Source organism: Stegostoma tigrinum, chromosome 13, assembly GCF_030684315.1.
Source record: "Stegostoma tigrinum isolate sSteTig4 chromosome 13, sSteTig4.hap1, whole genome shotgun sequence".
Lineage (NCBI taxonomy): Eukaryota > Metazoa > Chordata > Chondrichthyes > Orectolobiformes > Stegostomatidae > Stegostoma > Stegostoma tigrinum.
Genome location: NC_081366.1, coordinates 14,786,002 through 15,074,359, shown reverse-complemented (window position 1 = coordinate 15,074,359; position 288,358 = coordinate 14,786,002). Strand labels below are relative to the sequence as shown.

Below are 288,358 nucleotides of genomic sequence, written 5' to 3'. Positions count from 1 at the left end.
ATTCCACTTGGGAACCCTGCAGCCCAATGGTATCAATGTGGACTTCACAAACTTCAAAATCTCCCCTTCCCCCACTGCATCACACAACCAGACCAGCTCACCCCCTCCCCCCACTGCATCCCAAAACCAGCCCAGCCTGTCTCTGCCTCCCTAACCTGTTCTTCCTCTCACCCATCCCTTCCTCCCACCCCAAGCCGCACCTCCATCTCCTACCTACTAACCTCATCCCACCTCCTTGACCTGTCTGTCTTCCCTGGACTGACCTATCCCCTCCCTACCTCCCCACCTACACTCTCTCCACCTATCTTCTTTACTCTCCATCTTCGGTCCGCCTCCCCCTCTCTCCCTATTTATTCCAGTTCCCTCTCCCCATCCCCCTCTCTGAAGAAGGGCCTAGGCCTGAAACGTCAGCTTTTGTGCTCCTGAGATGCTGCTTGGCCTGCTGTGTTCATCCAGCCTCACATTTTATTATCTTGGATTCTCCAGCATCTGCAGTTCCCATTATCTCTGGAAAAGTTCAGCAGGTCTGGCAACATCTGTGAAAGAAGAAACAGTTAACGTTTCAGGTCTGGTGACCCTTTCTCAGAACAATGCCTAGTTTATATTGTCCTGCATTGCGTTCAGACGTGCGTACAAATCAACGTGTGAATTGAGTCAAGAGCAGACTCATAAACAACCCAGGGACTGTCTGCATATACAAGGAATGTTAGGACAGGACAATCCTCTGGAACACTTCATGTGATTTGATGATACACATGTACCCAGCAGCTATTCAGCTGCTGCATTGTTGCTGTAGGTGATTGTTTCGATAGAGCTTCCAGGCCGCCATATTCCCTCCAGCATTCTGTTCTCCGGCAGAGCTGGTCCCCATGGAACCTTGGCTAGCTTGGTTGGGTGGCACTGAGTGCTCCCAGGACTGTCCTGCTAAATTCAGTGCATTTGCTCCTTAGGCATGCACTTTACCAGTTTCCTTACTGGTGCCACTCAACCAGCCAGCCCACCCACACTGCTACATTGCACAGTAAGTGTCAAAGATGCCAGAGGAACACAGGGCTGCTCACTCATTAGAAAGAGACAGTTGGTGGTGAGTTTAACCTGAGGGTGACTACATCTAAGACTAAGGCTGAGGCTGAGAAGCCAAAACCTTCATGGTAACCTCAGATATACCAATGAATTTCACAGTACAACTGTAGTGTTAACAGAACGAATTGCCACCTTTACAGAGCATATTCCATATCAACATTGATACATGCATCCTCCTTGCATCCAGTTAATTTACATTGAAAAGTATCTAGCTAAACAATCTGATCCACAGTATACTGCGAGTAGAAAACAAGCCAAGCCATAATTTTGCGCAGTTTGGCCAATGCTTTGGCAATAACTCTTTGGCACTGACAACCAAGAACATGTTTCGCTATGTTCTAATCTTTTGAAATTGAAAATGCAAAACGTCTCACAATGCAAAAATGCACCAGTAGATGAGAAATGTCAAAAATAAGGGAGAGCTGCAATAGCCCATGGCCAACATCAACGAAGATTGCAAAGGACAAAAATAATACCAAAGCAGGAACCTGGATTGTGATGTCTATGTTTATTTATTAAATATATTTAGAATAGATATGGAGAAGACAATACACCATTCTAGAACATCTCAATAGAGTAGGTGGCCAATGATCCAACAGGGGGAGCCAGTGTGTACCAGATGCCATTGATTCAGATCAGTTGCTTTTTCATTATTGTAGGTGATGTAATAATATCTAACTATAAATACCTGACTTACAACACAAATAAATGAATGCTGGTTGGATTCTGAGTATGCTCTCAGTGAGAACTTTCTGAGCTCTGACCCATGACAGGGTTCCTATTTTACTATAAAAGGCAGTTGATCTGTGAGGATATAATCGTCTTGCTCCTTTGTGTTGCAGTCTCAAAATCAGACTACTCCTGGTTTTACGGGCACCAGGATTGTTTGCAATAAAGTGATGCTTAATGACATTGACAAAGAATCAATCTCTAGTCAATTGTCTCCTGAGGAACCACACCAACTAAAGCGTGTCAAAAGCTTGGAGATGTTGTGATCTCATGTTGTTCATGACCCACGATATATTTCTGTTACCTACATAAGCCATTCTCAGCCTTCTTAAATAAAGTAGCCAGTTGATGGTAAAGTAATGGCTTGTGGCCAGATTTGATTTGATTTGAGACTGATCAAACTGACTTAAATTTGATCAAATACTGTTAAGCCACAAATCACAGACTCCAAAATGACAAGGCATATATTCAACATACTAACATCAGAGAAAGCTTGATTTGATATTTGGGCATTCTTTGTTTTGAATTTAGATGTTGCTTGCTGTTTAACAGGGCACAATTATTCGTCATTATTACAAATAGCACCCTCTGAGCTAGAAATGTCCTTTTCACCAAAAATTTGCAATCCATAATCTGTGAAATGATATTCTTAACGCCATTTCGTTTTAAATAGCTTAAAATAAAAGGGAATACAAACATTTGCATAGATATAATGCATTTTGTTAGAAAGATGGGGTTAATTTAATTGTCATGTTTTACATCTTTATGTTAGGATAGGATGAAGAGAGTCTTGTGACCTGTTCTGAAGTCACCCTAACAACAGGTTTGGGTAACATTGTAGGTAAAGATGAAAGGAAATCCTGGGTTTTTGCTGGAAAAAAGGTGCAAAGTGGTCAGTGGAGATAAGGGCAGTAGTGTCTGTGCTCACAACAATTGGACTACTAGTGTCTGAAGCCTCAGGAAAGCAGTCACTTGGAAGTACGCTGCATGAGTATTTCTGAAAAATAGAGGCAGATTGAAGATTGCCAAATTGTTCTCATCAGGATGGAAGCAAAATGCCAAACTTTAAAGCAAGTGAAATAACCCCAAAGGGGCTGGTTTTTCATAGGCTCTGACCAACCAGATCAGAGCCAGTCCCTAGAATCAGGAGAATCTTTGAATGTCCTGTTTCCTTTTGGACTCTGACCAGTGAGTTCAAAGCCAGTCCCTAGACTTAGGAGATAGTTTGAATAATTTCCTGTTTATATCTGTCAGCCAGAACTCCCTGATTGGTTCAGGTTAACAGCCTCAATTAAGGGTATCAAAGTCAATGAGATTTGCCTGGTCCTCGTTCCAATCCCTACAGATGGCAACAATATATAGTACATTACTTGGCATTCACCACCTCAATGAACCAAGCAATCCGCACCCATCCTGCATAAATAAACTGTTGCTCATTAGCAAATTTTGCATTCTTGCATCTATCCTGATGCATGTCTCTTTGTCAGTGATTTTTTGGAAGGAATTAGGGATTCACTGTTACAAATACTTGTGCCCTAAGCTGCCTATTTACCTCCGTGATAAAAGAGATCTAACGTTTCAAGGGTTGTTCATCAACATTTCTCCTCACATATGAGGTCTATGTGATACATATTTTCAGCAGTAATGCTTTGAAAGGGAGACCGTTTCTTAAAATATCTCTGAACGTATCAAGAAGTTAGTCTGCCAGTACCCAACAGCAACAGAACAGCTAGAGAACAGAAATTTCTAAGGTTCATGGCACAGAAATTCAGGTGGGGGGATTGTACTTGGATTGAAAAGACCAGACTGGTGAGCATTTAAAATAAAGTTGGAAATTTATCCAGCTCACTCTAGGTGGAGAACCACCAGGAAAATTTTTAACTATGAAAAGCAATTCTGAAGTTAAAAGTTTCCTGGCTGAAAAGGGAGAGAATGGATATCGATCTTCAGGAGTTAAGAATCACTTTGAACTACATCTGGGGAGATTGTATGGCTACTTAAGCAACAGTGTCTACAGAAGGAATAGTGAAAAGTATAATGACAAAATGTGTTTTCAGTAGTATTAAAAGTGCAAAGTAATATTCCATAATTTGAAGTAATTGTCAGCTACAGATGTTTAGCAAGTAACGCTTTTAGTTTGCTTGTTACGGCAAATTATTAAAACACGAAATCTCGTTGTGTCATCCTTTCAGCTGTCTACTAGATATTCTATTTTTAAAGTTCTCAGTCTTTATTGGGTTCATCACAAAATGGGGAGGTACTGTGGGATTCCAAGTTGACAGGCTGAGACTAGCACACTAGCTTTGGTCGGAATTTAAATGAACAAGACTTCAAAAGTGACTGCTACTACAGTTTCTGAAAATTGAAAATGGATGCAGCTGTTGATGAAGTATTCTTAGAGTCATAGACACAGTGCAGCACAGGAACAGACCCTTTGGTGCAACTTGTCCACGTCGACCAGATATCCTAAATAAATCTAGTCCCATTTACAAGCATTAGGTCCGTATTCCTCTAAACCCTTCCTATTCATATATCAATGGAAATGCCTTTGAGTGGCTTGTTGCAGCTAACAAAAGTTAATCTGAATAAAAAGTGGCAGAAGAGTTAGAAATAGCTTTAAAAAGTAGGTTCGAAGATGTTGGAACTAATTCTCAATTTGAACCTTAAGAAAGAGAAAAGTAATCTAGATAAAGTGCAAATTTAATTGACTAAGATTCAGTTGTAAATGAAACAGCTAGAATTTGAATCAGAAAGGCCAAAAATTTAAGAAGAATAAGAAATGAAAAAGCTTAAACTCCAAGTTAAAGAAAGTGTAAGAGAAATAGGAAGGAGAATATAAAACTTACCCTAGAATTTCAAAACAAAAAGGAAGCCAGGAAACCCTAACAGGACAGAGAAAAGGTTTGATTATGTGAACAGAGAGTGCCAGGCAGATCTGATGGTGGATCAGCTTTAGCTACTGTGGAGTTAATGAATTAGGTCCAATATTGAAGCTGGTAAAGCTGCTAAAATGAAGAAGACTCTCATGACTGACAATAATGGGCAATCCCATGAATTTATCAGTGACGGCAAAACTTTGTTTGCAAAACCACAGAGACGCTCAAGGGATAAGAGAAGCAATAGTGAAGAGAGCACTAATTACAGTGAGAGAGATGGCAGAACTAAAGAGACAGCTGCCTTTTGATTAGCAAAAGACCAAAAGACCAAAGCACATAGGAGCAGAAGTAAGTCATTCAGCCCATCAAGTCTGCTCCATGATTCAATGAGTTTGTGGTTAAATTAATAATTCTCAATTCCACTTTGCTACCTCTTCCTCATGACTCTTGATTCCCTTACTAGTTAAAAATCTGTCCATCTCAGCTTTGAAAGGCCTACCGTCTGTGTTGAAGAGTTCCACAGATTCACAACCATCTGAGAGAAGAAATTCCTCTTCATCACCAACGATAGCATGAAGAGTATAATTCAAGGAGACTATTATGCTACTTTTGAATTAGCCAGGAGTATTCCTAGTCTCTGACCTGTTGTTGTAGCCACTGTGTTTGTGTGGCAAGTCCATTTGGGTTTCTGGCCAATGGTAACCCCCAGAATGTTGATAGTTGGGGGATTCACTGATGGTAACACCAATAAATGTCAGAGGGCAGTGGTTAGATTGTCTTAGTGATAATGACTAAATCACTAAAAGCAAAGAGGTGTGAAACAAGTTCGCTAAAGTTGGAAAAACATATGCCTGTCTGTGAATCTGTTGAAAAGATAATGGTTTGACTCAAGAGGTGCCCAAAGAGCCAACATGTCAGCGTTTTTAGTAATGTTGAAGGTAAATGGGAAAAGTTCTGTTCTGCAGTTCGAAGTTTAAGCTCCCGAAACAGTAGCAACTCATTCACAGTGTGAAGACATTGCTGGCTAGCCAGCATTTATTGCCCATCATTATTTTCTCAAAGAGCAATTAAGAATCAACTACTTTGCGCTGGGTCTGGAATAGAATAGAATAGATATTATTGTGACATGCACTCGAATGAGCGCAGTGCAAAGTTTGTAATGTCACTATCTTAGGTACAGAGGACCCAGGTACAGATACTTTTAAGTATAGTTATAGAGTAAAAGCAATGAGTTATTACACAGTAAAAAAAAATTAGCATGAGAACAGTTGAAAATGATGATGAGTGACAAACTTGTGTTCCAGTCTGTGCCCACTGGTCCCAGATCACAAGGCCATGCTGCCCTCGTGTGCCAGCCTCCATCCAGGGCTTGCTCCACCACCACTCTGGGAATTGACCTGTTTGCTTCAATGCCGGACTCAGCCTGTTCACTCCATTCTGCGTGGGACTTGGTCCATGTTCGCTCTGCTGTGGGGCTTGATCTGTGTTTGCTCTGCTGTGGGATTGGCCTGTGCTCGCACTGCACTGGGACTTGGTCTGTGTTCGCTCTGCCATGGGACTTCGTCTGTGCTTGTTCTGTTCTGGGGCTTGGCCTGTGTTCCATCTGCTGCGGGACTCAGCCAGTGCTCGCTCTAATGTGGGTCTCGGCCTGTGTTCATTCTGCTGTGGGCCTCGGCCTGTGCTCGCTCTGGCTGCAGGACTCGACCTCTGCTCACTCTGCTGTGGGTCATGGCCTGTGCTCACTCTGTCGTGGGACCCGGCCTGTGCTCGTTCTGCTGTGGTTCTTGGCCTGTGTTTGCTCTGCTGCGGGACTCGGCCTGTGCTTGCTCTGTTGCGGGACTCGGGCTGTGCTCCGTCTGCTGTGGGTCTCAGCCTGTGCTTGTTCTGCTGCGGGACTTGGCCTGTGCTTCATCTGCTGTGGGTCTCAACCTGTGCTCACTCTGATGCGGGACTCGGCCTGTGCTCGCTTTGCTGTGGGCCTTCGGCTGTGCTTCCTCTGCTGTGGGACTCGGCCTGTGCTCGCTCTGTCATGGGAAAGGACATGGCCAGTCACATGTAGCCCATATAGGTAAGGATGACAGTTTCCTAAGGACATTAGTGAACTAAAATGGATTTCCTGATAATTAGTAGTGGATTTTTGGTCATCATTAGATGCTTGATTTCAGTTTTCTTAATTGAATTCAAATTCCACCATCTGCTGTGTCAGGGTTTGAACCTGTGACTCAGAACATTACCTGGGTCTCTAGATTAACAGTCACAATAATAATACCACTGGACAATTCACCTCCCCCAAACAGTAGCGTTTAGCCAATAGCCTTTTAGTCTGCGTAAACTTTGAGTCTTTTAGTAAGATAACTAAAATCCTTCAGACATGAGATCTTGTTATGTTCGCCATTCAACTCTGACTGGCAATTTGAATTTATTCTGTAAATGTTATTAGTATCTACAGGGATTATAACATTCTGAGGTGCTTCATGGATGAAAAAACAGATACCTAAAAGTTGGTGAACTCTTAGAATATATGTTAGAAATCTTGGTCACAGCAATTTTAAGGCATTTTTAAAAAGTAAGAGAGAAGTGACAATGTAGTAGGTTTTGACAGGAGTCTCCAGTGAATAGGGATAAGTTGACAGAAGTTCCAGACACCATTTATGTTGTAAAGAGAGGGGCAGAATTGGACTGACAGAAGAATTGGTCTGAAAGGAAGGCTGAAGCAGTGCTGGTGTAGAACTATGGACGGACTGGCAAAGAATTATACCTCTTTTATTTGGTGCTATTCCTCAAAATGCCATGGAATTTAGAGTCTTTGAATTATTTCTGAGGCAGAGGTAGATGGATTCTTGACAAGCAGTAAGGTGAGGGATCATTGGTGGTGTGGAAGATTGTGGAGTAATTTGATCAGCTGTGATCATACTGAATGGCAGAGCAGGTTCAAGGGGCTGAATTGCTTATTCCTGCTCTGAGTTCATATATTTGAAAGACGGGGGCGGGGGGATGGGTCAGATGATTCTGAAGGAATGAGAAAAGATGTTGGATGGATAAGTTTGAATGAATAATTAAGTTCAACGCTCTGATGCGTTTTAATTGAAGGAGCTTATTTTTCATTCAGAACAGACGAGGAAATTGTTTTCCAAGTTGTTGCAAAATGCACTTTAACTCAGATAAACTATGATCAAAGGATGGCACATATAGCGATATTACCCTTTCTGGGCAGAATGGAGATGATTGGTTCTGGAAGAGTTGGAAACAGCTGTGACAAAGCAGAGCGAGGGCTGAAGAACAGGTTGCCATTGGCAACTGTAGATAACTAGGGCAACAGATAGATTCTGCTGGCAAGGATGGCTTGTCTACATTTTTTTCCTTAAACTTACACCTTAACTTTGTCAAGCATTTCAGTAAAAAACAATAGAGAGATTCAGAGGGAGGGGGCTTTAAAGTCATAGCTGTGACTGACTTCCTGTTCTCAGCTTTACCCTTCTGCCATAAGATGTCCTGATTGGCCACAGAACCCCCATCCTTCCCTGCTCCAATGGGCTACCTTTGTTGGAGACAACCGGTAATTAGCCATCTAACACTTGATGGTAGGAGCTGAGCTGGGTGTTTGGGCAGAAGCAAGTGGACGACTCAATTTCTGTTCTGCCGCCCTCACCCTATCAACAAAAAATGTAAAACCCATACCGTTGTCTCTGAGGACCTCCTTTGTGCCTGCAGGCTCTTGAAACCTCAACTGACAGTTTGCAGACTACTCCTTCCGGGCTTGCTTTGCCGTCTCTCTTTCAAGTTTGCAAGATTGGACTGATCTATCATAGAGTTGGTGTAGGCATGGTTCCTCAGATAGCCTCGTTCTGTGCCGTGAGCCTTTATTGTTGCTGACTTTTCAAGCCATTATCTTTATCTTTCACTGACATTTGACTTCATTATTAAACTCTGCGATGCTAGAGCATCAAGAAAACCAAGCAATCGACAAAGTTTCCAGCATTGTAGTAGGCCTCGGATTGTACAATGGGGGAATTACCGTATTGTCTCTCCTTTCGATATCGACGCTTAGAAATGCAGCACTAGGCAAATCATCATCTTCTTATCTACAACTCATTGCAGAACAGTGATGGAATCAATATTCTTTGATAGCGTGTTTCAAGATTATTCAATTTTTCTGTTGTTTGTTTCCATCAATGAAATACCTGAATAGATGTTAACTTGTTATGATCCCTCTCTTAAGATCTCCGAAATTATTTTTACATCATGGGTGGCAAATATGTTTACATGCTCAAAATCTCATTAGCTCTCGGTTGGCATATTGCAGTGCTTAAAACAACTTGGGGCTGAATCTTACATTATTTTAAGTACAAGATGTGTTGATTTTTTTTAAAGGGTTTTCTGCTGTGAGGCCGCAATGAGATTTCTCACTGCAACTTTCCAAATTCACCTCATTAACCACCTACTCTGCCCCATGGCATCTGTTATTTCTGATTCTGATTCCATCTTACCCAATGCCATTCTTGGAACCACTCTCCACTACCAGGGTGGCCCGAAATTTCCTAGCATTGGTATCAACTTTATAAGGTTGTTGCTCGACCAGACAGGAATGGTCAGTCCAAATGTAACCTGTATGTTTCCCAAGATTTGCTCCAGACATGGTACACTGATGCCCAGCTAGTGTCCCGAGGTCCTTCTGAACTATGGGATGCACAGGCAGGGCACCCCAGGACCAGAAGAGAAAGCCATGGCATCAGATAACAGTAGCCTACTCCAGCAAGATCCCAGGCCAGCACAGTCTTAATCATTGCTTGAGGAAGACAATAACTCCCCCTTATCCCATCAGCATAAATGCTACCAGCTTCTCTGTGAAATATCACACTTGTTCTATGTCTGCTTTTGTACCCCGCTCCCACCGAGGCTCATGCTCTAAACTAACCCTTGCAATACTTTCTACTCACAGTCTCACCCACTTCAACATCGTGAACGTGCATGCCCTCCTGTGTTGTCGACTCACGACCTCGGGGCACCTCCCCACCTATTGCAAAAGTTACTGCTGTTGCCACATACTTTCATCACCCATAATACAAGCTTGGCTCTCATTCTGGGAGAAATCAGCCCACAATAGGACAGAAAGATTCGAGAAAGGTGGAGTACTCCTCATCCTCACCCTGATGAGGGAGCAATCATGGTCTGACTGATTATAGTGCTGGGACTTGCTGTGCTGGGACTCCCTGACTGACAGGTGCTTCCAAGAACTTATCGGTAAGTATCGCTCCCTTTAAGACTTTGAGACATGCCTGCCCGCTTCCTGCACGAATTGTATATTTGCCACACAGGTGGCTAGTACATGGGCAAGGGTGTGAATGACGTGACACACTGTCATACAGCAAGGTGTCTGTCCCCTTGATGGCAGGCTGTTGAACTACAAGACACGCCGTTTAATTGTCAGACAGTCCTATTAGGCAAGACAGGGCAAGGCATGGAGTGGGCATGTGGGCAGTGGGCATGTAGTGGGACTCAAGTCAGTGTAATGAGTAATGAATGGTCTAATCTGAGAGCTGTGAGAAGTCTTGCAATAAAAACAGAGAATGCTGGGAACATTCAGCAGCTCAGGCAGCATCTGTATAGTGAGAAAGAGTTTGTGGGGCGAATTTTATCATGGAAGGGCACATGGCTTTAGATGAGGGTGGCAAGTTGAGGGATGGAGGGGTGGAGGTTGAAATAACTCCACAGAGGCTGGTATCCAATTGCAAAGTCACCCTTTATTTGCACATGGAAAGTCCTTGACACATTCCAGCTCTCTCAGAGCCAACTGCCAGAATTATAGAACATCTGACACCACCGTTTATATCTGCCAGCCAGAGCTCCCTGATTAGACCAGGTTAACAGCCTGGAACTCATATTCCATGAGGTCCAGCTGGCTGATCTTGTTACAGTCACTACATCCCTCACCCTGTCTGAGGAAATAGGCTGGTTTTGTTTTCGTGACTCCACCTGGAGCACTTTAGCACCAGGTCAGGTTCCTTCAACCCTGCCTTTGATAAGAGTGGTGTGCAACAGAAAATAGCTTGCCTCTTGCATGCAGAGTGTCTCAAAAGAAATTTATTCTATACTGCAAGCAGTAAAGGTGTTGAGGCAGTGAAATCCACCATGTCCATCTCAGATTCTGAGTTATCTTCAACGCTTGTTGAAGAAGGAAAATCCATGGGTTCCAGAACAGTTGGAAAGGAAGTTGAGGAGCCAGGCATGTTTTGCTCCTGCACCATTTGCAAGTTTTCACATTTTATATGGTCTGCTTGCTTGTTCAGGACTGTCACACCTACTTAAACCTTATATGTCACTGGACCTGACCTCATCTCTTACCAAACGAGGGCCAATCTAGTGACTCCTGTACCAAACTTCATCCCCTGAAGTAAACTGTCTGTCTTGTCTTGTGTCCGGCATTGATATTCCTGATGCCGTTGTACCCTTTCCCTATGGCCCAGGAAGATCAGATTTAATCTGGCCCATAGTCTTCACTCCAATAGCAACTTTGCTGGTGCTATCCCTGTAGTTGCATGAGGGATGGTCCTATAGTCAACTAGGAACTTAGTTAAAAAGTGAAAGAACTGTGGATGCTGTAAATCAGGAACAAAAACAAAATTGCTGAAAAATCTTAAGAACTTGATAATTTGATATCTGCTGAAGCTGTAGGGTGTTTCTTTAGGCATACATTCAAAGTTTGGACTGTGCTTTTTGCCAGGCCATTGGATGGTGGATGGTATGGAAGTGTCCTTACTGATGAATGTCATTCCACTTTATGAAATACTCAAGTTCCCTGTTGGCTTACCATGGCACGTTATCTGTGACCAACACTTCTGGGAAGTCAGTGCTTTGCAAAGATGTGCACAGCTTTTCAATCTTCAGCCCCATGTTTGAAGATTGAATTTTGTGCATGGCCAGCCATTTTGAATGGGTATCCACAATGAGTAAGGCCATTGAGCCCACGAAAGCACCTGTATGGTTGACATGTATCTGAGTCCATGGTCTACCTGGTCATTTCTACGAATGTCGGTGTGAGCTGCTGGTGGTCATTTTTGTCCTTGTTGGCACTCTCGGCATTGCCCTGCCGATGTGGCTTGATCTGCATCCAATTCTGTCCAGATGTAACTTCTCACCAACATCTTCATTTTGGAAACCTCTGGATGACCCTGGCAGGGTTGAACCAGTATGTGGTCGTGACCTTTGTTCAGGACAGTTACTTTTTCTCCCCCGAATAATATGTCGTCCTCTACTATAATCTGGTCTTTCCAGTTCCAAAATGGTTTCAATTCTGGTTGTGATGGCCCTTTGGTTTCCCCAGTCACCACCAGTTGTTTCAGTTTGCCAGGCCCAGATCTTTCTCCATCCAAAGTCTGATATTATCAACTATGACTGAAAATGTGTCCAGAAAATTTTAAACCATCACAGACACTTCCAATGGCAGTACCAGCAGGAGGCAGCTCCATGTAACCGCATTTGCTACTTGGCCCCCAAATGGCGTTCCAACTTATAATTATATTCACAACATATTGGAACTCACTGCTGAAATCAGCCTGAAGACATGGTCAACAGTGCCTTGTCCTCTTTAAGCGGACCTAGCAATGATTTGCAGTCCATTATTATCACAATTTTATGTCTGCAAAGGTATTGGTGGAATGCCTTGACTCCAAATATGACTGCCAATCATTCCTTCTTTATCTGGACATATTTACGCTCTGCATTAGCCAAAGTCCTGAATGTATATTGAATGTTTCTCTTCATTGTGCCATCTATGAGCTAATACCACTGGATACCAGGTACCATATTGGGACGGGGGAGGGCATCACATGTCAATACAAGATCTCGCTTGGGATCAATGTGTGTCAACACCTTGAATGATGATAGCTGTTTCTTCACTTCCCTAAAAGCTGTGGCTTGACTATGCAACCATTTCCTAGGTTGACTCTTTTTAAGAGTTAATGCAAAGGTGTCAAATGGAGGCCAGGTTATATATGAACTTTCCATAACAATTTACCAGCCCAAGGAAAGACCGAAACTCCAGTATGGATGTGGAGCTGAGGCATTTTTAATTGCCCTCAATTTATCTTCCAATGGGTGTAACCCGGCCTTTTCAATTCAGTAGCTCAAGTAGGCCACTTGGGAGCCTTAAACATACCTTTTTCTCTTCTAAGTCATACATCTGCCTGGGAGAGACATCTAAGGACTATGTCTAAGTTTTCTAAGTGCTCCTTATTGGTCTTCCCTATTATTAATATGTCAACCTGGGGTAGACCTTGTAAAATATTCTCCATTGCCCACTGACAAATTGCACAAGGCGATGATACCCCAAATGGCAGTCTCCTATACTGGTACAAAATCCTATGGGTATTAATTGTAGCATACTCTGGGAATTCGCATCTAACCGCGATTACAAGTATTCATGGCTCATGTCTAGCTTCATAAAGGACATCTCTCCTGACAGTTTTGTGTATAAAACTTCTACATAAGTGATTGGATATTTATCCAGCAGTAAACAGCAGTTTACCATTTGTTTAAAATCCCCACAAAAGAGACTTGACCCATTGGGCTTCACAATTGGTATGGCTTGTGCTAACCATTCAACAAACTAGACAGGTTTGATGAATCCTTCACTTTTCAGCTTCTAATTTCTGCCTCTACATTTGTCATAAAGCAAATGGCACTGGACAACCCATGCAGAATCATGTAATTGTTTCCTGGTCAACATGTAAGGTGGCTTTGGGTCCTTTGTTAGTCCCTGAACTTCCTTTTTAAAAATGTGGACATTTAATTCAGACTTCAGTGAGGCAGCCATTTTGTAATCAAAAATATTGAGCCAATCTAAATGAATCTTTGTCAATTAATTTTTCCACAGTGAGCTTCGGCCCAAGCCCAATCAATGGTAACTGAGCCAACTGCTTCTCAAAACAGACCAGAACTCAAGTTGTGCCCTTAGTCTGTAAAGGTTCCCTCGTACAATTTCCCAGTCTTGCTCAAAATTAAGGGTTGGAGCCCAGAGTGAATTTTATAAAAGACTGTTTCTGTGATCACTGGAACAGCCACCCTGGTATGGGCCTCTATTAGAACCTGATGGCTGCTTAAACAGATATTTGTTTTGATTGCAAAGTGTGGAGCTGGATGAACACAGCAGGCCAAGCAGCATCTCAGGAGCACAAAAGCTGACGTTTTGACCCTAGACTCTTCAGGGTCTAGGCCTGAAACGTCAGCTTTTGTGCTCCTGAGATGCTGCTTGGCCTGCTGTGTTCATCCAACTTCACACTTTGTTATCTTGGATTCTCCAGCATCTGCAGTTCCCACCATCTCTGATTTGTTTTTATTGATTCTGATTTGGATGTAGCTAAGAAATTTAATTCTTCCAAACCAGACGTAGGTGGACATTCCATTGTGTTCATTCTCCTGGATACTAGCCTTTGAGTTCCCTTACTCAGTTTAGGTCTCAATTGAGACTCTTTTGCTGTCTTGAATCAGTGTACAGGTAGCAACTACAATGGCTTACGAAATAGAAATTGAAGAAAATTTGAACTGTTTGACCGAAATTTGGCTTGTTTTTGGGTTTTGCTGTGGGCCAACCTTGAGTCTATCTGTTCAGGATATGTCCTATGCAATTACCTTCACTCATGTAACAGTCTCCGAGCTCAATGTGACTGGTTGGGTGCCCACTTCCATCAGAACACCCTGCAATGTGCATGCTCCACTTGCGGCACTTTATAATATTACAGCTGGTTGTAGTGTCTGTTTGAAGTCCAGTTGGGCTTCATTTGCAGACAATTTTATATGTTTACATCTTTAATCCAACATACCAAATAGTCTCTCAGCATCTCATTAAGAGTTCAACCAAAGTCACATTCCGTCTTAATCTTGTCGAAAATCCCTATGCAAATTCCCCTGATTCTCAAATTGTTGAGTAAAGCCAATAGCAGCTCAGAATTAGAAGAGCCCTAGGGGTGTAACATTCCTTCACTAAATCTTTTAGCTCTTGAAATGTTTTCCTATCTGGTGCCTAAGCGAAAGTCAGGCTCCTAATAATTGAAAAAGCTGCAGGCCCACAAGCTGTCAGGAGAATTAGTTCTTGCATTTCATCTGGCCTGATATCATTTGCCCAGAAAAATTATTGCATTCTTTCCACATACTGAGCCCTGGCTTTGATGGCAGGATTGAACTAGTCAAGCTTCCCAAATAAAGGCACAATGTCAGAAATGGGTGCTGGGGTAAGGGTACTGTCACCAGATTCATCATGATTAGTGTATTAGGGATGAGAGATCAAATCCCACCAGGGTATAGTATTTCACCGTAAACCTGGAATATTAAGCCAGTGACCATGACATTAAAATTGATCGTTGGCAGGGCATGGTGGCTCAGTGGTTAGCACTGCTGCCTCACAGTACCAGGGACCTGGGTTCAATTCCAGCCTCGGGCGACTGTATGTGTGGAGTTTGCACATTTTCTGCATGGGTGCTCCAGGTTTCTCCCACAGTCCAAAAATGTGCAGCTTAGGTAGATTGGCAATGCTAAATTGCCCATAGTGTTTGCAGTTGTGTAGATTAGGTGGGCTATAGGGGATGGGCCTTGGTGAGATGCTCTGAGGGTCAGTGTGGACTTGTTGGACAAAAGGGCCTGTTTTTACACTGTAGGGATTCTGTGTTCTATGAAATGCTTACCCCAACTCAAAGATGACTATGTGAGCTTTTTTCTTGTCGCCACTGAAATAACTCCACAGAAGCTGGTACCTCATTACCAAGCCACACTTTATTTACACGTGGAGAATCCTTGACACTGATCCAGCTCCATCAGAGCCAGGTCTCAGAGTGAACAGACCTCTGAAACTCTTATTTATATCTGTCATCCAGGGCTCTCTGATTAGAACAGATTAATAGCCCCAATCAGGGAACTCATATTCTTTGAAATGCACCTGGCTGACCTTGTTACAATCACTAAAAAGGTAATAAAACCAACACTTCTGGTAGTCAATTACAGCAATCAACTTCCAAGTTTAATTCACAACAGGTGCTGTCCACGAAACAGGTTAAGGCTGAGCTTTTTTAATTTGGTTTGGAGATCTGTAGTTTCCTTCATCGGAGTGGTAAAATGTCAAAGTATCATAGAATCAAACAGTACCGAAGAGGCCCTTCAGCCCATTGAGTCTGTGCCACCACAAATAGACTACTACCTACACATAGTCCCACTTTCCTGCATTAGACCCATAGCCTTGAGCGTTGTGACACTTCAAGTGCATATCCAGGTACTTTGTAAAAATGTCCTGGCCACCTATGCTGGACAATTATGGTAGGATCTATCATTGCAGCTCTACAAATACTGTCGATCCTTCCCTCAATACCTGAAGCACCCACATGCGTCCATGGAACGTGAATGAAATCTTATATGTCAGGGCTGATATCATTAATGTTACACAGTGTACCACACTTACATTAGAAACACTATTCTTGTGCAGTGAGTTTTAAAGGTAATAACTGTAGTTGCGACGTAGAATGTCTACAAGAGTGGAAGCAGGCCCTCCAACCAACAGGCCGACACTGACCTTTGAAGCATCCCATCCAGACCCATCCCCCTATAACTCACACACCCGTGTGGGAGGCACGGTGGCTCAGTGGTTAGCACTGCAGCCTCACAGCGCCAGAGGCCTGGGTTCAATTCCAGTCTCAGGCAACTGTCTGTGTGGAGTTTGCACATTCTCACTGTGTCTGCGTGGGTTTCCTCCAGCTACTCTGGTTTCCTCCCATAGTCCAAAGTTGTGCAGGCTAGGTGGATTGGTCATGCTAAATTTCCCGTATTGTTCAGAGGTGTGTGGGTTATAGGGGGATTGGTGTGGGTGGGATGCTCCAAAGGGCAGTGTGGACTTGTTGGGCCAGAGGGCCTGTTTCCACACTATATGTAATCTAATCTAATCTGAATACTTCAGGCCATTTTAGCATGGCCAATCCACCTAGCCTGCCCATCTTTTGACTATGGGAGGATACTGGAGAACCCGAAGGAAACCCACACAGACACAGTGAGAATGTGCAAACTCCACACAGACAGCTACCCAAGCATGAATATGAACCCGCGTCTCTGGCGGTCTGAGGCTGTAGTGTTAACCACTGTGCCACCGTGACCACCCAAAGCTTCTCAGTTTTTAAAAGTTACATCGAGGAATTGTGACTATAAAGTTATTGCATGCCAAACTCAATGAACAAGTTGGAATCAAGGCTGCATTTGACTGAATGTGGCATTGAGGAGTCCTAGCAAAACTGGAGTCAGTGGCTATCGGGGCAAGTTCTCTGATGGTTGAATTTATTATACCCGACACATTGGAAGATGATCGTGATTGATGGAAACTGCCTCCAGGACATCGCTACAAAAGTGCCTTAGGGTAGTATACCAAGCCCAACTATCTTTAGCTGCTTCATCAATGACCTTCCCTCCATCATAAGGCTAGTTTTGGGATTGTTCACCGATGATTGCTCAATGTTTAGCACCATTTGCGACTCCTCAGATACTGAAGCATGTTCTAATTCAATGAGATCTGAACAATATCCAAGCATGGTTGACAATTGGCAAGTAACATTTTCACCACACAAATGCCTAACTTTGAACATCTCCACCAAGAGATAATTGCACTGCTACCCTTTGACATTCAATGGTATTACCATCACTGAATGCCTCACTATCAATATCCTGGCTACTACTAACCAAAAATCCAACTAGACTTACTATATAAACACAGTGGCTACAAGAACAGGTCAGAGGTTAGGAACATTGCAGAGAGTAACTAAACTCCTAACTCCCCAAAGACTTTCCACCATCTACAAGGCTTAAGTGATGGGACATTCCTTAATTGCCTGGATGGGTGCAGCTCCAACAACACTGATGAAGCTTAACACTATCCAGGTAAAAGCAGCCTGCTTGATTGGCATCACATCCAGAAGCATCCATTCCCTCCACCACTGATGTTCAGAAGGAGCAGTGCATACTATCTACAAGATGCTCTACCAAAATTCACCAAAGATCCTTAAATGGCACCTTCCAAGCCCATGACCAGTTTCATCCTTAAGGACAAGGTCAGTAGGTACATAGGAACACCACCACCTGTGAGATCCCCTCCAAGTCACTCATCATGCTGGCTTGAAATATATTGCTGTTCCTTCATTGTTACTGGATCAAAATCCTGGGATTCCCTCTCCAAGGGCATTGTGGATCAACATCCAGCATGTGGTCTGCAGCAGTTCAAGAAAGCAGATCACAACCATCTTCTTAAGGCAACTAGGGATGGGCAATAAATGTTGGGCAGGCTGTGACATGCATGCCTCATGACTGAATAAAAAAAAATGTTATTTGCTCACTGCAGAAGGGACCGAGGAACTTTAGGAACTAAATAATTTGCTTTATTACATTCTTTTCCTGACATAAAAAAAGCTATCACTGTGCACCAGTCATTCAAATGAAATAAATATACAATGCATTTGTAAGTACCTTCACCGATGACTTGCTGACAATTAATTCAGGTGTTTAAATAAAATCTTCCATGCAATAAAACAGCATAAGGAACTTCATAGAACAAGCAATCAAATATCAAAAAATTCTAATTTAAGATTGATGAGGCAGTAATGGAGAGGTGACCAAACACTTGGTGAAAGATGTGAATTGTGACCAGTATCTAAAAGGAAAGGATGGAGCAATGGAGCAGCAAGAGTTTTAGGCTGGAAATTCCCCAGGCTTAGGACCTTGGCAATTGTATACATATCTGTAAATATCTTCCATGGGCTATTTTAAGGGACACATACTGAGAGATATCGAGGCAGTACCGGACCAATTTAGAGGCCCAAACTAACCACGTTGACACTGGCCACCTGTGACAAAATCTACACAACATAATTGGATGCAGAATGAAGAAGAACAAAATAACTGACAAAAATACATGCCTTCCTGATGCGCTCAATGCTTTTTATGCTTGGTTCAAGCAGAATGCCAGTGGGGTGGTGTCATGTGCAAGAGCTGAATGCATGTGTTCTCTCAGTTGCTGTTGCAGTTTGGCCTCCTTGAGATTAAACCTGAGGAAAGCTATTGGCCCAGACACACGGGACAGCAATGCATTCAGAGACCAGGTGGGAGTGTTCGCTAAAATTTTTAACCTCTCCTTCCTTCAATCCGATGTCCCCATCTGCCTCAAGAAGGCCATCATTATCCCAGTGCCAAAGAAAACAGGTAACATGTCAGAATAACTGCCACCCGATGGTCTGACCTCCATAAGCATGAAGTGCTTTGAGAGGTTAATCATGGCCCATATCAAATCTAACCTCCCTGCCTGCCTTGATCCCTTGCAATTTGCCTACTGCCGAAACTGGTCCACAGCGGATGCCAATTCCCTAGCCTCACACTCATCCCTGAAACATCTGAATACCTACGTCGGGCTCCTACTTATCGACTACAGCTCCAGCTTCAACGCAATAATCCGAACCAAATTTATCTCAGAACTCCGAGACCTACATCTCAGCTCTGCCCTCTGCAACTGGATCCTCAGCTTTCTGACCCAGAGACCGCAATCAGTAAAGATAGGCAACAGCTATTTCTCCATTATAATCCTGAACACTGGCACCTTGCAAGAATGCATACTCAATCCCCTGTCGTACTCCCTGTACACTCTCTACTGTTGGCCAAATTTCATATAAACGCCATCTCCAAGTTCGCTGATGACGCCAACATTGTAGGCCAGATATAAAACAATGATGAGGCACAATACAGGAAGGAGATATAGTGCTTGATACCATGATGCAATGATAACAATCTCCCTCTCAAAGTCAGCAAAGTGACTGAACGGATCATTGACTTCAGGAAGACAGGAAGAGGGCACGCCCTTATCTGTATCAATGGAGCTGATGTAGAGAGGCTCAAAGGCGTCAACTTCCTCGGAGTGACAATAACTCAACAATCTGACCTAATCATCCATGTAAATGCGACAATTAAGAAGGCACAATAATGCCTCCTCTTCCTCAGGACGCTTAAGGAAATTCGGCATTTCCACAAGGACCCTCACCAATGTTTACAGATATACTATAGAAAGCATTCTACCTGGATGCATTTCACCTTGATGAGGCAGCTCCTCTGCCCAAGGCTCTGAGAAACTACAGAATGTTGTGAACACAGCCCAGATCATCAAGGAAGCCAACCTCCCATCCGTGGACTCCATGTATGCTTCTCATTGCCATGGAAAGGCAACCAACATCATCAAAGATCCATCCCACCCCGGTGATACTCTTTTCCAGACTCTTCTGTCAGGCAGAAATTACAGATACTTAAACACACATACCAACAGGTTCAAGAACAGCTTCTTCCTTGTTGTTATTAGGCTGCTGAATAGACTTCTCTAATTCCAAATCTAATATTGATCTTGCTTTGTGCACTTCCTGTGTAGCCATAACCTTGTATGCCTCACTCTGTCCAAACACCCTATGACCTATATGTTGTTGTACGCATGTCTGTACTGCTCTCAAAACAAAACTTTTCACTGTATTTAGGTACATATGACAAAAATTAACCAAACCAAATCAAATCAAATCAAATCAAAGAAATATTAATCATAGTTGGTGGAGCATTAACTCTCTTTAGTATGCCTGAAACTTGCTGGTGTTCTCGTGCATGATTTGTTCTTGTCGGGGTGTTGCACACTGGCACATTCCAGGATCCAGGATGAAGGCCTGAGTAATATACTAAGCCTTGGTGCAGATACCAGGAAAGCAGAGTAGGAAAGGGTTGGTGTCTAAGGCCTATCAACCATAGTACAGCGAGGATTTGGAAACTGTTAAAACCTCTTAGATTGTGTGCCTGACGTGAAATGTATGTTATAAATATCAACAATATGAAAATTATATTGAGGTGTTTCATATTGGAGAATGTTATATGGAGAAAAGATGAATGCTATTGTATTTTCTGTGCTATTTAATTTGAAATGTGTTGCTATCAGGCTGTATGCCCAACATATACTATATATTGTACAAATTAACAGTGTTGTGATACCTCAGATTGGAACAGGCTGCGTGGAGAAAAGTTAAATGTTATTCCTCTATCAGGAGAATTAAATTTGAGATGTTTCGTAATGCATTTTCACAAATTTTATGAATAAAGTATATTTTTGTAAAGTAAAATCATCAGTGAAGTAATTACAACCAGGAATGTAGAAGTGTCCAGAAATGTAGGAAAGCAAAGAGCTTTGAAAGGCAGAAAATGCAGGAAATTACAGAGACAGGAGTTGGCAAGGCCATGAGGAATTTGCACGCAAGGATGAGGATATTAAAACTGAGGTATTATCAGGCCTTGGAAACTTTATCCAATTATCCTAGGTTGCAGCTTTTTTTGTGACTTAAACTGTACAATCTATCTGTTCATGTTGAATCAATGGTTGATATCAGTTCTTCATCATATCTTTGTTGCCTCTCAACCCTCGTTATTAACTTTTTCACATTGGAATACTGCTGTGCAATCCATCATGTGTTTACTGACCAATGAATGGATTAAAGCTGAGAAACACTTCTTCATGAGAACTGTAATACTTTGGAACACAAGGCGTTGGGGAAGGATAAAGAGATGATATTGAAAGGGTATCTGCTTGACTCTACAATACTAAAAATCTAATGGATTGCAAGATACATAATCAATTTTCTGCCATTCATTTTGTTCTTTGGCCCAAAATGGATCTGGCACCACTTAGTTTAGCAAGTTATTGTGACTATCAGCTTCATCTATTTTACAAGCTTTTGGTTAATTATACTATCTCCTGCATGCTACAAATAAACTTGCTGATAAAAGTTTTTGGTTTCAACCAACCCAAAGGAAATGGCCATTCTACAGCAATAGGCTGTTAATAAATCAGATAACAATACACAATCCAATAGAAGGTTGATGACTAAATAGGACGGAACTGCTTCCTTTTCAGTTGCTATGTAACCATGAAAAGATACTGAGGATTTACTGCTGTGGTTTTACACAGAAATCAGCAAAGTTAAATTGATGATTCAGTTTTGAGTCTTTTGGGTATAACATTCAATTCTGTAGGATTAAAGTCTACTTTTTGCATGGTTATAGTTAGTTCGAAGGTTGCTTGCCTTTATCAAAGGCACAACTAATGAAAGGTTTGGAAGCCATTGCCTTGCAAACAATATGGGGTGGCTTACCCCATTGTAGGGCCTGACATGGCCTACAGGATGGGGCTTCATGATCACTGTTACAGCAGGCTGGAATAGCTCCAAGGTAGCCTCCTGGCTGGACTGGCCTTCATTAGCACTGACAGAATGAGCTCCAATGCAATCTCCTTACTGGGCCAGGGTTCATTAGCATTGATAGAATGGAGTGGCATAGCTCCAAGCTAGTCTCCTGGCTGCAGCCTACCACAAAACATTGAGAGCCCAGCTTTTCTCAAAAGCGAAAGGTTTTTGGAAGGAATAATGTTGTAGGGGTGATGTGATGGGGAGGTGGAATTAGTTTATTTAAATGATGGCCATGTTTGGAGGCTCGATGGAAGGGTGTTGGAGTGGGGGAGTTTGGATGTCAGTAGAAGCTAAGATCACCACACAATAATTTACAAGAACCGCCTTTGGGCTCCTTCTCAGATATGCCTCTCGTTCATTCTGGTCAGAGCATGTATGACACTTGCTTCAGCTGGTCCTAAAATGCCTATGGGAGTTCTGTGCATGTTACTGGACACTGATGTGCATTTCAAATCTGTGTTCCATCTGATCACGAATGCAAACTCTGCTGATCGCCAATTTACACAAGATGACCAAACATGTGTGGAAACAGAATGAAAAATAACCATTCGCTTTACTAAAACAAAACCAAAGTGCAGATGCTGGAATTCCAAAACAAAAGCAGGAATTGCTGGAGAAACTCAACAGGGCTGGCAGCAAATGTAGAAAGAAACCAAAGTTAACATTTTGGGTGTAGTGATCCTTCTTTGGAAAAAGGTTTTACTGTTAGGGTCATTTATATGTTCATACATTTCAACATAATTTCTTGATTTCAGCAATAACATAAATGTTTGCAGATTGTAACAACAGGAAATTGCTCACATTTTACATCCACATATTTGTCAGCATTTGCGTAAAATTGCTCCCCCAATTTACAATTGTACTTTCAAACCCCTAGCTGCAAAATCACATATTTCTGCAGCTGCTAGCCCATTCATTCATTCCCCTGTTTCATTGTGAAGACAATTAAAGTAAGAAAGTGGTTTCCGTAGTGACCATTTCTTGGTGCTAATAGTGTCTTTAGAAGCACAAAAAAGAATGTGTAGCCTACATATGTTGTGACATGAAGCATGCTGGGTACCACCTCAGTGCGCAATGAATGCCCACCACATATAAGAAGAATGAGCATTGATGGGTTGGCGCCAATGCTGCAATTTTGGAGCCCAATGATTAGGCAGCACCCTCTCTTAAATATTTACAGCTAAAAATTTCAGCAAAAGGAACCTTTGACATTGCAATTTTAAAGAGTCACTAACTACTTGCAGGTTAGTTTTTTTTATGAGTTCTGCTAAAGCCCTACATGTTTATGGTTTTTAGGTTTTCCAAATTTTAAAACTTTTCACGGAGAGTAGTGTGGTAGGCGCTGATGCACTTTTCTGTTGACAGAAAGTCTTCACACAAGCCAGTAGCTCACATTTAATCTGCATTAGGAAACCTTCCTCTCAGAATTGAGCATGTTTGGGAGAATGAACCCGGGTCACATGGAACAGGATGAGTTGCTAGAATAAGATGGAGGGAGAGGATAGGGAGAAAGGTTTTCAGCAGGAGGCTATAGCTGCATCACATGGTGTTCAGGGAACAATTCTCTGAGCTGAATCTCAGGGAGCAACAGTGTGACTTCAGGATGGATGTCTTCACTGAGATTTACCAAGTGCTACAGCCAGAATGTTTCTTCCCTTCAAGGAGTAAAGGTTCATTTTCAGGAGTCAAAGCAATAAACCATAGATCACAGAATTCCTACAGTGTGGAAGCAGGCCAATCAGCCCAACAAATCCACACTGCCCCTCCGAAGAGCTTCACACCCAGACCCATTCCCCTACCCTATCCCTGTAACCCTACATTTCCTGTGGCTAATCTACCTAATTTACACATCCCTGAACACTATGGGCAATTTAGCATGGCCAATCCACCTAAGCTGCACGTCTTTGGATGGTGGGATGAAATCAGAGCACCTGGGGAAATCCACACAGGCACAGGGAGAATGTACAAACTGCACACAGACAGTCACCCCAGGGTGGAGTCAACCTGGGCCCCTGGTGCTGTGAGGCTGCAGTGCTAACCACTGAGACACCGTGCCACTCCATGCTGGTGATCACAACAGGTCAGACAGCATTCATGGAGAGAAAGCAAGCTAAAATTTCGAATCTGGATGACTCTTCATCACAGCTGAAGTAAAGTGTGGAGGAGACAGAATTTATGCTATAGTATGGGGGCTCCTTCCTAAATTCCACAAACCAGGCCATCCTAGTAGGTCCATTGTATCAGTCTGTTCCTGCTTCACTGAGCTCATGTCCTCCTACCTTAACTCTATCCTCTCTCTACTTGTCCAAATCCTGCCTACCTACATCCACAATTTTTCTGATGACCTCCACCAAATTGAAACTGTCCATTTCCCTGGCCCCAACTGCCTCCTGTTTGCTGTGGATGTCCAATCTTTCTACTTCACCCCTTCGCCCCCACTTCCCCATCTGTGTTTTGCAGTGATGTTTCCCTCCAGTACACCCTGGTCCATTCCACAAGCACAAACACCACCCCACTCTCCACGGCACTTTCCCATGTAACCGCAGAAGGCGCAACACCTGCCCATTCATCTCCTCCCTGCTGTGATCTCCAGCATTTGTTGTTTTCATTATAGATTCCAGTATCTGCAGTAATTTGTTCCTTCACTTTAACCAGTTCAGCTTCGCTTCATGTATTGAATTAGGCCCCCTGCTGATGTGCCCTGGCAATCAATATTGTTCTAAACGCTGACAATACAGAAATCATGTAGAGATAGTAAGAATCATCTAAATGTAAATGAGCAAACAATTGCAAGAATCCTGGCCGTCAAGTGTCAGGTCAGGTGTAAGATCTCACGGTGGGAGAGCATTTCAGTGAAAGTGATCACAACTCTTTTACCAGAGTCATGGAGATGGATAGGAGCAGACCGTATGGGAAAGTATTTAATTTGAGTAGGGAGAATTACAATGCTATTAGGCAAGAATTATGGAGCACCAATTGGGATCAGATGTTGTCAGGGAAACGCATGATAGAACATAGAAAACGTAGAAAATAAAACAGTACAGCACAGGCCCTTTTACCCTAATCCTGAAGTCTATGTAGCCTCCACCCCTAACTTATAAATATGGAGGTTGTTTAGGGAGCGGTTGCAACAGGTACTGGATGGGTTTGTCCCACTGAGGCACAGAAAGGATGGTAAGGTGAAGGAACCTTGGATGACAAGACATGTGGAACACCTAGTCACCAGGAAGAAGGAAGCCTACTTCAGGTTGAGGAAGCAAGACTCCAGAGGTCTACAAGGTAGTCAGGAAGGAACTGAAAAATGGACTTAGGAGAGCTAGAAGGGGGTATGAGAAAACCTTGGCGGGTTGGATCAAGGAAAACCCAAAGGTTTTCTATACTCGGGGGACAAGAGGATGGCCAGAGTGAGGGTAGGGCCGATCAGAGATAGTGGAAGGAACTTGTGCATGGAGTTGGAGGAGGTAGAAGAGGTCCTTAATGAATAGTTTGCTTCAGTATTCACCAATGAGAAGGACCTTGATGTTTGTGAGGACAGTGTGAAACAGGCTGATATGCTCAAACAGGTTGAGGGTAGGAAGGAGAATGTACTAGAAATTTTGAAAAACATGAGGATAGATAAGTCAAGATAATAAAATGTGAAGCTGGATGAACACAGCAGGCCCAGCAGCATCTCAGGAGCACAAAAGCTGACGTTTCGGGCCTAGACCCTTCATCAGAGAGGGGATGGGGTGAGGGTTCTGGAATAAATAGGGAGAGAGGGGGAGGCGGACTGAAGATGGAGATAAAAGAAGATAGATGGAGAGGAGAGTATAGGTGGGGAGGTAGGGAGGGGATAGGTCAGTCCAGGGAAGATGGACAGGTCAAGGAGGTGGGATGAGGTTAGTAGGTAGGAGATGGAGGTGCGGCTTGGGGTGGGAGGAAGGGATGGGTGAGAGGAAGAACAGGTTAGGGAGGCAGAGACAGGTTGGACTGGTTTTGGGATGCAGTGGGTAGAGGGGAAGAGCTGGGCTGGTTGTGTGGTGCAGTGGGGGGAGGGGACGAACTGGGCTGGTTTTGGGATGCGGTGGGGGAAGGGGAGATTTTGAAGCTGGTGAAGTCCACATTGATACCATTAGGCTGCAGGGTTCCCAAGCGAAATATGAGTTGCTGTTCCTGCAACCTTCGGGTGGCATCATTGTGGCACTGCAGGAGGCCCATGATGGACATGTCGTCTGAGGAATGGGAGGGGGAGTGGAAATGGTTTGCGACTGGGAGGTGCAGTTGTTTATTGCGAACCAAGCGGAGGTGTTCTGCAAAGCGGTCCCTAAGCCTCCGCTTGGTTTCCCCAATGTAGGGGAAGCCACACCGGGTACAGTGGATGCAGTATACCACATTGGCAGATGTGCAGGTGAACCTCTGCTTAATGTGGAAAGTCATCTTGGGGCCTGGGATAGGGGTGAGGAAGGACGTGTGGGGGCAAGTGTAGCATTTCCTGCGGTTGCAGGGGAAGGTGCCGGGTGTGGTGGGGTTGGAGGGCAGTGTGGAGCGAACAAGGGAGTCACGGAGAGAGTGGTCTCTCCGGAAAGCAGACAGGGGTGGGGATGGAAAAATGTCTTGGGTGGTGGGGTCGGATTGTAAATGGCGGAAGTGTCGGAGGATAATGCGTTGTATCCGGAGGTTGGTAGGGTGGTGTGTGAGAACGAGGGGGATCCTCTTGGGGCGGTTGTGGCGGGGGCGGGGTGTGAGGGACGTGTTGCGGGAAATGCGGGAGACGCAGTCAAGGGCGTTCTTGACCACTGTGGGGGGAAAGTTGCGGTCCTTGAAGAACTTGGACATCTGGGATGTGCGCGAGTGGAATGCCTCATCCTGGGAGCAGATGCGGCGGAGGTGGGGGAATTGGGAATAGGGGATGGAATTTTTGCAGGAGGGTGGGTGGGAGGAGGTGTATTCTTTGTAGCTGTGGGAGTCGGTGGGCTTGAAAGGTACATCAGTTACAAGCTGGTTGCCTGAGATGGAGACTGAGAGGTCCAGGAAGATGAGGGATGTGCTGGAGATGGCCCAGGTGAACTGAAGGTTGGGGTGGAAGGTGTTGATGAAGTGGATGAACTGTTTGAGCTCCTCTGGGGAGCAAGAGGCGGCGCCAGTACAGTCATCAATGTAACGGAGGAAGAGGTGGGGTTTGGGGCCTGTGTAGGTGCGGAAGAGGGACTGTTCCACGTAACCTACAAAGAGGCAGGCATAGCTGGGGCCCATGCGGGTGACCATGGCCACCCCCTTAGTCTGTAGGAAGTGGGAGGAATCGAAAGAGAAGTTGTTGAGGGTGAGGACGAGTTCAGCTAGGCGGATAGGGTGTCGGTGGAGGGGGACTGGTCGGGCCTGCGGGACAGTAAGAAGCGGAGGGCCTTGAGGCCATCTGCATGTAGAATGCAGGTGTATAGGGACTGGACGTCCATGGTGAAAATGAGGTGTTGGGGGCCAGGGAATTGGAAGTCCTGGAGGAGGTGGAAGGCGTGGGTGGTGTCACGGACGTAGGTAGGGAGTTCCTGGACCAAAGAGGAGAAAATGGAGTCCAGATAGGTGGAGATGAGTTCGGTGGGGCAGGAGCAGGCTGCGACGATGGGTCGACCAGGGCAGGCAGGTTTGTGGATTTTGGGAAGGAGATAGAAACGGGCTGTGCGGGGTTGTGAACATGGAGGTTAGTGGCTGTGGGTGGGAGGTCCCCTGAGGTGATGAGGTCATGGATGGTGTTGGAGATGATGGTTTGGTGCTCGGGTGTGGGGTCATGATCGAGCGGGCGGTAGGAGGTGGTGTCGGAGAGTTGGCGTCTGGCCTCGGCGATGTAGAGGTCAGTGCGCCATACTACCACTGCGCTAACCTTGTCTGCGGGTTTGATGGTGAGGTTGGGGTTGGAGCGGAGGGAGCGGAGGGCTGCCCGTTCTGCCCAGTTCGCCCCCTCCCCCCACTGCACCACACAACCAGCCCAGCTCTTCCCCTCCACCCACTGCATCCCAAAACCAGTCCAACCTGTCTCTGCCTCCCTAACCTGTTCTTCCTCTCACCCATCCCTTCCTCCCACCTCAAGCCGCACCTCCATCTCCTACCTACTAACCTCATCCCACCTCCTTGACCTGTCCGTCTTCCCTGGACTGACCTATCCCCTCCCTACCTCCCCACCTATACTCTCCTCTCCACCTATCTTCTTTTCTCTCCATCTTCGGTCCGCCTCCCCCTCTCTCCCTATTTATTCCAGTTCCCTCTCGCCATCCCCCTCTCTGATGAAGGGTCTAGGCCCGAAATGTCAGCTTTTGTGCTCCTGAGATGCTGCTGGGCCTGCTGTGTTTATCCAGCCTCACATTTTATTATCTTGGATTCTCCAGCATCTGCAGTTCCCATTATCACAGGATAGATAAGTCCCCTGGGCCAGATGGGATATACCCAAGGTTCTTACAGGAAACGAGGGAAAAGATTGCTGCCCCTTTGGCAATGATCTTTGCGTCCTCACTGTCCACTGGAGTAGTGCCAGAAGCTTGGAGGGTGACAAATGTCATTCTCTTGTTCAAGAAGGGGAATTGGGATAAGCATGGAAATTACAGACCAGTCAGTCTTACTGCTGTGGTGGGAAAATTATTGGAGAGGATTCTGTGAGATAGTATTTGTGATTATTTGGAAAAGCACAGTTTGATTAAAAACATCAGCGTGGCTTTGTGAGGGGCAGGTCATGCTTCACAAGACTTAATGAAATCTTTTAGGTTGTGACAAAAAACGTCGATGAAGGTAGAGCAGTGGATGTGGGTATGCAGATTGTAGGAAGACATTTGATAAGATTCCACATGGTAGCCTCATTCAGAAAGTAAGGAGGTATGGGATTCAAGGAAATGTGGCTGTCTGGATAGAAAACTGGCAGTCCAATAGAAGACAGAGGGTGGTAGTAGATGGAAACCTGGAGCTTGGTGACTAGTGGTGTTCCACAAGGATCTGTTCTGGGACCTCTGCTCTATGTGATCTTTATATATGACTTGGATGAGGAAGTGGAAGTGTGGGTTAGTAAGTTTATGTATACGACAAACAATGTATCCCTGTACCGATCTTTGTGGCTCAGCACTGGGCACCAGCCTCCAGTCATTAGGACTGTCTACTCCCACTTTCCTTTGTGTCCTATTACTAAACCAGATTCTGATCCATCTCACCAAGTTTCCCTCAATTCCATGTGCATTAACCTTCTTAATCAGTCTGCCATGTGGGACCTTGTCAAAAGCTTCGCTCAAATCTGTATAGACGACATCGACTGAAGTTGCCCCAGCCACACAGCTGAGCATGCTTTCAAAAAATTCTAACAAATGTTTGGCATGACCTCCTTCTGACATTAACCTATTTCTTTCCAATTGGCTATTGATTTTGTTCTTCAGCATTTTCTTTAACAGTGCTCCTACCACTGACATGAGATTCACTGGTCTATAATTTCCTGGTTCATCTCTACCATCTTTTTGAAAAGCACAACCACATTAGTTATCCTTCAGCCCTCTGGCAATGCCCCCATGGCCAGAGAGGAATTAAAAACTTGTTTCTGAGCACCTGCAATTTCCTGCTTCACCTCCCACCACAGCCTGAGGCGCAGGCCAAGGATGTGTCTGGATTTAAGCCCAAAAAGGCCTCGCAGGCCTCTCAGAGATAGCAAGAGTTGCAGATGCTAGAGTCAGAGATAACACAGTGTGGAGCTGAAGGAACACAGCAAGCCAGGCAGCATTGGAGGAACAGGAAAATTGACGTTTTGGAGAAGGGCCCTGTCCTGAAACATCAACTTTCCTGCTCCTCAAAGACCTCCCCGTTTCTTATGACAAATTGTGTAAGTTCTTCACAGTCCATTTACGTGATTTCTGTACCTACATTCTCTTTTTCCAGAACGCTGTGATTGAGACCAGTTTGACCTCATTAACCAGGAGATTTTTTTTTTGATTGGGGTTGTTAACCCGAGCCAATCAGGAAAGCATTGGCTGACCAATATAACCAGGAGAGTAGAATCCCCTCAGCGGAGGCCGGGCTGCCGCAAACTAAAAGCAATATTGAATAATCACTATTTCAATTGGTAATTTATGCTTTAAACAACAGATGGGATCACCCCATTTAACATTTAAACTGGCCAGAGTTTCCCTCACAATTACACTTGCTTCCATTCCTTAAGTAAACACTCTTCTCATGGAACTAGTGTCATTATTCACTCTTAAGCACTTTCTCCTTTTCATTTCCTTTTCCAACCAGGTAATTTCTCATCCTCAAACTAACTTTCATGATGAGGGTTACCCAGGAGATCTCGCCTTCTACTCAAAAGCTATGCAAATTTTCCAGTCTCATTTAAGTTCTCATGAACTCCATCTTTTCAGTTGTCCACCTGTATTGTTGCACAATGAGTCATGGACACTTACTGCCTCTGACAGCCTGCTGTTTGTCAGGTTCTTACAGACTGAACTTGTTTGTGAGCTTCTGTGATCATTTTAGGAAAAAGTTGCACCCCAATCCTGCAATAGTTTTCAATTGACTCTTTCACTTCTAAAGCCCATCTTCAGGACAACATGAATCACACTGGCATCATGAAAAGAAAATATATATATATATAACCCGGAGAGTAGAATCTCCAGAGTTGAGGACCGACTCTGAGCTGGCTAGCTGCGGCCAGTGTACAGTGCACAAGTAAGTAAAAGGTTGAATTGGTGATGGGGATCGACCTGTGTGCAGTTATTTCACACAGTGAAGACCGAAGCATATTATTTATTTAATACCTTTCCAATGTCCTGCGGCTTCACACACGGGTTGCCCCAATGGAATTTAATGACCCCAACTCCTTCCGTGGTTAACCTCTTTCCTTTGGTGTACTTATAAAATATCCCTAATCCTGTTCACAAGCCCTTTTTCAAAACCTCCTTTTCACTCTACAAACTGCTTTCTTAAGTTGATTTTCCTCAAGAGCCACAGTTGAATTTCTTCTTTCTGACTTGTTTCCTCATCTAGTGCTGAATTACACCAGACTGCCAGGGTTTTCTGCATTTATTGATTCTACATTTCCATCTAAAGAGTATATCTTGGACCTGTACTCTCCCCAGCTCCTTTCTGAATGCCCCTCCTCCCCACTGCCACTGCTCTGCTGTAGACTCACCTGCAAGGAACTGTTCCCATCTACTATGGCCAGAACATGCTTTATTTTAATAAACTCTTCCTTGCCCAATCAAAAGCTTTCATTTGCAGGCCATCTTTTTCATTGTCCTTAACAAATTTGAACCATGCTACCTTGTGGTTGCTCTTCCCAAAATCTTTCACCACTGCCACTCTTGTTCAGCTTTTTTCCCAGGAACCAGATCCAGCACTGCACCATCCCTTGTTGGGCCTTCTATATATTGATACAGAAAACTGTCCCCTCTTAACCCTTAAAGCTATGCATATAGAACATAGAACATAGAACATTACAGCACAGTACAGGCCCTTTGGCCCTCGATGTTGTGCCGACCTGTCATACTGATCTCAAGCCCATCTAACCTACACTATTCCATGTACGCCCATATGCTTATCCAATGACGACTTAAATGTACCTAAAGTTGGCGAATCTACTACCGTTGCAGGCAAAGCGTTCCATTCCCTTACTACCCTCTGAGTAAAGAAACTACCTCTGACATCTGTCCTATATCTTTCACCCCTCAATTTAAAGCTATGCCCCCTCGTGCTCACTGTCACCATCCTAGGAAAAAGGCTTTCCCTATCCACCCTATCTAACCCTCTGATTATTTTATATGTTTCAATTAAGTCACCTCTCAACCTTCTTCTCTCTAATTTAAACAGCCTCAAGTCCCTCAGCCTTTCTTCATAAGACCTTCCCTCCATACCAGGCAACAACCTAGTAAATCTCCTCTGCACCCTCTCCAAAGCTTCCACATCCTTCTTATAATGCGGTGACCAGAACTGTACGCAATACTCCAAGTGCGGCCGCACCAGAGTTTTGTACAGCTTCACCATAACCTCTTGGTTCCGGAACTCAATCCCTCTATTAATAAAAGCTAAAACACTGTATGCCTTCTTAACAGCCCTGTCAACCTGGGTGGCAACTTTCAAGGATCTGTGTACATGGACACCGAGATCTCCCTGCTCATCTACATTACTAAGAATCTTACCATTAGCCCAGTACTTTGCCTTCCGGTTACTCCTACCAAAGTGCATCACCTCACACTTGTCCGCATTAAACTCCATTTGCCACCTCTCAGCCCAGCTCTGCAGCTTATCTATGTCTCTCTGCAACCTACAGCATCCTTCGTCACTATCCACAACTCCACCGACCTTAGTGTGGTCTGCAAATTTATTAACCCATCCTTCTACACCCTCATCCAGGTCATTTATAAAAATGACAAACAGCAGTGGACCCAACACCGACCCTTGCTGTACACCACTAGTAACTGGTCTCCAGGATGAACATTTCCCATCAACTACCACCCTCTGTCTTCTTTCAGCAAGCCAATTTCCGATTCAAACTGCTATATCTCCCACAATTCCATTCCTCTGCATTTTGTACAATAGCCTGTTGTGGGGAACCTTATCGAACGCCTTGCTGAAATCCATATACACCACATCAACCGGTTTACTCCCATCTACCTGTTTGGTCACCTTCTCAAAGAACTCAATAAGGTTTGTGAGGCACAGCCTTTCCTTCACAAAACCGTGCTGATTATCCCTAATCAATTTATTCTTTTCTAGATGATTATAAATCCTATCCCTTATAACCTTTTCCAACACTTTACCAACAACTGAGGTAAGGCTGACTGGTCTATAATTACCAGGGTAGTCTCTACTCCCTTTCTGGAACAGGGGAACCACATTTGCTATCCTCCAGTCATCTGGCACTATTCCTGTAGACAATGACAAGTTAAAGATCAATGCCAAAGGCTCGGCAATCTCCTCCCTGGCTTCCCAGAGGATCCGAGGATTAATCCCATCCGGCCCAGGAGACTTTTCTATCTTCACACTCTGAAGGATTTCTAATACCTCTTCCTTGTGAACCTCAATCCCACCTAGTCTAGTAGCCTGTATCTCAGTATTCTCCTCGACAACATTGTCGTTTTCTAGAGTGAATACTGTTGAAAAATATTCATTTAGCGCTTCCCCATCTCATCTGACTCCACACACAACTTACCACTACTATCCTTGATTGGGCCTAATCTTACTTTCGTCATTCTTTTATTCCTTAAATACCTATAGAAAGCCTTAGGGTTTACCCTGATCCTATCCACCAACAACTTCTGATGTCTCCTCCTGGCTCTTCTGAACTCTCTCTTTAGGTCTTTCCTGACTACCTCGCAGCCCTCAAGTGCCCTAATTGTGCCTTCACATCTCATCCTAACATAAGCCTTCTTAGAGCATAGAACATAGAACAGTACAGCACAGAACAGGCCCTTCAGCCCACAATGTTGTGCCGACCATTGATCCTCATGTATGCACCCTCAAATTTCTGTGACCATATGCATGTCCAGCAGTCTTTTAAATGTCCCCAATGGCCTTGCTTCCACAACTGCTGCTGGCAACGCATTCCATGCTCTCACAACTCTCTGTGTAAAGAACCCGCCTCTGACATCCCCTCTATACTTTCCTCTAACCAGCTTAAAACTATGACCCCTTGTGTTAGCTATTTCTGCCCTGGGAAATAGCCTCTGGCTATCAACTCTATCTATGCATCTCATTATCTTGTATACCTCAATTAGGTCCCCTCTCCTCCTACTTTTCTCCAATGAAAAAAGTCCGAGCTCAGTCAACCTCTCTTCATAAGATAAGCCCTCCAGTCCAGGCAGCATCCTGGTAAACCTCCTTTGAACCCTCTCCAAAGCATCCACATCTTTCCTATAATAGGGCGACCATAACTGGACACAGTATTCCAAGTGCGGTATAACCAAAGTTTTACAGAGCTGCAACAAGATCTCATGACTCTTAAACTCAATCCCCCTGTTAATGAAAGCCAAAACACCATATGCTTTCTTAACAACCCTGTCCACTTGGGTGGCCATTTTAAGGGATCTATGTATCTGCACACCAAGATCCCTCTGTTCCTCCACACTGCCAAGAATCCTATCCTTAATTCTGTACTCAGCTTTCAAATTCGACCTTCCAAAATGCATCACCTCGCATTTATCCAGGTTGAACTCCATCTGCCACCTCTCAGCCCATCTCTGCATCCTGTCAATGTCCCGCTACAGCCTACAACAGCCCTATATACTGTCAACAACACCTCCAACCTTCGTGTCGTCTGCAAACTTGCTGACCCATCCTTCAATCCCCTCATCCAAGTCATTAATAAAAATTACAAACAGTAGATGCCCAAGGACAGAGCCCTGTGGAACCCCACTCACCACTGACTTCCAGGCAGAATATTTTCCTTCTACTACCACTCGCTGTCTTCTGTTTGCCAGCCAATTCTGTATCCAGACAGCTAAGTTCCCCTGTATCCCATTCCTCCTGACCTTCTGAATGACCCTACCATGGGGAACCTTATCAAATGCCTTGCTGAAGTCCATATACACCACATCCACAGCTCGACCTTCATCAACTTTTCTAGCCACACCCTCAAAGAACTCGATAAGGTTTGTGAGGCATGATCTGCCCCTCACAAAGCCGTGTTGACTGCATTTAATCAAGCCATGCTCTTCCAGATAGTCATAAATCCTATCCCTCAGAATCCTTTCCAACACCTTGCAGATGACAGACGTGAGACTTACTGGTCTGTAATTGCCGGGGATTTCCCTATTTCCTTCTTGAAGAGAGGAATTACATTTGCCTCTCTCCAGTCCTCAGGTACGACTCCAGTGGAGAGCGAGGATGCAAAGATCTTTGCAAGTGGCGAAGCAATTGCATTTCTCATTTCCCAAAGCAGCCGAGGACAAATCTGGTCCGGGCCTGGCGACTTGTCAATCTTAATGTTTGACAAAATTTTCAGCACGTCAGCTTCCTCTATCTCTATCCATTCCGGCATGCACACCTGCTCTTCAAAGGTTTCATTCACTACAAATTTTGTTTCTTTTGTAAAGACAGAAGCAAAAAACTCATTTAGGGCTTCCCCTACCTCCTCAGACTCCACACACAAGTTCCCTATGCTATCCCTGATCGGTCCTACTCTTTCTTTGACCATTCTCTTATTCCTCACATAAGTGTAAAATGCCTTTGTGTTCTCCCTAATCTGTTCTGCCAAGCCTTTCTCGTACCCCCTCCTGGCTCTCCTCAGACCATTTTTGAGCTCCTTCCTCGCCTGCCTGTAATCATCTAGAGTTGAGCTTGACCCTAGCTTCCTCCACCTTATGTAAGCTACCTTCTTCCTTTTCACAAGAAGCTCCACCGCTCTCGTCATCCAAGGTTCCTTTATCTTACCCCTTTTTGCCTGTCTCAGAGGGACATATTTATTCATCACTCGCAACAATTGTTCCTTAAACAGTCTCCACATGTCCATAGTGCCTTTACCATGGAACAATTGCTCCCAGTCCATGCTTCCTAACTCATGTCTAATCGCGTCATAGTTTCCTCTTCCCCAATTAAATATCCTCCCATTTTACCTAATCCTCTCCTTCTCCATAGCTATGTAGAATGTGGGGCCGTTATGGTCACTATCACCAAAATGCTCTCCCACCACAAGATGTGATACCTGCCACGGCTCATTTCCGAGCACCAAGTCTAGAATGGCCTCTCCCCTCGTCGGCCTGTCAACGTACTGAGTTAGGAAACCCTCCTGAACACACCTTACAAAAACAGCTCCATTCAAATCTTCTGCTCGAAGGAGGTTCCAATCAATATTGGGAAAGTTAAAGTCATCCATTACAACAACCCTATTACATCTACGCTTTTCCAAAATCTGCCGCCCTATGCTTTCTTCAATCTCCCTGCTGCTATTGGGGGGCCTGTAGTAAACCCCTAACGAGGTGACTACTCCCTTGCTGTTCCTAATTTCCACCCACACTGACTCGGTAGGCAGATCTTCCTCGACAATGGAAGCTTCTGTAGCTGTGATACCCTCTCTGATTAGTAGTGCTACACCCACTTCTCTTTTCCCCTCTCCCTATTCTTTTTAAATGCTCTAAACCCTGGAACATCCAGCAGCCATTCCTGCCCCTGAGAAATCTCTGTTATGGCCACAACATCATAGCACCAGGTACTGATCCATGCTCTAAGTTCATCGCTTTTATTCCTGATACACCTTGCGTTAAAGCAAACACACTTTAACTGATCCCTTGGTTCCTTCCCAGGAAAATCCTTCCCACTAGCTGGTCTACTTCTTGCTATTGCCTCACCTGCATCAACTCTCACCTCCAGTATACAGCTCAGGTTCCCACCCCCCTGCCGTACTAGTTTAAACCCTCTCGAACTACTCGAGCAAACCTTCCACCCAGGACATTGGTCCCCTTCCAGTTCAGATGCAACCCGTCCTTCTTGTACAGGTCCCACCATCCCCAGAAGGCATCCCAATTATCTACATATCTGAAGCCCTCCCTCCTACACCAGCTGCGTAGCCACGTGTTCAGCTGCGCCTGCTCCCTGTTCCTCGCCTCGCTATCTCGTGGCATTGGTAGTAAACTAGAGAACACTACTCTGTTCGTCCTGCTTTGCAGCTTCCATCCTAACTCCCTGAAATCACTTTTTATATCCTCAATCCTTTTTCTGGCTATATCATTTGTGCCAATATGTAACACGATTTCTGGCTGTTCGCCCTCCCCTTTTAAAACCTTATACACCCGATCGGAGACGTCCCGGACCCTGGCACATACTTTCCGGGAATCCCGATCCTGACCACAAAATCTGCTGTCGATTCCCCTAACTATCGAGTCCCCTACCACGAGTACTTTTCTATTCTGCCCCCTTCCCTTCTTTGCCACAGTGTCAGGCTCAGTGCCAGAGAACTGACTGCTATGGCTTTCCTCTGGTAGGTCATCCCCCCAGCAGTATCCAAAACGGTATACTTAGTGCTGAGGGGAATGCCCACAGGGGATCTCTGCACTGTCTGTCTGTTCCCTTTCCTCCCCATAACTGTAACCCATCTATCCTTGTCCTGAGTCTTAGGAGTGACCAACTCCCGGTAACTCCTCTCAATTACCCCCTCTGCCTCCCGAATGATCCGTAGTTCATCCAGCTCCAGCTCCAGCTCCAGCTCCATTTCCCTAACACGGTTTTCAAGGAGCTGTAGTTGGGTGCACTTCCCGCAGATGTAGCCAGCGGAGACGTGTGCCATGTCTCCCACCTGCCACATTCTGCAGGAGGAGCAAGCAACTGCCCTAGCATCCATACCCCACTTAATTGAACACCCACTCAGTACTAAAGTAGAAAGCTTAGTTCAAGTTGCTATAAAATTAATAACAAACTTATATTCAACAGAGAAAGTTTAGAATGAGCTTTACCTTATTAACTAGGTTAGAGGAGGAGGGCGGGTGGGAGACACTACAGTTGTAGAGTCTCGGGTCTAGCCGCCTTGCTGATATATATGGTCACTGCTTTCCTTCCCGGCTGCCCCTCTGGTCCTCATCACTTCCTCCGCTGCTCCTGCTCCTTCTGTGAAAGAGAAAACACTGCTGCCCGCTACCGGTAAGTAATTTTAAAAAAACTGCCTTACCTTAGCTGCAGTCTTCCGGGTTCGCCTTACCTCCGCTGCTGCTCGCACTTCTTCCTCTTGACCAGAGATTCCACCTCCTTCGTAAACCACGGCTCCCGCACTCTACAACTTCCTCCCTGCCTGACAGGTACATACTTATCTAGGACACACAGGAGCTTTTCCTTGACTAAGCTCCACATTTCTAATGTGCCCATCCCCTGCAGTTTCCTTCCCCATCCTGTGCTCCCTAAATCTTGCCTAATCTCATCGTAATTGCCTTTCCCCCAGCTATAACTCTTGCCCAGTGGTATACACCTATCCCTTTCCATCACTAAAGTAAACATAACAGAATTGTGATCGCTATCACCAAAGTGCTCACCTACTTCCAAATCTAACACCTGGCCAGGCTCATTACCCAGTACCAAATCTAATGTGGCTTCGCCCCTTGTTGGCCTATCTACATACTGTGTCAGGAGGCCCTCCTGCATACACTGTACAAAAACTGACCCATCTAAAGTACTCGAACTATAGTGTTCCCAGTCAATATTTGGAAAGTTGAAGTCCCCCATGGCAATTACCCTGTCTCTCTCACTCCTATCGAGAATCATCTTTGCTATCCTTTCCTCTACATCTCTGGAACTATTCGGAGGCCTATAGAAAACTCCCAACAGGGTGACCTCTCCTTTCCTGTTTCTAACCTCAGCCCATACTACCTCAGTTGATGAGTCCCCAAACATCCTTTCTGCAACTGTAATACTGTCCTTGACCAACAATGCCACACCTCCTCCCCTTTTACCATCTTCTCTGTTCTTACTGAATCGTCTAAATCCTGGAACCTGCAACAACCATTCCTGCCCCTGTTCTATCATGTCTCCAAAATGGCCACAACATCGAAGTCCCAGGTACTAACACATGCTGCAAGTTCACCTACCTTATTCCGGACGCTCCTGGCATTGAAGTAGACACACTTCAAACCAACTTCTTGCTTGCCGGCACCATCTTGCTTCCCTGGAACTTTATTTCGGACCACTCTACTCTCAACCTTTTCTATAGTTGAACTACAATTTTGGTGCCCATCCCCCTACTGAATTAGTTTAAACCCACCTCAATTTATGTTGGGAAAGTTGAAATCCCTCAGTATAATTACCCAATTATTACTCTTATACTCATCTACAAACTGTCTACATATTTACTCCTCTATTTCCCTCTCGCTCTTTGGGGGCCTATAATACACGCCCAGTAACTTGGCTGTCCCCTTAAGTTATACCCACAAAACTTTGAATGAGGACTGTTCAATGACATTATCACGCCTTATTGCAGTAATTGACGCCTTAATTAAAATTGCTACACCACCACTCTGTTTACATTCCCTTTTCACAAAGGTGTACAAGTTAGGTGAATTGGCCAGACAAAAATTGTCCCATAGTACCCGGAGATGTGCAGGCTGGATGCATTAGCCATGGTAAATGTGGAGTTGTGGGGATAAGGTAGGGGGCTGGGTCTGGATGAGATGCTCTATTATTTTCTCTTGAGTTTATGCTTTAATTTTATGTTTCCCAATTTTGGCTCTCTCTTAAAAATAAATTAGATTATGATTAGATTCCCTACAGTGTGGAAACAGGCCCTTTGGCCCAACAAGTCCACACTGCCCCTTGCAGCATCCCACCCAGACACATCCCACTATAACCCACACACCCCTGAACACTACGGGTAATTTAGCATGGCCGATCCACCTAACCTGCACATCTTTGGATTGTGGGAGGAAACCGGAGGGCCCGGAGGAAACCCACACAGACACGGGGAGAATGTACAAACTCCACACAGACAGTTGCCCGAGGCTGGAATCAAACCTGGGTCCCTGGCACTGTGAGGCTACAGTGCTAACCACTGAGCCACCGTGCCGCATTATAATATATTTCTGCAAAGTTTATAATCAAAGTGTTTTTTTGTTTATTCATGGGATGTGGGTATCATTGGCTAGGACAAGATTTATTGCCCATCCCTCATTTTCCTTGAGAAAGTCGCAGTGAGCTGCATTCATTTGGCACAGATACACCCTTAATGTTGCTGGGTGATAGGCAAAGGAGGGGATTGTTGTGTGTGAGGGTTTAAGGGGTGCAACATGTCAGAAATTTAACCGAGAAATGGCAATACATTTCTCAAGTTGAGATGATAGATGATTTGGTCAGGTGCCTGGAACAATTTCCAATCTTTGACTTGTTCTTGTATGCAATTGTACAAATTCTTTGGCTGGCCCAGTTCGGGTTCTGGCTAATGAGATTGATGCAATGGTTTCCTTGGCTTCCAATGACATCAGCCATTATCTTTTGTGCTTATTGTGATTCTGGCCAATGGAGCACTTTCCCTAATTCCCATCAATGTCAGGGGGTCCTTGACATCACATACTGTAAAAATGCTGCCATAATGTCAAGGGGCATTGGCCTTCACATTCAGCTGTTTTGTTCCTTGTTTGGACCAAGCCTGAAATGAGGTCGGGAGCTGAGTGGTCCTGCTGGAACACAACACAAGCATCAACAAGGAGGTTATTTCAGAGTCATCAACTGACTCTTGATGGTATCTATTAATTATGCACAATCCCATTCTCACCATAGTGCAACAATGTAGTGATGGCTACTGGGCTGGACATTTTGACTTTTGTTTGGAAAACAAAGAAGTGCAGATGCTGGAAATCTGGAACAGAAACACAGATTGTTGGAGAAACTCAGTAAGTCTGTGGAAAGAAAGTGGAGCTAACCTTTCAAATCCACTAACACTCTTCCTTCTTGCTGAAGATTTGTTGCTGTATTTTACAGAAAGCTGAGCTGATGCATCTGATCCAATGTTGTATTTCCTCATCACACGTGGCCTTCTGGGGGAGGTTACCAAAGGGCAGGGTTCAATTTACCATAGAATCATAAAATCCCTATGGGTATGGAAACAGGCCATTCAGCCCAACAAGTCCACACCACCACTCTGAAGAGCATCCCATCCAGACCCATTCCCTTACCCTTGTATTTCCTGTGTCTAACCTACCTAACCAGAACATCCTGGGCACTATGGATGATTTAGCATAGCCAATCCACCTATAAGAAACCCTGAAATCCACCTAGCCTGCACATCTTTGGACTGTGAAAGGAAACTGGAGCACCAGGACAAAACCCTCACAGACATAGCGAGAACGTGAAAACTCCACACAGACAGTTGACCGAGGTTGGAATCAAACCTGGGTCCCTGGCGCTGTGAGGCAGCAGTGCTAACCACTGAGCCACCGTGCCACCCCAAAGTTATTGCAATGTCTCTCCTTTAACATAAATGTGAGATGTATTATTTGCCTGACCAGGTCTGGGCTGCTTTGAGAGTTCTGTTTTGACAACACTCAAGAGCAAACCAAAGTTCTAATATTGAGAATCACTAGGAGTTGAGCAGAGTGAGCAATGGTAATAAAAGAGTAAATAGTACCGTTGGTGACAGCTTCCATCACTTTACAATTATTAGAGTCAGGCTGATAGATGTGGTTATTAGTGATAATGGGAACTGCAGATGCTGTAGAATCCAAGATAACAAAGTGTGGAGCTGGATGAACACAGCAGGCCAAGCAGCATCTCAGGAGCACAAAAGCTGACGTTTCGGGCCTAGACCCTTCATCAGAGAGGGGGATGGGGAGAGGGTTCTGGAATAAATAGGGAGAGGGGGGGGAGGCGGACTGAAGATGGAGAGAAAAGAAGATAGTTAGAGAGGAGAGTATAGGTGGTGAGGTAGGCGGGGGGACAGGTCAAGGAGGCGGGATGAAGTTAGTAGGTAGGAAATGGATTTGCGGCTTGAGGTGGGAGGAAGGGATGGGTGAGAGGAAGAACAGGTTAGGGAAGCGGAGACAGGCTGGGCTGGTTATGGGATGCAATGGGGGGAAGGGAAGAACTGGGTTGGTTTTGGGATACAGTGGAGGAAGGGGAGATTTTGAAGCTGGTGAAGTCCACATTGATACCATTGGGCTGCAGGGTTCCAAGCAGAATATGAGTTGCTGTTCTTGCAACCTTCGGGTGGCATCATTGTGGCACTGCAGGAGGCCCATGATGGACATGTCGTCTGAGGAATGGGAGGGGGAGTTAAAATGGTTCGCGACTGGGAGGTGCAGTTGTTTATTGTGAACCGAGTGGAGGTGTTCTGCAAAGCGGTCCCCAAGCCTCCGCTTGGTTTCCCCAATGTAAAGGAAGCCACACTGGGTACAATGGATACAATATACCACATTGGCAGATGTGCAGGTGAACCTCTGCTTAATGTGGAAAGTCATCTTGGGGCCTGGGATTGGGGTGAGGGAGGAGGTACCATCATCTCCAACACCATCCATGACCTCATCACCTCAGGGGACCTCCCACCCACAGCCTCCAACCTCATTGTTCACCAACCCCGCACGGCCCGTTTCCAACTCCTTCCCAAAATCTACAAATCTGCCTGCCCTGGTCGACCCATTGTCTCAGCCTGTTCCTGCGCACCGAACTCATCTCCACCTATCTGGACTCCATTTTCTCCCCTTTGGTCCAGGAACTCCCCACCTATGTCCGTGACACCACCCATGCCCTCCACCTCCTCCAGGACTTCCAATTCCCTGGTCCCCAACACCTCATTTTCATCATGGACGTCCAGTCCCTATACACCTGTATTCCTCATGCAGATGACTTCAAGGCCCTCCGCTTCCTCCTGTCCCGCAGGCCCGACCAATCCCCCTCCACTGACACCCTCATCTGCCTAGCCGAACTCGTCCTCACCCTCAACATCTTCTCTTTCGATTCCTCCCACTTTCTACAGACAAAGGGGGTGGCCATGGGTACCCACATGGGCCCAAGCTATGCATGCCTCTTTGTAGGTTACGTGGAACAGTCCCTCTTCCGCACCTACACAGGCCCCAAACCCCACCTCTTCCTCCGTTACATTGATGACTGTACTGGCGCCGCCTCTTGCTCCCCAGAGGAGCTCGAGCAGTTCATCCTCTTCACCAACACCTTCCATCCCAACCTCAAGTTCACCTGGGCCATCTCCAACACATCCCTCACCTTCCTGGACCTCTCAGTCTCCATCTCAGGCAACCAGCTAGAAACTGACTTCCATTTCAAGCCCACCGACTCCCACAGCTACCTAGAATACACCTCCTCCCACCCACCCTCCTGCAAAAATTCCATCCGCTATTCCCAATTCCTCTGCCTCTGCCGCATCTGCTCCCAGGATGAGGCATTCCACTCCAGCACATACCAGATGTCCAAGTTCTTCCAGGACCGCAACTTTTCCCCTGCAGTGGTCAAGAACGCCCTTGACCGCGTCTCCCGCATTTCCCGCAACACATCTCTCACACCCCGCCCCCGCCACAACCGCCCTAAGAGGATCCCCTCGTTCTCACATACCACCCCACCAACCTCCGGATACAACGCATCATCCTCCGACACTTCCGCCATCGACAATCCGACCTCACCACCCAAGACATTTTTCCATCCCCACCGTTGTCTGCCTTCCAGAGAGACCACTCTCTCCGCGACTCCCTTGTCTGCTCCACACTCCCCTCTAACCCCACCACACCCGGCACCTTCCCCTGCAACCGCAGGAAGTGCTACACTTGCCCCCACACCTCCTCCCTCACCCCCATCCCAGGCCCCAAGATGACTTTCCATATCAAGCAGATGTTCACCTGCACATTTGCCAATGTGGTATATTGTATCCATTGTGCCTGGTGTGGCTTCCTCTACATTGGGGAAACCAAGCGGAGGCTTGGGGACCGCTTTGCAGAACACCTCCGCTCAGTTCACAACAAACAACTGCGCCTCCCAGTCGCAAACCAATTCAACTCCCCCTCCCATTCCTCAGACGACATGTCCATCATGGGCCTCCTGCAGTGCCACAATGATGCCACCCGAAGGTTGCAAGAACAGCAACTCATATTCCGCTTGGGAACCCTGCAGCCCAATGGCATCAATGTGGACTTCACAAGCTTCAAAATCTCCCCTTCCCCCACTGCATCCCAAAACCAGCACAGCTCGTCCCCTCCTCCCACTGCATCCCAAAACCAGCCCATTTCTTCCCCTCCCACCACTGCATCACAAAACCAGCCCAGCTCGTCCCCTCCCCCCACTGCATCCCAAAACCAGCTCAGACTGTCTCTGCTTCCCTTACCTGTTCTTCCTCTCACCCATCCCTTCCTCCCACCTCAAGCCGCACCTCCATTTCCTACCTACCACCTCATCCCACCTCCTTGACCTGCCCGTCTTCCCAGGGCTAACCTATCCCCTCCCTACCTCCCCACCTATACTCTCCTCTCTACCTATCTTCTTTTCTTTCCATCTTCGGTCCGCCTCCCCCTCTCTCCCTATTTATTCCAGAACCCTCTCCCCATCCCCCTCTCTGATGAAGGGTCTAGGCCCAAAACATCAGCTTTTGTGCTCCTGAGATGCTGCTGGGCCTGCTGTGTTCATCCAGCTTCACACTTTGTTATCTTAGATGTGCTTATTAGCTGGGTTGCACTTAAGCTACTTTACATAAACATGATATATTCAGGTAATTTTTCACATTGTTGGGTCATAGTTGTGGCTATACTAGATCAGCTTAACCAGAGGCGTGGGCAAATCTAGAGCACACATTTCCAGCATGGTTATACAGGCCCAAATCACGAGGGAAGAAATAACCTCAGAGAAACCCAGTTGAAAAATAAATCTCAGGAAGCACCACTGTTTTGTTCAGAGTAATTAGGGGATGGGGCATAAATACTGGCCTTGCCAACAGTGCCACAAACCATGAATAAAAATAAAATTGTCTTAATGGATTTGGTCAGCCCAATCCGTGGTGACCCAAGGTGGTGAAGAATGCTCCATGTACATTCAGTGCCTTTGCCATCTTCAGTATCTCTTCTGAATGCTGGTTACCAGTAAAGAACTGACTTAACAACTGAGCGAGCCCTCAGTGAGTAATAATCAGTAGGAGGATTCCTTGTCATCTTTGATCTGCCTTGAGGCTTCTTGGGATCTGAACGTCAATGTTGAGGACTCCAGGCCAATTCCTCCTGATTGCACATCACAGTGCCATTACTTCTGCAGATTTGTTGTTTCAGCGGGAAGGAAATTGTCCAAGATGGTGATAAAGCAGTGTCGGGTATTGGCTGCATGAGATGATTTGGTGAGTACCAATGTCTATTTCACTGTATCCCCTGTGCCACACTAAAGAAGGTGGTCAGCTGCCACTGTGTCTCTAAGTGTCTCTGCAGTTCTGTTATCATTGTGTACCTGCCTTCTGTTTGAGACTTGCACATTTTCCGCCACTCACTCGCTGCCCCATCATCACAATGCTCACTGCTTTGCTCGCTGACTCTCATTCACCATTTTTGTTGCCTTCCCATTAGCACCTTGCTCCTGACCTGCCTCAACAGCCTTCTTGCCACTTTGTGTTCTGGCAGCAAGGCAAGTGAAGGTTTGTGGACTGGCTGTGGGGTGGCAGGCAGGGCAATCAGAAGGCTGAACAAGGCAGGCAGTGTGTGAGAAGTGAGCAGGGTGGCCTGAGAGCAGCTGAGGCTTGGCAATGAAGCAGTGATTGACAGGAGTCATAAACTCGTTCTTTGATGCTAGCAGTGACATTGTAGAAGCTTCCTGTGAACTGCAGCGAGTGCTTGACCTCTCGTTGCAGTGACAATAAATGCAGACCATCTACCTTTCTGCCAGGTTGCTGTTTGACAAGTCTGGGAGAGGTACCCCAAATTTGACACGAACCCCAGGAAATTACTGAGGAGGATATTGCAGGGTTGACCACGCGGAGTGCGTTCTTGTCATATCTCATGGATAAGTTAGTTTTGGTTCTGATGTCTAATTTTACCGTAGTTATTTCATGATAGTTTAGTACAAATGAATGGCTTTCTGTGCCATTTCTGAGTGCAGTTAGAAGTCAACCACTTTACATTATTAAAATTTGACAGAAAAGACCCAAACAAGATTTTCATTTGAGAAGAAAGATAATCAACAAAAAATGCACAATGTTAACTAATTATATAAAAGAGAATGTACTGATTTATGTATTTTTTAATAGCTGCTAAACTTAAATACAGAAAATATGACGGATAGCTCATTTAATGATGCTTCCAAACACCTTGTGAATAAAAATAAAGTTTTCTAAGCAAATCCATGTCACGGCAATGAACATTCAGACTAAAATACATATTTTCCCACTGGCTTCTGGAAGAAAATAATGCGACACAGATAGCAATGATGGCCTGGAATTTAATTGTCTGGACCTTTCGCTAAGCTCTCCAAAGCAAATTTCCAATACGTCCTTCTTCTTCTAAAGTTTCCCATATTAAAACCAGGGCTATATATATTCTTTATTTAAATACTATCGTCCAATATAATTATAAAATATAAACTAATATATAATTTGTAGTAATATATCAATTAGTTATGACATTCAGCAATTTTCATCTTTTATATATCACAGTTGAGAAATAAATAAATAAATAATATTTATACTGCAACTTTTTTTGTACTTTGGTCGAATACCAAGCACCTTAATGCATTGGTCTGGTTGTTCAGGTACTGTGAAGGATCACTGAGAGCGCATTACACATTGTGAGAATTTTCTTAGCATGTCCAGAAAAGATTTCAGCTCAATTTCACTATTTTCATCAACTGTGCAATTCATTTTCTGTAATAAGAAAGAAAACAACTTAGCAAAATAAAGACAGCATTTCAAGCAATTTTCACGTTCAGTGTATAGAGAGAAGCAAAGTTTGTGTTTCAGGCTAAAGTAAACTGTAACTCCATAAGTAATGCTATTGGCTTTTAATAAGTGTTCAACTGCATTTGTGTTTTGAAATAGTCAGAAGTCACACGATGTCAGGTTATGGTCTAATGGGTTTATTTGAAATCACAAACTTTTAGACCCCTGCTCCTTCATCAGGTGAAGACTTTGCTCCGAAGGCAGCGCTCCAAAAGCTTTTGGTTTCAAATAAACCTGTTGGACTATAACCTGGTGTTATGTGACTTCTGACTTTGTCCACCCCAGCCCAACACTGGCACCTCCACATTATATCTTGAAAAGAGGTAAGGCTAGACAATTTTATGTAATTTCTAAACACACTGCATTCTAATGCGTATACTCTTCATTTAACTTAGAAGCAGATGCAAGATTTGAAACAAAATTATCCTGTGCAAATGCCCAGTACCACTCACAATGTGCCCCCAGAGTGTTGCAAAAGTGTGGCTAGATTAATTGCATTAAACATAGAGAATTTTACTCCTTTTTAGGTTAGAGCTGACGGTAGTCAGAGAGTAGGTGTGCTTGTTTTCTAGCAGTTTAGCGCATTTGTTATCTAATCTTCAGAAATCTAAACATTAAAATAATGCTATTTGTCTGCAATCAATCTTGTGAAAATTAATCTCTTCCATAAAATAGCATGCTTTTATCAGCATACAATTGAATAGCACTGAGGTCCTTAACAACTGCCAAATGTGTAGCCAACTGAAATGGGAGGAAAAATACTTGTTGCCTTGTACAGTGGACACTACATAATGAATCTCGGACAATCAGAGGGGTGAGTAGTTTTGGCTTTGGTATTTCACACTCAGCATATTTTAGCTTTCCTGAATCCTAAGTCAAAGGTTAAAACCCACCAAGGCAAGCAATGACTCTTTCAACACTGAACTAAGCAAACTGCATTGATGGACTGCCCCTCCACCTTCATGTTGACATGAATTATAAATGGTTTAAAATGTTTTGCCTTCAGACTATACACTAGATATGGATTAAGATTGTGTTGATGCACCTAAAGAGTGGAACATGCTGTATAGAGACAAGTTTGTTTGTTGGTAGTTTTCCAGACAAAATGTCTCTTTAATGTACATTTGCAAATTTTATGGCTAAAGTATATCTTTGGAAAAATCTGGTACTTTTTCAATTAAATTGCACAAATGAAATTTGGGCAAGGAATGTGACAGCAACTCTGGAAAACCTTCTCGCAACACAATCAGCTTTGCCACAGAATCAGTTGAGTGAAACTTTGTTCATTCAAATACTCAATTTAACCCATTTTAATGGCATCTTATTGTAGCATCTTCCAAGTAAGACTCACCTGAGCTAGGCCAATGCTTAGCACACGGACCTCAGTTATGCGTTTGCAGGTAGATGGTACATTCTTCAGGGCTTCAGCAGCTTTGCAGAACACTTCAGACACATTAACAGGTTGGAAATGATTCTAGAGGGACAACAGATTTTGAAATTGCTTTGGTTAATTGCTTCTGAAAAAGCAACAATCTGAAATTGAATTACCAAGGCTGGGTGATAGTGTCAGAGATAATGAGAACTGCAGATGTTGGAGAATCTGAGATAACAAAGTGTGGAGCTGGATGAACACAGCAGGCCAAGCAGCATCTTAGGAGCACAAAAGCTGACGTTTCAGGCCTAGACCCTTCACCAGACTTTTCTAGGCCTGAAACATCAGCTTTTGTGCTCCGAAGATGCTGCTTGGCTCGCTGTGTTCATCCAGCTCCACACCTTGTTATCTGGGTGATGGCATCAGTTCTTTCAAAGTTAACAAGCATATTTTCAACTTACGTAAGTAATTTCTGTGTTCTTGCTGCCGTTTCACTAAGTTTTTTGCTGGACAGTAGGGTTCAGAATTTTGTGGTCGATTTTCATATTGAAAGTTGAGAATTTTTCTGGCTGTGTGGTCCTATCTCCATCCTGGAGTAGGCCACCTGTTATGCTTATGGCAGAAAGAAATGGCCTGGAGTCAGACACACTGCCTATAGGGGCAGGACAAAGGTCAAAATGACTCAGGAATGGAATTAAGCCAACGCTGATCCGGCCTGGTTTCCAGGTTCATCTTTTGTGGCTGAGAACATCAGAGGTGGGAAACGAGAAATACATCAGTGCAAGATGAGCCCTATGGCATCCATCCTTATCCCCTTCATCCTCTTCACACCCTTACTCCCAATACCCAACCACATCACACTTAACCCCTTCATCTCTACTTTACGTCCTACACCGATTCACACCCTTCTCTTAATGCCCTCGTTCCCTCATGAACTCACATTTGGCCAGGTGCAATTATGCTGTGTTTTCTTCAGACATCTGTTGAGCTTTCAAAAATAAAAGAAAACTGATTATGTAATAGAAAAGAAACAGTCTCCCTTCCAAAGCCCCACCAACTCTGATTGTGCTTCGAACAGGTAAATCAGATTATTGCATTTCCTATTGAACAGTAAAGCAGAAAATATCCCTCCTGCGTCCAGCTTGTTGTTTGTGATTTCATTCATAAACCTAAGTCAGGAGGTTTCCTCTATAGTGCCTGCCTCCAAGAAAATGATGGGGAGGTTGAACGGGCCATCTTTAAATTGCCGCTGTACCTTTAAACAGCAGGCAATTGTGGTCACAAACTTCCCCATTCCCTCTCCCAATGAAACTTGCTGGTTACAGAAAAAGGAGTTGGGACCTTGAGGATTAGGATCCAGGGTCCCATCATTTTCTGGCCCTACATCTGTTTCAGTTCAGATTGGAACTCTGCAAGTTTAGTCCAGGAATTTCAATCTTGGCACAGCACCTGTATTTTCATAGCACAGACCTATAAACTTTAACCATCTACCTCAAATTAAGTTTTCGAAATGATCTTCAGATTGCACAAAGCTGTAGACAAACACTCATATACATTTGAAAGGCCAAATTAGTTTGAAAGACCAAATTTCCTACTCTTGTTCCTGTTTCTAGTGTCTTTATGCTCATATTTTAATTTAGTAGAAAAGTACCTACGATAATTTCCTGGATTACTAAGCAACTGGTTCAACAGATTTTCTTGAAAATCACTGAACACCACCATTCAGAAATTCTGCACTCTGATTTAAGTCATTACATGTAGATACAATGTGGGTTTGAACATAGATTTGCATCAAGTGCAAAGTAAAAAGTACATTGGTATTCTTGCTTCAGATCTAATACACTTTCAGAAACCATTAACTGGATGCTGTATTAACCATGTCTAAAAGGTTGTAATCTGTAGTTTGACAGAAAATGTTGAGAATACTATTACCAGATTCACTGCTTCTAAGCTATGAGAATTCCTGTTGTAACAGAATGGGACAATAGCTAGAGTTGGGGATTTTACACTGCAGTGGTGGTGATATGTAGTGAGATAAACTGTTCCCAGGAATGTGTCAATTAAGCTATCATCAAAATTTAAGCAGGCAGCAGTACAAATGACAAATTCAGGTACACATAGATAGACCATAATCTATACCTAGAGCTAAATGTGAAATATGAGACACTAATACAGCTATGTACATGTTAATACTGTGAGCACAGAGCTTGAAATAAGGTAATGGATGAACTGTAAAGAGGATTATTATATTAAATAATAGAAAGATGCTCTTACTATGCAATTGAATGCTATTTCAGGGACCATGGTATGAGCACACGACATCTTCAGAAAAACAAAATAATAATTGTTAGATTAACATACTTCATTAATTATGTAACATGTTTTGTCTGTCACTTTATAGTCAATTTTTTTAGATGGAAAATAAAACAAATTTTTTCTATCATTGATATATTTTCTATTGTAACCAAAACAACACAGATTTCATGAAAATTCTGGTTCCATTTTGCTAAATGAACTTAATTCTTAGTAAGTAACTTTCTCATGGAGTTTCATGAGTAATTCTATTCAGTAAACATGTATTCACTAATTTGGTACATACCTTTTTTACGTGATCTTTCCGCACATGTTCTATGAGTTCCCTCAAGGATTCAGTTTGAAGCTTGCAATCTACGCTGACTAAGATGAAAAGAAGAATTACTGTCTTTAGTATGTTAGACATGATAACGTTCTGAACTAATCAGTCAATGCTAGTTATCTGTCTGAAGGTGAACAGTTGCCTTTTTAAAGCCAATAGTTTGACAAAGAGGAAATACTGGGGAGGTCACTGAAGCGTCACAAATTCCTTAACCATTGAGATAGAAATTTTGCAAGAATAGGTAAAATCTAAGAGGAAGGAAACCCTTTGTCTTCATCAAAATAGATAGCAAGGTGGGGGTGAGGAGAGGTGGGGGAAGAAGATGTGGCAAAGAGATACCAGCCATCATTTCAAACAAATTCCTAGTGATTGTCCTTCCACACAAACACAAAATGAGTATTTCAACCTATTTTTGTCATTTTTAAATTGATTCTGTCAAGATACTGTTAACCGTAGAAATAGGAAGTAGCATTCATATTGAAAATGTGAGTGGATACTCAGTCTAAAAGTGCAACTGAATGTCTAGTATCAGTTTGGGATCAATACTTGCTTCAAAAAGATGATCAGCCCACACTTGTAAATCCTACAGCTGCTGTTGGCTCGTGTTCTATTCTACGGTAGTTGTACGTTTTCTTAGCGCTCCGCAGATTTAGTTGAATTGTTGACAGAGAGAATAATAAGAAACAACACAGGTGGAGATCAGCAAAACCTTACTTTGATCAATCCACCAATTTTATTCTGGCCAACAGTTGGTGCTGGCCCACAAGATATTATGACTTCCCAACACTGTCCAATTGCCTGGAGGAGCGCATTTTCAACAACACCCAAAAAGTTTGACAGCATTCAGCATAAAAAAGCTTCCTAGATTTGTAGCAGTTACATTAATTTTTGCATTAATTCCCGCTACCACATTACAGCTACAGTGTGTACCCTTTGTAAAATGGACTGCAGCAACACACTGGATCTCATTTCAAGGCACCAATTATTGGGACCCATTCTGGGGGAAATGGGACCAGCACAAAGTGGATGGGTCATGCCTGGGCAGGATCAGAAATGATGCTCCAGGAGGAGTATTTGCTAGAGTGACTGGGGAGGCTTTAAACTAAAATGGTAGGGGGGTGGGAACCTGTGCAGGGAGTCAGAGGAAAGGGAATTAAGGAGAAGTGTAAGAGGCAGAAATGGGAATAAGAAGAGTGACGGGCAGAGAAATCAAGGGCCAGGATCAAACAGAGCCACAGAGAAAAACAATGGGAACAGTATAAGTAAGGTTAAAAAGTCAAACCTTAAGGCTGTGTTCCTTCAATCACACAACATTTACAATAAAGAAGATGAATTAATTGCGTAAATCAATGAAAATGGATATGATATATTCAAGATTACAGAGACATGCCTGCAGGGTGACCAGGGATGGGAACTGACTATCTGAGGCATTCTGTATTTAAGAAGGGTAGACTAAAAGGAACAGGTAGTGCAATTGCATTGCTAGTTACGTAGGAAATTAATGCAATAGTGAGGAAAGACATTAACTTCAATAGTGTGGAATCTACCTGAGAAACATTAAGGACCAAAAACATTTGTGAGGATGATATATAAACACCCGAACTGTTGGGGTGATGTTAGGAATGGCATTAAACAGGAAAAAATGAACATCTGTTGTTATGGGTGACTTTAATCTGCATATATAATGGGTAAATCCAAATAGTAACAGAACAGTAGAGAAGGAATTCCTGGAGCATATAAGGAATGATTTTGTGGACCAATACATTGAGGAACCAACTAGAAAACAGACCACCCTAGACGGGATATTGTACAATGAGGAAGAAATAATCGGCAATCTCGGACATAGTAAGTATTGCAGATGCTGGAAGTCAGAGTTGATAAAATGTGGAGCTGAAGGGGCACAGCAGGTCGGACTGCATCGGACAAGCAGGAAAGTCAACTTGTCAGGTCCGGACCCTTCATCGGGACACTTAATTGTGTGAGGCCCCTCGGGTTGAGCAACCATAATGTAATGGAATTCCTTATCAAGATGGAGAATGATGTAGTTGATTCTGAGAATAGGGTCTTGAATCTAAATCGACAAAATTAAAATGACATGGGGCTTGAATATGGTATAATAGATTGGGGACATTACTTAGAGGGATGTCAATCGAAAGGCAATGTCAAGTATTCAAAAAGCACATGGATGAATTGCAAGAATTGTTCATTCTACTTTAGCCCAAAGGTAAAACAGGAAACATGGCCAAATCATGGCTCACAAGGTAATTAGTGATAGCATTAGTGTTAGTCAAAAGATGTGCAGGTTAGGTGTATTGGCCATGCTAAAGTGCTCATAGTGTCCAGGGGCATGCAGGTTAGGTGGACAAGCCATGGGATATGTAGGGCTACAAGAATAAGGTATTGGGGTGGGCCTGGGTGGGATGGTCTTTGGAGGGTAGATGTGCACTCCATAGGCCGAATAGCTTTCTTCCACACTGTAGGGATTCTATGATTCCATTACATCCAAGGATGAGGCATACAAATTGGCCAGAAAAAAAATACAACAGGCCTGAGGAATGTAGAATTCAGCAAAGGAGGACAAAGCGATTGACTTAAGAACAGGAAAGTAGAGTATGAGAGTGAGATTGCTGGGAGCATAAAGAATGACTGTGGAAGTTTTGACGATATGTGAAGAGAAACAGATTGTGGAAGACAAATATAGGCCCCTTACAGTGTGAAAAAAAAAACAGAATTTACAATGGGGAACAAAGGAATAGCTGACCAACTAAATATGTACTTTGGTTCTATGTTCACAAAGGACAATGCAAATGACACACCAGAAATGTTGGTGAACACACAGTTTAGTGAGGGGGAGGAACTGAAGGAAATTATTTTTAGTAGGGAAATGTTGGTGAGGACATTGATGGGATTTAAGGCTATAAATCCCCAGGACCTGGTGATCCATGTCCCACAGTACTTATGGAAGTGGCCCTCTAAATAATAGATGCATTGATGGTCATCTTTCAAGATTCTATAGATTCTGGAACAGTTCCTTACAGAGGTTAGCTAATTTAAACCCTCTATTTAAATAACAAACAGAGGGGAATATAGGAATTTTAGACCAATCAACAGTCAGATGTCCACAGTGGAGAAAACGCTAGGGTCCATTAAAAAAGACTTGATAACTGAGCACTTGGAAAACAGTGACAGGGTCAGATAGAATCAGCATAGCTTTATGAAAGAAAGAACATGTTTGACAAATCTACTCGAATTCTTTGTGGATGTCTCTTGTAGTGTTTATGAATAGGAGACAGTAGATGTGGTTTATTTGGACTTCAGAAGCCTAACAAAAACGCAACATAGAGACTAGTATGTAAAGTTAAAGCACATAGGATTGAGGGCAGTGTGCTGAGATGAGTAAAAATTTAGTTGGCAGATAGGAAACAAAGTGTAAGAATAAATGTGTCATTTTCTGAATGGCAGGCAGTGACTAGTGGGATACCACTGGGATCAGAGTTTAGACTCCAACTATTCACAATAAATATTAGTGATTAAGGTGAGGAAACTAGATATAATATCTTCAAGTCTGCAGATGACATAAAACTGGTTACAAGGATGAGCTGTGAGGAGGATGCAAAGATACTTCCATGAGATTTGGACAAGCTGAGTGAGTGGGAAAATGCATGGCAGATGCAGTATCATACGCATAAATTTAAGGTTATTTACTTTGAAAGCAAAAACCAGAAGATGGATTATTATCTGAATAGCTGTAACTTGAAAGAGGATAATGTATATTAAGACCTTTGTGTCTTCATACACTGGTTACCGAAGATAAGTCTGCAGTGTGACAAGTGATCAAGGAGGTATGTTGGCCTTCATAGTGAGAGGATTATTGCAATTATATAGGACCTTTTTGAGGTCACACCTGGAGTATTGTGTGCAGTTTTGGTCTACATATTAGAGGAAGGATGTTCTGGCTATGGAGAGAGTGCAGCAAAGATTCACCAGACTGATTCCTGTGATGTTAGGACTGGCGTATGAGGACAGGTTAAATCAGTTAGGATTATATTCACTGGAGTTCAGAAGAATGTAGGGGATTCTCACAGAAACCTATAAAATTCTAACAGAGCTAGCTAGGTTGGATGCAGGAAGGATGTTCTCAATGATGGAGGAGTCCAAAACCAAATTCTAAGGATATGGAGTAGACCATTTAAGACTTAGATGAGGAAATGTTTCTTGACCTAGAGAGTGGTGAGCCTTTGGAATTCACCACCACAGAAAGCAGTTGAGGCCAAAACATTGTGTGACTTCAAGAAAGAGTTGGATATAGCACTTGGGGCTAAAGTAATCAAAGGGATATGGGGTAAAGTAGGAACAGGTAATTGAGTTGACGATCAGAATGAATGGTGGACCAGGATCATAGTGCCAAATGCCTACTCCTGCTCTTATTTACTATGTTTGTATGACTTAGAAGAAAGAAGAGCAATAGGGTATGCTCGTCCATGCTGACCACTGCCCTCAATCCTACATGCTTTAATTTTACATACGTTGCACTTTTGTTAGGCTTCTGAAGTCCAAATAAAATACATCCACTGTGTCCTATTCATAAACTCTACAAGTGACATCCACGAAGAATTCCAGTAGGTTTGTTAAACATGTTCTTTCTTTTGTAAAGCTATGCTGACTCTATCTGATCCTGCCACTGTTTTCCAAGTGCTCAGTTATTAAGTCTTTTATAATGGACCCTAGCATTTTCTCCACTGTGGACATCTGACTGTTGATTGGTCTAAAATTCCTATTTTCCCTCTGTTTGTTATTTAAATAGAGGGTTTAAATTGTAACAGCATCACCTACTACTTTCTCTTTACAGACCTTTGTAGCTAGGAACTATATTATCTTCACTGCTTCTAGCTCAGAAACACAGAACTCCTTCCTTAACAGCACTGTTGTTCTTTCTATACCCCGAAACTGCAGCACTCAAAGAAGCACTTCATTGCCATTTTCTCAAGGATAGCGAGGTATGAATAAGAAATGTTGGTCTTGTCAGCAATGTTTTCATTTAATATAACAACACTTTTTGTGATTCTGCTTATAGAGGAAAAATTATTATATTAAAAGGGGAATCACACGACATTCTTTCTTTTCATATTATCTGTACTTCTGTGAATTGCATTTCACGTGATTCCACTGTGCTGCTCATTTTCGTCTATCACCAATTAGTTTGAAGGATATTAATACCTTGGGCCAAAGCATTCTTAAATATTATCCAATGGATACAGGTATAAAGTATGAGTTCACTTTAGTGTTTCTGCCAACTCAAAAATAGATCACCATGGCACCAACCTACCCCACCTCATTGCAGGGCCTAGAATTGACCAATTAGAGCAAACACTTAGCCCACAAGTCTATGAGCTGCTGATGAGGGTTAGGTGTCTGGGGAATTTCAATGGCTGTCGCTATGTTGATAATTTTGAGATGCAAACTCAGCAGGTTGTAGAGACTTACAGCATGGAAACAGACTCTCTGGCACAACTCGTCCATGCTGACCAGCTACCCTAAATTAATCCAGCTCCATTTGCCAGCATTTGATGCATATCCCTTTAAACACTTCCTATTCATATACCCATCCAGATGCCTGTAATTGTACCAGCATCCATCACTTCCTCTAGCAGCTTGTTCCATAAATGTGCCACCCCCTGCTTGAAAACGCTGCCCCTTAGGTCCCTTTTAAATCTTTTCCCTCTCACCTTAAACTTACAGGCTCTGGTTTTGAACTCCCTTATTCGAGGGAAAAGACCTTGTCTGTTCACCCTATCCGTGCCTCATGATTTTATAAACCTCTATAGGGTCACCCCTCAACTTCCAATGCTACTGGGAAAATAGTCCCAGCCTATTCAGCCTCTCCCGATAGCGCAAACCCTCCAACACTGGCAACATCCTTGTAAATCTTTTCTGAACACTTTCAAGTTTCACAATATATTTCCTATAGCAGGGAAACCAGAACTGAATGCAGTATTCCAAAAGTCGCTTAACCAGTGTCCTGTATGGATGCAACATGACCTCCCAACTCCAATATTCAATGCACTGACCAATAAATGCCAGTGTACCCCAAATGCCTATTCACTATCCCGTCTCCCCGTGACTCAACTTTCAAGGAACTATGTATCTGCACTCCAAGGTGTCTTTGTTCAGCAACACTCTGCAGGTCTGGAAGCACCTGTGGAGAACCAAACAAAGTTAACATTTCAAGTGCAGTGATTCTTCTTCAGAACTGAAGAGAGGTGGAAAATTCATGAGCCGAATGCTGTTGAAACTTTTGTTGATGCTTTCATAAAACAATAGCTCAGCTTTGACTGGTAAAGTAGTGAAGGTTAATAGACTTCACTGTTATTATTGTTAAAACCTTCATGTATCTGAAAAGCAGAGAACAGATGCCCTGTAAATTGCAAATAAAATTGTTGCTGGAAATTTATACTGCACCACTATTAGTTTTGTGAACATGGCAGTTTGCCCTCAATTAACCCCTGAATTTCATGAAAGTACTTCATTCAGCCAATACATTAATTGCCCATTAAATGTGTCACAGAAACTTAGGGTTGTCACTTAACAGTGAAATTTATAAGGAGGAGATTTTTGTTTGTGCTTTGTAAATCAACCTCTCTGGCCCAGTAAACAAACAATTGAAACTATGGATGTGTAATCTCTCTACACATCCCCTATCAGGATAATCTGAAAGCTATCCGCTTCTGTCTTCAAAAGGACAGTCTTCATCCACCACTACCCTCTTTCACCTGGCTGCACTCATTCTCACTTCTTTAACTCATCTCACTTTCCCACCATGGGTGACAGAGCCCTCAGCCATATCTGACGCATTTCCAAAACTTCTGCTCTTTCTCTCCCGGAATAATGATAGGGTAACCCTTTGCCTCACTTGCCACCCTACCTATCACCACATTCAAAGCATCATCATCTACTATTTCCACCACCTGCAGCAGGACACCACCACCAAACACATCTTCCCCTCTCCTCCACTGCCAATATTCCCCAGCCATTGCTCACCCTGAGTCCACTTCTTCCCCACTCATAAGTCTTCCTCACTTACCTCCCTCCCCCTGCCTCCTTGACATCTCATGCAATCACGGAAGATGTAACAATGGTCCTTTCACCTCATCTCTCTTCATTGCCCAAGGCCCCCAAACACAGCTTCTAGTTGAAGCACCATTGTACTTGCACATCTTTCAAGCTAGTCTACTGTATTTCCTGCTCACAATGTAGCCTCTTTTATGTTAGTGAGACCGAATGCAGACGGGTGACCACTTAGTCGAACACCTTCACTCTGTCGGTAAGAAGGACTCTAATCTTCCAGTATCTTGACATTTCAAAAAGACCCACTGCTTCCATGCAAATATTTCTATCCTGGACCTGCTTTGTCTTCCAATGAAGTTCAAAACAAATGGAGAAACAACACCTCATTTTATGCAAAGCTCCTTTATAGATTCTAGGACTCAACAGTGAGTTCCACAACTCAAAGCATGACATCGGTCTTTCATTTTCATTATACCCTTTATCATTCCCTAGTCCCATCTATGCCCTGTTTATGTTTTGCTTGCTCTCAGTGGAGCAGACCCATTTGTTCCTTTTCATACATCTCAATTCTTCCCTTACTATCATTAGCACTCCCTTGCCTTTTCTTCTGTGGACCTTCAAAAACTATTCCACTTGCACTTCTTCCTCCTCTGCTGACAAAATAAAACCCATTATTTTCTAGCCATTTGATAGAGATGAGTCATATCAGGCTCAAAATATTAACTCTGTTTGTCTCTCTACAGATTCTACCCGACCTGCTGAGTTTCTGTAGCCTTTTCAGTATTTTGCTTTTAGTTCATATTGTGGCATTATTTCTGTAGATTTTGTTGGATACTTACGAAAGGAATATGACACAGCAACTCGGTGGTTAGTACTGCTGCCTCACAATGGCAGGTACCTGGGTTTGACTCCACCCTCAGGTGATTGTTTGCGTGGAGTCTGCACATTTTCCCTATGTCTGCATGGGCTTCCTCCCACAGTCCACAGATGTGCTAGCTAGGTGGATCGGCGATGTTGAATTACCCATAGTTTCAGGGATGTGTAGATTAGTTGAGTTACAGGGGGATAGGTTTGGGTGGAATACACTGAGGGCCAATATGGACTTGTTGGCCCAAAGGGCCTGTTTCCACACTGTCGGGATTCTATGAATGAATTTTTACCTTACTTTTCCTTTCATATTCTTTATTTTCTCACTTAATCCAAACTTGCCTCCCTGTCTTTACCTCTTTTTTCCTGTTATGACTCTAATTTATCTTATTTTCATCTGCATGATTGTTCTTGTTCTTGTTCCAACCTTAAATCAACTAGCTGTGGTGATAGACCAAGATTCCAGACATACCTTTGCCCTTAATACAATGTTGTCAGCTTATGATGCAAGTAAGGTAAAGAGGAAAATATATATTTAAACTGAAAGTTGAAGAACATTTTTATAAATGATTTGGTTGTGAATTTAGGAGGAATAGTTAGTAAGTTTACAGAAGACACCAAATTGGTGATGTCATGGACAGTGATGAAGGTTATCTCAGAGTACCACAGGATCTTGATTAGATGGGCCAATGAGCTGAGAAGTGGCAGATGGAATTTAATTTTGATAAATGTGAAGAGTTGTATTTTGGAACGGCAGATCAGGGAAGGACTTATACACTCAATGGCGGAGTCCTGGAGAGTGTTGACGGCCAAAGAGACCTTGAGGTGCAGGTTCAGTGTTCCTTGAAGATGGAGTCACAGGTAGACAGGATAGTGAAGAAGACATTTGTACACTTGCCTTAATTGGTCAGTGCATTGAGTACAGGAGTTGGGATGTCATGCTGCAGCTGTACAGGACATTCGTTAGGATATTTTCAGAAAACTGCGTACAATTCTGGTCTCCGTGTTATCAGAAAGATGTTGTTAAACTTGAAAGGGTGCAGAAAAGATTTACAAGGATTTTGCTGGGGTTAGAGGGTTTGAGATGCAAGGAGAGGCTGAATAGGTTGGGGCTATTTTCCTTGGAGCCTCAGAAGCTGAAGGGTGACCTTATAGAAGTTTGTAAAATCATGACGGGTAACGACAGGGTGGATAGCCAAGGTCTTTTTTTCCAGTGTAGGGGAGCCCAAAACTAGAGGGCACAGGTTTAAGATGAGAGGGGAAAAATATAAAAGGGACCTAACGAGCATTTTTATGCAGAGGGCGGTACATTTATGGAATGAGCTGCCAGAGTAAGTAGAGGAGGCTGCTACAATTACAACAATTACCTTGGATGTGTATATGAATAGGAAGGGCTTCGAGGGATTATGGGCCAAATGTTGGTAAATGGGACTAGATTAATTCAAGATATCTGGTCAGTGTGGACGAGTTGGATCAAAGGGTTTGTTTCCGCACTGTACATCACTATAACTCTATGTGGTCCTGCCAGAAATGTGATTTGCTATAACCTTGAATTTGGCTACTAGGAAATTCCTTTGAATAGAACGAAAATTCCTGCTCAGAAACATAGTGTCATTGGACAATGGAGGCAGAAAGTCTTAACTGAAGATGACAGCTTCAGTGGAAATCTGCAGTTACTGACAATTAATCAAAGTTGACAATCCTCGTACGGTTTCGTGTTTTACACTTAAAAGAATCTAGTGATGCACAAAGCAGGCAAAGCACAAGCATATGTCTATTTTCAGTAGGTTGCTTTCCCTGGAATTATTTGCTAGCCTGAAGCCACAGGCCAGACATTGACAACCTAGTGCGTGTATGCTGACCAGAAGTCTCTGCCTCCTCTTAACACCTGCCGTTGATGAGTTAGAAGGATCTTCCATGTCAATCATCAATTTGTTTGACATGTTACAAAGGCATCTCACAAGATCATCAAAGTCCTGGAATGGGATTCGAACCCTGAACCTCTTCCTTCTACAAATTGGGCCGCCAGACCTATCCACTGCGGTTGGCTATATTATTTGATTTGTGGGAACAAGCAGATGGCAAAGAAATGGTCCAACGTTTGAGGAATCTAGGTGAGCAAAACCCACCCAGTATTTAATGGGACACGCAGGGAAAATGGCAGCAAGAATTGCATGTGCTCTTTGGGTTCAAGGTGGATGAGGTGTTCTGATCTGCATCTGTGAGAAGAAAAATACACGTATTCATGGAATTTCCTCTTTTTGACCATGACGCATCAACTACAGTATTGTTTGACCTGAATAACTATAGCAGTAAGACCATATATGGATTCTAATGATGCATTTGAAGATAAGTGTAAGTTTTGAAGCCATCACCGTTCATCTGATTACAAAAGGCATAATTCGTTGAAAATAGCTGAAGATAATTATTATCTTCCATGATCAGCCACTTAACATCCTTCCATTGCTATCGTGCTGCAAAGTTGCTTTTTAACTCAGCATTAAGGTGAACTCAAAGTAACACGGACAGTGTTGTTAAGGAAGGACAACTTTGTCATAGAATCCATTCAGCTTACCAAGCTAGTACTGGCTCTTTAATAATTTAGTCATGTTTTCTCTCACACCTCTTGCTCTTGTCTGCAATTGTAGAAGTTCTTCATCATCCTCTCCAAATCACTTTTAAAATTATTTCTGGAAATAACTTGAAGAAGAGCTATCAACTTTTCAGAAAACTCCAAATCCTGATAACTTCCTAACTCAGAAGATTTCTGCACAGATCCCCTCTAAATCTTTCTCTGCTGATTTTAATCCATTGACCATTAAGTGGTAAACCAAGGGAGCATGTTATCATTTTACTCTGTCACAACGTCATAATGAAAACCTCTAATGGATTTTACTCTGACTCATCTAAACTGGCAGCATCTTCTGGAGTCTGCATATTCTCAATTAAATGCATAAATCTCAAATTTGTTATAAGTGGATGTGGTTGAAGGCTGCAATTTATTGGAAATCATTGAGCTCACGAGAGCTTGCCCTTTCACATTATTGCATTGTTTAAAAACTCTTGAAATGCTTAAGTCAACTTTGATAAATATTAACTAGGTTTTTACTGGTATGTTAAGTTCATTGAATAGCCTCAGTGGCACTGGAATGCTACCATATTTACACAGTTTTAAATATTTCCATTATGATAAAATAACACATGCAATTTAAATCTTCTCAAAATATGTTTTTTATACTTGGCTTCAGCCTTAATCCAATGCACCTATCCCGACTATTGTCACTGGGTCAAATACTGGAACTACCTTCCTAACAACGCTCTGGGTATCCTTTACCCTAATGACTGCAATTAGATGATCAATAGATGGATCATAAACACGTACGATGTTGGAGCAGATGTAGGCCATTCAGTCTATTGCACCAGGCATTCAGTGAGAACATGGCTAACCTGATAATACTCAACTCCACTTTCTCCCCAATTCCCCATAATCCTTGATTCCCTTCCCGAATAAAACTATGCCTACCTCAGCCTTTTATCTACTTAACAAATCAGCCTCAACAGTCTTCAGCAGTGAAGAATTCCACAGATTCCACTACTGTCTGAGAGGGGAAGTTTCTCATCTGCTTTAAATGTGCAACTCCTTATTTTGAGACAATGCCATCTGGTCTTAGACTCTTCTACAGGAAGAAACAGCATCTCCACATCTACCCTATCAAGCCCCTCAGAACTACCTACATTTCAATAATGTCTGACTGCTCATAAATTTTGCCTTGTTACTGTTTTCCCCCTTTGAGCTGATTTGCTGTTGTTATTTAATACTTATGCTCTCTGTCCCTTCCTGCCCTGCTTTGGGTCTCATTACAAAAATAGATCCCCTCCCTACCTCCCCACCTACACTCACCTTTACTAGTTCCATCCCCACCTCTTTAACTTGTCTATCTCCTCCCCACCTATCTTCTCCTCTATCCATCTTCGTTCCGCTTCCCCCCTCTCTTCCTATTTATTTCAGAACCCTCTCCCCCACCCCCATTTCTGATGAAGGATCTAGGCTGAAACATCAGTTTTTGTGTTCCTAAGATGCTGCTTGGCCTGCTGTGTTCATCCAGCTCCACACTTTGTTATCTCGGATTCTCCAGCATCTGCAGTTCCCATTATCTCTGCCCTACAATCCCTTTGTATATCTTTTTGTTTGTAAGCTTACGTACACTCCCTCCCAAACCTTCCTCTTGCCCACCTCCCCAATTAATTTAAAGCCCGCTCCACACTCCTAGTTATTTGATTCACCATGCTTCTGCTTCCAGCACAGCTCACCAACAGGGAAGTAGAGACCTCTTGCCCTGAATTGTTTCATTCACTCTGGTATATCCAACAACAATGTAGCACTGCTCAATACAAGCATAGTAGACATCCACATTTGTAATGTCATGAAGATTATTTTTTGGAATGTTGAAAGTAGCACAGCTCAAATGGTTCCCCAGTGCTTCTTTTTAAATTCTTGCAATATAGGCATTGCTGAATGAGGTTCACATTGTTACCCATCCCGAGCAGCTGATGACATGCTCCCATTGACACAAGACCTCAAAACACTCATGTACTTATCTAAAATTGTGTGGCCCTTACTGGAACACACTACTCACCCTACAAACTCATATGTTCCTTATCTCTCACCTCCTCGTTGACTTTTAACATCATCAACTGCAACCTTGGTAACCATCCCAAGTGACGAGGCTCTGGATTTTACCCTTCCATAGATAATCCGGGCAACACCCAACTTCTAGAGTATAGATGAGGGGGGCTATTTGTTCTACAGGAGGAACAGATTTGCTGAATCACAGAATTTTAATGGTTTAAAGGGAGGCTTTTTGGCCCATTCTGTCTGTACTGGTTCTCCAATTGGGCATTATGTCTTAGTGCCATTCTCTTGCCCTTGCCCTGGAACCCCGCACTTCATTTCTATTCAAATAATCTAATGTCTTCTTGAATGCCTTGATTGAATCTGCCTCCACCACTACCTTTCCTTTGAAAGCTGCTGTAAAACTGGGCCCTCACATTCTTGATCATTTTGCAAGTGAGAACACTATCTTCCTGCATATTTTGTCCACACCGCTTATGATTTTGCAATAAAGTCATAGAGTTATACAGCACGGAAATAGGCGCTTTGGTCGACTCATCCATTCCAACCAGATATCAGAATCTGATCTAATCCCATTTGCGAGCATTTGGCCCACATCCCTCTAAACCATTCCCATTTATTTATTCATCCTGTTGCCTTTTAAATACTGTAGTTGTACCCACCTCCACCACTCCTCTGGCAGCTCATTCCATACATGCACAAGCCTCTGCGTGAAATAGTTACCCCTCAGGCCATTTTAAAATCTTACCCCTCTCATCTTAAACCTATGTCATCTAGTTTTGGACTCCCCCACCCTATTAAAAGGTATTAGCTATTCACTCTGATGAAGGGTCTAGGCCCGAAATGTCAGCTTTTGTGCTCCTGAGATGCTGCTTGGCCTGCTGTGTTCATCTAGCTTCACACTTTGTTATATTCGCTATTCACATTACCCATATCCCTCATTATTTTATAAACCTCTCTAAAATCACCCTTGAGCATCCAACACTCCAGAGCTAAAGGTCCCAGTCCATTCAGCCTCTCCCTATAACTCAAATCCTCCAGTCCCACAACAACCTTGTAAATCTTTTCTGCACTCTTTCAAATAGAAAGATTTCTATTCCTATAGAAGGGCAACCAGAATTGTACACAATATCCTAAAAGTTGCCTCACCAATGTCCAACACATCTGCAACACAATGTCCCAACTCCTTTACTTAATTTTCTGACCAATGAAGGAAAGTGTCCCAAATGCCTTCTTCACCACCCTGTCTACCTGGAGTCCACTTTCAAGGAAGTACGCACCTGCATCCCTAGGTCCCTTTGTTCAGCAACACTCGCAACGGCCCTCCCATTAACTGCCTAAGTTATACTCTGCTTTTTACATTCTATCAAATCTCCTCCCAGACTTCACCTCTTCAGAAAAATAATGCCAACTCCTCTAATCTATAACCATTGTGAAGATTTTCATCTCCGGAACTATTCTTTCAAGCTTCTGCTGCAATCTATGTAATTAACATCCTTCCTGTAACCAGAACTGTAAACAATACTCCAACTGACGTCTAACTACTGTCTCATACAAGTTCTGTATGACCTCCTTACTCTTGTACCCTATGCCTCTATTAAGAAAACCTAGGATACTACATGCTCCATTATCTAGTCTCCATGTGGCCAGTCGCCTTTAACGACTCATGCACATCTATGCCCATTTCTCTCTGTTTCTGCAAACCCTCTAGTGAAATATCTTTTATCTTACATTGTCCTTCCAAGCTCATGCTACCAAAATGTATCATCTCATACTTCTGCACAATGAACTTCATTTGCCATTTCCCTGCCTACTCCATCAACCTCTAAATGTCATTTTGAAGGTCAAAACTGTCAGCCTAGCAGTTTAAAATGTTGATAATTTTTGTATCATTTACAAGCTTTGAAATTATCCTCAATCCATACCAAGATCTATGTCATTAATATAAATCAGAAAAAGCATGGGTAGCCTTTTGCAGACAGTGATCACAACTCTGTTAGATTCAATATTGTTATGGAGGGTTTGGCCAGAGTGGACTGAAAACAGATACATTTAGGTAAATTTGTATCAGAGCAGTGAGAGGCATTCAAGAGGAAAACAAGATTTCTGAGGGTGTTTGCCTCTACCAGCCCTAAAGGTAGTAAATTCCAGATTTCCAAATTCCAGCTTCTTTCCTTGGACACCCTTTAAAATGCTCGTCCCTCTCCTTAAATTTGTGCCCCTAGTCGTTGAAGCCTCTACTAGGGGGGTAAGTATCTTCCTGCCTACACTAACTGCACTTATAATGTTAGACACCTCAATGATACACCTCTGCTCCAAAGAAAACAACCTCAATCTATCCAATCTTTCTTCATAACTAAAACTCTTCACCCTTGGAACATCTTGGTAAATCTCCTCTGCACTCTCTCCAGTGCAATCACATCCTTTCTAAGGAAGTTCTGAGGAAAGGTCACCAGACCCAAAATGTTAACTCTGCTTTTTCTTTCACAGCTGCCAGGCCTGCTGAGCTTTTCTAGCAGTTTTGTTTTTGTTCCTGATTTACAGCATCCACAGTTCTTTCGGTTTGTATTTCATATCCCTTCAATGATGTGGATTCCAAAGCTGCAAACAATAAGGCATTTATTATCATCCTTTTTTACTTTTAATATCTTATGTGTTTGATCCATTGCTAATTGGTTTTGGATATGGCATTTTGTGATATTTAGAAATGACCTTGGTTCAGGAGATTGGGGTGTAGGATTGGTTTGGGTGGAGGTAAGAAAAGTTAGGGGAAAGGAGGTCCTCTAACCGCAATGCTTATAAGAAGCAATATCAGGTGTTTGGGAATTGCAGTAATCATGGATAATTTAATCTAATTATAATCTGGAAAAATTCAGATGGGCAACAATATCCTAACTGGGGTGTTCATTGAATGCTTTTGAGAGTATTTCTTAGAGCGGCATATTCTCGAACTGAAGAAAAAGTAATTTATATTAGACCTGGCACTGTGTAAGGTGATGGGATTAACTAATGACCTGAAAATAAATGCACCCCTAGCAGTGTCCAGAATATAATTGAATTATTTGAAGGGAGAAGACTTATATTTTAGATCTGAATATGGACAACTATGTGGGTATAAAAGCTTAACTAGCTCAGTTGTACTGGCTTGCTAGCCTAGGAGACAGATTGAAGTGTAGTGGTAGACATTTAAGGGAATATTTCAGAATATTCAGAATAAGCATATGTCTTCTAAATGAAAAAGATATAAACAGAGGATTCATCATCTATAGTTAACTAAAAAGGTTAGAGAAAGCATCAAACATAAGGAAAAAGCAGATAACTGCACAAAGTGGAGGTCAGATGCTTCATCACAAAATAAAAGATGGCAGAGAATGACTAAAAGTTAATGAGTTGGAAGAAAGTAGAGTATGAGAAGAGGCCAGTAATGTAAAAATAAAGAGTTAGAATTTCTAAAGACATTTACAAAGGAAAATAGTGAGTAAAGTGAGTGTTGTTTCTCCAGAGAGTGAGAACAGGGAGCTTATAGCTGATAATAAGGAAATGCCTGTTGATTTCAATTAATATTTTCCTTTTGACTTTCCAATGGAAGATACAGAAATATTGAAGAAATAATTATAAATTAGGAGGTGGAAGGGGGAGAGAATCTTCATGAAATTAAGTCACAAGTGAGGCTGGACCAGGCGAACTGATGGAAATGTGTGCTGGCAAGTCTTTGTGCCCAGATGGATTTCAACCTAGGGTCTTAAAACAGGCATCTAATGACCTTGTAGATGCATTGATTTAAATTTTCCAAAGTCCACTCAATTCAGGAAAAGTTTAATTCAGAGTGGAAAGTAACAAATTAAACCCATAGTCTCCCATACCTGCACATCTCATTTCTACTTCCTTCCCAAAATCCACAAACAGGGCTCCCCAGGTAGACCCATTGTTTCTGCCTCCTCCTGCCCGGTAGAACTCATCTAAACCTACCTTGATTACATTGTGTATAGCTGGAGAAACACAGCAGGCCAGGCAGCATCAGAGGAGCAGGAAAGTTGACGTTTCACTTCAGGATCCTTCCGAAGAAGAGTTAGCTTTCCTGCTCCTCTGTTGTTGCCTGGCCTGCTGTGTTCCTCCAGCTCCACACAGTGCTATCTCTGACTCCAGCATTGGTAGTTCTTACTATCACATCCTACCTTGACTCTTTTTTTTCTCCCCTTGTCCAGTCCCTTCCCACTTGTATCCGCAATTCTCCTGATGCTTTACATCAGTCTCGGAATTTACAGATTGCAGGCTCCAGCCGCTGCTTCTTTACCATGGATATGCAATCCCTTTACACATCTCCCACCAGCATGGTCTCAGGGGTCCCTGTTTCTTCCTGGAAAAAAGGCCTGAACTGTCCCCATCCACCACCAGCCTCCTCCACCTGGCCAAGCTTATCCTCACTTTGAATAAGTTCTTTTTTAATTCCTCTCACTTTCTTCAGGTCAAAGGGGTGGCCATGGGCCCCAGTTATGCTTATCTCTTTGTGGGGTATGTGGAACATTCATTGTTCCAGTCCTATTCCGGCCCTCACCCACAGGTCTTTCACTGCTATATTGATGACATCATTATTGCTGCTTCCCTATCTCATCCGGAATTGGAAAGGTTTATCAATTTTGCTTTCAATTTTCTTCCCGCTCTCGCCTTCACCTTGTCCATCTCTGGCTCATCTCTTCCTTTCCTTGACTTCTGTTTCTATTTCTTGGGAGAGGCTGGCCACCAAAATCCATGACAAACCAACTGACTCCCACAGTTATCTCAAACACACATCTCACACCTTGCTTCCTGTGAAGTTTCTATTCCATTCTCCCAGTTCCTCTGTCTCCGATGCAGCTGTTCTGGCGATGCTAACTTCCACAAAGGGGCTTCTTAAATGTCTACTTTCTTCTTTAACCAAGGATTCTCCAGCACTGCGGTTGACAGGGCCCTCTGCCAGGTCTGACTCATCTCCTGCACATTGGCCCTGACCCCCTCTTCCCTCCCACAGCAATTAGGTCTCTCTTGTCCTCAGCACAATCTTACCAGCATCCTCAAACGGAGCATTACTAACTGTCATTTCCATCACCTCCAGCAGGATGCCACCACCAGACATATTTCCTTCCGCTCCCCAGTCAGCCTTCCATAAGGACTATTCCCTCCAGGACACCCTGGTCCACTCTTCCTTCACTCCCAACACCTTCCCACAGCCCCATGACTTCTTCGTTTGCAACCGCAGATGGTGTAACATCTGCCAGTTTATTTCTTCCCTCCTCAGTATGCAAGGGCACAAACATACCTCCCAGGTGTAGCAGTACTTTACCTGTACTTCACACAATCTAGTCTACTGCATTTGCTGCTCACAGTGTCGTCCCCTCTACTTTGGGGGAACAAAGTGTAGACTAGGTGACTGCTTCACAGAGCATCTACGTTCTGTGCACAGAAAAGACCCTGAGCTTCCAGTTGCCTGCCACTATAACACATCACCTATTCCCTGGCCAACATCTCTGTCTCAGGCTTGCTACAGTGCTCCAGCGAAGCTCAGTGCAAGCTGGAAGAACAGCACCTCATTTTCCACTTAGGGACCCTGCAGCCTTCTGGATTCAACATTGGATTCAACACTTTTAGGGCTTGAGGCAAAGTCCTGCATGCCCTTACCACAATCCCTACACACCAGGCCTTGTTACTGCATAGTCTGCTATTACACACTGACCATTGTTAGCCACTAATGGTCCCAAACAGGAGATATTCATTCTCCTAGGGTAATCGTTATCCACTCGTTTATCTGTCCAACTGTTTTTCTGTCTCTTTGGGCTCTATTTACATCTATTATTTATTCCTTACCTCCTTTCCCCCCCTCCCCCCCCCACCCACCCTATCTTCTTCATAGAAAACAACATTTTCCTCGCTACCACCAGCTCTGAAGAATGGTCACTGGACCCGAAACATTAACTCTGAATTCTCTCCATAGATGCTACCAGATCTGCCAAGCTTTTCCAGCAATTTTTCTGTTTCTAATTTCCAACATCCACAGTCTTTTTTTAATTGTTTTTTTTAAACAAATTAAACCACTCTGTTTAAGAATGAAGGGAAGCAGTAAACAGGAAGCTGTACTTCAGTTAGATTGACGTCTGTCTGGGGAAGGTGTTAGAATTGATCATTAAAAAAGATTACAGCTGCAGCATGAGAAAGATTCAAGGTAATTGGGAAGTGTCAGTGTGGTCCCATCAAAGGGAAGCCATGTTTCATCAATTCATTGGAGTCCTTTGAAGTAGTGGCGTGTGTCGTGAATAAAGAGGAGCCTGCACTATTGGGAAATATCCCATACTTGGATTTCCCTGAGGCAATTGTTGCGAAAGCAAAGGTTATTGCAAAAAATGAAAGCACAAGTATCAGGGATATCATATTAGCAGGAATAAATGATTGGATGGTTAACAGGAAACAAAGAATACGTCCAAACAGGCCTTTGTCTGTTTGGCACAATATGATGAATAAATCTTGCAGGGCTCTGTAATGAGGTCTCACCTTTTGGCAATGAACGTCTATTATTTAGATGAGGATCTGAAGGCAAAGAAGCATTGTAGCTAAGTTCACAGGTAACACTAAGATGGATAGGAAAGTAAGCTGCGAAGAAGACATTTGGCAGATGGAAAATAATGTAGGAAAAGGTGAGCATCACTGGTTGGCCAGCATCTATTGCCTGTCCCTACATGTTTATGAGAAGGTGGTGGTGAGTTGCCTTCCTGAACCACTGCAGTTCATGTGCTGTAGAAATGCCTCAAGTTGTACAGGGTATTGATGAAATCACACATTGAATACAGTGAGCAGTTTTGTTCTTCTTTCTTAAGGAAAGATATAAATGCAATTTATTGGGGAGGCAATGGCCTAATGGTATTAATTGCTGAACTATTAATCCAGAGACCTGGATAACATTCTGGGGACCTGGGTTCAAATCTCACCATGGCAGATGGTGGAATTTGAGTTCAATCAAAATATCTGGAATTAAGAATCCAATGATGGCCATGAATCCATTGTTGATTGTTGTGAAAAACCTACCTGGTTCACTAATGTCCTTTAGGGAATGAAACTGCTTTCCTTACCTGGTCTGGCCTATATGTGACTCCAGACCCACAGCAATGTGGTTGACACCAAACTGCCCTCTGGGCAATTAGGGATGGGCAATAAATGCTGCCTAGCCAGTGACATCTTCATCCCCATAATGAATAAAGGAAAATAATTGAGACAGTTCAGCAGAGGTTTATTAGATTGTACTTATTCTGTAGAACGATCATTAGATCTGAAATGTTAACTGCTTTCTCTCTCCACAGATGCTGCCAGACCTACTGGCCGTTTTTCTCTATTTTCAGATTTTGTTTATGAGGTTGATGCCTGGAATGAGCAGGTTGTCTAGTGGGACCGACTGGACTTGTTTTGACTGAAGATCTGGAAAAATGAGGGGCAACTTCATTGAAGTTTGTAAGAAAATGAATGATCTGACAGGGTGGATTTAGAAAGGTTCTTCCTCTTGTGAGTCAGTCCCAAATTACAGGGCATTGTTTTGCACTTAGGAGTTGCCTTTTTAGGAGTAATATGTATAGAATATATTTCTCTCAGAGGGTTCTGCAGCTGTAGAATGTGTAGCCTTAGATAAATATCTATAAGGCAGGGGTTAATAGATTCTCATTTAAATCTTCTGCTTCTTACCTTAAATCCACACAAGCCAAGGGGAAAAGCTCCTTCCCATATACCTTGTTTATGTCCCTTATAATTTTACACATGTACAGCATATATTTCCAAGTCAGAAAGGTGAGTGGATTGGAGACGAATTTGCAGATGGTATTGCTCCTGTGTGTCTGTTACCCTTGTTCTTCTAGATGGAAGCGTTCATGGCTTTGGAAGGTGCTGGCAGAGAAGTTTTGGTGAATTTCTGCAAAACATCTTGTTGATTTTACACACTGCTGCTACTGAGCATCAGCAGTGGGTGAATGAAATATCACGTAATGAGCCACTTTCTCTACATCTGCTCACAAAAAGTTCTATAGAGTCTGGAGAATGGCTAAATGACTTGAATTCTAGTCAGTAAGAACAAAAGTTTAATCTGACTCAGAAGTGATTTTTTAATGTGGCCCATATCTTTGGGGGATCATTACCTCACTGGGCTGTTAACTCTGATATGTATTTCTCCTCAGGTCTTTGTTCCCAATTACTAAGCAAGTCTCAATGGTTTGTCTTCTGCAGAAACCATTACTCTGAAAAATTTAGATTTTCTACAAATCTACAATTTAGATTTTGACTCAATAGTGAAGGATTCAGACAGCATTTCTGCAGCTGCAGATGTCACTGAACAACTGCAGCACATCCTGAAAGGGGGTTCTTGTGGCACAGTGGTACCCGACACTCGGCAGTGCAACTCGGCAACAAAATCCTATACACGCTACAAAGGCTTAAACAAACAGGGCAGATTAACAAAACAGGCTTCTTAAGAATGAAACCCGAAGGAACCAACACAGTCTGATTCTATGGTCTCCCTGTAGTGCACAAACCACAAGTCCCTAATAGGCACTCCATCGCACAGATTAGCCAGAGAACTACAAAGAAGACTCAAGCATCTAGAAAACAAATCAACCCAGTCCATCCACTCAGCCCAAGAATTCCTCAAATCCATCAAAGATATAAAGATAGAGGATGAAGGGACCACGATATTGTTTGATATCACTGCCCTATTCACATCAATAGACATACCACTAGCAAGGGAAACAATGACAACACTACTTGAATAAGAACGCAACCCCAGTGAAACCATCTCCTAGGACAACATGCTCAAGCTATTGGACATATGCCTAACCACCCACTTCACCTTCAACAGGCAAACATACGAGCAAATCAACGGGACACCCACAGGATCACCTATCTCCGGACTCAGGGCAGAAGCAGTGATGCAAAGACTGGAAAGGACTGCCCTTCCGTAAATCCAACCTAAACTATGGATACACTACATAGATGACACCTTTGTCATCACTAAACAGACCAAATTAGGAGGAGACACACAGAGTTATAAACAACACCCTCATTGGAATAAAATTCACCAGAGAGGAGGAGAACAAAAAACTCCCATTCGTGGACGTCATGGTAGAGCGCAAGGCAAATGGGGAACTGCAAATGAAAGTACACTGAAAAGCCACACACACTGACCAGGTACCGAACTTCAATAGTGACCATCCCAGCACACACAAACAAAGCTGCGTGCGAACACTATTTAAAAGGGCGACAACACACTGCAGCCACACGGAACTACGCCAAGAGGAGAGTAATACCTGTTCCAAGTGTTAAAGCATAATGGATATCCAAAGAACTGGGTCAGGAGATGCCTACAGGAACAGCATCAGAAAGACTCTACATGCCCCGACACACTCATCACACTACCCTACATCAGGAACATGTCAGAACTCACCACAAAACTCCTACGACCAACAGGCATCAGAGTGGCACACAAGCCCACGTCAACACTACAACTGCTCACCTGAACTAAAGACCCACTCCCTGCCATGGACAGGACTAGTGTCATCTGCTAAATCCCCTGCAGAGACTGCGAGGAACACTACATCAAACAAACAGGAAGGAAACTAACAATAAGAGCACATGAACACCAACTGGCTACAAAAAGACACGACCGATACTCACTCATCTCAATCCACATGGACAAGGAGAACCACCACTTCGAATGGGACAACACCAAGATCCTGGGACTGGCGAGGCATAGGCAAGCATGAGATCTCCTGGAAGCATGGCACTCCACGAAGCAGGCTATTAATAAACATATTGAACTCGACCCCATATACATTCCACAAAGAGGAAACCCGGAAGTGAGGCAATCCATCACAACAGACCCCAGAGTTTAAAAACCAGACAGGAAAACACACCGATACTGCATCGGAGGCTGCACTGAGGATATTACCAAGCATGGTAACAAAACATTTGCAAAACAACAAACTCGTCAAGCCACTCAGCTTCAACACCCACAGCCCGAACTACAGATCTACTCCAAAACCACTCTATTCTTGTAACCCCATGTTTTCCATGGCTAACCCAACGAGGCCTGCACATCCTTAAAAACCATTGGGCAATTTTGTGTGGCCAATCCACCTAACCTGTACATCTTTGGACAGTGGGAAGAAACTTGAAAACCTGACAAAAACCCATGCAGACACGGGGAGAACATGCAAACTCCACACAGACATTCACTTAAGGCTGAAATTGAACCTGGGTCCCTGGTGCTCTGAGATAGTAATGCTAACCACTAAGCCACCAGATCACCTTTATACCTTAGAAGCTTCCTCATTTGAAGTCATGTGAGTAGAAGTTGAAAAGAAAAACAAGGCAATCATATTGTTGGGATTGAACTATAAGCCCTGAAACAGTGCCTATCGCTCTCAAGGGCAGGTATGTTAATAAATCTTAGAGAAGTAATAGGGATAAACTAGGGAATTTTAGGCCAGTTTGAGTCCAACATCAAGGACATTTGTGATTACACTGAAGAGGGTTCAGAGGAGATTCACAAGGATGTGGCCCATCTGGAGCATTTCAGCTGTTGACATCGGCTGGCGTTTACCTTGGAGCAGAGAAAGCCGAGGAGGAACCTGATTGATTATTACAAAATTCTGAGGTGCATGGACAGGGTAGATAGGAAGAAACTTTTCCTTTTTCTGGAAGGGTTGGTAACCAGAGGACATCATTTTAAGGGAAGAGTCAGGAGCTTTAGAGGGGGTCTTTCTGAGCTGCGAATTCTATGTGACTATGAATGCTGATTAAACATTTTGAGGTTTGTTAGGAGGTAATCATATGCCTCAATTTAACCCACAGAAATTTTTAGACTTCTGAAAATATGCCTTTGAGCTTTCCTTGAGTGCTATCAATGTGGCACATACCCTAATCACTTGTGTTTTTGACTGAGTTAAACTGACCCCTTGACAGGAATTTGTCTTACCAGCAAGCTATGTTTCAATACTCTCTGACTGAGTAAAGAACAATATGTTTGAGACATGTATCATATTCTTTAGCATGATTTAAAACTGTGGATCATATCTTTTTCCTGTACAATAACTTGCTTCTTGGCTGCTCAAGCACAGTCAGCCCCATTACCATGTTGTTTTCCATTGTTGTTCACAGTAAGATGTTATTTGATTTGATTTATTATTGTCACATATACCTAAGTGCAGTGAAAAGTTTTGTTTTGCATACAGTACAGGCAGATCATAACATAAATTGATAATGATTAATAATTAATTGCTCATCAGGGACTGACTAATTCTGTAGATCAGTTTATTTAGTACAGTAAAACACTTTATAAGCTATGAAGAACATAATACAGCAAATGGACTGACGTTCATAGTGTGTGCAGTTTGGAGAGACACAAGCAAGAGTCACAACATGGAATGCATACATTATATGGGGCTCTTCAAAGTAAGGAACACGGACAATAATTACAACGGGTGACCAAAAGATTGATCAAAGAGGCATATTTTAAGAAGTGCCTTAAAGGAGGCAAGGGAGGGAGAGAGATTTAAGAATGGAATTATAGACTTTAAGGTTTAGGTAACTGAGCACAATGACTGTTGGAGGAATGAAGTCAGGGATGAGTAAAAGACTAGAATTAGATGAGCACAGATTTTTTTCAGAGGGTTGTAGGACTGGAGAAGGCTACAGAGTTAAAGAGGGCAGAAAAGATTAGCAAACAGGGATGGTAAATTTAAACGTGAGGCATTGTTGGACCAGGAGCTCGTGTAAACCAACAAGTGTGGAGGGAATCAAGTCTTGACTACACCCTTGAATTTTCTTTACAACTTCAAAGTTGGCCTTTTCATTTTAAATATCTATCCAATGGGCTGGAGGTATCTCCTTCTGTTTTTATTTCAATCTGCACGGAGCAGGAACGGGGTGATTATCCTACAATCTCCCCTGGTATCAATAACCTCTCATTGTTTGCCAATCACAGCTCCAAGCTAATACTTTGTTTTGTACATTTAGCCTTAATGAAAAATTAGTAACTTAATCACCTTTCATCTGTGTTCCTTTGTTTTTGCTGATATGACACCCTTAAATTGAAACTCAAGGGATTCTTTCTCCTATATCCTTTCTGCGAAAAATGCTCACACATGTTGGATAGATAGGGCAGGAAGGTGATGCTGGAGTCAAAGTCAATACAATGTGGAGCTGGAGGAGCACAGCAGGTCAGGCAGCATCAGGGGAGCAGGAAAGTCAACGTTTTGAGCTTATATCCTTCAACAGACCTGGGGAGAGGACAGGGAGCAGGTAAATAAATAGAGGGAGGGGGCTGGTGGAAGGTAGGTGGGCTGGTGATTGGTGGATGCAGGGACGGTGTAGTGGGGCTTGGTCAGTGGGAAGGGTGGGGCGTAGAGGAAGGCAAGATGATGGACGGGTAGTGTCAGGTCAAGGAGATGGGGATGGGAGGGTGGGTTAGGCATGGGATGAGGCAAGGAGTGGGATGAATTCTATGTTTAAACCATCAGGCCATAGGCTGAGGTGTTGTTCCTCCAGTTTGCATATCGTGTCATTGTGACACTTGGAGGAGGCCCAGGATGGACATTTCAGCAAGGGACTGGGAGGGCGAGTTAAATGTGTTGTTTATCATAGGGCACAGAGAGCAGATGCTCCGGGAATTGGTCCCCGAGTCTGCGTTTGGTCTCACTGATGTAGAGGAGGCCATATCAGAAACAACAGATACAGTAACCAGGTTGGAGGATGTACAGGTAAAACCCCTTTTAAGATTTGGAAAGTTAGAATGTGGCCTGGGATGGGGATGGGGTATACGGGCAGGTGTAGAACTTCCTGCAGTCACATGCAAAGGTGCTGGATGTGGGGGGGTTAGTGGGGAATGTGGTGCAGACAAGGGAATCACTGAGTGTGCCGTCCCTACAAAAGGCAGAGATTACGGTCTGAGATTACGGCCTGTCTTCCACAAGGCAATAAGAACCTTTCTGCTCTATTTTGTCAAGTACCCCATGAATCTTGTACTTTTCATTAAGATCACCTCTCAATCTTCTGAATCCCAGTGAGTGTAGGTGCAACCCATTCCTGTTAGAAATGTTGCGAAAAAGCAATTACAACTGCATCTATATAGGCATTTTCTTTTAAAAGAGAAAAATCTTGCAAAGCATCTAACAGCATTATAAGAGAAACGCTTTTGACGCAAACCTTCATAAGGTAATGATACAACGGACCTCCAATAGAATGATCAAGGATGCAGGTTTCAAAGAACATCTGAAAGAGACTACACCTGCTTTTATTCCCAAAGACAAATGTAGCTTTTTGTTTCAGTTTAAGCAAAATGAATATTATATTTGTAGCCTTGCCTGTATGATATTGACCCATATTGAACAATGAGAAGGTGCTGTGCTACACTGGGCACTGGAGAAAATGTTGCACTGACCTAGACAGAGTGAGACTCAGAATTGTTAAGCTGAGTGGCAGTAGATGTTCAAGTACGCATTTGTACATGCAATGAAGAGTCTGCTATTCCACTGTGCTCTGACAAGAGTTAGTTTGTGGTTCCTTTCCCACTGCATACTTGTGAAGAGCAATAATGGTGGTCAAATGCTTAATTGGAAGAATAATTGTGATTCAGAGATCCTGGGATAGAGAAGCCTACAGCGAGTGCCAGGACATGATGATTGGGGAGGCAATGGCCTAGTGGCGTAATCACTGGATTATGGCTGGACTGTTAATCCAGAAATCCAGATAATGTACTGAGGGCCTGAGTTCAAATCCCACCATGGCAGATGGTGAAATCTGAATTCCATAAGAAAAAAAATCTGGAATTAAGAGCCTAATGATGACCATGAATCCCTAGTCGATTATTGGAAAAACCCATTTGGTTCACTAATGCTCTTCAGGGGAGGAAACTGCCATCCTTACCTTGTCTGGGCTACATGTGATTCCAGACCCACAGCAACATGGTTGACTCTTAACTGCCCTCTGGGCAATTAGGATTGGGCAATAAATGCTGCCCTAGCCATCGATGCCCTTATCCCATGAATGAATAAATTAAAAAAGAACACAGGATCAGGTGTATTGGTCATGAGGCGAGCTTGGGTAAACAGTGTGAGAAAGACCACTAGGCCTTGGGGAGAGAAACTGCCCATAAACCTCACTACAATTCACACTTAGCTGATTTCTGGCAAAATTCAGCTCCTTGTCTCCAACCACAGACTGTGTATGACCTCAGTAGAATGGGAGCAGCCAAGGAAAATGGACATTAATCTACTCAGAACCATTACCTTAAATAACATCTTTGTTTTACACCACTGCCCGCCCCCAAAAACCAAAGTTTCTCACAAATAGGTCACCATCCTTATCATTTTTACTTTACTAATCATCTAAGAGCTTTGTGAATACCTCAAATTAACCTCATCCACGACACTTCCAGGTTCTATACGCTAACTTCTCGCTGCCTGAACAGTTTTTCCTCATATCATATTTGTTTCTTTTACAAATTACTTTAGATCTGCGCCCTCTTATTCTCAATCCGTTTGACTGGGAACAGTTTCTCCCTATTGAATCTGTCCAGATCCCTCATGATTTTGAACACTTCTAGAAAATCCTCTCTCAAAAGAAAACAGCCCAATATCTCAAAAGTACCATCAGAACCCATGCCTGGAATCTTTTCTGTAAACATTCTTGTCGTTAGACCGTTATAAAATGTGTATAGCTTCATTACATTTATCACAACCTCAACTCATCCCAAATCTTTGTCTTTACAGATGTATGCGATCAGGACGTTTCTTACTTCACAAAGCACACGTGGGAAGAATGGTGACTCTCGTGTTTGAGGATATTCATCCTGGCTTTAATCATTTCTCCACTGGTGGATTCTTTTCTTATTTCTTGGACATACTTTATGGAGGATGTTGTTCTTTATAGAGGTTGTCATTATGTTATCTGAAGGGCCCTTCACTCCTGAAATTCCTTTCAAGAGGACAACTGCTCTATTGAAATAAAGACTTTCTTCCTTGTGGTGTCCTGGACTTCTGGATCAGCTAACCATTTTACACTGAAAGAGGTGGTCTCTTTTTTGCATTATCCTGAATGTTTACATCAGAAAATTTCCTCTTCTTCCTGACAATCTCCTGGATTTGGCAACGTTAGCCTGACCTGCCTAACACTCTACGTCGGACATCGTCTGTTCTGTTTTAGAAGACAGAGGATTGAAAAGTCAAGCTAGTTCTGGGTAAAGTCTTTGATTTCCTCAATGTTGACAATATTTATCAGCTCTCTGATGCTGGCACAATGATCTCACTTGATTCTTCCTTCTGTTTGGGTTCTGCAATGAATTACAGAGTCATAGAAGTCATACAGCACAGAAACAGGCTCTTCAGACCAACAAGTCTACCTTGACCATGTTCCCAAACCAAACTCGTCCCACTTGGCTGCATTTGGCCTCCAAACCTTTCCTATTCACGTACTTATCCAAGTGCCTTTTAAATGTTATAACTGTACCCACAACACTCCTTCCTCCGGCAGTTCATTCCACATACGCCCAACTCTCTGTGGCCCTCATGTCCTTTATAAATCTTGCTCCTCTCATCTTTAAAAATATGCCCCCTAGTTTTGAAATTCCCCACCCTAGGGAAAAGAACCTTGCTATTCACCTTATCTACACCCTTGATTATTTTATAAATGTCTATAATGTCACTTTTCAACGCTCCAGGGAAAAGAAGACCTGGACAATCCAACCTATCTTTATAACTCAAAGCCTTCATTCCCGGCAACATCCTGGTAAATCCTTTTTTAATCTGCTTCAAATTTTATAACATCCTTCCTATAATAGGGCAATAAGAATTGCACACAGTACTCCAGAAAAGGCCTCACCAATGTCCTGTATAACCTCAACATGACATCCCAACTTCTATACTCAAGGAATAAATAATGTAGGCAAGTAAAACATCTGAGTAATGAAAGCAAGAATGCTAAACACCTTCTTGACCACACTCTCTACATGTGATGGAAATTTCAAACAATTATGTGCCTGAACCTCTCGGTCACTCTGTTATACAACATTACCCAGGGCCCTACCAGTAATTGTATAATTCCTGCTGTTGTTTGTTTTACCAAAATATAATGTCCGGCACTTATCCAAATTAAACTCCAGCTGCCACTCCACTGCCCATTGACCCAAATGATCAAGATCTCATTGTAATGTTAGATAACTTTCTTCACTGTCCATTATACCACCAATTTTTGGTGTCATCCGCAACTCACTAACCATACCTCCTAAATTCTCATCCAAATCATTTACATAAATGATAAACAAAAGTGGATCCGGTACTGATCCCTATGGAACACTGCTGGCCTCCAGTCCAAAAAACAACCCTCCAGCATCATTCTGTCTCTTGCCATTAAGCTAATTTTGTATCCAGTTGGCAAGCTCTCCGTGAATCCCATGTGGTCTAACTTTATTAATTAGTTTATCAGGCAGTACTTTGTAAAGACTTTACTAAAGTCCACATAAACAATGTCTACCACTCTGCCATCTTCAGTCTTTTTGGTTACCTCCTCAAGAAACTTGATTGAGTTTGAGAGACAGGATTTCCTTCGCACAAACCCATGCTGACTATCCTTAATCAGCCCCCACCACCAACGTAACACACCACAGGACAATAGTTCCCAGGTTCCTCCTTACAGCCTTTCAGTTAAATCACTTGCACTATGTACTCCTCTCTGAAGGTTGTAATCTCTGTTTCTTCAACCATAGTAACTGCTCAACTGGTCTATATCCTGCTGTATTCTCTGACAATCCTCCTCACTGTCCACAACTCAACCAACCTTTGCTCATCCTCAAACTAATTAATTAGATAAGCTACGTTTTCCTCTCAATCATTTGTGTAGATCACAAACAGAGGTCCTAACGCTGATCCCAGTGGAACATCGCTAGTCACAGCCCTCCAATCCAAAAAACATCCTTCCACTGCAACTCTGTCTTCTATGACAAAGCCAGTTCTGTATCCATCTTATTAGCTGACCCCTGATACCATGAAACTTCACCTCTTCTACCTGTCTGCCATGAGGAATCTTGTTGAAGGCTTCACTGAAGTCCATGCAGACAACATCAGCTGCTCTATCCTCAACCATCTTTGTCACTTCCTTAAAAAAAGTTGATCATGTTAAGGCATGACCTCCTCTGCAGAAAACCATGCTGTTTACCACTGATCAGTTCATTTGCTTCTAAATACTTATAGAACTTGTCCCTGAGAATCTTTTCCAAAAATTTCCCTACTGCTGATGTGAGATTCACAGGCCTGCATTTTCCTGGATTATCCCTGTTACCCTTTTTAAAACAATGGGGCATCATCATCTATTTCCCAGTCCTTTGGGACCTCAACTGTGGCCAACTTTGTATCCTCCTCACTAAAGATGTCTGTCAACAAGCAAGCTAAGAAACGTGCATCCTTCTGGATTACCCCTGGGATCCCAGAAGAAAGAGAAACAGCAAAAGGCAACAGTGTTACTGTTCAGTGTAATAAACAAACAGCAGTTTTAGTTCCAAAGAAGAATCATGTTAAACTTGAAACACGAACATAATTTCACTCAATCCCCAAAGATGCTGCCAGGCCTGCTGTGTTTCTCTAGCCATTTCTGTTTTTATTTCAGATCCCCACCATCCACAGTTCTTTGTTTTCATCAAAAGTTAGGATTTGGTTCTGAGTAACACTGAGAATATTAGAGACTGACTGCTTCAAATTAAAAATAGCTGTTGAAGTGGTACACATGGATTTCCAGAAGGCATTTGGTTACACACACACACACTTGTGGGGTAAGTTATAGATCATGGTATAAAACGGACAGTAGCAAAGTGGATACAAAATTGGCTGAGGGATAAGAAAAAAAGATTGATGGTCTATGAATATTTTTTGAGCTGCAGGAAGGTCTGCATTGGAGGTCCCCGGAGTCAGTATTGGGTCCTTTGCAATTTCTGAAATATATTAATGAACTGGGTCTTGGTGTACAGGGAATAATTTTGAAGATTGCAGATGGCGTGCAATATTGGAAGAATCAAACTGTTGTAGATGTTGGTGTGCTCACTGAGTGGAGGTGTGACAGCAGGCATCTCTTCAAATGTTCTGGTTTTTGCTGCTTCTGGTAGGTGCCGGTTCCAACTGTGTGCTGTAATGGTCAGTATATTGGATCTAATTCCATGTGGTTGTTGATGGAGTCCATGGATGAATGCCAAGCCTCCAAGTATTCCCTGGCTGTCCTCTGTTTGGCTAGTCCTGTGATAGTACTGTTGTTCCAGCTGAAAAAATATGGTTTTTCTCGTCTGCGTGTATTGAAACCAAGGACATCTGATTGTGTTGTTTAGTTGCTAGCTGGTGTTCGTGGATGTGGGTTGTGAGTTGTCTGCCTGTCTCACATGGTGTTTTGTGCAGTCTCCGCATGGTATCTTGTAAACTACATTTGCCCTATCCATGGTATCTATTGGGTCTTTAACCCTGGTAAGTTGCTGTCTTAGTGTGGCTGCTGGTTTGTGTGTTGTTATGATTCCTAGCGGTCTGAATAGTCTCACTGTCAGTTCTGAGGTTTTTTTTATATACGGCATTGCACTCATCTGCAGGCTCCATCAACAAACACATTGAATTAGCTCCGATATACAGACCATTATAATGCACAACCGGAACCAGCACCTACCAGAAGCAGTAAAAAACAGCTCATATAAATTCGAACTGGTGCAAGACAATAGCGTTTCACAAGAGGTTCCACAGCACTGTGGATGTCACCCAGTAAGGGGACGAAACATCCGCTATCAAACCTCCCTGCTCAGTGAACACACCAATATCTACAACCAGCACCTGAGCCACAAATCTTCACTCAAACCCTGAAACATAAAGTGTATGGAAAAATTGTGGAACTGCAACAGCACATTGGCAAGTTGGTGGAGTGGACAGGCAGACGGTAGTTGAGAAGGTTCAACACAGAGGAGTTTGGTGTGATGCATCTTGGTCAGTAGAACATTCAATATAAAATAGAGGATACAATTCTAAAGGGGGGTGCTGGAAAAGATGGACCTGGATGTAGAGATTAGATTAGATTCCCCACAGCGTGGAAACAGGCCCTTCGGCCCAACAAGTCCACACCGCCCCTTGCAGCATCCCACCCAGACCCATCCCCCTATAACCCACACACCCTGAACACTACGGGCAATTTAGCACGGCCAGTCCACCTAACCTGCACATCTTTGGACTGTGGGAGGAAGCCGGAGCACCCGGAGGAAACCCACGCAGACACGGGGAGAATGTGCAAACTCCGCACAGACAGTCGCCTGAGGCGGGAATCGAACCCGGGTCCCTAGCGCTGTGAGGCTGCAGTGCTAACCACTGAGCCACCGTGCCGCCCCAAAAATGCGCCGAGATCAGTGAAGGTGTCAGGACATGTGGAGAGAGCAGTTAATAAAGCATGCTGCGTTCTTGGCTTTATTAGTAGCAGCACAGAGTTCAGGGAAATGGTCTTGAATTGTACAAGTTACTTGTTAGACTTCATCTGGAGTTTTGTGCACAGTTGCAGACATCACATTTTAGTGGGGCTGTAAATTCATTGAAGTGTAGAGGTTATTTTCAAGAATGGTTGCAGGAATGAGAAACTTCAGTTATGAGGATACACTGAAAAAATTAGGGCAGCTGTACTTGGAGATAAGAAAAATGAGAGTGCATTGGATAAAGGTTTTTAAGATCATGAAATGACTCCAGAGAGCAGAAAGCAAGAAGCTGTTCCTGCTTATAAAAGAAAAGAACAAACGAGAGTCCATAGATTTAAAGTGATGCACAAATGAAGCAAGGGCAATGTTATAGGAAAGATATTGTTGAATTGGAGAAGGTGCAGAAAATATTTACACGGATGTTACTGAGCCTGGAGGATTTGAGTTGCAAGGAGGGTCTGGATAGGCTGGCACATTTTTTTTTAATCCTGGAGCGTAGGATACTAAGGGGTGAGATTTTAGAGGTTTATAAAATCATGACGGGTATGGATAGGGTGAATTGCCAGGGTCTTCATAATTTTAAAAGAGAGAGGAGAAAGATTTAAAAGTGACTTGAGGGACAACATTTTCACACGGAGTGTGATTCAGGTGTGGAATGAACTGCCAGAGGAAGTGGTAGATGCAGGTACAGTTACAAAGATTTAAAAGGCATTTGGACAGGTACATGAATAGGGAAGGTTTAGAGGGTAATGGGCCAAACACAGGCAAGTGGGACTAGTATAGTTTGCGAAACAGGATCAGCATGGACGTGTTGGACTAAAGGGGTTTGTTTCTGTGCTGTATGGCTCTAAGACTTACAGGCAAAAACGCTTTTCCACATAGAGAGTAGTTAGGGTATGGAATGCTTGCTGTCTGGAATTGTGGTGGAAGCAAACTCGACTGAGGCTTTCAACAGGGCATTGGATGATTTTTTGGGTACAAATGGTGTGCAGGGATATATTGAAATGACGGTAGATGTGGCTAGGTAGGGAGGCTGATGCGGGCATGATGGGCTAAACAGCTTTCTTCAGTGCCATGAAAATTCTGTGATTCCAACTGAAACTTCACAGTACAGCTTTTAAAAGAAAAAAACCTGTGTTGTGTTCCTTCAAGTGTTTAATTCAAACTACATCATGGCTTACTTTCACTTTGAACAATAAAAACCTCTGGTTTCACATGATTAGGCCACAATAAGAAAGGAAAAGCAACAGTCAGCAGCAGATGCTGGAAATTCGAAAATCAATTAGCACGTGATGGAAATACTGAGATTTGTAAAGGGATGTGTGCCTGGTATGTTTACAGTTGTATTTTCCTTAAAGACGCTGCCTAGTCCCTCAAGTGTCTTCAGGATTTGCTGGTTCTCACCAAACAACACTTTTGGTGATAGTGCCCTTTAGTGTTAGGTCCTGGGAATTACTTGGCACAAAACTTTTACAACTTAAATGTACTCTTACTGTAGTTAGAAAGTACAGCAGAAAAATTCAACTCATGTGCATTGCTGAATGAGACTGCTCTTCTTCAAGTCTTAGGCACAACAGTTACCAGTCCTGATGAAACATTAACTTTGTTATCTCTCCACAAATGCTGCAAGACCTCCTGAGTTTCACCAGCAATTTCTGTTTCTGTTCACTTACTAACCATCCATTCGCAAGGCTCTTCCAAACTATCCAACCAAGAAACCCAACAAATTCCAGGTTTCACAGCCATAACTCCATTAGCCTCAACGTGACAGCAGGAGCCTTGTGTTACTGTTCCCACCACGCCCAAATCAAGGTCATTAATATATGTCAAGAAGAGTAGGGGTTCTAACACTGGTCCTTACAGAATCCCACCATGAATCTGCCTCTAGTTTGCAAAACAAGTATTGACTACTAAAAGGGATAACACAGCGTGGAGCTGGAGGAGCACAGCAGGTCAGGCAGCATCAGAGGAGCAGGAAAGTTGACATTTTGGGTTGTGACCCTTCTTCAGAAATTGACTGCTACTCTGTTTCTTGTCATTCAGCCAATTTGGTTCTTGCTGGCATTTGTCCTTGTGATCCACAAGCTTTCATGCTGCCGGCAACCTAATCGTGTGGCACTTGTTTGCAAGTCCATTAACACATCGTCAACATATTACTTCCATTAACGCACTTTGTTAGCTCATTGTAAATTGAAAAGGGGGGAAAAAACCAAAAGAATTTAAAGAGGTTAGTTTCACATGATTTCCAATCAATAAATCAACACTTACTTTCCTTAATTAATCCATGTTTGTCCAAGAGACTGTTAATGTTCTCCTAAATAGTTGCTTTTAAAAGCTTTCCAACCACAGCTGATTAGCCTGAATTTGTTTGGTTTATTTTTATGTCCTGTTTTGAACCAGGACGTTATTTCTACTTTTCTTATCATCTGTCACGACACCTGTATCCAAAGAGAATTGGAAGCTTATAGCTAGTGCATTCATAATTTCTACCTTTGCTTCCCTCAGTATCTTCTCCTAGAACCTCGGGTTAGACAAGACTGGCATACAAAATAAAACCTGAAAGAACTGCAGATGCTGTAATTCAGGAACAAAAACAAAGTTGCTGGAGACACTTAGCAGGTCTGGCAGCATCTGTGCTGAGCAAAACAGAGTTAACATTTCGGGTCCAGTGACCCTTCCTCAGAACTATATAAAGACTAGCATACAGTCTGGTCTCTATTTTACAAAGAGGATATAATTGTAATAGAAAAGGTGCTGTAAAGATTTGCTTCAATAATTTGAGAACTGAGGTGTTCCAACTATTTGGAGGGAATCAAAAGGTGGTACTAGCTTTGCCTAACAATCTTGGCATTGAAGACCCACAGCAGAGTTGGTGCAGTACTGAGGGAATGTTTCACTACTGACTTGCTGTCTTTTGGATGAGATGTTAAACTAAGTTGCTTTCATGAGATTCTAATATGATGATGAGAAGGTGAGATATCATGTGCATCCTGGCCATTTTTCCTTCCTCTATCCACATCAATATACCAGATTAATTTGGTCATTGTCTTATTATTATTTGTGGGAGTTTGCTGTTCCCAAACTGGCTGCTACATTTCCCATGTTATATATTTCAGAAGTACTCAATTACCTGGAAAGTGCTTTGCGATGTCAGCCTTGAAAAGTGTGATCAAAATTCTAATCACTTGGTAAGCAAAAGTAAGAAGGCTGAAGGAGGTCTTTCGAATTGTGAAGGGGCTTAATAGGAGAGCTACACTGGAATACACTTGCAGGGCAGTTCATTGTGGCAATGACAAGTAGTTCCACCATCGACCCATTCCTCATTTGGACTGGTGTCAAGCAAAGGGGGTGTCGTCACTCCAACAGTTTCTGATCTACCTCGCTGCAATGCTTCACCTCACCGCCAACAAGCTCCCCACTCGAGTGGAGCTAACTTACAGAACCTACAGGAAATTATTCAACCTCTGCCGCATTCAAGCCAAAACCAAGGCACCCCAACCAGTTTCATCGAGCTGCAGTATGCATTTGATGCTTGTGTAAGGGGAATCTCAGAAGAGCCATTGTCAGCACCCTTACAGAGGCAATTACAACCATGGGTCTCACCCGAAACATCTTCAAGATGAAGGTCCTCCATCAACCTTTGAGAAGGTGACCAAACAGGTAGATGAGAGTAAACCGGTTGATGTGGTGTATACGGATTTCAGCAAGGCGCTCGATAAGGTTCCCCACAATAGGCTATTGTACAAAATGCAGAGGAATGGAATTGTGGGAGATAGAGCAGTTTGGATCGGAAATTGGCTTGCTGAAAGAAGACAGAGGGTGGTAGTTGATGGGAAATGTTCATCCTGGAGACCAGTTACTAGTGGTGTACCGCAAGGGTCAGTGTTGGGTCCACTGCTGTTTGTCATTTTTATAAATTACCTGGATGAGGGTGTAGAAGGATGGGTTAGTAAATTTGCAGACGACACTAAGGTCGGTGGAGTTGTGGATAGTGATGAAGGATGCTGTAGATTGCAGAGAGACATAGATAAGCTGCAGAGCTGGGCTGAGAGGTGGCAAATGGAGTTTAATGCGGACAAGTGTGAGGTGATGCAATTTGGTAGGAGTAACTGGAAGGCAAAGTACAAGGCTAATGGTAAGATTCTTAGCAGTGTAGATGAGCAGAGAGATCTCGGTGTCCATGGACACAGATCCTTGAAAGTTGCCACCCAGGTTGACAGGGCTGTTAAGAGGGCATACAGTGTTTTAGCTTTTATTAATAGAGGGATCGAGTTCTGGAACCAAGAGGTTATGGTGAAGCTGTACAAAACTCTGGTGTGGCCGCACTTGGAGTATTGTGTACAGTTCTGGTCACCGCATTATAAGAAGGATGTGGAAGCTTTGGAAAGGGTGCAGAGGAGATTTACTAGGATGTTGCCTGATATGGAGGGAAGATCTTACGAGGAAAGGCTGAGGGACTTGAGGCTGTTTTCATTATAGAGAAGAAGGTTGAGAGGTGACTTAATTGAAACATATAAAATAATCAGAGGGTTAGATAGGATGGATAGGGAGAGCCTTTTTCCTAGGATGGTGACGGCGAGCACGAGGGGGCATAGCTTTAAATTGAGGGGTGAAAGATATAGGACAGATGTCAGAGGTAGTTTCTTTACTCAGAGTAGTAAGGGAATGGAACGCTTTGCCTGCAACGGTAGTAGATTCGCCAACTTTAGGTACATTTAAGTCGTCATTGGACAAGCGTATGGACGTACATAGAACATAGAAAAGTACAGCACAGTACAGGCCCTTCAGCCCACGATGTTGTGCTGTGGAATAGTCCTAATCCAAACATAAAATAACCTAACCTACATTCCCTTCAATTCACTGCTGTCCATGTGCATGTCCAGCAGTCGCTTAACTATCACTAATGACTCCGCTTCCACGACTACCACTGGCAAACTATTCCATGCGCTCACAACTCTCTGGATGAAGAACCTCCCTCTGACGTCTGCTCTATACCCTCCTCCTAACACCTTAAAACTATGACCCCTTGTGGCACTCAATCCTGCCCTGGGGAAAAGTCTCTGGCTATCAACTCTATCCATGCCTCTCATTACCTTGTACACCTTGATCAGGTCACCTCTCTTCCTCCTTCTCTCCAGAGAGAAAAGTCCGAGCTCAGTCAAAATCTCCTCGTAAGACAAGCCCTCCAGTCCAGGCAGCATCTTGGTAAACCTCCTTTGCACCCTCTCCAAAGCCTCCACATCTTTCCTATAATAGGGCGACCAGAACTGGACACAATATTCCAAGTGTGGTCTCACCAGGGTTTTGTAGAGCTGCAGCATAACCTCACGGCTCTTAAACTCAATCCCCCTGTTAATGAAAGCCAAAACACCATAGGCTTTCTTAACAACCTTATCCTCTTGGGTGGCAACTTTGAGTTAGCTATGCACTTGAACACCAAGATCCCGCCGTTCCTCCACACTGCCGAGAATCCTGCCCTTAATCCTATATTCAGCATTAAGTTCAACTTTCCAAAATGCATCACTTCGCATTTATCCAGGTAGAAGTCCATTTGCCATTTCTCAGCCCAGCTCTGCATTCTGTCAATGTCTCGCTGAAGCCTGCAATAGCCCTCGATACTATCAACAGCACTTCCAACCTTTGTGTCATCAGCAAACATACTAACCCACCCCTCAACCTCCTCATCCAAGTCATTTATAAAAACTACAAAGAGCAGAGGCCCAAGAACACAGCCCTGTGGGACACCACTCAGCTCTGACCTCCAGGCAGAATACTTACCATCTACAACCACTCTCTGCCTCCTGTCAGCCAACGAATGCTGAATGCAGCCAAATCACCCTGTATCCCATACCTCCTGACTTTATGAATAAGCCTGCCTTGGGGAACCTTATCAAATGCCTTGCTGAAGTCCGTGTACACCACATCCGCTGCTCAACCCTCGTCAACCTGTCTCGTGACTTCCTCAAAGAACTCAGTAAGATTTGTAAGACATGACCTGCCCCTCACAAAGCCATGCTGACTCCCTTTAATCACGCTATGCTTTTTGAAATAGTCATAAATCCTATCCCTCAGAATTCTTTCCAAAACCTTGCTGACCACAGACGTAAGACTGACTGGTCTGTAATTTCCACAGATTTCCCTATTCCCTTTCTTGAAAAGAGGAACAACATTTGCCTCCCTCCAATCTTCTGGTACAACTCCTGTGGAGAGTGAGGAAGCAAAGATCTTCGCCAGCAGCTTAGCAAACTCCTTTCTCGCTTCCCGGAGCAACCTAGGATAAATCTGGTCTGGCCCTGTGGACTTATCAATCTTAATGTTTGCCAAAATTTCCAGCACATCAGCTTCCTCAATCTTGATCTATTCAAGCCTGTTTTCCTGCTCCTCAAAGTTCTCATTCACAACAAGGTCCCTTTCCTTAGTGAAAACCAAAGCAAAAAACTCATTTAGGGCTTTCCCTATCTGCTCAGACTCCACGCACAAGTTCCCTACGCTATCCCTGATCAGTCCTACCTTCTCGCTGATCATTCTCTTATTCCTCACGTATGACTAAAATGCCTTCGGGTTCTCCCTAATCCTTCCTGTCAAGCCTTTTTTTGTGCCCCCTCCTGGCCCCCCTCGGTCCACTTTTGAGCTCCTTCCAAGCAAGCCTGTAATCCTCTAAAGCTGTGCTAGACGCTTGCTTCCTCCACTGTAAGTACGCTGCCTTTTTTTTTGACAAGAAGCACCTCTGTACCCGTCATCCAAGGCTCCTTAATCTTACCCCTTCTTACCTTTCTCAGAGGAACAAATTTATACATCACTCGCAACAACTGCTCCTTAAACAGTCTCCACATGTCTGCTGTGCCCTTTCTGTGGAACAATTGCTCCCAATCCATACTTCCCAAATCCTGTCTGACAGCGTCATAGTTTCCTTTACCCCAGTTAAATATCTTCCCCTGGCAACTGCTCCTTTCCCTTTCCATGACTATGGTAAATGTAAGGCTGTTGTGGTCACTGTCGCCAAAGTGTTCTCCCACCACGAGATCTGACACCTGTCCTGGCTCACTGCTGAGCATCAAATCCAAAATGGCCTCCCCCCTCGTCGGCCTGTCCACATACTGAGTAAGGAAACACACCTGACAAAAACGGCTCCATCCAAACCATCTGCACTAAGGAGGTTCCAATCTATATTGGGAAAGTTGAAGTCACCCATAACAACAACCCTGCTACGTTTGCACTTTTCAACAATCTGCCGGCCAGTGAGTTCTTCGATCTCCCTACTGCTATTTGGGGTCTGCAGAAAACCCCCAATGAGGTGACTGCTCCCTTGCTGTTCCTAACTTCCAACCATACTGACTCAGTCGATAAACCTTCCTCGGCAATCTCAGCCCATACCACCTCAGTAGACGAGTCCTCATCAAAAGTTCTTTCAGCCGCCGTTATACTGTCCTTGACCAACAAAGCCACACCTTCCCCTCTTTTACCACCTTCCCAGACCTTAATGAAAGATCTAAACCCTGGAACCTGCAACATCCATTCCTGACCCTGCTCTATCCATGTCTCCAAAATAGCCACAAAATCGATGTCCCAGGCACCTATCCAAGCTGCAAGCTCACCTACCTTATTCCTGATATTCCTGGCATTAAAGTAGACACACTTCAACCCAGCTTGCTGTCTGCCAGCACAATCCTGTGACAGTGAGGTCCTGTCCATGTCCTCCCTACGCTCATCCTCCTGTGTACTAGAACTATACTTGCTGAGCGAGTTTAAATCCACCCGAACAGCACTAGCAAATTTCCCACCCAGGATATTAGTGCCCCTCTGGTTCAAGTGGAGGCCGTCCTGTTTGTAGAGGTCCCACCTTCCCCAGAATGAGCCCCAATTGTCCATGTACCTGAAGCCCTTCCTCCTGCACCATCCCTGCAGCCGCATGTTCAGCTGAAATCTCTCCCTGTTCTTTGCCTCACTATCTCGTGGCACGGGTAACAAACCAGAGATAACCACTCTGTTTGTTCTAGCTTTCAGCTTCCACCCTAGCTCCCTGAAATCCTGCCTGACATCCCTATCCCTCTTTCTACCTATGTCGTTGGTGCCTATGTGCACCACGACTTGGGGCTGGTCACCCTCTCCCTGGAATAGTGTAAGTTAGATGGGCTTGAGATCGGTATGACAGGTTGGCACAACATCGAGGGCCGAAGGGCCTGTACTGTGCTGTAATGTTCTATGTTACCTGGCCCAGCATTGTCTAAAGGGAGGCCTTCAAGAACGCTGACCACTTCTAATACCTCCAGAGTGTCCTGTCTGCCGAAGCAGCTATTGCAGGAGAGATCCAGCATCACCTGCAGTGTGCTAACACAGCATTTGGACACCTGAGGAAAGGGGTGCTGAAGGGCAACAATATCAAATCCAACACCAAGCTAATGGCTTACAGAGTTGTGGCACTTCCTGGCCTCCTAAATGGCTCAGACAGAGACACACACCTCACACACCTCGAGGGAATTGAAGGATGGGTCAGCAAGTTTGCAGACGACACAAAGGTCGGAGGTGTCGTTGACAGTGTAGAGGGCTGTTGTAGGCTGCAGCGGGACATTGACAGGATGCAGAGATGGGCTGAGAGGTGGCAGATGGAGTTCAACCTGGATAAATGCGAGGTGATGCATTTTGGAAGGTCGAATTTGAAAGCTGAGTACAGGATTAAGGATAGGATTCTTGGCAGCGTGGAGGAACAGAGGGATCTTGGTGTGCAGATACATAGATCCCTTAAAATGGCCACCCAAGTGGACAGGGTTGTTAAGAAAGCATATGGTGTTTTGGCTTTCATTAACAGGGGGATTGAGTTTAAGAGTCGTGAGATCTTGTTGCAGCTCTATAAAACTTTGGTTAGACCGCACTTGGAATACTGCGTCCAGTTCTGGGTGCCCTATTATAGGAAAGATGTGGATGCTTTGGAGAGGGTTCAGAGGAGGTTTACCAGGATGCTGCCTGGACTGGAGGGCTTATCTTATGAAGAGAGGTTGACTGAGCTCGGTCTCTTTTCATTGGAGAAAAGGAGGAGGAGAGGGGACCTAATTGAGGTATACAAGATAATGAGAGGCATAGATAGAGTCGATAGCCAGACACTATTTCCCAGGGCAGAAATGGCTAGCACGAGGGGTCATAGTTTTAAGCTGGTTGGTGGAAAGTATAGAGGGGATGTCAGAGGCAGGTTCTTTACGCAGAGAGTTGTGAGAGCATGGAATGCGTTGCCAGCAGCAGTTGTGGAAGCAAGGTCATTGGGGTCATTTAAGAGACTGCTGGACATGCATATGGTCACAGAAATTTGAGGGTGCATCCATGAGGATCAATGGTCGGCACAACATTGTGGGCTGAAGGGCCTGTTCTGTGCTGTACTGTTCTATGTTCTATGTTCTCTATGTTCTAATAGGTGCTGGAGCAGTACCACAAACGCTGCCTGTGCAAGATGTTGCAAATCTGCTGGGAAGAGAGAGATGCACCAACACCAGCTTTCTTGAGGCACGGACCACCTTGGATTGGCTACGATGGGCAGGGCGCATCATCCACATGACCAACATGAGTGCTGCCAGGTTTGAAATTGCAGGGGAGCCCCAGGCTCACGTCAATGATACACTTAAGGCTTGATTGGCAAAGTGTGGCATTCCCACAGACACCTCGGAATCACTAGCCTAAGGCTAACCAAAGTGGAGGAGAAGCATCCGGGAAGGTGTCGAGCATCTCAAGACTTGCCGCCAGGAATCACCAGAAGCCAGATTAAAACAGTGAAAGGAATGTGCTGCCACACCAACGCCCCACCCACGCCTTCCCACAACGACCGTCTGCTCCAAGTGCCGCGCAGCCTGCGGTAACTGTATTGGTCTGTGCAGCCACCTATGGGCTCACCCTGAGAGTGGAAGAGTGTCATCCTCGTCTGCGAGGGATCACCCTGATGACAACTCTGGAATACGCTTGCAGGGCAATTCAGAACTAGGGACAATAAATGCAAGATAATAGACTGATAAATCTAACAATGAATTGGAGGAGAACTTCTTTACCCAGACCGCAACTCGTCACTACATGAAATAGTTGAAGCATTGACATTTTTCAAGATGATACGGGATAAGTAAATGAGAAAGAAGAGATTGGAAGAATTTACAGGAAAATGATAATTGTAATTAGTATAACAAAAATAATTAAATTGCAGGGAAATGCTGATAATTTAAGTGAATGGGCAAAGCTGCAACGTTTCAATGTGTGTAACTGAGAGTTCATTCATCTCAGATGTAAAGGGGATAAATCAGAGCTAAAAACAGTGCAAGTTCAAAGAGATTTAGGAGTGAAGATAGATACATAAGAAAATAAGAATTGGGATAGTCCTCCTAAGCATTTTCCATATTTCAATAAGATCTGATCTATTTCACTCTTCCTGCACTGTCTCCCCGTCCCTCATACGATATATTTACCTTATATGTTTGTGTCAGACATGTCAGAAAGGTCATATTGTACCTGTACAGAGCTTCGATTACATCACAACTGGAGTACTGTGTGCAGTTATGTGTCAGCATTCTAGAGGAAGGATTTGATTGCACTGGAGGAGTTGCAGAGGAGATTCATCACGAGATTGCCTGGGATGGTTCGAAGAGAGGCTAGATTAGAGCAGAATAGGTTGAGGGGATACCTGATAAAAGTGTATGAAGTTATGAGGGGCATGGACAATGTGAATAATACATAACTGGTCCCCTTAGAGTCAATAAGAAGGGGTTATAATTTTAAATTAAAAGGCAGGAGGTTCAGAGGGTGGTGAGAAGCTGGAATGCACTGTCTGGGAGGGTAGTTGAGACGAGAAACCTCACAACCTCTAAAACAGTTGAATGAGCACTTGAAATGTCATAATATTCGAGGCTATGGGCCTCACAAGGAAAAGTGGGATGAGGTGGGTTATGGGGGATATCTGAGGGTTGGTGTGGACATGTTGGACCGAAGGGCCTGTTTCCGCACTGTAGGGATGCTCTGATGATGATGATGATGTTGATGATGTTGATGATGATGATGATAATAATAGTTTAGGTAGTGGTGTATTTTGGCAGTACAAACTTGATGGGCCAAAGGGCCTCTTCTGTACTGTAGGATTTTACGGTTCTGAGATGTTTCCAGAGTGAGTCTAAACGTCACTGCGCTGGAAATCATCCAAGAATCAGGTATCATGTATTTGAAACAACTTGAAACATGACTCAAGTGAATTTGATAAGGATGACCAGAAGATAGTGTGTTATTCAACATAGTGGCTGTACCTCAGCTGTTTCTGGTAGCAATAAGCTGAAAAGTTATTTGGAAACAATGGACAAAACAGACAAAAAAAGCCGATAAGAGTATTAAAGCCCTACTGGCTTTGGATTTGGTGGGGAGGGACATAGAGTGATAATATGTTGCCTTCTTTAAAAAGAGTGGTTCTGTCCTGTCAAATTGCGGGGCTGCATTATTTCATTAGCTAATGTCTTCCAAAGTGACATGCCATTATTGCTGAGTATGTCTTCTTAAAAAGTGAAAACACATTTAGACATGGAGACTGAGAAAACATTTGTAATTGGTAAAGCAGTAAACTTACAATTCACAGGATTCAGACAGTATTGTATTCTGTTAAGGCAACTGCGAGTTTCTCACCAATGGGTTCGGGGAAAACTGTCTGTTGATAACAGGTGTGGAGCTGGATGAACACAGCAGGCCAAACAGCATCTTAGGAGCACAGAAGCTGATGTTTCCGGCCTAGACCCTTCATCAGGCTTTTTCAGATGAAGGGTCTAGGCCCGAAACGTCAGCTTTTGTGCCCCTGAGATGCTGCTTGGCCTGCTGTGCTCATCCAGCTTCACACTTTGTCATCTTGGATTCTCCAGCATCTGCAGTTCCCATTATCTCTGAAAACCATCCGTTGGTTGGAATCATACCTGACACATAGGAAGATGGTTATGGATGTTAGAATTCAGTCATCTCAGCTCCAGAACATCTCTGTAAGAGTTCCTCTGCGTAGCGTCTTGAGGCCAACCACATTCAGCTGCTTCATCAATGACTTCCCCTTCATCATTAAAGTTCACCAATGACTGCACAATATTCAGCACCATTCATGACTCCTCAGGTACTGAAGCAGCCCATGTTCAAAAAGATCTGAACAATATCCAGGCTTGAGCTGACAACTGATAAGTGACTTTCGTACTACACAAATGCCAGAGAATGACCATCTCCAATAAGGAACAATCTAAACACAAACACAGGACAGTCCAAGGTGTTATCATCACTTATTATCATGTTAAAGATTATTACTGACCATAAGCTCAACTGGGCTCACCGTATAAATGTAGTGGCTACAACAGCAGGTCAGAAGCCAGGGATACTGTGGCAAGCAAATCACCTCCTGACTCCCCAAAGCCTATCCACCTTCCATTAGGCACAAATCAGAAGTGTGATGGAAAATTCGCCATTTGCCTGGATGGGTGAAGCTCCAACAACATACAAGAAGCTTGATACCACCAAAAGAAAAACAACCTGCTTGACTGGCACAACCATATCATCTGTAGGAGCAGTGTGTACTATCTACGAGATGCACTGCAGAAATTTTCCAAAGATCTTTACACTTAGCATCTTCTAAACACACAACCATTTTCATCTAGAAGGGCAAGGGCAGCAGTTTTATGGGAACACTACCACCTGCAAGCTTGCCTCCAAGCTGTTCACCATCCTGACTTGGAAATATATCGCCATTCCTTAACGGTCAATGGGTCAAAATCGTAGAATTCCTCTCTTACAGCTTTATGGGTTTACCTGCAGAATGTGGACTACATAGGTTCAAAAAAGCTTTGCACTAGCACCTTTTTAAGGGAACCTAGAGATGGACATTAAATGCTGGCTAGGATGCGGCGCCCGTGTCCCATGAGTGAATTAACAAAAGGGGTTCAAGAGGAATTACTTACTGGTCTCTGCAGATAGGAGTCTGGCTGATAAGATGATGATTAAATGGAAACTGCATAAATTTACACATCCCTCCTCAATAAAACAATAAAATTGCTGTTAAACAATGTCAAAGTCATGGATAAAGAATACAAATTCCTTGAACAGATCTAGATGAAGGAACAGTAGACATTCCGGTTAAGTTTTCAGACAATACAAAGATAGGTAGAGGAACAGATAGTATTGAGGTGGGAAGGCTGCAGAAGGATTTGGACAGATTAGGAGAATAGGGAAAGGAGTGGCAGATGAGTACAATGTGGGAAAGTGTGAGGTCATGCACTTTGGTAAGTAGAATAAAAGCATAGACCATATTCAAAATGGGGAGAAAATTCAGAAGTCCGAAGTGCAAAGAGGCTTGGGAGTTCTGATCCAGGATTCTCTCAAGGTAAACTTGCAGGGTGAGTCAATAGTCAGGAAGGCAAATGCAATGTTGGCATTTATTTTGCGAGGAATGGAATATAAAAGCAGGGATGTACTACTGAGGCTTTAAAAGGCTCTGGTCAGGCCACATTTGGAGTATTGTGTGCAGTTTTGGGCCCCATGTCTCAGGAAGGATGCACTGGCCCTGGAGTGGGTTCAGAGGAGGTTCACAAAAATGGTCCTAGGAATGAAAAGTTTAACATATGAGGAATATTTGAGGACTCTGGGACTATGCTCATTGGAGTTTAGAAGGCTGAGGGGAGATCTAATTGAAACTTACATCGTACTGAATGGCCTGGACAAAGTGAACACTGGGAAGATCCTTCCATTGGTAGGAGAGACTAGTAAAGGGAAGACCCTTTAGAACAGAGGTAAGGAGAAACTTCTTCAGCCAAAGAGAGATGAATCTTTGAGCTGTTGAGGTTAGGTCATTGAGTGCAATTAAGACTGAGATAGCTACGTTCTTGATTATCAAGAGGATCAAGGGTTACAGGGAGAAAGGGGGAGAATGGTGCTGAGGAACCTATCAGCCATAGTTGAATGGTGGAATAGACTTGATTCGCCAAATGGCCCGATTTCTGCTCTTACGCCTTATGGTCTTACAACACAGTGTGATAAATGCATTAAATAATGTAAGACACGACTATTCCCAGTTGTAAGTGTTCCTTTAGCCGAGGAATTTAATTAAATAGTAGCCAAATGTCTCAAGATACAGGACAACAAAATGTAATAGACATTCCAGTTGTCGATATGGTGGCCAAGGTTATCCACATGATAGACAGATTGTAGTGGGCAAAGTCATGGAAATTAGGTCAGCACAGGCTTGGGGTCATCAACAAAATTGTTGATGGACGATGGAGGTGGATTTGTAAATGATGAATTATGGGATATGTGTGAGCACTTAGATATTATAGTAATGCACATAGCTGCAGACAGCTCATCCAGTAATGGCTAATGGGAAAGAAAATATGCAACAATTGATTAAATATTGTGGAAAAATACTGGTGGATCACAGAATTAACATTTATTAAACCCTTCAGGAAACACGTTTTTAAAATAATGTGTTGTATTCCTTTGATCAGTTAGATCGTTTACCCCTTGTCTGTTCTCTGCTATTAGTCCAGCTGAGGTTCGGTCACTAAGAGAAGCTAAAAGTCAGTTGGAAATTTATGAACCAAAAGCAAAAAAAAAACCTGGTTAGACATCAAAGCTTTTATGCCATCTCTGCATACCTCCAAGCCATAAAGCACAATTGGCATGGAATGGAGAATCAAGTAAATTTATTAGTTCCAGTTTCTTCCAGGTTGTGGTATCAATGGATTTCCGGGCTTAAGATCTACTTGCTCATGATTGGGATAGATAGCCTGGACATAGCAGTGACTCACAAGCAGGCAGTACTTTTTACTTGGACCTTAATAGGTGGGACTAGTTTGGTTTGGGATTATAGTTGGCATGGACTGGTTTGACTATATGAGCCTGTGCTTCTAAAACAGAACACACAATATCTCTCCTTCATTTTCCCTCGACACAATGGGAAGCGATCAGTTCTTTAGGGAATGGAAGGAAGCATCTTTCTGATGAATGCAGAAATACTTTGTGCATAAATCGTGAAACCCAATACTTGAAGCAGAGGATGGGCTACAAGCCTGGCCAGGTTCTGGTTCCCAAACTAAACAAACATTAAACTCAAGATCCAATGGTTCAGCTACCAGATTGCAGATTCAGGAAAAATAGAATCAAATATGGAATGCCCTAAAGAAACCAAAATGGACTGCAAAAGGCAATCAGTTTAGCTGATTAGGAGATAACATACCTGGTACTGAATCAATTTTATTCCCATAAGCTCAAAGCTATAACCCATTCATAAATAACACCAAGGTTGAAAGTGAAATAGATGATATGAAATATTTTGATACCGTATCATATGGACAAGCAAGGCTTGCTTTCTTCAACTTGTATTTTATTCTTATCTAGAAGGACATTAATTTAGCATGATGTAGTCCCAAATGGTTTGTGACAAACAAGATGAATTTGTTTCTTGATTACTTGTATTTAAAACATGTCCTCAAAAAGCTGTTTAAGCATTTCAATTACAAGAGTATTTAAGCTTTTGTCTTTTGCAATAAAAACAAATCAAAATTAACAGTTTTCAGAAATGATGGGAACTGCAGATGCCGGAAAATCCAAGATAACAAGGTGTGAAGCTGGATGAACACAGCAGGCCAAGCAGCATCCGAGGAGCACAAAAGCTGACGTTTCGGGCCTGGACCCGAAACGTCAGCTTTTGTACTCCTGAGATGCTGCTTGGCCTGCTGTGTTCATCCAGCTTCACACTTTTTTATCCAAAATTAACAGTTTGGTCATTTAAGACACATGCCATTTGGATCCAGAAACTATTCTGATTAACTGTAAATAAGTTAATAACAAGCTAAAGATTGCCTCGGAAACTCACTCGCTGCTTAACTCGCTACACAAATCACAGAATAACTCAACACAAAGAGGCCACTTGGCCCATCGGACCTATAATGGGTGGATTTAACCCGTTAGGTTTCGTAGGTTTTTAAATTTAGGGCTGCACTGTCATCAGAAGGGACTGACTGGTGGTGGCTTAATCCAGGGGTCACTTTGCCTCAGGTGAGGGGTATAGTAACCTCGTTCACGGTAACTTCAGCCAGTGAACCCACAATGCTGGCTCCATATTGTACTGTAAACCAGCCATCCAGCCAACTGCAGTGGGATCAGTTAGCTGTGATGCAGTGACACCAAATGCATGGGTTCAAATCCCCACCAAGACTGAGGTTTCCACAAAGGACATGCTTTCTTCACCTCTCCCATCACCTGGGGCAGAGTCATTTCCCTCTGATGAGGCAGCGTGCAGCCCTCTCGTCTGGTAGGGCAGTGGTCACTTCACCTTTACCAAGAATGTGCTGCGGACGCTGCTCTGTGACTCAATTATTGTGATTTACATGCTTCACTCAGATACTAATCAGACTTTAGTGCTCGAGACTGTAACTCATCCTCCTTTGGATCAGGAAATTAAAAAAAAGCCAAGCATTATGTGACATCAACTGAAGAATATAGTGGAGCAGTGAGAGATCTGTTTGAAGAGGGTGGATAAGAAATGAAACTTCTTTTGTTGCAAGTGCAAAATGGGTCTCTTCAGCAGCTAGGCTAGGTCAGAAACCACACCACACCAGGTTATAGTCCAAAGGGTTTACTTGAAAACACAAGCTTTCAAAGTCTCACTCCTTTTTCAGGTGTTAGAAGCAAGGCTCCAAAAGCTTGCGTTTTCAAATAAACCTGTTGGATATATCCTGGTCAGAGATAATGGGAACTGCAGATACTGGAGGATCCGAGATAACAAAGTGTGGAGCTGGATCAACACAGCAGAGTTTTTGTGCTCCTAAGATGCTGCTTGGCCTGCCGTGTTCTTCCAGCTCCAAACTTTGTTATCTCGGATATAACCTACTGTTGTGAGATTTCTGACCTTGTCCATCGCAGACCAACACCAACACCTCTACATCATGGCTGTTAAGCTAGGCTGACCAGGAATAACAACGTGATCGTAACAGAGCTGTTCATTGCATTCACGTTTTTATTTTGAAGGAGAAGTATCCAAACATTCAAATCATCATAAACCACCTTCAATGCAAAAAAGCTGGATTACTGCCTGCCTCCATTCCCCTGTCCATGAGCAGGAAACCTATGCAGGTTGATCTCTGGTTTCTGAATGCTGTAGGATGACGGAGTTGTGTGAACAAGAACTCAATTATTTCTGAACACGTTTAAACACTGCGATCAATTTTCTAGCCAGTATGCTGAAGTTCCATCAGAAAGCACAAAACTAATCTTTTGATCATGCAGAATGCTGTGAGGAGTGATCAATGAACAATATAGTTTCAGTTATAGGTCACCACAAAACATTACTGAGATAAGACTATCTTTACATGAAGAGTAAAATACATGTATACATTCATGGACCATGGGTGTTGAGGGAGCTGACACTACACTTCACGATTTCTGAACACTGATCAATGTTCTTTCTGACTCGGTAGAAGCTTTCAATGTACTGTGAACGACTGAGTAGCTCCACAAAGTCCTCGTCGTGAGTGATCACCAGGAGCTGAAAGTTTCGTTGATTTGAGCGACTCTTTATTATTCTGCAAAACAGTGGAAGTTTATAAACAAATAAACCAACGACAGAGGGGTGAATCAGTTCTCCTAGCTTGTAAGGATAGGTCTTCTACAGAAAAGTGGTCAGCACTGCTGCCTCAACGCCAGGGACCCGGGTTCGATTCCGCCCTCAGGAGACAGTCTGTGTGGAGTTTGCACATTCTCCCAGTGTCTGCGTGGGTTTCCTCCGGGTGCTCCAGTTTCCTCCCACAGTCCAAAAATGTGCAGGATGGCTAGATTGGCCATGCCAACTTGCCCATAGTGCCCAGTGATGTGTAGGTTGGATGGGTTAGCCATGGGAAATGCAGAGTTAGGGTTAAGGGGTGGATCTGTGTGGGATGCTCTTCAGAGGATTGGTGTGGACTCAATGGCTGAAATGGCCTGCTTATGCACTGTAGGGATTCTATGAAAAGCTCAACTCAGAGGGAACAGCCTCAAATCTAGGTTGTGTGCACTCAAGCTCATTTGCCTACCTGAGCAAACATTGTACAATGGCATTTCACTGCAGCACTGAGAAACTGCTGCATTGTCTGAGTTGCCAGCTTTCAGGCAGGAGGTAAATACGTCACTCCTGATCCTATTTTCAGATAGATACAGAAGATTTTAAACCACTATTTCAAAAACATAGCCAGAGACCTTTCCCCAGGGCAGGACTGACTGCCACGAGGGGTCATACTTTTAAGGTGTTAGGAGGAAGGTATAGAGGAGACGTCAGAGGGAGGTTCTTCACCCAGAGAGTTGTGAGCGCATGGAATAGTTTACCAGTGGTAGTCGTGGAAGCGGAGTCATTAGTGACATTTAAGTGGCTGCTGGACATGCACATGGACAGCAGTGAATTGAGGGGAATGTAGGTTAGGTTATTTTATTTTTGCATTAGGATTATTCCACGGCACAACATCGTGGGCCGAAGGGCCTGTACTGTGCTGTACTTTTCTATGTTCTAAAACAAAGTTTCCAGACATTTCACTTCATGTTATTTTATCGTCAATACTGCAAGTGCAGATCAAAGGCAAAATCCCGCAGCTCTGAAAGATAAAATTGCTGGAGTAGGTCTGGCAGCATTGGTGGAGAGAGAAAGAAAGTTACCATTTCAGGGTTCTGAAGAAGATTATATTGGATGTGAAAAGATTTATGGGTTGGAAATCAATGCATCTGATCACACGCTGAATGTATCTTCTTCAGCTGTTTGGTCCTAGAGTAGGTCTTGAACCCAGAGTTCTTGGCTCAGGAGGTGAGGAAGCTACCCACTAGGCCACAGGAGACCTCTACATAAAAACAGCCAATCTGATCATTTTACTAACAGCAAATGAATAAATGTTAGCTGCAGTTCATTTGTTAGAAAACAATTTGGGGGCTCCTGAGCCCATGGAAATGCTTTCTAAATAGGCATTGTTTCTTTGTTTTCTTTATTCCAGATATAGTTTTGAGTGTATAACAGTTTGCATGGCTTTCAGTGTCGGGGCAAAGAACAACACCATAATATGGACTGAAATGTCAACTCAGGGACATCTCACTGGCTCCTCACAGCTTCAATGCAACTTCTTGATGGCTGAAATTTGCTGCTGAAAATTTGTTTTGCTACAGTTGCAGAGGTGCCACAATGACTAACTGGCATCACGTCAACTGATGTGGGTTTTCTTATCTCTGGTACATAATTACCAGCTTTGTAATCGGAGTCAGTTATTTATTGCGTAGTTGATGAGGCAGCAGTAGCAGTTAGTGGGGTGCCTGAATTGTACAATACATCACAGTCACAAAACTGAATACACATTGATCCAACTTGCAGAGCAAAGCGAACTAGGTCAGCGAGTCAAACTGCAAAAAGCAAAAGTGGCAGATGGAATTTAATGCAGGCCAGCACAAAGAGTTGCACAGAGCAAGGAAAAAGAGACATCACAGCCCACAGATTGTGTTGCACACAGCATCAAGCTAGAAAAGTTCTAGAGGTTTCAAACTTGATGCAAAGCACCACTTTTTTTATTCTTTCATGAGATTTGGGCATTGTTAATAAGGCCAGCATTTGCTGTCCATCAAATTGCCCTTGAACTGAGTGGCATACTAGGCCATTTCAGAGAGCAGTTCAGAGTCAGAAGGGAGGCAATGGTCTGGGGACCTGGGCTCAAATCCTGCCATGAGAGATGGGAGGAATTTGAATTCAATAACCATCTAGAATTAAGAAACTAATGACGATCATGGATCAATTGCTGATTGTTGGGAAAAAAATCCACCTGATTCACACATGCCCTTTCGGGAAGGAATCCTGCCATCCTACCTGATCTGGCCTACATGTGACTCCAGACCCCACAGTAATGTGGTTGACCCTTAACTGCCCTCTGCAATTCGAGATGGGCAGTAAATGCTGGCCTAGCCACAGACACACTCACGCTGTGAACGAATTTTTTAAAAAAATTAACGTGGTTTGGAGTCTCAGGTAGCCCAGACCAGGTAAGTACACAGCAGATTTCCTTCTCTTGAGAGCACCTGTGAATTTGTCATTTTTTAAAAAAAAGTCTATCAACGACATTATCCTGGTCACCATGACCTTGTTTGAGATTTAGATCAAATTTGAATTTTACAAATGCCACCATAGGATTTGAACCCATGTCCTCAGAGCAATGGTATTGCCCTCTGCGTTTTGGTCCGAGCCTCTGGATTACTAGTTTGATGACCTGACTGCAATGTCATCATCTCCCCATTGAAAGCCAGTGCAACGCTACTTTTGATAGTTCCACACAGCTGAAGACAGGCAGTCTGAACCATATTGTATGGTGTGCTGATCAGATTACACATGCCGAGGTTAGTATCTACTATCAACATGGAGGTCACAAAGGAAACACTTAGGTATTGGAGATGGTTCAGTAAAAGTGTGGCCTCTGGGGTTAAGAAGCCTAACTGAAAGACTAAAGGCCATGGATTTTTCAGCCTTTGAAAGGAGGCTTCCCAAAGATGGTTTGTGAAGTTTACATGAGGAAACATTTGAAGTGGTCATCTGCTCAAGAACATGCTCTTTTCTCCACATCTTGATTTCCTGCATTTTGCTCTAGGAGCCTCCCGTTTGTAATTTCAACAAATGATATGACAGTAAGCGACTGCTGTCTGGCAAAGTTCCAGCTCTTCTGCCATCATGACTAAAAATTTGCTGCTTCTGCTATTGGCTCGTTCCCTAGAGCACATGACCACTCAAAGATACTGACAAGAACCCCAAAGACTCTAATGACCCTGCTATAAAAATAAATCAAGGAACTGCGGCTGCTGGAAATCAGAAACAAAAACAGAGATTGCAGGAAAACCTCAGCAGGTATCTGCGGAGAGAAAACAGAATTAACGTTGCGGGTCCAGTGACCTTTCTTCAGAACTGATAGCCTCTGTACGTACATATCACACACATTATGCACTTATGTGTATTTAACGGCATCTTTAACATAGCAAAATGTTCCTTCGTATTTTCAAAGCAGACACACGAAGTTGTATTAGGACAGATGATCAGTAGTTTGTCCAAACAAGCAGATTTATAGAGGGAATTTAAAGAGGAGTGGGACAAAGAAAGTTGAAATTCAGCGATGTCAAAGAGCTTCAGGGCTCGAGGAAATTACAGACACCATGAGTGGTGAGACGGGAAGGAATTTGAAAATAACGCTGTGAATGCAAACACATAATATATACACCCCACACGTAAAACTTTCTGACAAGATAGGAGCATTTGTAAATTTTTAAATTGTGAAGGGGCAAGATGAAAAAGACTCAAACAAAAACAGAAGTTGCTGGAGAAACTCAGCGGATTTGGTAGCGTCTGTGGAATCCTGAATCCCTTTTTTGGAACAAGTTAAAAATTCAAACATGAGTTCAGAAGCATGAGTGGGGATCTCGTAGAAGCCTTTAAAACTCAAGTATGACTAGGTAGGGTAAACACAGGAAGGATAGGGAGTCTAGAAGCAGGGGCTATCAGATATGGGATAGGCCTTTTAGTAGTGAGATGACGAAGAATTTCTTCACAAAGATCGGTGAGCCTGTGGAATTCTTGACCACAGAAAGCAGTCGAAGCCAAAACATGGAATGTTTTCAAGGGATAATTAGATATAGTTCCTACTATAGGAGGAAACAGGACGAAGGTACCGAGTTGGATGATCAGCCATGATCACATTGAACAACGGAGCAGACTTGAAAGACCAAAAAGTTTACTCCTGTTCCTATTTCCTATGTTTCTGCATAAAATGAAAACTGAGGATGAAACACAAAATTCTTCCAGTGGGACTGAACTGATAACCCAGATACAATGATGGAAATGGAGATCCAGGAATGAATGAGTCAGTTGGATCTTCTGATGGGAGACTTTAGGGCTTGAGGATGAATGACGATTCCTATTCTTAATCAACTTGAGACAAATTCTGCCAAATATGACCATAGTTCAACAGCTAAGCTACCAGTGAACGAATGGGAGAATTCTCCCACAGTGTACCGAGAAATGACCACCATCGCTCCCCCCTGATGACATTGCTTGGCTCCTTCACAAATTCATCATTTAGAATTAATATGAGCCATGCAATCTGTTCAGAAGATACATCTCAGATTGCAGATTGGAAAATGAAGATTATGAGATAGCCAATAAAATTGGTCTTAAAACTCTGCTGAGTGAACTTTGGGGGACTCATAACAGGAGCAATAAAAAGGGTGTTCAATCTGCTAAATCATAAAAGTACATTCATTGGTATTAGTATAATTATTGAATGTCCTGAAATCAGATGGAATTTTCATTTTGCGCAGGAAATAAAACTTCAAAAGGTTAATTTATCCACCACCTTTTGAAATAAATTGCACAGTACAAAACACTTGCAAACTGTGAAAAATAAAACTGCCCATGACCAAAGGTGTAATTTGTTGTCAGCGTCCAAAGGTGCAGCTGGTCAGCGGTTCCCTTCTTTGAATAATGATGATTATTGGTACACTAGTTTAATTAATTCGGTCAGTTCTAGGTGAAACAGCACTGATATAAAACATATCGATTTGACAATTCTGACAGGTGAGACCTTACACATCCCTCAACGTACAAAACCCCAGGCCAACTGAGCGTGACCTGAAGATAAACAAAAACGAAAAACTGAACATCACACTCAACGTATACACTTACCAGGACGGGCAGATGCAAAGATACACACCATTTTAAGAACAAAACTAGAAGCAGGAGTAGGTCATTCAGTCATTTGTGCCCGTTCTACTATTCAATATGACCATGCAGATCCTCTATTTCGCTCTCACTTTTTCTCTAACCCCCATGGTGGCTGAATACCTAAAAACCTATGAATCTCTCTCGAGTATGCTCTGTAGCAAGCTCCAACTGCCTTCTGTGGTAGATAATCTCTCAGGTTCACCATGCTTTTTATTCAGATGTGGAATGTGGGTGGCACTGGCTGGCCAGCATTAATTGTCCATCCCTATTCCCTTCAGAAGATGGTGGTGAGCCGGCTTTTTGAACTGCTGCTGTAGGCTGACCCACAATACTCTTAAGGCAGGAAATTCCAGCATTCTGATCCAGCAATAGTGAAGGAATGACGATATATTTCTAAGGATGGTGAGTGGCTTGGAGGAGAACTTACAGGTGGTGGTGTTCTAAGCTGTCTAAGAATCTTTGGTGAATTTCTGCAGTCCATTTTGTACATAGCACACACTGCTGTTACTGAGTGTCAGCACTGGAATAAGTGGATGCAGTGCCAGTCAAGCTGGTTGCTTTGTCCCTGATGGTGTCAAGCTCGAGTGTTGTTTGGGCTGCACTCATCTAGGCAAGTAGGGTATATTCCCTCCCACTCCTGCCTTGTGGATGGAGGACAGGCTTTGGGAGTCAGGAGGTGAGTTACTCATAACAGTATTCCTAGCCTCTAACCTGCACTTGCAGCCAGCGTATTTACGTGGCAAGTCCAGTTGAATCGATGGTAATTTAATGATGTTGATAGCAGGGGGGTAAGTGATGGTAACATTGAGTGTCACGGGGCATTGGTTACATTAACCCTCCAATAAGAGACAATGTTTTGGGCCCAGTGAGGAAGGGTCACTGGACCCGAAACATTAACTCTGATTTCTCTCCACCGATACTGCCAGACCTGCTCAGCTTTTCCAGAAGTTTCTGTTTTTGTCTCTGGGTTAATAGTCTGGCTTTAGATAATACCACTCGTCCATAGCATTCACTTTGCGAATCGTTTCTTCATCTCGGTCTGAAATAGCCTAGCCTGTTTCCCGAAACCATTATCCCTGATACTCCTGACGTTATCCCGGACTCCCCAGTAAGGGGCAACATCCTCCTCGTCTTTGAAGACGTTTCAGAATTTTATACATTTCTATTAGATCCCTTCTCATCCTTCTAAATTCTAATGAATACAAGCCCAGTTGAAACAATCTCTATACTTATGAGAATCCTGCCACCCCAGGCACCAGCCTTGTGAAAACCAGAAGACCTGTGGGTGCTGTAAATCAGGGACAAAAACCAAAGTTGCTGGAAAAGCTCAGCAGGTCAGACAGCATCTGCGAAGAAAAAAAAGAAACAAACAGAGTTAACGATTCACGTCTGGTTACCATTCCTCAGAACATCCAAAACGTTACCTCTGATTTTTTTCCTTCACAGATGCTGAGCTTTTCCAGCAACTTTGGTTTTTCAACCAGCCTAGTGAACCTCCACTGCACTCCCTCTGTGCAAGAATATCCTCTCTTCAGGGCAGAAATGATAAATGCATGTTGTAGTCCAGGTGTGGTCTCACTGAGGACCTGTACAACTGCAGTAAGACATCCCTGCTCCTGCACTTGAATGCTCTCACTATGGAGGCCAACATATAATTTGCCTTTCTGGTTGCTTGCCGCAAATGCCCATCTACCTTCATTGACTGGTGTTACAAAGACACCCAGATACCATTGTACACCCATATTTCCCAATATAAATACCATTTAAATAACACTCTGTACTTCTACTTTTCTCACTCAAGTATATAATTTCACATTTATTCATGCTATACTGCATCTGACATGAGTTTGTCTGTACAATCAATTTATCTGAATCACCTTAAATACTCTCTGCATCCTCTTCGTGATCTCATCTAGCTTGGCGTCGTCAGCAAATTTGAAAATATTTCATTTGATTCCGTCACCAAATTATTATCCTCATTTATACAGACTGTGAATGGCCTACCTGAAGATTACCTATCAGCTAGGTCATCTAAGTTTTCTTTACATAGAGACATAGGAATGCACAGCACGGAAACAGGCTCTTTGGTCCAACGTGTCCATGTTGACCAGCTATCCTAAGTTAATCTAGTTTAGTTTGTCAGCATTTGGACCATTTCTCTCTGACCTCTTCCTACTCATATACCCAACCAGATATCCATTAAATGTTGTAATTGTATGAGCCTCCACCACTTCCTCTGGCAGCTCATTCCATACACACTCCACCCTCTGCATGGAAAAGTTCCCCCTTAGGTTCCTTTTAAAACATTCATCTCTCACCTTAAAATTATGATCTCTAGTTTTAGACTCCCCTCCCTCAGGGAAAAGACCCTGACAATTCACCCTATCCATGCCCCTCAGCCTCCGATGCTTGAGAGAAAACAGGCCCAGTCTACTTAGCCTCTCCTAGACCTCAAACCCGCCACTCCTGGCAGAAACCTTGTAAATCTTTTCTGAACCCTTTCAAAGTGAAGCAGAGAGACCAGAATTGCATGTAGCGTCCCAAAAGTGACCTAACCAAAGTCCTGTACAGCCACACCATAACTGCCTAACTCTTTTACTCAATGCATTGACCAATAAAGGCAAGTGTACCAAACGTCTCCTTCATTATCCTATCTATCTGTGACTTCACTTGCAAGGATGCAAACCTGTACTCCAAAGACCCTTTGTTCAGCAACACTGCATCCTTCATACAAGTTAGAATCAGAGTGGCATAACTCGGTAAGGGGGAATGCACTGAAATTCAATCTGATCAGTAGTTGTCTGATAAAAGTCTCATTGTGAACCTTGCACATATCGCTGACCAGGAACCTAGACTAAACCTCCACAGAAAAGGATTGATACATCTTAGGAAGGATGTATGGTTTTAAAGAAAGTACAATATATGCCTTCCAAGAATGATACCTGGACACCAGACGTTGAGTTATGAGCAGACAATATACATTATAGGCCTATTTTCTCTACAGTTTAGAAGGTTAAGAGGCAACCTGATCAAAACCTTTAAGGTTTTAATAGGAAAAGACAGGGTAGATAAAGAGAAATTATAGGCACTGGTGGAGCATTCTGGAAATAGGGGGGGGATGACATTAGTCAATTTTTCACTTGGAAAGTTGGCACAGATACAGTGATCCAAATGGCCTTCTGTTGTGCCGTAAGAATGCAGTGATTCAGAATGGGTGAGCGTGAAGGAGGCCAGCTTAAGGAACATGGAATCGCTGTGTTTGGAGGTCAACATGACATAGATGAGAGTTTGATCAGTGGACAGACTGGGATATGGCAGTGAACGATGGATATGAAAGTGGAATTAGACAACCTCAGTGCAATAAAACCAGGCAAGTGATCTCAGGGTCAGCACAGGGTCACTGTCTGGTTTAACTTGATGTTGTGGCCAGGGGAAATGACAGAATCAACAGCAAAACATGAGATTTGTCAGGGGTTCGAAGATAATGGCTTTGATCTTATCTATGATTGAACTGCAACTTCTGCTGACTATTGAGAGCTGCATGTTGGACAAGCAGTCGGAGAATATAGAGAAAGTGGGGGACTGAAGCAATGCTCTCAACAGCTGGTGCACATTAAATTTGGAAATAAAAAGATGTAAACATCAGAATAATTGTGAAAGTGTCCGTCTTGGCTCAATGTACTGTTCCTGCTTCCAAGCGTAAAGATCCTAGGTTCTTTGTTCAAGTCTCAAGTCAGAACCTTAAGCACACAATCTAGGCAGACACTTCAGTGGTGCCCAGGTCAGTACAGTCGAGAACTTCAATAGGATGATGCACTTACACAGTTCATCAATAGGTGGAAGGCAGGATAATGAAGTGACAATGAGATATACTGATTCAGGATGAAGCAGAGTGCGTGCATCCCTACAAATTAAACTTTTCCTAAGAGGTCCCAGAATTTGGAATACTTACTCCACCAGGGCGTGAGCCAAGGATTCGATGTTCTCCCGGTCTAAATTTGTGGTTGGTTCATCCAGTGCAAGGATTCCACAATTCAGGCAGAAGGTCTCAGCCAGAGCCAGACGGATAATGAGTGAAGCAAGGACCTGAAACGCAATATGACAAGAGATCATTAAATAGGCCAGATGGAACCAGATCATCCCCAATGGATGACAGTCCACATTCAGGCCTTCCCAACTGGGTCCCAACCACGACAATATCTACATTCAGAACATTGAGATCCTTCAAAAACATTTCTCCCTGCGACTCCTGAAACTCTCACTCGCAGCGATGCGCCGGCAAGCCTACCCCAGCTCACAGCCTCCCTCTCCCAGACCTGCAAAGGACCTCTCCTGTTTTTTATTCTTTGTAGGATCCACAACCTGAACTCACAATTCTACTCAGCTTTATTGGACACTAAAGCCTGTAAGTACAGTAAGCTTACTGGTGCCTGCCACCCAAAGCGGGCTTCCTCCACCTTCCAAATCCCCAACACTACCCAGGACCTTCCCCACAATGTGCCCGCCACTAACCGCCATGTGGCCACTTTCGGAGTACCCACGGATGACACCCCATCCACCTCTGCCAGGTACATCACTTCTGGGACAGCAAACACCATCGACACCGTTGCTGAAGCCACCGTCTCCATTTCTGAGGCCAACACCACCGAGGGTGCACCTCCTGACACCGCCGCTGCTGCCGCCGACTACCCCCGCTCCACCCACTGCTGCCGCCACTCCGCCCACCACCAACCCTGATGCAACTCCACCCAATGCCAATGTAACTTCCGCCCATCTCCAGCACCGATGCTGACATCACTTCACCCACCGTCTCCACAGCCGGCAGCTCCAGAGGAGATAGCCGCATACAGCCCTGCCAAGTTTTCACCATCCCCCCAGACTCTCCCCCCCCTCCCCCACTTACTGAGGACAAACGGTCAGTCCAGAGTAAGGGGCTCACCTTTGCCCGGCACCCCCTCCTCCCCCACACATCAACGAATACCGGTCACGTTTGGACATTGAGCAGTTTTTCCGCCACCTCCGCCTCTGTGCTTACTTCTTTAACCGTGAGCCTAACCCTTCCTCTACTGACCCCTTCTCGCTCCTCCAACACACAGCCTCCTCCTGGACACCACCTCAAGGCCTCCTACCCTCCCTCGACCTCTGCATCTCCAGCTGCCGTCATGACATCAATCGCCTCAACCTCTCCACCCCTCTCACCCACTCCAATCTCTCCCCCACGGAACGTGCAGCCCTCCGATCCCATCCCAACCTCTCCATAAAACTCACGGACAAGCCAGGTGCAGTTGTAGTACGGCGCACTGACCTCTATATGGCTGAGGCCAGTCGCAGCTCTTTGACACCTCCTCCTACCACCTCCTTGATCATGACCCCACCCCCGACCACCAAACCATCATTTTCCAAACCATACACAACCTCACTGCCTCCAACCTCATCATTCCCCAATCCCGCAGTGCCCACTTCTATTTCCTTCCCAAAATCCACAAACCTGATTGCCCTGGTCAACCCATTGTCTCCACCTGCTCCTGCCCCACCGAATTTATATCCACCCATCTCAACCTAATTTTCTCCCCCTTGGTCCAGAAACTCTCGACCTATGTCCGTGACACCACCCATGCCCTCCACCTCCTCCAAAACTTCCAATTCCCTGGTCCCCAACACCTCATCTTTACCATAGACATCCAGTCTCTATACACCTGCATTCCCCATGCAGATGGCCTAAAGGCCTTCCACTTCTTCCTGTCCCGCAGGCCTGACCAGTTCCCCTCCACTGACACCCTCAGCTGTTTAATCGAACTTGTCTTCACCCTCAACAACTTCTCTTTTGATTCCTCCCACGTCCTACAGACAAAAGGGGTGGCCATGGGTACCCGCATTGGCCCAAGCAATGCCTGCCTCTCTGTGGGTTACGTGGAACAATCCCTCTTCCGTAGCTACACTGGCCCTAAAACCCACCTCTTCCTCCATTACATTGATGACTGTATCAGCGCCACCTCGTGCTCCCACGAGGAGCTTGAACAATTCATCCACTTCACCTACACCTTCCACCCCAACCTTAAGTTCACCTGGACCATCTCCGACACCTCTCTCTCCTTCCTGGACCTCTGTCTCGATCGCTGGCAACCACCTGGATACCGATATCCATTTCAAGCCCACCAACTCCCGCAAGTACCTAGAATACACCTCCTCTCACCCACCTTCCTGTAAAAATGCCTTCCCTATTCCCAATTCCTTTGCCTCTGCCGCATCTGCTCCCACGATGAGGCATTCCACTCCCGAACATCTCAGAATGTCCTCGTTTTTCAAGGACCGCAAATTATCCCCTTGGTAGTCGAGGATGCCCTCAACCGTGTTTCCCTCATTTCCCACAACTCAACCCTCACACCCACTCCCCGCAATAACAACCAAAACAGAATCCCCTTCGTCCTCACGTACCACCCCACCAACCCCTGGATCCAACACATCATCCTCTGACACTTCGGCCATCTGCAATCTGACCTCACCAGCAAAGACATTTTTCCTTCCCCACTCTTCTGATTTCCAGAGGGACCACTCTCTCAGTGACTCCCTTGTCTGCTTCACAGTCCCCTCCAGCCCCACCACACCCGGCACTTTTCCCAGAAACCACAGGAAGTGCTACACTTGCCCCTACACCTCTCCCTCACCCCCATCCCAGGCCCCAAGAAGACTTTCCACATCAAGCAGATAATCTCCTGCACATCTGCTGATGTGGTATACTGTATCCGCTGTTCCCGTTGTGGCCTCCTCTACATCAGGGGAACCAACGGAGGCTTGAGGACCACTTTGCAGAACACCTACGCTCGATTCGCACTAAACAACTGCAAATCCCAGTTGCGAGCCATTTCAACTCCCTCTCCCAATCCTCAGACGACATGTCCATCCTGGGCCACAATGATGCCATTCAAAGGTTGCAGGAACAGCAACTCATATTCCGCTTGGGAACCCTGCAGCCCAAATGGTATCAATGTGGACTTCACAAGCTTCAAAATCTCGCCTCCACCTACCAGATCCCAAAACCAGCCCAGCTTGTCCCTGCCTCCCTAACCTGAACTTCCTTCCACCTATCCCCTCCTCCCATCTCAAACCCCACCCCCATCTCCTACTTACTCACCTCATCCCGCCTCCTTGACCTGTCCATCCTCCCTGGACTGACCTTTCTCCTCCCTAACTCCTCACCTTTATGGCTCCATCCCCGCCTCTTTGACCTGTCTTCTCTCCATCTATCTTGTCTATCCTCCTTCTATCTGCCTTCCCCTCTCTCCCTATTTATTTCAGAAACATCCACCCCTCCCTCATATCTGGAGGGGGGTCACGGCCCGAAATGTCAGCTTTCCTGCCCCTCTGATGCTGCTTGGCCTGCTGTGTTCATCCAGCTCTACACCTTGTTATCTCTGATGGGCTGTATAGTTTCCTCCCAATGCCATAAATATCTGACTTGATTCAAAACTATCAGCAACTTACATTAAACTTGTATTACTAACTACATTAATCTAACAAAGATTTAACAATTACTTAACAACTTTATAAGCCAGAAAGCAGGAACAAAGGATCTGTAGTAGGCCATTCAGCTCCTGAGCCTGTTCTACCATTTCATGAGATCATAGCTGATCTGTGGCCTAACTCCATATACCTGCCTTTGGACCATTTCCCTTACTTTTTTGTTAAACAAAGATATTATCTACTTCAGATTTAAAACTAACTGATCCAGCATGCACTGCTATTTGTGGAAATGACATCCAAACATCTACCATGTGGAGAAACCCAGCAGATCTGGCAGCATATATAGGCAGAGAAACAGAGCTCATGTTCTGAATCCAGTCTAGCTCTTCGGAAGATTCTTCTTTCAAATTTCGAGCATCTGTACTATTTTACTTTTGCATTATTGGTTTGAGGTTGAAAGATTTTTGAAAGGTTTACTTAACTGTCAAGTCCGTACAATGAATTAACCATCAAACGTCAAGATAGATATTAATTGTGGGTCACTGGGTACTCACACTGGAACACCCTTCCTTACAGCGTTGCGAGTGTTCCTACAGCTAATGGGCTGCAGCAGTTTAAGGTGCCAGGTCAACATCAACTTCTCTACAGCAATTAGGGATGAGCATTCAACCTTGGAATGCTCATATCCCATGAGAGGAAATTTTTAAAAATAGCATTCTGGCCTCTAAGTCAGGGAGGATACAATCAAGTCCCACTTAAGACTTTAACACATTTCTCTGAGCTTGTGTGCAGTATCAACACTGGCATGAACCTGTTGGCCAGGATGCTCTATACACTTTACAATATATATTTACTACGAAATCAAAATTAACTTCAGAGAGGCAGCTGTGACAAGAAATTAATATTTCACTTTGGTTTATTACTCACTTTTTCAAGCATTTTGATTCAGTATAACTCTGATAGGGAACTTAATGCTTCATTAAGCACATTTGTGAGCACCTTTAGTTCATTATTATGCTAGTTGTATCAATCCAATTATTAGAATAATGCTATTACCAGTCTGGCACATCATATTAAGCCCCAAATCATTACTCTGCAGAGCTTACAGCAATACATCACTATTATACTCTCAGCCAATTTGATCTGAACATACCTTCAACAAAATGCAAAAGTCCATAAGAGTAGTAATTGAGAATCCTAACAATAATTCTCCTAACTTCAAACTAAAGCTCAAATATTAAATAAGAAATTTGTTGATATTCAGCATAGAAAATACAGCAATAGGACAGCCTGTTACTTTAATAAATTACCAGTCTCTTACTGTTGCAAAGTTGGGGAGGGTACTCGTGGATTGGGAGGCAGGAATTTAGAATTTGGTGTTTTTAAAATGCTAGAGGGGACAGCATTGTGTGGTCCCTTTAAGGGACGGGGGTTTTTTTTGTGCTTAGAGATTCAAAATGGATGCCTGTGAGCAGCAACTTGAAAATTTCCAAGTACACAGACAGCTCCCAAACAGAAACATTTGTATTGCAAGGCCAGTTAGCAGGCCAAGCAGTTGTTACCACAACAACAGGCTTTTGAATTTAGCCAATCAGTTTGAACCAGCTACTTAGATACCAAAAACCTATTAAATAATCTGATAGTTGTGACAACATATGGCCAATCCCGCTGTGGGAAATATTGGTATGTCATCAAGGGTATAAAAGAAGTAGGCAGTTGGACAAAGACTCCATTGCTAACTGCCAACCACCTGAGGCTGAAGACCGTCAGCTCCCAAAAGGGAATCACTGGCTTTCACAGTCTCCTCTGTGTTAGAGAAAGCCTCATCTAAATCACCACAGTACCAACAACAAAGTTAATATTCTGACAGAAGAATTAATGGAGAAGGCACAGAACACTCTGGAAGACAGGTAACCTGGCTGTAATTTCGAGAGACTAAATTCCACTTTCTAATATAAGTGGGACTTGTATTTATTGGAAGCGCATACCATTAGAATCTTGCTTTATTCGGGAACAGTTAATGCTATTAAGTATTACATTTTTCTCACCATTTTTCACACTCCTTTTGCAGATTATAGGGTGAGCTGCTCCTCTTTGGGTATTTCACCTTTAGTCCTCAGCAGGGGTTGGGGGGGCAGTGGGGAGAGGAAACTTCTGATTTGTAACATTACTTAGCTGAGAAAGTGTTTGCGAAATGCCAGTGTGGGTCTAAAAGAGGCTAAACTTTGGTCAGTTAACCTGGTTGTTGGGTTTCTTTGAAAACAAATCTTTCAGGGGTATGTGGGATTTATGGGCAGGGGATTGTTGCCCTTTTTTTTGAGCAGACTGTTCAGTCATTTCAGAGGATAGTTAAAAGTCAACCATATTGCTGTGGACCTGGAGCTAATCGTTGACAAGATAGCAGATTCCCTTATAGGGCAGAAGTAAACTGAACTGGTTTTTATGATTATTGATCACAGTTTGGCTACTGACAATAGCTCTCAGAGCCAGAGAGACAGACAAACACTCTCATTGGAGGGATAATGGGAACTGCAGATGCTGGAGAATCCAAGATAACAAAGTGTGGAGCTGGATGAACACAGCAGGCCAAGCAGCATCTTAGGAGCAGTTTCGGGCCTAGACCCTTTGGGTTTGCTAGTGCTGTCGGGAGGACTTTAATCTAGTTCAGCAGGGGGACACAGTGAGCTAGTTCAATAGAGACACAGCAAAACTCAAAAAAAGAACACAGGCACGGGAGAACAGGCATGCTGAGTCTCAAGTGAGTAAGGCGAGCTGGGTGGCCTCTATTTTAATGATGAGTTAATAGTGTGGTTGGACACATGGGAACGTAATGCTGCCATCACAGTGATGTGGTTGAGGGAAGGACAGGATTGGCAACTCAAACATTCCTGGGTGTAGACTCTTTATGCAGGACAGGGGAGGGTGCAGAAGTGGAGCTGGTGTCACATTATGAATAAAGGTGTCAGTTGCTGCAGTAAGGAGAGCAGATATCTTGGAAAGGTTATCAAGTGAGGCTTTGAGGGTAGTGCTTAGGGATAAAAAGCGGACAGTCGCACTGATATGAGGTCCCCAAATAGTGAGCAATTGAGCAGCCTAGCAAGCCAATCACTTGGAACAATCACGACAAAGTCTCAAAGAAATGAAACTGGATGGATCACCTGGCATCAACCTAGGCACTGGAAAAGGCAACAGGAGAAACATTCCTGTTGACCCTGGAAAGTTATCCTTACAAATATCTGGGGTTTAGAGCCAAAATTGGGAGAGTTGTCTCACAGGCTAGTCCTTCACTGTCACTGGGTTAAAATCCTGAAATGCCCTTAGTGAGGGAATTCATGTCAACTCACAGCAGTTGGGCAGCAGCAGTTCAAGAAGGCAGCTCATCTCCACCTTCTCAAGGGCAACCAGGAACAGGAAATAAATGCTGGCCCAGCTAGCGACGCCCACACCCCACAAAATGAATTTTTAAAAAATTCACAGCCACTCTGTCTTTCCTTCGTCTGATTGAAGAAAATGCATAGATTGGTCAAAGAATCCAGACCATGATACCTAAAAAAAACTAGAAAAGAATCTGGCCAATGAGGAAGAAAGGCCATTTGAAAGAAACAAGTGTTGTTTGAAAGACGATGGGGCAGTAGCAAGCACTGGGAAGAAATTGGTGCTCACAAGAAATTTACAACTTCCAGGTTCGATCCCACTCTCGGGCAGCTTCCTGTGTGGAGTCTGCACATGCTCCCTGTTTCCTCCCATGGTCCGAAGACGTGCAGGTTGGGTGGATTGGCCATGCTAAATTGCCCATTGTGTCCAGGGTCATGTAGGCTGGGTTAGCCATAGGAATAAGGTAAGGGGGTGAATCTGGGTGGGTACTCTTTGGAGGATCAGTGTGGACTCGATGGACCAAATGGCCTGCTTCCACACAGTATGGATCCTATGATTCTATTCCATGAATAAAAAAACATGCAAGACAAAACGTCAAGGAAAAAAAATCAGAACATCCTCACTGCATTTTTGAAAAAAGATGGAGCTGGCATATCCGGACAGAAAACCCGATCAACCAATCTGTCAGCAATGTGTTTTTTCATGGGGATATTCCATTCAACACTTCAGACTGGAAACAAGAGATTATTACCCTTCACTTCACAGTGTGACCTACACATACTGAAGTACTTGAAACTCAAAGCTGCATTGATAGAGACAAAATTAATGATATACCTTCTGTCCAGCACTGTACCTTCCTCTCATATCCAGTGCTGTGTCTCCCTTCACCATTACTACACGATAATTATAATTCCTCCTTTTGTCGCTAGCTGACACATTTTCATCAGCATCAGAACGGATTTCAACATATTCAATATCTATTGAAAGGAAACACAAATCTGGTCTTAATTATCAAAAGAAAAGCCAAAGTTCACATTGTGTCCTTGCTACCAAATATCCAAAGCAGTGCACATGGCACTGTGGATAAGGACCAGAATTGTCAAATGTGGAAAGTAAAGAAAATATATATTATTCTTTTAAAATTGTGTTAGATCCAAAGAATTATAAAGTGTTCGAAAGTATTAGGTCCCATTATCTAAAACTGATCAAGTTAGTGCATTAAATCAATCTTAAATGAGAGGCCTGTATTTATATCACCAATTATCTATAAATGTAATGGCTCAAGATAGAACATAGAGCAGGCCCTTCGGCCCTCAATGTTGCGCCAACCTGTGAACTAATCTAAGCCCCTCCCTCTACACTATCCCGTCATTGTCCATATGCTTATCCAAGGACTGTTTAAATGCCCCTAATGTGGCTGAGTTAACTACATTGGCAGGCAGGGCATTCCACGCCCTTACCACTCTGAGTAAAGAACCTGCCTCTGACATCTGTCTTAAATCTATCACCCCTCAATTTGTAGCTATGCCCCCTTGTACAAGCCGAAGTCATCATCCTCGGAAAAAGACTCTCACTGTCCACCCTATCTAATCCTCTGATCATCTTGTATGTCTCTATTAAATCCCCTCTTAGCCTCCTTCTCTCCAATGAGAACAGATCCAAGTCCCTCAGCCTCTCTTCATAGGGCGTACGCTCCAGACCAGGCAACATTCTGGTAAAGATAACAGTGTGGAGCTGGATGAACACAGCAGGCCAAGCAGCATCTCTGGAGCACAAAAGCTGACGATTCGGGCTGAGACCCTTCATCAGAGGGGGTCTAGGCCCGAAACGTCAGCTTTTGTGCTCCTGAGATGCTGCTTGGCCTGCTCTGTTCATCCAGCTCCACACTTTGTTATCTTGGATTCTCCAGCATCTGCAGTTCACATTATCACTGATACAACATTCTGGTAAATCTCCTCTGCACCTTTTCCAATGCTTCCACATCCTTCCTGTAATGGGGTGACCAGAACTGCACGCAATATTCCAAACGAGGCTGCACTAGCGTTTTGTACAGTTGCAGCATAACATCACGGCTCCGGAACTCAATCCCTCTACCAATAAAACCTAACACACGGTATGCCTTCTTAACAGCACTATCAACCTGGGTGGCAACTTTCAGGGATCTATGTACATGGACACCAAGATCCCTCTGCACGTCCACACTGCCAAGAATCTTTCCATTGACCCGGTATTCTGCCTTACTATTATTCCTCCCAAAGTGAATCACCTCATATTTATCTGTATTAAACTCCATTTGCCACCTTTCGGCCCAATTCTGCAGTTTATCCAAGTCTTCCTGGAACCTGCAACATTCTTCCACACTGTCCACCACTCCACCGAAATTAGTGTCATCCGCAAACTTACTAACCCACCCGCCAATGCCTGCGTCCAAGTCATTTATAAAAATTACAAACAGCAGTTGTCCCAAAACAGATCCTTGAGGCAAACCACTAGTGACCTGACTCCAGGCTGAATATTTTCCTTCAACCACCACTCGTTGCCTTCTTACAGAAAGCCAGTTTCTAATCCAAACTGCTAAATCTCCCTCAATCCCATGCCTCCGTATTTCCTCCAACAGCCGACCATGCGGAACATTATCAAAGGCTTTACTGAAGTCCATGTACACCACGCCAACTGCCCTTCCCTCATCCACATGCTTGATCACCTTCTCAAAAAACTCAAATGAGGTTTGTGAGACACAACCTGCCCTTGACAAATCCATGCTGACTATCTCCAATCAAATAATTGCTTGCTAGATGATTATAAATCCTATCTCTTATAATCCTTTCCAAAACTTTGCCTACAACAGACGTAAGGCTCACTGGTCTATAATTACCTGGGTCGTCCCTACTGTCCTTCTTGAACAAGGGCACAACATTTGCAATCCTCCAGTCCTCTGGTACTAAACCTGGAGACAGTGAGGACTCAAAGATCAAGGCCAAAGGCTCCGCCACCTCCTCCCTAGCGTCCCAGACAATCCTCAGAAAAATCCCATCCGACCCAGGGGATTTATCTACCCTCACACCTTCTAGAATTGATAACACCTCCTCCTTACTAACCTCAATTCTTTCAATTCTAGTAGCCCGTAACTCAATCATCTCCTCTACAATATTCTCCTGTTCCTCAGTGAAAACAGATGAGAAATAATCATTTAGCACCTCTCTGATCTCCACAGGGTCACACAACTTCCCACTTCTGTCTTTGACTGGCCCTATTCCTACCCTAGTCAACCGCTTATTCCTCACATGCCTATAGAAAGCTTTAGGGTTCTCCTTTATTCTACCTGCCAATGTCTGCTCATGTCCCCTCCTTGCTCTTCTTAACTCTCTTTAAATCCTTCCTAGCTAATCTGTAACTCTCCTGACAACAGCCATCTTCTCAAGCTTAATGATTAATGTGCAAGAAATTCTGTTCTTGCCAGTGCCCACTCGGGATTGTTGAGGATCTGCTGAGATCAGGTCACAGGTTGAGGAATAATAGCTGGTATAGCAGTGAAACAGATGATACGTCGTCAATGAAAGTAAGAGTCTCAGGGCAGAAACTTCTGGTTTTGATGGGTAGTTCATGTGCTGCCTGTATTAGTAGTAAAACACCTTTGCTGACTTTTCAAAGGAAGGCATGCTGTATGTTCTGCCCATCAAGGAACTTGGAAGGTTGCCCTCCCTACTGAAGGCCTCATGATATGATGTCTTGCTGGCCAATTGAGAGGTACACCACTTTAAACCATGCTCTTTAGAAAAGGAAGCTGCTGTCTTTGACACTGCAGTGAAACACACTTAAAGCCTGAGGATCTATTTTCCCTCATTAGTTGCTAATGAGCTGTGCTTCTGATCCATTAATTTGAGAGATCTGTTTTAATCTGTTAATCAGTCATTCTGAACCACTTGGAAGTAAAAGTGCTTAGATAAGGAGGTCTAAGTGCAGCAAATCCTAACAAATCATCACAGCGAATCACGTAAACAGTGACCACTGAACAGCCTTCCCAGTTTTTCCCTCCAGCCATCACACCAATTTTTTTGTGTCTTTGTGTGTGTACAAGCAGTTGGCCGGGGGGAAGATTGAGTTGGGGCTAAGAGTTACATGTTGACATTTTATAGTTGCCTTTTGTAGGTAGAATCTATTTATTTCAAATCAGTTCTTGTCACGGACAGAAAGGTGATCCTTGTTTCTTTTAAACTGGGCCTAAAAGAAAGACAAATTGGGGAATTTTGAGTGCTGTTCTAAAATATTTAACTTTTCTGACACTCTGAAGTATAGCAGAGTTTTATCTTCACTGTGTATCTCAACGAGGTACATAAACTCCCGTCAATAACTCTGGCTGGGTTTAAAAGTATGTTAAACCCTTCCTTTCATCTCAGAGGAGTGCAAGTTATTTTAAATTTTCCTCTTGACCTTAGAGGTAAAATCATGTTTGTTCTTCCTCTGTTGCACTTTATGAGCTTCAATGTTAGGAAAAGAAACCATGAGCGCCACCTGCAGGACATCTTATGGGTTGTACCTTGACCTCTGTAGGTGCTTCGCCATAGGTCACGGATAATTTTGTTGATTTCTTCCATCTTCATACTATGGAATCGCATGATGGCTCTAAAAGAGAAATGAGCAAGAGGGGAAACCAAAATTACCACCACATGAACCAGGCACACTTTGTTCATCGCCATCAAGCAAATCCTTCTGGAATCACAGAATTCCTACAGTGTGGAAGCAGGCCATTGAGCCCATCGAGACTACACCGCACCCTCCCACTGAGCATCCTACGTAGATCCACTGCCTACCTAGTCCCTGTAACCCCGTATTTCTCATGGCTAATCCCCCTAACCTGCACATCTTTGGGCTGTGGGAGGAAACTGGAGCACCCGGAGGAAACCCACGCAGACACAGGACGATCATGCAAACTCCACGCAGACAGGTGCCCAAGGCTGGGTCCCTGGCGCTGTGAGGCAGCGGTGCTAACCACTGTGCCACCCCTCTTCTGTTACAAATCCTACAAGATGAAATTGGTATTTTTATATGCTAGCATTCTAGTTGTCCGGATACATAGCAAATACCGAAAATGTACTTAAAAGGCTAAAACTAACGTTTTCAAACTTCAGGGTTGAGTTTCAAACCTACTTCAGAGGTAGATAACCACCCACAATAAATGGTTTGAACATGCTGTTACAGCACATCAGCCCACTGAAGCTGTCCAAGCAACACAACAGTACTTGCATGAAAATAACCCATTAGCACTTGCTTCCGCAACTGAGAATAGCATTAAGCTGGCTTCCTATAGGTCACTAAGAAGTATCCCTTTCTCCTATGAATGTTTGATCAATTGCTATAAAGTTTGTTGATAATTTCCATAGATGAGTTTATAATTACAGTCCCCAAATATGAATGCAGATAAAGGTCAGGTGGATAGACAAGTCACACTGTATGGCTTCGAAGCTAATCCCAGCTCGTGTCCAATGAATTATTTCCTGAAGGAGAATCATCCTTGTTATTTATAGAAACATGGATACAGCCATTACTGATCTATTGCACATGCCATGCACCATACATTCAAATTACTGAATAATTAAGATTTTGAATTGTGCTTGGCAAGTCTTATTGACGATGCATTTAAACATTTTAAAAGCAAAAGGTAAATTTGATTCATCCCATCTGGACCATAATTTTAGATTGGCAACAGCAATCTGTGTTTCCACGAAGGTTACTGTTCAGACCCCGCAGGCACTGAATGACCTAATGTGACATATTCATGTGCAACGATGGTTTGCCTAACCTCACAGCCTGCCGGAGAGACAGAGACAGCTTCTAGTTAGAGTGGCAGTTCGCAGATAGCGTGGAATAGTGACTGCCATTTACAAGTGAAGGAGGAGTGTGTAAATACCACTTTGATTTAACACACTCATTCATGCAGAATGGGACAAATGCATCATGTAGGCAGACGTGAGGCAGTGGTAGGGGGTTCAGTGGAAGTGATCATACTGGGAAAGTGTTGATTTAAAGAAACTGGTTCTAAAAGAGATCAGTTGAGGGATACAAGGGTGACCATGGAAGATGTAGTTCTGACCGTGTGCTTGGCAAGGGTCTTTCCCTCCATTTCGAACATTCCTATTGACTTTAAATTCTGACACATTACTGGTTTTGAAATAACTAAAGAAGACCAGGACGTGCCGTTTTCTCAAAAAGCATGAACTTGACGGAAAGGCCACCTTTTAATGGATGCATCTCGCATGATCAAAAAGGTGTTAACACTTCCTGCATCTACCGTTCAGCTCTTTGGAGGTTGTGAGATGACTCAAATTACTAATCATAATAACCTGACATGGTTGACAGAATATTTATCTGATTTAAACAAAAAGATGCAATCAATGTGTTTTCTTCTTAACCAAACTTCAGTAGTTTTTGAGAGCTGACAGAAATGAGTCATACAACTTTTCCAAACTTAATTATGTGCAAAGAATATCTGACATTGCAACTTTTTTTGAAAAGGTTACTACCCTTCATTCCTTGAAGGTACATTGTTCTTACCTTGTTCGAAACTTTTAAAGGGCTGTATTCCTTGTAAAAACTACCAATTTATTGTGAAAAATAAAGCAGGAGAATTCGGGCAGAGGCTCTGAAAATGTGACCATCAGATTAGTGCTGATGTAGTGACAGCTTGTACAACGGAAGCAGTCTCAATCAAGAACTGTGTGCATGTGAAGTGACTGAAACATTGTTTTTGTAAAACACCACATCATTTTTACACTATACTCGTGGGATCTCTAGCTGACAAGACTTGTCTGAGGGAGACTGGAGGTGCAGTGGAGGGCTTTGTAAAGGGATTAAGTACTTCAACTCCAGAGATGGAAGACAGAGGTTTGGGGCAATATCCACAGTTTATAGAAATAGAAAGGTGGAAGCACCATAAACTGCAAAAGGCTATAGAACTTGACAACACAGTTCTTTGAAGTTTGTGTCACATGTGCACAGAGTGGTTAAAGTGGTGTTTAGCACGCTTGCCTTTGCTCAGGACATTGAGTACAGGAGTTGGGAAGCCATGTTGAAGTTACAGGACATTGGTGAGGCCTCTTCTGGAGTACTGTGTCCAGTTATGGTCACCCTGTTAAGGGGAGGATATTATTAAACTGGAGAAGGTTCAGAAAAAGATTTACAAGAATGTTGCCAGGAATGGTGGGTTTGAGTTATAAGGACAGGCTGGATCTCTTCTTTTCACTGGAGCGTAAGAGGTAGAGGAGAGACCTTAGAGGTTTATAAAATCATGAGGGGTATGGATAAGGGGAATAGCAGGTGTCTTGTCCCCACGATGGGGGATTTCAAGACCTTGGGACATATTTTTAAGATGAGAAGAGATAGATTTAAAAAGAACGCAAGAGGCAACTCTTATTTTCTAAAAAAAAGAGTTCTTTGGAATTTCATTTCACACACACATTTTACTGACATTTGGATGACTACATTAATAATAAAGATTAGGGGGAATATGGGTCAAGTGCAGGCAGTTGGGATTAGTTTAGTTTGCAGTTATGGTTGGCATGGACTGGTTGGACCAAAAAGTCCTTGTCCATGACTCTGTAACAATCCAGCAATAGTACAGAATAGTTCCTCTGATGGGAGACTTTGATCAAAAGTTTTCTAAAAATCCAAATATACATCACCAACTTCCCTTCATCAATTTTGTTAGTGACATCTTCAAAAATTTCCAAAAGGCCTGTTAAACACTATTTTCCATTTGCAGCTCCATGCTGACTATGCCCAATCATGTCATTTTTTTATCCAAATGGCCATTTATTATGCCAATTGATTCTGGCATTTTTCTGATGACTGATACAAGGTGGGTAGATTCCTTTTTATTCCCTTGCTCTTTTCTTTTACAATAGTGGGATGATACATGCAATTCTGCAGGAATTAGTCCAGAATCTGTAGAATTTCTGTCAATGATTACCAATGCATCAATTATCTCAACAGCTACCTTCTACCATGGGACTTGCCGATTCCTTTTGGGAAACTTATCAACTTACAGCCCAATTAATTTCTTCAGTACAACCTTCTTACTAATACTCATTTCCTCTAATTCCTCGCTTTCCCTAGTCACTAGGATCTAAAATACTGGAAGATTTTTTGAAACTTCTTTAGCATAGACAGACACAAAGTAATCATATAGCTTCTATTTCCCATTATAAATTCTCCTGAATACTTTTAATGGACTTACATTCATCTCAGCTAATGTTTTTAAAAATATACCTTAGAAGCTGTTGCAGTCCATTTGTATGCTTTTAACAGATTCCTATGCCAACTCATGCCCATTTGCCCACCCCCACCAGTCCCACTGATCTTCGCATTCACCCTGTTAACTCAGTGTCAATTCAAGTAACCACTCTGTCATTCCATCTCCAATTTACCCATTACCCAATTCACATGCTGACAGTAAATAAAGCTCTCTGTCTATTACGGACATTGAAAAGCACACACACTGGTATAAACACAAAACTGTACATTAAATTACTTAAAATCTTTGTAAACAAACATTCCCAATCTCTAAGCAGTCCTATCTGTCCATTACAATGCTCACTTGATCGGCATCCTATTGTGAAAATGGCAGCTTTGTGAAATCAGTCATGTAGCACAATCCTATACTTTAGGAGATCATTCACTGCCAGGTTTGACAGTTCAATAATCATCCTAAACATCACCAGAGCAATGGGATAGACTGTCCACAGGACTATGAAGCAACACTTTCTCAGCAATAATCTACTCACTGGCACTCGGTTTTAGTTCTACCAGGATTACTGACCTCCACAATTACAGGAGGCAGCAATGGCCTAGTGGTATTATGACTGGTCTGTTATTTCAGAGACCCAGAAAATGTTCTGGGGTCCTGGGTTCAAATCCCGCCACAGCATATGGTGGAATTTGAATTTAATAAAATATCTGGAATTAAGAATTTGATTTTCACGGCAAAACAAACCATCTGGTTAACTTTAGGAAAGGAAACTGCCATCCTTACCTGTTCTGGCCTACGTGACTCTAGCCCCTCAGCAATGTGGTTGACTCTTAACTGCCCTCTGAGCAATTAGGGGTGAGCAATAAATGCCACCTAGCTAGCAACACCCTCATCCGGTTAATGAATAAAGAAAAAAATATATAAACCTGGTTCAGATTATAGATGAAGAGCTGAACTCCAGAGGTGGGATGACATCTGGGCAGTATGTGACAATGAGGCATTAAGGATTCCCAGAAAATCTGGAAGATAGGAACTGATAGCAAAGGGTTGGTCGTGGTTGTTGGAGGTCAATCATCTCAGCCCTAGGATGTGACTGAAGGAATTCCTCATGGTATTGCCTCAGGCACAACCAGAAGGACACAAGTTTGGACATGCAATAATGTTCACATGATGTTCAGCATCATTCACTTCTTCTCAGATACTGAAGCAGCTCGTATCCATATTCACCAAGACCTGAACAATACTCAGATTCGGACTGATAAGTGATAAGTAACATTTGCACCACATAAGTGACAATGATAAGCTCCAGTTTGGCAGAACTGAATCATATATCCTTGATGTATAAAGAAATTACCAGCACTGAATCCCCTACTATCAACATCTTGGAAGGTTACTAATGACCAGGAAATGAACTAGGCCAGCCATATAAATAACATGTCTCTAACAGGAGGTCACAGTAGAATCTCTACAATCACCAACTCACCAGCTGTATCCCCAGTGCTTGTCCACCGTCAACAAAACACAGAGCAGGGGTGTGATGGAGCATTCTTCACTTACCGGATGGATGAAGCTCTAACAACAGGCATGAGAAAAAGATCAAAAGTACGATGCTGAGATAGAGCACCAGCCATCATCATCATGAATGGCACTGGAGGCAAACTGAGCCAAGTGGCCTACTCCTGCTCCCCTTTCCTGTTTTCCCTTTAGGGCAGGAAACCTGCCAACTTTACCCAGTCTGACCTAAAAGAGACGACAGGTTCACAACCACGTGATTGACTCTTAACCGCCGCTTGGGTGGACTAACAAGCAAGTTACTTCAAGGGCAGTTAAGAATGGACAACCAATGCTAGACTTGCCAACTTTGCCCAAATCATGAGAAAAAAATGCAAAATCACAAATAAGATTCCTATGTACATCCTGCATCCAAAGCAAAGCAGAGCTGACGATTACTTTCTGAATAAAAAAGTAAACAAAGGGACACACAAGAGATCAAACTGACAACTCCTGATTAAAGGACTCTAATTAATAGAACACATTACATGCTACCATGATCACTTCATCCTTTGCTGTATGTCTGAATCTGTATACAACTTTATTTAACAGTACAAAAGGGAAACAAACAATATTCAGCACAACCTGCAGATCTACTGCAAAGCCAAAAACAAAGATGCTTTTCTTGGACAAACACAAAATCAAATGACTTTTGAAATACTAGGAGGTACACTGCAAGTCTGGCAACTACCATCTCCTATTTCCAGGCTTAATTCTTCCAACGTTAGGTACAGCTGCAAATTCCTTTGGGGTTATTGCAGAAGAACATTAAAATGCTAGCTTTCCAAGAACATGTGAACATAAATATAGCTGTCACTTCGATGGTTTATGCAAAATCATAGAATTATTACTGAAGGCAGCCATTCAGCCCATCGTGCCTGTACCAGCTCCCTTATCTAAGCCGATCTTTTGCCTTTTCCCCTTATCACTGCACACCATTAATATCCAAATAACCATCTGATGTTCTTCTAATACCTCGAGTGAACCTGCCTCCACCACATGTCCAGGCAGTGAACCAGACAGTTTGTTTTTCCTCTCACATAACCCCTTTGTTTGTCCACCCATCATTTTAAAAGAGGTGTTTATATTTTGAACTGAATTGTCTTGTTATTGGTCCAAAATTAAAATACAAAATACTTTATATAAAATGGTATATAAAAAGGTTATAAAATGGTCTTCCATTAAAGGATAATGACAACAGTATCAAGGATTTGAAAGGGGAGATGCACAGACACGGTTTTCTTGGCTGGAGAAGCCAGAACAACGGGACAAAACTTTTAAATTCAGTTCAGACATATCAGGGCAATAAAAGTTTTTGCACATAAAACAGTAAAACTGAAAAGCTGTTGATCTGGGGGTCAACTGGTAACATAAAACTGAGATTAACAATTTTTTGCTAGGTAAAGGTACTGAGGTAAATGGAACTACGGTGAGGTAATCTAGTTGAACTGAACTGATTACAGTGTGCATGTGGTTGACAGAAGCTGAACAAATAATGTTTGCTTAATATTTTACCTGAAGTATGTGCTTGGAATTCATTCAATTCACAACTACCTACCAGATTTTCAACTCCTGACCCAGTACTAAATGCATTATTTGTAATAAATTATGTACAATTTTATTTAAGCTTACTAATTTTTGAATTTGAATCATTCAACATCATCTACATCAGTTCAGGTTCTTCCATGATCCCAGTTTGGAAATAGAGTATAAGAGGTCTTGTTTATAGATTGTGAATAAAAAGATTTAATAATATGCTTTATATACAATCTTTGGTAACTGTGCTATCTTTTATATAACGCAAGAACATAAGCAGCAGGAGTAGGCCCTCTAGCCTACTCAGCACTCTTGGTCTCAAAATTATACAGTTATACAGCTTGGAAACAGACCCTCCAGTCCATATTGAACATAATCCCAAACTGAACTAGTCCCACTTGCCTGCTCCGGGCCCATATTCCTCCGAATCTCCCCTATCCACTTCACTCATCCAAACGTCTATTAAATAGTAACTGCGCTCACATCCACCATTTCCTCAGGAAGTTCATTCCACATGTGAACAACCCTCTTTGTAAGAAATTTGCTTCTTATGTATTTTTAAATCTCTCTCCTCAAAAATATGACCCCGATCTCAAAAAAACCCCACCCTAGGGAAAAGACACCTACCATTAACCCTGATATGAAAAGTGAAAGGAAGGTTCTTGTACTTAAATTGATTATTTTTCCTGATCGTGCTATCAATGGATACAAAAGACAATTTCTGATCATTCAGCATTTCACAGTTGTTTAAATGCAGATTTTGATACAAGATCAATGATCAGCACGCTTCATCAGTTCTTTAAATTAAAATGAAATTACATAAAACAGTTATCATTTCCTGTTTTGACAGATCTCACTGATTAATCAAACCTTGTCTCAAAGTTGCTGTGAATGATCAATTGAATTTTCAAAAATATACTAAGTCTAGTTTAAAATGTGTTTCCTCAGTCGGAATCTTGAAAACTCCATGCTTTTCTTTCAACGCTTTTTACAGAGTTTTAAAAATAGAAAACATCAGTATCTGCACATTGAGTATCAAGAGTGATATTGTCTACAGTTCAGAGAGAGAGACAATGTAACTTGAGGAAAATTGTACAAAAGATTGCATTTTTATAATTCTATGATTCAACACAATGTTATCCAATACATTAGTCAGCAACTACATGTGGCTAACTGTATTCCTGAATAGCAAATTAATTTATGTTTGACAGATTTATCAAGCGCGTGATAACAATACTCATGCAGGTGGCATACGCTGGTGCACTTTGGCCTTCTGTAACAATAACGTACCTGAACTGGGTACCTAAAACAAGGATCACCACAGCCGCAGCTGTGGTTAGTCAGTGGTTGCTAATGGAGAGTGACTGGACGAATGTCTAGTGCACCACCTTGTGAAATCCTGAGGTTTCTGACACAGAAAAGTAGCAGCAAAGATCTCAAGAAAAGTTCTAGTTGAGGCATTATGATTAGCCTTAGCTCCTGTGAAGAGGAAGATGAGTAACATCAACCCTTGCTTCTCTTCATTACCCAATGACCGCAGAAAATGTGTGGGGAGATCATCTTGGGGCTGGGAGCAGCACTGCTGCGTCAAATAACCTGACTAGTATGTGATGCTGTGATAATGGGAACTGCAGAGGCTGGAGAATCCAAGATAATAAAATGTGAGGCTGGATGAACACAGCAGGCCAAGCAGCATCTCAGGAGCACAAAAGCTGACGTTTCGGGCCTAGACCCTTCAGAGAGGGGGATGGGGTGAGGGTTCTGGAATAAATAGGGAGAGAGGGGGAGGCGGACCGAAGATGGAGAGTAAAGAAGATAGGTGGAGAGGAGAGTATAGGTGAGGAAGTAGGGAGGGGATAGGTCAGTCCAGGGAAAACGGACAGGTCAAGGAGGTGGGATGAGGTTAGTAGGTAGGAGATGGAGGTGCGGCATGGGCTGGGAGGAAGGGATGGGTGAGAGGAAGAACAGGTTAGGGAGGCAGAGACAGGTTGGACTGGTTTTGGGATGCAGTGGGGGGAGGGGATGAGCTGGGCTGGTTGTGTGGTGCAGTGGGGGGAGGGGACGAACTGGGCTGGTTTTGGGATGCAGTGGGGGAAGGGGAGATTTTGAAGCTGGTGAAGTCCACATTATACCATTGGGCTGCAGGGTTCCCAAGCGGAATACGAGTTGCTGTTCCTGCAACCTTCGGGTGGCATCATTGTGGCACTGCAGGAGGCCCATGATGGACATGTCATCTAAAGACTGAGAGGGGGAGTGGAAATGGTTCGCGACTGGGAGGTGCAGTTGTTCATTCCGAACCGAGTGGAGGTGTTTTGCAAAGCGGTCCCCAAGCCTCCGCTTGGTTTCCCCAATGTAGAGGTAGCCACACCGGGTACAGTGGATGCAGTATACCACATTGGCAGATGTGCAGGTGAACCTGTGCTTAATGTGGAAAGTCATCTTGGGGCCTAGGATAGGGGTGAGGGAGGAGGTGTGGGGGCAAGTGTAGCACTTCCTGCGGTTGCAGGGGAAGGTGCCGGGTGTGGTGGGGTTGGAGGGCAGTGTGGAGCGAACAAGGGAGTCGCGGAGAGAGTGGTCTCTCCGGAAAGCAGACAGGGGTGGGGATGGAAAAATGTCTTGGGTGGTGGGGTCGGATTGTAGATGGCGGAAGTGTCGGAGGATGATGCGTTGTATCCGGAGGTTGGTGGGGTGGTGTGTGAGAACGAGGGGGATCCTCTTTGGGCGGTTGTGGCGGGGACGGGGCGTGAGGGATGTGTTGCGAGAGACACGGTCAAGGGCGTTCTCGACCACTGTGGGGGGAAAGTTGCGGTCCTGGAAGAACTTGGACATCTGGGATGTGCGGGAATGGAATGCCTTATCCTGGGAGCAGATGCAGCGGAGGCAGAGGAATTGGGAATAGGGGATGGAATTTTTGCAGGAGGGTGGGTGGGAGGAGGTGTATTCTAGGAAGCTGTGGGAGTCGGTGGGCTTGAAGTGGACATCAGTTACAAGCTGGTTGCCTGAGATGGAGACTGAGAGATCCACGAAGGTGAGGGATGTGCTGGAGATGGCCCAGGTGAACTGAAGGTTGGGGTGGAAGGTGTTGGTGAGGTGGATGAACTGTTCGAGCTCCTCTGGGGAGCAAGAGGCAGCGCTGATACAGTCATCAATGTAAAGGAGGAAGAGTTGGGGTTTGGGGCCTGTGTAGGTGCGGAAGAGGGGCTGTTCCACGTAACCTACAAAGAGGCAGGCATAGCTGGGGCTCATGCGGGTGCCCATGGCCATCCCCTTAGTCTGTAGGAAGTGGGAGAAATCGAAAGAGAAGTTGTTGAGGGTGAAGACGAGTTCGGCTAGGTGGATGAGGGTGTTGGTGGAGGGGGACTGGTCGGGCCTGCAGGACAGGAAGAAGCGGAGGGCCTTGAGAATCTAGTTTGTTAGAATTTAGGAATATTACAGGGGACATTATGGAGCTGGATGCATCCTACAGGCTACTAGAGGGTGCGTAAGGGGCACAGGGCACATTTACAGGAAAATTGCAGTCTAATTGGACAGCTTTACCTAAAAAGCCAGCATAACACACGTTTTCTGGTTCTGTACGATTCTGTGTGCTTGCCTACGCAGATTAGTTGATTAGCACCATGTGACATATCCAGTCATCTATTTTCCTGTTCTGAATTATGCTGAATTTTTGAAGCATATCTGCATGATCATTATGAGAAAGATTGGGTTACAAATGTGATAGTTTTAAGAAAAATATGTTCTCTGCGAAATCTTTCATTTCTTCCTGCAAGGCCTTAAAATCACCACAATGGTTTCTTTTTCCCTCCAGTGCCACCTCCACTGACTCATGTAAACCTAAAATGGTATCAGTGACGAGGCATTTCCGTCCACAGACAAATCCGTCACGTCACCATCTCCAGTGCATTAAGGAAAATCTCAACACTCTCTTGCTGTGTGAACTCCGATTTCTTTGCAGCCAAAACTGGAATGCCCAGGTCTTCTGCCTCAACATTATGTTTCTGCTGCTATCCACAATACAACACCCTTCGGAAATAACTTGGAAGGGGAAAACCGTGTTCTGACGCAGGGTGACTGGAGTCCATACGTTAACTGCCTTTCTCTTTCCATGGATGTCGCCAGGCCTGCTGAGTTTCCACAGCACTGTCTTGTTTTTGTTTCCTCTGGAACCTCCTTAATTTTGGAAGATATTTAACATTTGTGCATTGAACAGAACTAACATTTAAATAACACCCATCAGGAATACCAACGCTCCTCAGGTCCAATATAAATTTAATTGGATTTGGGAATCATTCAGCAAATGCAACCTGGGCCACACTAACAGTTTATTCTCATTTTTTCCATTGTCCTCTTAATGTTAAAATCAGGTTGGACTGGATACAAGATTTTTTTTCCTTAAATATTGGGCAATGGCAGTCCATGCCAGGTACAAGTAAGATGGATAGCAAAATAAAGGTGATTTTTATTTTCCAATCTTGATCATGGTTTCAAATCTCTCACCATCACTGTAACTCCCTCCAATAGAACGCAGAGAACAGGAGCAACAGTCGTTCATTTCATGCCTCAAGCCTACTCTACCACTCAGTACGAGCATGGGTGGCTCTTCTACCCCAATGCTACGTCACTGCAGTATACCCACATTCCTTAGTATCTTTAATCTCTGGAAATCTATCAATCACTCTCAATATACACAATGACTGAGCCAGCACTGCCGCTTGGAGTAGAGAGTTCCAAAGATTCATTGCTCGGAGTGGACATTTCCAAAGTTTCACCACCCTCAATTCTCCTCGACTCAATCCTAGATGGCTCCCTCTTATTCTGAGGCTATCCTCAGGTTGTAGAACTGTAAGAGCAACCGAGCAACACCCTCACCTCCTCCCAACACCCCGCGCCCCCACCTGCCCCCACCCCACCGCCGTCCCCACACTATCCCCACACCGTCCCTGTCCCCACACCACCCCATCCCCCTCCCCCGTCCCCACACCGTCCCCCATTCCCATCCCCATCCCCATACCACCCCACCCCGGCCTTTTAAAACTCAGAGTGATGATTTTTCAAAGTTACCACACAAAACTGGTACTGGAGAACCTTGGAATTGAAGGCAGCATAAACAACCAAGCTACAAAAAGATCACTCGTGACAGCAACAAAAATGTCAGCAACAACAATTTTAAAGAAGGCCGGTTTAATTTACTACTTGCCTTTAAGTTTTTAAACACAAAAGATGCAATTCCAGGCTACTGAATTGTAACAGCCACCCCTAATGACAAATTGGGTCATTTCAGGACATGGAAAGGTGCCATCTAACTACGAGGTGCTGTGAAAATAAACATTGAAACATGTTTGGAAAATATATGATTCCATGCTTTACAGGAATTTCCCCAAGGTCTCTTTCAAAAACTGAGGATATTCACAATACTGAGCAAGAACAGCACCTTACACAATGTCACAAAGGATGAGTTGAGGATAAAAGATTCACAACTGCAAATGCTTCACTGGAAAGAACATGAATGTCTGAGAGATTCAGGAATACAGGTTTTTACTTACTGGTCCAGGGCCTTGTAATAAATATCCAGGTCCTTGTTAGCCAGTTCAGTTGTTCTCATTACAATCATTTTCTCCCGGAACTTTTCCTCCGCGTCTCTATACTGAGGTTCTCTCAGCTCCCTTCTGAAGTGAAGTATTTCCTCCGCAAAACCTTTCTGCCGCCCTTGAGCCAGGTTGCGATTTTTCTTGAAATCGTCCAGTCGCTCTTCCAGCTGTTTCCGCTCACTGCCGGTTTAAAATAAAACACTTGTCATACAAAATGAATGACAAAATTAACACTTTTGTAAGTGTGAGTGGGCAGGAACGTGTCAAGTACTGAACAGCTTTCTGCATCAGAGTTCAGAAATACACACATGGATGAATGATTTTAACCAGAAGAAATGGAAAATGGAGCTGTTTTTTGGCTCATGAAGATGTAGAAATGTACAGAGGGATGGAGAGGTGGAGATTGAGTGATAATGTCATTAGACTAGCAATCCAGGAATCCAGGCTAATGCTCTGGATTCAAATCTGACAATGGTGGAACTTGAATTCAATCAATTAACATCTGAAAAATAATATCAACATAATATTTAAATATATATTTAAATAAGTTACATATTTAGGAATAGAAGTATACAGCTTCCATAATGCCGACTGTCAAATTAATGCCAAATGCTGTAAAAATTCACCTTGATCATGAAGCTCCTTTCAGAAGGAAATCTGCCATCCGTACCTGGTCAGGCCTACATGCGACTCCAGACCCAAGGTGATGTGGTCTCTAAATGCTCTGATATATTCCTCTCAAGCCACCATTTCAAGGGCAATTAAAGTTGGCTACAAATGCCAGTGCCTACAAGAATTTCACCAAGGTCTCTTTCAAAAATAGTAGGGTACCATAATCCTAAGCAAGAACAGGACCCTTTACTATATTACAAACTATGAGTTGAGAGTAAAAGGTTCACAAATGCACTTGCTTCACTGGACAGAACATGAATGTTCTGCAAATGCCCACATGCCATCATAAAGAAAAGAAAACTCTTATTTTGAATTCAGATTCTATGTTTCTATGAGGGTTTGCTCTCATGCAGCACATGTACATATATGGTCAAGCAGGAAAAATATCTTCAGGTGTCAGCCTTTACTGAGAGGCAGCATACAAGTGCCTGAATGAAACCTCACGATTGGAAACACCAGTCTAAGATTTCAGCATGTGGACTTGGCCAAAACGGCAGTGCGGTTCTGAAGGAGCGGTGTGCTGTTGGAGGTGCCCAATTTCTGATGAGATGTTAATCTTTGGCCTTATTGCCAGCTCAACTGAAAGTACAAAGTAGAACCTGAAGAACATCAGGGGAGCTCCCATTACATACAGGTCAATATTTGTGAATATTCCTGTGAGCTTCCGGTACACAAATTGGCTGACAAATTCTGCCAATCAAAGCAAAGACTGAACTCCAAACCCCAAATATCTGCACTGTACTTTGGAACGTTCCAAGGATGTGAAACTGACTATATGACTGCAAGCTCCTTCTTTACTTAACGATTTTGAGAGTCAATGAAAATTTCACAAACAGCTTCAATCCTTTGAAATTAGAAAATCGACAAATCCTGACAGTGTCACTAGAATCCAGGGAAAAAAATATTTTATTCGGGTATAAGAGATAACAAGGTGTAGAGCTGGATGAACAAAGCAGGAAAAGCAGCATCATAGGAGCAGGAGAGCTGATGTTTCAGGCCTAGGCCCTTCTTCAGAAATGAAGGAGGGGCGTCTAGGGCTGAAACGTCAGCTCTCCTGCTTCTACGATGCTCCTTGGCCTGCTGTGTTCATCCAGCTCTAAACCTTGTTATCTCGGATTCTCCAGCATCTGCAGTTCCTACTATCACTGAAAAAAATGTTTTATTTTGTATATTGGTCTATTTGTTCCTGTTCACATTAAGCAATTCCATTGTGGGGGGAAAAAAACTCTCAAAACCATTCCTAGGAATCCCTACATATCCCCTAATTTAGAGGCACAATTGACTTAATGTAGGGAGAAATTTCAGATCTCCTGAAGGGATTTTTTTTGGCTGCGATTGATTGGCTGCAGTGGGAGACTGAACAAGGCGCAGGGCCCCATGAAAATCCTGTCACTGAAAGGAAAGACCCATAAAATAATCTTGACACTTGTTTTCATTTCAAAACAGTGGCAGAGATTCACCATTGTTGCTTTCTGCAAGGATGAAACTGTCAAATCTAAGAAAAAAAAAATCAGTTTATTAACACTAGGACCCAGATGTTCTCCAACAAAGTGAAGTGAAGTTACCCTTTTAGAGCCAGTCCTGAGGCATAATTTGTGGGGGTAAAGTACACTCCTAATTCCTCTCCCGAAGCCAGTGATGAATTGTCTGCCTGAACCTTTGCAGTCCTTGAGGTGTAAGTACATCCTCAGAGCTGTTAGGGAGGAAGTTCCAGGATTGTGACACAGTGACACTGAAGACAGTGACACAGGAAGTCCTCAGGTTGCAAATGAGTTCTGTTTTGGTGTCCAATCAAAAGGAATAGCACAATGTAAAGCAGCCATTAGTAAACACAAGAAATGTTTTAACGCCAGGTCTTTAAAACAGTAACCATATATGGGGCTCGGGTGAATTTGCAGGTGATGTGTTCCTATGGATCTGCAACTCTCAAAATTGAGGGTAGAGATCACGGGCTTTGTTGGTACTTTTGCAGGCCAAGTTACTGCAGTGCATCTTGCAGATGGTACACACAGCTGCCACTATGCAGTAGTGGCAAAGAGTGAGCGTGTTTAAGGTGATGGATGGGATGCCATTCAAGACAGCTGCTTTCTCCTGGATGGTGTTGAATTTCTTCAGTATTGTTGGAGCTGTATGCATCCAGCTTAAAATCACGCCTGTCATTTTACACGTTCTCCAAAAAACTAGTTCCTCTGTACTCAGGGGCAGCCTACTCAAGTAAAGGTCTAAGCATATTTTAAGGAATCCATGAGATCCCTAGCGTTAAATATTGGCAACAACAATTCAGCATTTGCGGAAACTTATACTGCGTATTTTAAAGCTTTGTCATACTTCCTGAGATGCATTATTTTCATCTCTCCCATCTCTTTTAAAAGCTCCTTCCTCCTGGTCTCCACAACATTCAATTCTTCCATTCTCTTCCGGAATGTTAAGTTATCCTGCAACCAGCGCTCCTCAAGCTGTGAGATGCAGAAATATAACACAACTGTGGTTATTCTGTGCTGCATTCATTCACCAGGTTGACATACAAAAACTGCAAACATATGCAGGCAAACTGAACAGAAACATACTTGAGAGAATTTTTTTTAAGAATGCTCTTCGCAGGCTGGCAATGGAGGCTAGTTCAATAAATATAATCAGGGCTGAGCAGCAATTTTTAACTTACAAGGGCATCAAAGATTATAGGTACTGAAAACAAAGTGACATAAAGGCTACAGTACAATCACCTTAAGTGGAGGAGCCAAATGCCCTATTCAAACCATTAACAGACAGAAGGCTTGACTAACCAGTTTGCATGAAAATAAATCACAAAATAATTTGCCAACAGCACACAAAATGCTTGAAAGACTATAAGTAAGTGGGCAAAAGATTGGCTTCCATCTCATGCACTCCTGCCCCATTTCTTATGATTTTGAATACATTAACATTTGCACGGAGCAAAGGAGTTGACTTTGCTTTGTGTGAAGTGCTATAGGTTTGGCAGTTAAACACAGCCCAAAGGAGCTGACATTCATTAATCTCCACGATGGAATTAGCATCTTGATGCCTAGCTGCTGAGTTGGTTGCCCTTGTGTTGGAGCTGGATCAAACACAGACAGCAACACATAACTAGGTTTTGTGTTTCAATTAGGTTAGGTAATGTCACTAGGTGTGATTGCAGCATTACACAGAGCTGCAGACATCGCTGGATTAGGGTTAAAGAATGCATGAAAACTCACTCATTCACCTCCGACTTCTGTGGGAAGCTTTACATAATGGGCCATGCCAGAGCTGAGCTCCGTTGTACACTGGCTCAGTGTAATGGCCAACCTACCCGAGAATCACAGAATCTCTACAGTGCAGAAACAGGTCAGTTGGTCCTTTGAGTTCACACTGATCCTCTGTGTTTGGTTGATTGAGCAGTTACCAATTGTAACTCCATTCTGTCTAAGGCCTAATTTTAATCTAATGAAAAAGTAAGAAAACCAGAAATTGCTGGGAATACGCAGAACATTATGGAAACGTCTGTGGAGATAAACACAACCAATGCTTCCTACTTCTATTGACGGGTCACATGTCTGAAAAGTTGGGAATGTAACAGGTTTTGACCAAGGGATGGGTGTAACAGGGACAAAAGGAAGGTCCAGAACAGAGGTGGGTGACAGGAGAAACTGAATGCTATAGAATAGCAGGATCCCTACAGTGTGTAAAGAGATCGATCAACTCGTTCATTCTGCACCAACAACCAAAAGAGCATTCCAAGCAGACCCAACCCCCCACCCAATCCCTATAACTCCACATTTACCACTGCTACCTGGTCTAGCCCAGACATTGCTGGACACTAGGGGCAATTTAGTATGGCCAAATCACCCAGCCTGCACATCTTTGGGTATCGGTAGAAACCAGAGCACCCAGCAGAAATCCACGCACACACAGGGAGAACGTGCAAACTCCACACGGTCACCCAAGGGTGGAACTAAACCCAGGTCCTGGCACAGAGAGCAGCAGCAGTGCTAACCACTGAGCTGCCAGGCTGCCCGTGCAGAAGCATAGGACAACTACAGTGTGACTAAAGGCCATTCAGCCCATCAGTTCTGACTTAGTCCTCCAGGGTCAAAAGGTATGGAGATGGAGCGAGAAAAGAAACCAAAAGATGCTGTCAACGGCAAGTGGAAAGGTAAGAGGGAAAAAATGAAACATGTAAAACAGACAAAATGGGCACAGAGTGTTGTCTGAATCTGTAGAACTCAATTTGGAGTCTGGAAGGCCTAACTGAAGGATGTTCCTCAAGTGTGCCTGGAGCTTCAGTGCAGATGCTCAGCAGCCTGAGGACATAGGTGTCAGCCTGAAGCAAGGTGGAGCATTAAAGTGGCAGGCTGTGAAATTCAGGGTCACAATTGTTGACCAGGTGCAGTGCCTTGAAAAGCAGTCACAAAAACTGCGGTCGATTTCCCCAGTGTAGGTTTGCCTGATTGTGAGCACTTGTCTAGGTTGAGATCAGGCTGTGTTAATTGCTTCAGCTGTCAAATGGAATTTTTCTGCACTTTTGTCAGAAGCGAGCATTCCCAATCAAATCTACTCCTTTACGGATTAGAGTTTACAATCCTAATTCATTCTCTAATTCACATTTATTATTGGTTATGTTCAAACTGGTAATATGGGCAGTCGGTGAGAGAAACACAGACGTCAGAGCAGTGCAGGTAGTGGGCAAAGAGGGCTCCGAGTTTGATTTTAGTTGTCTGTTGGGAAATAGAGCAGTTGTACCCTGACTCTTAGGCAGGAAGTTATTACTGATGATGAAGGAAAATAGAAATGCATTCTTACTTGTAGGTTGCACAAAAATTCTGCTCTCCTAAATAAATGAAAGCTTGCTTTGAACTTACTTTTCAAGTAAAAATATTTCTCTCCGTCATAGCGTTTTGAATTTCCAATTGAATTGTTTTGGAAACTGATAATAATCACCTGCAGGAACGTATAACCCCTTTCTCTCCCCTTCCCATCCCAAACCTACTCAAATTTGTTTTTAAACACTGAAAAATCTTTTATCTTGCATCTCGAAGGATTTGCTTTATTGATAAAACCTTTGAGTTCTGCCATAGTGAGTTAAATAAAAAGTGTCATAAAGAAACACTTATCAGCGAGATCTATCTAGCCGCACAGATAAAGTACAATAAATCTTCAAAAGTCCCATCAATCTGCTTACTAAAAGTGAAGCTTGAAAGACGAATGTAATTTCCATTTTTGCAACAGTAAAATGTTTTCTGAGCTATAATAGCAGTCTCTTGGAAAGACTGAGGACTGCCTGGAATAACATTATTAACACTTAAATTCAGAATTTTAACTGAAGTTCTAAACTTGATTTTTGTTTTGAAACCTTTATTCTTCCATGGGATCTAAGCACCACACAATTTATTGCCCATCCCTAATTCCCCCTAAACCGAGTGGCTTGTTGGCCATTTCAGGAGCAGTTATGAGTCAACAACACTGCTGCAGGTCTGGAGTCATGTCCAGACCAGACTGAGCAAAGATGGCAGACTTCCTTCCCTAAAAAAAACCCACCAAGGAGCTAGATTTAACAAATAATTACAACAGATGGATATTTGTCATGGTCAACACTAGGACCAGCTTTATATTCCAGATTAATTCGGAATTTAAATTTTTGCCAGCTGCTGGATGTGAACCTGTATCCCGAGGGCATTATCTTTTAGCATATGTCAGTTAGTTCAGTTGGTTGGATGGCTTGTTTGTAACATGGAGTGATGCGAACAGTGTGTGTTCAATTCCTACACCGGCTGAGCTTACCATGCAGGGGCTCACCTTCACAACCTTTGCCTTGACTGCAGCACAGTGACCCTCGTGTTAAACCATCACCAGTCACCCCTCACTAGTGACAGCAGACCTTTGACCCAGTAGGACTACAGCAACATAAACCAGTTCAGTTACAGTGTCATGTCCTCCCATTTTTTAATACATAAAAAGGTCATAACTTGAAATTCAAGCATTAAAAGATAAGGCAGTAGCAGTAGCCCTTCATACTGGGTATCGATACCAGAAAATAATTACAAAAGCCAGAAGCAAACAAACAATCAGCATCTCCAACATACACCACATTCCAAAAGAACCTTCTAGATTGGTCATTTGTTGCTGTTCATGCTCCATTTACACCTCTGATACCTCCAACACACTCCTGCACATCAACATATTTTACCTCATGCAAACTCCAGGTCATCTCATCCAAAATTCTGTCTTAAACTGCAGCAAATCTCATTTCCCTATTATCCCTGTGCTTGCTGATCAACATCAGCTCCAGTCCACCTAAGCAAGCTCTTCCTGTCCAACAACACACTAAATACCTGCGCTCATCTCCTTCTACTCTCTTGACCATCCCTAGCCTTAATCATTCCACTATTGGCATCTTGCTTGTAACAGCCCAAGCTCAGAAATTGCCTTTTTTACATCAATCAGCCTCTCGACTCCACTTTTGCTCTTTATGACATGTCTTAAAATTTAACTCTTTAAACAAGTTTTTGGTTAGCTGACCAATTATCTCCTTACGTGATGGGGTGTTGTACTTTGTCAGATAATTCCCCTTTGAACACTTCCGGACAGTTAATGACATTAAAACTGCTCTATATTTTTGTATGGTTGTCATACATCACTCATTATGCCTCTCTTCAGGTCATTGCTAAGTGCTAAATGCACAAATGGTGGTCTGCCAATTCATTGGTTTTCTACTGATGTCTTGTCCATAATGAAGAGATGGTCTATTCAATGGTCCATCTATATTCGTACGTCACTACTTTCATTTATTGGTGACAAAGATACAACTAATAAATCTCCAGAAGTTCCAAGTTTAGACCATTCATAACTTGTTCAGTGATGGAACTGCCAGCTCACTATAAAGCAGGTCCTTTGTTCTCTTCTCATTACCCTCACTACATAACACTGAGAACACTCCGCTCAAAAACTATTTCACATTTCCCAGGCTGACTGTCCGATTTCAAATTAAAGTCACTGCAAATCAATATCATTGCACCAAGCTCGCAATGCTATTGCAAGAAACTGGTTATAAAGCACACAATAAGAACCTCAGCACTCAGTGGGGGATGCACAACCTAGTTAGCTCAACTCTATCTGAAATAATTACAAATTGTGTGGTATTCTCAAATATCTAATGCCATGAACGACAGCCTTGTAGGAGGCTTGCAGTTCTGAAACCCAGTGGCAATCACCACACTGCCACCTGTCCAATGCTGCAGAATTTCTATACTTTACAAACAATTTTATTCCTACAAGATAAAAGCATGTGAACAAGAGCTTAGAGGAACGTAGATTCAACCAAGACATTTTCATCTTCTTCAAAGCCTGCCCATAACTTCCAATTACAGTTTTTATTTTGTGTGCGTGTCACACACACACACACACACACACACACTTATATGACATGGTGGCTCAGTGTGCCTCACAGCACCAGGGATCCGTGTTCGATTTCACCCACAGGTGACTGTGTGAAGTTTGCATATTCTCCCAGTGTCTGCACAAGTTTCTTCCCATGCAAAATTGCCCAGTGTCCAGGGATGTGCAGGCGAGGTGCGTTAGCCATAGGTAATGCAGTGATACACGGATAAAGGAGGGGGAGTGGGGTTTTGTGAAAGCAGGCCATTCGCCCCACTGGGTCCACACTGACCCTCTGAAGAGATTCCCAAACTGTAGAGATTCTGTGACCTTATGATTAAAGAATGTGAATAGGTCATTTGGTCCTGATGGTCTTTAGCACTACTTTTTTTAGAGTTTTTTTTAGTCACTGGTTGTGACTTATATTCATTATCCATCTCTTAAGAGGGGAGTTAAAGGGCAGCCAAGAGTGAAACACATTGCTGTGGGTCTGGAGTCACACGTAGGCCAGACATGAACTACAGCTTTAATTCCTTAAAGGACATTAGTGAACCAGACAATCGACAACAATTCCATGGTAATTGTTAGACTCTTAATACCAAATTACTGAATTCAAATTCTACCACTTGATGTGGTAGGATTTGAACCCAACCCTCAGAACATTGCCGAGGTCTCTGGATTAATAGTTTAGCATTATGCCACCTCCTCCTGTCTTTTTACATCTAGCCTGAGCAATACATCCTCCTATTCCTCCTTTCCTTCTGCAGCTTCCCCTTAAATATGTCTTTTCTATTCATCTAATACTGAACCACTCTGTGTGGTAGCGAATTCTGCATTATAATTACTGTCTGAATGAAGACTTTTCTCCTGATATCTTGACATAATTATCACTAAGACACTGGATTTACTTTGTACTTCACATTCTTTTTGGAGTGCTGATCTTTTAAATTAGATTTTATGTAACAGGGATAGATTTTGTCATAAAGATGGATTTGTGTACATAAAGCGCTGGTCAGGACTTCCAAGTTTCTCAAAGCACTTTGCAAACATCAGACAGATTATTCAGTACTGATCTCTATATAGAACAGTAACAGTTTCATTTATCTTTCATTCAAATACAAAGTATTCAAAAAGGAATAAGTAAAGCTTTTCAGATTGAGCAAAAACCTGACACAGTCAAAAAGGGAAAAGTGAGAAGCTGATGATAAATTTAGAAATTAGTCCCACTGTTCACATCAAAGCATCATTTTAATCACAACTTTTGTTGCATATCTGGCAGTGCCAAACACAGGCCCAATGCAGATCCAAGCTAATTCTTTCCCTAAAAGAAATATGTAGGATCTTCTAGTTTTCAAACTTTATCACTGGAAATTCCTCTTTTTCCATATCAGCATGGAGGTACCAGACTGAATAATAGTTTCAGTGCACTATCTTACAATGAACAGACACTGAGAGAATGTAATACAAGTTCATTTACCGCACGCCCCGCCCCCTAATCGAGTCATGCTTTCCTAGACATCTTGAGGCTGTGAAAAGCATCACACAAAGTCAGCCTTCCCTATTTCACCAGAAGTACAGCTTGCAATTGAGGATTATGGCGTGTGCAGGAGGGGGTCAGCTCTAACCCTAACCATAACCCTACTGCAGGTGAAGGGTGAAAATTTGGGTGTGGGGCAGCACAATGGGCAGATTGAACCCAACAACATCTTTGTAAAATGCCAAAGACCTGTACATGAAGGGTCTTGCTGTTAGAAAGAGCTGGTTTACTCCATCTATCCCGATCACATGAAGGAAATGCTTCATTTACTGCATCAAAAACACATCAACTAAACAAGATCAAAGCCATACCAATGGAATTTCTGTGGCTGCAATAATCTAAACAATTAATACTTCATAAGCAGGAAAACACGGAGACATTATGAAGGTATGAATCATTTGCCTTTTTTTAAAAATCCAGAATTCCATAGCATTCTTCCAGTCCAACCGCTCTATCGCCTGTGCTTATAAAGTTAAATAATTCCTTGTACCCAACTCACTGATTTAATCACAATTCTCCATAATTTTGCCTTACCCTTGCTACTCTTCCAAACCCATATTCTTGCTCACTTTAACTGAATTTGATTTGCTTTATGCTATCTTCTGCTAACAACAGTGCAGTCTTCAACTACCTTGCTCCTAACATTATTCCTAATCGCTCTTCACTGCTAAAACTTTTCCTTCAAAAGCTTACTTGAGACCTGTGCCATTGACCACATCCATTGGTCAGTTTTCCCAATATCTTTTTCCCTAGATTTTCTCACTTTATTCTCAGTTCCACCTGCCATCACTTTGGGATATTTTGTGGCTCTAAAGAAACTATAAATATTCTGGTGACAGGTGAGTGAGCTGAAGCGTTAAAGTTCTAAAATTCTAATAGGGCTAGATACAGGGAGGATTCTCCTGGTTGGGGAATCTAGAATCAGAAGACACAATCTCAGCACACAGGGCAGTAACATAGCAAACTCGGAGGGTGGTCTTCTTGTGGAATGCACTAGCAGTTTTATAAAATCAAATGAGGCAAAAACAGGTGAATAGTAAAGGTCTTTCTCCTAGGGTAAGGGAATCAAAATCAGAGGCCATAGTTCTAAGGTGAGAGGAGAAAGGTTTAAACGGGACCTGAGGGGCAACAGAGGGTGGTGCGTGTATGGAATGAACTGCCTGAAGAAATAGTAGATGCCGGTCCAGTGACCACGTTTAAAAGACATTTGGACCGGTACATGAATAGGGAAAGATTTAGAGGAATAAAAAGGACCAAATGCAGGCAAGTGGGACTAGCTTAGTTAAAGAAACCCGGTTGGCATGGAGGATTTGGAGAGAAGCGAGTGTTTCTGTGCTGCATTCTTCTATAACACAGAAGACTGTATCACTAAGAAAATTCATGACAGATTTTTAGATATTCAAGGCATCAAAGGATATGGAGAGAAAGCTTGAGACAGAGGAGCAGCCATCATCATATTAAATGGCATAACAAGCTCAATGGGCTAAATGTCTCCAATTTCTGTGTTAGCTCTGTTTCCCTCTTTAGAGATGCTGCCAGGTTCATTGGGTTTCATAAAAACTTTGTATTCTTTAAGATTTCCAGCATCCACAATAATTTTGTCTTTGGATGTAGTTTCAAGTTGTATAAGTCAGATTGTTTCAGAAGTAGTTTATGAAAGTAAATCGCTTCCCTTACTTTCTGTGTGTTGATGTCCTTCCGCGTAGCCTCCATATCTTTACGTATCCTGTCTCGATGCTTTTCAGCTTCATTTAGCTGAGTCGTGGTGTCTTGAAGCTCAGATTCTTTTTGCTTGGAAAGTAACAGAAATACACAGAAGTTAAAACAAATCAAGAGCATTTCAGGTAATAACTGCTCATCTGTAAGTTACTGAGTCTACCTTTTTGTGTTCATCTCTTCTTTCCTTGATGTATTTCTCAATTTCTCTTGCATAATCATCAATATTTTTGACTTTTTCTTTTATTTCATTTATCTAGACCAAAGACAGTTAAAATTTCAATTAATTCAAAATGTCAGTTTATACAAAACTTTTCTTCTTTCCAAAAGCATGCTTGTGTTTTCTTCACAATGAAGATCTACAGTTAGCTGATGAAACACACAATTAAAATTGGTCCAGATTTGTTCCTTTAATCCGAGTGTAAATAAAAGCCTGGCAAGACCTAGAACAGGTACATTTGAGTGGAAGCTTGTCAAACTCAATGGAAAAAGGAGTAGAAGGTTTTCACTTTTGGGATTGGAACAGTGAGGGGAGAGGCATGAGAAGCCTTGGCCAGCTGAGCCAAATGGTCTGTATCTGTGCCACACCTTCACCATAGAAAGCCACCAACACAAGCATGCACATTTGATACCTCTTCTGGAACTGCAATTCAAAAATCTTTAGGTTGGAATTCAAGCATCTTATGTCTGACCTTATCTTGTATCTCCTTGCAGCTCGTGTTTTTCCTCTCTATCAGATCCTGTTTTTCTTGCTGTAGTTTATCTAGAGCTGCAGCTAGTGGGGGTAACTGTTCCTTAGATTCCTGCAAGAGAGCAAACTCATATTTAATGGACTTTCTATTTTTTTCATAATCCACTTTAAAAAATTGTATTACTACTAATTCCAATTTAAATTTAGATTCACGCATTTCCTGAGGGTCTCTGCTGGAACAAAGCTGATTAAATGGCTTCTCAGTTGAAGTAATGCTCAACAGCTCATCTCAAGGGGACGTCCTTACGGTAGATAAACGGGTGAGATGTTGTGTTACAGGCAAGAGTAGTCCTCATGTCCCCTACTGGTCAGTCTTTTTTTTAAACGATCATTTATTGCCCATCCTTAATTGTCCAGAGGGCAGTTAAGAATCAACCACATTGCTGTGGCTCTGGGGTCACATGTAGGCCAGACCGGGTAAGGATGACAAGTTTCCTTCCCTAAAAAAGGTGTTAAGTGAATCATATGGGTCTTATCAACCAATAGTCGTCATTAGATGATAAATTCCAGGTTTTTAAATGAATTCAAATTACACCAACTATTGGGGTGGGATTCGAACGTGGGCCCCAGAACATCATTCGGGTCTCTGGATTAACAGTCCAGCGATAATAACACTAGGTCATCATCTCCCCCAGAAAGACTTCATGCACGTCTTTCCCGTGAACAATGAGAGACTGTTCTGGAGAGGGGCACCTGGGAAGAACAGGAAAGAGGGTCAACAAAAGCCAAGTGCAACTCTACCCCCACCTACTTTTCATTTGGGGGCGTGACAACAAAATCAGGAGAAGTGTCTGAAATGATGGTCCAGAATAAAGCAACAAGTATGGAAGTCTCTAAACACAGTCAAAGAGACCTTATGGGATATTTGAGATGCAGACGTATACAGTGGACCTCTCAGTGTTACTTCCGACAGGTTTCCAGAAACAATTTCTACCATGTTTCAGAGGTTTGCATAAAAAAATGCCACTGAACCTCCGCTTTAAATTTTCATGGATGGAGCCCACAAAGGAATAAATATTCCAACTTAAGTGGAAGAAATGAGACAAGTCGGACAATGTAGGATTGAAACTGAGCATGCAGCAAGTGGCTGCTTTGTAATGGAGACTGCAGGATAACGAAACGAACAGCGTAGGGCAAAATAGTTTGCTCTTGAAGGACACAAACCAAATTAAAAACTACTAACTCTTATTTCTCTTTGTAGGGACTGAACCTCTGTGGAAAACTCAGCACTCTGTTCTTCCAGCTGCTGACGTCGCTGCATGTTGCTGGCGATTTGGAGTTTCTCAGCTTGGACCTCGTTGACAATACTCTTCAGAAGCTGGATCTGCTCTTGGTGATCTTGAATCATTTTCCGCTTCAGTTCTATTTTATTGCACACTACAATGGAAACAGCAATATCACAGCATGTTCACGTCAAAGGTCATGTCTCCAACAAGGGCTGCAGATTTTCATCAGGCGTTTATGAATATTCAAACAACAGTTTTGGTTTGAACCTGATTTGTGTTCCATCTGAGGAGCCCACCTATCAGCAAGTCCTCCAAGTGGACGTCTGTCTTGCCGAGTTATCAGTCAAACAATTCTAATGCGCAGTTGACAACTTTGTATTTATAGAGTGCCTTGCACAAAATAGAAAACAAACGTACATGGCATGAAAGCGGTTAAACAAAATCTGACTTCGCTGTGAGAGGTAAATCTCAAGGAGTAACTTAACCAGAGGACAGTACGTTGGTGGAGATGTTTAAGGAGCAGATTCCAGAGTGAAGTGCTGAGGTGGCTGAAGGAATGCCTACCAATGGAGAAGTATAACAAATGGACTGGAACGGTGCGCAGTAGGCCAGAACTGAAGGGGTGCCGAAGTTTTGGAAGGTTGCTGAGCTGGGGGTGATTACACGGCTAATGAAGGGCAAGGTCATGGAGTTCGACGCTGTGGAAAAGAATTTCAAGATTTAAGTGTTGCTGGATCAGCAGCCAGTGAGCTTCACAAACATGTCACACTCTAGTGCAAACAACATGCAGGAAAAGCCCAGCTGGTATATACGATTTCTTAGGTGCTGCAAATATAAAAGGGGTATAACCTGTTGGCCGGTCTGGGATGATGAAGGAGTTAATGCAAGAAAACAGCATTCTGGGAAACGTCTCTCTGGCACTTTAAACCTCTTTCAGAAAATCAGTGAGCAACTCCCAAAACCTCATCTTCCTTTTCGACACTGCACTGTTAGCTTCAATGAGAACACCAGCCTAGTTTTTTTCTAAACACCATTGATTTATCTTAAATATCACGATCAGTTGTTGGTGAAGTGAGGGTTAGCTTATTAGAGAAATCTATATATGTCCTCATACTGAGAGAACACAATCTCGGAAGCTTTCATGGAAGCCTCCGATGGAAAGCTAACAAGATTCCCTCAATGACTATACGTGGGAGGCCCCAACATGTTAAGCATATGGCCACTAACAGTCCTTCTCCTGGATTAGGGAGGCCAAGGTTAGAAACTCATCCTTGCCATAACAAATCACCGACGGCTCTGGACCAATGAGGGACCCAGGCCTGTTGGCAGGAGGGGTTTGATGTGGAGACAAGAGACCATCACCAAGGTTTTGGGGTTCAGGCAGAGGGAAATCATTCCCAGTGGGTTTAGCCCCTTTTGATGCCAGATCCCTTGATGAGGCACAGAGTGCTTTTGAATACCAGTGGCAGGGGTGAGGGCCTTACATGGTCTTTAACTGGCCATTTACTGGCCTTGATTAGCAACTGGGCAGGATGTCCAACCACTAGCGCCTCCGTCCCAATTCCATCTAATTAAATAGCCCCACCCCCCCCACCCCGTGTCCAAACATGCCACAAGAGGTGCCATAAAAACCCTCCTTGTTCTAGATGGGGTCTAACCCCCTGACATTTGTACACAAAGGGTAATGTGATGGCTGTGTTACATTTTGGATCTTCTGCACAACAATGTCAATGCTTGCATTTTGCTTTCCAATAGCTTTATGACACTGGCTGTGAATCTTTAGTGATTACTGTTTTGGAACACCTCAGCCCATTTCCTGCTCAATTGATATTAGCTCTGAACTTTGCTTGGTTTATACATGGTGGAGATTATCCATCAGCACAAGTCATATAGCACGTTTATCTATTCTCAATGGCCTCTGCCAGATACATGACCATTTCCTCATTGCATCGAAATCTAAATCTCATCTATTCTTCTTGTTCAAGGTAATACCACCCACACACATCTTCGTATCATCTGCATGCTTGCAGACTGGGCTCCCAATGCATTAATACAGATCAGTAATAGAGATGGTAAAGAATAGCAGTTCAAGCTTGTAGATACAATCAGTATCTGTCCCCCACACAAATAAGCTGCCAATAAATTTTTCCCACCAGAATGCAATAAATTCTTAATCTAATTCAAAAGCAGTTTGAAAACGATGCAGGACTCATCCTTCTGAGGCAGAACGTCCTGAGTTCAAGTCATAAGTGATACCAACTTGCATCAAGAATTCAGGGAGCTAAGTAACAAATTATAAAGCAGGACCTCGGAGACTGAAATGACTGGATTGTTCTCAGCGCCATGTGCTAGCGAGAACAGAATTAAGAGAATAGGGCAGATGAATGGATGGTTCAAAAGTTGGTGAAAGTGGGAGAATTTTAGATTCCTAGTTCACTGGGACTGTTTCTGGGGAAGGTGGGACCTGTACCTATTGGAGTCTGCTTCTGATCCAGAATGAGACCAATATTCTTTGGGTAGGTTTTCTAGGGCTTTTGGAAGTATTTTAATCCAGTTAGGCAGGGGGTGCATTCACAGAGCGTTAGTACAATAGGGACATAACATGCTTTAGTAAAGGAACCAAGACAGAGACAGTTCAGCTATGTTTGAGATTCAAGGGTGCAAGGTGAGGCTGGATGGTCTGTAATGCTCAGTATTATAGTTAAGACAAATGAGTTAAGGGAATGAATTGACACATGGAGGTGTGATATTGTTGCCATTAGCAGGCCTGGCAACTGAACGTTCTGCGGAATAGGGGATGGTCTAACTTAAAAATGCAACACCACCTCCTCTTTGAGGAGTCAGTTCCTGCAATAAGGAGTCACTAACTTGGAAGAATCTTCAAATGAGGCTTTGTGGATAGAGCTTAGAAATAACAAGGAGCAGTAACAATGCTGGCAGTGTATTATAGGCCCCCAGCCAGTCAGTGGGCAATACAGGAGCAGGTATGTAGACAATTCACTTAGGTGTGTAATATATTAGGAATTTTAAAAGTTCCCTAATGTTAGTTGGTATTGTCATAGTATAAAGGATTTGGAGGGCACAGATGCCTTGAAATGGATTGAGCAAGTTTTTTTGGAAACATGTAGAAGGGTCTGTGAGGGTCAGTACACAGCTGACTTAATTTTGGGGAAGGAAGCCAGTTGGTTGATGTGGCAGTGGGGGAGCATTTTAATGCAAACAACCACAAAACAGTATGATTTAATTGTTCTGGGAAAAGAGAAAGATGGTTTGTAAAGTGCTTTTTTTGGATTTAAGCAAGGTGGGTTTTAATAAAATAAGGTAGGATTTGGCTAAAGTAGTCTGGGAGCAGCTGATTGTGGGAAAATCTACAGCAAAACAGCAGGGGGTGTTCAAAAAGGAATTGGGGAATGCGCAGATCTTCATGTTCCCTTTACGGTGAAAATCCTGAATGTCTAGGAATACTCTGGAACAATTTACAGCATCAACAGTTCTCTTGGTTTTTATTTAGAAATACTCAGGACTGATTCAAAAGGCAGAGAGAGGCCTTTAGCAGGTGCAAAGCTGCCCTGGTGCAGTATAGAAAGTGTAGGTGAAACATAATAAATATTAGGCAAGATTGGGCATGAAAAAACACTGGCATGGGCCTTGTACAAAATTTTTGTATTCTCTTTTGTCACAGGGAAGGTCCCAGGGGACTGAAGAATAGCTAGCAACATTGTTTCTTGTTTAAGGAAGATAGTAGAAATAACCTGGGGAATTACAGGCCAGTGAGCCTTATATCAGTGAGAGGGAAATTATTGCAGAAGGTTCATATGGAAAGTATTTAATTCATATTTGGAAAAATACAGACTTATTAGTGAAAAGCAACTTGACTTTGTGCCAGGGAGGTCATGCCTCCCAAACCTGAATGAATGAGTTTTTTTGAGAGATGTCCAAGTCCCAAAGATATGTTGCCGATCTGATGCCAATGTTCAGGGCTAATGAAGGGCTCTCTGATGAAGGGTCTAGGCCCGAAACGTCAACTTTTGTGCTCCTGAGATGCTGCTTGGCCTGCTGTGTTCATCCAGCTCCACACTTTGTTACCAATGTTCAGGGCAATTGTTTTTGGCTGGAAATGAATTTGGAGTGAGTGGTTCAGTAAGCTTCACATGTTCCGGAAGGAGAGATCACGTAGGCTGTATCTAACTCCCAAAAGTATGTATGTAATCCGGGGAATTTGGAGGCAATGTGGGATTTGGTGCAGAGGGAAACTGGGTGCTTTCTGCTTGCCTATTTTCTGATTCATAGTGTGTAATTTGTTTTGTTTTAAAAAGCAGGATAAACTGAAGTCCAGGATCAGGCATCCAACACAACATAGTGACATTACAGATAAACTGTAAGTTCACTGGTTAATGACAGTTACTAAGTTGAATATTTTTCAGTTTGCAGGTAAACAGGATAAATATTTACAGCCCACAAACTAACAGTATGAAATTGCTACAAATCAAATTAAGTCCTAAATAACTCAAAAGAGAGAGATGCTGGGCCAGGGTGGGGAAATGGTGGACCCCATTGTGGTTCACAGTGGCTGCATCTGTTGGTTGCTTGAGGAAGTGTGGCTGAGAACTGATTTGCTGGACTCTGAGCTTCAAACAGTGCGGCACATCAGGGTGGCAGTGAGTTTCCTGGATGCTGTGTTTCAGGAGGCAGTCACAGCCCTTCGATTAACTACCTCAAATTTGGTCAGTGGTCAGGGACAGGATAGCGGGACTACCAGTGAGTAAGGGAGAGGGGTCTGGGATGTTCTGCCAAAGGAGCCTCAGCCTTTGAGCTTACTGAACATTTTTGAGATTCTTGCTGCCTGAATGTATGTGTGGGGACTGAAGGAGAATGAGCAAATGGACCACAGCATGATGGTACATGGGGGAAAGAGAAGAGAAATACAGCTGTAATTGGGATAGTACAGTCAGGGGAATAGACCGTGGTCTCTGTAGACAGGATTGAGTGTCCCAAAGGCTGTATTGCCTGCCTGGTGCACGGGTTCCGGATATCTCATCTGGGCTGCAGAGGAACATGGATTGAGAAGAAGAAAGATCCAGTTGTCGTGGTCCATGTATGCACCAACAAAATGGGAGGAAACAGGAAAGACATTTTGCAGAGGGAATGAGAGCAGCTCTGAGGTAAATTAGAAAGCAGAACCAAAAAGGTAGTAACCTCTGGATTATCACCTGAGCCATGAGCAAATTTCTACAGGGTCAACAAGATCAAAAAGGTAAATGTGTCACTCAAAGATTGGTGTGGGAGGAACAGGCTGGAACGCATGGGCCATTGGCACTAGTACTAGGAAGGATGAACTGTTCTGATGGGATGGGCTCCACCCACTGGCACTGGTGGCCTGGCAAATCACATGACTAGTGCTGTGGCTACAGCTTTAAACTAAATGGCAGCAGTTGTGGCGGGGGCAGGGAGCGTAATGTTTCAGTTCCATGGAAAATTAGGGAAAAAGTTAAAGGGGGTGAGGGCTCATCAGAGGTTGAAGTTTCCAGAACAATAATAGTATGGAAAGGGTCAGGAATTTAACTTCAGGCACAGTAAATAAGGGGACAAGTGTGAGAAGTAGAGCAAGGACTGACTGTGCTGTACTCAAACACATGCAGTATATGAAACGAGGGAAATGAGCTTGCATTGCAGATTGAAGTTGGCAGGCATGAGGTTGTGGGTATCACAGAGGCCTGGCTGCAAGGAGATAACAGATCGGGAACCAAATATCCAAGTTTATACATCCTATTGAAAGGACATGCAGAAGGGCAAAGTGGATGCAGTTGCCTTGTTAGTAAGAAATGGAATTGAATTGACAGCAAGTAGTGATATCGGGTCAGACGGCACAGAATCAGGATGGGTAGAGTTGAGGAGCTGTAAAGGAAATAAAAGACCCTCAAGGATTGACTACAGGCCTCCTAGCAGTAGTTAGGATGTGGGGAAGAAAATAAATCAGGAGCTAGGAAAGGCAAGTAATACAGGCACTGCTACTATAATCATGGGGGCTTCAATATGCAGGTGGACTGGGAAAAAAATCAGATTGGTAGCGGATCTCAGGAAAAGAAATTTGTAGAATGTCTGCAAGGTTTTTTTTGGAGCAGCTTGTGGTAGAGTTCATGAGTGAAGAGGCAATTCTGGATTTCGTGATGTGTAGTGAGGCAGACTTGATTTGGGAGGTTAAGGTGAAGGAACTGTTCGGGGGCAGTGACCGCAATGTGTTAGAATTCATCCTACAATTTGAGGAGAGAAGTTGGAATCAGACATAATTGTTTTGCAACTGAGTAACAATAAGTAGAAAGATCCAAGTAAGAACAGAGTTGATTGGAAGGGGCGCCTAGCAGGAAAGATCCTGGAGCAGCAATGGCAAAAGTTTGTATGGGGAAGCTGGGAAGCATAGCACAAATTCAACCCGAGGAAGAAGAAACAGGCTAAGGGAAGGACGAGGCATCCATGACTAGCAAGGGAAGTCACATAAAAGCAAAAGAAAAAGCGTGCAATGTGGCGAAGATTGGGAAGTCCTTAAAAACCAATAAGTAGGGGAGATAATGAAGTACAAGCGTAAGTAGCGAGTAATAAAGAAAATGACTGCAATTGTCGTTTTTTTTTTAAGTGTATCTAAAAGGTAAGAGAGAGGCAAGACCGGACATTGGGCCACTAGCAAATGAGACCAGAGAAGGAGCAATGGGAAATGAAGAAATGGCAGAAAACTAAATAGGTACTTTGCATTAGTTCTCATGGTGGAGGCACCAACAGCATAGCAGAGAGTCAGGGAGCAGAGGTGAGCAGTGTGGCCAGCACTAAGGAGGAAGTGCTAGGACAGCTGAAAGGTCTGAAGGTGGATAAATCAGATGGGCCACATGGGCTGCTCTCCAGAGTTCTGAAGCAGATAATGGAGGAAATTGTGGAGGCATCGGTGGTGATCTTTCAGGAATCACTGGAGTCAGGGAGGATCCCATAGGACCACAAAATGGGTAACATAACACCCCTATTTATGAAGGTGGGGATGCAGAATTCAGGAAACAATAGGCCAGTTAGCCTGATCTTGGTCATTGGCAATGTCTTAGAGTCCATTTGTTAAGGTTGAGATTGTGGAGTACTTGGAAGTGCATGGTGAATAAGACCATGCCCAGTAAATCTGTCAAGACTTTTTTTGAGGAGAAAATGAGCAAGTTAGATAAAAGGAGGATGTGATCTATTTGGATTTTCCAGAAAGTCTTTGACAAAGTGCTGCACAGGAGGCTGCTAAATAAGATAGGAGTTCACGGTTTTGGGGGCAAGGTGCTGGCATGGATACAGGATTGGTGACTGGCAGAAGACAGAGTCAAGATAAAGGGTTTTTCCCAGGTTGGCAGTTGGTGACTAGTGGATTCCACAGATGTCAGTGTTGGAACCACAATTATTCGTGTTAAACATTAACAATCCGGACAACAGAACTGGGGCATTGTCGCTATGCTTGTAGCTGATATAAAGATAGGTGGAGGGACAGGTAGTGTTGAGGGAATGGGGAGGCTACAGGGAGGACTTCGACAGGCTAGGACAGTGTGCAAAGGAATGGCAGACAGTATACAAAAAGTGGGAAAGTGAGAAGTTGTGCAATTTGGTCAGAAGAATGGAGGCATAAACAATTGTTGTGGATATAGCGAAGTTTTGGTGGTACTGACTCAATGGGCCAAAGGACCTCTTCTGTATTCTATGATTCTCTGACACTGCCACTACCCCCCAACTAATCCTACCAACCCACACCAACTCTCCATTTCCATGTTGTTTTTATACAATCAATTTCCAATCTTCTGTTCAAGGATTTAAACAGAAACAAAATTACCATTTTTCGAAAAGGGACTAAAAATTGCTTTCCAATAGTATGAGAATTTCAGCAAAAAGGTTGGATCATCTGAACAAAGGCTGACAAGAGACTGTAAAGCTTTGTACGAACACATTCCATTTCTGACATAACTCCACAGAGGCCAGTATCCCCTAGTCACCCTTTAATAACACATGCACAGTACTTGACATTGGCCCAACGCCCTCAGGGCCAGCTCTCGAAATGAACAGGATGTCAGCCTGGGCTCCCTGATTGGATGAGTGTAACAGCCCCACTCAGGGAACTCAAATTCTATCTTATTAACCTGACTAACCTTATTATAATCACATCATCTTCAACCACTGTATCTGTGGATTCTGTGGGATCAGTAACTCTAAGTATTGTTCCTCACTTGGACATTTTTTTGTCTAACAACCAACAACATAATTTTCAAAGGGAGATGAGGAATCAAAATCTCAGTTGAAAGATGAAATCATTTCAGTCTTTGTTGTGGCAATTTCCTTGCATGACATACAAAACCGCAATCAGAGATATCACATGGCTGGAAAGTATTGAAATAATGCATCACCCTAGTCATAAAATTGACTGCCATCATTTCCAATACAGGCCAAACCTTCTCTGGGCAACAGAAAAGTTCTCACATCTTATCATCCTTCTACTTAGCTTTCATTTCTAAAACAGAATTACACTAACTTGCATACATATTCCCAGCAGCTATGCATTAAATCATTCATCAATAAGCAAAGTCAACATTTTGATAATAGATATGACATTCTAGCCAAAAATACATTACATTTCAGAAGGTGAACAACTTGGGCCTTTTGTTTTACCTAAAGCATTGTTTGAATAAAAATACATTGTGCAAAATGTCTATTTGAAACATTTGTATATCAAGTTGCAGGAAATTGGTTCAATGTTTGGCTTCATCTATTCATCTAAACAAGAAATATAGTGTGTTTCATTATCAACTTTGCATCCACAGAATATCCCTAAGCAATTCACAGAGATGAGTCACGAGTTACTTGCTTTGTATGAACAGCTAGCGATTTGACAAAGCAAACAGAAAATGAGAGAACTAACTATAGCTGATTAGTTTTGGTGATGCTTAGGTTCTGGATGAACCTTGATCAACTCTTTGAACAATGCCATGGGACACTGTATATCCCCACTATCATTTAAAAACCTACTCCAAAGATCTGACCTTGAATGATGCTCAGTGCCAGTAGAGATTAAGCACAATAATGCTTGCCATGAGTGCTGACAGCTGTAACTTGGCATACATTTTTAAAAAAGAAAATTGCCTCAAAATGTGCCTGTTTTTTGTGTGACTGCTCTTAACTCAGCGGTATATTCAAGTTATTATGTGATAAGCACAATAGACTGAATTAAAACACAATCCAACAATATATCTTTTGCCACACTTTATGCAGAGCTGCTTTTTTATTTACCTCATAATAAGAAAAACAGGGCTTTCCCAGTCACGCTCAATAAATTCCCACACTATGGTTATCTCTACCTATGCAACAGCTGCACAGCAAGATGCCTTAAAAATTACTTTGAAGCAGTTTTACCTTACTAAATCTCCCTATTAAACCATGCCCAGCATATCAGCTACTTACCACAATGTGGAGAAAATTACAATGACTAATTACTGTCCAGTTTATGTTCATCAAAATTTAAATCAACCTGTATGCCCTTCCAAATCCATGATGACTATCATCTAGAAGGGCACAGGCAGCAAAAACACGAGCACACCACCAACTACAAGTTCTGCTCCAAGCCTCTCACCACCCTAACTTGGAAATATATAGCTATTCCTTCACTTTTGCCATTCAAAACCCTGGAATTCCCTCCCTAACAGCATTGCAGATCTATCTACTTCGAGTGGACTGCAGTGGGTCAAGAAGGCTGCTCACCACCACCTTCTCAAAGGTGACTGGGACGTGCAAAAAGGTGCTGGCTCGGTCAACAACACTGACATCGCATGAGTGAACGAAAATAAAAGGATCTGGTAAATGCACACAAACCAAGCGAGCTATATCTGACACTCATTTTACCATCAGCACTGTAAGCTCTGCTTATAAATACACCTCAAAGTTACAGTTCTGAGGAAGAGTCACCAGACCCGAAACATTAGCTCCGATTTCTACTCATAGATGCTGCCAACCTGTTGAGCTTTTCCAGCAAGTTGTTACTGTTTCTCAAATTTACAAGACTCGCTGCCTTATTCCAGTTTTCTTTTTTCATTCAAGTGATGAGAGTATTTACTTCCCATCCCAATTTTCCCTGGAAAAGGTGGTACAGACTTGCTTTCTTGAACAGCTGCAGTCGTATCATGCAATGCCGTTAAAGGAGGTCCAGGGTTTTAACTCAGCTACTGTGGCAATGCAGTTCTAACCAAGGATGGAATATGGCTTGGAGAGGACTTCATAACACTGTATTCCAATGTATCTGCTGCCCTTGTTCTTCCAGGAGGCTGGAGTCACAGTTTTGAAAGATGCTGCCAAAGAAGCCTCAGAAAGATACTGCAGTGCATCTTGTAGATGGTATAGACTGCCAACACCCTACATTAGTGAAGAGACTGAATGTTGAAGGTAGTAAATGCGATGCCAATCAAGTTGCTGCTTTTTCTTGGATGGTGTCAAGCTTCCAGAGTGACGTAAGGGCTATACTCATCCAGGCAAAAGGAGAGTATGCCACCACACTCCTGAATTGCACCTTGCAGACGATGCACAAGTAAGTGGGAGCTTGGTGGTGAGTTATTCGATGAAAGAGTCTGTGCATCTGACCTTGTACGCACAGTATTTATATGGCCGATCCAGTTCAATTTCTGGTCAATGATAACCCCACAAACTATGTTCCTGCAAATTATTTTGTCTTCTGCTCAGAACTTAAGAGGTCCGTTCACAGCAGTGACTTCCAAATGTGAAAGTCAACATGTTGGCACATTAAGAGACATCCATCCTAGGACAAGCCAAACAGAGACACGCACGAGAATTCCTAGAAGCATGGCATTCCAACCGGAACTCTATCAACAAACACACTGGCTCCAAATCAATCTACCATCCTCTGAGAAAAAGAACAGGAAACGACATCACCAAACCAAGGAAACCTAAACAGATAAATAGAAAGCGGGACATAACACCAGCGCTTCATCGGAGGCTCACTGATGATGTTACAGAGAATGGTGATGAAATGTCTGAAAACTAACCTTCCAGCTCAGCGAGCATACTCACATCCAGAACATTGTGACATATGTGGACGTTCAGAACAATTGTGCCGCTTAGAACAAATGTTACCCCCAGGATCTTAATATTGGGGGAAATTCAGTGACTTAATACCACTGAATGTCAAAGGGTGATTCTCTCCTGTTGGAGTTAATCATTATCTAACACATGACTGTTTAGTGGCAAGCAACACGTGTGCTGCCTAAGACTGGGCAGCATCAACTGTCTGAAGAGTTAAAATGTTGCTGTGCATTGTGACATTGTTAGTGAACAGCCACACTAATGGAGCTTATAACGGTATAATGCTGCAATTGAAAATTATTGATTCATATTTTATATTGATGCCAATTTAATTCAAATTTGAAGATAATTCACTTTGGCACTCATGGGAATCATGCTATCTTGCTTAGCAAAGGCTAAGATCCTTCCCTTATTAAATTAGCCCATAAATCAAATTCAGTGAGGTTTCCTATGAAGTTATGGGGGTGGGTAAGGGAATAATGTGTTTTTTACAGTGAAGACCTATATCCAAGACTGCATGATGATGACAGAAATAACTTGGATTTCAACCTGACAAGAGACACACCTTATGATCTGAAACTTCAGCTAGACAAGACTGCATCTCTGTTTTTACTTAGGATTGCAATACTGAAAGCCAACATTATAATTAAGTTGGCCAAGGCAGTTGCTTATTTACTGGATAACAGACTAATTTCTGCCATTTAATTGCGCACATTGCTGCAAGATAATGACACATTAATAAACTGATGTAGGTGAACAGAAAGCTCACCCATGCCATGAGTTGGTGAGTGCACAGTTTTAGCTGGTTAAACTCAACACGAGAAGGTACTGATGTTTAGGGCACTCAATGAAAAGTTTGGACTTTGGTAAGTGGACACCTGGGTTCCTCTGTTTAGAGGATGTCAGACAGGGTGCTGTTTGTAATTAACCTGAGCCGAAGGCTGATTTGGGAACCTCAGATGGAAATGCAAGCATTTACACTTTAAGAGCAATCTTTACTCTTTCTTACCTGTCTCCAGTTGAAGCTGCATCTCTTGCTTCTCCTGGTTGACCTGCTGCATTGTGCGGTTCACATCTACTCCCTGAAGCTTCGCAGCTTGCTGGGCAATCTTTCGTTCAACATCTCTCAATTCCATCTGACAAAAAAAAAGCCATGGACAACCATTACAAATGGAACCAAATCATGTATCATGAAGCCATTCGGCCCACTCAGCCTTTCCTGACATTTTGAAAGAGCAATCTGACTCATCCCATTCCCCTGCATTTATTTCCATTTCAGATTCAAATACTTTGGAACATTACTCCTGAATCTGATTCTTGTCTTCTTGCATGGAACTTTTTCCACAGAGGGTGGTGCGTGTATGGAACAAGCTGCCAGAGGTGTTGGTGGAGGCTGATACAATGACAACATTGAAAACGCATCTGCATGTGTATATAAATAGGAAGGGCTTAGAGGGATATGGGCCAAATACTGGCAATTGGAACTAGGTAAGTTTGGGATGTCTACTCGTAGATAACTTAGAACATAGAACATTACAATGCAGTACAGGCCCTTTGGCCCTCGATCTTGCGCCAACCTGTGAAACCAATCAGAAGCCCATCTAACCTACACTATTCCATTATCATCCATCTGTTTATCCAATGACCATTTAAATGCCCTTAAAGTTGGCGAGTCTACTACTGTTGCAGGCAGGGTATTCCACACCCTTACTACTGAGTAAAGACCCTACCTCTGACGTCTGGAATATATCTATCACTCCTCAATTTAAAGCTACGCTCCCTTGTGCTAGCCATCACCATCCGAGGAAAAAGGCTCTCACTGTCCACCCTATCCAATCCTCTGATCATCATGTATATCTCTACTAAATCGCCTCTTATCCTTCTTCTCTCTAATGAAAACAGCCTCAAGTCCCTCAGCTTTTCCTCACAAGTCCTTCCCTCCATACCAGGCAACATCCTGGTAAATCTCCTCTGCACCCTTTCCATTGCTTCCACAACCTTCCTGTAAGGTGGCGACCAGAACTGTACGCAATACTCCAAGTGCGGCCGCACCAGAGTTTTGTACAGTTGCAACATGACCTCAAGGCTCCGAAACTCAATTCCTCTACCAATAAAACCTAACACACCATACCCCTTCTTAACAGCCCGATCAAGCTGGGTGGCAACTTTCAGGGATCTATGCACATGGACACCGAGATCTCTCTGCTCATCCACACTACCAAGAATTTTACCATTAGCCCAGTACTCTGTATTCCTGTTACTCTTTCCAAAGTGAATCACCTCACACTTTTCCACATTAAACTCCATTTGCCAACTCTCGGCCTAGCTCTGCAGGTCATCTATGTCCCTCTGTAACCTGCAAAATCCTTCTGCACTATCCACAACTCCACCGACTTTAGTGTCATCCGCAAATTTACTAACCCATCCTTCTACACCCTCATCCAGGTCACTTGTAAAAATGACAAACATCAGTGGCCCCAAAACAGATCCTTGTGGTACATCACTAGTAACTGAACTCCAGGATGAACATTTCCCATCAACTACCATTCTCTGTCTTCTCACAGCGAGCCAATTTCTGATCCAAGCTGCTAAATCACCCCTTGTGAGTCACGACCTACCCTTCACAAAACTGTGTTGACTATCCCTAATCAAATATTCCTATCTCTTATAATCCTCTCCAACACTTTACCCACAACCGTAATAAGGCTCATTGGTCTGTAATTACCAGAGTTGTCTCTACTCCCCTTCTTGAACAAGGGGACATTTGCTATCCTCCAGTCTTCAGGCACTAATCCTGCAGACAACGACGACATAAAGATCAAAGCCAAAGGCTCTGCAAACTCATCCCTAGCTTCCTAGAGAATCCTAGGATAAGTTCCATCCGACCCAGGGGATTTACCTATTTTCACACTTAGCAATTCTGCAAACACTTCCTCCTTATGAACCTCAATGCCATCTAATCTAATAACCTGTATCTCAGTATTCTCCTCAACAACATTGTCTTTTTCATGTGTGAATACTGACGAAAGATATTCGCTTAGCGCCTCTCCTAAAAAGAGTCTGCTTTTGTGTTGTTTGACTCTAGACCTTGACCCTCCATAACCCATTGATTACAAAAACTTGCCATGTTCTTTTCTTTAAACCTTTTGTAACACTAAGGCGCTGCATGTACAATCTTTGGCATTGCTCAGTCTTTTGCTGAGTTCAAACCATTTGTTACCCCACGCCCCGAAACGTGACGACTGACTCAATTAGAGGTGGGAGGGACACTGGCAATGCTTTATTTTGACAAGAGCACATTCTTGTGTTTAGTCTAGGTGGTTAGTGAAAGGATTATTAGAAATGGGGCATTAAAAACTGAGATGGGGAGAAATTTCTTCACTCAGTAGTCAGCCTGCGGAATTTTCATGCACAGAAAGCAGTTGAGGCCAAACATTGTATCTAACTCTTCTTGAAAACAGTTAGGGTTAAAAAGATTGAAGAGTGTAGAGAGAAAATGGGAACAGGGTACTCAGTTGGATGATCGGTCATGATCAGCTCGAAGCGCCGAATGGCCTACCGCCGCTCCTGCTTTCTATGTTTCTAACATGTTCCCACTACTAATTAGTCCAAGGGTCACTGACAGTAGTTGGAGTGGATAACCTGGCAAACTGCTATCATTCTCAACAGGAAAGAAACAGAATACCATTGTAGGAAACCATCAATTCAAACCAGGAACCACTAGGACTACACTAACTAGCATCACACAACTGAAAACTTCTTCAAGCTTGCTTTTACAAAATTTAAAAACTATCACCAATTCGTATTCCACATTTTGTCCCATAATAACTGATCAACTAGAGATAACCCGCTAATTCAAATGCAAGAGATAGGAAATGCAATGGGAAATAATTAGAAGCACAGATCAACATGAAATATTGGGTTGAATTTTCATCACCATGATGCTGGTGGGCCTCGCCCCTCTCAAACCCACTATGTCCTCTTAAGGCAACCGCACTGCAAATGTCAGTCCAAGTGTGCCACTCTATCCCCATGGATCTTGATGCTCCCGATGCTAGATTATACCCCTCCACCCACCCAGACCCTCAATGCTCCTCCTACCCCCAATGCCAGATTACACCCTGCCCTGGTGCCTCATATGCTAGGCTATGCCCCTTGTATCACCATCATGCCCACTTTTCCCCTCCTCATAACTTGCTGTACAAAAGCACACCACCTCCATGCCCACTGACGCATTGTAGGGTAAAGGAACCAAAAAGTGATAATAGGGCATGTAAAAAAAATTGTTTATTTTCCAGTGTGCTATAAAATGTCCCTTTACTACTGGGCAATAAAAGTGTTAATCATCCAGATCTTTGAAAGTATTAATAGCAGAAACTGCAGGCATGTAAAATCACTTAACTTTGCATAAATAGACACTGTGGAATCGACTGCAGAGTTCAGAAAACTAAAGCTGTCAATCAACATTCCTCTTAGGGCTCAGGGGTTTCCACAAACTAATGGATTTCCGGAACTTCAGGCAAGAATCTCAGGGCATACCCTAAGAGGCACTATTGGAAATCACAGATGCCAGGTAAAGGATCAGGAATTGCAGAATTAGGACCCACCTGCCATTTTTAAACAATACCCCAGTCCTCCTGACTTTGCAAAAATCCGGGCTATCAACTCTGTTTCTTTCTCTACATATGTCACCTGGCCTGTGGTTTTTCCAAAACATCTTTTGTCTTATTTCTGATTTTCATTTTTTGTGGCATTTTGTGTATTACAAATTATGAAACATTGTGAATTATGCATAGCTACACACTAAGGACCTTAATCTTGATCTCCTCAGAAAACTCAGCTGACAGATCTGAAAGTCATGTGTCAGGGTCACTTCAGAACACAACTACAATACTGTAGCTGGAGATTACACTGGTACAAATTTAAATCTCACTGCCAACCTATCATAACTGGCTACATCTCAATTGGGCTTTCAAAAGAATCTGCTTAACCGACGAGTTTATTGAGAGAACGCTGATAGAATATTTTCTGAGCGCGGCTGTGCACGGTAGCAAAGTTATAAAAGAGATAGCATGAACAAAGAGTAGCAGATCAGGCAAATTTAGTGTCAATTTAGCGCCACCAAGTGGTCATGTTTTGTTAATTAAGTCAGCTCATCAGATATTGACAGGGCTCAGTATCAACAAAGGATGTTAAAAACTCAACAGAATAGACAGCAGAAGTCAAAAAGAATTCAGACTAATTCATTTTCTTGTGAAAGATTTGATTTTTCAATCGTATTTGACAGCATATCCCTCTTCAAGAAAGCATTAAGAAAACATTTTTCGTTAACTATCCCGGCACCAAAACGTCTCTTCAAATGAAAAGCAACAGAAAACTTATTCCTTTTTACAATGAGTAACCAAGCAGTAGAATTTCCACAGGACGTGATATGGAATTATTACAAAAATCTAAGCACTGCTTTGAATATTCTCCTACGTGTACAAGTGGTGATCACTCTCAATATCGCCTTTTAGGAGTGTGCTGCATATCTAATTATATAAAAGGACTATCTGAGGATCCAATGATAATATTCACTTGGGGCTGAACTAGACGATGTTATTCACACAAGCCTTTCTATGTAATTCCTTCACCATGATGTACAGGGAGTCCGTGCTCGCTAGGTGTACAGGGAATCCGTACACACTACATCAGCAAGGACTCGCCATGCTTCACTCTTTGGAGGCTGGTTAGCTCAGTTGAATGGACAGCTGGTTTGCAATACAGAGAGATGTCAAAAGTATGGGCTCGGTTGCCCTATTAGCTGAAGTCACCATGAAGGATTTTCCTTCTCAACCTCTCCCCTCACCCAGGGCATGGTAACTTCTCACAGTAAACCCACCACCAGTCATCTCTCTCTCTAATAAGAGCAGCCCAATGGTCCTCTGGGGTTTCTTGCAGGAATTCAGCCAGGGTTACACATCACATGTCAGCTGAAGGGACAGGCAGGTGATCTAATCCAAAAACTCTGCCAAAAATGCCCACTAAGATGTGCCATGGGAGAGTCCAAGAGTGAGGGTGTACGCAGAGTCGAGAACTGCAACATTTTAAAATACACAGTGACTCAACAATACAGCATGTCTGGGAATCTAACCTGAACCATTCACTTAGAGCAGCCATTATATAAAAAAATATAACCAACTTAACCCATTAGATGTAGGAGCAGAGGAAGTCTGCTCTGCCTTTCAATGTGATCACAGCTGATCTGACAATAAATGGAAGTCATGACAAAGCAATAATTCAAGGCAAGCTACAATGAGAAATTTCAAGCATGCAGATCAGTGGGTATCACTGATATGAGTCTGAATAAGACAGTGGTCTCCAAATATTTATAAACCCATGATAATTTGCTTTAATTGGCCTCTAATATAGAAAGTAAAAAATCAAGTCAAGGCTCATCACAGTAATGACACAAACAAAGACGACGACATAAGGAGTGTAGTCAAAGGCTGGGTCAGCAAAGCAACCTTCAGGAAGGAATTCAACAGGAAAGATGCGACATGGGAAGATGTCGAGATGGAATTTCAGAATTTAAGATTTACCCGGCTCTAGGCATAATGTTAAAGGCAAACTGAAGTATTATGGGTCAGAAATTCAGTTGCGTGGTCTAATTCCACAGCACATCTTGCAATACATGTATTAAGAGTTTTGCTCAATTTCTGTCTACTTCTATCAACAGTATCTTACAGATCCTCCAACTTCTGTGAACGCAGCACCACGATAGCATTCACACTGAACGAATAATGATACTCAAATAATTCCTTAAATAATTCAGTATGGCTTGCAAGATACTAAATAGCTATAAACGGCACAAAAGGATGAATTGCTGTTTTCTTTGGGCTGCATTCAGATATTGATCGGAACATTGTTCCAAGCGCAAATGTTAGACTAGGAAAGATTATTGGAATAGTGAGTTAAGTGAATAGAAAATAAGGTTATAAAGGTGGAGGAGAAGAAGTAACCCATTCAGATCAGAGCCGACTCTGCCTTTCATGGCTGATCCAATAATCTTCAGCGTCACTTTCTTGTCTTTTCCCCATAATCCTTGATTCCTTTACTGATTAATAATCTGTCTTCATTACTGAGCCTCAATAGCTCCCTGGGGTAAAGAATTCCGCAGATTCAGAATCTATAGAGAAGAAATTCCTCCTTATCGCTGTTTTAAATTGATGACTTCTTATTCTGAGATTACATCCTCCAGGCATTGACTTTCTAACAAGGAGAAACAATCTTTCTGTATTTGCCATTCTAAATCCTGTAAGGATCTGGAGTGTTTCAAAAAGGCTGTCCCACATTCTTCTAAATTTCAATGAGTACAGGTTAAACCTGCACAGCCTCTCCTCATGACATGGTCCCTTCATGTATGTTATTAGTCTAGTGAACCTTTTCTGGACTGCTGTCAATGCCAGTACATCTTGTGTAAAGGGAACAAAACTGATCACAATATTCCGACTGTGATCTGACAAGCCTTGCACAGTTTTAGCAAAACTTCTCTATTTCAAGGCTCTACTGCGTTTGAAATAAAGGCCAACATTCTATTTGCCTACCCTACAATCCACTGAACCTGAATGCCTGTTTTTCGAGATTCATCGACAAGGACTTGCAAATCCCTCCTTTCAGTGGTTTTTCCCACTTAAACAACATCCAACACCCCTATTCTTCCTGTCCAAAATGCATAACCCTCAAAAGTCACTTATTTACAATTATATTGCCTCAGGGAGGGGATGGCCTAGTGGTATTGTCACCGGACTGTTAATCCAGAGACCCAGATAATGTTCTGGGGACCTGGGTTCAAATCCCGCCATGGCAGACGGTGGAATTTGAATGCAAAAAATATCTGGAATTAAGAATCTAATGATGGCCATGAATCCAGTGTCAATTGTAGGAAAAACACCATCTGGTTCACTAATGTCCTTTAGGGAAGGAAACTCCCATCCTTACCTGGTCTGGCCTACATGTGACTCCAGACCTACAGCATTGTGGTTGGCTCTTAACTGCCCTCTGGGCAATTATGGACGGGCAATAAACGCTGCCGAGCCAGCAATGCCCTCATCCCGTGAATGAATAAAGAGGGAAGAAAAATTTAAAGCACAATAACATGCACACGATCTTCTTAGCAGATAGAAGTGGTGTAGGATGTATGTTGGACTTGCTTTGCGTGGCTTTTCTCCAAAATCACAGCTCTGGAGACGTCAACCTTTCAAAGACAGCGCCAGCTACCAAAAAGGACAGCAGTGATCTGACAACAGAAGTTTTTCAATACTGTGCAAGTGAAGCATGCATACTGCTGAGCCAACAAATGCAGAAGAATTCAGAATTGCTAAAGTACTGAAGTCCCAGCAAGACTTTGAGAAATTCCACAGACTTCTGTCGGAATCCACAGAATCTTTCAATGAGCTTTTGAAAGGAATTTGCAAACAGTTACCTGGTATCTCTCCATAAGCAATACATCTTGCAGACAAGCTTTTGCAGTGCCTTCCTCAGACAGGAAAACAGCAAGAAGGGTCTCCTGTTCCTCCACATCATTCTTCAGACGCTGAATATCTCGATTGAGGCTCTGAAGTTTATTACGCAATTCAGGTAAATCCATTTCCTTAAGTTCAACAACAGATTCCCTGCAGAATAAAACATCTGGGGAGTCATTTCACTATTTTAGAATCAGCCTGTCAGACTGAGCATCAAATCTAAACAGCTTGAGAGAAACAAAGACTCTAATCATTTAAGCGAGCGAGCAACCAGTGAGTTAATAACCAGGGAGGGTAGAAACGGCAGGAGAGATCAGCAAAACCAGCTCTGGTTTATTTTATACCTGATCGGTTTCAATCCCATCATCTCATCGCGACGTTTTTCCTTCTTCTTCAGTTCCGACTCGGCTGATTTAAGTTTATCTGGGACAAGCCGCAGTTTTGACTGCAGATCATCGATGATGTCCTGTAACTCAGCCTCTGAGGGGAAAACACGCTGACAGACAGGACAGCAGGGCTCATTTTCCTCCGTTAACTGGCTAATAAACTGGCTGTAGACGGCCGTTGCTCCAGAAAGCATAGCTGGGGATAATAAAGATCAGACCAATGAAGAAAACCAGGTTTCAATTTTTTCTCCCCCCTAGGTAGGGGCACGGACGAAAGATCAGCAGAGCACACGAAAACCTAAATTCCCCTCATCAGGCTACACATTTGCTCAGCAATGAAAAGAAAGCATGCTGAAGTGGCCAACACACTCTGCCTCTTTTCACAGCTTAATCTGTGTAGTGTTAGAAATACAACATTTAAAATCAAACCTTTGTTTGCAGTGCTTTAAGGTTCATTATTCTCTGAGGGAAGAGATGGCCTTGGTAACCTAGAGACCCAGGTAATGTTCTGGGGACCTGGGCTCAAATCCTGCCACAACAGATTAAATGTAAGTTCAATAAAAATCTGGCATTAAGAGTCATATCCATTACCCATCTGGTTCACTAATGTCCTTTAGGGAAGCAAACTGCTATCCCTAGCTGGTCTGGCCTACATGTGACTCCAGACTCTCAGCAATGTGGTTGACTCTTAACTGCCCTCTGGGCAATGAGGGATGGGCAATAAAGCCCACATTCTGTGAATAAATTAAAAACACAACTTATACAGATGCAGATTGCCAAGGTTATGCAAGTTATAGAGTTCTACAACATGGAAACTGGCCCTTCGGACCAACTTGCCCATGCTGTCTAGTTTTCACAATTAAACTAGTTCCATTGGCACAACATCTCCAAGAATATGGAACACAACACAGAAAATAAGTCTGTCACCAATTTGTATGTGGTGAATCTTTAAGGAAAAACAATGGGAATAGACTGACAACGGATGGACTGTAGCAGTTCAAGGCGGCACCTCACCACCACCTTCTGAAAGGGCAACTAAGGACAGGCAATAAATACTGGCTCATTCAGCCATGTCCACTTTCCACGAATGAACAAAAAAACAAACAAAAAAGTAAATTAGGACAAGGCTGGTGGGGTCAGGGGCAAGAGGAGTGCTCAGGGAGTTTGTGTAGGTTGAACTACTGGTCGAGATAATCAAGCCGCTACTGGGTGTGCACAAATGGAGCCAAACAATGTGGGCTTAAGGGAAGTGAACAGCCAAAGAGAAGCACTGAACAAGGATGGGTGGCTTAATCATCTCAAAAGCTGGCAAAGTGGAAAAGAATAAGACAAGGTCAGATTTCACCGATTGCTGTTGGTGACCTTGGTGGTTCTGTGTAAATGCCAAGCGAGGATGTTAAGCAAGCAGCAAGGGAAATAAAGGTTCAATTTGGATAGGAAAAGCCGGTGTGGCCATTGTGCGAGTTAGAACAAAGCAAATGGTCAATAAAAAGTGTGGCGTCACCAAAAATTCACCCAATTTCCTTTTGGTGCAGAAAGCTAATCGAGGTCCATTCAACAAGGGGGCACTGAGTTATATTCTACACTCACCTCTCTGCTTTGATGTCTTTTCGATGTCATCCTGAAGTTTATACAGGTCACTCTCAAAATCCTGGCCTCCACATACGTCGAAGAGTTTCTCCTCGTAGGTAGAGAGTTGCTGTTCTTTTGCTTTCAGCGCAGCACTTGTGTGATTTTTGTTCTGGTCGGCTGAAGCTAACTCCTTACTAAAAAATTCAGGAAATAAAGTTTCATGTAAAGCCTTACACGTGCAATCTCAATGTGTTCAAAATGGTTCGCAATATCCAAGTCTAACTGGTGCCTTCACTGGCTACCCTATATTTGTACTCCATTCTCTTTGAAATAAAAGCCAACAGTCCGTTTGTTCTCCCTATTATCTGCTAGCATTTTGTAAGGACGGCCACAAATCTCTGCGCTGCTGCTTTCTCCCTTTAAATGATATTCAGATCCTCTATTCTCCCTGTCGAAGTGCAAGACCTCACATTTTTCCACATTATGTCCCATCTGTCAAGTTCTGCGTACTCACCGAACATGTCTATCACCGTCGGCAGATACTGTCATCTTCACCATTCTCCAACTTGGTGACATTACACCCAAGTCATTGGTATGCATGGTTCATGATTGTGGCCCCAACACTGATTTTTGTCGGACTCCACAATTACAGGAAGACACCCCAAAATAACTTCCTTAACCCAGCTATTTTTTTTATTGGTTAGCCAATCCTTTATCCTTGATAATGTAATAACTCCAACACCATGGGCTCTTATCTTTTTAAGGAGCCTCATGTACAGTACCTCATTAAACGCATTTCAGAAATCTAACAATATTGCTTTTATTGATTCCCCTTTATGATATCTTCAAAAGAATTCCAAAGTTATCACACAATTTCTCCTTCATGAAGCCACGTAGACATTGCTGGATCACATTACATATTTAAATGCTCTGCTATGACATTCTTTATAACACAACTATACTGTTTTCAAAATAATAGATGGTGACCTTAACTGGCCTACAGTTGTTACCTCTTTTTGTCTCAGTCTCTTTTTGAACGAGAGTGTTTTGTTTGCAGGTTTCCAAAACCTTAGGGACTCTTTGTAAAATCAAGAATGCTCAGAAGGTTATCATTATAGGATCTACTATCTCTGTAGCTACCTCCTTTAAACAATCTAGGATGCATTGCACAAGGTCCAGGAGACCTAGTGGTCTTTAGCCCATTGACATACTTAACATAGAGACATAGAAAATAGGTGCAAGAGGAGGCCATTCTGTCCTTCGAGCCTGCATCACCTTTCAATACCATCATGGCTAATTATGCAACCACAGTATCCTATTCCTGCCCTCTCTCCATAGCCCTTGATCCCTTTAGCCACAACAGCTACATCCAGCTCCCTCTTGAATATGCCTAATGAGCTGGCCCCAAAGTTTCCTTGGGGGGGTGGGGGGGGGGAGAATTCCACAGGCTCACAACTCTGCGTGAAGAAATTCTTCCTGATCTCATTCCTGAATGACTTACCCCTTATTCTCAACCCTTGTTCTGGTCTTCCCCAACATTGTAAATATTCTTCCCTCATCTAGCCTGTCCAGTCCCATCAGAACTTTATGTGTTTCTATGAGGTCCGCCCTCATTTTTCTAAATTCCAGCGAATGTAAGGCCAGTCAATTCAGTCTTCTTCATAGGTCAGGCCTGCCATCCCAGGCATCAGTCTGGTGAACCTTCGCTGGACTCCCTTGATAGCAACAGCACACTTCGTCAGAGTAGGAGACGAAAACTGCACACTATACTCAAGGAGCAGCCTCACCAAGGTCCTGCATAACTGCGGCAAGACGCCCTTACTCAATAGCTTTCCTCACTGCCTGCTGCACCTGTTCCGCCTTGACACCCAAGTTTCACTGCACCTCACCTTTTCTTAAATTAGAGCTTTATCTTTAGTTTTAGGTGTTGCATTTATTCCACCCCCCCGCAACCCTTTATTGTTATTAGTGGTTTCTACCACAAAGACTGATGTAAAGTCAAAGTCATCTACTCTGCCATTTCTCGCACCCCCTCACTCTTTGCTCGATCTTATTCTCTACGGGGCCTATGTTCACTTTGGCCTCTCACTCCCATTTTATATATTTAAAGAAACTCTTTTTTTTTAAAATATTACTTAATGGTTCACCCTTAGAAAGATTCCCTCCACTCCTGTTAGTCACTTTTTGTTGGTTTTTAAGAGTTTTAGAATTTTCTGCCTGAACACTAATCTTTACTACATTGTTTTTATTTAATATTTAAATTTGAGACTAGGTATTGGTTTGATTGGATTACAGAATACAGCTACATTCTGTAATATAAAACCTAGTTAACCATGGTTACCTTATACCCTTTCAAGAATCCTTCTTCCTCACCGGCACATCTTTGTTGTGAGCCATTAATTACTTCTTAAATATTTTCCATCTTTCCTTAACCAACTTTCCTGTTAAACTCCTTTCCTTGTCCACTGCAGCCAATTCTGCCTTCACTCCTGTGGTAAATACCTCCATTGAATTTTAGCACAGTTATTTTTGACCCAAGTTTCTTACTCTCAAACCGAATACTAAATTTTAGCCACATTCTGGGCACAGTTTGAGGAGATCTTTTACACAGAACATTTACTATACCTGCCTTATTAATCATTACCAGATCTGAAATAGCCTGATCCCTGGATGAATCCACAACTTATTGCGTTTTATTAAACTAATCCAAATATCAGTAAGCTTCGCGTGGTTGGGGAAGAGAGATCACATCTGGAGTGAGATGCAGCCTGAGTAAGTATATGGTTTGGGGGCTTTGGAGGTAGTATGGGAACAGAAGCAGTAAACCTTGCTTTCTTCAATTTATTAGTTTAAAACTTAGTTAACAGGTTAATAAGGTAACTGACTCAGCTGACGGAGAGTTAGTCATCAGTCAATCACCTGCATCCTGAATAGGGCCTCAACTGCTGTTGATAACCATTGAAGCTTAACTGGTATGAATCAGCTCAATATAAGAGAAGGCGTATTGAGACCTATTGACCACATGGTCAAAGAGGAAAGATCACATCTGCAGTAGGATATGGTTCAGGCATTTTGGAGCAGTCTGGGAATTTGCTGCAGAAGACAAGTGATACTTGTTGCTTGGCTTTTGTTTTGTATCATTGTTTGCTAGGATTTATTATTAGTGGGATAAACTGAAGTCCAGGATCAGGGGCCCAGCACAAAATAGATTGATATCACAGGCTCGTTGGTTAGTAAAGCTGCTAACTTGATTGTCAAATGTTACTTTCAGCTTGAGTCTAAGCAGGTGAAATATTTAGAGATTACAAACTTTAAAAAAGGAAATTTTTAAAAACCAAATTAAGAACTAAATAAATAATTAAGAGAGACACAGGGCTAGGTGACTGCAAGATGCAGCAGCTGGTAGTCACAATGAACCACAACGGGGTCTATGTCTGTGGCAAGTATTGGTTGTTTGAGGGAATGTGGCTCAGAGCCGATAAGCTAGAGTCATAGCTTCGAACACTGCGACACATCAGGGAGGGGAGAACATGACTGAGATGCTGTGTTTCAGGAAGGAGTCACACCCCTTGTAACTAACTGGATGTAGCTAATTCAAGTGTGAGGTGATGCACTTTGGTAGGAGTAACCAGAAGGCAAAGTACAGGGCTAATGGTAAGATTCTTAGTAGTGTAGGTGAGCAGACAGATCTCGGTGTCCATGTACACAGATCCTTGAAAGTTGCCACCCAGGTTGACAGGGCTGTTAAGAAGTTATACAGTGTTTTAGCTTTTATTAATAGAGGGATCGAGTTCCGGAACCAAGAGGTTATGGTGAAGCTGTACAAAACTCTGGTGCGGCCACACTTGGAGTATTGCGTACAGTTCTGGTCACCGCATTATAAGAAGGATGTGGAAGCTTTGGGAAGGGTGCAGAGGAGATTTACTAGGATGTTGCCTGGTATGGAGGCAAGGACTTACAAGGAAAGGCTGAGGGACTTGGGGCTGTTTTCATTAGAGAGAAGAATGTTGAGAGGTGACTTAATTGAAACATATAAAATAATCAATCAGACGGTTACATAGGGTGGATAGGGAGAGCCTTTATCCTAGGATGGTGATGGCAAGCACGAGGGGGCATAGCTTTAAATTGAGGGGTGAAAGATATAGGACAGATGTCAGAGGTAGTTTCTTTACTCAGAGTAGTAAGGGAATGGAACGCTTTGCATGCAACGGTAGTAGATTCGCCAACTTTAGGTACATTTAAGTCGTCATTGGATAAGCATATGGACGTACATGGAATAGTGCAGGTTAGATGGGCTTGAGATCGGTATGACAGGTTGGCACAATATCGAGGGCCGAAGGGCCTGTACTGTGCTGTAATGTTCTATGTTCTATGTTCTATGTTCTATGTTCTATGTTCTATGTGAGAAATAGGCACCATAGTGGCTTATGGAGGTAGTGCATTTTGTTACCATTTTAAAAGCATAATTAGAAAATTACATCACAAATTGAGGGAATACAGACAGCTAGGGCTAAATTAAAAAGCAGAACCTAAAAAGGGTAAGCTCTAGATTACTGTCTGAACCACAAGCAAGTTGCACAGGGTCGACAGGATCTTTCCAGGTCCTATCAATGCCATTGGCACCAACATGGACTTCGACAATTCCCCTCCAGCCGTGAGGAGATTTCCTTAACACTGGCACCATGCAGGTAGCACAGGTTTCAGGGCTCACATTTAGAGAATGACATCTAAGCCTCTAACATTATTGTCCCTTATGGCTTACAGGGTCCTATTTGCATCCCACTTAAGTGGAGGGCATTTAATCATAAAGCGTAGTTGTGTAATATTCGCGGTAACGACCCCTGGTTTGGAGGAATGGTCTTTTTAGCCAAGACTAAACAGGTTGGGACTCCACTCACTGGAGTTTACAACAAGAGGTGATCTCATCAAAGCACACAGGGTTCTTTACGGGCTTGACAAGGAGTAAATCCTGAGGGGATGTTTCCCTTCATGGGATAGTCTAGATCCTGAGGGCATTGTCTCTCAATAAAAGGGGGACCCATTTAAGACTGAGATGGGGGTGCGGGTGGTATTTCTTCTGAGGACTGTCTCTTTGGAACTCCTTGCCACTCAGCCGTGGGGGTAGTGTCCTTGTGTATATTTAAGGCTAAAATAGATACCCAAATAGTCGGGAAAACTCTGGAAAGTGAACGTGAAGAATATCAGATCAACCATGTTTCCACTGAATAATGGAGCAGGATTGAGGGGCTGAATGGCCTAATGTTGTTCCTACTACTTATGGTCCTAGTTCAATAGCTTTCTTAATTACATGCTTCCACTGAATTCTAACCCATAAGCCTTAGTTTGGAAAATGTGACATTGGGCAGAAAACACAGTATTCCTACCTACAGAGATATTATGTTCTTCACTGTAAAGGCTTTAATCAAAGACACAATTATTGCCACACCAGGAAAAACACTATTTAATATTTGGGCATCCTGGTTAGTTGGGAACATAGCAAAAGGATCTATTGACGTAAATACAAATATTATTGATCACTGAATGACAATAGAATTCCACGATTCCAAATTTAAGTTTTGGAGTTGCTGACCATTTCGGAAATTTGCAGGAGGCAAGCTGGCAAAATTACGAAGAAGTCGCATTACAAAGGGTGACATCACAAGCTCATCCACCTGGATTTATAGGAGGAAAGAGGTGTGAGTGTAGTTCACATAGCCACTCTTCGAGGTAATGCCCAGCATCTGGACAGGCAGATGCTGTGGATGTGATGTGGCCTTTGATAAACATTGGGCAAAGTGCACCTGAGAGACGTGTGAAAATTGAAGCACCCAGGACAAAGTAGTGCAGTGTTGGTCTGAGGAAACACTAGGGCTTTCAGGGCACTGCTTAGAGTCGGTGGGCTACCATTACTTCATTATTAAGTGTGTTGAAGACTGTGTGTGCAAAAGAAGTTAATCTGAATAAAAAAAAACCAAAAGAACTGCAGATACTGTGAATCAGGAACAAAAACAAAGTTTCTGGAGAAGCTCAGCAGGTCTGGCAGCATCTGTGGAGGGGAAAAAGAAAACAGAATTAATGTTACGGGTCCAGAAGGTTCTGTGGAAAGGTCACCGGATGTGAAACGTTAACTGTTTTTAACCTTCGCAGATGCTGCCAGACCTGCTGAGCTTTTCCAGCAACTTTGGTGAAGTTCATCTGAATGTTTCCCAACTGGAAACTGAAGTCCACATCTGAGGAATTCCTGACCGATACAGGAAATCCAGGTATGACCTCTAGGACCATCAGAGATGGCAAGACGCAATACTAAAGGGGAATCTAATCTAAATTAAACTAAGCTCAAGATGCAGACCAATCATACGACACCATTTGTTTGTGGCAAGGCTTACTTGACATAACAGGCTACAAAGTGAACTGAATCGTGGGTAACAGTACATCCCTACCTGACCAGCTCAATGCATAATGAACAGATGATCAGTGAAACGATGTCCCCCATCCCAACAGTCGCCACACTGCAGACCGGCAGAGCGTGAACACATGGAAAGCAACTGAGCGCGTGCACTTAGATCCTGCATTGACCAACTGAGGGGAGTATTCGCAGACATCTTTAACCTCTCCTTACTATGATCTGAAGTCCCCACCTGCTTCAAGACCACCATTATCCTGGCACCAAAGAAAAATCATGCAGTGTGCCTCAATGACCACCAAGCAGTGGCTCTGACCTCCAGAATTATGAAGTGCTTAGACAGGTTAGTCATGGTTCAAATGAAGTCCAGCCTACCAACTGCCATGATCCTTTGTAATTTGCCTACCATTGTAACGAGTCCACCTCCCTGCCCTACACTCATCTCTGGAACATCTAGATAACAAGGATACCTACATCAGGCTCTTACTCACTTATTGACTACAGCTCTGCCTTCAGCACCGTTATTCTAAATAAGCTCAACACTAAGCTCAGACCTAGATCTCTGCTCCCTGCACTAACTGGAACCTCTACTTCCTGACCCATGGACCGCAATCACTAAGAGAAGACAACACTACCTCCCCCACAATAATTCTTAACACCAGTGCCCTGCAAGGCTGTGTGCTCAGTCCCCTACAAATGCTCCTTACAGGCTCAAGAATGCGTGGCCATTTACAAGTTTGCCGACAATGCCAAGATTGTAGGTCGGATCTCAAACAATGAGACGGAATACAGGAAAGAGATTGAGTGGGTGCTTAGTAAGGTGGTGTAAAGCCGGCAATCTCCCCAACTTTCAGCAAAATTAAATAGCTAGTCATTGACTTTAGGGACTGGAGTGGGGGGCAGAACCCTACATGCATCAAGGGCACTGAGGAGGAGATAGTTGAGAAGTCAAGTTCCTGAGAGTGATGATCATCAACAATCTATCCAGGTCTACTCATGTAGCGTGACAGTCAAGAAAACATGACAATGTCACCTGAAGAAGTAGAGTCAAAGGAAACTCAGCATGTCCACAAGGATGCTTAAGAATTTTTACAGATGCTTTGAACAAAATATCCCGTCTGGCTGCAGCACAGTACGGTACAGCAAGTGGTCTTCCCAAGTCCGCAATAACCTACAGAGAGTTGTGAACACAGCCCAATCCATCTCACAAACCAGTCTTCCATCTGTTGACTCCATTTAGACATCCCGAACCCTCAGAAAGCAGCCAACATATCAATGATGGGTCCCATCCCAGTTATACTCTCTTTCACCTTTTTCCTTCTACAGAAAATATAAAAGCTTGAATACATGTACAAACAGATTCAAGAACAGCTTCTTCTTCCCTTTTGAATGGGCGTCTTTAACGTTAAATCCGATCTCTCCCTCCCCGTGTCTTCTCTGCACTTGTAATACTCTGTTGTGCTTGCTTTTGCACTTTGTATGGTACGATCTGGCTACACAGTCCACAAACCAATACTTTTCACTATCGCGGTAAACGTGACAACAAATCAAACTTAAAACTCAAAAATTAAATACCATGAAATTAAGCATCAAGTGGCAGTATAAACAGACGAATGTCAGCTTTCCCAACCCCCACAACAGGGTGTTTGTCTAAATTGACATTACCAATTCATGCCAACACGATTTTAGTGTCTCAGGTCCATGTCTACTTGGAATTGGATGAACCAAAACAAACATGTTTTGCATAAGACCCAATGTGTTGTACAGGATCTGAACTTGAGGCAAGAGCATTGGTCTGTTCCTATATACCGCCCATCCTATCATTGAAACTCAAAATTAGTGACTTTCAAAATTGTATCTGGAATATTTCAGAGAATTGTGACAAACATAAATACACAGGAGACCTAATGGTATTATCACTGGACTGTTAATCCAGAGACCTAAATAATTTTGAGGACCTGGATCCAATTTGAATTCAATTAAAAATCTGAAACTAAGAGTCAAATGATGACCATGAATCCATTGTCGATCGTTGGAGGGAGAACAACTCATCTGGTTCACTAATGTCTTTTAGGGAAGGAAAGTGCTATCCTTACCTGGTCTGGTCTATATGTGACTCCAGACCCACGGCAATGTAGTTGACTTTGAACTGCCCTCTGGGGAATAAATGCTGTCTAGCAAACAACGCCCTCATCCCACGAATGAATAAAAGAAAAAACCTCTCAGTAGGTACAACTATATGAAGCGGCCAAAGGGTCTGTTTCCATGCTGTAGGGCTCTCGGATTCTATTCTCTTCACTTGACTTCCACACTTCTTCATGCAGGGAACACCAAATGCCAGCAGGGGTAGCCACTGGGACAGTTATGTTGTGTAATGTTCGATACTGCCATCAGGTGGTTCTCTTAGTTCCTGCACAAAAGCTGACAAAGCACTCAACTGGAACCCAAGTCAGTCTCGTCATGGGGGCAGAGGTTTTGCGAATAGGATCCTGAAGATTATGCAGAGTGGAGGTGATCTGCAAAGTCCATGACACACAAACAAAGATCTTCCCAAGTAGTCACGTACGTACCAATAGAAAGCAGGAAACTCAAACATTTCACCAACGCAGTTCCCATTCACAGATAGGAAAACGAACTGCAGAACATTTCATTTTCAGTGCTTAACGTAGAGACACGTCTCAGGGACTTGCAAATATCTGCAATGTCTTAGAGATTATGATCAGAAACTGAGATGGATTCACCATATAATTACTGTGATTACAAATGCAGCTGAAAGGTTCAGAATCCTGCGGCTAATAACTCACCTCTGGACTCCCCAGATCGTCTACCATTTACAAGGCTCAATTCAGTAGTGGAATGGAATACTCCCCACTTGCACTCAGCTAGCCATCTCCAACACCATTCAAAGCAGGGAGGGGAAGCAGTGGCCTAGTGGTATTATCGGTGGATTGTTAATTCAGAGACCCAGGTAACGTTCTGCAGAACTGAATTCGAATCCCGCTATGGCACAATTCAATAAATATCTGGAATTAAGAGTCTAATGATGACCATGTGTCAATTGTCAGGAAAAACCCATTGGCTCACTGATGCCCTTCAGGGAAGGAAATCTGCCATCCTTCCCTTGTCTGGCCTACATGTGATTCTTGACTCCCAGCAATGTGGTTGATGCTTAAATTTCCACTGGGCAGTTAGGCGTGAGCAAATGCTGGCCCAGCTGGTGATTCAGACATCCCATGAATGAATTTTTCGAAAAAGCAATGTGCTTGATTATCATCCCATCCACCACCTTCAACATTTGTATTATGTACAGCACTATTTTTATTTTAGGAAAGATAGTTATATTAAATCAACCTGTTAAGACAGGTTCATAGAATCCCTATAGTGTGGAAACAGGTCCTTCCACCAACAAGACCACCACAGCATCCCACCTAACCTACACATCCCCGAACACTACGGACAGTTTAGCACGGCCAATCCACCTACCCTGAACATCTTTGGACTGTGGGAAGAAACGGGGGCACCCGGAGGAAACGCACACAGACACAGGGAGAATGTGCAAACTCCACACAGACAGTTGCCCGAGGGTGGAATTGAACCTGGGTCAATGGCGTTGAGAGGCAGCGGTGCTAACTGAGCCACCATGCCATCCTTAAGAAGGAAATAAGGAAAAAAATTGGAGCATGGCACTTCTGACCAAGATTATAGTTACCAAGGTTAAGGCACCTCTGACTTAGACTTGGATTTTTTTGGCCCATCCGTGAGGACACTATCACTGCATCAGACCTTTTTCTGAGGAAGGATATACTCACCCCAAAAGGGAACTTAATGGATGGTCACTAGACTAATCCCTGAGGTGGTGTGATTGTTTTTTGAGGGGAGGCTAATGAAACAGTATATGCATTCTCCAGAGTTTTGAAAAACAAGAGGCAACCTCAAAAATTCTCACATTGGGTGGCAGGTTGGGTACATTTAGGATGTTTCCCAGGCTTGTGGTTCAAACTAAGAGACTAAATTTCAGGATAGAGGGAAAGTCATTTAATACTGAGATGAGCAGAAATTTCCTTCATGCACACGGTGGTGATTCATTGGGTAGAGGATTCGCAAGGGCCATGGGTGCCCTATCATTTAGCAGGTTTGAGAAAGAAATCACTACATTTGGAGACTGGTGACATAAAGCAAAATGGAAGTACTGCAGGAAAGTGGCACTGAGGAGTTGATCAGACATAATCTAGAATGTTGGGGCAGGCACATGGGGCCGAATGGCCTATGCTTGTTCCAATGTTCCATCACTGGTACAGAGTGGCAGCAAAATACACTCCAGTGTTTTTACGAAGGCTGCTTCCGCAGCACTGTCCAAACCCATTGAGGAGGACAAGAGCTGCAGCACAGGGAACACCTCCATCTGCAAGCTTTCCTCTAAGTCACACATCATTCTGGCTTGGAACTATATGACCACTCACTATTTCTGGGTCAAAATCCTAGAAATCCCTCGTTAACTACACTACGTGCAGTTCCACAATACAACAAATATAGTCTGTAATTTCAAGTGTAGCAAGATGCCTCGTGTCACATGCTGAAAAATGAAGAAATCACAATTGCATTCTAATAACCAGCTTGAATTTGACATTGTCTGGTGCATTGTTTCACAATTTTCTTTTCAGGAAAGCAACCAATCCAACGAGAATTTGCCCTTTGTTGTTAGTCACAATGTTATGCACTTGTCACCTCTTTTCCTCCTCTGGATAGAATTGTACATTTCCCTGGAAAATGTCCATCTACATCTCAATGGTGGCACGGTGGCTCAGTAGTTAGCACTGCAGCCTCACAGCACCAGGGACCCGGGTTCGATTCCCGCCTCGGGCGACCGTCTGTGTTGAGTTTGCACATTCTCCCCGTGTCTGCGTGGGTTTCCTCCAAGTGCTCCAGTTTCCTCCCACAGTCCAAAGATGTGCAGGTTAGGTGAATCGGCCATGCTAAATTGCCCATAGTGTTCAGGGGTGTGTGGGTTATAGGGGGATGGGTCTGGGTGGGATGCTTCAAGGGGCAGTGTGGACTTGTTGGGCTGAAGGGCCTGTTTCCACACTTTAGGGAATCTAATCTAATCAATCGCCTCAAAAACATGGCAGAATGCAAACTGGAAACAGTTACAGCAACAGTGGCTGAGTGCAATAGGTCAATTACCACATTCTAATAAGATGTCAAGCTTGATAATCTCAGAATAAAAAAAACAACACTGGATATAGTCATCGCTGTTTCCAACCCCTCCACCCCATTTGTCACGATTCCGGTAAGACACATCAGGGTAAAGCACAGAGCAGTATTTATCAAACAATCTTTGCAACAAGATGATTCTTGAGCTCTACTGTCATTTTGTGGTTGGCACCCCTAACATTTACAGCACTCCTTTCCATTTTGCACTTGATAAGATGCAAATAGTTCCCAAGAGCTCATGTGAAAATCTGTCAGCTAAGTGGTTGCAGAAGGGAATCACCCCAAATGAAAATCCCAAGAAAAATTACATGCTCACAAAATGTGTGCGCTGCTTAGAATTTCACAGCGGTCTCAGTACATTTCTAGCCAACAATCTTGCGGTTACTCAGTGAACCTTTTCACAGGGGCATGCAGAAGGAAAGCTTGTAGTTAATTAAACTTGTCAACGTAGCAAAGTTTGCAACAGAACCCACTCAGAATCACAGAATGCTATGGTACAGAAGATAACCATTCACCACATATTTGCTCTTTGGTCAAGATATTCAAATAACTCCATTCCCTTGCTCACTCCCCATAACAGTGCTTGTTATTCTCTTTTATGTCTTTTGCCTCTTGCCTTCCTTCCAGTCAAAGAATCCCTACAGTGCAGATACAGGTTATTCGGCCCCTAGGGTCTGTCCTCGCAGGGCATCACACCCAGAGCCCTCCCCAATTGCCATTTGTCTGTGTTCGTTGGTTACCACAGCTTCTGTCACTAGGGTGATTTTCTGCTCTATCAAACCTTTGCTGCTCCAAGGAGACTAGCTGCAGCTTTTCCAGTCTCTTCATATATCCAATTCCTTTATCCCTGGTACCCTTCTAGTCTGCAATGCAGAGAGACGCCAAGGGCGTGGGTTCGATTCCCACACAGACCGAGCTTAGTACAAAAGACTCTCCTTCTCATTCTCTGCCCTCACCTCAAGTATGGTGACCGTCAAAATAAACCATCACCATTTAATGAACGATCAGCCCTATGATCCAGTAGGACAATGGTCACTTGACCTTCTAAGTCAGTGTCTTCTGCATCCTTCCCATGGCCATGTCACTCTTTCAGAAGTGTGATGCCTAGAAACGAATATAATGCTCCAAATAAGGCCAAGCCAGTTTTATTTTATTTTAAATATAAGTTGCCATAATGTTTGCCACTCTCATGATTAGAGAAGCACCCTTTTTTAAAAAAAAACAGCCTCCTCAATGTGGTTTCATTTCAATAAGTATAGGAAAAGGAAAGGTTTGGAGATTTATAGGCAAGGTGGGGCTGGATTAGTCCAGGATTATGTTCGACTTAGACTAAAGGGTCAGTTTTGGTGCTTTATGACTCAATTCCTGCATCCCCTTTAAAAACTGTACTGTTTATCTCATATCACATCTCTTTGTTCTTCCCAGCGAAATGTGTTACTTCAAATCTCCATGTATTAAGTTTCATCTGAAATGGCTTGCCTACTTCAGCAGCCTGTGCTGCCCTACAGACTGTTATGTCGACATCTCCTCTATTTTCTGTATCCAGCTGGAAATTCTGAATCTGTACAGCCCAAGACCGTGTCATTAAAATACATTCAACAGAGCAATGAGCTCAGTGCAGAGTACCTTGGGCATCATCGTGCTTCTCCCTCCAGTCTGTAATGTAACTGTTGCTCCCGACTCTCTGTGCATGAATTTTATATCCACGTGGTCACTGTTGCTTTAGCTAATGCTAGCGTGTGACACTGTTTCAAAAGCTTATTGCAAGTAAAATGGCACTTTATCAAATGCACTGCCCTCTCCCTTCCTCTCCAAAGAACTGGATGGAATTAGGTGACCTCTGGCTGACGTGTTGACTTTCACTCGCTGAGGTTTCTGAAACCCTTACAATGCAGACACATTCTCCATCAGGAGTTCATTAATGGTCAAAGGAGGCGCACAGGAATTCTCCTTAGGATTGAGAAATTGCTCAGTTAACCACAAGGACCTTGGTATCTTTAGGTTAGTCCAGGATTCAGCACAGGTAAGCTGATAGAAAGCTAGCAAATAAATGAAATGCCTCATTTCAAATGCAACTTAAAAGTTCATGGAGGAATAAGGGACAGGAGTTTAGACTGTCCAAAAATTTTGTGGGCGGCGCGGTGGCTCAGTGGTTCACAGCATCAGGGACCCAGGTTTGATTCCAGCCTCCGGCGACCGTGTCTGTGGAGTCTGCATATTCTCCCAGTGTCTGAGTCGGTTTCCGCCGGGTCCTCCGGTTTCCTCCCACAGTCCAAAGATATGCAGGTAAGATTGGCCATACTAATTCATCCATAGTGTTCAGGGATGCGTAGGTTAGGTGCGTTAGCTGGGAAATGCAGGATTACAGGGATCGGGCAGGGGGATGGGACGCTCTTCGGAGGTTTTACGTGGACTTGCTGGGCCGAATAGGGATCCTAGATTTAAAAAAAAACCACTTTAGGATGTTTGGCAAGTTCTCATTTTTGAAGACAATGACCTCTGGATTACATTGTCAGCTGACTTGGTTAATAGGGTCTAGGCCCGAAACGTGAGCTTTTGTGCTTGAGATGCTCCTTGGCCTGCTGTGTTCATCCAGCTCCACACTTTGCATTCTTGGTTAATACAGACTTCTTCATGAAGGTCCTAGACCAGTTTTTTTGAATGGGGCAGAGATTATAACTCAGGGATATCTTCCAATCAACCAGTCCAAAAAGGTTACAGGTGGGACTTGAACCTGGGCCTCCTGGTTCAGAGGCAGGGTACATTACCGATACACCATAAGAATCCCGCACATCAGACAGGAGGTATGTATCTTTAAAGTTAATGCCTGGCTCATGCGACCATCTTCCACTGGTTTCAACTGGCTGAGGCATGGTTCAGGCACGGGTTTCACATCATATTTTGCCCACCCTTCATGTTATTTCACCTTCTCCTGGCTGATCTAATGGCTGCCTGGCAGTGGTGTCCAATGGTGTAGGTTTTGCAGGAGGTTGGGAGGTGCAGAAGGGGAAGCTTCTGGAGCTATAGATCTTTCCCTGCTTATCCACTTTAGTAGACTTCAACTCACCACCTACTTGTTAAAGATTTTCTAGAGCAGCTTCTAAGTCATTCTGAAATAAAAATGGAACAGTCAAGAGGGCTCCCATCACATTTAAATGATCAAAACATCTAAATCTGAAAGGAAAGCCACACGAATGGAGCACAAAAACAACTCAGTGACAATTCTGGCAAATGGTTTTTAAGAGGAGCCATGTTGTACCGCAAAATGTTAACACTGTTTCTCTCCCCACAGATGCTGCCAGAACCGCTGAGATGTTCCAACACTTTGTTTTTAATTTCAGTGATAATTACATGGTTCACACATCATCTGAGATCGGGTGAGCTTCAAAATGGTTTAATATTATGCCATGACTATCTTGATCTAACAAGAGCGTCTAATCTCAATATTGAGTTTCCAGTGGTCAGTTATTCACAACGAAAAAACATTAAAACTTACAAGTTGAAGTGATTTAAATCAGTCTTTTTTTTTAATCTTCCGCTCATCAGCACTGGGTGAAGGCCCAGATACACAGGAATCGATAGCACTGAGGACTGAGGAAAGGGTGGGATCTAGTCTGACCTTCGAAGTCCTGAAGCCTCTCTCAACCTTGAAACAGAACTCCTGTGTGAGCAATACATTCAGTTCCTAGTCTTATTCTTCTTTTAAACTAGTTTTCCCTCTGTCTTGTCTACTTTTCTGCTCTTTCATTCATCACACGTGAAATTAAATGAGTGCTATATCTTATTTAAAGCAGCTGAGCTGATGCCCTAACAAACCAAAGGAATTCTCCTTCTCCCTCTGTCTGCTGTACTAGCAATGCTGCTCATTCCACTGTTAACAACCTTTTTATATCCACTGAGATAGCAAGGACTGCAGATGCTGCAGTCAGAGATAACAAAAAGTGTGGAGCTGGACGAACACAGCAGGCCAGGCAGCATCAGAGCAGGAAAGTTGACATTTTGGGTCAGGATCCTTCTTTTTCTGAAGAAGGGTCCCAACCCGAAATATCAACTTTCCTGTTCCTCCGATGCTGCCTGGCCTGCTGTGTTCCTCCACTGCCACACTTTCTCTTTTCTTAGATCCACGTTGATCACAAAACGCATGAAGGAGCGAGACCACAATTCAACAGTATACTCTTTTGACCATTATCACAAGCTCATGTGTAATTAACAATTTAATGGAGTATATTAAAAATCTTGTTTAGAACACAGACATTGTAACACATTTTAAAGTTATGGCACCTCACATTGTTAAACCTCTGACCTATACCTCCTCGGAAGACAAAGGGTGGTTCCCACCATCTAACTAAAAACCAAATACCATGGATGGTGGAAATCTAAAGCAAGCATTGGAAGTACTGGAGAAACTCTGCAGGTCTGGCAGCATCTGTGGACAGAGGAACAGAGTGAGTGTTTCCAGTCCAGTATGATTTGTCTTCAGAACTAAGAATTCATGAGACCTCTGGCACATCTCTCAGAAAATTCCCAAGACTCTCATACTGCCACCGCTCTCCCCACCTCCCTCACTGTCACCAAAACCAAAGACACATGGAGTAATCAGAATCCAACATTCCACCCTCTCTCAATGTGGACATAGCCCAGCAACATTCCCAAATTCTATGGACGATGATCTGCAAAATCTTACATCACCAGGCAAAAAAAAACGACAGACTTGCACATCGCTGTAAATTGGCGACCCTGCTAACACAGAACATGTTACATGGTATTAGGCCGCTACTTCTGCAAAATAACAATCATTGTCTCAATACACCACGGGAGATTCTCTAGACTTTATGAAGAATTGGAAGTAGCTTCTCTTCAGTTGCATTTCATTTATTTTAGTGTAAAAGACTGCAGTACCACCATATTCCTTCAGGTGGCAGTCCCAAGATGGTCTCCATTGTCCCCAGTAACATCAGTGGAACTTCGTTGGTCGATGAATACAGGAATTATTCAATATGCAGGGAAATGCACAGGAGATATTGATATTTGCATCTATCAGTCAATGTTCTCCAGTGTTCAAACTTCCAGAGATTGGTTCTTTGGGAGGGAGTGGACAATCGCAGGGTCCTTTGAAACACAAGAGCTGAGGCGAATCTTCAACTCCTCATTATCCTGAACACTTTTTGCAAGGTCCAGGCCATTTGGCCATGGATCATTTCTTTGCCGCCACAGGACGAATTATATCGCAATGTCAAAGAGTAAAACTTCAAGTTTATTTTGAAGGTGTCAAAGTTTAAGGATGCATCGCTGAAATCATCTGGCTCAACAAGGGCAGCAACTGGGATACTTTTAAGGTCAGTTAAGAATTCCGATTTTTCCGTGAAACATGTCGGGCCCTAAAGTCACTGGAGGGCCTGTGAAGTGAGTTCAAATAATTCACCAACTGCTTAAGGGTTGAAATTATGGTGGTTCGATCGAAGGCAGCCATGATTGCCAATGCTGTATAAAACACTAGCAGTGTTCATGGCTTTTTGACAACCAAGACAAAGGCACTTCAGAAGACAGGAGATCAATGTTCTCAGGTGATCACACAATCTCACCCATTACAAAGATTGATTTTAGAGGGCTCCTGTTGTGCAGTGGTAGTGTTCCTACCTCTGAGCTAAGAGGCCTGGGTTCAAGGTCTACCTGCTCCAGTCATGTGTATAATAACATTAAAACAGGTTGATTAGAAAACTTCTTTTAAAAATGGATTTTAGATGATGGGACATTCTGCAGTCTCGTTTCCAGTGCCCCACCCATTGGGAGAATGGCACATTACTTACGAAGGAAGATCTGCTATTACCACTGCGGAAGGTATTTAATGCTTCCTGATGAATCCCATTAGTTGAAGAGTCTGCATCCTTCTAACAAACTACTTTAAGGATCTGACAACATTCTACAATTACCGTTTGCTTGAGATTTTTGGCTTATTTTTTACATCCAGTATCTTTACAACATGGTCTAAAAGAATAATATTCTGTTGCCAACTAACTTGAGCTTTGGAAGAATAATTGGACATTAGAACTTGGCTAACGCCAGAATTAGACGAATCGCAAGACTTTAAAAAAAGTGATATGTGGGTGTCGCTGCCTGGGCCGAATGGTGTGTTTGGCCATTTCAGAGGGCAGTTAAGGGTCTGCAGTCACATGTAGGTCAGACCAGGTAAGGATGACAGACTTCCTTCCCTGAAGGGGCATTCACAAACCAGATAGGCTTTCATGAGAACCAATGACAGTTTTATGGTCACCAATACTGAGACTAGCTTCATATTCCAGACCTTTGTTGATTGAATTCAACTTTCAACAGATACTGTAGAGCTATTTGAACCCAGGTCTTTAGAACATTAGCCTGGGTCACTCGATCACTAGTCAGTACCACTATGCTTTCATCTCCTAAAACACAGATTTCAGGCACAGCAAAGGCTGAACTGGTGGTGAGGAGCTGTAAAACTGAAGACAATTTCGATGAGAATGAGAGTCATACTTCAAATATTCAAAGCAAATAATCACGTGCCCATGAGACACAACTCTTCAGAGGCAGCCTGAAACACTATAAATAATAATTATTTCATACACTGGAATATCTGAACCCTCCTTGGCAAATGTAAACTAACAGTAGCCTCAGTGTCTATACTTACTTCATCTTGAATAGTTTATCCCTAGATTGATTTATCTCTGTGGCTTTTTCATGAAGCCATTCTTCCAGTTGCCTCTTGTTTGGGAAATGCCCCAACATTGCGACCAATTCCTCATTGTGCCTTGACTTTATCCTTCTGATCTGTTCTTCTTTGTCAGCCTGACAAAAACAAATGGAATTACAGTTTGCATTAGCATGAGGGAACAAAATAAAAGCATCAGTGGTAATTTGTAGAAACATAATGCAGAGGAAATAACTAAGTCATCATAACTTTGGCAATTCAGAAAACAGTTCATCTCTAAACCAAGGGGAAAAGGGTTTAACAGTCCAATCAAATAATCTGGAGTCCAACTGCTGCATTAAAAAAATTGCCAATAATATTCTTTCTCCAACTCCTTTTTGATCAACATTATTAATTTTCAGAGTTTATTCTTCAGACTTTATGTTTGGGCATCAATACAGAAAAAAAAACTTAGTGCTCAGCTCAAGCTCAAAATGGCCTCCACAGCTTTCAATTTAACAACTAAAACAAAAATAAACAGTCAATGCTGGGAATCAGGAATTGCTGGAAAACTCAGCAGCTCTGGTAGCCTTATTTATTCTGCTTTCTCTCCATAGATGCTGTCTGACCTGCTGAGCTCTTTATCAGCTATTTCTGATCATACACAACAGTTGTTTCATTGTTCTAAACTATTTCCCAGAGGCCAAAGTGCAGACTCGCCTGAATGGCTGAGCAAAGATAGCCCAAAGCAGGTCTTGGTGAAGCAAAGCTAAGAAATGATGAGTGCTTGGCAAGCCAATCGAGAAAGCAGTTGACAGAGCAAAATAACATGCCAGCTCTTTGTAGAGTTCCATCAATTCAAACAACTGGTGTCTTCAATATCCTGGAAACCTACTAAAATGACCTGCATTACTGATAGCCATCTTTGAATTGAGGCCATGGACAGGGAAGAACTCTGACTCTTTACAAGACGATTTATGGGATTTGCATCAATCTGAGGCCATGAGGAAGATTTTCAATAAAACCATAATCACACAAATAGTGAGTGAATCAACTTGGAGGTTTACTATCTTCAAATACATGTTATGAAAGGAAATATGCTTACCTTTATGCATTACAATAAAAGTACATTTCACTAACTGTAAACAGACTGCTCACACTTGACACTGTTTATTATCTAAATCAATGTTCATTTAGCCTCTTCAGCCTGCTACACCATTCAATCACTGCATGGCTCCTTTCAGATTGAACTTCAAATACACTTTTTCTGATCTTACTCAATACCTTTGACGAAAACATATCTAGCAATCTCAGTTTTAAAATTAACAAATCAATCTAGTACTAAGTGTCATCTGCAGAAAGTGTGCTCTGGACACCTGTAGCCCCTGCATGATGTTTTCTCCAGTTTCACTCCCAAAAAGGTCTGTTTCTAGACAATCTGTTCAGACGTGTTAATATGCACCTATACAACAGGTGAGACATAAACTTGGGTCTCCTGGCTTGAGAAAACAAACTCAACCACTACACCACAAACGTGCTCTTAAAAAAAAAGTTTTTAATTTTTAAATAGTGTCCGATTGTCACAGACTAAAAAACAAGTGGAAACATTTTCTCCCAATCCTATTTGCCCCCCTTAATATCTTGAAAATATTATTTATATGAACCTCAAGTATGCAAGTTTAAATACCCTGTTTGGTGCACAGCTGAACAAACCTTTGTATTCAATATAAATGAAGTTATCCAAACAATACAAAATGCATGAAACCACATCAGTTTTCCGATGATGAGTAAAGGCCATGACATTTCTTAATTGTGTGTCATAAGTGTTTCGATTGTTTCACAAGACAGCATGTCCTTTTGACACATTATTTTAGACAAGGTTTCCCAAACTTACTTAGTTCCATTTGCCTGCATTTGACCCATATCCTTCACAACCTTTCCAATCCGTGTACCTGTCCAAACGTCACTTAAATGTTGTAGAGGCGGGTACAGTTACCACTTCCTCTAGCAACTCATTCCACACACGCACCATCCTGTGTGTGGAAAGATTTGCCCCTCAGGTCCCTTTGAAATTTTCCCCCTCTCACCCTGAACTTATGCCCTCTAGGTTTGGACTTCCCCACCCTGTAAAAAGACCGTGGCTATTCACCATGCCCCTCCTGACTATAAATCTCTATAACGTCTTTATGGACCAAGGGTTTAAGAAAGGAGGGAAATTTACCAGTCGAACAAATTTAAAAGCTTTATATCTAAATGCACGAAGCATTCAGAACAAAATTAATGGGTTAACAGCTCAAATGGAAACCAAAGTGAGAGATCTGGTAGCAATTTACAAGGCATAGTTACAAGGAGACAAGGTCTGGCAATTGAATATCTAAGGGTACTTGGCATTTAAGAGAAAGAGGCTGAAAGGAAAAGGAGGTGGTGCAGATTTGCTGGTGAAGGATAGGATCAGTGCTGTAATGTGAAGTGACATAACTATGGAAGGTTGGGATGTACAAACAGTCTGGGTAGAAAATACAAAAGAGCAAAGTAGTACTCGGTAAGAGTAATCGATAGGTCCCCACACTAATTCCACAGTGGGGCACAGTATAAACCAGGAAATGTTAAATGCCTGCAAGAAAAGGTACAGCAATAATCATGGATGATTTTAACACGCACACAGACTGGAAGAATCAAACAGGCACGGGGAGCCTGGAGGCAGAGCTCACTGAATGTGCTAAAGATTGTTTCTTGGAGCAGTACGTTGGGGAACCAACCAGGGAGCAAACTACTCTGGATTTGGTATGGTATGACGAGGGGGGGTTAATTGGTGACATCATAGTTAAGGATCTTCTAGGGAATAGTGACCATAATATGACAGAATTCACAATTCAGTTTGGGGACGAGTAAGTGCAATCTCAGTATGGTTCTGAAATTATACAAAGGAAATTACAAAGTCACGAGACAGATTTGGCCCGCATAGGTCAGGCAGCAAGGCTAACAGGTAAAAGTGTGGATGAGCAGTGGCAGTTTAAGGAGCTACTCAATTCCTCACAACGTAAACATATCACAGTGAGGAAGAAAGATGGTAAGGCGGGTAGAAAGCATCCATGGCTAAACAAGGAGGTCAAGTACATTATAAAAGTCAAAAACAAAGGTACACCATAATGCAAAAGCCAGAGGCAGGCAGGAGGATTGGGGAACTTCCAAACATCAGCAAAAAGATATTTAAAAAATTAATAAAAAGAGCTAGGGTAAAATCCAAAACAAACCTTGCACAAAATATCAAAAAGGATAGCAAAATCTTCTATAGGTATATAAAAGGGAAGACAGTCGCCAAGGTGAAAGTTGGTCCCTTGGAAGATGAAACCAGAGAGTTAAATAGTGGGGAACACTGAAATACTTTGCCTCAGTTTTCACAGTGGAGGACAACAATACCATTCCTATTGGAATGGGCAGGTCAGAGGCAATAGAAAGGGTAGAACTTAGAACAGGCAACAGCGATAGCGAAAGCATACTCAGTTAACTATTAGGTTAAGTACAAACAAGTCCCCCGAGCCCAATGGCCTATATCCTAGGGTATTAAAGTAAGTGGTGGCAGAGATAGTGGATCCATTGGTTACAATATTCCAAAATTCCCTGGACATGGGAAGGGTTCCAGTGGATTGGAAGAATGCTAATGTAACACCCTTATTCTGAAAGGGAGGGAGGCAACATGTGGGAAATTATATACCAGTTAATTTATCATTTGTTGTTGCAAAGTATTAGAATCAATATCATGACATTTGCAAAGTCAAAACGCTATCCATCAGAGTTAGCATGGTTTTATGAAGGGCAAATCATGTTGGATTAATTTGCTAGAGTTCTTCGACAATGTAACAAGCAAAGGGGATAACGGGTTTCCTGTCCATGTAATATATCAGGACTTCTAGAAGGTGTTGATAAGGTGCCGCACAAAAGGTTAATTCACAAGGTTGGATCATATGGGATTGGGGATAATTTATTAGCGTGGATAGGTGACTGGCTGGAGGACATACAATTCAGTTGGGATAAATTGTTTTTTTTCTGGATGGAAGTAGTAACTGGTGGGGTGTCACAGGGTTCAGCCCTCGGACCCGAGCTATATTGCAACGTACAACTTGGATACAGGGATGGAAGGCTCTATGACCAAACGTGCAGACGACAAAGAGAGGCAGGACAGAAAATTGCTTTGAGGAAATAAAAACCTTGCAAATGGATATAGATAGGTTAGGAAAGTGAGCCAAAATATGGCAGATAGCGAGATGGAGTTTAATGTGGATAAGTGTGAGGTCATCCATTTTGGTTGGTAAACTAGAAAGGCGACCTATTATCTAAATGGAGAGAGACTTTGGGGTGCCCCAGAGCAGAGAGATCTGGGAGTCTTCGTTCATGAGTCACAGAACACTAGCATGCAGGTACAGCAAGTAATGAAGAAAATGAATGGAATGCTGGCTTTTACATTTTAAGTAATAGAATATAAAGACAAGGAAGTACTTTTGCAATTATACAAGGCATTGGTAAGGCTATATCTGAAGTATTATGCACAGTTCTGGTCCCCTTATTTGAAGAAAGAGGCAGTGGCATCAGAGGCAGTTCTGATAAGGTTCAGATGATTGATCCCAGAGATGAGGGTTTATTGTATGAAGAGAGATTAAACAGTTTAGGTCTATACTCTGGAATTCAGAAGAATGAGGGGAGATCAAATGGAAGTATTCAAGCTGATAAAAGGTACGGATAAAACAGGCATGGAGTGGATGCTTCCACTTGTGGGGCACTCTGGGGCAAGAGGTCATAGTCTTAGGATAAGGGGTAGCAAATTTAAAAACAGTTGAGGAGAAACTGCTTCTCCTAAAGGATTGTGAATCTGTGGAATTTGCTAGCCCAAAATGCAGTGCATGCCAGGACAGTGAGTAAATTTAAAAATCCAACAAAGTCCTCCTTAAATGGTAATGGGTTGAAGGGTTATAGGGAGAAATCAGAAAAATGGGGGTGAGGAGCATATCAGTCATACAGAGCAGACTCTGATGGGCCAAAAGGCCTACTTCTGCCTCTTGATCTCCTCTGCTCCAGGGAAAAAATGTCCCTGCCTGTGCAACCTCTACTAACAACGTAAACCCTCCAGTGTCGGTAAAATCCTTGTAAATCTTCTGTGCACCCTTTCAATCCTTCCTTAATAACATCCTTCCTAATGCAGGGTGAACAGAATTGTATGCAGTACTCCAAATGCGATCTTGCACAGTTGTAATTTGACATCTAAATTCCTGTACTCAATATTCAGCCAATGAAAGCAAGCATGCCAAATGCTTTCCTCACCATCCTGTCTACCTGCAATGCCACTTTAAAGGAACTATGCCCCTGCACTCTCAGGTCTCTGTTCGACAACACTCCTTACAGCCCTACCATTAACTGTGTAAATCCTCCCCTGATTTGCCTTACCAAATGCAACATCTTCCATTTATTGGAAATAAACTTCATGCCATTCATTGGCCTAATGGCCCAGCTGATCAAGGTCCCAGTATACTCTTAGATAACCTTCTTCATCAATTTTTGAGTCATCGCAAACTTACTAACCATGCCTCCCATATTTCCATCCAAATTGTTCATATAAATGTCGAACAACAGTGGATCTAGCAGTACTCCCTATGGCACACTGCTGGTCAAGGCCTCCAGTCAGAATAACAACTCTCACCACCATCCGCTGTCGTCTACCATTAAGGTAATTTTGAGTCAAATTGGTTAGCTGTCCTTGAATTCCATGTGATCTAACCTTACTAACCAGTCTACCATGTGGAATACTGCCTACGGCCCAGGTTGACAACATCAACTGCTCTTCCTTCATCAATCTTCTTTTGTCACCTGTTCAAAAAACTTAGTCAAATTTGTGAGACATGATTTCCTATGCACAAAGCCATACTGGCTATACCTAATCAGTCCCTGTCTTTCCAAAATCATGTAAATCCAGTCATTTGGAATCCCCTCCAACAACTCACAGACCACTGACATCAGGCTCACCAGCCCATAGTTCCTTGGCTTTCCCTTTTAGCTTTTTTAAAAACAATGGTACAACTTTTAAGCATCCTCCAGTTTTCCAGCACAGCACCCCGTGGATATCAATGATACAAATATCTCTGCTAGGGGCCCCATGATTTCTTCATAAGCTTCCCACAACATGGGATGCATCTCATCAGGTCTGGGGATTTATCTACATTTATAGATTTTAAGAACATCAGTACCTCCTCTTCTGTAAATATGGCCTATTTTCAAGACATCACTATTTACATCCCTGAGTTCCCAAACTTTCATGTCTTTCTCCACAGTAAATACTGATGAAAAATATTTGTTCAGAGTCTCATCCAACTCCCAAGGCTCCACACAGACGACAGTCATATTCCTGGAATACGACAATGTTAACTACAGAACAATTAAACAACCCATACATAGCAGCAGACTCTTGTGGTGCAAGGTAGTGTCCCTGAGGTTGGGCTAGGAGTCTTGGGTTTAAGCTCCATCTGCTCCAGAGAGGTGTTATTACATTGCAGAACATGTTGATTAAAAATATCTATACAGCAGAAGTGAAACAGACAGACACCAATTTACCTTGTCTTTTTTCAGCATTTCCATCTGTGTTCTGGCCATAGTGTGTGAGTTTAACAACTCCATTTCCTGGTCCAGTTTCCGCAAGGACTTGTCTAGTGCAACTTTCTCATTCTGCAGATTCACCAGATCAGTCTTCAGGCTCTCCACGTTGCTGCCTCTTTCTGCATGGTCGAGATCATGCTCCTAAACAGCCAATAAATTCAGGGAGAAGTGAGAAGTCACAAAGACACCTGGAACAGGTAGGTGTCTGTTCACAGGAGAATTTAGAACAAACACTAGAAAGCAAATTATCATCTGCAAACTCGGTATCACAATTTAACGCTATGCCTCCTTTCCAGTAGGTGACAGAGTTGCATGCTAAGCATTGATGTCAAGCAAGCATAACCTAAATATTTGTCAGCTTTAACCATTTCCATGCTGTTTCACGTCTTTCACTTCAAATTCTAACTCCTTCCAAAATGTACATGCACTGTCATTTCCAGTGGGCCCAACCATGTTAAAGACCTTTCAATGGAGATGTTCCAAGTCTAACCATTTTGCCCCTGGGCAGAGGCATTTCCACAGCACTCTGTCAATGCCACTTTCAAAGGAATGTTTGAGCTGGACACAGAGGTATGTACTCAAATCTACATACGTCAGGGGCACTGGCAGTAGTCCAAGGGGCTATAACATGCCTTAGTCAGAATGAAAATTTATTCATGATTTTCTGCAGATAGATAGGGCAGGCTAAACCTTTCCAACAACATGCTTTTATATCACACTTTTAATAAATCATCCTGCTTCACAGGAGAGTCACGGAACAAAATAGGCTCAAAGTCAACAATTAGAAGGATCAAATTGTGGTCAGTGCACGACTTAGTCAATAACATCAATCACACAACTGTGGGGAAGATCCATAAAAGTCACACCTTGACTGAATTCTTACACTTAACCATTCTGTTAGTGACGAACTCATCAAGGACTATGCTGCCTCCTCAAACTACACCACAATGTCCACACAAGTTGCTCAGTCAGTGCCTAAGGTTTATAAACCTTTTCTCTAATTGATATCCTGAGCAAAATGCCATTAAGAGATGTCTGATCCAGTCGGATTTCATGGCAGATTGGTAAAACGGGTGAAGTCACATGGTATCAGACGTGAGCTAACAAAATGGACACAGAACTGTCTTAGTCATAGGAGACTGAGGGTAGTGGTGGAAGGATGCTTTTCAGAATGGAGGGTTGTGACTAGTGGTGTTCCACTGGGGTCAGTGCTGGCACCTCTGCTTTTGTGGCCTCCATAAATGATTTGGAGGAAATCATAGCTGGTCTAACTAGTAGGTTTGCAGACGATACAAAGGTTGGTGGAGTTGTGAATAGGGAGGAGGACTGTCAGACGATACAGCAGGATATAGATCAGCTGGAGGCAGGGGCAGAAGAATGGCAGACGGTGTTTAATCCGGACAAATGAGAGGTGATGCATTTTGGAAGGTCAAGTACAGATGGAAATTATATAGTGAAATGCAGTATCCTTAGGAGTACTGATATGCAGAGGCACGTGCAGGTCCACAGATCACTGAAGGTGGCAGAGCAGGTAGATAAGGTTGTGAAAAAAGGCCAATGGCATGCTTGCCTTCCTTGAATGGGCATTGAGTATAAGGATAGATAAATTATGTTGCAGCTTTACAGAACTTTAGTCAGGCCACATTTGGAAAAATTACACACAGTTCTCATCATAATACCATCAAACTACTGCAGTGTTTTAGCTATGAAGAAAGGTTAGATAGAGTGGGTTTGTATTCACTGGAACACAGGAGGTGAAGGAGTGACGTAATAGGAGCTTAAAAGATTATGAAAGGTATGGATAGAGTGCAAAGCATGGGGCTTTTTCCCCAGGTGGAGGAGTCAATTACTAGGGGGACACAGGTTCAAGTTGCGAGCTGGGAGGTGATGTGTGAGCAAGTGCGAGTGATATCACATGAAGGGTGGTGTGCCTGGAACATGCTGCCACAGGAGGTAGTGCAAGCAGACAGAGCAGCAGTTTTCTGAAGAACCTGGACAAATACATGAACAGGAAAGGAACAGAGGGATACGGATCCTTTAAATGAAGATGTTTTTAGTATGGAAGGGCAAAAGTGTGTCAGCGCAGGCTTGGAGGGCAGAAGGGCCCATTCCTGTCCTGTATTGTTCATCGTTCTAATTCAATTTAAATTTTCCTGCTTACCAATACAGACTTTGACCAGAGAGAATTGCATAATGTAAAGCTTGCTGTGTGTTTGACTGAAGAACAACGTTGGAAGTCATGCAACCAAGAGGGAGCGAATGCATCTGGATGTTGGTATCACAGCTCGTTTAACTTAGAAACTTCTGAGGCAGTACTGAGTGGGAAAGTTATAGTCTAACACTCAAAACATAAATATATGAATTGCCATTCATTTTGATCATTATCAGAAAATCATCATCCTGTTATCTACTGTTTGTTTAGTGCTTGATCTAGAACCATCAGAAAATGAACAGATAATAATTGAGTCAAATTAATCCTCTCATTCAACTATGGTTCTTAGCAAAGGTGGCTGCACATTTATTCATGATCTTTTGGCAGCTCTTTTCAGGATTTTAACTACTTCTCATCCAAATCATCAAGCCACTCTCTCTACTTTCCTTCCTATGTCGAGTGAATCCACAATCATATTTATATTCTAAATAGGAAAGGACGCATTTAAATAGCGCCTTCCACCAGAATCAGATGTTTCAAGGAGTACAGCATCAATTATACACATTGGAATGTAGTCACTATTGCAATCTAGAAAACAGCTGCAAAGTTGCAGACTGCATTCGTCCATCAAACAACTATCGTAACCATGACCAGATATTCTGTTTTTTATAATTCGATTCAAGGCTACAGAGTGTCCAGGACAGAGGGAATAACTCCTCTGTTCATCTTTAAAACTGTACTGGGAAATCATTTATTTGCACCTCAGGTGCCAGAGAAGTGTCATCTAAACGATGGTATCTCTGGCAGCATAAAACTCCCTCAGTCCTGCCTCCAGGAATCTGTTTCCCAACAATGTTTATCCGGGTTGTTGGAGTGCATGCAGTGAGAGGAACAAATGTGAAAGTTGGGAGTTCCTTCACTGCCTTACCGCTTTGGTGAGTTCCTGGTCCAATTCATGCAGTCTAGTGGAAGACCCTTCCAGTTGCTGGAGTTCCAGCTTAACATTTTTCAGGTCATCCTGTCTCTTTCTCTGAATGCCTGACTTAAGTTCGATTGTTCGCTCCAGTCCCGTCTTCGTATCTCTGATCTCATCAATCTGCCGCTGCTTGGCTGCTTCTTTCTCTGTGAATTCTCTCTGTCAAAAAACAAGCAATTCCTGAATGTTTACAGTAATTCTTGTTAGGCTAATGAAGGCTGCAGACAACTCAGGAGCCAATTGCAGGCTAATATCTTGCCACATTCATAAAACAATATAGTCCTGATAGCTTTGAAAATCCTAATTAGGTGCACATATTCTCCCAAGGTAAACTTTAATTTTACTATCTGGCTCAAAATTAGACCATAAGATAATGAATGCAGTTTGCACAATCTTAAGGCATTCCAATTCAATTCATAGCTAACATATTACTTCTGAAATGCAGAAACATGGCTGTCATTATGTGCACATCAAGACCCTTCAATAGTAACACAATAACGAAGCAGATAATCTGTTCCAGTGATGTGTGTCGAAGAGAAAATAAGGTACAGGAATTTCAACTTAAATTTAAAAAAAAACACATAGCGAGTTTGTTTGTGGTTGTTCCAAAGTGAAACGATTCAAAGAAAAATTTAAAGCTTTCAATTTATATTTCCTTAGCTCACAACTGTCTACAAGTTGAGGGGTGGGGGTGGAGGGGGGGGACTCAAATGCCTGACCACAACAGAATACAGTTGATAAATTCAGTAAGGCTAGGGACCCAAGGACAAAAGTACATCCAGCAGCCAATCATAGCACAGGTTTGCTCAGCAGGCCAGCTCACATTTTCACCAAACAGTCCATAACATCAGAAGTGTAAACTGGAGAACTGTCAGGCGAGCGAAATACTTTTGTTAGACAAAAGAAAGTTCTCACTATGACTTGGCTGGCCAATTCCTTCTCACTGTCCAACCTAGCTGTGATTTGACGACGGAAACTATCAAACTGACGATCGCTGAATGGTGCTCTTTCGTAACCATCCAACTGAAGCTGCCTCGCTAGAGCGTGGACCAGAGAATCGCGTTTTTTGACGTTCTCCTGTTGGCGATCTGCCTGGAGCTGAAGTCGTCCTAAATGCAAAGAAAATGAAGGACAATCAAACGGATTCAAAACATCACTGACTTACAGGAATAAAAAATCATGCAACACTTTGCGAGTCAATGCATTGACTGAGAAGTTAGTAATTGGCATTTTTTTCTAAAAGCATCCGTAATAAAAATGAACAGCAATCAGAACAGCAGTAGTTATCAATTCCAAATTTCCCTCATCTGTCATCTCACATATGGAAGAGACGATGATCTGATGGTAATGTCACTTGAATAGTAATCTAGAGGCCTCAAGGCTAATGCTCTGGGGCCAGGGGCTCAAACCCCACCACAGACTCCTTTTCAATTCCACCGGCAGCTGAGCATGTATTTTTTAAAAATTATTCGCTCATGGGATGTAGGTGCTGCCAAGTTTTGACTAGATTAGATTAGATTCCCTACAGTGTGGAAACAGGACCTTCGGCCCAAAACGTCCACGCCGCCCCTTGAAGCATCCCACCCAGACCCATCCCCCTATAACCCACACATCCCTGAGCATTATGGGCAATTTAGCATGGCCGATCCATCTAGCCTGCACATCTTTGGACTGTGGGAGGAAACCGGACGACCCGGAGGAAACCCCATTTAAGGGGGACAATAAAACCATCAATTGCCATAAAAGAAAGTCTAGTTTATCAATGCTCTTCAGGGAAGAAATCTACTGTCTTTAACTGGTCAGGCCAACATGGTGACTCCAGACCCACTATAATGTGATTGACTCCCAACCTCTCTCTGAAATGGCCTGTCAAACTGAAGGGGCTTAAGGGCAAATAGGGATGGGCAACAAACCTGACCTCCAATAGCTGCATCTCAGGTGAGAACAAATGGAAGAAACAGGTAACATATCAACTAATACCCATTCTATATGCACGGACAAGATTACAGGTAATTACTGGCTTGATTTAGACAGTGCTGTACTTTTATGGAGGAGCTGTGGGAGGAAAGATTTGTCAATTGCCACGTTTTCCAATCGAGGCCCTCAGCAATATATGCTGGCAGAGTTCCTTTTATAATCAAGGACTGGTGTATTCCACAACAGAGAATATAGAGGAATAGTTCGCCATTCACTAACGGGCTTATGTCAATGCTGCAAAAGTGAAACATTAAAGATAATTAAACATTGGTTCCAAACTAACTAATGGAGGTAATCAATCCAGTATAAGTTTAATGTAGAAGCTGTAAAATTAAGGCATCACTGTGAAAGTGAGAATGGTTTTTCTAGTACCCTGTTCAACCAGCATCTCTGACTTTTGTCGGTTGAGTTTCTGGCATCTCTGGTTTACCCGATCAAGCTCATGCTGACGAGCAGTCAGTAGTTCCTCTTTCTCAATCACTGTTCTCTGGTGATTGAGGTACTTGTCCTGAAGCTGCTCATCAGTTCCCTGGAAAAGCTGAAATTCAAGGCAGATGTGATAGATCATCGATAAACGTGAGAATTCTTCTATGGCTAGAGGAGTAAAACAACTTCACTGTGAAAAAACTCTGGTTCCATCACTTAAGAGGATGAAACATCCATAAAGTTAGTAAGACAATGGTGTGTTCCTGTTTAGTTTATTTTAGATTTTATGGTCACATGTGGTCAAGTACATAAGTACATGAGTAGCGTGAAAAGTATATATTGCCACTCACGATGCCATCTTAGCTACAAAGTAGCAAGCGAAATAAGAATTAAAAATTTAAGCATTACTTCGGAGAATAGTTAAAAAATAAAAGAAGGATTTCACATGCAAGTCTTTTGTAGTTTAAACTGGGAAAATAAAAGGAATAAGTTAGAAGTTTCACAGTTTTGATGAATCCTCTGATCAGGTTTTGTGCTGCCGAGAGACCAAAAGGGGGAAGAAAAAAGGGGAAAAAAAAGGAGGAAACAGAAGGAGTGGAGGAGCTCCAGTTAGAATGACCGACCCTACTGCCATCTTGAGTACGCATGGAAACAAGCCAATTGTACAAAGGACATTGCACAGGATATTGAGCACAGTTCAGAGCTCCTCTGTTGTCCTTAAGAGTCAGCTAGTTAAGGAAAAATCATGGAGGCATATAGGGAGTAAAAACTGACCAAAAGTTTACAGGTTTCAAAAGAACCAGCATTAGAATGATACAGTGAATGGCCTCTATCACTGTTAAGATTCTATGACTTGCAAATCCCATCCTTTGAGTGAGATATATGAGGCAACATCAGATCACCTGACTCTGCAAAGCTTCAAGGACACTATGAAAATGGGAAGCCTACGTAAAAGCGTATGATAGTGGACAAACAAATCACAAATGTGTCACAAGGATCACATATAACAAAGAAGTCCCAGATTAAATCCAATGCTTCAGGAGGTTACTAGAATTAGTGCCCAGTCGTTCTATTGCATACATTTGATTCACACACCCAAGCTTGAAGATCCAGTTACTTCTATTTGATTGGATCCATTAAATGCAATGTTACTCAAACAAGATAATGCATTTTACAAAATTCCCACAGCTGTTCTTAAATTTCCAAACTTGCTACATCCTGAGTCAGTATTCTTAGCAGGAGTGGCCTCTGCAGTGGAACTGTCTGAATTAAAATTCCTTATAACTGCAGAATATTTGTTTCCTTCAATATTAAACAATTTCAGTCATCTAATATGGATTGCTCTCAACTGGAATCCATGTTTTGGTATTTCAGACTTATGGATCCTTACAATACTGATTCCTCAAAGCTGCATTTATCCTGCATCAGGGCAAGATACTTGCAGATAAATATTAAGGAAAGAAAACACTAATTGAAAGCCCCAATGGTTCGAGGTAGATACATTAAGTACTGCACAATTTTGATAACAAGAAGACCGTTCAGCCCAAAAAGCTGCAAAGTAGCCTTGCTACAGGGACTGCAGTGGCTTAAGGAAGCAGATTACTTCTGTTTTAAGGGTAATTACAGAAGGACACGAAACACCCTGGTTTTGAGGGATATCACAAAATCAAATTAATTCTACAATGTAGAAAGAGGCCATACAGACCATTGTTTCAGCACAGGCCCTCTGAAAACCATCCCGCCCAGTCCCACTAACTACCCTAACCCCATAACACCATATTTTCCATGGCCAATCCACTGAGCTTGCACATCTCTGGACACTATGAGACAATTTAGCACGGCAAAAGCACATGACAGACACAACTTTGGACCGTGGAAGGAAAGCAGAACACCCGCAGACACAGCCAGGGGGAGGGTGGGGTGTGGTTTGGTTTGGAGGGCGTGCAAACTCCACACAGTCCCCAAAGACTAGAATCGAATCTGGCTTCCTGGCACTGTAAGGCAGCAATTCCAACCACTGGGCCACCGTGTTCTCAAGAAATAATTGTTAAAAAGCCAATTTCTGAAAATTTTTACCCATTAGCAGCACGACTCTGATGTTTTTAATTCCTCAAGGCTACCGGGCTTCTCCTTAAAGGCATCTATGTAAGTCATTTCAACTATACCTGTTGATATATAGCAAGAGTGATGAAGTCTATCATCAGTCAATAGCTTTTCAAAATTTATTCTAATTTACTTTCATAGTCTCTGCTTAAGTAGAAGACTGTCTTACTGCAGCCAACAGGCCTATTCCCAGTTTCTCCTTGATATTCATGCCAGTAATCTTGAGTCTGCAGGTTAAAAATATTCAACACTGGGAGAGGCACCACCATGAACAATTGGCTGGGGCTCTTTCCCCTGGAACACAGGGGGATGAGGGGTGATCTTATAAAAGTGTTTATAAAATCATGAGGGGCACAGATACAGTGAATAGCAAGGTCTTTTCTCGAGGTTGGGAGAGTTCAAAACTAGGCTGCATATTTTTAAGTTGAGAGGGGAAAGATTTAAAACGCGTCTGAGGGACAGCATTTTCACACAGAAGGTGGCTACGTTTGTGGAATGAGCTGTCAGATGTAGTCATAGATGCAGACATCTGGATAGGTACATGAAAAGGAAAGGTTTTGAGGGACATGGGCCAATCACAGGCAAGTGGGGCTAGTTTAGTTTAGGAAACCTGGTCAGCATGGACAAGTTGGGCCAAAGGGTCTATTTCCGTTCTACATGAATGTAACCACCAGGAAACATTATCACATGTTGTATATTTAACCACTTCACAATAGTGGGAGTGGGGGTTGGGAGGATGAGGCTAACAGGCATCTTCAAAAGTGAAGATCTTCAAAATAGTCCTTTCTCAATCAAAAAAGCAATGCTGCTAATTGCTTCATTTCTTCCATTTAATCTGATCTTTTAACCAAAGATATCAATCTAACCTTATGTAACAACCCATCAACCCAGATATGAACTAGGTATTTCAACCACAAATATAACACTTAGCATGGGAATTATTTTACAACTGTCTTGTGTTTCTATCCAGATGAATAATACCCTTCTCCTTTTACACACAACAGTGCTGATTAAGTAAAAACTATTAAAAATGCAATTATTTCACACCAGATATAGATCAAACTAGATTTTTCATATCATGTAATAGTACTGTTCAAGGAAACAGCATGACCACTGGTTGCAAGCACCTCAATAAAATTTCATGCATTCAATCTTGTAAGAAAAGAAAATGCTGACAGGGCCCAATAAGCACCAAACGCTCCCCTTTAGATATCAGGTGAATGTAGAGAAAGTCCCATTACATGTACATCATTTATTATATATACACTATTAATTTACCTATACTACAGGTTGTGTTACGCATTAAACAATCAATTCAAATTCCTCTCAGTAAACACAAGCTATAAAATAAACTTTGACACTTGCAACTGGCTGCTTTTATTATAACTTTGTGCATTTTTGGATACAACAAACATTTTTAAGCCACTTTGTTTCTGATAAGTAGAGTCCATGTTGTACTTTATCGAACACTCGTGGTTAAAATTGCAAAGGACTCCAGAGTAAAGGAGGTTTTTCTTAATAAATCACAGTGCCTTTGGCGAGGAAAACAAGGCTCCAAGAATCTGTTGAATTTCCAAACAAATATTTTATTTTCCCCTTTTTAGTCAGGTTTATCTTTTATTGAATTGGTCAGTATAGAACCAATCAGGTTCACAGGTGTTCAAGTTTTTTTTTGAGTGTGACGTTTGCCTGCTGAGGGCAGTCTCCCTCCCATTTCTTTCTTGCTTGTTTTTCAAAGACCAATCACAAGGTTCTTCAAAATCCAGTGAAGAAGACAGCAAAGTACCACTGCCTGACATTTCCTGCAACTCCTTGTTGCTTCAGACCTCCTGCATTAGCCAGCTTGCATTCCTGGCAGCATCAGCTAACAGGTCCTGGATTCAGCTAGCAGTCTTTGCCAGCCCCATCTTAAGTCAGAAATAGGTGGTAACTGAGCTTGATACCAATCCAACTGACTCATATTTCTTTGCGCCCAGTGGGCAGCACACTTCTGGAAAACATGTTTTGGAAATATCGGGGTTAGGAGCACAACATTTGGAGAGGGTCCACTGTGCTTTAACTGCACTGTCCGCACATCAGTTTCTCATTGCCTGGTCTCCAAGACAACGCCCCCAATCACCCCGGCTGCTCGATCCCTTCCGATCCTATAAAAGGCACCACATATTTGACTCTGATATCCATCTTTTCTTCTTACTCATTCTGCTTGTAGTCCCAGTGGCAGCCACCGCTCAGCTGTGGCACTGTTGGGACTACTCAAGCTTGAACTGGCAACCAATCAGATTGGCTGGTAGCTCTCGGGGTGGGACTTCTTTCCACTGATTGGCAGACAAAACAATCTCCTCCCTCCCCACATCAGACCATGCAGGACATGCTCAGGAACAGGTTGAATTCAAACATACTTTGGATGACTTTTTAAAAATGAAAGTAAATGGAATATCAGCACAGGCTTTTTAATAGAACAGGAACCAACCTGCTCTATTTTCTCTTCCAGTTCACGGTTGTCCTCTTCCATTTGTTTTTTCCTGCTTTCAAGAGCTTTGATGTCATTGTCAAGCTTCATCACTTTGCTCAAGTTCTGATCAATTTGAGACAATCGCTCCTGCAAAAGCAAACAATCCAAATCACAACAAAGCAATTAAAACAACGGCACTACATGTCATGCCCAGCTAACAGACTAATTACTTTTATTCAACCTATTCAGACATGCAGTTCAGAGGTTAATACTGCTGCCTTACGGTATTTGGGACCAGGGTTCGATTCCAGCCTTAGGCGACTGTCTGTGTAGAGTTTGTACCTTCTCAATATATTTATGTGGATTTCTGCCAGGTGCTCTGGTTTCCATCCACAGTCGAATGGCATGCAGGTTAGGCAGGTTGGCGATGCTAAATTGCCCTGTAGAGATCAGGGATGTGCAGTCTAGGGAGGATAACCATTGCGAATGTGGGATTACGGAAATAGGGTGAGAGGGGTCAGGGATATGCCAACAGTTGGTGCACACTCGATGGGCTGAATGGCCTCTATCTGCCTTGTAGTGATTCTATGTTTTCATAGAGCTCAGACCCATTCTCCCACCCCCGAGTTCCCCGTGTCTAACACAACTATTCTAAACATCCCTGAACACTACGGGCAATTTAGCCAATCCAGCTAGCCTGCACATCTTTGGACTGGAGGAGGAAACTGGGGCACCCAAAGGAAATCCACACAGACAAGGGGAGAACACACAAACTCCACACAGTCAACCGAGGCTGGAATCAAATCTGGGTCCCTGGCGCTGTGAGGCAACAGTGCTTGTCACTGAGCCACTGTTTTGACATACCTTCTAGGCAGGTGGGTCATGAACCTGGTCCTTCTGGTCCAAAGGTATGGATATTACCTCTGTGCCATGAGCACCCTTGGCCAGTGGAATTACATACAAAATGAGATCCCACAGGTATAGCACTATAGTGGTTACACTACTGGACTGGTAAATAAGAAAAAGAAGTAGGCAATATTTTCCCAAGAGTCCAGTCTCCCCATTGGTAACGTTCTGATGATCTTCTACCCCAGTTCTACTTGCCAACCTTGTCCTCAAATTGAAGAAATCCAATTCCAAGTAATACAGCAATCCTACCCTAATATGACCAACAACTGAAAACCCCCCAGCTCTCTGCAAGAAAGAATTCTAAAGCATCATAATCCTATGGGTGAAGAAATTTCTCCTCACCCCACTCCTAAACATTAACAGCCTATTAATAATATTATGAAAGGACATTAAACACCTTGTACACATAAAAAGGGAGACTTCCCTTCAGCTGTTGCCTACATTGGATTGCAGGACGAAGAGATTTCTGCATCACCAGGACTGTTGGCTTGGGAGCAGACTGACATTTGTAGTGAAGTAACGTTAGAAGAATTCAGTATTACCCTCAATAATTATCAACCCTCACTAAATTTAAAGCCACAATAGACAAGGAAAGAATTACTTTTCTGGACACCACAATATTTAAATTTGTACCCAACAGGTACAAATTAGAAACAAACCATTTTTTCAAAATAACCAACGCATGCTTCTGCATACAAAAACTCAAGACTGTACACACTCCACCCAAAGTGAGATCACAACTACTGTATTTCTACCACACACACACACACACACACACACACACACACACACACAATAGTTGGAACGTTTAAACCAGATGGTTACTTTCCTTTTTACTGCATCTTCAACTGCAATCTCAGTTTTATGTTTGACAAAAGCCTATGATGTCTATTTTAATAGCATCTGCTACATTTTTCCCCATTATAGTAGCTCTTGAACACTTGCAACTTTAAAGTAAAGATTCCACATTACTTTGCAAGGAATTTATTAACCTATTATTTGAGGCTCCTGTCACCCTATAACTCCACTTCTCTCTCTTTTGTACTCATCCAGCTTTCCTCAAAAAGCATTTTAAACATTTCAGGAGTCCTGGGTTACTCTTGTACACTCAAGCAGCTGGCTAAAACACTACTAATATAAACACTTTACAGCATTGATGGCTAAGTGTGCAATGCCCTGCTACATACACAGCCATGAGGAGTATGGTGGCACAGGACTTGATTTGGTGTTTTGCCAAATTAACACTCAACCAAAAGAAGCATCAAGTACATTATCACTGGTGTACCAATCTTCTCAATCAACCACTGTTAAAAGCCTGCTGAAAATCCTCCAGACTCTCAGAAGTGAATGTGTGTTCAAATCTTTACACTGGATTTAGAAAGGAAACCAAGACAGTGTGATTATGTAATGAAGACTGAGCAAAAATTGAGCATTTGGCCCATCAAATTCCAACCAGTTAGTACAACAACTATAAAGCATGGCATGAAGTATTTTGAACACCTTCAGTTTTCAATATCTCACAAAAGTTGGTGGTGAGTTTATTCTATGCTTGGTCATTTTCTTCGCTCAGGCAACGAAGACACTCATCAACAGCGTTGTAGAAGGATTAATTATCCAGTGACTACTTGCATCAGTGATAATCAGCCATGAATTATCAGAAACAAATACAAATACAAACACTGCACACAGCTTCTCCTTTGGCCATATTTTTAAACCAAAACAGAGCCACTTTACATGTTTGTTGTTTTCAGTACAGATTTCTGCAGTAATTTGCTTCATGCGACAGCACCAAGATGAGTCAAGCTGATCCTATTCTTTTAAAATCAAAGTTTTAGGAGTGGAATGTGTTTTTTTTTTCCTCCCCACCCCACCCACCACACACACACACACACACACACACACACACACACACACACACACACACTTCTGACAGCTAGTAACAGGTTTTAGTGTGTACTGAAGAAGGATAAATGCATCCAACTTCAATCAGCCGAAAATCTCAAAAAGGCATGTCTGCAGATGACGTTTGTAGTGTGAATAAATCTGTGAACTCATGGCAAGATGTCAGCAGTTTGAATGTCACAGGGTTTGCTACTCAGTAGCTACAGTCTGTACCACCTAGTAAGATGCAGGCTTTCACCAAAGACCCTGTAATTGCACCTTTCAAACCCACACCGCCACTATCTAGAAAGACAAGGACAGGAAATATCAAGATACAGAGCACTGAGAAACTCCGCAACTCTAGTAGCATCCGTGGAGGGAGGAAAAAAAGTCAATGCTTTGAATCTGACGTGTCTACATTTCAGAACAGAGGGGGTGGACTGGAAAATAGTGAATTTAACGTTGCTAGACAAACAGGGGAGGTGGAGTGAGTAGGACAGATTGGGAGCCTACAGGAGTTTCAGCAGGCGTTTGACAATGGTTAATTGAGCAGATTAGTGCCCCAATGACAGTGTACTTCATGCGACCTTGGCCGAGTATTAATTTGGCAGAAGCAAAAAATCAAAGCCAGTGATACCAGGTTCCACATGGGCAAAAGAAAAAAGGGAGTGCTAATAGTGATGAAGCAGTGGTAGAGATAGAAAACAAATTTAGGTGAGGATATGAAAAAGAGAAAATGCTGGGAGCAAAGCCCACAAGAAAGAGTGAAGGGGGTTGGGGGGGGGAGGTTGTGTGTGAAAGTGAACACATTTGTGTCAGTGGGAACAGGGAAGAGAAGTACAAGAAAGATGTTACTTCACCTGGAAGGATGGGAGGAAAGAAGTGAATTGACAAATGTTACATTATCTTTGATCACATGGTAAGGGGTCATGGGTCAGAGAGCTCATGGCCTTGTCCACCATGGAGGAGTTGGAGAATTCTTAGTGACAGAGACAGAGAAGCCAGGAGAATGGAATGGAATCCAATCCTTGCAAGAACCAGGATCTGAGGAAATGAGGTCAGTGCAACTGTTTGTGCACCATGGACAGCAGCTACATGAGAACACCACTACTTCACATTCCCATGCAAGACCAACACAGCTGTGTCTTGGAAATATATTGCCTTTCCTTCAGTATCACTGGGTCAAACTTCTGGACCTTCTTCATAACAGTACTGTGGATACACCCACAGCAAATAGACTGCAGCCACTGAGGAAGGCAGCTCACTATCACCTTCTTATGGGCAATAAATGCTAGTACAGCCTACATCCTGTGCATGCATTAGAAACACCTAGTGTGATAATATTCTGGCTTTCAGCAGTGTATTTTGTCTGTTTTTTTTAAATGAAGTAATGTTGAGACAGAAGTGGCAGGCAATCTGCTCATGACCAATAAAGTAAACAGAGGTGCCTTACGTTGTTTTTTTGAGAAAAATGTTGCAAAAACAGAAGCAGCCTGAATGGGTAGGTCAAGCTCCCACAGAACTGAGATGGCTAATTTTTGCTTTCTGCAGTTGCTGGGGTTTCGAAGTGGGTTCTGGAAGCTCTTATTCCTCTCTTTCTTGCAGCTAAAAGCTGGGGTTCTCTTCCTGCTGCTAGAATTACATGTGAGACAATCTATTTTACTGATTTTGTCTTTGCCAAGGGTATGTTTATGGGATGTTACTATACTGGAACAGTTAATTAGTAGTGCATACAGTTAAGCATGCCAATAGAGCTACAGTTAAGACAATTCTTTTCTTTCTCATTTTGTCTGTATTTTAAATATAGGATCAAAACGCTTAGTTTTTGTAACGGCGAGTAGTCTGACCAATTCAATTGCATCAGGAACGCAATGCCTTACACTTACCTTTAAGATAAGAAAAAGCTAGGATCTAGGCTCTCTTAATATAGTTTGATGGGGCTTGGTCTGGTCCATAACACTAGGAAGTGAAAAGGTACTATGCTAAGCACACTGCAGTAAGCCATTTGCTACAGTGAACCATTCAACGTTAATAATCATACCACTGAGTCTTGCAACACAAGCTCAAATAAATAACATGCAATTTTCAAAGATGCCTGAATGTAATCGTGTCTATTTGAGGCAAATTGGAAATTCCAAAGCAGCTAATTATACATCTAATTAGCAAACAGAGAGCAAGTGATGGGGACCATTCTTACAAATGCAAATTCAATACATTCGAGATGGTATGCACACGGACGTGAACATTGTTGTGCATTCGTTCAAAAATGGAAAGGTGAAAAGCAGCATTCAAGCATGAGGTTGTAGTCATGTTTGCCAAACCGGTGAGTTTGATTGCAAACATTCCATCACCCTGCTAGGTAACATTGTCAGTGCAGCAGCAGTGTTCTGTTCTGCTTGTTATTTTTATATGCCTCGGTTTGCTGGGTATTACTCACTACATACCGACGATGAGGGACACAAATTTGTCTGAGACAACACATCAATAATCACACAAACCAAACAGAGACACACCAGGGAATTCCTTGAGGCCTGGTATTCCAACTGGAACTCCATCTGCAAGCACATTGAATTAGACCACGTGTATAAACAACTGAGAAACAAAGCCAGAAGTGATGCCAATCACCCCAGCAAACCGAGGCATATAAATAACAAGCTGGACAGAGCATGCACACTGACGATGTTACCTAGCAGGGTGACAAAACATTTGCAAACAAACCTATTACCTTGGCGAGCACATCTACAACCTCAAAACACAACCCAGGCTCCAAAACTTCAAAAACTTTAAAGTCTTCAAGCATTTACTTGACCATTGAGAGTTCCTTATTTCCTTGGTTTCTGAATGGGGTAACTATAAACATATGAAGGACATTTCTTGTAAGCTGTGTATATCAAGATATTTTACTTTAAAATTAGTGCAAATGTTATTGTTGACACACACAATACTGACACACCAATCAATACCAACCACTGGACAACATTGTCCAAATGTGGGATTCTTCTCTTTAGCTGGAAAGTCATGACACTGATGGTGATTCAGTACTTTCACCACAGCACGTGGTACTCCAACTCCAAACAATGTCATAGAATGGATTCTAACTGTCTTTGTGATTAAATCCTACGAAAGGGAACATTCTCCTGCTGTCACTCAAGTTCTAGCTCATGCCTCCAACCAGTTGGGCCAAACCCAATGAAAGATAGATAAAAGGCCTACACAGAAACATGCCTCTCTGCCAAACTGGTCAAAGCCAGCGTTTATGCCCCTTACTGTGGGGGAGGGAGGTTGGCACTCAGAACCATTATGATTAAGGGATCAGTATCACAGATGCTAAGCGGGAAACAGAACCAATACCAAACTGATAAACTGGCTCCAGAAACTGGTTCCAACCAGAAAGCTGTAGCTGCATCAGCCCCCATCTACCAGTCTGTAGGTAGTCAGTCAGCTCAGTTGGCTGGATTGCTGGTTTGTGATGCAGAGTAATGCTGACAACGTGGGTTCAATTCTCACACCAACTGAGGCTACCATGAAAGATTCTCCATCTCCCTCTCCTTACCAGTGGTGCAGTGAACCTCCGGTTAGAACACCACCAGCCATCTCTCTGTCTCTATCTCGAATGAGAGTGAAGTGCTGTGGGTCCAGTAGGACAAAGGTGATTTAACTTCAGACTACTGCAGCCCAGCCCTGTAACTGGGAGGTAGTGTGGTGCTGCTAAGTTTGAAGGGGGTCTCCATTATGACAAAAAAAATTTGACCACACCTCAAAAAGGGCTGAAAAAATAAAATTAATATTGGGGCACAGTGTAGCACTCCAGCGCTTTCAGATTACATCAAAACTCAACTGATGCTAGAATGTTGAATATTTTATAGCCTCTCCCCCGATAAACATCAAGCTTGTTGTACTTAATTTGCACACTTCCAGCACAAAATAGTCTGATGGGTTTGTTTTCTGTGGGCCTTCTGCATTTTTACAGTTAAATTTGATTTCAATCTCTTCAAAAGGTGTGAAGTTGTGGTGGGTGCAGTCTAAAGCAAGTTGGATGATCAAACTTGCTTCAATGTTGCGGCAATGGTTCATTTACATGCAAAAACTTTCAGACGCTGTAGCGTTTTGAACAGCACTGATGCGGCCTGCTTTTAAAGTACCTTACAATACTCCAAAGTGGGTCATTCATTAATGTTTCAGTTCTCATTTGAAGGGGTGGGGGGAGCAGAAGCATGAAGTAGCTGTCACTCTGTGATCCGAGATGAGTCGCAACCTGCTGCCAACGTGAACCCCACATTAGGTCAAGTGTCTAACTGAATCATCCAAGGAGCCTCGTCTCCCAATTGAAGAAAACTTACACATGGATCCCATGGACAACCTGCAGTATTCAATCTGAGTTCATACCACAAAGGAAACTAGGTGTGGAGCTGGAAAAGCACAGCAGGTCAGACAACATCCGAGGAGCAGGAAAGTCAACGTTTCGGGCCGAAACCCTCAGTCAGGCCTGAGGAGGAGCTGGGGAGCCCCAAAGTAAACGGGTGTGTGTGGGGTTGTTGGAAGTCGGGGGGGGGGGGGTGTGTGGTGAATCCTGGGGGAAGGGTGGGTGGAATAGTGATAGGTGGACCAGGTATGGGGTTATTGTAATTGGTCAGTGGGAAGGGTGGAGCGGATTGGTGAGCAGGAAGATGGGCAGGTCAGAGAGGCGGGGGAGGAGGAAGGAGGGCTGTACTTGGGATAAGGCTGGGGGTGGAGGGATTTGAAGTTGGTGAAGTCAATATTGAGGTCATTGGGCTGAAAAGGTCTGAAGGTGAAATATCAGGTGTTGTTCCTCCAGCTTAATGTACAGCCTGAGTGGAGGAGGCCAAGATTCAGCATGTTGCCAGGGGTGTGGGAGGGGAATTAAAATAGATGGCAACTGAAAGGTCACATTGGTAAGTGCATGCAAAGTGCAGATGCTGCGCAAACCGGTCCTTGAGTTTGCATTCGGTTTCCTGATATACAGGAGACCACATCGGAACAACGAATTGGATGAAGTACAGGTGAATCTTGGCCAGATTGTTTGGGGCCTTGGACGGAGGTGAGAAGGGAAGCGTCCTTCCCTCTGTTGCACCTTCAGTAGTTGCAGGGAAAGATACCGGCTAACGTGAAGTTGGTGAGGAATGTCGAGCTAGGAGGGAGTTATGGAATGAACGGTCCCTGTGGGAAGCGAACAGGAGTTGGGGAAGGAAATATCTTTTTGGTGTTGAGGTCTGACTGCAGATGACAGAAATGTCAGAGGATGATGTGTTAGATTCGGAGGTTGGAGGGGTGATCGTGACAAAAACCGTGCCCTCCACCTTTTCCGAAACTTTCAATTCCCTGGCCCCCAAAAATCTCATCTTCACCATGGACATATAGTCCATTTACACCTGTATCCCCAATATGCAGGGGGCCTAAAAGCCCTTTGCTTCTTTCTCTCCCAGAGGCCCAACCAGTCCCCCTCTGCTAACACTCATTCATATGGCAGAACTGGTCCTCAACCTCAACAATTTTCCCTTTGATTCCTCCCGCTTCCTACGGACCAAAGGGGTGAGCATAGGCACCTGCATGGGCCTGAGCTATGCCTGGCCTCTTTACAGGGTTTGTGGAACAGTTCTTCTTTCACAACTACACTGGCACCACCGCCCACCTCTTTCTCCGCTACATTAATGACTGTCAGTGCTACCTTGTGCTTCCAGGACGAGCTTCAGCAGTTCATGAACTTTGCCAACACCTTCCACCCCACCCTCCAATTCATTGGGGGAACACCACCTGATTTTGTGCCTCTGGAGCTCACAGCCCAATGGCCTCAAAATTGACTTCACCAGCTTCAAAATCTCCCCATCCCCAGCCTTACCCCCTGTCCAGCCCTCCCCTCTGACCGAACCTGTCCACCTTCCCTCTGACCAATCACAATTAGCCCCTATCTGCATCCGCCTATGACCATCCCACCTACACTTTGCCCAGCCCTTATGTTTACTTCTGGGTTCCTCTCCTCCTCCCCAGTCCTGATGGAGGGTTTCAGCCCAAAACATTGACCTCCCTGCTCCTCAGACACTCTCTGGCCTGCTGTGCTTTTCCAGCTTCACATCTACTGGCTCTGGCCTCCAGCAACTGCAGTCCTTACTGTCACCGAGCCACAGAGGAAGCTGCCTGCTGCATCTCCAAATAGGCATTGGAGCTGCCAGTTTTAGCAGTCAGGTCAGCTGAGGGGCACGACGGTGTTATTGCCCTTATGAAAATACAGCAGCAATGTTCAAGTTTCATCATTTTACCTTAACACCTGAGGCTTGCATCGACGAAAGATGGTGTTAAAAGGAACACAGCTGACCTAAGATGGCAGCTGTGGTCACCTGACAAGCTCAAACAACCGACTCGGAACATGAAACCAGTTGCCTCAGACTTTACTACCAGAAGCATCAAAATTCTGAGGTGTCAAGAAATTTGCAGTTTTTTTTCGCCCCTCAAGCTTGCACGATAACTGATCATGGTTGGAGAGATGAAAAGTTGCCTATAAGTATTCAGCTTGAAATTGAACAATTGCATCAGAATCCAGAGAGCAGCATGATGTTAAAGGGAACATTTTAAAAAAACAAACATGGAGAAAAAGAAACATGAACTAATAATAGTACGTATACTGGAAAAGCTCCTCCTTCCTACCATCTCTCACACACACACACACACACACACACACACAATCTCCCTCAAACTCACAAACATATCCGAGAGAAGCAATTCGGAATGAGTCACTGAGAAATTCAGGACTTGCAGCTTCACCATTATGAGAGAAACAAGACCGCAGCTCAACGTTTACACTCGGATGGTTTCATTATTGCAACTCAAAAGATCTTAAATCAAACTGTAAATGGAAATTATTTTTACCTTCCATGAATGTGCTAATTACCCAAAAACTCACCCCTTTCTTTCAGAGTTTGTCACCCATATAGGTGTGTGCTTTTGTGCACAATAAAACTTGACTCTCTTTGACAATAAAACGTTAGAATTAACTGCTTCATTTTTGGCCTGCCGCACAAGTAAGCCAAAACAAAGAAAAAAAAGTGACAGAGCTACGGATGCTGTGAATCAAAAACAAAAAGCAGAAGTTGCTGGAAAAGCTCAGCAGGCCTGGCAGCATCTGTGAAGAGAAATCAGAGTTAACGTTTTGGGTCTGGTGACCCTTCCTCAGGGCTGAGCTTTTCCAGCAATCTCTGCGTGTGTTTTTGAAGTTTAACTGAAGTGTGACAGCTAGATGCTTTGGAAAAAGGGTAATATTTGTTGCAACTGACAGATAGAGGATTAACAAGAGGAGAGCTGTAGTTTCCCCATACATCCCAAAAAAAAACAATGGATGGGAGCAACAGGAACAGACGCTGGGCACATACACATGCTGCTGGAACCCCTATTTCCAATTCTGCAGAGTCCTGTCAAGGGAATCCTGTGTACTCTTGACTGTGAACTGGATCTAGCGTACTGCATGACAGTATTGCTGTTGGGTTCAGTAGAATTTTATGGTTTGTACATACTCTTCATTCTGCAGTCTTCTTCATAAGCAACTGTAACTTCGAGGCTGAACTGAAAAGCAATTGGCTTAGCTTCACTGACAATAGTATCAGTTTGTCAATTGTTGTAATCCGTGATAGTAATCATTCACATTGGAAAAGCAGCTACTACATTCACGGCCCACATACTGACAAACTCAATATGGGTCAGTGCAGGAACAACAGTCTACAACAGGACCTATGCTTGTGAAAGGTCTAACCTACATCCCCTCAAGTAACTTTCCCCACCTCATGGATCTCCGAGGTCCGGGAGTGGCAGCCACGTCCCGACATAAAAGCCAGCACAAGGCCTTTGAATGGAGTGCACGCAACTGCCCAAGCCTGGAGGAAACTTTGGATTTAACTAAGTAGGGCTGGACTCTGAGGCCAAGTGCTAATGGCCCATGGACTGTGTGACTTGCTAGGCAGGCTATTTCACACTACAAACCAGATTTCCTTCCCTAAACAACATGAAGTGAACCTGGTGGAGGCAAGACAAGAAACAACTGACATGATTGGAGTAGGTGGGTTACTGTCAGAAAGAAAAGAAATGAAACGTACAAAGAAATGGAAAGCAAATTCTGAGGCCTGAGTTCACAGTACGAAACGGTCGAACTGTGTTGAGTCCAAAGGCTATAAAGGTGTCAAACAAAGATATGGGGCTGTTCCTGAAGCTTAAACTGAGTTTCCCTTGAACAGTGCAATCTGCTCAAGGCAGAAATATCTGTGAGAGAGCAAGGTGGTGAATTATAATGACAGGCCGCTATAAAGTTGGAGTCATTACTGTGGACTGAATGTAGATGTTCCACACGCCAATCACCCAATCAGCATTTGGTCTCCTCAACGTACAGGGTGCTGCAGAGTTAGTAGCGAATATAGCATGATTAAATTGAAACAAGTACACATAAGTTGCTGCTCCATTTGGAAGGTGTGTTTCAGACCTTGGGTGGTGAGCAGAGAGGAGGTAAATGTTACATTTTCATACAAATTACTTCATGCAGTATTTTCTCCCCCCTCTCTGATCTGCTTCAGGTACGTGAGCCCTGCTCGACACTGCTGGATTGACTACCGCAGTTTCAGACAGACCTGCTTAATGTTTCCAGGGCTTTAATGCACCTGTAGCAGAATGGCAATGTAGTGGCTATACATTGATTCAACCTGGTTGTTCACAGTAAAAAATTTTAAGACAACCTCAACATGGTAATATTTTGATTGAAATATTCCTCATTCTTCTTAAGAATTATTTCAGATTGAAATACAGTTACAAGAATTCTCTGCAGCACAGCTTGGGACAAGAAGGTAACCTTCCACTTATATCAAGGCGTTTGTACTGTAGTCCCATAAAGTATTTAAAATAAAAAGATATTCACAAGGAAGACTGCCTTCCAGCACAAAAACAAAACAGGAAGAAAGGCTCAACCAAGACTAACTAATGGAATTAAGCATAATATCAGATCCAAACAGGAATCAAGTATGCAAAAAGAAAAAAGGGGTCTAGGCCCGAAGCATCAGCTTTTGTGCTCCTGAGATGCTGCTTGGCCTGCTGTGTTCATCCAGCTCCACACTTTGTTATCTCGGACTCTCCAGCATCTGCAAGTCTCATTATCTCTGAGTCACATCAAATACATCAGTCAGAAACAGGAGAACTGATGATCAGCATCTACTCTGGTTGTCTTCAGAATAACTAGGGAAGACAAAGCCTGTAATTCAAGATAACAATAAACTTCTTCACTTACCTGTCTTATTTTTACAGAATAACATACACAAGTTAAACAGTGTCACACGTAAAGAGCATTACCTCCAAGGGGGCAATCTGATTTTCAATCACTTGGACATTCTCCTTTGAAGCCGCTAGCTGGGTTTCTTTATCTTCCAGCTGACGCTGAATTGTGTAGGCTTTCTCTTTGTTCTGCTTCAGGTACTTAAGCTCAGCCTGGTACTCCCGAACTGACTGTGACTGTTTCAAACGGACTTGCCGTAATGTTTCCAGGGCTTTAATGTATCTGTAGCAGAACAACAACATTGTGGCTATAAAGTAATACAGCACAGAAACAAACTCATCCGTCCAACCAGTCCATGCCAAGCATATTCCCAAACTAAATTTGTCCCACCTGCCTGCTCCTGGCCCATACCCATCTAAATGTCTTTGAAACATTGTAATTGTACCCACATCCACCACTTCATCAGGAAGTTCATTCCACACGTGAACCAACCTCTTAAAAAAAAATTTCCCTCGTCTTTTTTAAAATCTCTCTCTTCTCTGCTTAAAAATGCAACCCCTAGTCTCAAAATTCCCCATTTTACAGAAAAGATAACTAACATCAGGAACACAAACAAAGTTGCTGGAAAAGCTCAGCTGGTCTGGCAGCATCTGTGAAGGAGGCAGAGTTAAAGTTTCAGGTCCGGTGACTGCTCCTCAGAACAGACCTTCTGAGGAAGGGTCACCGGACCCGAAACGTTAACTCTGTTGTCTCCTTCACAGATGCTGCCAGACCTGCTGAGCTTTTCCAGCAACTTTGTTTTTGTTCTTGATTTACAGCATCTGCAGTTCTTTTGGTTTTTACAACTACCAACAACTCTCTCTATACCTCTCATTATTTTAGAAACTTCTGTCAGGTTTCCTTGCAACCTATGTTCCATGAACAAAGTCCCAGACTATCCTTTCCTCATAACTCAAACCTCTATACCTGTCAACATCCTGGTAAATCTTTTCTAAACCACCTCCAGCTTGATAATATCCTTCCTATAACTGGGCAACCAGAACTGGACACAGTATTCCAGAAGAGGCCTCAATGTCCTGTACAGCCTCAACATAACATCCCAACTCCTCAAAGGACTGAGCAATGAAGGCAAGCGAGCCAAATGCCTTTTTAAACATCCTGTCTATATGTGACACAAACTTTAAAGAATGATGTACCTGCACCCCTAGGTCCCACTGTTCTGCAACACTATCGAAGGCCCAATCATTAATTGTATAGGCCCTACACTTGCAGTTTTGCACAACAAGCAATACCTTGCATTTATCTAGATTGAACTCAGTCTGCCATTTTCAGCCCATTGACCCATTTGATCAAGATCCCTTTGTAATCTTAGAGAACCTTCTTCACTGTCTACAATGTCACCAATTTTGGTGTTGTCCACAAACTTACTAACCATGCCTTCTATTTTCTCATCCAAATATCATATACACATTGAGTCAACCTGGGTGTTCACAGTAAAGCTTTGAAGACAACCTCAACATTGGAACATTCTGACTGCAACAGTGAACATGTAAACAGAGACAAACCCCAAAGGATAAATTTCCATTACACAAATATTCTATTTTTATTTCTGATTTCCAGCATCTGTGACATTTTTCTTTAGTGTTCAGAAAGAAACCTGGTTAGTGGTGTAACATTGTTAAAAGCAAAATTAATTAACTTGGAACAGTAACAATGAGACACATCGATTCATTAACAGTTGCTCTGAAAATTAAGTGGTTCGAATTCACCTTATTTCATCCTAGGTCCCTGCACATTGAAGGTCAAAAATCACACCACACCAGGTTAGAGTCCAACAGATTCATTTGAAGACACAAGTTTTTGGAGTCTCACTCTTTCTTCAGGTGTCAGTGAGAGAAGTAGCATCAGACACAGAATTTATAAGCAAAAGATCAAAGGATCACAGAAATGATGCGAATGTATTGAACAAACTTAAGATGATGGAACTGATACGAATGTATCATCTTAGGTTTGTTCAATACATTCGCATCATTTCCAGGACACTTTGATCTTTTGCTTATAAATTCTGTGTCAGATGCCACCTCTCTCTCTGACGTGTGAAGGAGCAAGACTCCAAAAGCTTGCAGATGACATTAAGATTGGCGGAATAGCAGATAGTGAAGGGGACTGTCAGAGAATGCAGCAGAATACAGATAGGTTGGAGCGTTGGCTGGAGAAATGGCTGATGGAGTTCAATCCAGGCAAATAAGAGGTGATGCATTATGGAAGATCCAATTCAAGAGCGAACTATACAGTAAATGGAAAAGCCCTGGGGAAAATTGATGCACAGAGAGATCTGGGTGTTCAGGTCCATTGTATCCTGAAGGTGGCAACGCAGTTCGACAGAGGTCAAGAAGGCACACAGCATGCTTCCATTCATCAGACGGGGTATTGAGTACAAGAGTTGGCAGGTCATGTTACAGTTATATAGGATTTTGGTTCTACCACATTTGGAATACTGTGTACAGTTCTGGTCGCCACATTACCAAAAGGACGTGGATGCTTCGGAGAGGGTGCAGAGGAGGTTCACCAGGATGTTGCTTGGTATGGAGGGTGCTAGCTAAGAAGAGAGGTTGAGTAGATTAGGATTATTTACATTAGAAACACAGAGGTTGAAGGGGGACCTGATTGAGGTCTACAAAATCATAAGAAGTATAGACAAGGTGGATAGCAAGAAGCTTTCTCCCCCAACCAGAGTGGGGGACTCAATTACTGGGGGTCACAATTTCAAGGCAAGAGGGGAAGAGTTTAAGGGAGACATGCGTGGAGGGTGCCTGGAACGTGTTGCCAGCAGAGGTGGTAGAGGCGGGCACGATAGCTTCATTTAAGATGTATCTAGACATGTGTGAATGGGCAGGGAGCAGAGGGATGCAGATCCTTGGAAAATAGGCAACAGGTTTGGATAGAGGATCTGGATTTGCACAGGCTTGGAGGGCCGAAGGGCCTGTTCCTGTGCTGCAATGTTCTTTGTTCTTGTGTCTTCAAATAAACTCACTGGACTATAAACTGGTGAGGTGTGCTTTTTGACCTTGTCCACCCCAGTCCAATACTGGCACCTCCATATCAGTGCACATTAAGGTCAGGTTTCTCATCATACGTAGCACAGGTTTGTCAATGAAGCATTAACCTAAACAAAAAAAATCAGGAGTAGATCTAAATCAGTATTTTTGATGTGGGGCAAGGTTTAGTATAATACTGGCGTGACAGGAAGATATGAATCCCAACAGCTCCTCCTGATGCTTGTAGGTCAGTATGCATGCTACAATAAACACAAGCAGCTTGTGTAACTTGGTTTTGAGAAATTGAGTATCGCGACTTTCACTTGCACACGCATCACAGGAAAACCACGTTCCACCCGTTGAAATAAAGGCAATTCATTTTCTGGAAATCAGAACAAAATAACTCACCTTGTTGCTGAGAAAATCTCATCGAATTTCTGTTTCAAAGCTTTTCCTTCACTCAAAGGCCAGCTTGAATCTTCTTGATGGCAGAAAATGACATTATTTAATACGGCTTTCGATACCCCTAACGCACTGATCATCTCACAGTCTATCTCTGCACATTTCGAGCTCAAGCTGACCTTCTCCCCGTGCCTTTAAGAATCAGAAAAGGATTGCAATGAATTTTCTTAATCTCTCCTCCTTTTCTGAACGCCATCTTTTACTTTCCACCCAAAACAGGAAGGTAGTTAAATCCAAATTTCTCACTCTGAAGTGAGCTATAAACTGCACGATCACCCACCATGACATCTACAGGTAATTGAACTGTAGCGATCCTCACTATTTACTCTGAGCTAGGTTGTAAAGGACAATCACTGCTCATGGGTTAGAGGGGGCGAGGAGGAGGAGGAAGAGAGGGGAGTCAATTAGCTCAGTTGGTTAGATAGCTGGTTTGCAATGCAGGGTTATGCTGACAGCAACAGTTCAATTCCGTCCTCCACCTCCTCCCAACTGGGCAATAAAGGGCACTATTTACACTGCAACAAGTTGCTCTCCTTCCACATTTCATCAGTTTAACACAGGCATGCTCCAAAACATTCACAGTTTGGGATCAGTTTCTTGCAAACTAACTCGATACAAGTTTCTGAATTAAAAATACAAATGGCAGCTAAAACTTAGAAGTAACCAACATCTGGACAGCAGGGGGAAGTGAAGAGTCCTTGTCTCTATTAGATGTGGTCTCTTTCAGCTGAAGCAATGCCCTAGGATCTATCCAGACATGGACAGGTAATAAAATCTACTGCTTTTTACATCCATTTGTATTGAATGGACGAGCAGCCTTACAAAATTGTAACATTTAAATACAAGGTACTTCAGTGCTGGTTAATTCTGCCTAGGAACAAAGGCAGGACTGTTATTGAACTTTTTAATGGCTTGCTCCAATCAGTTCAAGCGTCAGTGAATGGAAGTTTAACAGCCGGTTCTAGGCAGGGAATGGGAAAAGACTTGGAGAAAAGACACCACGTTGCTAAAGTGCAATGCAGCTCGAGTAAAGGACAGCTCCTGAGCAGTTACAGAGTGAAGGTGGGCTAATAATTCAATGTGGGCAGTTCAGCCTTGAGAACCCCAGTGCATTGCAGTTTCAGAAGAGATTGAGTAGCTGGGAGGGAAGCAGTGATTCATTGCAGCATGATGGTTACAGGCCACAGCTGTTCCATGTTAAATCCCTAGAATACAGCTTGGCCAAAGTCAAGCTCAGAAGTAGGCCAGAACAGATGACTAGGTACCGGATCTGGTCGCAGATTTGAGGCAGATCTGGAAGATTGTTCCTTTTAGGCGAGGATCACATGCATGGAACTGGTGGAACGGAGTTGCTGTTGACCAAGGATTGAACTAGTTCTTGATCAAAGAGGCTAGATTTCCTCATGGAGGGACACAAAGCTTTTAAAAGCACTTTTGTGGCTCACAGAGATCATTCTTGTCTGGATATGTTGCTAAGAAATTCAGAGGGTATGTCTTGGTGTAGCTTTCAATATTACGTGATGAATGGGGTGCTCAAACACAATTTGGCTGTTAATTGATCTTTACCTTATGCTAATATTGGATGATTGAGTTTAACACATATACACACACACTATATACAACATATAAACACAAACAAATAATGCATTTTCATACTGACTATGTGTGGGGAGGCATACTGGACTAGAAACTTTAACCTTGATTTTCTCACTACAGATGCTGCCAGAATTGCTGAATTTCTCTAGATCACTCGAACTACTGTGTATAATGGATCATTTTACTTTTTTAACCTTGTCTGGCAAAGTTAGTTTTACCTGCTCAAAATCACGAGGTCATGTGGCTTTATTTTCTTAGTAATTATCCGAGATCCCAACAAGGTCTAGTTTAAGCAAAACGAAAAATTACTGTTACTTAACTAGGTCATAATGTAAATCTGGTATCCTTGTCTGGGATTGTAACAGTTTGTATTCTCTTAAGTCTTGTAATGTACAAAAGATAAAACAAATTTAAGTTGTGAATGGATGGTTGTCTGGTTGAATCAAGCTTATCTTGTTCAGTTGCACTCACTTCATTCGGGTGATCACCCCTTCCAGTGTTTTAAACTCCGTCTTTTTCCCTTTTTGTGTGCAAAGCAGCGATCTCTGCACAGCCATGACTTCTCCATTCACATCTCGAAACTGTAAGCGGATTTGAGCTCGCACATCAGTCTCATGGGCAACCTTCATTAAAGAAAATAGTTTGCGTTATGGTGACAGTCAACAGAGATAACAATAAAAATACATGCAAAAGTCTGTTGGTAATTGTTATACGTGCATAAAATTAAAAATCGGTTTCAGTTTCATCCTTCAGGTTTTCATCATTTCAAATAAAACCAGGGACCCTGGGCTAAAGAAAATGAGGGCTGTTTGCTCCTCGTGCAAAAAAAAATTAAATAAGGCCTGAATTTACATTGTGCCTAACAAACAAGTGGATGCCCCAAAGTGCTCTACAGACAATTTAGTTCTTTTGGAACTGTAATTGTTAAGAATGGCTGCAGCCAGCAAATCCCCAAAACAGTGATGTCATCATAGTGACAATGCTTTTTCTTTATTGATAAATATCGGCCAAGTCACTGGAGATAGCTTTCCTCCGCTTCTTCAAAACAGTGCTGTCAGAGCTCTTATATCCACCTGAAAATGCAGGCAGGGCCTCAGTTTAATATTTTAACTGAAAGACAGCTCCTTCAATGATGAAGGGTCTCAGAGTGTCAAAATGGACTATAGTGCCCAATGCCGGAGATCAAATTTTAACCGACAATTTTCTGAAGGTGACAGCTCGTTACCACCTCCTACAACTGGATCAAGGATGGGCAATAAACAGTAGTCTAACCAAGAACGCCTATAGCTCACGAAATTAAATAAAACATTAGCCATAAGGACAAAGGATTTGAAAAATGGGGACCAAGGCTGCTTTGGGCACCATTGTTCTGCTGTGAAGACAAAATTTCACTGTTGGCAAATAGATCAGACCTTTTACAAAAACAAAGTTGCTGGAAAAACTCAACAGGTCTGGCAGTATTTAAGAAGGAAAAAAACAGAGTTAATGTTTCAGGTCCAGTGACCCTTCCTCAGAACTGGGGAAGGGTCAGCTGACCCGAAACAGTAACTCAATTTTTTTCCCTTCCCAGATGCTGCCAGACTTGCTGAGCTTTTCCAGCAACTTTGTTTTTGATCCTGATTTACAGCATCCGCAGTTCTTTCGTTCGTTTTTCTTTATTTAGGTCAGAGCTTTTACATAGCCAAAAGGTTTTGCCATCAAATGGAGAAAAATTGATATCAAATCTTCGATAAAATCTCTTCTCTCATCATCAGTTTGATCATTGCAAGCATGTCAACATAGACAAAAAAGGTCATGGCTTTGATTATCATTCCAAAATTAGAGCATATAAATATGAATTGACTGACTCATTGTCGGCATTTTCAGCTGCAGTATTAACCAAGCTCGTCTTCCAGCAAATGAGATAATTCTTCTACAATGCCGGCCAAACCAACATCAAAAAATATTAACTTGTCAGTTACTACTTTTGTTGTATGTGGGATCTTGCCATTTCTATAATAAGCCATATTCACACATACAACACCAATAACTACCCTTCAAAAATAACACATTTGCAGCTGGTGTTTTAGGATATCAAGCTGGCAAGCAAAGTGCAATATCAAAACAAGTTTTTTTTTCTTCTTTCACAGTTTTGTAGTCATCTCCCTAGTGAAGGAAATCTCCACATCATTGCAGTTACAGGCGTTAACAAGATCAATGCACCTTTGGCTGTCGGAGACGAGCTGAAGCTGAAAACAAGTCAGCAAAAACAAAACTGGCAAAATTCTAGCATAGGCTAGTCACAATTGAACCAGTCCAATCTTAAATTTCAAACTGTATTATTTAAAATACTTGAATAAAACTTGAGCTCTGAATACTGTAGCTTTAAATCAATTTATGAAAATAGTAAAGTGATCATTTTTCTGGTACACATTAAAATATCAGTCATTCAGTGACCCCCACATTAACAAAGTAGCTTTTCGAATTGTTGAATGAGTTTTATAGAGGCATGAGATTCAGGGCACAATTAAAAATTACAGTATCTTTTCGGCTTCGCTGTTATCAGCATAAAGCTGGGCAGTGGATGATGATAAAAGAAAGCAGTGTTGAGTCGAAGTTTTCTTAATCAAGATTGCCAAACTACAGTATTTTATCAAACAGAAGAAAGACTAAATCTGTCTCACTTAAACACCAACTAATCAAAGCAAACACTGCTTATAAACAGGTAAAACCAGAGAATTTCGAAACGACAACATGAGAGCATTTAAAATAACATGATAATCTGGGTAACGTGTTTTTCTAAAAGTAAATAATTGAGGAGATGTTATTTCCTACAAAGTTAACCACAGCTGTAACGTGTAGTTTGTGATTCAAAATGAATGCGTCCGGAATTAGGTGGAAATGTACGGTTTTCTACTTCATTTTTAAAATTGTAAAATAATTAACTGAGAAAAAAATTTCAATTAAAATTAATCAATTCAAGATATCATTTACATCTTCATAAATCTGCCCTACCTTTGGGTCATGCACAAATGTCTGTCCTTTGGTTCCAGGAGGGAAGTCACCTGTACAAATATACTTCAGGCACTCGATTATTGTCTGCAATGGTTTAAAAGAGGTAAAACAACATAAAATGAATGTCTGATTCTGCAAGACTAAGTCATTTTAATACAATTCTTCAAAGTGGTTCATAGTATTTTTCTGATAAATTAGCATAAGACAAAGTCAAATGAGTGTTCATTGGTTGTAAGAAAGTCTAAAGGTTTCCTTCTCCATCAGAAACCTTTAAATTGTGTTGAAATCAATTGACTACATCATCACTACTGTATTATCCATTATGGAATGGTTGCACGCTCTCCAGCCTGGGGGCAAGCTGAGTAGCAAGGGTGCTTAGTTGCTGGCTTGAGGCTGATCCAATCCTTCAGGCCCTACCTTAACAATGGTCAAAGCGATTAAGTGTGGAGCTGGATGAACACAGCAGGCCACGCAGCATCTTAGCTTTTGTGCTCCTAAGATGCTGCTTGGCCTGCTGTGTTCATCCAGCTCCACACTTTGTTATCTCAGATTCTCCATCATCTGCAGTTCCCATTATCTCTGGTCAAAATGATTACTTTTTTTATTTATTAATGGGATGAGGGCATCTCTGACCAGGCAGAATTTATTGTGAACAGCCCACTGGGCAGTTAGGGGTGGGCAATCACCACATTGCTTTGGGTCTGGAGTCACATGTAGGCCAGACCAGGTAAGGATGGCAGTTTTTTTCCTTAAAAGGACAGCAGTGAACCAGATGGTGTTTTTCCAACAATCGACATTGGATTTATGGTCATCATTAGATTCTTAATTCCAGACATTTTGTAGAATTCAAATCCCGCCACAGCAGATGGTGGAATTCGAATCCAGGTCCCTAAAACATTATCTGGGTCTCTGGATTAACAGTCCAGCAATAATACCATAGGCCATTGCTGCCCTCTATGTGATCCCAGTGCCCTCCTATCTCTCCTCAGTTCGTTCCAGTTGCTTCTGCTTGGACTAAATTGCAATCATTTTCTCTTTCATCGCAAGCACCCAAAATCTACCGCCTTCCTTTTCCTCTGAGTAACTTCTGCTACCGCAATCTCTTTTCACACTCAAGATGGCTCCCATTTTTGTTGGATGCCTTCAATCCAAGTACTTCCTGAATCTAGTTCACATCCTCTTGGTAAAAGCTACACATATTCATACCCAGGGACCCGCCCTCTGGAGAAGAAAGGAGCTGGTTTGTATTAAACAAACATGGGGACAATTGATCCCTAGCATATTGTCAACAGCATTATCTCAATCGATCAACATCCTTTCCTCAGAGTCACACAGCATGGAAACAGACCCTTCGGTCCAACCAGTCCACACCTAAGATGTTCCTAAACTAAACTCGTCCTTCCTTCCTGCATTTGGCCTATAGTCCTCCAAACCTTTCCTTTTCAAGAATTTATACAAATGTCTTCTAAATGTTGTAACTGTACCTGGATCCACCACTTCCTCTGGCAGTTCATTCTACACACGAACCACTGTGTAAAAAAGGCGTCCTTTTAAAATCTTTCTTCTCTCACCTTAAAAATACATCCCCTCATTTTGAACATCCCCCCCCAAAGTCTAGGGAAAAGATTCTTGCCATTCATCTTATCGATGCCCCTCATGATTTTATAAGTCTCTACAAGGTCATCCCTCAGCCTCCTATGCTCCAGTGAAAAAAGTCCCAGACTTTCCAGAGATAACACGGTGTGGAGCTGGAGGAACACAGCAGGCCAGGGAGCATCAGAGGAACAGGAAAGTTGATCTTTCGGGTCGGGACCCTTCTTCAGAAAATTCCAGTCTATTTTTATCTCAAACCCTCTCTTTCCAGCAACATCTGGTAAATCTTTTCTGAAGCCTGTCCAGTTTAATAATATCCTTCCTATAATAGGGCAACTGGAACTGCACATGCAATATAAATTGCAGGTGTGTTTAAAATTTGGCATTCTTGCATTTATCCTGTTGAACGCAAGTAAGTAACATTATGAGACAGAAGCAGAGGGAGGCCATTCAGCCCAAAAAATTTGCTCTGCCATTGAATGAGATCATGGCTGATCCAATAACCCTCAACTCCACTTAATTCCCTATCTGAATGCTTTGACAGGATGTTTCTTTTCTCAGCAACACTGAAATTGTGTACTACCAAGTGACAAATCTTAAGTATTGTGGTAACTAGTTAAGATGATGTGCAGATAAATAGATCTTTAAAATATCATGAACAGGTGCAGAAAATGATCAAGAAAAATAATGGAATGCTGATCTTTATATCTAGAATCGGGTCTTTAAAAATATATATGTTATTCTACAGTTATACAAAACCTGGTTAGACCCCATTTGGAGTACCATGAACAGATCTAGTTACAAGCCCTTGGGAAGGATATACCAGCCTTGGAGAGAATCGAACATAGATTTAAAAGAATTTTAGGACTTAAGTAATGAAGAGAACTTACATAAATTAGGCCTATTTTCTCAAGAATTCAGAAGGTTAAGGAGTGATCTGATCGAGACCTCCAAGCTATTAATAGGAAAAGGCAAGATAGATAAAGATAAACCGTTTCCACTGGCTGTAGAACTAGGGGACATAGTCGGAGAGTTAGGGCCAGACCCATTCTAGAGAGGTGTTAAAAAGCACTGCTACATAAAAAAAAAAGTGGTAGATGTCTGGAACTCTCTTCCACAAACGGAAGTGAATGCTGGATCAGTTGTTAATTTTAAATCTGAGATAGATAATTTTTTTATTCAGCAAAAGGTATTAAAGGAAATGGGCCAAAGGCGGGTATATGGAGTTAGACTGCAGATCAGCCATGATCGCACTTGAATGGTGGAACAGGCTCGAGGGGCTGAATGGCCTACACTCCTTTACCTATGTTCCTAATATTGAAAATCACGGCATGGCAAAAAAAATTCATGTTCTACACTCTTGTTCCAAAACAGAACAGTTCAAACACAAAATTGTCTGAAATGCAAAAGAAGAATTAGAAGTTAATCATTTTCATGCTATCCAACTTCAGTAAACTAAGTCATACAGAGGATAAACAATACACTGCATTACACTACTTTTTTGTTGCTCACATTAACTATTCTTGTGAGCCGAAGGGGATTCCCATCCCACTGCTAGTTGACATCACCATATGACAATATAAATTCAGTTCAAGCAGGATTGTTCTCCCATCTGAAAAAGCAGGGTATGAGACGTAGATTCAATAATGCTACCGATCTAGGCTGGATTTTAATTTATCGCCATGAGATCACAATTCCTCAATTTAGGCTGCCCCTCTTTCAGCTCGAATAACTCACACATTGGATTAAATTTCTGTATTTGCTTTGTGGCCCAAAGTCAAATTGCTGTATTCCTACTGCAGGACTCACCGTTTTACCAGCACCATTTGGTCCCACCAGAACAGTCAGTGGAGTGTAGAAGGCAATAACCTGCTTGCTCTTGTCATCTATCCCAAAACTCCTCACACCCTGAATACTCATCTTCTCAATTTTGGACATCTTGGCGGTCTTCAATTTTCAATCACTTCTGATTTGTAAATAAACGACGCAGTTCCTAAAATGAGAGATAATTTACTTGACAGAAAAAGAACTGCAATTTGTTGCCGACATTCATTTAATTGAACATTAAGAGACCTTTCTCAAGGAGAGTATCTTGAAGCCTGTACTCCAGTTAATGCTACATGTCACAAACCTCCCTCACATTGAGAGCAGGCAAACTGTGGGTAATCCAATTGGCCCCTTGAGCCTTTTTCCAATATTTGATCTGATATGGCCTCAGCTCAATTCTCCTGTCAAGCCCTATACCCTTCGATGTCCTTGACAATCATCTCAGCCTTAAAAATATTCAATGGCCATGGCTCCGAGGCTCATTGGGGAAAGGAACTGCAGGGACCAGCAATCCACCAAGAGAAACAGGGGGATTGAGTTTAAGAGTCGTGAGATCTTGTTGCAGCTCTATAAAACTTTGGTTAGACCGCACTTGGAATACTGCGTCCAGTTCTGGGCGCCCTATTATAGGAAAGATGTGGATGCTTTGGAGAGGGTTCAGAGGAGGTTTACCAGGATGCTGCCTGGACTGGAGGGCTTATCTTATGAAGAGAGGTTGACTGAGCTCGGTCTCTTTTCATTGGAGAAAAGGAGGAGAGGGGACCTAATTGAGGTATACAAGATAATGAGAGGCATAGATAGAGTTGATAGCCAGAGACTATTTCCCAGGGCAGAAATGGCTAGCACGAGGGGTCATAGTTTTAAGCTGGTTGGTGGAAAGTATAGAGGGGATGTCAGAGGCAGGTTCTTTACGCAGAGAGTTGTGAGAGCATGGAAGGCGTTGCCAGCAGCAGTTGTGGAAGCAAGGTCATTGGGGTCATTTAAGAGACTGCTGGACATGTATATGGTCACAGAAATTTGAGGGAGCATACATGAGGATCAATGGTCGGCACAACATTGTGGGCTGAAGGGCCTGTTCTGTGCTGTACTGTTCTATGTTCTATGTTCTAGAAATGTTCGCCTTTCATCTGCATCTCAGACATAAGACCCGTTATTCTTAAACTGTTTGTGCTCTAGCCTCTTGTTCTAATCATGATACACCAAATGGATTGGATGCTTTACAATCAACTAAAGTATCATATTTCTCAATTTGGACAAAATCCTTCAGCAATATTTACAGACACTGGACCAAATGCAATCTTATATACATGGTAAAACATCGCAGGCAGCAAATCAGTGCGCCTAATTCTTCTTTCCTTTTGAACACTGCCTTGGGAAGGAAACTTCCAGCTCTTCCCTGGCCAATTTACTGGTGAATTGTTCGGATACCAAGTGGCACAGAGACTGGGAAGAGTCACAGGATCCATTCCCATGAAAGAGGAGGAGTTCCACAGTCTAGGTTTGCAATCCTTTGCACACTCAGAGGAGGACTGAAACCATTTCGTTAAGTGATTGAAGGATTTCACAGATACTGATTGCGAATACAGAGTCATCCTTCAAATCCTGGAATTCCCTCCTAAACAGCAATGAGTGCACTGATACCAAAGGGACTGTAGCAGTTCAAGCGGGCACCATACATGCCCTTTGTTGAATTTGAAAAAATGAAACTATTTTCTTTGATGGGCTGAAGACCAAATTATTTGGAATTTTAAAAGAAAACATAGATTGATAGATTTTTATTTGGTAAGGATTGTAGAAGATGTATGACACAAATTGGTAAATGCAGTTACAAAAGATCAAGCATGATTTAACTAACTGACAGGAACAAGAGTAGGTCATGACTCTGTCCTACATGATCCATTAGCTGATATCAGCTGCGAAAACTAAGAGAGAGCTCCTAGGTGAGGGGAAAAATTTCCCAGGCGTTCCCAGATTGGAAACTAGAACATGTGAACACAACAGTGAAGATTTAACTGAATGACTTTTTACTGAATGGAGTCTCTAGCCTCAAATGTTGATCTTGTTAACACTGATTTACCCCCACCTCAAAGCACGCCCTGTGCAATACAACCTGAAAGCCTCAGTTTTTTTCCCCAACTTTTGATCTGTGCATCCTTGCTTCCTATGATCTGCCTGTACTGCTTGTTAACAAAGCTTTCTACTCCAGTACACATGGCAATAAATAAATCAATGAAGCAAATCTCTTCAGGCAGTGTATAACAATAATTTTCCCCTTTGGCTCGTCAAACTCTTCTCATTCAATGCCAATAAGTCAGTTTATAGCTATTCATTACCAACATGAATCTAACACGATTATAACTAATACCTATTTGTGTCATTCACTAGTTTAAGTCCACTAAAACATTGCATGAGGGGATACGGTCAATTACAGTTCTCACAAACAAATCTAGAGAGAAAGTGGACAGGACAATTCCCACCAGGGGGAAAATTTCCAATGGTCTTCCCACTGCCAGTGGCAGGCCCAATAAAACCTTAGAATGAAACACCAACCTTTCTTTTCAACAAGGCAACAACTTTGCGGTTGGACTCAAAGCAAGTTTTCTCTTAAAGATACATTTACTTCCTTTCAGCTCCGGGAACCCTCGATTTTACTGCAGGTCACACACTACTGCTGTACTTGACGTGTGAAAACTTTGGCAAAACGTGTCAACAAAGGCTTGAGTCAATTCACCGCTGTGAAAGGCAGTGTTAAAACATGCATCAGAGTGTAAAAAAAGGAATTTCACATCTCACACCTTGGTCATTCCATTTACTGGACAGCATGTGACCCTGTCAGAAAATGAAGCCTATACTTACTTGTAAAAGTGACCTGACATGCACTACACAACAGCACATTTGAGAATGCTCCATTGTCAGTTACAATCTCAGAAACACAAACAAACCCCATAAAAATAAAGCATGCAAAATAAGTTATTGTTTCTGTTAAAGCATTCACTTGAAACAGTGATTCCTGCTTGAGCAGTAAGTGTTTTTTTTAATAAAAGGCTCCTTTCCCTGTAAAGATGACAATTCCTTGTTTCTAGTCATGCACACAGGATGGGCTAGGTTTTGGTCATATATGAGGGGAATTTGATTAGGACCTGGGTCAAATAATTTCAAAGCCTTCAAATATCATAAAGCTTCAAAGTGTGGGCCGATTAGCTCAATTCGCTGGGCAGCTGACTTGAGTGATATCAGTGATCCTGGTTCAATATTTGTAGCAATAGTGGCCATCACGGAAGTCGGCCTTCTATACCCCACGCTTGTAGGATGGTGCTCCTCAAGCTGTTTCCAACCTCTCGGACTGGGAGCAGAGGAGCATGCTCTTGGCTGTAAGGTGACGTGACAAGAATAAGAAACTTCAGGACAACAACCGGTATAATAGGCATTTTATGAAATTTCACACAGGCATGAGTGAAATAATATATTCTGGAAGGAAAAAATTGGCGAGTGGTGATATAAGCATCCACTCCCTCCCACTTCTGACCTTCCACTCTCTGATGTGGAAGGTTCTGTACTCAAAGGACTCAGTTTTATCCTTCTGCTCCCCCCAACCTAAATGAATTTCGGACGCAAAATGACGTTGAACTCTCTCTCTCCCACCTTTGCCTCCATGACTGTTTCATTGGGTGAGAGTCCTCTTCCTATCCCAGAAACCTCCAACACCTGGGCCCCTTCCTCTGAACTTTTATCTGCACTTCACCTGTTCATTGAGAACCACTCACATGACTGGTTGCCTCAATCTTTCAGCCCACCAGCACCCCCTCACCCCCCGTTATCCATTACAACCCATCTCCCTCTGAATAGGCTGCATTCTGTGCTCTCAGATCAAACCCTGACTTTGTACACATCATCAGCCGCGAATAGCCTCCATTAGCAGCTGAGATAACAGGGTGTAGAGCTGGATGAACACAGCAGGCCAAGTAGCATCAGAGGAGCAGGAAGGCTGACATTTTGAGCCTAGACCCTTCTTCAGAAAGGGTCAGAAGATTCTCCCACATCTGCAGTTCCTACTATCCATTAGCAACAGTTCATTCCCTATTACCTAGTCCTTTGTCTGTCCAACTGTTTTTCTCTTTCTTTGGGCTCTATCTTCACCCATCATTTACTCTCCCCAATCACCACACCCCCCCACCCCATATTCTGCATAAATACCAACTGTTTCCTTGCTACTGTCAGCTCTGAAGAAAGTTCACTGGACCTGAAACATTGACTCTGATTTTTCTCCACAGGTGTTGCCAGGCCTGATGGGATTTTCCAGCTATTTCTGTTTTTGTTTGCGAGCATGTGGGCTGGAGAGGTTCAAGGCAGCAGCTCACCCCCAGCTTCTCAAGGGCAACTAGGGACAAGCAATAAATTGTTGGCCAGTCAGCAAAGTCCATGTCCCATGAGTAAATTAAAACAAACTAAATAGAAAAAAAATTAAATGGGTGCATTAAGAGAGTAACATTAGGGGAATCTTAAGCTCTATCTTTGAAGGTAACAGGGCCCGCTGATAATATTTTAATTTAAAATACCCCACAGGTTCCTTGAGAATGTTGCACTGAATCTTCAAGACACTGATAGTGGTCTAGCTGGGATCTGAATCTGAGTCTACACTTCTGAACTTTAGAAAGAAGATGTAGACCGTGGCAAATGTAGAGACAGGATGAATCGGATGGCACCAGCAATGTGATCTTCCAGTTAGCTAAAGCGACCAGTGAAGGCCAGATAATTTCACATTCTCCACTGGGAGGAGGATTAAAAGAACACTTCATAGAAGTGTTCAAAACTCTGAGGAGTATCAACAGATCTGGGGGTGGCACGGTGGCACAGTGGTTAGCACTGCTGCCTCACAGCTCCAGGACCCGGGTTTGATTTCACCCTCGGGCGACTGTCTGTGTGTAATTTGCACATTCTCTCCGTGTCTGCGTGGGTATCCTCCAGGTGCTGCAGTTTCCTCCCACAGTCCAAAGATGTGCAGGCTAGGTGGATTGGCCACGCTAAATTGCCTGTAATGTTCAGGGAGGTGTAGATTAGGTGGGTTATAGGGAGATGGGTCTGGGAGGGATGCTCTGAGGTTCAGTGTGGACTTGTTGGGCCGAAGGGCCTGTTTCCACACTGTAGGGATTCTATGATTCCAGTTTCCAGTGACAGATGGTAACGAAGGGCTTGAAATAGCTGGCAAAGAGAAAATAAGGAAGCGGCTGAGGTTTATATATTAAAAATCTCAGCAAGTTGTTGGATTTGCATTGTGACTGCCTGACAGGACACCAGGCTCAATGGCGACTTGTAAAACCTCCTTGGATGAATAACTTGGGGCAGCATGGTGGTTCAGTCATTAGCAGTGCTGCCTCACAGCTCCAGGGACCTGGGTTTGAATCCACCCTTGGGTGATTGTCTGTGTGCAGTCTGCACTTTCTCCCCATGTCTGCATGGGTTTCCTCTGGGTGGTCTGGTTTCCACCCACAGTCCAAAGGTGTATGGAGGCTAGGTTAGACTAGCCACGGGAAATTGCCCATAGTGTTCAGGGATATGTAAGAATTAGCCACTGAAATGCAGGGTTACAGGGATAGGGTGGGACGCTCTTTGTAGAGTCAGTGTCGACTTGTTGGGCCAAGTGGCCTACTTCCACACTGTAGCGATTCGATGAGCCAAAATAGAAATGTGCCATAAACAGAAATCTTTCTTCTACCTGAAAGTTATTTCTAGCTACCGCTGTTGGCTTCAGCACTTTTTTTTTTCTTAAAAACACACTCTGTGGAGGCAATTCACTCAATTGATCAGATGGCTCCCGAGTGGCTCAGAGTAACACCGGAGTGGCTTCTGGCAGGAATAGCGTATGGAAGCTGCAGTTTCTCCCTCCCTGAGAGTGGAAGGCAATGGTAAAAAAACACTGACAAAAACAAACTGTCATGAAAACTAAATAAAAACCGAAAGAACTGCAGAAGCTGTAAATCAGGAACAAAAACAGAAATTGCTGGAAATGTTCTGCAAGTCTGGCAGCATCTGTGAAGGAAAAAAAAGTTAACGTTTTGGATCCAGTGGCCCTTACTAAAGGTTAACTCTGATTTTTTTTTCCCCTTCACAGATGCCGCCAGACCTGCCGAGTTTTTTCAGCAACTTCTGTTTTTGTGCCATGAAAATTATTTGGGTCAAAAGTGCCAGCAGACAGGTCAAAAATCTGAGATAACAAGGTGTAGAGCTGGATGAACACAGCAGGCCAAGCAGCATCAGAGGAGCAGGAAGGCCATTTCTGAAGAAGGGTCGAGGCCTGAAACGTCAGCTTTCCTGCTCCCCTGATGCTGCTTGGCCTGCTGTGTTCACCCAGCTCTTACACCTTGTTATCTCGGATTCTCTAGCATTTGCAGTTCCTGCTATCTCTGAAGTCAAAAATCTGCTTTTGGCAGAGCAGACACACCACCCGCTCCCCATTGTGCAGCATTGGCTTTTCACATGCCTGGACAATAAAAGTATTTATCATATTGTCTCATGACTGAAAAGTGACTTCAGATATCCAATCTTAATGCGTCTAAATAAAAACCAAAAGAACTGCAGATGCTGTAAATGAGGAACAAAAACAAAAATTGCTGGAATACCTCAGCAGGTTTGGCAGCATCTGTATAGAAAAAAAAATCAGAGTTAATCCTTAGGAAGAGTCACTGGATCCAAAGCGTTAACTGTTTTTTTTTCCTTCAGATGCTGCCAGACTTGGAGCTTTTCCAGCAAATTGTGTTTGTTCCTGATTTTAAATATTTACTGACATGCATCCCAGAATTTAAAACTGTGGTCTCAAATTTCAAGACAGCACACTGAAGTTACTTTATCTTTCACAGCTGAGTAATCCTGTGTGTCCATCTTTTACAGTCACAGCACTTAAAATGGTTAAACACCAACAGAATTAGCAAGCCTATCACTTTTGGAAAATTCTTGCTGTTGTGGTCTAACAAGAAGAGAGGGGAGTCATCTGCCCCCCTCCTCATTTGATGAGTATAACACTGAATCATTTTGGCAAAGAAAGGTGAAATTTCATTGGAAGACGATGGCACATCAAAGATGCCAGTTATGGGCTAGCCCCACCTCACAACATTGTCCACGAACTGATGAAAGAGCCATGGCTTTTGCGGCTACAAGGGTCCGGAGCAAATTAGAGCTTCCGCAAAAGCATTCAGAAAGCAGTGATCACTACTACGGAAAGAGGAGTGAAGATAAGAATTGTCTCTATACGAATGTAGGTCGAACAGTCCTAATAACCTTTACTTATTGAGCTTTGCCTTGCATTTACTTTTAAAACTAAAAAAAACAAGAAATAACCTGAAGTGAGGTACAAATCAATAATTTAACTCTGTTATTCTAAACACAGTAGTTATAATGGCGACTTCAATTCCCCAAACGTAGACTGGGACACTGGGAATGTCAGAAGCAGCAAGAAGCAAGTGTTGTAGATTCAGAAGGGCTTCCTATAGCAGAACGTATTCAGTCCAACAAAGGAAGGAAAGATGTATTTTTGGAACTGATTCTAGCATATGACGTGCTTTAAGTGGATCAAGTGTCAGAGGGGGATCATTTAGGAGACTGATCAGTATGCTATAAGGTTCAGGATAGTGGTGGAGAATGACATGCAGCTACTCAAAGTAAGGAAAATCCAGTGGTAAGGAGCTGACTTTAATGATGCAGAAAACACAGACGAGCAGGACTGTTTGGAACAAGAGGCTGGTAGGAGACAGATTTTCTCATCAACAGGTCAGTTGTGTTTCGGTATAGTCAAGGGTCATTCCCTCTGGATTTGTTTGTCCTAACTTTTCCTATCAAAGTTCCTTGGATGATGGAGGAGTTAGAAATTAAAATAGAATGAAAAGGAGTGCGTGTGACAACACAAGGCAGAATGAACAAGAATACTAAAGGTTTGGGGGTTGGATAAAAAAGAAAAGACTAGCACCTAACATAAAAGGGAAATCCCAACGTCAATCTGTAGGCATATAAAAAGTAAGACAGTGGTTAAAAGAAGGAGTAAGACTAATTAGAGATCCAAACAGGGGATTTACACCTGAGGCAGTGGGCATGGTCAAGGTGTTAAACGCATACTTTGCTTAATCTTTACGAAGGAAGAGAATGCTGCCCAGTGCATGGTGATAGAGGAAGAGATAAAATGAATAAGGAAGAAGATGTCTTGGCTAGATTAATGACACTGGAATTCAACAAGACTGGGTGAGATGCATCCAAATATTTTGAAAGGAAGCTACGGTAGACATTGAGAGGCACTGGGCATAATCATTTCACCTTTCCTGGATACAGAGGTGCCGGAAGATTGGCAAACATTGTGGCCTTGTTCAAGAAAGTTTGCAAGGAAAATCCAAACAGTTATGGAACAGTTAGTTTAACTTCAGGTTAGAATTAGTTGTCACATGAGAAAGTGGATTCAGTTGCAACAGTCAGCTAGATTTCTATTAGGGAAATTGTGTTTAACTAACTTGGAGTTTTTTTTTGAAGTGGTAACAGCAAAGATCTATGAGTGCCACGTCGATGTAGCATCCATAGATTCCAGAAGGCGTTTGATACATTGCTACACAACAGTCTTATGGGGAAAGTTGTAGATCAATGGTATAGAAGAAGAAGAGTAGCAATGTGGACACAAGTTGGCTGAGAATTAGGAAACAGAGAGCAATGGTCAATGGATACTTTTCAGGCTGCATGATACACTGTAGGAGTTCCCCAGGGGTCAATATTAGGACTGTTACTTTTCCTTTTCTGGATCTTGGTGTACAAGGGATAATTTTAAAGTCTGCTAATAACACCAAACTTGGATGAACAGTAAACTGAGGACGGCATGCTAAATCTCTAAAAGGACATAACCAAGTCACTGGAGTGGGTGGACAGATAGCAGGTGAGCTTCACGCAGAGAAGTATGAGGTGAATGCACAGTCTTTGGAAGAACACCGAAAGACAATATAAAAGAGGGGCTTTAATCTAAGCAGTGCAGGAGGAGAATCTTGCTTGTGCATGTGCACAGATCATTGAAAGTGGCAAAACTGGTTAAGAGAGAAATTAATAAAGCACTGTTCTCTGATTCATTAAGAGGGACATAGCGTACAACAGCAAGAAGGTGCTCAGGGATGACGGGAACTGCAGATGCTGGCGAATCCAAGATAACAAAGTGTGAAGCTGGATGAACACAGCAGGCCAAGCAGCATCTCAGGAGCACAAAAGCTGACGTTTCGGGTCTAGGCCCAAAATGTCAGCTTTTGTGCTCCTGAGATGCTGCTTGGCCTGCTGTGTTCATCCAGCTTCACACTTTGTTAGCAAGAAGGTGCTGTCGGATTTGTACGAACAACTTGTTAGTACTTCAGCTGGAGGACTGAACACAGTAGTAGGCACCACCTCACAGAAAGGATGCAAATGCATTGGCGAATACAGACACAATTTACAAGGAGAATTCCATGGGTGAGAAACATTAGCAATGAGGACAAGACCGAAGACATTACGACTGTTCTCCTTGGACACAAAGGCTGAGAGGTGATACAATAAAGGTCTTCAAAATCATGAGTGGGATGGGTAGAGTAGCTAGGGAGAAGCAGTTCCTGCCTGTAGAAGAAAAATGAGCAAGAGGGCAAACATTTAAAGTGATGCACAAATGAAGCAAGGGTGCCTTGAGAAAATCACTTTCACACAGTGAACAAGGTGTGGAGGTGCCAGTGTTAGGCATGGGGGTGGACAAGATCAGACGTTACACAACACCAGGTTACAGTCCAACAGGTTAATTTTAAATCATAAGATTTTGAAGCACTGCTGTTTTGTCAGGTGTGGTCAGAGCAGTGCTCCAAAAGCTGGTGATTTCAAATTAATCCGATGGACTATAAGCTGGTGTTGTGTGACTTCTGACACAGCTGACAGTCAGGGTAGAAAATGTGTTGCCTTGAGTAACTTAGGATATGTGACTTTGGAGCTGCGGTTTGCCAAGTTCTCTGCCCTTTGGGGTTTCTCATGAGTCATTTCTACGTTTGTTGCAGATTAGCAGAAGTGTTGTTTGCTATGATTATCATTCTGTCAGTGTTACCAAGGTGATAGATGAACAAGATAGACTTTGGCGCTTTCACATTTAAAATCTTTGGTACAAAAATAAAAGACTATTTTTCTTGGTACATTTCCCTCCCCAGATACTTTTTCCTTTTCTATCTGATATTTCAATCCTGTCTTGCTCTGCAAATCTATTGACTGACCTACTTACAACATTTTCTGCTTTGGTCGTCCCAATGCCCACTTAGGAGACGGACTTACGTCATAGCGCAGCAGATGCAATGGAAATCATGAATTTCACCCTCCACTTCCATCTTCAAGCTGAAAATCATCATACATCTTCACATTGGAATGTAGATGTACAAGACTTGGGGACAAGGCTGGGCAATACCACCTTTTGGACCTACTGCACCATTCAAAAAGATAACAGTGGATCTGGTTATGGTCTTAACTCCACATGAGTTATAATACACGTGGAACATTTCTAAGATACAGATTTTATTGTTTAGTAGAATACTATGAAACTAGGCAGATAAAAAGTTATTAATTACAGACGAATTCAAAGTCCTGTTCTAGAGCAATTTCTTTCGTGTTAATGCCATATCCACATTAACGTTCCCCTGTTTCCTTTCCCCACCAGTGGGCTCCTGGCTCTCTGTGCTCCTCCATCTCACTAGCTTATCGTGACGAACCAGCCAAACTGCTGTGATAGCAAATCACAGAAGCACAGCTACGGTCATAAGTAGGTAAGTCAAACAGCAACAGTTGGCATCATTACTGCAAAATCTGTATAACCCAAAACAAGGAACTTTAATCTGTTACGTAAAGAATTATCAAACCTTACTATTCCAACTATTTTAGAAACACTTAAGATTTCCTCTTGTAAAAAACTTCCCAGAATTCCATTATTGCCTTTTAATACATTCAGCTTATTCTACATTGTAAGTCACTTGCATCATTATTCCACCTAAGGTCATTGTGCCTGTATAATCTCCTTGACAGATCTTTCCAACTAATCATACTCCTGTGTTCTTTCTCAATAGCAGTGTTAATTCAATTCCCTTCAATTACTTATCCAATCTCCTTTTAAATGTTCAGATATAATAGGAATTGTCAATGCTGGAGTCTGAAATAACAAGGTGTAGAGCTGGATGAACACAGCAGGCCAAGCAGCATCAGAGGGGCAGGAAAACTGACGTTTTGGGTCTGGCCTGTCTGTCTTCTCTCCACCTGTCTGCTTCACTATCCACCTTCTAACATCATCTTCCCCCTCTCTCTATTTATTTCAGAGCCCCCTTCCCCTCCCCCATTTCTGAAGAAGGGTCCAGACCCGAAACTCAGCTTTCCTACTCCTCTGATGCTGCCTGGTCTGCTGTGTTCATCCAGCTCCACATCTTGTTATCTCCTTTTGAATGTTACTATGTAGTTTGCATCAAACAGTCTTTCAGGCAGCAAGTTACAGATCACAGCAACTGCCTGCACCAAATATTATTCATTTCATTAGCATTTCTTCACCACAAATCTATGTCTACTGGCATTGGTCCCTTCTGACACTTGCAAAATTTTGCCCTTATTGACTTAAAACTAATTTATACATGAGCACAAAATGTTTTGCTTCATGCCGCACAAGTCCTATTGAAATTTTAAACCTTAAAGTTTATCTGCAATATAACTTGCCACTGCACTCAGAGGGTATTCTAAGATGGTTAACCCAGTCAAGCTCCAGGCTCAATCAGAGACAGATATCAGAAACAACAGATGATGTAACAGAATGCAGAAATAGCTGTGTTAGGTGGAACAACACTGTAAACAATGTCCGATTTCTAGTAGGACTGTAGAACTGATCAGTGGACCTAACTAACCTGCGATTAATGGGGTCCAGTCTACTTGCCATCAATTCAATAAAGAGGTCTACTGAGGATTGATTGTTCCTGTCAGGGGTCTTCACTGACTCAACAGGATGATACTCAACTGGTAGGAACTCAGGAACAGAAGTAGGCCATTCACCCCCTCAAACCTGTTCCACCATTCAATTAAATCATGGCTGATCTGTGGCCTAACACCACATACCTGCCTTTAGTCCATATCCTTCAATGCCTTTGCTTATCTAACTGTATCTCAGACTTAAAATTAACAACTGATCCAGCATCCACTGCCATTTGTAGAAAAAGATCTACCAGCTTTTGCTTGGTATAGAAGTGCTTCTCAATAAACAGTCTGGCCCTAATTCTCACAGTATATCCCCCAGTTCTAGAATTCTCAACTAGTGGAAATAGTCACTTTATGTACCCTATCCTTTCCTATTAATATCTTGAAGTCTTCAATCAAATCACCCCTTAAATTTTTAATATCTCAAGAAAATAGGCATGATTTGTATAATCTCTGCTTATAACTTAACCTGTGAATTCCAGCTAACATTATTGTAAACCTTTAATGTACTCCCTCCAAAGCCAATAAATGTCCTCCCTTACCATCCTGTTTATCAGCCATTACCACTTGATGCTGGGACAAAAGCTGCAGAAGTTCAATAGTCAGACTGCAATTGTTTAAAGGCACAACAGCTCAACAATTTGGGTAAATAGGGATGGGCAATAACTGCTGGCCTTACCACAAATTTAAGAGACTGCTGGACATGTATATGGTCACAGAAATTTGAAGGTGCATACATGAGGATCAATGGTCGGCACAACATTGTGGGCTGAAGGGCCTGTTCTGTGCTGTACTGTTCTATGTTCTATGTTCTAAATGTGCACATCCTGGGAACAAGCAAAAACAAACTACTTCTCTTTACTAGAGATAATGGGAACTGCAGAGGCTGGAGAATCCAAGATAACAAAGTGTGGAGCTGGATGAACACAGCAGGCCAAGCAGCATCTCAGGAGTACAAAAGCTGATGTTTCGGGCCTAGACCCTTCATCAGAGAGGGGGATGGGGTGAGGGTTCTGGAATAAATAGGGAGAGAGGGGGAGGCGGACCGAAGATGGAGAAAAGAAGATAGGTAGAGAGGAGAGTATAGAAGAGGTAGGGAGGGGATAGGTTAGTCCTGGGAAGATGGACAGGTCAAGGAGGCGGGATGAGGTGGTAGGTAGGAAATGGAGGTGCAGCTTGAAGTGGGAGGAAGGGACAGGTGAGAGGAAGAACAGGTTAGGGAGGCAGAGACAGGCTGGGCTGGTTTTGGGATGCAGTGGGGGGAGGAGATGAGCTGGGCTGGTTGGTCGACATGTCCATCATGGGCCTCCTGCAGTGCCACAAGGATGCCACCCGAAGGTTGCAGGAACAGCAACTCATATTCCGCTTGGGAACCCTGCAACCCAACGGTATCAATGTGGACTTCACCAGCTTCAAAATCTCCCCTTCCCCCCACCGCATCCCAAAACCAGCCCAGCTCATCCCCTCCCCCCACTGCATCCCAAAACCAGCCCAGCCTGTCTCCGCTTCCCTAACTTGTTCTTCCTCTCACCCATCCCTTCCTCCCACCTCAAGCCGCACCTCCATTTCCTACCTACTAACCTCATCCCACCTCCTTGACCTGTCCATCTTCCCTGGACTGACCTAACCCCTCCCCACCTATCTTCTTTTCTCTCCATCTTCGGTCCACCTCCCCCTCTCTCCCTATTTATTCCAGAACCCTCTCCCCATCCCCCTCTCTGATGAAGGGTCTAGGCCCGAAACGTCAGCTTTTGCGCTCCTGAGATGCTGCTTGGCCTGCTGTGCTCATCCAGCTCCACACTTTGTTGTCTACTTCTCTTTATTGAATGCAGCCACATTTCCCCAAAGAAATAGTAACTACAACTCACAAGTGATGAATTGGTCATGATGTGCTTTGACATTTTTAAGGATGTTAAAGTCGCTACATTGTTGCAAATTTATTCATTTTCAACATTATCTTGCAAAAGCATGTAGTCCATAACTTTCCTTTTCAAAACTAGCCCAACATACAGATCAGGAGGCCTTCTTTAAAATAAATTGCGATGCAGTAAATATACCCTCAAACTCTCGATTGAAGTATGAAGTTACCCAGTATTTCAGCTGATCTGTTTTCAGGAAGTCAGCGTTAGCTCTACACACCAAGTGTTTTCGGAGGGAGCTGAGGCCCACGTGCGATCTGACGGCTCCTGCTCAGACGCGCAATGCAGAGTGAAAGTGACACTGTTGTTAAACATGGAAAATGGAATACCTGATATCGGTCAACAACAAAAAAAATGGCAGACATAAAGCATAGCGAAGAGCGGAAGGGTGGGTCAGGATGGAGGAAGAGGGAAAGCCAAAGTCCAGAACTTACAGGAGGCAAATATCAGTCCGGAACCCGCAACACCCACTCCGATAGAACCTTGTCTGCAGCTGATTCCGCTCAAACTGCGCAGGCGTGCCGCCCGGATAAATGGGGCGGCACTTCCACCGCTGGCTCTCCCTGTCAATCATCGTGCTGTTGCCTCCCAGATATAACGAGTCTGCTCACGTATTTGGTTAACATTGCAGAGGATCCTTTCTGTTCGTATTCGCTTTATTTTTTTGCAGCGTCTTCTTTATAATTACTGATATTGCAAAATCTTGTAATAAAATGTTGCAACATCTACACTAAGAAATATTTCTACTCAACATTTTCAGATGTCACACACCTGTAGAGCAGGTGGATTTAGAACCCAAGCCTCCTCATTTAGGGTTAAGGGCAGTCCCAATGTGCCACAATAGTTTCACCACACCCAGGCTCATATATTTGGCTGTGCTTCTCCAATTCTGCCCTCTGATGAATCTGCAATTTTAGTTGCTGTCTCGCGGGAGTCATAAAATGGTAAAAATATAATCATACTTGAAAATAAATGTACTGGTCATATTGCGGATCGACTTTGAGAGGCACAAAATAAGTCAGACCAGTATGCATCATTCACAGGTTTTACTGGCTTTTCCTTGGGCCTGTGCCTTCTGTGAGAATATAAAAGACACAAAATGTGTGAAAGGCAGATGAAAACCAAAAGAGGACCATTTTTAAAATCATACACACACATGCAGATGGACACAGACATATTAAAACTTTTGCTATCACGTGTGGGGGAAAACTTCTGGGTAAATAGTTCAATCATATCAGTCAATGGGATTTGATGAGATATGTCTTGTGTTTTCCAAGGCCATTTGTTAAGTGATCTCCTTTCTGGATTTTTTCAGTAACTTCCAGGAGGCACAGCGCGATTATACACTAAGTGTAAATTCTTTGAATCAGTGGTTAATGGCAACAGCCTACAGCAACTGCTGGGAGAAAATAACTCACTTTCTTTAGGGTTTAGTTAGTTTGTTGTAGAGATAGAGCCACAGAACTGGCACCGCAACAGCCAGGAAGTTCCTTGTGAAAGAAGTTCAATCTGTTCACTTGCTCAGGATCCAGTCTGAGAGATATTGTCAAGATGATGGTTTTCAACATCTACAAATGGTCACAATTGCACAAACCAATCTGCAATCAGTCGCTGAATAAATCTCAGTTTGCATACACATCCCAGCGTTATGACATCTCACTTCTCCTGGTGCACTGCTTGCAATGTAAATATAAATCACAATGATTTCCAGTAAATTGCTTTTAAAAGTGCAGCAAAACATTTTACGGTCATTGGTTTCAAAACAGTCCTTTTCCTATTTTATTCCACAATTAAAAATAAAAATAAAAGTGGTCTTTGCACTGTCTATGTGCCTCTGTTCTCTTCTGGGCTATAAGCATTAATGGGAAATGGAGAATACGTATCTAGGTCCATTGTCATTCAGGAATTTGCTTATAGTCCTATCAACCAAACCCATTAAACACTTGCATATATTTTCAGCAAATATCTTGTGAAACTTTAACATATAGTAAACTTTATATTTGTTTGGTTAAACTCACAGAGATGGGACAATGCATTATTTAAAGCCATTAACTGTTCTAGGTAATAATAAGAGCTAGCTATTTGGCTCATAAAAGTTTGCGCTGTGTCTCATTGATGCATCCTTTCTGTTGCAATGGGACCTCCAGCAGCAGATGGTGACAGTGATGGAAGGCCCTGTGCAGTGATCTGGGCAGTTCATTGGGACCTCTAACAGCAGGTAGCAATGGTGAGGGAGTGCAGTTGGAGCAATTGAGTAGACTGGAAATGGATGAGGGTTTTTCTTGGAAAGAAGGCTAATGGGAAGGAAGGGCAGGCAGGTAATGGAATTCCTCTGCCCAGTGTAACCCACATAATGCTTCCATGTGCTTGGCGTACTTTTATATTGATACTTATTAAATATTGTCACTTGTACCTAGGTACAGTGAAAAGTGTATAATGTTGCCACATTCCAGCACCATCCTGGATTACAGAATAAATTGTACACATGGTAAAATACTGAATAAATTACTATTAAATTGATATTACGAAAACTGAAACAGCTTCAAAAGTTCATCTTTCCCTCACTGTAGAATTCACCCTCCCTGAAAACCAGTCGCTGCCATCTGACATTGTCTTCAGAGCCCAGGCATTGTGTTGATATCCTGCTGTCACTGGCACCATCGCTTATTACAATCTTTGGCGTAGTTTATTCACATTCGGCTACCTCACCTCTCTTGACTATTTCCAGTGTAAGACTTGTCATACTCAGTGTAGTTTGTCAGCTGCTGAACCGGAGCTGTCTGCTGATGTTTGATGCAGTGATGTTAACCCTACCCTTCTGCAGCATCATCTCCCCAGAAACTCCATCAACCAGACCTTCAGTGAATTCAAATGCAGGTTGAACCAGGATGAAACCTGAATGCCGACTGTGAAACAGAGACCTCCCCATTCTCTTCATTCTGCATCGACCTGAAGTATCTCATCCCACAGGTTCCTCTGGTCACAGAGATATAAATCCTCTGTTATACTGCTTATTTATCCTTAATTTCCCTTCCTGTTTGTATTGACCTGATGCCAGTGCAATAAAGAATCTCTGCTTCATGATCTTTGGGCTATAGATGTGTTCAAATCTGATGTTACAGGTGGGTATATTCTCTGTGCAGCACATTGACACCAGTCTATAAGCTGTTTGCAAAAAAAAACTTACAGCACAGCAAGTGAATAAGTTAACTCAAAAAAATGTTTAGTTCTTACAGTCAACATGAATTCAGATGAAGATCATTTCTGAATAATTTAAGCAAATTCTTTGAGGAAGTGACATGGCAAAAATATTGTGCTGAGTCCTTTGCCATTTTGCATCTAGACTTTCTGAAGACACCTGAGTAAATCCTGGGTACAGGTTTCTAGAGCCTTATGGACCACCCCCTGATGGACTCGTGATCAGAGATGTTTTTCAGTATAAACCTTTCCAATTTTTTGTGCTACGAGTGCTACTTTGTACAATTCTGGCATGAGCTGCACAAGATAAGCCATGAGCTGCAAAATAAAGCTTGTTTCTGTCTGTAAAGAGTGAGACATGCTGACATTCATGACTGCAGCATACATTTTTCCCCTGTTCTGTGGTTGCAGCTGTGGCCTCAGTAGTCGGCTGATTTTAGTGAGGAAAACCTCGCTGAAGCAAAGGTATCGGGCACATTGGCCTCTGTTCCAAAGAGGAGAGATTAGTGCATGTGCAGGAAGTGCCGGCAGAGGGTACGCAGAGTAGGCAATAGATTGTGTGGTGTATGAATGTGTGGTCCTTATTGGATGCCATGCTGCCAATTAGGAGTTCAATTCCAGCTGATACCACTTCTCAACCTGGCTGCAAAGAACACATAGTCATCACAATGCAGTCAGGATTAACCCCCTCCTTACATACTACCCCTGCCAATCACCACAGACACCACCATTGTTATCAGTGCTACATAAAAGGAACATAATTTCCAGGCTTGTTTCAGGTAGATGTATGTAGTTGCAATTTTAGAAGTGCTTCTGCTTTCCAGAGTTATCTTTAAGGAATTAAAATCTGCAAGGAGAGTACGCCTTTTGCTTAAGGAATTTATTGCATCTTCAAGGATTCTGTACAAGCATCTTGCTACCAGACAGTGTCTGTGTGTGCCCATTGACGAACATTACAGGAGGGAGAATGAGCAGAGCTAACACAAAACAGCATCTAGTGCTGGAAGAGGAGGGTGAGAAGGGTTCTGAAAAGAAACATACTTCTACTTGGGAGAAGATTTCCGACCTCAACTTCAGCATGGAACCTTTTGTCAGATATCTCTGCTTCCAGAAAGACTTTCTCACGGAAATCTGCCACCTGCTGCAGGCACAATTGCAATGTACAATGAAGGTAAAATGTTTGCCTTGGTAACAAAGATAAGCACAGTCATGACTGTTAATACGTCCAGTTCCTTATAGGTGGGAGCGGATACCATTTGCACCTTCTCATAGTTTGTTATTCATTGTTGCACAAGAAGGTTAATGGAAGTTCTATATTCCAAACCAGCGGCATACAGCACCTTCACTTTTCATACAGAGAGGCAACCTGAGCAAGCACATGAATTTGCAATGGATTCCTTGTGGTGCAAGATGCCTTTGAGTAGGATACAATCAAAACGCATTTCACTCCCTTAGTGTCTACATGCTGTGTGACCATAGAATATCATGCAGGTCCATGCCCTGGATTGTGTCTTCACTTTGTTCCAGTTTATTATGCTATCTGTACCACCGATAAGCAGAGCGTGGTTACTAGAGTGGAAAAGGGTGATCAGGCTTATAACCCCACTGCAGAAAGCACACACACATTAGCAGCATGCATGTCTAATTTTTTACACATGAAATGAAATGGGTTGAATATTTGGGGCACTTCAACAGCATTTAACTGCTTGCATCACTTTGAAAGAACCAGTTCATCAAGATTTGTATAGATTGCTACATGCTGCACATCTGTCATGAGCAGAGATTATAATGTCGGGTCACTTACAAAATACTAAAATTTTAATTAGAAGTTGTGTTTTTGTTTCAAAATTGTGATATACAGCCAAAAGGTGAGGATGTAATTTCAGTGCCTGAGGTGTGTGTGTGTGTGTGTGTGTGTGTGTGCGAGAGAGACAGAGAGAGAGAGAGACAGACAGACAGAGAGAGAGGGAGAGAGAGAGAGAGAGAGAGAGAGAGAGAGAAAGAGAGACCCTGGAATGTTACATGTGATGAGGTTCAAAGAAGCTTCAAAGAGATGGTATTAAAAAAGTAGAAAATATATTAACTATAAAAAATATAAAACTTAACTGTGATCTCCTGGAAATTATTTCAGATTGTTAACATGATGGGAGCAGTCAGGGTAAGAGGCATATTTTGTGTCTTCCCTGTTTCAAGAATACACAAGAACAGGGGTTAACAGCCAATTGAATTCTGGTCTGTGTACTAGTAAATGAAGATGAATTCAAGTATGCTGACCCACCTTTGAGTGTGTGTGCGCTGTAAAGCTCAGAGTTGAAGAACCACCCACTAGTCACCCTTGGTTGTAAGTAGTGGACTCTCACTCAGTGCTAAAAATCAATTAGCCAGCAAATCACTCAAAATGGAACAAGTGCAAGAAACTCAATCAACCTGCAGGGCCAGGAATCTCAAAATCAGCTGCTTTCCTATTATTTTTTATATATATACTTAACTGTTAGCTTTTTTGGGACTCTCTTTCCTTTTCCAATCCATATGTGTATGTAAATTGGTTACTTTCTTTCTTGTAACTTACAAACCCACTCTGTTCCTAACTCAAGAAAGCTTGGTTAAATTGCTCCTCTTAAACTCTGACTTCATGTGGGTCCAGGAGAGAGGTATCCAAAAGGAAAGAGATCTTTTGTAAATTAACCTTCCTGTGACCACCTGAGGAGAGCGCTTTTTATTTGATAGAATTGTGCTAAGTAGACACATGGTTATGGATGGGACAACAGAAAAACAAAACCAATTGTTGATCCTCTACTTGGGGAAGATGTATTTAACTTTTTAATATGAAAAGTATTTTCTTTTTCTTCTTCCAATTTTCCCAAATGGATAGAGGCCGTAGAACCTGAAGTCATTTAAGAACAAATGGCATGTTGCAGTAGGGGCTTTTGATGATCATTCTGCATGAAAGAGAGATGGACAAAAGGGGCTTGCTCCTCAGTTATTACTTTATGATCTTGAAATAACATACTCATCAGGATAACAAAAATAAGAACATTTATTCACTTCACATTAATTTCAGTAGTTTTGTTTCTTCTGTATGGACTGTTCAGACAAAACGATTTGTCATGATGTATCATACATAACAATTTCTGTGAATTTGTACACAAACCTTATGATGCTTATCTGATTCCTGACCACTGAGACTTTGCACAAAAAAGAAAATATCAGTTTCTGAGTGAGGATGTATAATAAGAAAAATTATTTGTCCAACTTCTGATATCTGGATGGGTTTATAGGAAGGGCTAGAAGTAGTTTTTAGATTTACATACTTAGATGTTTGGGTGTCAATTTAGAGTGGGCGAATTCTCAGAACGTTTGAGGACTGATATGAGTATTTGTCAGAGTGTATCTTTCCATGTCTGGCAGCCATTTCAATACAGTTTCTAGAAAGTTTTAACAACTTTCTGGTTTCTTACACACTCTGTAATACGCAGGTTGTTTTTCTTCTATTTGCTGTTGACGTGTTTTATTGGTGATAGCTTTTGTGGTGAAGTATTGGAGAGGAGAGTGATTTTTTTTCCCTCTCTGGTTTACTTTAATTAGCCTGGGAAGATCCAAGCCTATAGTTTGCAGATCTATTGTTTCAGCTGCTGCATTGCTGAATTTGTGGAAATGATATTATCAATTATGCATAGTCTACCTAACCAAAAATCTAGTTGACAACATGTGCTCTGCCATAATACTTCAAAGGAGTGTTTAATTTGACAGAGAATGGACATCAGAAAGAAACAATTAGAAAGGAAAAATAAATTAACTGGAATATTGGGAGAAATAAGAGGCACTAGAATAAAGAATGGTGCAAAAATATGAGGGACGAAGCAAGGGTAAATATAGTGATACAAGACTGGGTTTGAAATGCATGCATACAAATACAAGGGACATGGTGATTAAGGTTGGTAAGCTGTGGCACTATTCACTATATGGAATTATTATTTAGCAGAAACAGCAAATTGTTCAGCAAGAGAAGGATTAGGAAATTAATATTGCTGACTACCAGGGACTCCAGAAAGGCAGTGGGGGGAAAAGAAACCAAGGCAGGTTGGCAGTATTAGTCAAAAACACCATCGTACCGCAGGAGATGGATGACATAGCTGAACAGTTGCAAACAGGATTTAAAACCAAAGCACTGCAAATGCTGGAAGTCAGAAACAAAATCAGAAATTGCTAGCAAAACTCAGCAAGTCTGGCAGGATTTATGGAGAGAAAGCAGAGTCAATGTTTCGGAACAGTTCTGAAGAAGGGTCACTGGACCCAAAACATTGACTCTGCTTTATCTCCACAGATGCCGCCAAACCTGCTAAGTTATGCCAGCAATTTCTGCAAACAGAGCATATTTGGTTGGAATTAAGGAACAATAGGTACATTCAACTTTCTTTAGGGAAGGATAGCGAGGATTTTGACTCAATGACAACAAAGAAATATCAATGATTCCCTTCCAGTGTCATATCATTTATGTTTCTATGATTTCTTGAAATCTGTGTTCACGTAAAAGGAGAAATTATTTCTGCCAGCAACTAAGCTCCATTGTTTTGCAAATTATATTTTTAGAAGCGGATGGAAAGAAAAAAAGGGAATACCGTGTAAATGTGTGATAAAAGTAAACAAATCCACACTTGTAAGTTATAACAAATCGTTCACAATCAGAACAATTTTCCTTATAGTTGCAGGTAAATCTAAGGTGGATTGATAACTTTGGGATAATTGTAACTAATTTTGGCTGGATAAAAGCTAGTAGAAATGATGGAATCCCACTATCATACCCATTTCAATACTGTTATCCAGGGACTAAAAATCACATGGAAAGTGAAACCAGTGTTGTAGCCAATCCCATCAGCTTCTTGACAGGCTAGATTGGTTAAAGTTACCCACGCAAGGTCTAGAGTTTCTCTCTTATGTAGAAATGAAGATGAAATTGGTGTTCTGGTTGTGCAGCTATTTGTAGTTCAATCCTCAAGTGCTACAGACATAAAACATGAAATAGTGAATCATTAACAGTGTCGCAAGCAACACATATTTTATGCTAAAAAAACTCATAACATGGCCAAAAACCACCTACATAAACTAAACACTCAAATATTGCATACCCCTAGAAATTCTGTTGATCATGAATTCTCCTCATATTAACTTATCCTACATAAGTACCAATTTCTTCATCAAATCACACCGCTGGAATTAACATTACAAACTATATTTCTGATGTGCTGTTAATTAAAATGTGAAACAGACAGAAAGTCACATAGTGAGAGGAAAGAAACAACTTATTACTCAGACTTCTAGAAGCATTAGTTGCTGCTGCACTCAATTGCTAGTGGAAATCAGATATGGTGCAATGTGACAAAGTTTTTTTTGACTTATCATTGTGCCTTATGGCAACTAGTTGAATTAAAACACAAAGCAGCAAAGAAATGAATGAACAATCCAGGCTGAGTAAAACCTTCAATGCCAGACAAATATATTCAACTTCCAAGGAAGCATGTATGAAAAATAGGAACACTTAGCTTCAACAGCTGCTTTCGAGCTACCCATTCTCACACAGGTCTGCAAGACAGTCATTAACTGCCTTTGAATGAGTTCTCTACAGCCTGCTGCATTTTTAGAGTAGTGGTTAAAAACCACATTTTAAATGCATTTTAACTATACATCCAGAGTAAAAAAGTATACTTGAGAGATGTCGATCAGTGACACACTGAAATATAGTCATTTCCTTGTTGTGGTTGTACTCACACCAAGATAATGCTGAAATTTATGTTCCCAGCGATTGTAAACACTGAAAAATTTGTGACACATTTCACAGACATTCCCAGAATTTAACACATAAAGAGGCCTAGATGGTTACTGAGTTGAAATGACTTGGGAGCCCTTTAAGAAATACTGGACGGGACTTGATTTAGAGAACCCTGACCCCATTCCTGGGGTTTCTGATTTTAACCAGGGCCATGTCACTGTACAAGGTGGTCTTATCACCAACATGCACTCTGTACTCTCAACCTGATCAAGCTCCATTATGAAGACAGGCATGGTCTAGACCTCTGCAATTTTCAAGGAGTGAGGCCAACTTTCTAAAGAGCTGTTTTTTTGAGAAAGAAATTATTAAGCTGGAGAGGGCTTAGAAATTATTTACCAGGATGTTGCTGGGAATGAAGGGTTTGAGTTATAAGGAGATGTTGAATAAGTTGAGACTTTTTTCACTGAAGCATGAGAGGTTGGGAGGTGACCTTATAGATGTTTATAAAATCATGAAGGGTATAGATAAGGTGAATGGCGGGTGTTTTTTTCCCTGGGGTGAGGAATTTCGTAATTAGAGGGCACAATTTTAAGGTGCGAGGAGAAAGATTTAAAAAAGATATGAGGAACAACTTTTTTACACAGAGTCATTTGAGTGTGGAATGAACTTCCATAGGATGTGAAGGGTATAGGTACAGTTACAACGTTGAAAAGACATTTGGATAAGTACATGAATAGGAAATGTTTCTAGGGATATGGGCCAAGCACAGGTAGGCAGGACTAGTTTAGTTTGGGATTATCTTCAGCATGGACTGGTTGGACTGAAGGGTCTGCTTCCATGCTATATGATTCTATGATTCATTGTCCATAGTTCCTCAGATGTGTTATGAATTATCGTCTGAATGGTGGAAGCTTTTGAAAGTGTTATGGTTGGATCCTGAATTATTATGGCTCCAGATGGGATGGCCTAAATCATTAAGCTCCTGGATGTAGGTGGGGGAGATAACTGGGTCTTGTTTATTCACCCATGTCCTTGGTTGTTTATGATAAGGATAATTTAAAGAGGCTTCCTTTCTTGTGGACGCCTTTCTAACAGACAAAATAAATTTGTTGTAAAAGGAACCAAATTAACCATATTTTGTCTGAATAAAAGAGTGGGCTTATTAGTTACTAAATACATGAATAATAAAAAAACGTTAGGAATAACTAGTGAATTCAATAAAAGGTAAAAGTTAAAAATATATGAAGTGGATATATGAGTGGTTCATGAGTACATTGAACATTCACTTTCAGGATTCTTGACTTTTGCAGATTGGCTGAAATCCTTCTATCCTATTTCCTTTTGATAGTAGTTAGCTGGCAGCACTCAGAGCAACACAGTTCTTTTTATCTGCAATGCAGGGGTGACTAAAGGTTCATTCGTCAACTGAGATCTTCACAGCACACTAGTGTTTGAACCCAAACTAGTACACATAAACCTCCATTTGCTCAAACATGTTCTTCCATTAGCAGACCTCCACCTACTAGGGCACAGGTCAAGGTTTCAGTGTTTTTTAACCTAAGTTTTATACTTCTGGAAGAGCAAAACATGTAAATGCCTGTAAGAGAGCGTATTCAGTTGAGAGGGAGGCAATAGTCAACTCCCCTTGATATCTCTTTCTGTTGTGTCATTATCTCGTTGAAGTTGCCTTGACACTTTACAGGTGTAACATTCAATGGGTCCAACACAGGACTTTGCCAAACAGACAGTGGTTCAGATTCATTGTTTATGTCTGAAAAGTAACCTAATAAAGTCCTTCTAATGTCTTGCCGTGCCCCCTACACTAGGCTGTGCTCCCCAATAACTAGCCTTGGCCCCTTACGAACACATGCCAAGATGCACACATAATCCACTCAGCTCCATGACTCCTCTACCGAGGGTTTCAACATTAGATATGTTGAAGTATGGGCAACAGTGGATGATGCTATGTAAGCAGAAGGAGGCAACTTAGCTTTTGAAAGGATCATGTCATCCACTAGGTACAGCTTGTGACATCTGCATGTGACATTGCTTGGGGTTCTTTTGGCATTGTGGTAGTGTCCCTATGTCTGGGACAAAAGGCCTGGTTCAAGAAGGTCTGGGTCCAAGAACTCCAGAGGTGTGACCTAAATCATCTGAGCGAGTGATAGTGGGTCTTGTCGTTTTGTGGCTAGTTGATGTTCATGTATCCCAGTGGCTAGCTTTCTGCCTGTTTGTCCAATGTAGTGTTTGTCACAGTTCTTGCAAGGTATTTTGTAGATGACGTTCATTTTGCTTGTTGTCTGTATCGGGTCTTTTAAGTTCATTAACTGCTGTTTTAGTGTGTTGGTGGGTTTGTGGGCTACCCTGATGCCAAGAGGTCCGACAGGATACATGAACATCAACTAGCCACAAAACGACAAGACCCACTATCACTCGTATCTTTACATACAGATGAGGAAGGACACCACTTTGATTGGGACAACACATCCATCCTAGGACAAACCAAACAGAGACATGCACGAGAATTCCTAGAAGCATGGCATTCCAACTGGAATTCCATCAACAAACACATTGATTTGGAGCCAATCTACCATCCTCTGAGAAAAAGAACAGAAAATGACATCACCAACACAGGAAATGACATCACCAACCCAAGGAAATCTAACAGATAAAAAGAAAGCGGGACATAACACCAGCGCTTTGTCGGAGGCTCACTGATGATGTTACCTAGAATGGTGACGAAACGTCTGAAAACTAACCTTCCAGCTCAGCGAGCAAACTCACATCCAGAACCTCAACCTGAGCTACAAATCTTCCCAAAACTCATTATAGTTGCATTCCTGAAAAATGCAACTTTAAATGAAACAACTTTAAGTGAATCAAACTTTTCCACTGCAAACAACGTGAAAACTGTGGTTAGGTTCAGAAAGACATTTCATAGCAGAAGAAACAACTGTAGTTGAATTCCTATACAAAAAATGAACCAACATTGAAAGAAGAATTTAGCAGCTTCTGAGGTTTCATTTGGGACATTTCAAATGCTCTTTGAAGATGGCATCAAACAGCTTTTGAAGACTGGAGTCTAGTTGTAGTTTAATGCACCTTAACATGGTCTAGAACCACCTGGGTCAGTTGACTATGTACCACGAACAAGGTTGTTAATGAAGTGGCTGGTAGCGGATCCATCATCTTGTGAGAGGATCGTAAATGCTCCATTGGGACTATATCTTAGGAGTTAATATGGTTTCAGGCAACAGTAGTGGCAAGGCTCCTCTGATGTCTTGAAAGTTCCTTTCTATAATGGCTCCCAGAACAGCAGCATGAACCTACTAGATCATAAAATCCCCACAGGATAGAAACAGGCTACACCGACCCTCTAAAGAGCATCCTACCCTGACCCAAACTCCTACTTTATCCCTGTAACCCCGCATTTTCTATGACTAAACCACTTGGCCTGCACATCCCTGGACACTATGAGCAATTTAGCATGGCCAATCCACCTACCCTGCACATCTTTGGACTGTGGGATGAAACCAGAGCACCGGGGGAAGCCAACGCAGACACAGGGAGAATGTGAAAACTCCACGCAGACAGTTAAGTGGAGATAATAGGAACTGCAGATGCTGGAGAATCCGAGATAACAAAGTGTACAGCTGGATGGACACAGCAGGCCAAGCAGCATCTTAGGAGTTAAGTGGAGTTGGAATTGAACCTAAGTTCCTGGCGTTGTGAGGCAGTAGTGCTAACCACTGAGCCACCGTGCCACACTAATTACTGAAGGAGCTGTGAGTAGACAATACCTTGACAACTGTAGTAATGTTATTAAACATCTTCCAACATTGCACCCATGTCCTGTTTGTTCAACTTTTGGTATTGATATATTCCAGCTTCTTCCCATTGTAGATGCTATTGATTCGAGAAGGGGCTCCAGCCTTATATGGCTAGGATGATCTCCATCTTCCTATCCAGTCCCTGGACCAAAACCTCTCAGGTAACTTCTAAGAGCTTTGGTGCTCTCTTGTTGCTTGCTACAGATAAATTTATGCTTGAAAGTCTCTCCCTAGTGTTTGTAGCCAAAGTGCATCTTCCTGGTAAGAGGTACTGGATGTTCTAAGTCCCGGATAGATGTGATGCCAATGTGAAGCACAAACACAGAGCTGGAAGCTCAACTCTCCCATTAAAATGAAAAGGCAACATGGACATTTCATTGAGTGACTTAATACAAATATAATATTACTGCACATTCAGCTCCTTGCACATTCAATTCTGGCTGCAATTGGATTTCTAGTCAATTTTCTTTTCAGACTTTTTGTAAGGAACTTTTACCAGTCTTGGTAAGGACTGTTAAATAGGATGCTCAAGAACTGGTACAGCATAGAAGGAGCTGAAGCAGTCCAAGGTGAATTTCACATTTTATTTCCCAAACAGTTATAGAATCTCAAACACATTTTTAAGATCACAAAGCATTTTTCAGGCATGTTCTTGATGGCTTAAAATCGATTAGGTGAATAAATCACTGATTTCACATGTACTTCACTATGAAAATCAAGGATTAATTGTCCAGTGGAAAAGATCATTTTGGAAAATTGTCTTCCTTTACAAATTAAAAAAAAATTGGATTTAATATTATTTACTAACTTAATATAAATACTCTTTCTAACTCATTCTAAAACATTTTAAATCCTTCGAAAATACCCGACTTCACCACATCAGAACAGAAAAATTGAGGTCACAAGCCTTGATGATTCAGCTAACAAGTCTGATCTCAATGCATTTCCCACAATTCCTTCCCAGCTTTAGTCATATTCACCTTTTTATTTTACTTACCATGACTGGAAAATGATGAAAACCAAACAAGAATTATACACAATGCTTTTGTAGCACAAAGTGTACAAAGCAGTTATCACAAAACATCAACATTTGGTCAGTTTTATCCCTGGTTAGCTAAACATTTCTTACAATTGGTGAGAGAAACAGGGACTTGAAGGGGTATGGGGAGGCAGCATTGAGACAGAGGATTAGCTATGATCATGTTGAATGGCAGAGCAGGCTTGCTGGATTGAATGGCCTACTCCTGCATCTACTTTCTATGTTTCTATGAAAAGAGAAGCCTTTCATTTTTCTCTAATTCACTCTTAGAATGTGGGCATTGCTGGTACTGCCCATCCTTAGTTATTCTTCAGAAAATGGTGGTGAGCTGCCTCCTTGAACTACTGCACTCCATGTGCTTTAGGTAAACCCACAATGCCATTAAGGGATGTAATTACAAGATTTTGACAGAGGTGTTCAAATTATGAAGAGTCTTCATAATAAGTGAAGCAAACCTTAGGCCCTGCTAGAACAACAGGTGACCTTTTCTGGTTGGGAATCCTACTTGTGAGTTTGCAGTCGTGCTCATTCCCAAGAAAATTAATTATCATTCTGCCTGCAGGCTCCAGGTAATTAGGGAAGGCATGCAGGATGACCATTGAGTCAAAGGAAGCATTACTTTTTCAAGGAGCCATGGAATGGATTATATTTGTTCATTTGTACATAGACATTTGAGGCTTTAAAAACCAGAGGAACAGAGGGATTTGGCCAAGGGTATCAAAACTGAAATGTGATCCCAACATGGATATAGTGCAGCAAGTGGATTCTGGGATTTAGGAGGTCAGGACTGGAGAGTGATTTAATATTTTCAGTGTCCCACACTGACTTGTCCACCCCTTTTCTATTACAGGAAACCTTAAGCCTCACGGTTTACCTCTGGGGATACCATACATCATAATTTGAATAGCCCAAGCTTCACAGTCACTTTCAGCCTTTTATCTTCTAACACCCATGTCTCCTGGTGACCAGTGTTGTCTTTCCTTCTTCCTTGCATAAGGCATTATAAACACCTCTCTTTCTTTCCTTGCACAAGAAAACAGTGTGCAATTTGCACAGTGAGAATGGCCAGTGGTGGCCTTTCAGATATAGTTCATCCAGGCAGTCACTGGCAATGCATATCCTGTTATAGACCATAAGACCATAAGACATAGGAGTGGAAGTAATTGGACACAGTATTCTAAATGGGGCCTAACTAGTGCTTTATAAAGCCTCAGAAGCACATCGCTGCTTTTATATTCCAACCCTCTTGAGATAAACGACAACATTACATTCGCTTTCTTAATTATGGACTCTACCTACAAGTTAACCTTTAGAGAATCCTGGACCAACACTCCCAGATCCCTTTGCACTTCTGATTTGCGAATTTTCTCACCGTTTAGAAAATAGTCCATGCCTGTATTCTTCTTTCCAAAGTGCAAAACCTCACATTTACTCACATTGAATTTCATCAGCCATTTCATGGTCCACTCTCCTAAACTATCTAAATCTTTCTGCAGCTTCCCCACCTCCTCAGTACTACCTGCCTGTCCAACTATCTTCGTATCATAGACTAGAAGATAAATGCTTTAGAAAGTAGTTGAAGTCTACACTTTTGTGAGAGCTTCATTTCTGTTAATCGTGTTCCATAAAGCTTACAACTCACTAATTACTAGCTCCACATATTTATACAACCAATTAGCATACCCATCACCTGTTCCCTCATTCCATTAGGTCTCAGAATTTCCTACAGACCTTATTAAGTGATAATACTTTCCTTCTTTTCAAGTAGACCTAATGCTGCCATCCAACTATTCCAATTAGAAGATTGCTCCATTTTCCAGCATCTGTTCTAAAACAGCAATATCAATTCTCAGAAGGGTCCCGACCCGAAACGTCAACTTTCCTGCTCCTCTGATGCTGCCTAGCCTGCTGTGCTCCTCTAGCTCTACACTGTGTTTTCAATATCAATTCTCAATAGTTTTTCATTGACACATTTCATTGAATGTACATTATCCAATAATGACTTATATCAATGTTGCACTCAATGGGTAATGCTGCTGAATCCCGTTATAGAATTTCTTCTGATACTTTTGGGAAGAGCAACACCATAGCTACGACCTCATCAAGAGTGAATATTATTCTGGTGTTGATACTTTTACTACTGCTTTTAACTTGCTAAGCTAAAGCGCAACATTTCCCTCTCTTTCCAACAAGAAAAATTATGAACCTTCCTGCACTTGAGAACCCGTTACAGAGATCAGAAAAAGAAGTATCACTAAATAAAAATCATACTCTTGGCATCGTGCAATAATGGAAATTTCAAACACAATGAGCAATTTTTAATTTTTTCTTATGTTTTGTTCAATCAAAGCATATCTTTCACCTTGAAATTTTTCGACACTAATACACCAAAACTTGCAAGTGGAATGCTTGCGGATTCAGTCAAATCAGCCTTCCAATTAGACGTTGCAGTTCCTGTTTCAGTTTTGGAAGCCATGGCATCTTTTAGTGAGCCCTACTATACCTAATATTAATGGGGCTAACATTTTTCAAGTAGGTTTGTTGATGCGAAGTCACACTTGATCCAATCTGCTGATTTCCAATCCAATGTTCTTAAAAGCCCGAGAAGCCCAATGTCCAATGTTCAATCAAACAAACAATCAATCAAACAAAAATAGAAACTGTCGGAGAAACTAAGCAGGTCCAGCAGCACTTGTGGAGGGAAAGCAGAGATAACATTTCGTATCCAGTGACCCTTCTTCAGAGCTGAAGATTCAAAACGTTAAGTCTGTTTTCTCTGCACAGATGCTGCGAGACCTGTTGAGTTTCTCCAGGAATTTCTGCTTTTGTTTGTTTCATATCTTCAGCATTCACAGTTCTTTCTTTTACTCCAATGTTGAATTCTGCTTTAAGTCCAGCTATTAGAATGTTTCCAAATTTATTGCCTGCACAAAACCTCATCTACCTACATCATAGAAATGGCAAATTGTGGCAGCAAAACGTGCCAGGATCTGTTTTTTTAACAGACGACAGACAATTTTAACAAGACACACCTTAATGAGAAGTACAAAACTCTAGATGCATAATATGAATTGTATATGCATACATTTAACTTCAGTGTCCCTCTTCAATTTATGCTTCCTTTGGACAATGAGAAAACATTTCCCTCTTGAGCTGTTCTCCCTTAAGAAATGCAGCTTTAAAGCCCAACTTGTCTATGTTCTCCAGCAGTTATGCTTAGCAAAGCTAAGACAATTCTCAAAACTGCTTTTCCTCCAATCATTGAATTTATTTTATGTCTTTATCATCTGAACTTTATTCCAGAACCTTGTCTCACTAGCCTTACAGTATCATTTGGAGATCCTTTTCAAATGCATATCCACCTATGTGAATAGGGTGGTTGTGCCCTATCTGATATCTCTACGTACAACTCAATTCTCTCCAGCTTTGTATTTCTTGTTGTTTGGGATATATCCCTTGACCTTGTTAAGCTACATCTTCTAACTTGACTTTTGTCTCTTTTTGCTCTGTTACTGTTTAAATTTGCCCTCCTATTAATAGAACTTCTCTAATGTTCTACAATCCCTTCAGGGGTATCTTCACTTCCAGGCCCACTATTTGAGCTTCCACTACATCTTCTTGGCTTTCAAATTTGTACAGATTTTTTTCTAATCTGTGGGCCTAACCTTCTGCTCCTCATTCTGTACATTCATCCTGCTTTTATATTCTCCAGTACTCACTCCTTTTTTACATATAACAGTTACATTTCTCCATTGACAAACCACTTTTGGCAGTTGTTCTCTGCCCATCACAACTGATCTGTCCATCAGCAGAAAAATCAGATCATTATTTATTGCAGCAGTCTGATCCTCAGAACTGTGCAACGTTTGAGTTTGAGAGGTTCCTGGCTCCTCGTTATTTTCTATAACTCCTTCAGAACCTGCAAATTTGTCATTGATACTAAATAGTTTGAAGATTGTACCTGAACAGATTGATTAACACGTTGCACAATTCTGTCTTTAGCAAAAATCTTCCCTGGGCCTCTCCATTTGGGGCAGCATAGTGGCACAGTGGTCAGTACTGCTGCCTCACAGCACAAGGGACCCAGGTTTGACTTCACCCTTGGACAACTGCGTCCGTGGAGTTTGCATGTTCTCACGGTGCCTGTGGGTTTCCTCTGGGTTTCCTCTGGGTGCTCCAGTTTCCTCCCAAAGTCCAAAGGTGTGCAGATGAGCTGGATTAGCTACGCTAAATTGTCCGTAGTATCAAGGAATGTGCAGGTTAGGTGGGTTAGCATTGGAAATGCAGGGATATGGAGACAGGGTGGGGGCCGGGTCTGGGTGGGATGCTCTTAAGAATGTCAGTGTGGATTCAAGGGGTGGAATGGACTGCTTCCACATTGTATGATTTCTGTGGTTCTTTAACCCTTTCTTTCATCATAAACCATACCTCCCAGATTGAAACTGTTTTCCAATGGGTTTATCTCATATCTGAGGCTTGCCAAAGTACTTCAGAGCTGTTCTGCCTGTGTAGAGTGCATTCCAATGCACTGAAAAAGTACAGCTAATTGTAGCCTCTTCTCAAGCCTGGGGCTGAACACTTCTTACTAATGAAACTTGAGGTATATTACCAACTAACTGATTTGGCCTATATCCTCCAACCATTTGTAACTAATTCATAGTATGTATAGCCCTTGTTCGTGTAGATGATAATTTACAATTTGGTTGCTCTGACATTTTCTGAACAATCTTGTCAATTACTGCCTGGTTCCTCCACATACCCCATTGTTACAAGGATTTTCTATTGCCATATTCACAGCTATTGTATTCATATTCACACATTTCTCTAAATTCATCACTAACAGAGCCCCCTGTTATCAATGAGAAATTTTACTGGCAGCCTAAGCCTCATCCCTATCCACTTTTGCTTTGCCTAATTCATAATTATTTTCTTATCTTTATTGTATATTACTGTTAACTGACCAAATTTTCATTTTATATTTTTTAGATTTGACAATTTTTTCTCCTCCCATATTTTTACTTCCTGTAAATCTCACATCTATCACTTACCTCTTCAATGAGTTTATTGTTCTCCCCATCATTTATTCCAGCATCACTGTCAGAAAATTTTAAACTTCAGCAAGACAAGTGGACAAATTGCCAACATAATTTTAACACAATTGACATTCTGGTTTCTAAAATTCTACCACTTTATGTCAATAAAATTTAACTTATTTAGTGAAGAGGTTATGTGCCACTGAAGGAATATAATCGTGTACAGATTGTGTAAATTGCAAATTTACTTAGTTTCTAAAGACAATACCTTTTTCCAAATTTAATTTAATCTGTGATTTCTTTATTAATGGCCGACTTAATAACAATAATTCCTCACTGGACACTACATCTATGCTAATAAAATCATTGATTCCAGCTATTTCACAAAGAATGATGACTCCTGTGGAAGATTTTAATGTGATATTATTCCTAAATCCAGAATTGGTGGAACTCTCATATTCCGTAACTAACTTTCCCAAAAGTAATACGTGATTCTCATTACTCGGAGAGTCTAGGTAACATTTTAGCCACACTATTGCACATACCATTGACGTGCACTAACTGTCTATATTGCTTAATCATTACTGCCATCAGCGCCTTATCAATGTACTGAAACCTCTTGTGACCAATACAATAACTTTTCTTTAATCTGTAATCTCCATCTTCTTCCTCTAAATCTTCTGTTATGTTTAGTTTTGAATACTCTGCTGTACCATTTTGACAGCACACTGGTATTTTGAATCACAACTAAACTATTGATGACTACTTAAGCATTTCTGGGGTCATTTGCTTATTGTAAATCTCAAACTTCCTTTGTTTCTCAAAATTATCATTTCTGTCCTCATTTCTCATTGTTACGATTCTACTTTTATCTGTTGTCTGAAACCTGTATCTAGATGTTGTTTCCAATTTGATCAGTTAAGCTGAAGCGTTCCAGTCATGCCTGTTCAGAGACTTCCATTCAAAGCACTTCTCTCAGAGAGCTTTTTACTGCTCGCAAGGCATATCACCATCTTTTTTTTAATTCACTCAGAGGATGTGGTCGTTGCTGGCCAGGCCAACATTTATTGCCCATCTTAATTGCCCCAGATAGTAATTTAAAGTCAACACATTGCTTTAGGTCTGGAGTCACATATATGCCAGGCCAGGTAAGGCATTAGCCTAAAGTGCATTAGCGAATGAGATGGATTTTTCTAACAATCAGCCATGGACTCATGGTCATTATTAGATTCTTTATTCCGATTGTATTGAATTCAAATTCCACCATCTGCTATGGCAGGATTTGAACCTGAGTCCTTAGGACATTTATTCTGTGACTTCTTTATTGATGGCCAACTTAATAATGCCTCACTGGACACTACATCTATGCTAATAAAATTATTGATTCTAGCTATTTTACAAAGAATGATGATTTCTGTTGAAGATTTTAATGTGTTATTATTCCTAAATCCAGAATTGGCGGAGCTCTCATATTCCGTAACTTTCCCAAAAGTAGTATGTGATTTTCATTACTCAGAGAGTCTCGGTAACATTTTAGCCACACTATTGCAGACACCATTGACATGCACTAACTGTCTAATACTGCTTAATCATTACTGCCATCAGCACGTTATCAATGTCTCTGGATTAACAGCCAAGTGATTACATCATTAGGCCACTGAACGCACTTCCACTCTACAGCACTGTACTCACCTGAAACTGCACCTCCCTGTTGCCAGTCTTCATTGTGGCATGGAAGAAATGTCTGGTGCTCCACCTTCTGATGAAGCTAAATGCAGGAGCATCACTACTGCTATGAGCAGTACCACCTTCATCACACATGAATACATGGAGCAGGGGGATGGATAACTAGATTCAGCTTGAAAAGGCAAAGTCTTGAACACAGGTTTACGATCATGGTAAATACGCAACGTAAAATTTTAACTTGAAGCATCTGACTTTTTTTCTGAGACCTTTCATGGACTACAATGGTTTTAAACAGGAGTCCCAGTATTGACCTAAAATGGTGGTCATGATGGTCTAACCATGGACTGAGCCAAGTCAATCCATGAGGAATAATTTAAACTGTCTGCATTTGAATTACCACATAAAGATAAAACAAAAATCAAGTAACCATGTTAGATTCAAGAAATGTGCAACTTCTGTTTTAATTCATAATTCTGTGATTATTTCAGACATTGGGACATTAAAAGCTGACCTGCGTTCTGCAATAAAACAGAAAGAATGTGGATCGATCTCTCTCTCTCTCTCTCTCTCTCCCCCTCTCTCACTCGTTTCCTTCAAGAATTCACTGAGAAATGACTCATTCTCGCTATCTCTTGCTCTTGTTTCCCTCAAACATTTCCCAGCAAGATAGCCACTTCACTACTGCAGAGAATATCAGTTGATAATTAAGCAACTGTAAGCTGAGGGTAGAAGTTAACAACTCAAGGATACTAAGGATTTTTAAACCATGTGGCCTTTATTCTTCTATGTTCCAAACATTTTCTTCTTTTCAACTTATTACTTGCATTTCTGTGTATTAAATGTTGTTTAATTGCTTTTCTCACATTAGGAAATCCTTTGCTCAAAATAAAAACCTTGTAACTGGCATTTTCATTGTGAGGAGTCAGTGGCACCATGTCATTGTCACTGGACTATTGATCCAGTTGCTCCTCAGTCCAAAGCCAGGGAGAAACGGTGTTGGGCGGTATGGTGGCTCAGTGCTAGCACTGCTGCCTCACAGCACAAGCAACCTGGGTTCAATTCCAGCCTCGGTTGACTCTCTGTGCGGAGTTTGTATGTTCACCCTGCGTCTGCATCTGTGTTGTGTCTGTGTGGGTTTCCTCCAGGTGCTCCAGTTTCATCCCACAGTCCAAAGTTGTACAGGCTGGGTGAATTAGCTTTTGTAAATGAGGGGCTACAGAAATGAGGTAGAAGGTAGATTTGAGTGGGATGGTCTTCAGTGGCTGGGTGTGGACTCGATGGGCTGAAAGGCCTGCTTCTACACTGTAGGTATTCTATTCCATGATTCTAATGCTCTCAGAATAAAAGCACAATATTGCTGATGCTGGCAAACTGAAATAAAAAGAGAAAGTGCTGGTTTAGCAGCATCTATGAAGAGGCAAAGAGGGTTAATGTTTTGAGTCTGAAACGTTGCTTCTTCACCACTTGAGTGGCAACAAAGTCTAAAGAAAGGATTCCAGCCAGACAGACAACTCGGCATCAGCCTAAGCACCAGAAATGTCAATGCAAAGCAAAGCTCTCTCAATCTTGCAAATTCTCTTTAACAACCTTTGGCAGCTTGCGGCAAAATTGGGATAACTCTCCCTCCGAATGCAGCAGCCTGATATTCTCAGACTCATGGATTGATACCTTATAAAGAAAGTCCAGGACAATGTTAGCCCCGTTGACATGCTGACAAGTATGCCCTGTCCGACCAGCAAAAGAGACACCAGAGATGAGGGCCGGCTGTTACACAGTTGGGAAGGAGACTGCAACACTGATCACTGTCTCCATGAAATTTTGTGCTATCAAGTCAAACACGAGCAAAGTATAATTACTGTGCGTTCTCAATGATGTATCAGTGCTCCTCCATGTTGAATATCACTTGCAGGAAGTACTGACGGCGAATAGGGTACAGAATGTATTCTGGGTTGGGTTTCAGTGTCCATCAGCATGAGTGGTTTGATAGAATCTTCACTCACTGAGCTGGCTGAATCCTGAAGGGAATTACCTGCTAGGCTGCATGAGGCGCTGAGGGAAGCAAGAGGGAAAAATCTATTTGACCTTAGTGTTCACTAATCTACATATTGAAGATGCATTGCTCCATGAACAGAGATTCAACTGGACTCGCCATATAAATATTGTGGCTGTGACAGTAGGTCAGCGGCTAGGAATCCTGCGATGAGTAAATCTCCTCCTGACTCCCCAAAGTCTATCCATCATACACAAGGCACAAGTCAGGAGTGTGATGGAATAGTCACCACTTGCCTGGAAAGGTGCAGCTCCAACAACACTCAAGAAGCTTGACAAAGCAGATGGCTTGGTTGGCATTACATCCACAAGCATCTACACCCTCCACCGTTGATGCTCAGTAGCAGCAGTGTGTAGTCGCTAGAGGACACACTGCATAAATTAGTCAAAGATTCTTAGACTGCACCTTCCAAACACCCAATCACTTCAATCTCAAAGGACATGGGCAGCAGATGCATAGGAACACCATTACCTGCAAGACCCCTTCCAAGCTTCTCACCATCCTGACGTAGAAATATATTGGTGTTCGTTCACTGTTTCTGGGTAAAACTCCTGAAATTCCTAAGGGTATTATGGGTTTACCTCCAGCATGTGGATTACAGCAGCTCAGGAAGGCAGCTCACCACCACCCTCTCAAGGGTAACTTGAAACAGGCTATAAATACCGGCCCGCCAGCAATGCCCACATCCCACAAGTAAATAAAAATAATTGGCAAAAGTGACCATAGAAACATAAAAAATAGATGAAAGAGTAGGCCATTCAACCCTTCCAGCCAGCTATGCATTCATTATGATCATTGTTGATCATCCAACTCGATAGTCTGTTCCTGTATCCATATACTTTGGTCCCTTTAGTATCTCGTGCTATATCTAACTTCTTCTTGAAATTATATAATATTTTGGCCTCGATTGCTTTCCTTGGTAGTAAATTCCACAGGCTCACCACATTCTGGGTGAAGAAACTTCTCCTCAACTCAATCCTAATTATCCATACACTGTGACACCTGGTTCTGGACCAACACACAATCCTTGTGGAGACAAAGTCCTGTTTTCACATTGAGGGTACATGACATCATGCTGTGTACACTATCATCGTGCTAAATTGGATTGAGCTTGAATGAATCTAGCAACTCAGTTCTGGGCATTCATGAGGCAATATGGGTAAGGAGGAGCCGAGCAATTCAGCATATTCTGTAACCTCATGGCCCAGCATACCCCTCACTTTGCCATTACATTCAATCTGGGAGTCCTAAACAGTCTACCCCATATCCTGCAACTGTGTTCCTTGGTTCCAGGCACTCCAGAAAGGAAAACCATCTTCCCATCTAGTCAGTTAATTTTTAATATGTTTTGAGAAGGCCCCCTCATGGAGAAATCTATGATTCAGGACTAAACCAGGCTCTAATTGCCTTCTAATAACCTCAATCATTTCTTCATTACTTGTCAAACAGATGCTAGCATGTTCCTTGCTCACTTTCACACCCTCCCCAGGCAAAGTTAGAACAGGCAGCGGTTTAAGGTGCTAGAGTTAATGGGAACTGCAGATGCTGGAGTATCCAAGATAACAAAGTGTGGGGTTGGATGAACACGGTAGGCCTAGCAGCATCTTAGGAGCACAAAAGCTGACATTTTGGGCCCAGAACCTTTCTGATGAAGGGTTTAGGTCCGAAACGTCAGCTTTTGTGCTCTTAAGTTGCTGCTTAGCCTGCTGTGTTCATCCAGCTCCACACTTTGTTATCTGGGGTTAAGATGCTAATCTGACAGCAACTTCTGTGACTTCATCTCCCACTCTCAATGAGCCCACCTCCATGAGGCTGGGAAATTCCTTTCCAATCTTTCCACACATTGGTGAGTCAGCAGTGCGATGTGACAAGTTTGAGACTGTAAGCAAAGAAAAGGTTAAATAAGTGTTCTTATATGGTAGACTCTATCCAATCATTAAGCAGAATTTGTAATTGTTTTTAAACAGCATTTTGATAACTAATGGATTTTTTGTCGAAGAGTATGGAGAAGAGGTAGGACAACAGGACTAAAAGGTGCTCAAACATCATAGATAAATTAAACTGGACTGCCTCCTTGATACTGATAATTTTGCAAACATAACAGCAGTTTGTAAAAGTTAAATTGCTACACTGATAGATGCAAAGTGATTTGTTTTAGATATTGTATCAGAGATAATGGGAACTGCAGATGCTGGAGAATTCCAAGATAACAAAATGTGAGGCTGGATGAACACAGCAGGCCAAGCAGCATCTCAGGAGCACAAAAGCTGACGTTTCGGGCCTAGACCCTTCATCAGAAAGGGTCTGGGCCCAAAATGTCAGCTTTTGTGCTCCTAAGATGCTGCTAGGCCTACCGTGTTCATCCAGCCTCACATTTTGTTATCTTGTTTTAGATATTGTTTGTTTTGTAGTGGTTAATGTGGATTACCTCCTCTATAAGCAAAAGAGGTCAAAAGGTTAGAATAAACCAAGATGGAAGGGAGTTGAAGTGCACTTCATCCAGAAAAAAAAAATCGTGCCGCAAATGGCTGCGAGTAATCAAACTCCTTTTCCTCGGCTCTGCATACCCAACACTGTTTATAACTGTGGATAGAGGTGTGTTGGTGAGAGCTTGACTTCTCAAGACCAGGAAACTTCAAGCAAACGGGGCTTGGCAGACTTATAGTAGCCTTTCAAGGAGACAGACGGCTCTGATCTTAAATATCCAGCGATAGGTCAAATGGGAAAACCTTCATTGGCTGACAGTGCAGGGTAGGGCAGGGGCTGCCATCCTTCCTATCCTCACTGCTGAACCTCCTACACATTTCTCCTCTTAATCCCCAACCTTAGAACACATTCAGCCCACCCAACTCCCTATTTGTCTTGGGTTGTCCATCACCCTGGCTTCTTTGGGGTGCTTTCCCATCAATACCCACTGCTTTTTCCGGAGTGCCATCGAGCCCAAGATCCATGGCCTGGTTAGGACCTCTACCTCCAGCATCTTGGCTCCAGCTTATAGCTCAGCTGTAGGGTCAAGAGTGACAGCCCTTGGCATCAAGACTGCATTTGACTGAGTGTGGCATCAATAAGCCCTAGCAAAAGTTGGAAACAATGAGCATCAGGGGTAAGCTCTGTGATGGCTAGATTGATATCTGGCACATTGGAAGATGTTTGTGGCTGTTAAAGGTCAGTCATCTCAGCTCCAGAACATCTCTGCAGGAATTCTTCAGGGTAGTGTCCTAGGCCAAACCATTGTCAGCTGCTTCATCAGTTACCTTCTCTTCACCATAATGTAAGAAGTGGGGATATTTGCTGTTGATTGCACAATGTTCAGCACCATTAAAGACTCCTCAGATACTGAAGCAGTCTATGCTCAAATGCAACAAGATTTGGATAATACCCAGACTTGGGCTGAAATCTGACAAGTAACGTGTAATGCCACACAAATGCCGGGGAATGACCATATTCAATCACAGATAATTTAACCACCATCTCTTGACATTCAAAGGAGTTATCGGCAATGGATCTCCAACTAGGATATTCTTGGCATTAACGTTTACCAGAAACTCAACTGGACTTGCCACATAAACACATGGCCTCAAGACCAGGGCAAAAGCTTGGAATACTACAGCAATTAACTCATCTCCTGACTCCCCAAAAAGCTGCTTACCATCTACCAGACGCAAGTCAGGAGTATGATGGAATACTCACCACTTGCCTAAATGGGTGCAGCTCCAACAATACTCACGAAGCTTGACACCATCCAGGACAAAGCAGCTACTTGATTGGAATCACATTCACAAGTGTTCATTCCCCCAGCACTGACCCTCAGTAGCAGCAGTATGTACTATCTACAAGTTGCACTGCAGAGATTTACCAAAGATCCTGAGACAGCTACTTCCAGTCCCACAACAACTTCTATCTAGAAGGACAGCAGATACATAGGAACACAACCACCTGCAAGTTTCCCTCCAAGTCACTCCCCATCCTGACTAGGGAATACATTGCTGTTCTTTCACTGTCACTGGGTAAAAATCCTGGAAATTCCATTCCTAAAGGCATTGTGGTCCATGGACTGCAGCAGTTCAAGAAAGGAGTTCACCACCTTCTCAAAGGTAATGTGGAAATAAATGCTAGCCCAGCCAGTAATGTCAAAGTCCCACATATGAATGAAGAAAATGTGGCCCCGTCTCTGCTAGATTGGCATGTAGTTCAATCGGACTTTCCTGGAAATCTTGCTGGCTCTCCAATCTTCACGCAAGAGACCTGCAGGAAGGTTCTACTGATGGGCATATTGTTGACAGTGAGTTGAAGAGTTTTAGAGTTTGTTACCAGAGTACAAAGTCTCCGTCTAAAGTTTTTGAGAAGATTTGGAGCTTGGGCTGTGGATGAGGTTGTAGATATGTTCACCAAGCCAGAGCGTTTGGTTGCAAACATTTCGTCACTGTGCTAGGTAACATTGTCAGTGTGCTTTGGGTGAATTAGACCCTGCGTACGAACCAGTGAGAAGCAAAACCAGATGTAATATCAAACACCCCAGCTAACCGCGGCATGTAAATAACAAACAGAACAGAACACTGACGCCTCACCGGAGGCGCACTCATAATGTTACCCAGCAAGGTGATGAATCGTCTGCAACCCCGAAGTCTATGTCTATTCCAGAACTGTCACATTAAAATATTTTAAAGTATGGACCATGGTCAGCAATCAGTTGGATGCCCTCCAGGCTGTGTGCAATGAGGTCTAACAATGTGGTCAGCAAACCAAAACGCACTCCCAGCTTTTCTGGGATCTTAGTGCAAGCATTCCCTTTGCTTAGAGAGAAGTGCTTGAAGGCCTCGTTCCTGGTAAACAGGTTTTCTACCTTTGGGAGATATGAGCATCATTTGTGAGATGTTTGTAGATCAACCTGCTATATCAGGGAGTAGAGGTTGCTGCCTCTGCTCCATTTCCCTAAAGCCCAGTATAAAACGTAACCAACACGCTAGTGACCGGGAGCAAGCGGCGTGCTCAGAGACTTTTCAGAAGCACACAAGTCCTTCCAAGCCTCCAGCATCATACCCTTCAGACTTAAGCAACTTATCACAATTTCTCCAATGTCCCAGTGTAACCGCCAGCTCTGCAATATCAAATGCATAGTCAAAAGAAACTCAGCTGGAAGTTGGATGGTGATGCTTTTAAATAGTGCCAGTAGTGGGGCTATGAAACCCTACGCAACACCATGTCACTGCACATGTATAAGACACGGCGCTGAATAGAAATGGTGAGGTTTGAAATAGTAGTTCAACATCAAGGCAGCTTTCAGCACTAAGCAACATTTATATGGTCAACTGACTCCTATATTACAGAAGCTACCAGTGCCATTATAGATAATTTTGTGGCCACGCATACCCCAATGGAGGGTCTTAATACACCCGCTGCGTATGCGTTTCCGCTTTCAAAATGCAACACGCTTAATTCTGTCCTATACTCTTGTCCCATTACATTACAATGTTTTCTTCAGAATTTATTCAATTCCCTTTTGAAAACTGTGATTAAATTTGGATTCACCACGTTATACAACAGTGTAATCCAGACCCTAACAACTTTTCTCTTACACAAATTAGATTTTATTCATGTTGTGCCAGATTTATTTGTCAACCACCTTAAATCTGTATCCTCTGATCATCAACATTTCAGCTAATGGAAACAGTTTCTCTTTATTCACTCGGTCTAAATCTTCATGAATTTAAACACATCTATTTAACTTCCTCTAGGCCTGCACTGCTCTAAGGAGAACAAACCCAGTGTAACATTTTCCCACCAAAAACATTATCCTTCCTTTTTTATTTTGTTCCAAAATCTTTCCTGAATATGTCATGCCCAAAGAGACAGTATCCACTAAAAAGCAAAAGTAAAGGAATATGCAGCTTAAACAGGATGTCCATGATTGTCTATTTGGCATCTTGCATCATTAGCAGGAGAGAATGTTGTAGTTCTCCTTTGAGGTCTTGGTGTTCAGATATTTCTTTTTAATCAATATTGTCACTGTGAGCTTTTCTCATTCCAAAAGACAGACAGAGCTTTGTCCAGCCGGTACAGTTTTGCAATAAAATAATCCATCTTTGTTCTTCTGCCATTAAATAAAAACTGTGAATGCTGGAAATCTGAAACAAAAACAACATTGCTGGAGAAACTCAGTAGGTCTGGCAGCCTCGGTGGAGAGAGAAACACAGTTAATGTTTTGGTTCCAGAGACCCTTCTTCAGAAGCTCCTGTTTAGTTGGAAGAATTTTTTCAACCATTGTTGAATGTTGGATACAGCTGTGTTACAACTCAGTGACTGGGGAAGGGTCCAGCAAGTTGGTGGTGAGACAATTGTCAGTGGATATCTGAAAAGTAATATTTTGATTTTGGATGATTTTGCCATGGGGTAGCATGCAGGTGAGAAATAGAAGGGGATCAAGAACAGATCAACAGCATAATAGGGCAACAGCATATGACAAGAGTTCACATGTATATCATGCCTTGAATGAAAAAAAATACATTTTAGAGATATATATTTGAAACCTTTTATTTCTTTTCAGCAATCAACAAATAGTCATCCAAATTTGGCCCACAATGTTGTTGACTAAGAATAACAACTAAAATGTTAGATTTGAAAAACATACTTACTAATTATTAATGCAAACATTTCTCTCCTGCTAATGATGCAAGATGCCAAATAGACAATCATGGACATCCTCTTTAAGCTGCATATTCCTTTACTTTTGCTTTTTAGTGGACACTGTCTCTTTGGGCATAACATATTCAGGAAAGATGTGGAACAAAATAGAAAAGGGAGTACAGAAACTAAGATTTTTACTTGTGCAGTGAATTTGTTGATTAGATCAGAGTAATAGCTCTCTTCCCCAGTCTCTTCGGAACACTTCAGAATCTTTCTTATGTGTTTCAACAAGTTCAACCTCTTATTTTCCTAAACAACCGATAAGTACATGCCCAATCTACTCAACATTTTCTCCTAAGGCAGGGGATGGTGTGAGAAGTGACTGAGAAGGACTCTGGGAGATGTCAGCTTGCTCAACATGTCTGAGGAAGGGAACACAGACGGCCTGGTGTCAAAGAACCATGAGTTTTTAAATATCTTTTCCGTGAGTTTTAAGATAGTTAAGGACGAAGCTCTGAGGAAGGGTCACCAGACCCGAAATGTTAACTGTGAATTTTTTCTTCACAGAAGCTACCAGACCTGCTGAGCTACTCCAGCAACTTCTGTTTTTGTTCCTGATTTACAGCATCCACAATTCTTTCCGTTTTTACCAAGGATGAAGATCAGATTGTCCCTCGGGTAAAATTGCTAAATACGACAGTCTCAGGCAGGAACTGGAGAAATTTGATTGGGGACAGGTGTTTGAGACTAAATCTATGTCTGATATCTGGGAGACTTTTAAAGGCCAGTTGATAGGAGTTCAGGACCAACATGTTCCTGTGAGGAGGAAAGATAAATTTGGCAAGATTCAGGCACCCTGGATGACAGAAGATATTGAAAGTTTAGTCACAAAGAAAGAGGAGACATATGTAAGGTTTAGGAAACTGAAATCAGACAAGACCCTTAAAGAACATAAAGGAAGCAGGAAAGCACTTAAACAAGCAAGTAAGAGGACTAAAAGAGGCCATGAAAGGTTCTTAGCAAGCAGGGTAAAGGAGAATCCCAAGGCATTTTATACAAGTATGAGACGAAAGAGGGTCATTCTAAAAAATGGCAGGTACACTCAAGGACAAAAGAGGGACTTATGTGTGGAGGCAGAGGAAGAGGGTGAGGTCCTTAATGAGTACTTTGCATCAGTATTCATGGATGGTGGGTGTGGATGATGGTATATCGATTTAAGAAGGAGGAAGTGTTGAGTATCTTGATAAACATTAATGTGTATAAGCCCCCAGGACCTGATAGGATCTATTCTGGGATACAGAGGGAAGCAAAGGAGGAAATTGCTAAGTCCTTAACAGTGATCTTGACATCCTCTTTCGACACAGATGAGGTCCCAGAAGACTGGAGAAGAGTAATGTGTTCCTTTGTTTAAGAAGAGCAATAGGGATAATCCAGGAAATTATACAGTAGTGAGCCTTACATCAGTGGTAGGGAAATTATTGGAGAAGATTCTTGGGGACAGGATTCTCTCGCATTTGCAGAAGATTAGACTTATTAGGGATAGTCAGCATGGCTTTGTGTGGGGGATGTCTTATCTTAAAAAATTGATTATGTTTTTTGAGGGAGTATCGAAGATGATTGATAAGACAATGGATGTTATCTACATGGCCTTTACAAAAGCATTTGACAAGGTTGGCTGGTAGGCCGGTCCAAAAGATTGAGTCACATGGCATCCTCTGTTTGATATACCACAGACAATGTGAATAGTAACATGCAATAAAAGTGTGACAAGAAGAACTTGTACATTGAAGGTATACCACTGGCATATGATGTTTTTAAAACAAAATACAGATATTCGCCACACAACAAAATTAAACATGATGCAAATCGCAAAAGCCTAATGAGCCAGATTTTCTGAAGAGAGGCAATTGATTGAGAAAAGGGCACCTGGGATTTCTGAGAGAGGATTCCAATCAGGGCTCCTTCAGAAATGCAGAGCCGTACTTCCATTTGAAGAGAACTGTCAGAGGAAGGAAAACTGTGCCCCCTATTCACAGCAGTCAGCTGCTGCATTATGAAATGGAAAGCTCCCCACAGTAACTTTGACAGCTGCTGTCAGAATGTAAGTACATACGGTCAGCGTAACATTAGGGAGCTGGGACGGTTGTGTAGGCAGGATAGGGTGCCAGGGTAGGTGGAGTGCCTGGTAGGCAGGATGCTAACTGGGAAGATGCCAGTTGGGGAAAATGTAGGGTACCAAGAATAGGATTCCAGATGGATAGGGGACAGGATGCCATGGGAAGAATGCCAGATGAGGATGGGAGGGTATGGGGTCAGATGAACAGTGTGTCACATGGATAGGTTGCCAAGTGGAAAGGTAGTCAGGACGACAGGGTACAAGGTGGCAAGGTAAGTTAAGCAACACTTAGGATAGGTCAGGCCGTGTGTCAGGTTTCAGAGTTTTCAGGATCATTCAGGTCTGGTCATGTCAGGTCTAAGGGGCTCAGGCAGGTTTAGCATAGATTCTGAATGGCATTGGGTCAGGATCAGAACCTCATTTGACATAATGAGAACTCAGCCTCATGTGCGGGCACCTATAGCCCAGAGGTACATCGGAGCACACCACAACAGTACCTCATCGTGCAGGTTGCAACTTTTTGGATTAAAGCATCAGATAAAGCATACCATAGGAAGTGGCGAAGCAAAGATAGAATTCAATTATATTGTAGACAGCCACAGATATACAAAGATAGGAAGATGAAATACATTTTAATTGTGCCCTCAGGTCAGGGCTTTCCAAGAGCTTTTCAGGCCAGTTCTCTAGTTCTGAAGTGTAGCTACTCTGGTAATACAGTAAGCGCACTGAGCACCATAAGTGCTAAAACAAAGAAAAAGATTTACAGATATGCAGAAAGGAAGCTTTCAAAAGAGTCATTTTAAAGACAAGATGACAATTACAGAATTAGAGGGAGGGAAAGAGACATAGGAAACTGCATGTAAATGAGGTCATGATGAACACGGTGTGAGGCAAGTCAAAAGGCAGGCATAGGAAAAGACAGAATTTATATTATGTATTAATACTGTATACTTTGCTGGATATGATGCTTTATTCATCCTATCAAATATATTCATGGAATCTCTGAAGTATTAGACCCATTGAGTCTGCACTGATCCTCGGAGGAGCATCCCACTCAAACACAGGCCCCCACCCTACCCCATAACCCTGCATTAACCATGCTTAACCCACCTAGTCTGCATATCCCTGGACACTACAGAGAGGTTAGGATATTTGAACTGTGGGAGGAGACCAGAGCACCCAATGGAAACCCATGCAGACACAGGGAGAACGTGCAAACTCCACACAGGCAGTCACCCAAGGCTGGAATCAAACCTGGGTCCCTGGCACTGTGAGGCAGCAGTGCTAACTACTAAGCCACCATGCCACCCATATTCTGAGTGTTCACTTCTTTTAGCATTAACAGACATTAGTAGCAGTGTGAACCATTTACAGGATGCACTACAGCAAGTCAAGGTTCATTTAACAGCACTTGCTCAGGATCATGTTTGCTGGGCCAGTTGGAATTCTGAAGGGTACGTACCTGGGATAGTTGGAAGTCACTGATACTACTTACAGAAGCACACACACAACTTGGAACCGATTCGTTGCCTGGGTACGTTGCCAATGAAATGCAACTATGGTAATTCTGCATGGAAACTATAAATATACTACCCGGTCGAAATAAATGGGCCAGCATTTTATTAAGAAATCCGCCCAAGTTCTTTCGACAGCACTTTTCAAACCCACAAGCACTATGATCATGTAGGACAAGGGCAACAGATACAGATAGGTGAGAATATCATCACTTGCAAGTTCTTCCTTGTGCCAGTTGCCATCCAGACTTGGAGATATATTGCTGTTCCTTCACTGAGGCTGGGTTAAAATCCTAGAATTCTTTCTCTAACAGCCCTCTGGGTGTACCCTCAGCAAATGAACTGCAGCAATTCAAGATACAACTCGCCAACGTCTTCTTGGCTTCATTTAGAGATGGACAGTGACTGCTGGCTCAAGTAGCGATGGCCAAAAGAAGCAAAACTACCAGAATTTATGGATCGAGTCAGAGAGTCATATGACGTGGAAACATGGCCTTTGGTACAATTCATCTATCGAGACCAAGTTTCCCAGAATAAACTCGTCCCACTTCCCTGTCTTTGGCTCATATCCCTCCAAACCTTCCCTATTCATGTACCTGTCCAAATGTCTTTTAAATGTTGTATTTGTGCCTGCATCTACCACTTCCTCTGGCAGTTCATTCCACACAATAACAGCCCTCTGTGTGAAAATGTTGCCCCTCAGGTCCCTTTTAAATCCTTCTCATCTCACCTTAAAAATATTCTCTTTAGTTTTGAACCCACCCTCCATCCCCCTGATGATTTTAGAAACGTCTATAAATGCAGTCATTCACAAAGTCACCGAGATACCAGTTATGGCTGTCAAAATTGTAATAAATGTATCTTGACAGATTCAACGTCACAAGAAACTTCCATGGTCATGTATTGCTCCTCAGAGATGAGACAATTCCATCAATCAACCTTTCCAGCGAATGGGTTGTCCTCTTAAGGGTAAGCTGGGTGATATGGAATGTTATGACATTATCTGCCGTGTATGTAACACACAGGCAGGTGTAGTTCTACTACAAGCACAAAAGTGGTTTAGGACACAAGACATCTAAACCTGTCTTGAAACAGATATCCATATAAAATACCAACATTAGAGAAACTCAATCCCAAATCCACGGAGATATTTTCCAAGCCAAATGCCCAACATGGAGCTGTGAAGAAGATTAACGTTGGACTTGGAATTTTATCACTGCTTCTCTCTTTACAGCTGATGTGAGAATTTCTCCAGCACTTTCTGGTTTTATTTCCCATCCGAGCTTCTGTATTATTTTGCTTTTATCTGAAATCAATCATGCACTTTGGTTGATTTACTTGGCAAAGGAATCTCAAACTACTGAGTCACTACTTTAAGAAAATCATTTGGAAGATATTGCTTTCAGATGATGCCTTTTGTTCTATCTGTCAATCAGGATCTATTCCAGCAATGTGTGGTCAGAATTACAGGATATATTTCTGGATTTATACGCATTGTCAATCATAATGTGGTGATGGGCAAAAACAAAGAAGGGTACAACTTAAATTTGTACTCATTGAGAGCTCAGTGGGAAGGGTGTGTCTTTAACAGCCAAAATATCAGGTTAACCTAGGTTTTTGGCTCTGTCCATTCAGGTTATAGGATCTGACCTGAGTCAGAAAAGTTACAGACAAAGGACACACGTTTACTATCCAACACGCCCTCCCCAACAAGCTCTGCAGAGATGTCTTGACATTTTAACTTCTTGGCACCATATGTACCAAACTTTCCGGACAAAACATTGTCATTATTAGCGCTTTGAAGGAAAGACAACTTGTATGTATGGCAGGATGATGACAAACACATGTTCAAATCACTCAAACAAGCACTGTCAGCAGAAGCTTGCCCCCTGCAGTACTATGACACAGGATGAAGACAATGATGGGAGTTGATAGACTGAATAGGCTGGGGCTATTTTCCCTGGAGCGTCAGAGGCCCTGGGGTGACCTTATAGAGATTTATAAAATCATGAGGGGCAGGGACTGCATGAATAGCTCAGGTATTTATTCCCAAAACTAGAAGGTATTGTTTTAAGGTGATAGGGGAAAGATTTAAAAAGCACCTGAGGGGTAACATTTTCATGGAGAACGTGGTGCCTGTGTGGAAACAGCTGGCAGAAGAAGTGGTGGAGGCAGGTACAATTATAACATTTAAAAGGCATCTGATGGATATATGAATAGAAAGGGTTTAGAGGACCCAAATAATGCCAAGTGGGACTAAAACAGATTGGGATGCCTGGTCAGCGTGGGCAAGTTGGACCAAAGGGTCTGTTTCCGAGCTATATGACTCGATGACTCGACTCTGTGAATCTAACTCATCTCAGAAAGAATTATAAGTTTGCACCACAAAAACCAATTGCATATGGATCCAGAAATCTGTGACAAGCTCAATCAGCTTATTTCAATAGCGATCCTGAAACATTTGCTGTGGTATTTGTTATCACAAGATTCGAGGTGTTCCTGTTGCAGAAACAATTCGCTGTGGAAACCAATCACAAACCACTTCTAATAAAAGTACAAAGGCATGATTTCAATGTCTACTACAAACCTGCTATCGAAATGATCACCTCAGATGCAATGAGAAGATTACCAAATCTGAATAAGGATGCTGTAATTTCATAAACCTTGAAAGTAGACAGTATAAACATTGAGGTAAAAGATGTCCTTTACGCTGATTTGATGAAGTTTGATCAGCACAAATGCAGCCAAGTTCAGGGAGAAACAGCAAATGATCCACAACGGAAGACACATAAGAAAGTTATCATAGAAATGGCCTGACACAATGAAAGAGGTACTATAAAACATAGGATAAGTCCCCTGGGCCGGATGGGATTTATCCTAGGATCCTCTGGGAAGCCAGGGAGGAGTTTGCCGAGCCTTTGGCATTGATCTTTAACTCGTCATTGTCTACAGGAATAGTGCCAGATGACTGGAGGATAGCAAATGTGGTTCCCCTGTTCAAGGAGAGTAGCGACAACCCTGGTAATTATAGACCAGTGAGCCTTACCTCAGTTGTTGGTAAAGTGTTGGAAAAGGTTATAAGAGAAAGGATTTATAATCATCTAGAAAAGAATAAATTGTTTAGGGATAGTCAGCAAGGTTTTGTGAAGGGTAGGTCGTGCCTCACAAACCTTATTGAGTTCTTTGAGAAGGTGACCAAACAGGTAGATGAGAGTAAACCGGTTGATGTGGTGTATTTGGATTTCAGAAAGGCGTTCGATAAGGTTCCCCACAGTAGGCTATTGTACAAAATGTGGAGGAATGGGATTGTGGGAGATATAGAAGTTTGGATCGGAAATTGGCTAGCTGAAAGAAGACAGAGGGTGGTAGTTGATGGGAAATGTTCATCCTGGAGACCAGTTACTAGTGGTGTACAGCAAGGGTCGGTGTTGGGTCCACTGCTGTTTGTCATTTTTATAAATGACCTTGATGAGGGCGTAGAAGGATGGGTTAGTAAATTTGCAGACGACACTAAGGTCAGTGGAGTTGTGGATAGTGACGAAGGATGCTGTAGGTTGCAGAGAGACATAGATAAGCTGCAGAGCTGGACAGAGAGGTGGCAAATGGAGTTTAATGCAGACAAGTGTGAGGTGATGCACTTTGGTAGGAGTAACTGGAAGGCAAAGTACTGGGCTAATGGTAAGATTTTTGGTAGTGTAGATGAACAGAGAGATCTTGGGTGTCCATGTACGCAGATCCTTGAAAGTTGCCACCCAGGTTGGCAGGGCTGTTAAGAAGGCATACAGTGTTTTAGCTTTTATTAATAGAGGGATTGAGGTCCGGAACCAAGAGGTTATGGTGAAGCTGTACAAAACTCTGGTGCGGCCGCACTTGGAGGATTGTGTACAGTTCTGGTCACCGCATTATAAGAAGGATTTGGGAGCTTTGGAAAAGGTGCAGAGGAGATTTACTAGGATGTTGCCTGGTATGGAGGGAAGGTCTTACGAGGAAAGGCTGAGGGACTTGAGGCTGTTTTCATTAGAGAGAAGAAGGTTGAGAGGTGACTTAATTGAAACATATAAAATAATCAGAGGGTTAGATAGGGTGGATAGGGAGAGCCTTTTTCCTAGGATGGTGATGGTGAGCACAAGGGGGCATAGCTTTAAATTGAGGGGTGAAAGATATAGGACAGATGTCAGAGGTAGTTTCTTTACTCAGAGAGTAGTAAGGGAATGGAATGCTTTGCCTGCAACGGTAGTAGATTCACCAACTTTAAGTACATTTAAGTCGTCATTGGACAAGCATATGGACGTACATGGAATAGTGTAGATTAGATGGGCTTGAGATCGGTATGACAGGTCGGCACAACATCGAGGGCCGAAGGGCCTGTACTGTGCTGTAATGTTCTAACTTCTTCTAAATAGGAGCAGAAGTGGATGATATAGCCCATTGAGTCTGCCCTGTTATTCAATGAGGTCCTGGCTGATCTGATACCCTCAGATACATTTAGCTGTACAGAGATGAACTATGTAGCTGAAAAGTTGTAATTTGTAAAGAGAAATAAGTGCTTGGACCCAAAGCTCTGCACCAGAATGTACTATCACAGCCAGATCAGAAACATATGGGCATTAACTGAACAAGATGCCTGGCATGGATCAACAATAACATTGAAAAAACAGTGCAGATGTGCAAGAGGTTTGGGTGCCAGGTAAGTCATGAGCTAGGTGAGAAGGGTGCCAGATAAGTAGGAATGCTAGGTGGGTAGGATGTCAAGATTCCAGGTAAGTATGATGCCAAGTGGATAGGATACCAGGTATGTACGGGGAATCCTCAATTTATAAATAGAAAAAATAGAAATTGCTGGAAAAGCTTAGCAGAAGTTCTGAGAAAGGGTTACTCGACCCGAAATATTAACTCTGATTTCCGAAATATTAACTCTGATTTCTCTCTACAGATGCTGCCAGATCTGCTGGGCTTTTCCAGCAATTTCTATTTTTTCCACTTATAAATTGAGGATTCCCCATACATGCCTGAGCAGAAGTTCTGAGTAAGGGTCACGCGACCAGAAATATTAACTCTGATTTCTCTCTACAGATGCTGCCAGATCTGCTGGGCTTTTCCAGCAATTTCTATTTTTATCTTTAATTTCCAGCATCTGCAGTCCTTTCAGTTTTTACTCATTTTAGAATGATTGACTTACAAATACACTTACATATGATCCCATACAGGAATGTCATATCAAATATCCCACGTACAAGCGTTTCTCATGGTTACAAATGGTTATTTGAGATTCTCCTGCTTTGTGTTCTGATTTACATCCAAATTCACTTGCAAACTCAAGAATAGTACCTATTCACAAGATGGTGACTGGGAGTAGTGGGTCAGATATGTATAATATACTTAGTGGTGAGCTAGGGTGGCTGGGAAGCGTAAGGAGGAGAGGTGGTCGACAGCACCGAATCAGGATGATTAGTGGTGGGTCTCGATGGGAAGGAGGGCATCTTCATGCTGGTAACATGGGATGTTGACATGTCGAGAAAGATTGGCAGGCTTAGGTCTGGGGGTCTCAGGCCAGTGATTGGGGGTGGTGGGTCATTCCATGTCTGGGGCAATCAGAACAGAATTGGGGGAGGCTTGGGGGGGCTGTTGATTCTGGGGGTTGTTGAGGTTTGTGACAGGGGTGCATCCAGTCCAGGAGTATTTAGCAGCATCAGGACAGGAGAAGTGTGAAGCAATAACTGTGTAAGGAGGATATGTGCTCAGATAATGAAAGGATGGAAGGCCATCACAACAGCAACTTACACAGAAGACACCAACAGTCAAGGGTCAAGTCTAGATCTCTGGAAATCTATATCATCTCAGACATTGAAGAGTCATTTAGAAGAATGAGAGGTGAACTTTTTAAAGTATACGGGAGTCACAGAAGACTTGGGAAGGTCAGTGAGACAGGGGTTGTTTCCCTTACTGGACAGTCTAACTTCAGAGGGTGTCATCTCAGAATCGTATATTTAAAGTAGAATTGAGGAGAAATTTTGTTCTCTCAAAAGGCTGTGAATCGGTGGAACTATTAACAGCAGAATCCTTTTGAGGCCCAGTCGTTAAACATATTCAAAGCTGAAGTTAACACATGTTTTCATCAGTGAGGGAATCAAGAGTTACGGGAAAATGGGAGGAAAGTGGAGTTGAAGATTATCAGATCAGCCACAATCTCATTGAATGGGATAGAAGGATTAATGGGCTGAATAGCCTATTAGTGCTTCTATGTTTCATGGTCATATGGTCTCAATAGCTGGTTAACGTGTCATGTTACTGTCTTCAGAGCTCAGCATTGACTAGAATGACTATCACACATCCTTCCATCATGAGAAATTCAAGCAGCAGCATTCTAGAATAAGGACGTGTAAATCAGCTGCTCTGTAATTGCAAGTTATCAATTTGTCAGTGAAATAAACCTGTTTGAGATTTTCAAGAATTGATCCAATGCTATTTACCAATCCAACCTCTCCCCTTGCCTGAGATATGTTGATTGTTGGGTTAAACCACCACCAGTTGTCTAGCTGTACTGAGAAATCGGTCTTTGGTCTTCTAAGACTGTGGTAACTTTGCTTACTTATGAGAATGAACATTCTGCTTTTAGGAAGCCAACACAATAGTTTGACAGCTCTAACTGTGTGGGCACGAATCTTTGGAATTCTCTCCCCTGAACCTCTTTGCCTGCCTCGCTCTTCAAAATGCTTCTTAAAACTTGCCTCTTTGACCAAAGTTTGTTGATCCATCTATCTTGCTGACGTGGCTCAGCTTTGACAATATTCATGAGAAACATGTTGGTTCAGTTTACCACATGAAACCTAAGTAAGCGTTCTGTTGTCACTTAAAAAAAAAGGCCTGTTATATTTTAAGTTACTTATCAAGTTCTGGATGAAATATTTCCTTTTGCATTTCCCCTAGCAAATTTTACAAAAACTGGAGGGTGCAGATTTAAAATGATTTGCAAAATTAATTAAATGTGATGTGTGAAGTATGAGTTATCACACAGTGAGTGGTTCCAACTGGGGAAGGGTGGAGGAGGCAGCTTCAATCGGAACATTCAAGGGGACATTAAATTAGTATTTACATGGAGCTAAGATGCAGCCATAAGGGGAAGGGGCATGGAAATGGTATTCAGATGTTGCTCATTCCCAGGGCTGGTGGAGACAGATGTCCATAACAAATCTGTGATTCTGTGACTCTGCAGCTCTAAGCTCATGACAATACACATGGCCTGAAACCCGTCTTCAGATTCAGTGTTGTGCATCATGGAGAAAAGCTAACTCAAATCAGGCAGATGTTCCTCCTCCACTTGTGGGTACCAGGTTACGACACATCCTCCCTGAGTTCAGCTACTGCTCTGCTGTTACTTTCAGCACGTGGTTTCCCTCATCATGGTACGACAAGATAAAAGATTAGACTCAGTTATAGATCATAATAATTTTCCCTTTATTTGGTTGATAAGGGGAAATTAGCCATTATAACAACTGGGTACTCTGGGGAAATATTTACCTACTCTGAAGTTTAGCTATAGAGACCTGAGGCTGGTTGTTTGAATTGTTGCTTTTGTAGATGATTTCAAGTGGGTTTCAGGAATGTCACACACAATACAAATAAGAGATAGCTGGCTGATCTGATTAAATCAATCAGACAGACAAAAATTCAATTGTAATCAGAATCACCTGGATGATTAATAACACTGAACAGGAAATCACTGTCATAATAAGATTACAGCGTCACTCATCAAATGAATTGATGCAGTCTCTTAAAATCGCCAGAATTTAAATCAAAAAATTTCAAGTGATAGCGTCCAAAGGTAGGGGTTTTATTAAGTCAGCTGGCTGGACCCAAATGTGTGGGTCCAATTTCAATACTAACTCAGGTCACCATGAGGACTCTCCTTCTCAACCTCTCCCCTTGCCTCAGGCAAGGTGACCCCCAGTGTAAAAGACTCCACTAGTTGTCTCTCTCTAATGAGAGAGCAGCCTTATGGGTCTTCTAGGACCATGATGACTCTCCAGAGAGTATCTATTCTGAAAACCAATTAGGGAGTAAATAAAGTCCACATTGTAAACTGCACTCCATTCCAGGAATCCAATGGACTGGGAAAGCACTTTCTAATGAACTGCTGGAGCATGTCTCACAAATATTTGGATTTAAAATCAAACAGGAGTTATAGAGACATTGAGATGTACTGCACAGAAACAGAGCACTCAGTCCAACTCGTTCATGCTGACAGGATATTCTAAATTAATCTAGTCCTGTTTGCCAGCATTTAGCCTATTTCCCTCTAAGCCCTTCACATTCATTTACCCGTCCTAGCCTGCACCACTTCCTCTGGCAGTTCATTCCATACACACATGACCCTCTGTGTGAAAAAGTTGTCCCTTAGATCCCTTTAAAATCTCTCATTTTACATCTATGTCCTCTAGTTTTGGACTCCCCTACACTGGGGAAAATACCTTGACTAATCAATTTATCCGTGGCTGACATGATTTTATAAGCTTCTATAAGTTCAACCCTCAGCCTGTAATGTTCCACGGAAAATAGTCCCAGCCTATTCAGCCTCTCCCTGTAGCTCAAACCCTCCAACCCTGTCAACATCCCTGTAAATCTTTTCTGAACTTGTTTAAATTAGTTCTCTGTGTCTCTATCATGAAATCAGAACCTGGATATTGTATGCAATTTTAAGTATTTGAGGTTGAAAAGAGCATATATATGTGAGGGAGAGTCCCAATAAAGGTGCAAATCTGTAATTTATGGAATAATAAGCTATCACCAGTAAAACGTTATGATGGAAAAGGTGATTGATGGAGCAGTTGAAGACAGTTGGGCATGGGACATTGCCCTAACAGCTTTTGCTTTTTTGGCCTGACAGTGCAATAATAAGCCTCTAACAAGTGTACCATTTTTGAGTACGATCCCAAGCAGTGGATAAGTTTTCCCTTGATCACCATGGTCTTTGATTTTCCCATGACTGCTTGGTATCTTTCTTGGTCTAGTGCTGCCCTCCGGTTAAAACGAAAAACTCACACCATTCCTGTGGAATTCAGTTCTTTTGGACTGAGGCCTGACGTTTTGCCATGAAAATCTATGGAGTCTGGATTCATTGTTTAGGGCTCTGAGGGCTATATCCTCTTGACTGTACATTACTGCTTCTTGGTGGTTTGTGTTGCTGGGGGCAGAGATTGTATGCAGGAATGGCAGTGGAAGGGTCTGGGACTTTGGTTACAAGGTATAACTTGGTTGTATGTTCCAAACTTTAAAATTTACAAGATGACTATGCTTTAAAATGTCTCTTCCAATTTAAGGTGAAACAATCTATCTAGAGGGGGGGATTGGTGATTAGAATGAGCCACTGACCTGAGGTACGCATGATTTGGTTGTATGGGGTAAGGTACATAAATAGAAATCTGCTGGAAAGATAATTTTTTCATGCTTTGAGATACAAAGTAGGGCAGCTTTTTCTTTTTTACAGACTGAAAAAGATGAAGATAGATAAAAGGAATTGCTGCTGTGTGGACAAGCAGGTTTACTGCTGCAAAGGGGAGGGTGAACTTTTTTTTGTGTTAACTATGTTTGAAAATGTTCGTTGTCTGTTTGAAAGGAAGGGGTAGGACTGACAAAACCTTTGAAGATTCAGGAAAGAAGGAGGCTTTGGTTTAGGAATATAGGACTTAGGAGTAGAATTAAACAAGTTGGTCCTTCAGGCCTGCTCTGACATTTGATAAGATTGTGACTGATTTAATTGTGATGTCTACTCAACTCTTCTATCTGCCATAATCATTGGGTTACTTGTCTTTCAAAAATATATCTAATTCAGCCTTGAATGAATTCAGTGATCTAGCCTACATTACTTCGTGTGGAAGAAAATTCCACAAACTATTGACCCTCTGAGATAAAGTAATTCTCTGTATCTTTGGTGTATAACTTGGGATGTCAGATTTGTGTAAAGTATTGTTTAGAGTATGTTGATTTTAGTTATTTGTTACAGTAAACACCTTAAAATGTGTTTTAAATGTTCATCAGTTATTTTTGTTGATCACTGGGAAAGTAACTTAGTAACAGAAGCATTACACTGTCAAATTTTAATTGTATATTATGCTCAGAGTGCTATGTGTATCATTGCTATTTGTTAATAACACAATATTTTGATTGCTTTGAGCTTTAGCCTATGGTTCATTCTACCACTGCCAAGCTTAAGGAAATTATATCTTAGTTCATAACATTTCCATTAAGAATAGATGCAGTGGAAAGAATGCTTTAACTTGCAATAAGAGTGCAGATATTGATCAGGTGAAGACAAATTTCGTTTTGTAAGGAGTGAGGGCTTGTTTATGGAAGAATATCATGTGTTGCCTCTGAAGAAGTCACCATAGATCATAATCTCACAATATAAGCTATTTTGTCAGATGTAGAAACTACAAGGTCTTTGCAATGAACACAATCGTTATCGAGTATAACATCGGTGTTTTGAATCAGCATTTTAGATATCTGGGTGGATCGGAGACACTTTATGTTCTCTCACTGTAAATGAAAGATCTAAGATGATTGCTGCATTAACTATATGTTTTTATGGAAGTGGAGGTCAAATCTGAATTCTAATCCAAAGCTATTTTATGTATATTGATCTTAGGTTTGTTACAAAATTGCTGAGATGAATTGTGGTACCAGACTTGAGTTGAGGAGCTGCTCCAGGTTTCTGATGCTTTTTTGAATATTCTTGAACAAACTTAATAAATTAAGGAAATACCATCACTCATCAAACACAAGAGAACCTCCAGAGTTTGATAGAAGTAGCCATCAGAGTCAATGCCTGCAACATGATGAAGATCCATTAATTTATAAAGTGTAAGGAAACAGCAAGTTGGAAGTGTGGAATCAGCCTCAAGAGGGTACAGGCTACTTCATTTTAGTTTCTGTGTTTTTGGTTGTGGACTGAAGTGGGGAAAGGACTTTTTTACTGTGAAGGACTAAGGAAGGAATTGCTGTGCTTTCAAAAAAAGCAAGTCACTGAAAGTCATTGTTTCAACAGTGTTTACACTGTTACTTTGTTCAAGTAGTACAGAAAGATGTTTGTAGATGGGCTGGACTGTGTACAAAGTTTGAGTTAGCCAGCAGTAAACACTGATTTGTGGAGTTGTGACCAAGTGGTGATGTTAAAAGCCATCAGCTTGGCAACAAATACCCAGCTCACACAGGTAGCTTGTGGCATGCATGATACTGGCAGAAGCCTTCAATCTGCAGATAGGGCAATGGTGTGTTCCCTCCAGCCAAATATCTAAAGCCTAGAGAAAGCGAGCTCTTTTTTTCTCTAAGCTGTTAAGTTTAACTAATAAATTGGAAACTGTATAATGTGTAAACCATACACTCTGTTCCTCCTTTGAAGAAATGAAAGAATCTAAAGGAAAAGTTCAAAGCACAAAAGGACATGGAAAAGAAAAGGAACCCTTTCAATAAATTCTGAGGACTGTTGTCATTGAACTGTTTCCCAGTGTTTTTCCCTCCACCCATAACACCAGTGATTTTTTTTGGCCATCTGTCTATACTTATGTGTAGGAGGGGGATGTGTTTGAAGGGTGTTAGAACTTTAACTAGTAGAGTTATTTGTTGACATGTCATGGTTATTTACTGGCAGATTATATAGATTATATAATCTATTGGTTTGTAAGATTAGTAGTTTTTGTAAAGCACAGAAATATCATCTGTATTGAATTAATTTTTAACTTTTGTGATGACTCCAGGAATAGCATAGTCTGATGTCCAGCTCACTACTTCAGTAAGGCATGACAAAAGTATAACATGGCTGTAAACTGGGTCCTATATATTCCAGATCTTTAGAAAGTGCAGGGAGATTAGAAAACAGGAGTAACAATGTTAATGAAATAATCCAATATAGGAAGAGGGGATATAAGTAAAATTGATAAGTCCATTAAAAATCACTGGGTAAAATTAAATAAAAAGGCTCAACAGTAGTAAATTACATCAAATAGCTTGATAGCTGTAATAAAATAGTAGACTACATCAATACAGTGACCTTAGAAATCTTTTGCAAAGGCAAGATGTTTATAACGGCTAGATTTCACAGTTTGGGAGAAGCTGAATAGCTCGAAATCTTCAGACTACACATTTCTGACTTCAGTGTATTCTGAACTAACAAAGCTGTTGAGTAAGCGGAATTAGTCAACATTTTAATGAGGTCAATAAGCTAAAGGTAACCAGGACGAGTGAATGCAATCTTAAATATGAGGCCAAGTTGCCCGAATTACAAGCCAAGTTTTTAAATTGATATGGGGCTGACTTTACATTCTGAGGAATCAGAGGTCATGGTCCATGTCAATCACGAGGCTCCCCAAATCATTACGGATAGAATACCACAATTTGTAAAGTTCTGGGATAGGATTTATGAAATGGCTTCCTTTCTTTATTCACAGCCATTTCCACCTCCTTCGGTGGTCTCAGGAAGGTTAATTAAAGAGGATTCTTCCTTTTGGATACCTTTCTCCAAGTCGAGACTTTCCTGAGTTAATAAAAGAGAGGGTTGATGTCAGTGAGGTATTTTTTTAATGAAATGTGAGAAAAATTAAAGCAACATAAACACACATATTTGAAATGAGAAGTGAGACCTGGCTTAGAAATACATCACAATTTGTTTGGTGTCACTGGGATAAAATCCTGAAGGTACCTCCCTAACAGGATTATTGGTCTCCATCCATCAAAAGGACTGCAGTAGTTCAAGAAGGCAGCTCACCACCACCTTCCCAAGGGCAACTTGGAGTGGCAATAAATGTGTGCCCAGCCAGTGACACTCACATCCCATGAATGAATAAAGAAAAAAGATAAAAGTTTTTTAAAAAGTCTCTGAGTTCCTTCAACAATAGATGATTGGATGTTGCACGCATTACATCAGGCCATATTGGCAGAGCAGATACTGATCATTAAACAGTTGACCTTGAGATGTTTGACTGCTTAAGGTCAGCTTAAAGATCTTTGTCCTGTTCCCTGTCAACAAAGCAGAGGGGGATGTTTTTCCTTTTTACATGCAGTGCAGGCGTTAATATGGGTTTTCACAGTCATGACCCTGACAGCACACATCTTCACCCAACAGCGCCCACAAAAATCATGGTAAAAATTGGTATTTATCCCTGCTCCTGTGTATTCTTCAAAGGGGTAAACACACGCATATGTCTTGCCCAGACTGCTCTCTTTACCTCAATCATGCTCACAGTTTGAGATTACTCACAGGAGATTTGAATTTGCAATGCATTTCTCTCTTTGAAGTCCTTCGCTTTGACAATTCCTTTCGACTCATCAACTATGACAGTTGAGGCTGAGGTTAATCCACACAGACCTTCTGGGTAGTCACTGAATTATATTGCTCAGTATTTGCATTCTCCATCATTTACTGGCTGCGTCTCCTTGTTTTCAAAAAAAAATCATTTAAATTAAATCTTCCTTATATCTATAAGTGATTTGAGATTATGAATTTAGAGGGCTATGGAGATAGGGCTAGAGAATAGGATCAGTGGGAAGCTCTTTCAGGAGCCAGTATTGACATGATGGGTTGAATGGCCTTCTTCTGTACTGTAAAATTCTGTGATTTTGATCCATTGTCATGACATGGTCTCAACAGCATAAGTATAAGGGGGGGATAAAGTTTTAACAGCAAAGTTTAAGGAGCTAGGAAAGAATCTAGCAGGCAGGAGCTCAAAGGTAGGAAATGAATTACTAATAATATCTCATGCTCTGTTCAGCGTAGAAATAAGAGCAAACAGCATATACATGATTGGCTGGAGAGATGATGGTGAAGGGAGAGCTTTCCATTTCTAGGACTTTGCCAATAGTTCTGGGGAACGTGGAAGATATTCAGACCAGTTGGCTTGACCAAAACATTGACACAATAGCATTCTCTCACAATGCTCTGTTGGTGCTGCTGGTGGGAATTAAATTGGCTTGGGGGATGAGAGAAATAAACACGGGATAGTGCACAAAAAAATCGAGAAAGTTGATAACACAGCAGCAAGAAATAGTTAAGGAAAAAACGGAAAGAACTGCGGATGCTGTAAATCAGAAACTAAAACAGATGTTGCTGGAAAAGCTCAGCAGAATGGCAGCACCTGTGAAGCGAAATCAGAGTTAACATTTTGCTTATAGTGACCCTCAGAGTTCTGGGGAAGGGTTACTGGTCAAGAAACAGTTAAGTTTTGGGCAAGTCAGAATAAGTGACAGTACAACAATGTTTCAACAAGACTTGTACACAGTTACAAGATTTGTATATATATGGGTGTGCGTGTATGTAAACACATGAGGCTAAGTAAGTAATAATGCTGATCTATGGGTACAAATAGCCATATGGGAATGTGGTGTTGTGGCAATGATAAAGTTGTATTTTAAAAATAACAGGAATAGGTATAGGGGTAGTCCGAATTGCAGATGCTGGAGGATCTGAGATAACAAGGTGTAAAGCTGGATGAACTCAACAGGCCAAGCAGAATCAGAGGGGCAGCAAGGCTGACCCTTCTGAAGAAGGGTCTAGACCCGAAACACCAGCTTTCCTGCTCCTCTGATGCTGCTTGGCCTGCTGTGTTTATCCAGCTCTACATCTTGTTATCTCAGCAATGGGTATGGACTATTCAGGGATATTAGTTGCTCATAAAAGACAAGGGAAGAATGAAAGGAGGAGGGTTGTCTGTAAGGCTTAAGGGTAATATTACAGTGTTAGAGAAAGGAGATTTCTTAAAGGGAACATGGCTGAATATAGTTGATTAGACTTAAAGCACAATTATTAATATACATCTGGTTGTATTCTATAATATGCACCATTCAATGAGTGCGAACTATAGAAAAGAAGAAATTACCAAGGAAATCACACAAAGATGCAAAACCAAAACAGATTAATGGAAGACATCAATTATTCTTGTATAGGACACAATAGTAATAGTGTAAGGGCTTGTGGAGGAGGAGAAGTTAGAAAGTCCTGTAGGGCATTCAAAAGAATTTTCTGGATTAGTATGTCTCCATACAACGAGGAAAGAGGTAGCGCTGGATCCGGTTTTTGGAAATGAGGTGCGACAAGTGGATCAAATATCAGACAGAAAACTTTTAATGAGGAGTGGTCATAATATCACAAAGTTTAGGTCAGCTGAAGAAAAGAACAAGGAGCAATCTGAAATAAAAATACTAAATTGGAGGAGGGTCACTTTGAATTGGACAAGAATGGATCAGTGGTAAGTGACATTCATGCAACACATGTGCCTGGCAATAGCCATTTCCAACAAGTGAGAATCCAACTGTTATCCGTCAATGTTCAATGACATTACCATGGCAAGCTCTCCCAGTACCAACATCATTAGGTTTGTCATTGACTAGGAAATAAATTGGACAAGCCACATAATTACTGTGACTGCAAGCACAGGTCA

At 42.5% G+C, this 288,358-nt stretch overlaps 1 protein-coding gene across 3 annotated transcripts; it reads right to left on the bottom strand.

The window, feature by feature from the left end:
* Nucleotides 1-99,292: 99,292 nt before the first annotated feature.
* rad50 (RAD50 homolog, double strand break repair protein) lies at nt 99,293-240,612 on the bottom strand. Of its 3 annotated transcripts, none has more exons than XM_048543747.2 (26): nt 240,511-240,612; nt 226,179-226,362; nt 222,777-222,860; nt 220,254-220,405; nt 218,133-218,318; nt 214,764-214,968; nt 202,656-202,784; nt 198,029-198,194; nt 196,595-196,788; nt 195,632-195,838; nt 192,510-192,692; nt 185,910-186,067; nt 167,653-167,828; nt 166,021-166,258; nt 165,637-165,826; nt 158,182-158,308; nt 146,039-146,232; nt 144,797-144,907; nt 144,268-144,360; nt 144,066-144,179; nt 135,809-135,936; nt 132,764-132,988; nt 120,426-120,511; nt 116,723-116,865; nt 109,005-109,138; nt 99,293-99,875 (listed from the first exon to the last, which is right to left on the bottom strand). In XM_048543747.2, exons 2-26 carry the CDS (start codon nt 226,305-226,307, stop codon nt 99,689-99,691), a joined length of 3,939 nt encoding a protein of 1,312 aa, XP_048399704.2. In that variant the 5' UTR covers nt 226,308-226,362; nt 240,511-240,612; the 3' UTR covers nt 99,293-99,688. The 3 variants fall into 3 exon arrangements, with proteins under 3 accessions (XP_048399704.2, XP_048399705.2, XP_048399706.2); XM_048543748.2 differs by lacking the exon at nt 240,511-240,612 and adding an exon at nt 240,246-240,472; XM_048543749.2 differs by lacking the exon at nt 240,511-240,612 and adding an exon at nt 236,490-236,597.
* Between the last annotated feature and the right edge of the window lie 47,746 nt (nt 240,613-288,358).

Excerpts from the sequence above, each read along its gene's own strand:
- rad50 (XM_048543747.2), bottom strand. The coding sequence starts at position 226,307 with ATGTCCAAAATTGAGAAGATGAGTATTCAGGGTGTGAGGAGTTTTGGG. Across the intron at positions 120,512-132,763 it reads TATTACAAGGCCCTGGACCA|AGCCATCATGCGATTCCATA; the intron begins GTAAGTAAAAAC and ends TTTCTCTTTTAG. Across the intron at positions 109,139-116,722 it reads GGTACAGTGCTGGACAGAAG|GTCCTTGCTTCACTCATTAT; the intron begins GTATATCATTAA and ends ATTGCGTTTCAG.